This window comes from Podarcis filfolensis (genome assembly GCF_964270895.1).
Source record: "Podarcis filfolensis genome assembly, chromosome: 3".
In the NCBI taxonomy this organism is placed as follows: domain Eukaryota; kingdom Metazoa; phylum Chordata; class Lepidosauria; order Squamata; family Lacertidae; genus Podarcis; species Podarcis filfolensis.
In genome coordinates, this window is record NC_139606.1 from 99,449,419 (window position 1) to 99,737,776 (window position 288,358).

General features: G+C 42.4%; 6 protein-coding genes and 3 long non-coding RNA genes across 20 annotated transcripts in view; 5 read left to right on the top strand and 4 right to left on the bottom strand.

Annotated features, from left to right (window-relative positions):
- Positions 1 to 13,862: 13,862 nt before the first annotated feature.
- MTA3 (metastasis associated 1 family member 3) lies at positions 13,863 to 136,320 on the top strand. 5 transcript variants are annotated; one of them, XM_083605146.1, is made up of 20 exons: positions 13,864 to 14,112; positions 23,975 to 24,042; positions 26,699 to 26,792; positions 44,763 to 44,889; positions 55,270 to 55,333; positions 55,903 to 56,020; positions 61,872 to 61,974; positions 67,724 to 67,823; positions 71,171 to 71,359; positions 76,057 to 76,131; positions 78,040 to 78,098; positions 80,307 to 80,431; positions 80,958 to 81,109; positions 82,272 to 82,494; positions 94,022 to 94,108; positions 94,970 to 95,119; positions 101,136 to 101,167; positions 111,935 to 112,089; positions 120,074 to 120,101; positions 133,717 to 133,856. In XM_083605146.1, the coding sequence occupies exons 1-20, from the start codon at positions 14,085 to 14,087 to the stop codon at positions 133,726 to 133,728; spliced, it is 1,989 nt and encodes a 662-aa protein (XP_083461272.1). In that variant the 5' UTR covers positions 13,864 to 14,084; the 3' UTR covers positions 133,729 to 133,856. The 5 variants fall into 5 exon arrangements, with proteins under 5 accessions (XP_083461271.1, XP_083461272.1, XP_083461273.1 ...); XM_083605145.1 differs by lacking the exon at positions 120,074 to 120,101 and having other exon boundaries at positions 13,863 to 14,112; positions 133,717 to 134,213; XM_083605147.1 differs by lacking the exon at positions 111,935 to 112,089 and having other exon boundaries at positions 13,866 to 14,112; positions 133,717 to 136,320.
- A 22,140-nt stretch (positions 136,321 to 158,460) lies between these two features.
- On the top strand, positions 158,461 to 161,207 carry LOC310759212 (secreted protein of Ly-6 domain 1-like; the record flags this gene model as incomplete). The annotated part of the gene is made up of 3 exons (XM_083606149.1): positions 158,461 to 158,524; positions 159,870 to 159,995; positions 161,077 to 161,207. The coding sequence occupies 3 exons, from the start codon at positions 158,461 to 158,463 to the stop codon at positions 161,205 to 161,207; spliced, it is 321 nt and encodes a 106-aa protein (XP_083462275.1).
- Positions 161,208 to 164,218: 3,011 nt separating this feature from the next.
- LOC310758233 (uncharacterized protein) lies at positions 164,219 to 174,545 on the bottom strand. Of its 4 annotated transcripts, none has more exons than XM_083604157.1 (3): positions 174,341 to 174,526; positions 170,932 to 171,048; positions 164,219 to 164,402 (listed from the first exon to the last, which is right to left on the bottom strand). In XM_083604157.1, exons 1-3 carry the CDS (start codon positions 174,402 to 174,404, stop codon positions 164,236 to 164,238), a joined length of 348 nt encoding a protein of 115 aa, XP_083460283.1. In that variant the 5' UTR covers positions 174,405 to 174,526; the 3' UTR covers positions 164,219 to 164,235. The 4 variants fall into 4 exon arrangements, with proteins under 4 accessions (XP_083460283.1, XP_083460282.1, XP_083460280.1 ...); XM_083604156.1 differs by lacking the exons at positions 170,932 to 171,048; positions 174,341 to 174,526 and adding exons at positions 165,428 to 165,544; positions 167,211 to 167,339; XM_083604154.1 differs by lacking the exons at positions 170,932 to 171,048; positions 174,341 to 174,526 and adding exons at positions 165,428 to 165,547; positions 167,211 to 167,338.
- A 2,697-nt stretch (positions 174,546 to 177,242) lies between these two features.
- On the bottom strand, positions 177,243 to 210,868 carry LOC310760109 (uncharacterized protein). Of its 5 annotated transcripts, none has more exons than XM_083608057.1 (3): positions 210,716 to 210,838; positions 180,179 to 180,295; positions 177,243 to 177,426 (listed from the first exon to the last, which is right to left on the bottom strand). In XM_083608057.1, exons 1-3 carry the CDS (start codon positions 210,777 to 210,779, stop codon positions 177,260 to 177,262), a joined length of 348 nt encoding a protein of 115 aa, XP_083464183.1. In that variant the 5' UTR covers positions 210,780 to 210,838; the 3' UTR covers positions 177,243 to 177,259. The 5 variants fall into 5 exon arrangements, with proteins under 5 accessions (XP_083464183.1, XP_083464182.1, XP_083464181.1 ...); XM_083608056.1 differs by having other exon boundaries at positions 180,179 to 180,298; positions 210,716 to 210,834; XM_083608055.1 differs by lacking the exon at positions 210,716 to 210,838 and adding an exon at positions 181,253 to 181,401 and having other exon boundaries at positions 180,179 to 180,298.
- Positions 210,869 to 223,142: 12,274 nt separating this feature from the next.
- LOC310758989 (uncharacterized protein) lies at positions 223,143 to 228,258 on the bottom strand. Its single transcript, XM_083605757.1, has 3 exons — positions 227,995 to 228,258; positions 226,389 to 226,505; positions 223,143 to 224,494 (listed from the first exon to the last, which is right to left on the bottom strand). Exons 1-3 carry the CDS (start codon positions 228,116 to 228,118, stop codon positions 224,331 to 224,333), a joined length of 405 nt encoding a protein of 134 aa, XP_083461883.1. The 5' UTR covers positions 228,119 to 228,258; the 3' UTR covers positions 223,143 to 224,330.
- Positions 228,259 to 230,256: 1,998 nt separating this feature from the next.
- On the top strand, positions 230,257 to 233,078 carry LOC310758852. Its single transcript, XR_014546008.1, has 3 exons — positions 230,257 to 230,441; positions 231,428 to 231,544; positions 232,749 to 233,078. It is a non-coding gene; the product is annotated as an uncharacterized lncRNA (long non-coding RNA).
- Positions 233,079 to 237,726: 4,648 nt separating this feature from the next.
- Positions 237,727 to 238,530, bottom strand: LOC310759301. Its single transcript, XR_014546309.1, has 2 exons — positions 238,393 to 238,530; positions 237,727 to 238,232 (listed from the first exon to the last, which is right to left on the bottom strand). It is a non-coding gene; the product is annotated as an uncharacterized lncRNA (long non-coding RNA).
- A 37,644-nt stretch (positions 238,531 to 276,174) lies between these two features.
- LOC310758234 (uncharacterized protein) lies at positions 276,175 to 279,235 on the top strand. Its single transcript, XM_083604158.1, has 3 exons — positions 276,175 to 276,359; positions 277,853 to 277,963; positions 279,053 to 279,235. The coding sequence occupies exons 1-3, from the start codon at positions 276,299 to 276,301 to the stop codon at positions 279,193 to 279,195; spliced, it is 315 nt and encodes a 104-aa protein (XP_083460284.1). The 5' UTR covers positions 276,175 to 276,298; the 3' UTR covers positions 279,196 to 279,235.
- A 5,086-nt stretch (positions 279,236 to 284,321) lies between these two features.
- Positions 284,322 to 288,358, top strand: part of LOC310758798 — a 12,716-nt gene continuing 8,679 nt past the window's right edge. The window contains exon 1 of the long non-coding RNA XR_014545917.1: positions 284,322 to 284,519. This is a non-coding gene — a long non-coding RNA (uncharacterized lncRNA). The remainder of the gene's footprint in view (positions 284,520 to 288,358) is intronic.

Genomic DNA, 288,358 nt, shown 5'->3' on the forward strand with positions numbered 1-288,358 from the left:
CTGTTCCACTGTCCAACAGCTCTTAATGCCAAAAAGTTCTTCTTAATATTTAGTCAGAATCTCCTTTCTTGTCATTTGAATCCACTGGTTTGGGTTCTAGCCTCTGGCACAGCAGAAAACAAGCTTGCTCAATCATCCATGTGACAGCAGTTCAGATATTTGAAGATGGTATTATCTCTCCTTTCAGTCTTCTCCAGGCTAAGCATATTTTTCACCACTCTTGGTTTTCCCCAATCAGCTGAGCAGCACAAGGGGATGAAAGTTTTAACCCTGTTGGAGAATATGCAAGGCATGCTGAGGATTATGCAAAATGTCTGGACAGTGTACAAAATTCAGCATGCATATCTATATATCTATCATCTATATCTATCTATCTATCATCTATCTATATCATCTATCTATCTATCATCTATCTATCTATCTATCTATCATCATGTATCTATCTATCATCTATCTATCATCTATCATCTATCTATCTATCATCTATCTATCTATATCTATCATCTATCATCTATCTATCTATCATCTGTCTGTCTGTCTGTCTGTCTGTCTATCTCCCAAAGCTGATTGGAGAATCTGTATATTGCCTGGGAAATATGCACAATTCCCACTTCAAGGAAGGATTCTCTATGAAGCCCTGTGAATAGGCACAATGGCTGGTTATTATGTACATTAACCACTCAATTTGCATACCCCTGAACATGAGAATGCATTGCTCCTCATTTATATCCTTGCCTCCACATCCATCCCAAGTATGATATTCATGAATGTGAATGTACTCTTTCCAGGTAAGTTTTGATATGGATGCAAAGTGGTCCAATTAATTGGTAATCAGTAAACTACCTTTACTGTGCTGATGAACTATGCAAGAGTTTCAGAAATAGGATCTCTTTGATAATTAATTCTGTAGCAAATGTTTCTTCCTGATCTTCTTTCTTAGTATTTTTTTTAATACACCAAATTTAAAGGTTAATGAGAAATCTGTTCATTAATCTGATTTCTTTTACAAAAGAGTAACTGGAATGATAGCTAAATATTTTGTTAATTTTCCCTTTCACAGTTTGGTTTGAAATGCCATGTGGGGGAGAACATTATCACATGATAATAAATATATTCTTTGCAATGGTGAATACCAAACAGATGTCATTGTGGAGCGCCACTCAACAAAGGGAAATTTAAGTAATCTTACATCATCTTAAAGTATTTCTCCTTCAAGGCCTGAGCCTTCCCTAAGATTGAACTGCAGTTAGAATTAATTTGAGCCACTTTTTATTTTATTGATTTAAAAAGGGATGGGAAACCTATGGCCCTCCAGACACTGGTGCTGCTGAATTATTATTTGTTTGTTTGTTTGTTTGTTTGTTTGTTTGTACCCCGCCCATCTGACTGGGTTGCCCCAGCCACCATTGGTCATACTGGCTAGAGCTAGAAATCATCCAATTGGTAAATTGATTAGTGTCTGCTTGTTTAAAAGAAGATTGCCTTGGAAAACGTCGTCTTACAAAGGTTCCCTTCACAGACCTACAGTTCCCAGAGTTCCTCAGGAAAAGGGACTCAGAGTTCAATCACTCTGGGAACTGCAGCTGAGGGCAGGGAGTAGGGGTTTCCTAAAAACTCTCAATGCCCCTAACAAACTACAGCTCCCAGAATTCTTTGGAGGAAGCCATGACAGTTTAAAATGTTATGATACTGCTTTAAATGTGTGTTTTGAAAGTGCCCTCGTATCTTAGCCTAACCCACATGACAGGCTTGTTGTGATGATAAAATGTGGGAGTGTGGGAGAAGCTATGTGCACTGCCTTGAACTCAGTAGAAAGTTGAGATATAAATGTAAAAAATAGTTAGATCATGTGCTTCCCTTTAGTGCAGGTATGGAGAACATTTGGCCCTCCAGATGTTGCTGACGTACAACTCCCATCATCCTTGGCCATTGGCTATGCTTGTTGGGGCTGGTGATAATTGTAGTTCTGCAACATCTGGAGGGTCAAAGGCTCCTCATGGTCGCTTTAGGACAGGCTTCCTCAACTTTGGCCCTCCAGGTGTTTTTGGCCTACAACTCCCATGATCCCTAGCTAGCAGGACCAGGGGTTAGGGATGATGGGAATTGTAATCTCAAAACATCTGGAGGGCTGAGTTTTAGGAAGCCTGCTTTAGGACGTAGCCACAAAGAGAGAGAGAGGCTTGAATGCAGTGCCATTTTGAGGGGTGACTCACAACTTACCACCTTCTCCCCCTACACAGGCTTGGTTTTCCAGGCACCGTGCCCATAAATGTGAAATTGCAGCACCACAACAGATTGTGGCCCTGAAGAAAAAAGTTTTCTTCGGGGGGGGGGGGGCGGAGAATTGTGCTGCAAGATTGCGTGAGATCATGGCAACCAAAATGGCTGCGGCTCTTTCACGATAAAAAACAGGATGTCCCGGTTTTTCTGGGACACTTGCGGGGTATGGGTTAAGCTCTTCCCTCACTGACCACAAGCTTTCTGGAAAGAGCTTAGCTCAGAGTGTGCAAGCTGCCGCCACAGCAAAAATAACCAAGAAGAACCAAAGTGGTTGCAAATTTCTCTTCAAAAGCCTGCGTACTCCTGTGGTCATAAGTCATAGTGTGGTTTAGTGTGGAATGCGGACCCCCCTATCTATCTAGGGGGAACATTTAACAAAACAGCAGGCAGGTGAGATTAATATGTGCGCCGCTCACATATTTTCAGCATTCATTGATGCTGGTTTGTAGATAGAAAAGGCAAACATTTGCTGTAGACATAATACCATTGATTATGACAGGGTGATACCTGTTTATGACAGTGATAAATGAGGCTTCAAAAGCCACCCAACCTTGTCTGGCTAAAAGGTCTCCTATAATGAAGGGATAATTTGCTGTTGTCATGACACCAAACGGGCTTTGAAAATTACCAGTGGCATAATTAAGCAAACTTTTACTTGTAGGTCGATTTTTTTAATTAAATAAAAATAAAAATCTCCCTACAGATAAAAGTGCTTTAAAGTTATTCTTTCTTCTTTGAGGACAGGGGAGATAAACTCTGCAGCTGAGATAATAATCAGCATTTATTGTCGGGAGGCCGGGAGATGTACTGTTTGACAGATGTGGCAAGTCTCCTGGTATATGAGCCAGCAGCTGCACGCTTGATCAACAAAATACACATTAATTTTGCACTTGTGGAACTGGAAAAAGTAAACTAAACAGGTTAGTAATTTTTCTTGCATCAGCACAGTGTACTTACATGTGTTTCAAAAGCACTTTTTTTTTGCAGATGTTGGACAGGAAGAAAGGAAAGTTTAACTAATTCTCCCAGAATTAAAAAATACAATAAGCAAAGCTTCTCCACTTATCATTCTCTGTACAGTCAGATACACTAGAGGACAGGGTTCATATACATGCTAGTATCAGCATACTGCATCCTGTACAAAATGCAGAGTACTTTGCTGTGACAATGCCTACAGACACACACACACAGCAGGAGCATCGAGCTGCCAGTTAATTTTCCCACAAGGATGGTGTGTGTAAAGTTAAAAAGGTAAAGGACCCCTGGATGGTTAAGTCCAGTCAAAGGTGACTGTGGGGTGCGGCGCTCATCTTGCTCCAGGCCAAGGGAGCTGGCATTTGTCCACAGACAGCTTTCCAGGTCATGTGGCCAGCATGACTAAACCGCTTCTGGCGCAACAGGGTACCATGACGAGTGCCAGAGTGCATGGAAACGCTGTTTACATTCCTGCCGCAGCAGCACCTATTTATCTACTTGCACTGGTGTGCTTTCAAACTGCTAGGTTCTATAGCAGTTTGCATTTTAAAAAACAATCTAAGCAAATAAGTGAATTATTTTAAATCTCTTATAGATAAGATTATTCAATTTATAGGATATATATCATTGTATTAAGCCCAAGAACCACATATATATGTTTCTCTCTCTCTTTAGGCTTACATACCTATTTTATCCATTCTTAAGGAAATCAGCCCTGAGTGCTCACTGGAAGGACAGATCGTGAAGCTGAGGCTCCAATACTTTGGCCACCTCATGAGAAGAGAAGACTCCCTGGAAAAGACCCTGATGTTGGGAAAGATGGAGGGCACAAGGAGAAGGGGACAACAGAGGACAAGATGGTTGGACAGTGTTATCGAAGCTACCAGCATGAGTTTGACCAAACTGCGGGAGGCAGTGGAAGACAGGAGTGCCTGGTGTGCTCTGGTCCATGGGGTCACGAAGAGTCGGACACGACTAAACGACTAAACAACAACAACAACACCTATTTTAAAGCATCAGCTAGAACACTTATATTATATATAATGAAAATAAATACAAAATAGAACCAAAATCCACATTTAAAGCAGCAAAATTAACAGAATAACTCTCACTCTTATTCTCTTGAGCATTCTCTTAAATATTAGAAAGACATTTCAAATGCAAATCGACACATCTAAAGCATCATTAGCTTAACTGAGATGGCTGCACCCATGTTCTCTCCCCCACAGAAACATCTCCCATACACATCCTTAGCAATCTTTCATGTACACATTTTTTTCTGCCCGTAACACAGATCATCGCCAACCATTTGTCTCTAATTAATTAATACCCGTGGGACTAGTAAGTAGACCCAGCAGTTGGGCATTTGCAAACCATGCCCCCCTCCCCACTCTCCAGAGTTATTCTCGGGATCCATGCCCAAAATTCAGCCCATGGGAATTGTGTAGGAAAGGCGGTTACTCAGATAGCAAGCACAAACCTGCAGTATCTAGAACAGGCTTGACCAGAAAAAAATATTACAAGCCTAATTCACAATTTAGGCTAGGCAGGAGCTTTGTCAAAGGAGTCTGGCGATGACAGGCCAAAGAACAAGTTGTGAAAGGGTGTGGCAGGAATTGGGAGCTGTGCTTGGAAGGGCTGGATCCGGCGTTTTCTTTGTAGCTTCCGCCTTCTCACTCAACATGTGGGCTCCCAATTTTCCCAGGTTCAGAAGGAATAACACTGGCTGGCTGCTTTTTTGCCAGCCTAGAATACTATGCTGCCTGAGGTAAAACACAAGAAGGTGCCTCACTCAGACTGTTGTTCCATCTAGCTCAATGTTGTCTATACAAACTGGAAGCAGATCTCTACGGTTTCAGAACAGGGGTTTGTCCCAGCCACACCTGGAAGTTGAATGTGGGAGTATTGCATGCAGGATATGTCCCCAAATGGCACTACTATTCAATGCAAACAGCAGCACTCAGGGCTGGTCAGTGTATTTATTGTGGCACCTGGGGCCGAAAACCTCATGCCTTTCCCCATCCCTGGGAGTGAAAAATTAATAATAAGCAACTTAACTATTTCCAGCCTTTTCCTGACAGCAGCCTGAGAGGACCACTCATTCTGCCCAATGGTAGGGTTGGCCTGATCTCTCCATATGGTCTACTAGTTTCAGGAATTTAGTAGTGTCTAGCACCCACAAACTCATAACACTGCTTTCTCTTGCCTGTCCTGAAACTTCCAGCACCCAGCTTCTTTGCATGACCTAGAGCAGTAGGAGAGAGGGAGAAAAACCACTCCCTATCCACCTTCTCCACACCTTGCCTAAGATTATATACAGATTATATACACATACAGATAGAGTGCATTGGGGACTTAATAATACCTTAGTAATATTATTTGACCAGTGTCAAAGCAATGATTTTTTTTTTTTTTGAAGCGATGATTCTTCAACATCAACTTCGCTGGCCTGGTCATGTTGTTTGGATGCCTGATTATCATCTTCCAACGCAACTACACTGCTCCCAACTTAAGAATGGAAAGCGTAATGCTGATGGACAACAAGAGGTTTAAAGACGTTCTCAAGGCAAATCTTTTTTAAAAAAATGCAATATAAGCATGGATAATTGGGAAACACTGGGCTGTGAGCGCTCCAGTGGAGAACAGCCTTTACCAAAAGCGTCATGGACTTTGAAAAAGCACAAACTCAGGACAAAAGGGAGAAATGAGCTAAGGAAGGCACGTTTGGCAAATCTTCACCATGATAAAATCCCGCCCAGAAACCTATGTCCCTAGAGTGAAAGGATCTAGAATTGGCCTCCACAGTCAGTTACAGCCACACCATTGATGCCATATTCATGGAAGACAATCTTATTTGGCTATGAGTGATCGCAAGAGAAGAAGAAAGTAATATTTCCTTTGTTTGTAAAATCACAATCTGAGCTTAAGAGGATGCGAGGCGGCAGATCCGCCAGATGCTCAGAGGAACCAAAGCACTGCTTTCAGTCTGTCTTTCTCTTCCCATTACAGCCTGCTTAAACTGCCATTTGTTACAAGCTCATGTCCCCTGACCTCATCTCTGCAGGTGAATGGCCCATTCAGGAAGCATCAGTACCCATTAAGGAACATTAAGGCTCTTTTGTGTCCTAGCCCTGACTCCCATCTGGAATCACTTAAGGTAAAACCATAGTAATACAGAGCCATTCACTGTAATTAGATAGCAAACTTGCAACAATACCAAGAGGAGGAGAGGAGGGGAGAAGGTGGCTTGTTCTGCAAGTATATTATCATGGATTCGAAAACAATGCTCCTCTGGAACATGTCCAAAGTGAACATACTAAAAATGGGGATTCAGGAGATTTCCCCAGTGCCGTCACATTATGGTACCCAAAGTAGACACCTCAGAGCTCTTGGTATTTTTGCTGTCATGTTCTTTAACGCTGCAATGTACAGAGGTTGATATACCACTACTTTTGGTATAAATGGCTCCTGGAGTGGAGATGTGAGAATGTGTAATTTTACAAGTACTGTATGCTGGTTTCTTTCTTTCTTTTTCATGGATGTTGCTATTATTATAATATTAGCTACAGTTATTTAAAGCCTAGACATAATTCAACATATATTTGTAGACTGTGCAATTATAGTTTACTTGTTTCCATTTCAGTACATTTTTAATATATTAACGTTTGCATGTGTGTAAATTTTTGACTGAAGTATGTTACTGAACCTTGTTACTGAACTCTTTCAACAGAAGGATTCTATTGATTTAATGTATGTGAAAATTGTATTATGTGTGTTATAAGGGGGAAAAACTGCTCCCTTTCCCTTATGGGGTACCCAAGAGCCTGTATAGAATCCTCTTTTTAGGTTCTCTATAGGTAGGAGAAAATAACAGAGGCCAACTAGAGAATATTGAGAAGCAAGGCAGCTAGTAAGCCTGATCTTTATTAAAGCTGTTGCAACAGGGTGCTCCCCCACATGCAGGAGAGAGGAGGAGGACCCACAGCCATGCGTGCATGCCCTTATATAGACATTTTAAATTGCCCCCCCGGAGTCCAAGACCACCCCCAGAAACATCATACATACATCACAGAAGGGGTGTAGCCCAAGACCCCCCCCCCAGATATATCATACCTATATCACAGAAAAGGCGGTCTACAACAGAAATCTAAGTGCGTTGTTTATCTCCTGTCTGCATTATCTGGGTTTCGGCCACTCTTTTGTTATTATAACTACTTAATTCCTGAATCTAGGTCACAGGTCACAGGTCACAGGCTCACACCCTGTTCATATCTTGAATGTGCCCTTAAGACAGGATTTGTGAGGAAACAGACAATGGGGAGGTTTCCAACTTTGACCTTGCAGAGAAATATTTGAGGTCATTTGTTCAGGACTTTTTCTATGGGGTTTCAGGCATGTGGTTTATATATACAGTTATGAACATTTTAGAATATATATATGTATATGACCTTAAAATTCTTATAACATGTGCATTAATCCTGGTTTTGACCGATAAAGCTTTATGCAACTTGGGACCCAAATACCTCAAGGACTGTTTCTCTCCATGCAAACTTACCTGGATGTTGTATTCGTCATCAGAGGCCTATCTCTGTGTGCCTTCTCTGAAGGATGTGCAAAGTGTAGCAACATGAGGACATGCCTTCTCAGTGGGTAGCTCTCTGCTCTTCCTGCTGTTTGCTTCCAGTTCCCAGGCTAAAGCATTTCTATTTACCAAGGCCTTTGGCTGTTAATTGGGATGGAATTTGGTTGTGGTTTTTTGGCATATTTAGTACTCATCTTTTAGTGGTGATTATTAGAATTTGTCATTTTTAATATATTTTTGGATGAATGTGGAGTCTAAATGTATTTCATGCTGTAAGTTGTTTTGGGACACTCTTCTCTGTGTGAAAAGCAATGTGGTGATGATGATGATGATGGAATTATTGTCATCAGGGAAGGGCTTTCGTGCGTTGCATTTGTTGTATTACTAGCTGTTTTGGGCTTCCTTTTGGAAGGAAAAGCAAAGTATAAATCTCAAATGAGATGCACAGTTGGGGTATATGTGTGTGTTTGTGTGTGTGTGTAATATTTTTATTAAATATTTCTTACTTTACAAAAATACATGAATTGTCTCTTTTTTCAAGTTGCATTTTCTACAGATCAGTTTCATTTGTTGTGAAAATGAACAATTTTTACATAGGAAGCTGCTGGTATTCCATTTAGCTTGGTATTCTCTCTGCTAGCGATGCTGAACTTACCACCCTCTAGACATGCTTCCACCCCAGTTCCCATCTGCCCAGCCAGCATAGCCAATGATCAGGGATGAGGGGATCCGGAGTCTGTCACAACATCTGTCACTGATCATTGACCAGCTCCCTGTCCCTTCTCTATGCTCACTGGCCAATTGGAACTTCAGAATTCCAGACATAGGTCTTGTCCAGCTCTTCTGGGAGGTGCCCAGGGTAGAACCTAGATCTTCTACATGCAAGGCATGTACACCACTACTGAGATATAGCTCTTCCCCCATTTTATCAAATACCGTAGTGACTGCAGGTAAACAAAAACAGCAGAACCTACAGACGCATTGTGGTTTTTAAAAACGTGTTATCTACAACAGCACTTAGAAAGAAGAACAGTGCTGGAGTGGTAGAGATGGCTGTCAGCAGAAACCACACTTGAGGTTGGGTCCCTATCTGCTTTTTTGGTGTCCGAATTTCTAAGCATATAAATTTGAGCAATGGACAGGCTCTAGCCATTGAAGTGCCCTTTTATTTCCTAGTCACACTGCAGGGAGACAGAAGGGGTGGGCTCAACATGCTCCTGCCATTGTTTAAACTTAACCCTATTAACAGTGAAATATGTTTGGAGGACAACATCTAATCCAAGTTCCAGCATACCTAATTAAAATTAATCTTCCACCACTTACTGCACTGATTTTTATTACCATCATTTGGAACTTCCAAATTAAATAAGGTGAGCAATGTCTGTGCCATTCATTCTCCAAATTAGTATTTATGGTTTAACTGTGAAACATTATTTTGCAAATGACCGTTTTACAGTATCTGCTGTTATTGCAATGGACAGCGATCATATTTATCTTGTGTCTGTTCCCCAGAAGGTCTCTATTTGCAAGCTTATATTTGGGATAATAAAGCTACAATTATTCCTTTCGAAGCCGCCCGGCTCTTTCTTTAATGCTAGATTTGTTCTCCTCCTGCTTCCAGTCAATAATTGCTCTCCTGCTTCCATTTAGCCTTGCGATTAGGGGAAAACCACACACGGCAAGAACAAAACAAATGCATAAACAAGCAAACGCCTTGTGTACTTGTAGTTTGCTTCTAGTTTAATTAGCATAGGTGGTAGAACACATTTTTCATCCAGTGTTCTATAAAAATCAACACAGATTATACTCTTCTTTCAATGTCAAGGCTGAGAGCGCAATCTGCCAGGAAGTTTTCGTACACAAGGCGCACGGAAATGAACAGGAGTTGTGCAAAAACTACTACTGTAATATTGTGCGATACCTGTGCATTTCTGTGGGAAGAAGAGTTTGGATTTGATATCCCGCTTTATCACTACTCGAAGGAGTCTCAAAGCGGCTAACATTCTCCTTTCCCTTCCTCCCCCACAACAAACACTCTGTGAGGTGAGTGGGGCTGAGAGACTTCAGAGACGTGTGACTAGCCAAGGTCACCCAGCAGCTGCATGTGGAGGAGCGGAGACGCGAACCCAGTTCCCCAGATTACGAGTCTAGTACTCTTAACCACACTAGCTGGGAGCTGTGCAGGAGGCTTTTTCAATGGATGGAGGTCTTTGCATCGCTTGCCCACAGGGTACATCCTTTTAAAGGCACAAGCTAGATCAGTGGCAATCAGTGGGGAAACTCAGAATTCTTAGGAAATGTAACGGAGGCTCTTTAACCAGTAAAGGTGGATGGCCTTCTCTGTATGCCCTCCACTTCATGGGGAATTATGGAGGGTAGCCGCAACACAAGAACGGGCCTTTTCAGTGGTGGCTCCACATTTGTTTTCTGCTCACCCCAGGGATGCTCGCCTGGTGCCATCATTACTTATCTTTAAGCACCATACAAAAACATATCTTCAGTTTTTAATTATCTGTGGGTTTTAGCCCTGCCTTTGAAAAAGATTAATTTTTGATTGTCCTCTGTTTTGATTTATGCTAGTTTTAATGTGTGTGTTATTTATTGTCGCAAATTGCTTTGAGCTACTTTCTTTTTTTGCGGGGTGGGGGAAAGTCAATGAAGAAGTTAAATGAATAATACATAAATAGTAAGATTTTCTTGAAAGACAGATTGCCTACTATTACTAATGATTTTCTGAAGTGCACAATCAGAGGGACATGTTAGGTGCTCCAGATACTGCGTGTTAAGTTCATGGAGGATAATAAAGACACCTGAAGACAGCCCTGTTTAGGGAAGTTTTTAATGTCTGAAGTTTTATTTTGTTCTTAGTCTTCTGTTGGGAGCTGCCCAGAATGGCTGGGGAAACCCAGCCAGATGGGTTGGGTATCATCATCATCATCCAAAGTCCAAGAGACCCAATCTGTGTCCTCCAGCATGAGCTCATGTGAGTTTCTTGAACAGATCTCAGAAGCCTCTAGAACACAACAGGGTCTCCAAGGAGAGGGCACACTGGTTTTCCCCAGTGTTTTCCTTGATGCTGGAGAATTTGAAAACAGTTGCGCTAAAGAGCTATTTCCTCTATAACCAGCAGTATTTACTCTGCTGTTGGATGGTGGTTAATGGGTTTGGTTTTAAAAAAAGTTTTATTTCTTGCGCTATGTAGAATGAGTTGCATTTGGCATTGTTTTGTTCTTCCTAGCTAGTTCTTTCTCTCAAGACTCCAGACTTGGAGAACCAGGCCTTCCTATTCTTAGTTATGGTAGTTCTTTATTGTCTCCATTTTACAGATAAGGAACTGAGGTTGAGAGAAAGTGATAAGCTCAAGGACACGGAAGACAATAGGAAAAGGAGACCACAGAATATAAAAGATCTTCTGATTGCCCTTTATCAGCAAGCTTTCCTTTCAGCCGATAAAGGTTTCAGGCTGTGAAATCTTTTTAAAAAGGACAGAAATTGGACTTTTTGTTAAAGCAGGAAAGGAGAAATATGTGGTATTTGCGATTTCACACATTCATTCATTTTAGTGCTGGGACCAGCATGCTCATTTCCCATTAAGACAGGAAATGAAAAAGGCAGTGCTGAATGGCTTATAAGAAATATTAACCTAATAGTAATCTGCTCATTTAAAGCAAGGGAGGTAGACATAAGACGAGATGAAATGTACACTGTAGAAAAGTAACATTGCAATAGTTGTCATAACTTTTAAGCACTATGCAAGTTCCTAATTCTGCAGTACCTTTAGCTACAGAAGACGAGCTGAAAAATCAGTCAAATATATTCAGAGGAGACGTTTTCTGAAAATGAAATTAATGGGTTGTCATCATCTATGAGCCAGAAAAGCAGAAGGCATCCCGTGAGGAAATGCTCCAACTCATAGTAGCATCATTAAAATGATAGATTTTTCAGACTCATACACAGAAGTTTTTCACATAATTGTGTCTTAGGAGCAATCTGCAATCATTTCATCTGCAAATAATTGAGATTTCATATTTATTGATGCTGGAACTTGAAGCTAGTTTCATCTTTAAAACAAATTTCAGACACAAGAACCCATTTTCCTCCAATTCAGTTTTGAAAAGTATTTGCGGTTTATAAACCCAACACTACATCAGTTCTGGCTGCAACTGTCAAATACAATTATATTGTCCTACAGCTTGACTCTTGGTGGGAACTAATTTTATATTGTGAATGAAATATCATATAAACAGTAGCTTCAGGATGGATTTTGACAACTGGGAATGAATCATTACCTGAGGCATACTTAACACTACAGACTTACAGCTCATGCACATTTACTTGGAAGTAAGGCCCAATGAGATCAGTGAGACTTGCTCCTAGGGAAATATGCACTGCGGCTACAAACTGGTTTAATAAGCATTTCTTTTCTCCAGGGAGCTGCAGTTCTTTGACTTATGGATGGCTAAGAGAATTCTCAGCACTCTTCACAAACCCTGATTCCTATAATTCTTTGGGAGAATACCACACTTAAACTGCCATAGAACCATGTTATTTTGACGTGCTCTTAAAAGCAAACCACATGGAGTTTTTCATATTGCATATGACTGTGAGATTAAACATAAATCTATCAGCTTTCCACACCTACTTGGAAATCTGGGGAAGCACAGCAGTTGCAGTGTTTTGTTTAGTCATGCGAACAGAGACTATTGCTTTCCCAAGAGTAGCATTCTGAATATGGAAAGCTTTTAACGTATTTTTTTGCAGACCCAGTCTCTGAGCAGTGTGAGATTCCAGCAGTTCCAGGTGCGCTTCCCCAGGGTCTGTGTTTACTTTTGGAAACGAGGCACAGCGGAGACTGTGATGTCTTTATGACATATGGTTTATTTACACTTATATACAACCTGAGCCTAGGAAGGAGACTTTTTGTCTTAATGGCCCAACAACCAAGCTATCACCGCAGCACAGGAGACTTAGCCTAGCTTAATTAGCTTTTGACATTTGCTAACTCCCGGGGATTAGAAGTGTCTAGTACCCAACTTAATACACAGAGGTCCAGCATCCAGTTTTAACACTCCCCGTCTTTCTAACACACCCAAATAGAATATGTAAAATTAGCAAGTATGATGGCCAAAATAAGAAATATAGACGGAAAGATAGTAACAACTGAGCAGGAACAATTTGAAGGGTATTCAAAACAAAGTGGCATTAAGATAAATCTACAAGCAGGGATAAAGCTGTGATCAGCAGCAGACAAAAGAAAGGATCGTGAATACAAGGAGAAAAAAAACAGAAAATCAATGGAGATGTAGCAAACTAAAGAATTTGTAATAGGATGTTAACGAAAGATAGGTTTGGAAGTCTGTATTAGATTTGATAGGATGGAAAAATGTATGCCTAATGTTTACTGAACAATGCATTTTTTTAAATAAAAAAAGTACTAACACCCACTGGCTTATAGAGGTCTAGCACTCACAAACTCATCATAGTAGGGTGTGTTCTATGGCAAACAACCAAGACCAACGTGGTCTTGGTAAACACAATTATGGTGCAAACGCGCGCATTTATTTGTATTTTTGCAATTGCATGTATTGAGCGAGGTATGATGGCCAACATGAAAATCTGAAGCAGCTCCCACCCCACGCTCTCCTAAACACTGCACCCCAATGCCAGCGCCCTGCGCCCCATTTTGCAGAATGCACCTGCGTCTCCCACCCCCCGCGCAGGCAAAACATCCACCTGTCCCTGCTAGGCGCGCGCGCGCAAAAGGACCACGTACCCAAAAGGGGCACCTACTCCTGAGCCACCCCCAACTGGATCCCTTCCTCCCCCAGCCCCGGAGACAGCCGCAGACCCACCCGAGGGAACTTTTTAACCCTTCCTCTCCCCGACCTTGGGCGCACACGCACGTCGGCGTGGGCTGTGCGCTCTCGGCGTCGCCGGCGCCGCCCGCTCGCAGCCAACTGCGCTCTCCGCCCTGCCCAGCGAGGCGGGCCCGGATGCTCGGCCTTAACCCTTCAGCTTCCCGCGGCTTCCTCCCTCCGCTCCCTTCCCCCACCGCCGAGCGAGAGGGCCGAGGAAGCGGCTGAGCCGCCTGGCACCCTGTTGTGGTGCCCAGCGTAGGTGGCGTCAAGGGCAGCGGCAGCAGCGCCGGCGGCGGCAGCAGCAGCGGAGAGGGCTGGGCGCTCCTCCCCTTCCCCAGCCCGGCGTCGGCGGCAGCAGAGGAGGAGGAGGGCGCAGAGAGAGCGCAGACATGGCGGCCAACATGTACCGAGTGGGAGGTATGTGGGGCTGGCGCGGGGGGTCCTCAGCGCAGCGCGCCCCCTCGGCTCCCGCGTTTGTCCTTGGGCACCGAGGAGGAGCAGGAGGGGAGGGTCTAGCGCCGGGCCGCCGGGGTCCCGTGGGGCGAAGGAGTGCGGCCTCGCGGGGAGAAGGTGTGCGGGGCCGGATCTCGGCCGGGCCGGAGCGAAGGGGCGTGTTGAGCGGAGCCGAGCCTGGCGCAGCACCCGCCCCCCGCGGGGAACCCAGCCTCCTCCTCCGGATGCCTTCCCACGAGGGAGGCCACGGCCCACCTGGCCAGGGAGGTGGAATTGGGGGGAGAAGCCCCCCGCGCCGCGGCCTCTCTTCCGCGGGAAAGCGGGGGGGGGGACCGCGCTCCCCGGGAATGGCAGTCTCTGCGCTTCCCTAAGGGGAGCCGGCCCAACTCTCCCTCTCTTCCCCATTAATGGAGGGGGGGGGAAGCTTCCGAGGCCTCCCCGACCCCCTCTGGCTAGAAGAAAGCTCCCCCTTCGCCCCTGGTGTGTGGGAACTCTTTCAGGGGAGAGGAAGACGCACGGCGCACCCCCTATTCTGATATCACATGTTCTGGGGTTCACCCCCCCAGCCAATTCAGCGTGGTCCTCAGCGTCCCCCCCATGTTTGCTCTCATGTGAAAATTGGCACAAGGTCTCAGGCCTCTCTTTTGTCCCATGGGATCCAGTGGGGTTGCTCCAAAGCAAGTGGAGTGGGTAGGAAAAAAAGAATAACTGGTTTGTAAAAGGATGGAGACTGGATAGGGAGAGAATTCTCCTTTTCGTTATAACTGAAACTGGGGAGACGGTGGCCCCGTCCCCGGTTAAATTAGATGGCAGTAGCAAGTGCTTTTCCCGCACAGAGTGTAGTTAACCTCTGGGATTCGCTCCAGGGCTGGTGTCAGGGGTTGGCACCACACCAGTTTGGGAGTGGGCAGGTGAATGGGCAGTATTGGCAGTGGTGAGAGCATGAGGTGAGCCCTCAGAGAGGCACTCCCTAGGGTATCCCCAAACCTGAAGCTGGCCTGACACTGGTGATGGTTTAGAAAGGGTTCAGTATAAATGTTCATTGATCATAATATCTCAATGGAAAATCCTGTGTACAGAAGTTGCATATCAGTAACAGTGTATTTGTGGGTTTCCTAGGAGCATCTAGGTGGCCTTTTTCTGGAAGTGGGATGCTGGACTTGATGCACTTTTGATACGATTTTGAACCCCAAAGGGTAATACTAGAGGAATCTCTGCTTCTTAAGTGCCAATTCATTCAAAATGGCAGCACTTATTTTCTCTGTGATTAGGCAACTTAGGTGTGGAGAAACTCTAATCTGAAATGGCCATTTAAATGGGAGGGCCACTTTCCTCTACATAGCTGTGCACACACAGCTGTGTGTGAGAGAATAATGTCTGCTTGGGTGAACCAACTTTTAAGGCCTGGTTCTCAGAATTTGCTCATTGAGGAGCATTTTGTTGTTGTGAGGTTGAAATGGGCAGGAGGAGAAAAACCATGTACATCACTTTCTGACCCTTGGAAGAAAAAGGTGGTATATAAATGTGATAAATAATACTTTTGAAGTGCAGATTTGGGCACAAGTGATGGGAATAGAACACCAGAGTGCCCCCCCCCCCCAGAAAGCTAACATGTAAGGGAGACAGCATGCCAGACTGTTACCATTTTGTAAGTACAGTACAGTGGTAGCTCGGGTTAAGTACTTAATTCGTTCCGAAGGTCCGTTCTTAACCTGAAACTGTTCTTAACCTGAAGCACCACTTTAGCTAATGGGGCCTCCTGCTGCCGCCGCGCCGCCGGAGCACGATTTCTGTTCTCATCCTGAAGCAAAGTTCTTAACCTGAAGCACTATTTCTGGGTTAGCAGAGTCTGTAACCTGAAGCGTATGTAACCTGAGGTACCACTGTACTGGCAAATCTAGATACCAATAAGTAAGTACTGGCAAATTCAGGCTGTGCAATTAAAGTGGATTTGGTGCTTATGGCCAAGAAAATACAAATAATAATAATAATTGCAAGTATTTTTATGGAAAGAATAGTGTTGGGGAAAATGCACCGGAAATAGTGGCGTTGTATCATAGGGTTGTCCAGAATTTCCCAGACATAATCTGGAATACTACAGTCGGAAGCAGTGTCTCGGCGGAAATCACTAAAAGTGTCTGGGAAAATTCAAACGTATGTTGTCGGCAGTGTCGTTTTTGGTGATTTCCCTTAAAAAAAGTTCAACAACTTTGCCAAAAAAGAGCTCGACAGTTATGTATAACCTCCACATGGATTTTGTGCAAACAAATCTGGATGAATGCTCGATAAACAGGTTGTCTGGAAGACCCCCTAGAACCTTTCTTATTAACACTATTTATTTAAAACAGAAGTGAGGAACTTGTGGCCGTAAGTGATGCCAACTCCCATCAGCATCGGCCAGCATGGCCAGTGGTCAGATGATGTGAGTTGTAGTCAAGAAATACCTGGCAGGCCACAGGTTTCCTCTTCGTGATTTAAGGTATCAGCATAAAGATTATTCCAATAATAAAGGTTAATAACATGGATAAGACGACTGTTTGTTTGGAAGAAGGTGCATAGCAGTTGAGTGGAAACTTTGGCCCTTTACATCAGGGTTTCCCAGACTTGAGTTGCTGGGAATTCTTCATAAAAAAAGAACTGTGCTGAGGGAGAACAGAAATGGAGAAGGACAGGGCAGCCTGTGCTTGAAGGTTGGAGCGCTGAAGTTCAGCAGAGAAGACAGGAACAAAGAGACAAGACTTTTCTTTCTGCTGAGGAGGAAAAATAAGGGAGTGGAGGACTATGAGGAAGTTTAGGGTCAGGCTGAATGGAACTACATCCTCATAGCACTGCAACAAACACTGAAACACCTGACCCTCTGCTTATTCTTCCAGAAGGGAAAGTCCATGGATACTTTTGACCCCATTGTTGGCCTTTCTAGCATTCAGTCATTGGAGTCCCACCTGCAGCCTGAAGTGCTACATCCTGGACTCTGATTTAGTACATCACCAGTGCTTTGTGAAGACTAGGCATGTCCCCCAGAATAACAACAACAACAACAATAATAAGTAAATAATTCAGAGAAGCCTGGCACACATGATTCCAAGGATGAGCCGAAACATACATAGCTTGAGTGGTGTGCCTTTGCACTCCTCTTTTTGTGTTAGATGTGCAGTCTTCCTAGGAAAACTACACTGAGGAACAACGAGTTTTTCCTGTTTCCTGTGGAAGCTGGCAGTGCCGGTTGGCAGGCTCTTGTGACACCATAGAGTCACCCTGCCCACTCCACCCACTCTGTTTTATGGGTTTTTTTTTTAAAGAAGGCAAAAAGACTCCAGATAAGCGCACCAGGTTCCTGAACCCTACCGAAAATCAAAGAGACAAACAAAAAATACCTGGAGCGCAATAGGGGGATGGGAGGGCAAAACTAGGAATTAGGTATAGGCATTTTAGCCTTGAGATTCCACCAGCTAAGAAATTAACTGTTGGCTTGAGTTGCACAGATATTTTGTATTTTTGTACAAATGCCCCTTATTCATGAATTGCAGAAAAAACTACCCTGTCTTTATGGCATCATTGCTCTTTAAAGATTCAGTTTGGCCCAGTGACATCTTACCATAAGAGGTAGGTTAGGCTGAGAAAGACAGCGAATGGTCCAAGGTCACTCAGTAAGCTTCATGGCTTAAGTCAGGATTTGAACCCTGGTCTCCCAGGTCCTAGTCAAATACTCTAACCACTACACCACATCAGCTCTCCTTAGCCACAGGTGCCTTAGATAACGTTAGGAATGCCCTGCCTCTTAATTCTCAGTCTGAGGGGTCGAGTGAGGTAAGGGAAGATGCTACCTGTACACATGTATTATTTTAGTTGCTTTTGACTTGGCAAAGCATATCCTGTCTTTCCTGGCCCTTTCACGTCAGGAGAAATTGGATGGGTCGTTGCAGTAGTTCTGTGAGGCTCTTTCCAATAGAGGGAATATAGTAATCTGGATTTCCTTTCTTCTGTGTTGTAAGAAAACTTGCAATACTATTGCAGCTGCATTTTTCATGTTTTCTAGTGCCAGGAGACCTGCAATCATGCTACAATCTTCTTTACGGTGTGGGAAAGTGAAATCTTAGGAGAAAGGCGGAGGCATGGCCACTTACCAGCTCACCTGTGGGGTAATTTTATCTTGCTCTGGGCAATTGCTTAATTTCACCTTTGCATTCCTCGCCAGCAGGAGCAAAGAACTGGAGTTGTTACCCTGACCTAATTGTGAGCATCTCAGCCGTTCTCTTAACGATTAATTAATGAACTTCCTCAGCAAGCAAACTTGTTTTCTTACTTTCATTCTTGCAAGAGTGTGTTGTCTTCTCTGTCCCATAAACCTGAAATGGCAAATGAGCCTTAACTTTCAAAGGGGAGCATTTATTCAGCGAAATGAGTCAGATACTGCAATTTTCTACACAAGGGCTAGGTGATCTGTGGCCCTCCAGATGTTGGATGTTGACTCTTCATCATCCCTAAGCATTGGCCATGCTGTTTGGAGCTGATGGGAGTTTGAGCCTGGCAACATCTGGAGAATTGCCCTATTCCCTACCTGTGCTCTACACGCTTCGCCTGAAAACAAGTGGGACTTAACACACATACAATAAACACATTGTCAATCTAGGAAGTAGACGGATCTTTAGGGGATGCGCAATTATACTTCCCTGTAAATGCTAGTATGTGTGAAGAAACTGGTCAAGTTTGAAAATGTCTGCAAGTAGGATGGTGTGCAATTGTTTCAGTATTTCAAGGCAGGTATGGAAGGGTTTGTAGGTAGTGCAGAGTAGGGATTAGAGGTTGAACTAGAACCTTGGGAACCAGGTTTCAAGTCTTCACTCAGTCTCTAGATAGCCTTGGTCCAGCCACTGGCTCTTAGCTTAACCTACCTGGCAGGGTTGTTGTGATGCAGGGGCAAACCATATATGCCCCCCTGAGCTCCTTGGCGGAAAGGTGGGATATAAATGTAATAATAAGAATGATAAGGCTGCCTTTCAATTTAGAGATGGACCTGTTGAACTTATATTTCTATCTTATACAGATAGAGAGATACGGAGATATATATCTTTTAAATAAAAAACTTTGAAAGCTGCAGATCTCCTTTTCACCCCTTGCTTTTTCCTGTAAGACCTATTGCAGTCGTTAAGAGTCGTCAACAGGGTCATCACAGCTATCTGCCAATCACCCATTCCCACCACCCTTCTGAGTAATACCCTCCCCACCTTCTCACTATATAGAAGGATCTGGCAACTTCTGTTTCAGTGTATCTGAAGAAGTGTGCATGCACACGAAAGCTCATACCAAGAACTAACTTAGTTGGTCTTTAAGGTGCTACTGGAAGGAAAAATTTTTTTTTGTTTTAAATAAAAAACTTTGAAAGCTGCAGATCGTCAGTACCGTCTTTAAAGAAGCAGTCTCCCTTTTCTCTTATGCAGGAGGGAATGCCTCTCTTAAGTTAATACACCTGCTACAGCAAATGCATGCATCATCTTGAAACAAAGAAAGTTGTCTTGTTTCAGAACCATTGTTGTTACGTGCGTGCATATGAAACCAGTGCATTCATTTAACAAAAACTTGTACTTTGAATCAGCTAAGATTTCTTAAGTTTAGTCCTATATTTTCAATCTCATCAGTCCTATTTTCTTCATCTCATCGTTGAGCTGCCATAGCATAGTACAGGGTTAGCCAATGTGGTTCCCTCTCTTGTTGGACTCCAGTTCCTATCATTCCTGGCCAATGGCCATGCTGGCTGAGACTGATGAGAGCTGTTGTCTGAATGACACCTGCAGAGCAAAATGTTGGTTACCCCGGCAATGGTCTTTGAAAACATCTGCGCTTAGCCACGAATTCACTAGATGGCCTTGAGCATGAACTCTCTTTAATCTCAGCCCTTCTACTCTTGTCTTTTCAAACTGTAATATGGGACTGATAATGTTCACGCTGGCTTTGTTTAAATAATACTCCTCCGTTACTCATCCTCTCTTGTGCCTTGTACCAGTCCTCTCTCTTGTAGGAAGAAAGTGTAAAATGTTTCATGTGTTTCAAGCTACGGTTGTGAATTTTTTTTTTAGTGAAAGTATTATTGTTTTTTCTCTTTTTTGTGAACCGCTTTGAGGTTTTTTATCTACAATCAAATGGCATATAAATCTTAAGAAAGAAATAAAATTTAAAGGAGATGTAGACTGCTGCTCAGCCTTGTAGGTCTATGACTGACTACCCTGTGAGCCTTGGATAAAGGGTGGTATATAAAAATAATAAATAAATATCTAGGAGGACAGTGACGGGGAACCTTTTTCTACAAAGGATAGTTGACTCATAAGGGAAGTTGTTTTGGTGCTGCAGCCACTGGCGGGTGAAGCTGGAACAAAGGGAGGGTGGAGGTCGCAATTTTTAGGGTTGCGTAGTGCACTTTCTGTCTTACTCTGCCACAGTAATAGAGGTTTTCTGGGAATTTTTCTCGTGCAAATTAGGCATATTTTTATAGTGTAATTTCCATCAGAAAATTATCATTCTGCCTTGGAAATGTTTCTATGCAAGTTCGGCTGATCTGCACCAGGATAAACTTCCAGTTTGTGTTAGAAAACTCCCTAGAGAGTGATCTAATTTGTCTTGAAACCAAACATTTTACAGGGAAAAATGAAGCATTTTGGCAGGCTGGGGCGTGGGGTGCAATCGCTCGACACCACTGCTCTGCTACCATATCTTTGCATTAAATGAGGGCTGTGTGTGGCCTATGAGCTGCAGCTTCTTGTTTTCGGTATGAGAAGTCCAGAGAGCAAGGGACACTCCTCAGAAGTTAGGACCGAAGCTCACAGGTAGAATGAATCTATTTATTTTGCTCACTGACCAGAGTGCTCACAGGTAGAGCACTCACTATGCATATAGAAAGTCTCCAGATCAAGCAGCTTGGTGGCATGAAAAAGTTCTGTCTGAAACTTTGGAGAGCTGCCGCCTGTCAGTTCTGGGATGGATGGACAAAATTGTCTGAGGCTGTTTTCTTAAGGTGTTGCATGTTCCACCAAATCACAGAGACAAAGTGAAAAAGGCAAAGTGACTAACTAGACTTGGAAGCAGATCTTCCTTTTCCTCAAGGGCTACTGCATTAGGTGATTGGGTGTATCAACAAGCTCTCTTCTCTAATTTATTTAAGTCCTGCGTTCCTATAAGTGCAGTGCTGTGTACGCTTAACTCAGGAATAAGTTTTACTGGATATAATTGGATATGCTTCTGAATGAACATTCATAGAATCAGTAGTTTAGTGGGGCCAAGCCACACTCCCAACATCAGTGCTGCTATAGCTTACCCAGATGGCATTTGGCAAGGCTACACAAATGCACCCGTGGAGCCAGCACTCTTCCTGGTCTACCGGCACAGCTCCCTATCCAGGCCAATGCCATCCAGATAAGCTGCAGTGGCACTGCTCCATCACACAGCTCGGGGTGTGGGCTGTGAGCTGTCCCCACTGCCTACATCAGGCATAGGCAAACTCCGGTCCTCCAGATGTTTGGGACTACAATTCCCATCATCCCTAGCTAACAGGACTAGTGGTCAGGGATGATGGGAATTGTAGTCCCAGATATCTGGAGGGCTGGAGTTTGCCTATGCCTGGCCTACATTCCTGCTGAAGTCTAGTTAAAGTCTTGCACAACCTGATTATTATTATTCAGATTACGAATTGTCCAATCAGCGTGATGTTCCTCCTAGGGGGTCATGACCATTTCTTAAATTTTCAGACCTAAAAGGTGCAATGGTGCAATGGTTTGGAAAAATGCAGGAAGTCGCTTGCAATGGCCATGGCTAAGCCTACTTCCTTCAGACATCTTGCATGAGTCATGATGGATAAGGAAATTGTTTCGGTTCTCAACTCTCCCTTGCTGTCCTGCACACTCCTTTATTGACACTGATAGCAAATGACCAGGTTAAACATTGCATTTGCTTTCCACTCTTTGGGGTTCAATCTCTTGAGTATTACTTTTTATTCCCTGTGTTGGTCCTACGGAAACATTGTTCATTTTCCCACTGTCTAACTACTTAAAGATTATTTAGAGACACATGGGGTGTGACCAGAAATTGAGAAATTGTTCTTCTTGTGTGAACTGTCATTTCCTAATTCTAGCAGAACGCAAGATGTTTGATTTTGGCTTCTTTCTCTCTTTTCAGTCTGGTAATCTAGAATTATACATGACGTGCAGCGTGTAGAATCTAGAAGTAAAACTTTGCATAGGATCGAAGCTTTAAATGTCGTAAGCATTGGCTCATGACTCTTTGGACATCTTGGTGCATCTAGTCATGCATGGATGCTTCTTGCATGAATTTTAGTATTTGGATTGGTTTTAATCAGCGCTGTTGGTGGTTTTCTGCAATGTTCATAGTTCACCAGAGCACCAGATGTTGTGCATAGGAACGTCGGAAGCTGTCTTATGCTGAGTCAGAGCATTTGGTCCATCAAGTTCAGTACTGTTTACACTGGCTGACAGTGGCTCTTCTGGATTTCTGGCAGGGAGCCTTTCCAGCTTTAGCTGGAGATACTGGGGATTGAACCTGAGACCTTCTGCATGCAAAGCAGATGCTCTACCACTGAGCTATGGTCCTTCCCTCTAAACCTGGCCATGCCTCATGCTGGGAAATTACGGGACAGGTACCGCAGTGAGATAAAGGCTATGGTTGGGATCAACACAGTCCCTTGTTCTGGAGCTCTACAGAATTCTCTCAGTTGGTAGAACACGAGGCTCTTAATCTCAGGGCTGTGGGTTTGAGCCCCACTTTGGGCAAAAGATTTCTGCATTGCAGGGCGTTGGACTAGATGACCCTTGTGGTCCCTTCTAGCTGTGCAATGCCGTGATTTTAGACACAAGTGGAGTGTCATTTGACTTGGGATGGGTGAATGAGGGCTGTGCAAGAAGCTGAAGAATATTGGTATATGGATGCATTGTGTTAATATTTCCGACAACAGTGCTACTAAAAGAAGCTGTGTTATGGAAGGATAGTATTGCGGAAATGTTAACTCTTTAAATGATGGTTTGTAATAAGCATTACACAGATTAATTGAGGATAAGGCTATCAGTGGTTCCTTATCCTCATGGTTGTTTTCTATCTCCACTGTCAAGAGGCAACATACCTTTGAATGACAGCTCCTGAGTGTCACAGGTGGGGAGAGGGTTGTTGCAGTCAGGCCTTGATTACTTTCTAGTTCGCGACACCCCCCCCCAAACAACAACAGCAACCAACTTACGGAATTAGAGAGAGAGAGAGAACACGAGAATGAACCATGAGACTGTTGTTTTTGCTTCCACAGACTAGCATGGCTGCTGTCCCTCTAGTAATAAGTTCATGCTGCCGTAACTTTAATTTTTTGGCTTGCTAACTTTCCGGGGTGGGCTGGTTAGGAAAAGGGTCCCATCTGGTGGAAAGTTTTATACATCATCTTAACTTTGTAGCTGTGATTCACAAATGGTTTTGCTAGCACCAGATTAATTCATTTCAATTGCACAAAAGAAATTCTTCTAGTACTGGTGTTGTATGTGAATCTCCCACTGTGTAAAATATAAGCCATTGTATAAATCTTTGCGGGGCTGAATCGTTAGTGAGGTTCCACTTGGTTCATCCTAGGAGAGGCAGAAGAGAATTTATTCATGAGCTATAAGCATCTAAAACATAATAAGCTCACATAATTTGTTAGCCTTGATTTAAGGCTCTGTGAACATAGAAATAACGGCAATGTATGCTTGGATTTTAAGCATGAAGCTCTCGGGTTTATTTTTCAGATTTATTCTCATACTGTTTTCTGCAGAACTTTAAATATATTTTCACCTTTTCATTACAGATTATGTTTATTTTGAAAACTCTTCAAGCAATCCATATCTGATCAGGCGAATAGAAGAACTTAACAAGGTACATGAATATGCAATCTTTTGTGCCACTTGACAAAGAGTTGAAGCCCTCCACAATGGAGCGCAGAGGTGTAATTCTTTTATAAAATATGGAAGTTATTCCCCCCCCCCCCCAAGCTCTTGAGTGAAGTTTGTCAAGAAATGCTTTTCTTTCAGGGCTGCATTTTAGAAAATGAAACATACTTCAATCTGTGCCACAGCTGAAAAAAAAATAAGCCCATGCCACCTAATAGGTCATTTGGCTTTGTTTAGATGAACTGTGATTTAGTACTTGCATTCTCCCCTCCTGGCTGCTGGAATCCTGTGGGGGGGGGGAGGATGCAACCTGCTGGAGACAGTCTGGAGGTGTGTAGAGAGTATAGCATGCAATGGAAATCCATAGCTAGGTGATTATAGGGGGAGCCTGCAAAGGACAGGTGTCAAGAGAATGAATGTCAGAGTGGAGCAGGACAAGGATTAGCTAAGCACACTCTGCAAGGTCACAGATATAGCAGGTGACTGCCATGTACCTAGTAACTGCCTGAGCTGAGCCTTGCATATTGATTGGCTCATGCCCAGGAGTCTGAACCAAGCCACTTTTGCTTTGGTGAGGAGTGACTCTTTGATGGGGTTGCAGCCTGACTTGGAGCCCAGCAAACGTTAGGAACCAAGGAAGCTTCCTAACAACAACAATAGTAGTAGTAATTTATATGCCACCATCTGACTGGGCTGCCCAGACCACTCTGGGTGGCTTCCACAAATCAAACGCATTAAGCACAGTAAAAACATCAAACATTTAAAAAATTCCCTATTCAGGGCTACCTTCAGATGTCTTCTAAAAGTCGGATGGTTGTTTTATTTTCTTGACAACTGACTCATACCAAGTCAGGCCATTGACATGCACTGGAATGTGCATCTTACTGCAGATGCTGTTTATCCATGCTGCATTGCTTTTGATGGGATGCACATTCTGAAGTTTAGTATTGTCTCCTCTTACTGGTAGCGACCAGGGTGGATTTGATTTAAAGAAAATCGATTTAAATCACGATTTAAATCACTAGTCAGTAAGACTTGATTTAAATCATTTTTTTTTTTTACAGAAAGACTCATTGTTGCTGATATAATCTTAATAATTTCAACCAGAGGAAAGTTTCATTTTTGGAATAATAAATTTTCAGAGTAGTTTTTACAGTTATATCAAAAATTACTGATTTGGTTATACTATTAGAAATACAGAGACAGATAATTATGACATTATTGTGAAGTTTAATAAGTTAACTGTTTATATTTGGAAAACTTTCGTGCTGTACTTTATTGGAAGGAAAAAATAATCATTTTCTTAATAACAATTTAAACAATTTATTTTACTAAAGCAATAACATTATAGTATATGTATCCATGTTTGTTAACTGATATGGTTAAACGTTGTTTCTTTAAAAAAAACACTTAGACTGAGTTTTAACACACATGAAAAACTTAAAACAAATCCTTATTTCCTGATGAATATCTTTTGGACTATAAAGGTAAAGGTAAAGGGACCCCTGACCATTAGGTCCAGTCGTGACCGACTCTGGGGTTGCGGCGCTCATCTCGCTTTATTGGCCGAGGGAGCCGGCGTACAGCTTCCAGGTCATGTGGCCAGCATGACTAAGCCGCTTCTGGCGAACCAGAGCAGCGCACGGAAATGCCATTTACCTTCCCGCCGGAGCGGTACCTATTTATCTACTTGCACTTTGACGTGCTTTCGAACTGCTAGGTGGGCAGGAGCTGGGACCGAGCAACGGGAGCTCACCCCGTCACAGGGATTCGAACCGCCGACCTTCTGATCGGCAAGTCCTAGGCTCTGTGGTTTAACCCACAGCGCCACCTGCGTCCCCTCTTTTGGACTATAATGTAACTTAAATAGAAACCTGTCTTTAAAAAGATTTTTCCTCCAAAAGCACATTATTTTTAAAAACTGATTTAAATAAAAAAAAATCTGAATTTAAATTTTTTTTTTTAAGTCATTGATTTTTATCCACCCTGGTAGCGACTCTCCAGGGTTTCAGGCAGGGGTCTCTTCTAACCCAAGGGTGGAAAAGGTGCTGCACTGTTGACTCCCCAACTGGAGCAGCCAGCAGCATCTCCTTCCTATCCCGGCTGTTCCCACTCCCCAGTCGGAGAATGCAGCAATTTGGGAGGCAGGGAAACGTTCAGCTCTTCAGATGTTGTGGGATTACAACTCCCCTTATTCCTAGCCAGAATGGCCAGTGGTCAGGGATGATGGGAGTTGTAGTCTTAACAGCATCTAGAGCAGCGGTTCTCAACCTGTGGGACCCCAGATGTTGTTGGACTACAAGTCCCATCATCCCTGAGCTCTGGCCTTGCTAACTAGGGGTGATGGGAGTTGTAGTTCAACAACATCTGGGGACCCACAGGTTGAGAAAGGCTGATCTAGAGGGTGCCAGGATCCCTATCCCAGGATTAAGGGATGGGAATGGTTGGCCTGATAATCTGCCACATGCTCAACCACAAAAAAAGATGGAGATAAACTTTGGCTGGGGATGGGATGGGACGGACGGACTAATGAGGTGGAGGTTTACTAAACAATTAGTGCTTTCCCTTAGCCAGGTTTTGCTGGCCATGTGTTCCACAATTGTGATACATTGATTTGTTAATGGGTTGTGTTGTTTTTGCAGACTGCCAATGGCAACGTTGAAGCAAAAGTGGTGTGCTTTTACAGACGCCGTGACATCTCGAATAGCCTCATCATGCTTGCAGACAAGCATGCAAGTAAGTAGATTGTTTCCTTCAGAAACAAACTGCATGGATTCTGCAGTTGTTTTCTGTGTGCGTGTACTGGAATGTACATCTTCATGCAGATGCAGTTTATCCACAACCCGTTGCATTTTAAGTGCCCTGCATTCCCGCACAGCTTCACTCACACCCCTAGGGTGGAATTCAGCTTTCACCCTTTGCTTTGTTGCTTCTGGAAAGAAGGCTGCTGATAGCAATTTCTGCCAATACTCCTTTACTCTGCAGCCCTCAGCAAAATCTGCTCTGAAGTGTTGGGGGACCCTGTAGAATGGATTTCTTAGGATGAAATGCTGGTTGTTGAGAGCTGTGCAGGGTCAGAGAAAAATCCCCCTTTTGTTAGTGAACTGCTATGCTGAATCGATAGCCCTTTCATTTGAAAAGTATTATTTCCTCCTTTTTATCGGTGACATAGTTGACGGCTGAATATCTGTGTGGCTTTGCTCAGCAATATTGTATGTTTCTTTTGTATTTATCTACGCAGTGACATAATTCACAATTTGGTAAGCAGCCCTTGCCGTGTCTACGCCTGGAAGGTCAATACCTTTAGCCATAGTTTCTTGTTGCCTGTGCGAACTCTGTTTTTGTATATGCCATTGAAGCGATTGTTTCTGCTCAGTTCTAATTGGTAACGATAGGAGCAAGATATTTAGCTGAGGCAGAACTGAAAGTTTAGAACTTGACACTCTGCCAAAAAAATAAATAAATAATAATTATATCTTGATATTCTGCCAAAGAGGAATAGCTTTAATGTAGTTTGCGGTTTCTTTATCTTTCGCAACAAGGCTTCATTATTTCATGCATAAATAATGTGCTAAGTTTTTGGAAATTATCATGGCATATTGATTTCCGCCCTTTCCTTACTCTTCCTTTCTTATTCTTCCTTTTTCATTGCTTTGTAACACCCATCCAAGCATATCAAGCTATTTCCCAGTTTTTATATTATTTAGTTAGTTTATATAATGTTTATATTTAATATAAATATAATATAATATTTAGTTTATATTTAGTTATTTATATTATTTATAAAATTTCTATACCACTCTTCATCCAAGGCTAACAGGGCGGTTTACAATATTAAAAAGATAGAAATACATACCATAGTAACATACACAAATAATACCCCGCCCCCCGTTTAAAAGGCCATAGATTATTTAATGAGATCATGGGTGAAAAGACAGTTAACAGTGTATTCATTGTAGAGTAGAGACCGACAGACTTCCACCTTGTAGGATCCATTTAGTTTTTTATTACAATCTTTAGATCTTCCAACTTGACCTGGTGCAAAAAGGCATATGCTTAGAATTCTGAGCCAAGGAACCAAGCAAAATGATTGAATGGAGTTCACTGGTCTTGCACATAAATATCCTTTCTTGGTTCACCCCAGATTGCTTCATTTTGGCAGTATAATTTACAGCAAGAGCTTAGTTATTTTGTTGCTATTACTAAACAACTGAGAGTCAGAAATAATATCAGATCTACTCAGAGATCTCCCAGCAGATATTTTACCCATCCCTTGTGTAGAGCTAACACAGATTGTTCTTTCTGTGGTTATAGATTATTTCGATGCTGCCTTTCTGCCAAAAAGGCTTCAAACGTGGCTCACAAAGGTTTTTGTTTAAAGTGCAATTTACAACAATTTAATACAACAAAATCCAAGCTTTAAACAACAACTAAAAGCCCAATGGATCCATGTACCGACCCAAAACCAAAGGAATCAAGGGGTGGGATTGTTAGAATTCCTGCTCCATGGTTGCAGTCATGGGATTGTTGTCTATCACATGACGGTGTATGTTTTGACTCCACAAAGTGGGAAGTAACAGAGACAGGATGTTTGTGTTACTGTGTTCTGTGAAGTGGGATTATTGTCCTTTATTCATTTTCTCTTTGCTGTCTGATGCTAGAGAGAGAAGGAACCATGTTGCAGTGCTCCGTGTGTGTTTATATGTAAATAAAGTAGATTAGCCAAAATGCTGAGTTGCTGAGGTCTGTTACGCAAGCTGAGAAGACTCTGCGGATCCCTAATCCCTAAGTGTGCCTCCAGATGTTTTGGGACTACAATTCCCATAATCCCTGACCACTGGCCCTGTTGGCTAGGGATCATGGGAGCTGTAGTCCCAAAACATCTGGAGGACCGAGTTTGCCTATGCCTGGCCTAGGCAGTGTGACTATAGGCACACAGGATAGCAGGGATGCCAAAGCACCACATGTCAAAAGACACCTGGATAAGACAGACTATATACAGGTGTTAGATTGTTGCTATTGTTAAACAACTGGAAATCAGAAATTACTGCTGATCTACTTCAAATCACCCAGAGAGCTACCACTAGAGCCTTCTGCTCACCTTAGTGTAAAACAGACAAGTCTCTTAAAAATAGGGGTATTCACATCGTGCATTCAACAAGTGTACAGTAGCACCTTGGCTTACGTTACGCTTGGGCGATGTAAACTTCAGGTTGTGAAAGTGGCAAACCTGGAAGTGTTTTGCCGCATGCACATGCGCAGAAGCGGTCTACCGCATCTCCGGTTGCGCAAACCTCAGGATCTGGCCAGACCTCCGGAACGGATCCTGTTCGCAGCCGGAGGTACCACTGTGTAATCTTTGTACACAACAGCTGAGCTGTACAAATCAGCAAGCGTACACTCTTCCACACAAACACTTGTACATGCGTAGATATAGGGATATTGTGTTCAGTGTAACGTGTGAATAAGCCTATTGTTAAAGAAGAGTGGATGTCAGCCTGCTCAGTGCTTTGGATTTGACTGGTATCTCTGAGAAGTTTGGGAGACAACTGGAGAAGTAAACAAATAATGGAATGGAATGTCATAAGTTCCTTGTGACTCAGCCCCTGAGCTGCTTAAAAGTGTTGGACATTTCGTTAAGCTCTGAGTAACAAGGAATTAACAGCACAGAGTGCCTGAACACAAGACAAGACCAAAAGTTCATTGAGTTCAGCAACCTCTTTTTGACTTTGGCCATGGCTTTGCAGATGCCTCTAGGAAGCTGAAGAGCAGAGCATAAATGCAATAGCTGTTTGTCATAGTTATGTCCTATCATCTGTTATTCAGAGATAGAGTGGAGCGAAGCCTGCCTAGCAGTTTAATGTGAGCTTCTCTGAACTTCTTGAAAAAAATAAGCAGAAGATTGAACAAACAAACCTTCTGTAGTGTTTTTTTAACGGTGGTCATCGAATAATTCTGCTTTATTTGGTTTTATTTTGAGGAAGACATGCTGTGCCTCTCCCACCCTGGGGGTGAGGACATAAAGGAACACTAATAATGAGTTGCTTTCCTTGACATAATAGCCATTTCTCCCTTTTGTGAATGACAGTGTATAATTAGTAGTTGACTCCTGTTCATGAGCGTCTCATTAACCAGATTAGTGTCAACTCTTTAAGTACAGAGCAAAAGTTTTATATTGTCATAAGCACACAATAAGCTTATTTTAGTGAATGGCTTGTTAATATATTAATGAGATTTGGGAAAGCAAAGCTCTCATAAAGGGGATTTTATTCTGTAGACCTCCACCCTGTGTAACTACATCTGTTTACCAGCTTTGTGTCATTTTGTACCTAGAGTTTTGCATGCTCCAGTAGAAGTGCTTTGTATTTATGTATCATGTCTGCGTTCAGAGTTATAAGGCATGGGAGAACTCTTAGTATCTTCCTACAAAATGCATACAGGAAGCTAGGGATATTACAGGTAAGTCAGTGCCTTTCAGCTGAATTCATCTCATGGGGTTGGAGATCCTGTGTTCCTCCAGAGGTCCTGTCAGTCCCCACTAGAATCCCTGATGGTCAGGGGTGATGAGAATTGTAATCTATCAGTGTCTCATGCGTGTTGCCCTCAGCTTGTTGGAGGAGGGGAATGACACTAATAAAGTAGATAAAGAGATTGAAAGCTTTTCTAAATCAACTTGGGATTCCTTTAATATTTTGTTGGCATTCTGTGTGTCTTAGGAGACAGTGGAGAAATGCACCTTTGGGGGTGAAGTCAAACAGTTAAGAGAGGTACGGCGCCTGTTGTAGCTGTAGAGACTGATACAGGAGAGACCTGTTTTGTTGCAGCTGAGGCAGATAAAGGCGTCCAGTTGTGCTGCTGCAGATGGACCATTGTGTGTCTTCTCTATTCTTCCCAGCAGCCATTCTTCATACGAAGAATGGATCTTCCTATGGATACATGACCTGACCCTGTCTCCAGGCACTCAGGTGGTCCGCAAGGGATTCCCACATGGCGAGGTTAATGTTACCAGCCTTCGTGTCTTATTTGCATGTCTCATTCTTTGTAGCAAAGAGTTGGTCTGCCGATGGGCCTGGTGCCTGAAGCCCACTCCCCATAGAGTACATCCTTGGGGATTTCCATTTCCATGACATTGAGTCAACTTTGTGGAGGAGGAAAGACGACAATCTTAAAAATAAACACATACTTTCAACAGTAAGGCTTTTAGTGGAGTGACCATTAAAAATAGTAATAACAATAATTCAAATAAAGAAGCAATGTAAGGGGAGGGGGACAGTGAAAAGCAAGCTTATACAAGCAGCCGAAGCAGGAAACACACCAAGGGCATAAAACAGGGACAGGGAACAGAATGCAGCTGGTACAGGATCCTGAGCTCCCCTATCCTAAGCAGGCCTGTCTGGCAGATGAGTGGGACCAGTGGTATAACCAGGTCTCAAGATGTAAACCACCCCTTGTGCCCAACCAGTCATATCTTGCTCACAAGAGAGGCACATAGTTGAGTGTGTCACTTCAAGCACTTTGTATCATCAGGCCACGTCAGCTGAAATTGGTCCCACTAATAGTGTTGGACACCTCATTAGAAACTATCCCATCAATATGGTGCTGAAGGAGAGTTACTTCACCCTCAAAGAGTTATGCAAACATGTCACAATGGGCCTCTGAGGGGTGTAGCAAAGTGTTCTCCAGGCGCAACAGCCTTCTTATGTGAAAATCAATAGACCATAAAGTTTCATCCCACCAAATACCTTCAGTCCCTGGTGGAACTGAATAGAGGGAATGGGGTTCAGGGAAACACGTGTGGCATGGCTGCATCTAGGATACAGTTTCCTGCAGCATAGAGTGTTGCATAGGACCAGGTACAATATGTAGTTGGCGGGCTATAGGCTTCTCTCCCTCTGATAGATACCACTGGTTCCCAGCAATGATAACTGTAGCTGGGAGGAGGATAACTATTGATCTGGAGAAGGTCTAGGAATGATGGGCACCTGCTTGGTGGCCTCCTTGGCTTTGGTGGATTAGATACATGAGTTAATCGTTGCGTTGTTTTATGGTGAATAGGAGGGGACAGAAGTTGGTATGTGGGGAGTCGCTGTAGAGCTAATTAACAGTGGATGAGAGCTGAAAGCTGGGAGGCGGGAGCAGGTTCAAGCATGCCACAGTAATGAAGTTCTGGTTTATAGGCTGCAGATAATGCCCAGTCTGTGGCTGACCTTACCTAGGCAATTTAGATATAATGCTCACAGGAAGCTAATGAGGTCATGAAGAAGTAAGGGAAGGTGGCAGCATTTTAAGAACACACAGGCGTTTTGTGCTTGCTGAATGGTTGAAGTTTTCAACCTAATGGAATTCAGCTGCTTTTGAAGCTGAAAATTAGAAATTTGCCTCTGTTTAACTGGGAGGAATGGCTTAGATTGGCCAGCTGAACAAGATGAGGATAGCCAATGGATTTCAAACTCTTGGTGAGTTAGAGAATTCCCCTGCATGTGAAGACAAACTCTGATGGATTACACAGACAAGACCAATAGTGGGTCCAACAGTCAAGAAAGTGGTTTCTGCATGTGCTATAGAGGGGCAGGTGGGGTTCGTCAACCTGGGAAGATAGCCTATTAAGGAGAAGGAGAACATTGATCCTAGACCTTTACTGCTTTGTGGGATATCTTTGGGAGAAGAAAAGGCTAAGGTGAAAATCCTACACAAGTCCAGAGTGGAGTCCCAAAGACGGGTTTGTTGGCACTTATACGCCACCTCTTGGCAACTCCTGCAGCTAAGCTGGTGCCAGACGTATTACTCTGCTTTCCTTTGGATGACATCAGTGAGGCCGGGATGGAGTCTTGTCTTCTGTGCAGCTGAGGACCTCCATACACGCTGCCCAGGCTTCTGTCCTGGGGAGGTCACTTCAGTGCTGCAAACACAGTGGCTTGACTCCACCCCCAGAGGTGCACTCCATTCTCTCTTGAGACAGACGGGTGCCAACAAGAGCACTGAAACGTTTTCAAAGATTTTTACAATAAAAGCTTCCCCACCCCATGGTCATTCCCAAGTGTGTCACAGTTGTTGATACATGTAGTTTTAAAGGTGGTATCCAACTAACATGGCCCATGAGTGCAAGGATTTACACTTGTGCCCTGGAATGTCCACCCTCTCCTCTGCCCATACATATCTCTTTAAAAAAGGGGGAGAGACAAAATATGATTGTGCAAAGGAAAAATGCTAAGAGGGGATAATTTGCCTTCTATCCAGTCTGCATAAGCTTCTAAGAAATTCTACCGAATAATTTTGAAATGTACTTATTTCATTAGCACTTATGTACTTCCACCTAAGGACGCGGGTGGTGCTGTGGGTAAAACCTCAGCGCCTAGGACTTGCCGATCGTCAGGTCGGCGGTTCGAATCCCCGCGGCAGGGTGCGCTCCCGTTGCTCGGTCCCAGCGCCTGCCAACCTAGCAGTTCGAAAGCACCCCCGGGTGCAAGTAGATAAATAGGGACCGCTTACTAGCGGGAAGGTAAACGGCGTTTCCGTGTGCTGTGCTGGCTCGCCAGATGCAGCTTGTCACGCTGGCCACGTCACCCGGAAGTGTCTGCGGACGGCGCTGGCCCCCGGCCTCTTGAGTGAGATGGGCGCACAACCCTAGAGTCTGTCAAGACTGGCCTTCGGGCAGGGGTACCTTTACCTTTACCTTTTACTTCCACCTAAGTCTCAAGGCAAAGACAAGCATATGCTTCCAAGTATGAAGACTGTGGTGGAAATGGTTGTAATACATATTCACAGAAAACTGGGATGTTTTAAGGGAAGGGAACATTCTTTGAATGCAAAGGGTTGTCGTTTTAATACCTGGCATCTCCAGGTAGGCCTGGCGAGAAAAGGAAAAAAAACAACCCTGTCTGAAACCTCAGGATATTATGTTTGATTTGTTGATTTAAGCTACTTAGCAGACTTAAGCAATTTTAAGCTTGACTTAACTCCCAAGGTGTTCAGTAATTCAGGTTGATCCAGCTTAGTATTTTTCTTTGGTTTCTCATAAAAGCAAATGCAGCCTGCTATCAATCCACCCCAGAGAATGTCTCAACAGAGTAGGCTATGTATTTCCCCCCCTGCATTTACACACTTGTTTGTCATTTAGGAAAAAAAGTAGTAAGTTTATGATAACATTCTAGCCACATTCAAAGGCTTGTTAACCGTTTTCAGCATAAAAGAGCATACGCACAGCAGTTCCTTTTTCCTTTATCTTTACTGGCTGACTCTTCACCTGGAACTTTCATCCCTTTATAGATTTTGTATTGGCTGTTGTGTTGGTATTGGAGAGCGAGGGCTGAGTCAGATGTTCTTGCCATGCAGAAGTATCTGGTCCAGATGGGTTGGCGATCCAGACTGCTCTCCCAGACAATGCCCAGGCAGAGCCTGTGCAACAAAAAGTTTTGTGGCACTTTGAGGGACTGCCCTGAATTTCATGGTTGTGTGTGTGTGTGTAGTAAATAGATTAGAAGGGAATTAAATGCGGAAAGTTCAGAGGTGGTGATAAAATTGTATAGTTGACAGTGGTAATTCACAGAACAGCTGTTTGATAATACAGGCATCCCATCGGTATGGCAATTCATACATGTATAGTTAAACCCCCACCCGCCCAAAAACCTTTGTCCCAATTGTCTATGATTAATAGCATTAAACCTCTTAATGAATTGTAATATATTCGTGTGGCATTGCTTTCTTTTTGGAGTTAAACAGAGGAGTTTCGAAAGGAAAGCCACTTTCAGGGCAATTATAAAATATCCTGGGTGCTGAAATCTAAAGTTCATTTGAAGCACATGGCACTCTACAAAGCATCATGGGAACTGTAGTTTGCAAAGGGTGCTGGGAATAGGAACCCTGTGAGGGGTAAGCTATAGTCCCCAGGATTCTTTGAGGGGGGAGCTGTGTATTTTAAAGGTCCTTAAAATATATGTGTGGATTGGAAGAATTTTATCATACAAGTGGTACCTAAAACAAAATGTTTGCAATGTATCCTTATCTCCTAGCAGCAGGGTTCCTGCCAGTCAGAAATGCTGTCATCTAGGATACTATAATCTATAGGTGTTCAACCAGGTGTTTTGCTCCCCACTCCCACCCTCCACTCCCATTTTCCTTTTCCAATTGATATTTAATATTCCACCGCTACTGAGCATTTCTCACTTTTAATTGGGCTGTTTTTGGGGAAGGGGGTGGGGTTGTTACTGCTTTAGGGTTTTTTTTTTGATACTTCTGCCAATCTCAAGAGTTTCCCCAACCATAGTGGTTCCTCTCCTTCAGTGACCTTATTTCGGTCCCATTTCTGTTGGCACTCGTCACCTGAGTTTTGCATTAGAGGGAGCTGCTTTCTTGTTTTTTTATTATTATTAGTTTTACTTTGTATTTCATTGTTTATACCACCCTGATCATATTTATGTTGATGGCAGAAGCATTTTAAAACTGCAGGAGCTGTGCCATTCCTTGGCACCTCAGTATTCCTCCCTTCTCACTCCCATTCTATGGCTGCTGCTGTTGTGCAACCTACCTTCTCAGTTGCTCTCCTGCCGCACCCTGACTTCATGCAAATCCGGTATTGTGACGAGGCACGGCACATCCTCCAGTTTTCAGTCTACACCTAATTAGTTGCAGCATTATTGCAACCTTTCTCCTCTTCAGCAGTTACTCTTGCTATATTTTTTATGGTGCTTGGCAGGTTCTCTGTATGTCTTTGTAGAAATTGCCACTTTCCCACTAACAGCCACACAGAAAAATTCGAAGCCTCTCCCAGTTGCAATTTGTAAGTAACCTTGTATATGCTCCACTGCCAGGAGTTGATGTATATATTGAGGGATACAGTGGACGCTCCGTGCGGGATGCACGTTCGCAACCCGCAGCGTGCGCATGCGCAAAGCGCGATCTAGCACTTCTGCGCATGCGCGACCGCCGAAAGCCGGAAGTAACCCGTTCCAGTACTTCTGGGTTTCGGCGGTCCGTAACACAAAAACACGCAACCTGAAGTAGGACTGTACTACAAAATAAATAACTTTGTCATAGTTCAGTATTGAACTCTGATAACTGATTTGCTAAACGGTGAGATGGCTGTCTCATAATTCTTGTGTGATTTATTATTTCTTTATCTTCTAACTTGCAGAATACGATTGCGTATTTCTGTTTGTTTTTTTTAAAAAAGTATACGTTCAACTTAACTTTCAGCTTGCTGCTTTTGAGTTCCTGTTCTGTAAGGTTCCCCTTTTCTTCTGTTTACCAGTTGGAAATGTATCAAATGTAAAAGAGAAAGCAAGGTGGCTTGATTTTAAATAACTTTGATCTATATATCTGATTAAAACAAACAAGCGCAAGCCGTTGATTAAAATCAGAAAGCGAAGCAGAAATCCTTGATTAAAATTGTTGTCTGTTTGCCAGGGCATTAAGATTGTGACTTTGGGTTTCATGGTGAGTTACAATTAAAGCAGGAAGCCTCTTAATTAACCAGAGTTTCGCATTATGATCAAACTGGGAAGCCATGGTTACCAGAGATGGAACCAGACAAGGTATTAAGGCGTAATTTGAAGTTGTCTTAATATATTGGCTTGTTCTAGTCAGGTAATGGTGTGAAAGGGCGGTGCTATCCTACATCTCTTCTGATGGTGATGTTTCTGTTGTTTACTGGGGCAGGGGCAGAGTGAATCTGGCAGTGTTGACAGTGTGCCCACATAGGCCTGACCTGGTCATCGCCTTGTTGCAGTGAGTAGGTGAGACCCAGTAAAAGCTACTTGACAGTGGAACAGACTGTCCACTGTAGGGAGATGGTGGACTCTCCTTCCTTTGAGGTTTTAAAGCAGAGGTTGGATGGCTACCTGTCATGGACCCTTTAATTGAGATTCCTGCATTGCAAGGGGGTTGAACTTAGATGTTCCTCAGGATTCTTTCCAACCCTATGATCCCATGATTCTACGCTGTTGCTCCTGAAGGTGCACTCATACAAAGAGAAGCAAAGGGACTCATTGTGAACAAAAAGCTTTTGCATGTTTTGGCTTAGAATTTAATAAGATATAGTCACCTGTTTTGGGTTTTAATGTATAAACGGGCTTCTAAAAAGTTGTTGACATGTTCATGGATGACAAGTTTATCAATGGAATAAGCTGGGATAGTTTGGAACTATGTACATCAAGGGGATGTGTGTGAATGGCCTCTGGTGCCTTACAATTCTGAGACTCGCCTTAAAATGCCAGGTAGAATTGCCCCCTTCAAAATATAACTGATTTCCTTTATAATATAATACATTTATTTATACCCCGCCCTCCCCAGCCAAGACCGGGCTCAGGGTGGCTAACAGCAAATATGAAACAAATTGATTGAAATACAACTTAAAAACAAGATTAAAATACAACGATAAAATGCAGCCTCATTTCAGCAGAAACTCAAAAACTTTTTTGGGGTGAAAACGTCAAGTCTTCACTAAGGCTAACTATCCAGACTGGTCCTAGGTGGGCCAGAAAAAAGCCAGGGAAGTCCCCAAGTAGGAGTTCCGTCACAGAAGGAAAAAGGAAAAAAGAGGGGGAGGGGATCAAGTTAATTCCAGGCCAAAAGCCAGGCGGAACAACTCTGTCTTACGGGCCCTGCGGAAAGAAATCAGATCCTGCAGGGCCCTGGTCTCATGAGAGAGAGCGTTCCACCAGGCCAGAGCCAGTGTTGAAAAGGCCCTGGCTCTGGTTGAGGCTAATCTGACCTCCTTAGGGCCCGGGACCACTAGGGTGTTGCTATTTATGGACCTTAAGGTCCTCCGTGGGGCACGCCGGGAGAGGCGGTCCTGTAGGTACAAGGGTCCTAGGCCATGATGCACAACTGTGGTCAGAACTAATTCTAGCCTTCCACACGGACAGATTTCTGTGGCACGCATTCACTCAGCAGCATGAATTTAAATTCCTGGTGAATATCCATCACCAGGATATTGCTGCTTTCATTTTTTTTTCATAGCTCCAGCTTTCTGTTCCTTGATGACAGCACACCGATTTTGGATTCCTAAAACGATTAAATATTTATCACATGCTGCTGCATTTTCCTGGTATGAATGTGAGGCAGATTCTTTGGCGGAGACTTTTCTTAAAGTCCTCCTCGCTGCCGGGAGGTGCCCTGCCACCCAGACACTGTGGGTGGATTTAATGTTTGTTCCTTGTTTGAGCAAAAGGGGCGCAGCAAGTCTTTCATTCTTCATTAGAGTTTAATAGGCGGTCTAATTAAACGAGCGGGGAGACTAATGAAAAGAAAATCTATGCGTCTTGTTAAATGTGAAATATAAAATAACCAAGGAATTTGTGATCTCGGGAAAAAGTGTGCTTTGGTTCACTTGAAAAGCCAGTAAATGAGCTAGGGAAACAGTTTTGAGCAATTATATAAATTTGTAAGGTAGTATTTCTGAATTGGAAGCATGGTTAGTTAGAAGCACTAGAAAGTAAAGGATAGTGTGCATTTAAAAGTCACTGCAAGGAATGAAAAACTTGAGGCAAAAGTGTGTGTGTGTGTGTGTGTGTGTGTGTGTAGACATCTGAAGGCAGCCCTATTTAGGGAAGTTTTTAATGTTTGAAATTTTATTCTGTTTTTAGTGTTCTGTTGGGAGCCACCCAGAGTGGCTGGGGAAACCCAGCCAGATGGGTGGGGTATAAATAATAAAATTATATGTGTGTGTGTGTGTGTGTGTGTGTGTGTATAAAGTTGGATGAAAAAGTGACCTTCCACACACATGGAGGTGTATTCCACTTACTGAGGGCCATGTTGCACCTTGTGCTACAATATTGCATGGGGAAAGTGGATCTAAATCCAAAGTTACTCTCCCATTTGTGCAGGAATTTATCAGTGCTCTTGTAGAGCCATGTGTCTGCTGTTTATTTTAGTAAGCGGTTTGTCAGTTCTTTTTGCGCTTGCCTGTTTCTTAAGATACCGTGACCAGATTTTGCATGTTGGTTCCAGAGATCAAGGATCAGGTTTTGTTCTTATGTTTGGATACAGCTGAATGCCATTTCGAATCAAGATGGCGGCATGAACCTGCATTGCTTTTTTGGTTTGTTAGAATTCCCAGGCAACATTGGGTATATGAGACGGCTGGCTTTTCTATAATACGATTGCACTGAGTGTTCTGATAGTAGAATCAGATTTGTAGAAAATTGTAGAAAATGCACAAAAGAAGTTAAAGGATTATTTCATGGACAATTGCGATAAAGGAACAAAGGTCAAAGTGGTATGGGACGCAAGTAAGGCAGTAATAAGAGGATACTTCATTCAGCAGAATGCAATTAAAAATAAGAATAGAGAGAAAGGGAAAGAGGAAATTTTAAAGCAGATAATGGACAACGAACATAAATTAACTAAGAAACCTGACTGTCGGAAAACAAAAGAAAAGATCAAAATTTTACAAACTCAGTTTGCCACAATAATAAACAGAGAGGTGGAATGGAATATTAAAAGATTAAGACAAAGGAATTTTGAATTCTCAAACAAATCAGGCAAATGGCTTGCGTGGCAGATTAAAAAAAGAAAAGAACAAGGGACAATAAATAGAATATCTGTAGAGGGAGAAGGTATAACGGATCCAAAAGGAATTAGGAAGGAGTTTCTGGACTACTATAGAAGCCTTTATAAAAATAAGGATAGGAACAACTTGAGGAGAATAGAGAGATTTTTGGAGGACAAAAAGGTACAGAAAATTCCAACTGATAAAAAACAATACCTAAATACCCCAATTGGAACAGAGGAGATAGAGGAAGCAATTAAAGACTTAAAGAGAGGAAAGGCTCCAGGACCCGATGGCTTTACTGCAGGCTATTATAAAGAGATGAAATCTATTTTGGTGAATCCATTGAAGGAGGTCATGAATAACATTTTAAAAGAAAAAGAAATTCCGGAAACATGGAAAGAGGCATATGTTACGTTCATCCCAAAACAAGATGCAGATCTAACCCAAGTTAAAAATTATAGACCGATCTCACTGCTGAACATAGACTACAAAATCTTTGCAGGAATTCTGGCGAGAAGGATGAAGACTCTACTACAAGAATTTATCCACAAAGACCAAGCGGGTTTTCTCCCAGGCAGGCAGATAAGGGATAACACAAGAAACATAATTAATATGTTAGAATATCTGTCTGCCAGGTACGACAAACAAGCTATAATGATATTTGTGGATGCAGAAAAAGCATTCGATAACGTGGTTTGGGACTTTATGCTTAAAAATTTGGAATATATGGAAGTGGGTAAAGATTTTTTAAATGGGATAAAAGCAATTTATACAGAACAGAAAGCTAAATTGATTATAAATAATGTAGTAACGGAAGAAATAAAGATACAGAAAGGAACAAGACAGGGTTGCCCACTTTCCCCGTTACTATTTATATCGGTGTTAGAAGTCCTTCTGAACTCAATTAGACAAAACAAAAGAATAAAAGGAGTGAAGATCGGACAAAATGAATATAAGATCAAAGCGTTCGCAGATGACCTGGTCATAATGACGGAAGAACCAACAATGGCAATTGAAGAAGTCCTAAAGGAAATCGACCAGTTCGGAGAGGTGGCAGGTTTTAAATTGAATAAGAGGAAAACGAAAATGATTGCTAAGAATGTGGACCAAAAAGCAATAGAAATAATCCAACAACAATCACAGATAGAGGTGGTCAAAAAAGTTAAGTATCTGGGAATTTGGGTGACTCCCAAAAATATAGATTTATATAAAAATAACTATGAACTGGTGTGGAAGGAAATAAAAAAGGACTTGGAAATCTGGGGTAGATTGAAATTGTCATTCTGGGGAAGGATCAATACAATTAAGATGAATGTATTACCAAGGTTGTTGTTCCTATTTCAGACCATCCCGATAATTAAGGGGAGTGGAGTCTTTAAAGAGTGGCAAAGAGTGCTCTCAAGATACATCTGGCAGGGCAAAAAACCTAGAATTCAATTCAAATTGTTGACAGATTTAAGGGAAAGAGGAGGTTATGCACTTCCGGACCTGAAATTATATTATGAGGCATCATGCCTCTGCTGGCTGAAAGACTGGGTCAAATTAGTGAATAATGAATTGCTTGACTTAGAGGGCTTCGACAATAGGTTCGGCTGGCATGCCTACCTATGGTGCGAGAAAAGAAAAGTACATAAGGGATTCGAAAACCATATCTTTCGAGGTCCACTAATTGAAATATGGGAAAGGTACAAAAACCTGCTAGAAGCTAAAGTTCCACACTGGCTAGCACCTCTCGAAGTGTTAAGTGTGAAGAAAATTAATATGAGAAGTAGCTGGCCAACATACAGCCAATTAGTAATCAAGGAAGGCGGGAAATGGAAACTAAAACCGTATGGACAGGCTAAAGAACTTGTATATGATTGGCTACAGTATTTCCAAATAAATGAATTGTTTAAAAAGGACAGTAAAGAAAGAGGATATGGGGATAAAGATTCGAAATTTCAGATTGAAATTATAAATAATGATGTGAGAACACTATCTAAAATGTATAAGATCCTGTTAGAGTGGAATTTAGATGATGAGGAAGTCAAGGCAGTAATGATCCACTGGGCTAGAGATGTGGGACACAGTATACAATTTGAAGATTGGGAAAAACTGTGGAAAGAGGGTATAAACTTCTCGGCATCTATGACAATAAGGGAAAATGTCATGAAGATGTTTTATAGGTGGTATATGACACCTTTAAAACTTTCGAAAATGTATAAGGTCTGTAATAAATGCTGGAAGTGTAAAGCTCAGGAGGGCTCCTTTTACCACATGTGGTGGGAGTGCAGGAAAGTGAAAGGATTCTGGGAGAAAATATATATTGAACTTAAAAAGATTTTAAAATATACGTTTACAAAAAAACCAGAAATCTTCCTGCTAGGGATATTAGGGAATGAGATAAAAAAGAAGGATTGCAAATTTGTGTACTATGCGGTTACAGCAGCAAGGGTAATACTAGCCCAGAAATGGAAACAGCAGGATATACCAACGGTGGACGAGTGGAGATTGAAGTTACTAGACTACGCGGAGTTGGATAGATTGACAGGAAAGATTAGATATTTAAGAGACCAAAAGTTCATTAAGGATTGGGGAAAATATGTAGACTATTTGGATCATGTAAGTGAGGGACAAACAACGTTAGTGGGATTTAAAGAAGCACTGTGAAGTAATAAGAGTTATTGTCTAAAGGAAATAGAAGAAAGAGAGATATATAATGTCAATATAAGCTAGGAAATGCGCAATCTTAATTATAATTACGAATGATTTTCGGATAAGCTGAAGGAAGTCCCAAAAGAGAAAGCAATGTAAAATCTTTGATGTGAAGTATTTAATGTGGGTTTGTTGTTGTTTTTTTCTTTTTCTTGTTTGTATTTTATTATTTATATACACTCTTTGTTATTTCTTTACTTGAAGTAAATCAATAAAAATTTATATGTCAAAAAAAAAAGATTTGTTGAAGGGCAGGCTGTAAATATACAAACCAACTAAACATGTGAACTCTTCCAATAGCACTTGCAGAACAACACAAGTGATAATTTAAGTTTTGCTCATGGTACTTTGATCAATCCCATCATATATAGTTCTAGTGGTATGAGTGAAAGTTCTGAATCTTGCCTGTCAGTTACAAACTTTCTTTCTCTACTTCATGTATATGAAGCAATTATCCATTTAGGCCAGGGGTCGGCAAGGTATATATTGCCTGGGCCAGATCGGTCCTGTGTGATTTCCGGTGCGTGCGCAGACGCGATTCCCGGCACTGTAGAAGTGAGTCCCCACGCCACGCTGTGCGGTTTAGTGCAGCACGCAAGCGGGCAACTCAGTTCGGGGGCGGCTTGTGGGCCAGTCAAACGACCTGTGGGCCTTTTAGGTTGGTGACCCCTGATTAAGGCACATTGCTGGTCCATCGTTCTAAGGATAGCCAACACAGTGCCTCTAGATGTTGTTAGACATTATCTCCCATCAGCTTCAGCCAGCATGGCCAGTAGTCCGGGGTGGTGAGAATTGGAGTCCACAATAAGTTCCCTACCTCTGCCCCAACATATTACCGTATTTTTCGCTCTATAGGGCGCACCTAGTTTTTTGGAGGGGAAATAAAGAAAAAAAAAATTATTTCCCCCCCCCCAGCCCCAAAGAGCAAAGAAGCCAAGACAGCCAGTGGGATCCATCCTGCTGGCTGTCTTGGCTTCTTCTTTAGCCTTCTTTAGCCTTCGTTCCCGGAGCTTGCTGCTATCCGCAAGCCTTCTGAGCCCGGTGGGAGTTCCCGCCGGGCTCCCAAGGCTGGCGGATAGCTGCCCAAAGCCCGGGGTGCGCAGCGCTGCGCTCCTCGGGCTTGGGCTGCAGGCTGCCATCCGCAAGCCTTCTGAGCCCGGCGGGAACTCTCGCCGGGCTCCTAAGGCTTGTGGATACCTGCCTGAAGCCCGGGGAGCGAGAGGGGTCGGTGCGCACCGACCCCTCTTGCTCTCCAGGCTTCAGCGAAACCTGCACTCGCTCCATAGGACGCACACACATTTCCCCTTCATTTTCGGAGGGGAAAAAGTGCGTCCTATAGAGCGAAAAATACGGTAGTTTTCTATGTATAGCAATTTTTTTTGCATTAAGAAAAAAATCATTCACCTTTAGCCTGAAGGGGCACAGCCCTGAAGCAGGTTAATCAACTTGGATGACAACTAGATGAAAGGTTGTAGTGTTACTTCCCTCTTCTTCATTCTCCTCTTTTCAGGATTTCTCTGTTTATTCATTGGTCACATTCAAATGATTATACTTTGGCAAAGTGTATAGTTTGAAGATTCATTTAATATCCTGGTTTGTTCCTGGGCTATGATTAATTAGATGTTCCTTGGTTTAACTGAGGCTCACGCAAAGTGTGTAGAGCAAAGGGGCTCTCTGCTCAAGCAAATGGTTTATGAGTATCTCAGCTTAATCAGCTGTGAAATGATTGTACAAACTGGCTCATAAACTTCTTTTCATGATGAGGAAGTAGGAGAAGCAGATCATGAGACTGAAGTCATACTCTGGATCTTGGCAAAAGTATCTTTTTTGGAATCAAGGGTGGTATTCAATGTAGGTACTACTCAAATTATATCTATTGAAGTTAATGGACCCGACTAATTAGACTTATTAATTTTAATTGATCTACTCTGAGTTGGACTTATTTGAGTACCACCCCATTCAATATTTGAACAGAGGCCCTAAGGGACCACAGGTAGGCTGTAGCTAGGAAAAACTGAAGAGTTTTAAATTTCATGCATAGTATGGTGGCAAATTTAAAACTGAGTGTATATGGTTACAGATTCAGAAAATGTACAGAAAAGGATAGGCTATTTTTATAATAATCAAGGTCATGGCCAAAGACAATTGCCGGTTATGTTTTAATGCAAGTTACCTTGAGTAACTTGGCAGAAAGATGATATATATCTACCAAGGTATTGAAAACTACTTGCAGTAAATCTGTGTACATCAATATACTAGAAACCTGATTTTAATAAAAGACTGATCTTTCAGAGTGAGGTATAGATGAGGTCCTCCTTTTGCCGTGTTCAAGAAGCAAGGCATGCCTTTAAATTGATTATCTTTCCCCCTAGCTCTGAAAGTTATTTTCTATGCAGAACACATTTGGTTGCTTCCAGGTTGTTCTGCAGAAATAAAAGGAGCAAGGTGTACGGGTTGAAAAATCTGCCTGAAAGTGTGGAGCTGAAAGTAACACCAGTCTTCTCTTTTCCTCCTTTGTGTAGAAGAAGTTGAAGAAGAATGTGAAATTCCCAAAGAAGTAGATTTGACTGATAAACAGAAACATCAACTGAAACACAGAGAGCTTTTTCTGTCTCGCCAATATGAGTCTCTTCCTGCAACACACATCAGGTAAGAAGCTGCTGGGAAAAGCAATTAGAGTCATGAACACTCTACCTCCTAGCCATAGCTCCTGCTGCTAACTCAGTGGGCAGAAATGAAAGGCTCTTGTCTCCATCACTGCATCTGCCCAGCAGGTTTTCAGCAGCTGTTTCCCTCGTTTCCATGTGCACCTCTGGTTCGCCAGAAGCGGCTTAGTCATGCTGGCCACATGACCCGGAAGCTGTGCGCCGGCTCCCTCGGCCAGTGGAGCGAGATGAGCGCTGCAACCCCAGAGTCGGTCACGACTGGACCTAATGGTCAGGGGTCCCTTTACCTTTACTAAGGTGCTACTGGATAATTTTTTATATATATTTCGAGTGCATCAGACCAACACAGCTACCTACCTGAATCTAGGCTAATTGTGTGTGTGTGTGTGTGTGTGTGTGTGTGTGTGTGTGTGTGTAAAAGTTCTTTTGTGGTTTGGAATGAAGTCTTTATGAATTCTTCTTAGTACTGGTGTGGGCTCATGAAACTTTACTATGAAAACAAATAAACAAATAGGTGGTCATTTATTAAGGATACACACACATATATTTAATAGGAATACAAAACATTAGTTTTCATTGCCACTTGATTGGGGCTTGGAATATAGCAGCCTCTCTCTTTTTTCTTCCCTGAGACTGAGAATAAAAATTAGTTCCCATTCCAAAATCCAATGCAATAAGTAAAGGGTGGGTGGGTGGAGTATTTTACCACTTTAAAAGCGTGCTCGGTCCTGGCTACTCTTCCCCAGGAGGATAACTGTACTTTCTCACTGTCTGTTTCAGCATCCCAAGTGGGAGAGCCAGCTGCATCTGCCACCAGTAATTCTAGCTGATCCAACTGTTAATCCTATTGTGGCAGAAGCGCATGAGAGCTAAACTGACAGTGTGAATTCAATTAAATAGGAAAGGGGCACTGTAACTTTTAAACAGAAAAAGATGGAAAATCCTGAAAGATGGAAATACTGAAAGGTGCCAAGTGGAAATCTTATTTATTTATCTGTTGGATTTGAAGTGTACTTAGTTTTAGTTAGTTATTGCAGGGGCTTATCTGTTAAGTGATACTGTGATTGCTTACTTTCCATAAGTTTTAATTGTATTGTACCCCACTCTGGGATTGGTTATGATAGGAGCGGGATAGGAATATTCTAAATAATAATTAAAAATAACCAATTGTAGAGTTGGAAGGGACCATGAGGGTCATCTAGTGCAATGCCCCCTGCAATGCAGGAATTTTCTGCACAGTATGGAAGAGGAAGTTCTGATGGGTGTGTGTAAACATCTGCCAATATTTTTTTGCATTCCAGCCTGGCAGAATATGTCGTAGCAAATGGCTGTGGAGAGGTTGCTTGCACTTACGTGGGCTTTCAAGCAATCAGAGTACACTGCAATTTAAAGACCAGGCTAAGTGCTACTTTGTTCAGAGGAACTAGTGAGGAGGGAGAATAGAACCCTTTTCCACCTGCATTTGGCCATCTGAGATCTCTCTCTCTCTCTCTCTCTCTCTCTCTCTCTCACAAGCACACCCCTATCTGGGAAATAGCTATACGGTAATAAACAGATTTTAATTGGGAAAATAACATGGGGACAAATGGCATGTTTGCATTATTTTATATATAACTAAAACATATTTCTATGCGTTTTGTAAAGTTTCATTTCCAATAATGTAGAAGTAAAAGCACACAAGATTCTTCTGGAGAAAGGAATAAATTGCAATCCACCCAGGACATGGGATGTATTTTTCAGACAATGTGAGTTATAGTGATTTGCCATGCTGCAGTTAAACACTACAGGGAGAAAATGCTGTACCAATTGGAAAGACATACAAGTGAGAGTAAGCTTGCCAGTCATGAAATAAGGTCCTCCTATGGATCAGAAGTAGGGTCGCGGGTGGCGCTGTGGGTTAAACCACAGAGCCTAGGACTTGCCGATCAGAAGGTCGGCGGTTCAAATCCCCGCAATGGGGTGAGCTCCCGTTGCTCAGTCCCAGCTCCTGCCAACCTAGCAGTTCGAAAGCATGTCAAAGTGCAAGTAGATAAATAGGCCACATGACCCGGAAGCTGTACGGCTAATAAAGCGAGATGAGTGCCGCAACCCCAGAGTCGGTCACGACTGGACCTAATGGTCAGGGGTCCCTTTACTTTTATGGATCAGAAATTGATTGAGGAGCAGAAAGAAGAGAGTAAGAATAAGTGGACAGGTATGCAGAAAGCGGATTACCTCAAGGATCAGTGCTGGGACTGTGCTTTATAAGTTGCTCATTAAGGATCTATAGTTAGGGGTAGCAAGATGTGCTGATCATACCAAATTGTTCAAGGCAGCTAAAACAAAAAACGGATTGCAAGGAGCTCTAAAAGGATCTCTCAGTAAGTAAGTAAAATAGCAGATTCAATATAAGCAAGTACCAAGTGATGCACATTGGGGCTTATAAATAACTAAATCCTAATATTACGTATATGCTCCTGGGGAGCCTGACCAGTCGGTGGCGATGACTAACCGGGAGTAATGCTGTGCTTGTGCTGAATAGATGAAGATGCTCAGCCAGTGTGTGGCAGCTGTGAAAAAGGCGAATTCTCTGTGTTAGGGATCATTAGAAAGGAATTGAAAATAAAACTGCCCGTTGCCATAAGATCACTATGGTAGTGAAGCCATACTTGAAATACTGTGCACGATTCTGCTTGCTTCACCTCAAAAAGAATATTGTAGAGCTGGAAATTTTTAGAAAAGGGCAACCGAAATCACCCAGGGAACGAAGCAACTCCCCAGTGACAAATGTCACAACATTTGGGGCATTTTTTAGTTTACAAAGAAGTAAAGTAAAGAGGTGGGACAAAGTAGAAGCCTATAAATTTATGCATGGTGTGGAGAAAGGGGGGTGGGGGGGAATACTAGAACTCAAGACCATCAAGAGAAGCTGAGTGTTGGACGTTTCAGAACACAAAAAAAATGAAGTACTTCTTCACGCAGCACAGAGTTAAACTGTGGAACTCACTGTCACAAGATGTAGTGATGGTCACTAGAGGATTTGGCATCCATGGAAGATGAGGTCTTCAGTGCCTGTGTTCTGCTGCCGCTACCAGAGGGAGAATGTCTCCAAATATCAGTTCCTGGGAGCCAGAAGTGGAGAAAATGTTGTTACACCTCAGGTCTTGCTTGCAAACTTCCCGTAAGCGCCTAGTTGGCCACTGTGAGAACAGGATATCGAACTGGGTGGGGCACTGGCCTGATCCAGCAGGACTCTTCTTACATTTGCATGCATCTTCTAATGTTAAAAAGGTAAAGGTAAAGGGACCCCTGACCATTAGGTCCAGTCGTGACCAACTCTGGGGTTGTGGCACTCATCTCGCTTTATTGGCCGAGGGAGCTGGCGTTTGTCCGCAGACAGCTTCCGGGTCATGTGGCCAGCATGACTAAACCAGAGCAGCACACGGAAACGCCGTTTACCTTCCCGCCGGAGCAGTACCTATTTATCTACTTGCACTTTGACGTGCTTTCGAACTGTTAGGTTGGCAGAAGCTGGGATCGGACAACAAGAGCTCACCCCGTCGCAGGGATTCGAACCGCCGACCTTCTGATCGGCAAGTCCTAGGCTCTGTGGTTTAACTGACAGCGCCACCCGCGTCCCTCTTCTAATGTTAGGTTAAAATAAAAAAGTTTATAGAAATCAGTTCAATTACCTTCGGTAGCTGAAGTTGTGGGCAACCTCTGGCCATCATCTGCAGCTATTTATCGTTGCAGTATATATTCTGGGGTTTGGGAACAGGAGCACACATTGGGTGGGCATTGGGCGTGACCCTCTTTATCTCTCCTCGCTTTCTCGAAACCAGAACCTTCGCAACCGCCGGGAGTACAGAAGTTGGCTTTCCTTGGTCTAGTATTTGATTGGTCTCTTTAATCTGTCCTCTTTTTTAAATCCAGGGCATTAAACAAGGAAGTTGAAATCCCTTTCGTTTTAAGGCAGTATTATTGATTTAAAGCATCAAAGTTCTCTTGCTTTCTCAGCCTAAAATGCCCAGTGCAAAGTACAGACCTGAAGTGCTTCTAAGCCCCATTAATTTTTCCGTAGGAAAGTCAGACGCGTTCTAGGTACTGCTCCTTTGATTCAAATGGACCCAAAGCTTGCACCATTCTGCATGCTCAGCCTTCTGTTTGACTAATGTTTCTATTGCCATTACTTTAAGACCAATATCCCTTGGTATAATGGATGTTTGCGTTTCTGTTCCATTAATCCTCAAACATCCTGGTTTAAAATAAGATTTGAATCTCTCAGGTGGTCGTGTTAACGAAAAAGAGGAATAAGGAGGTTAAACGCTGCAGGAACTGCCTTGAGCAAAAAGCCTTTATGTAATCTTGAGGATGGAACTGGTTTTTAAAAAGCAAACAGGTTTTCAAATTAACAAGCTTATTGAGCTAAATTTAAACAACGTTAAATGCATTTATTACGAAACGTCAATAATCCTAGTCGGACCATTTAATTGTTTTCATTTACAAAAATCAATCCTGATGACCAATGATATTTTTAATTGCAACTGTGTGAGACAGAATATCAGATGGAGATCTAGCAATTAGCTTAATGATCAGTACAGTATCCTTCTAAGTCAATTCGGTGGGGGAGGTTAGAATGCAGCCTTGATGGTTAAGATTTTACCAGCCAAGCCCACATACAGAATAACAAATGCTGTACTCTCCACCCCCTTGGCTCAATTTCATTGATTTTTAAGACCACAGGGGACTCTTGTGATTATTTTTGTCTTAACTGCTGCTTGCTTTTAGGCAAAGAACACATGTACCTAGGCCAATAATTTTAATTAACTAAAACACAGATTTCAGATGGAAGTGGTTTCTTTAAAACAACCATACCCCCCGCAGTAATTCATTTCTGGAGGCTTCATAGGTAAGGACAATATTACCTGTGCTGTGGAGAATTTTCTGACTTTGCAACTGGTATGTCATGCTTTTAAAGCTCCTTTTAATTGTTAAAAAAATACCACACCAGACCAATGCCCTTATTAGAACTAACTGCAGTATTTTTCTGTCTATAAGATGCCCCCATGTATAAGACGACCCCTATTTTTGGGAACTCGATTTAAGAAAATGGGGGGGGGATGTCCTCCATGTATAAGACGCCCCCAAATTTTGGACATTATTTTTTAGGAAAAAAACCTAGTCTTATACATGGAAAAATATGGTAAATGTCACAAGGTAACGAGCCAGTTTTTGAGAATTCTCCAGAATTCTTTTCCTTTTCCTTTGCGGGATGCAAAACAGATTTCAGTCGCAAAGTGAAAACCATGGTTGCCCCTACATTTTGTGGGGGGTGGGGGTTCAGGAATACAAAATCCAGCAGGTACTAAGATCTGTCTGTGTCCCAAGCCTAAAGGAGCAGAGGAAAAGAAAATGTGATCATATGGAGGTTAATCTTAGACAGGCAATGGGCAAATGCCTTGTTCACACGTAACGCTAAGCCATATGCATGAGCAGCATGTGGGTACAGTGGCTGCTTCACTCCTCCCCTGGTCCTGCTGCCGGTGTGAACCTGCACTTGTGATTTGTCCTCCCAAACAGTATCTGAAATTACTATAAGGAGGTTTTAACCTTTTTTATATTCGGGGGCAAATCGCCAAAAAAAAATCACACTTCCGATATGGGCTGCCAAACGCCTGGATGCCATTTTCGACCCAATGAATCCCGGCTATGTCTGGAAAATACCGGACGTATGGCAGCCCTATTGTAATTCCTAAATAATTTAATTTAATATTAGCATTTAAAGCCCCAAATAGCCAAGCTGGTTTTTCTGTCCCCCTCCCCCTCCCCAAGACCCAACCAAGTTGGGCAGCAGTGGCATTGTTTGTTTGTTTGTTTGTTTGTTTGTTTGTTTGTTTGTTTGTTTTAAGTACAAAGTACAGCACTCTGATGGGTACACAAACCATCTCATTCCCCAGGCAGCAGATTAATTGTTTTATGAGCAGAGCAATGGCAGCAACTAATTTGTGCCTCATTTGTGAAATGCTCACACCAGGGAGGTTCAGTTGGCATCAGGCGAAAATATTCCTATTTAACCAGGCCTTTGGCTGATTGACATCCGATGATCTTTAAAATACGTTGTGGAAGGGGCGGGGGGAAGGATTCTTGGCTTGTTTCTGTTCTTATTTTTATCATGTATTTTGCGGGTCTTATATTGGAATTTTATGTTGTGAACTGCCCTGATATCTATAGGTATAGGGCGCTATACAAATTTAATAAATAAATAATAAATAATAATTGCATGGGTCAGATCAGTTGAGGAGGAGAAGCTGTGTTAGGATTTCTTGCAAGAAAAGGGAAAAGTTGACAGCTATGACTATGTGTGTGTGTTTGTGTGCGCGCATGTGTGTGTGCATATGAGAGAGTATGTGGTGAGACTTATCCAGTTTTGGTCGCACCCACTATTGGCACGTGGCACCTGGGAGATAGCGAAGGGCGAATGAAGCCCTCAGGTCAAAAAAGGTAGCTACCCAAGCTTGTACAACAGGGTTTTGTTTGTTTGCTTGTTTAAAGTTGCTGCTAATATTAATACTTCCAGGGCCTTTTCGATGGTGACCCCCCATAGTTGTGTGATTCCCTTTTCTACAGTATGAACTTGCATTTGCTTTATAAATGTGTTGTGAGCTGCCTTGAAAAAAACGGTGTGATATAAATAAATGAAAGTTATGAATCTGAAAATAATAATTGAGTGGCAAATATTTTGCTGTACATCTCCAGTGAACATTATTTCTGATGTCTTCTAACTAATTATCAAGACACCTGATGAATGGGAGAAATTTGTCAATATTCCAGTGTTTTTAATAGATTTATTTAATGTTCACAATAGGTGATCTCTTCCCAACCACCTTTAATCATTTGAATATAGTCTTATTGAAATTTTCCAAGAGTAAGAGTACAGCCCTGGATTTATATTTTAAATAGATTTTCAATGCATCACTTGACATTCAAATTAGATCTGAAACACAGTGTTTTGTGTTTCAAAATCCACTTACAAATGGGCATTCACTTTTAGATTGCTAGTGAAGTTTCATAACAGTAACGATAACTGAATCAAAAGAAGACACTGAAAATTTTTTTGGAGCAGCTAAGCCCTGCAGATGTTATTCCCTTGAATAATAATAAAGACATTCTAAAAATCCAGTATGCCAGACGACAACATCTGGTCAGCAACAAGCCCGAAAAACTAGTAGGGAGTCACTTACTTGGAATGATAATGATGTAAGCAGAGAGACAGGAAATCTAAAAATCTCAGCGCTGTAGTTTTGTAAGTCCATTTGAGAGCTCTTCTTTTGACTTCTCCTCTTTCAAATGCTGTAAGCCATACTCCCAAGAAGCTGTTTTCCACATTTAGCCTGTTGGATCAGGCCAATGGCCCATCTGGTCTAGCATCCTGTTCTCACAGTGACCTACCAGATTTCTGTGGGAAACCAGCGAGCAGAACATGAGCACAAGATCTCTCTTTCCTCCTGTAGTTTCCAGCCGTTGGCATTTGGAAGCCTTGCTGCCTCCAACTGTGGAGGTAGAGAGCATAGCCATCATGGTTGGTAGCTTTCTCCTTGAAACTGTGCAACCTCTTTTAATGCCATCCAAGTTGGAGGCCATAACTGCCTCCTGGGGGGAGCAAGTTCCATAGTTGTGACTATTCTTTGTGTGAAGAAGTGCTTTCTTTCATCTGTCCCACATCTTCTAACACTCAGCTTCATTGGCTGTCCACAAGTTTTGGGTCATGAGAGAGGGATAAAAACTTTTCTCTATCCACGTCATGCATAAATTTGCAAACTTCTGTCATGTTGCCTCTTACTTGCTTTTTCTGCAAACTAACAAGTCCCCAACACTGCAGTGTTCCTTCGCAGAGGAACGTTCCTTCATCCCATCAATCATTTTTGGCTTCACTTTTCTGAACCCTTTCCAACTCAACAATATCCTTTGTGAGGTGAGGCAACCAGAATTGTACACAGTACTCCAAATTATAGATTTGTATACAGTGGTACCTTGGGTTAAGTACTTAATTCGTTCCGGAGGTCCGTTCTTAACCTGAACCTGTTCTTAACCTGAAGCACCACTTTAGCTAATGGGGCATCCCGCTACTGCCGCGCCGCCGGAGCATGATTTCTGTTCTCATCCTGAAGCAAAGTTCTTAACCCGAGGTACTATTTCTGAGTTAACGGAGTCTGTAACCTGAAGTATATGTAACCTGAAGCGTATGTAACCCAAGGTACCACTGTAATGGCATTATGATATTGAGGAGTTTTGTTTTCAATTCCTTTCCTAATGATCCCTAGCATAGAATTGGCCCTTTTCATGACCACAACACACTAGGCTAACACCTTCATCAAGCTATCTGCTATGACCCCAAGGTCTTGCTCCTGGTTTTCCACCTCCTGTTCAGACCCCATGAGCATATATGTGAAATTAATATGTTTTTGCTCCTTACATGCAACACTTTACAGTTGCTTGCATTGAATCACATTTGCCATTTTACTGCCCATTCATTCAATTTGCAGAGGTCCTTTTGGAGTTTTGCAATCTCTTGTTTTAACCACACTGGTGTCATGTGGCCACCCTGTTACCCACCTAATAGTCAGTTCTTTTTACTGCTTCTTGCAGTGGTGGCCAGGGAAAAAATGACTCAGCACTTTGACAATGTGAATTCTCCACTTGTTTCAGCTTTGAACACGCACACACATGCATCAGCCGTGATCCACTAGACCTGGGGGTGTTTTGTGCTCGCTTCCCCCCGCAGACATCTTTATTGTAATTTTAAAAGTACATAATTACATGTGCACTAAACATGAGGAGAGGTAAATAAAAGAGAGAGAGATAAAAAGAAACAGCACCCATGTAGAAGGGCAAGTAAAGGGGGAAGGGGAATAAAACCCCAAACTGTATACTTTACAAAGTTGTTCTTGTACTTCACCAGATCTTAACCTATTACAGTACAGTGGTACCTTGGTTCTCTAATTTAATCTCTTCCGGGAGTCCGTTTGACTCCCAAAATGGTTAAAAAACCAAGGCGCAGCTTCCAATTGACTGCAGGAGCTTCCTGCACTCAAATCGGAAGCCGCATCAGACGTTCGGCTTCTGAAAAACATTCGCAAACTGGAACACTCATTTCCGGGTTTGCAGTGTTCAGGAGCCAAGCCATTCGACTACCAAGGTACCACTGTATTTGTAAGAATGGATTCCAGATATGTGCACATTTAGTGGATGGAAATTTCTGTGGAGGCTTCTTTCCCTTTCCCAGAAGCTCTGTAACTATCTGGGCCAGTTTCTGGCCAATCTGCAGTCTTTATTCAATTAAAATGGTTTGCCTCTCGGTGATGTTCAGCTCAAGGGGCTGGGCTCCCAGGCTTCAGTTCAGCAATGGATAGAGGCTACATTGCCTTTGCTCCATGGCCTGGAGAAACACACATTATCTGGGGTGTTCAGTCGCCTACTGCCCTTGGAGATGACCAGCGTTTTGTTTCTGCTCTGTTGGATGGAAAACTGTTATCCTCATCCTTTCCAGCAAAGCTTTCTGATCTCCTCCTCCTGGGGGTCGAAAGGGATGTATCTCAGTAGTACAGCGTCTGCTTTCCATGCAGAGGAACGTCCCAGGTGCAATGCCCAGTATGACTGGGAGAGACTCTCTGCTTTAAACCATGGAGAGCTATTGCTACTTAGCATGGACAATACTGAGCAAGGTGGAATGATGATCTCACTCAGTAGAAGGCAGCTTCCTATTCAGAATGCTGTTGTATAGCTTGCAGGCTTCCCTCAGGCATCTGATCAGCCACTGTGAAGACAGGATGCTGAACTAGACGGAGTATTGGCCTGATCCAGTAGGCTCTTCTTATGTTCCCCCACCTTTGTAATCTTTCAGCCAGTGAGGCTACATATGGCATAGAGAGTGACGCAGTCAGGATCCCAAGCTGGGCTTTACATGAGCCTGTTATTTGAACAATATTAAGATAACCTTAGTTTTGAATAAACTTCACTACAGCCAGTTTTGAAAACATTCATTTAAGTGGGGTGCACCTCAAATGAAGATGACACCGTTTTAAAGGTCTCGGTCCTTTTCCTTAAATGTTTCCTCTCCGTTGAGTTTTATGCAGAATTCATTAATGTGTTTAGTTCTTTTGTATTTGCGATGATACTGAAATTTCTTACTTTCTTCGCACGTATACCCTTTCCTGAAGCCTGTTTACTCATAGTGCATTCATGGCCATTTCCTGCTTAAAAATAATAGATTTAACTGAAATTTCTAAATTCTGAACTTGGTTGACTTATCTGTTGTCATTTGCTGCTTGAAAAAAATGGCGTTATAAATCATTAATATGTTGTTGATTTTTGTGTTTTTATATAGGGGGAAATGCAGTGTTGCACTTCTGAATGAGACAGAGTCTGTATTGTCGTATCTCATTAAAGAGGTAATGCTACATTTTTCATAACTTTCAGCAACCTTTTTATATGTGCTTTCCTTTAGTATTGTGATTTTTCCTGCGGATTGTTAGGAAAACCAAATAAACCTTTTGCTAAGTAGCATAATGTGAATAGCTAAAGTTGAAAACGATTTGTGTCTGTGTTTATTGTTTGGAATGTTTAGTTTCTTGAATTATTGATGCTTTATTGTAACAATGCTGAAACAGTTCATTTTGACTTTCAGCCAGAATTTTGCAAATGAAAACGGGCTGTCTCTTTCTGACTGCCTAATTCTTTTCCCAGTGATATATGATTAAATTTTAATATGATTAACTCAGGATTTGGGAGGGAAGGGCAATTTGATCCACCCACAAACAGATAATATATTTTTTTACACAACAACGGCATCACAAATATTAAACGCATGAAAATGGTGCAGTGAGGTGGTATCTACCAAAGAAGAATGACAGCTGAAATAGATAGAATATGTAGAATTGACGTGTAAAATTAGATCAGAATGAGTCTGATCTGTCATGAACTAATAGTACTTTGGAAAATATGTGTCTTTTTTTTTTAGGATACTTTCTTCTATTCACTGGTATACGATCCATCGCTGAAAACACTTTTAGCGGACAAAGGAGAAATCAGAGTAGGTCCCAGATATCAAGCAGATGTTCCAGATATGCTTGCAGAAGGTAAAACACATTATAGTTTTGACTTGGTGTACCAGTTTCTTTTTAAGTCTGATGTGCTTTGATGCAGCTTTGAATGTGCAGGCCATTTTTATTATTATTTATAAAAGTAGATGTATACCGTTTACTTGCAAAACTTCAGGGCGGTGTACAGCAAGTTAAGAAGCATTAAAACAGAACCAATAATTAAAATGGCTGGCTACTCAAGAAGAATGCACGGGCCTGCTAACATTAAAAAGTCTTCAAGACACCTGAATTAATGGAAGACTTCCTGGTTTGTTTACTTGGTCACACAAGGGGAGGAGTGCCGAGGCTGCATGCACAACCAAAAGACCCATTCATATGTTGGTTATTAAGCTGAGATTCAGTTGTCCAAACTTGGTCCGTGCACATGAATGTTGAGGCCAATCCAGGAGAAGTAGAATTGCCTCTATCCCTTGCTGTCACAAAAATGGTGGCACTGGCTTGGACGAAGGGTTGTGGACGTTGGGTGCCTCATTAGGAAAGATGGAGACAGCCATTCCCTATTTGTCAGAATATGATGATGATGATGACATTTCAGTCTATGTGGACATTATGAATTATAAAAAGTGGCCATAACAAACATACGTCAAATAAGCTGTTTCTGTTGCGATTTAATCTTCAAAATACAGCCAGGAGCAGGCAGATCCTAGGTGTGAATCTTGTCTGAAAGTGGCAGTCTTGGGGAAGTGGGTATGTGGGTGTAGGAGCCTGGTTCATTCACACCCTTGCTTTTGCACCCCTTCATCCCAAACTACAACTACCATTGGAAAAATGTGAGTGCACTTTCCATGGATTGTAGTGACAACTACAGTGTAATTCACCAACTGAGAAGTTTCCCTACCTTGACTTGGTAGCTGCTTTTAGGTCTCCATTCAGAATTGCCTTCACCCAGGAGAAATGAAATCAGTGTGAATTGACACAACTTCTGTGGAATGCATGTCAGTGTTTCAAGAAGTAATGTGACAGCTTTATGAACAAACAAGACTTCCACGTCTTTTTTAAAGGTTTTTGCAAACTGTGTAGCTGACCTGCTCTTTATAAATAACCTTAAGCATCAAAGGGAAAAAATGTTTTATTTATAGCACCTAGTCTATTTGATGGGGTTCTTGCTATAAAACAGTTCCTGGTCATGAGACATGGTGAAAACAACCGCTTGCTTATCTCTCAGATGTAATTGACTTTTAAATAAATTCAATAAGACCTTTATTACATAGTAACATCCTCTGTGATTTATGGCACAATACTCTTTCGTTTCTTCTTTTAACATATATTTGAAGAACGAATACACTGTTTTTCTTACGGTAGTGGTGGCCAAGGGCACATGTTGTTGGCAATATGCTCAAGTAGACCTGTTGAAGTCAATGGCCATGAGCAATATATTCTACCCATTTTTTTTTAGTGGGTCCTCTCTGAGTAAGAGTCATGTTGGGTACAGCCCATTGCTCCATACAAGCCTGTAAATCAGTGGCAAGTAAGAATACTTTTGAGTGACCAGGAAGAGAAGTTATGCCAACATTTATACTGTTGTTTGCTTTTAAGCCAGGCAATCTGCAATCCTAACTCTGCTTACCCGGGAGCAGGGCTGGGCGATATCTGGTTTTCAACATCACGATATATAACCAGCTAAATATCACGACATATATCTGCGGTGGCAGAGGGCCTTGCTGTGCCTCCCCAAAGCAGCAGAGGATCCCACCATACCTCCCTGCAATGGTGGAGGGCCTTAAAATGTAAGGAAGTGGTAGATGTAATAAAGTACAGTGGTACCTCGGGTTACATACGCTTCAGGTTACAGACTCCGCTAACCCAGAAATATTCCCTCGGGTTAAAAACTTTGCTTCAGGATGAGAACAGAAATCGTGCAGTGGCGGCGCGGCGGCAGCGGGAGGCCCCATTAGCTAAAGTGGTGCTTCAGGTTAAGAACAGTTTCAGGTTAAGAACAGACCTCTGGAACGAATTAAGTTCTTAACCCGAGGTACCACTGTATTAAATAAACTTCCATATATTATATTAATATATTTTCAACTAATTTAAGAGTAGTTTAAGTGATTTACTAGTCAAGTTGCATCTGCTTTCCCACTCAGAGGTCTGTGGAATCTGTGCGTGCATAAGCCCCACTGAGTTCAACTAAACTTACTTCTGCTTTCCTAGGAGTAAGCCACATTGAATTCAGTAGGGCTTGCTTGTGAGTAGACACATATTTGCTTTCTTCACTGCTTACTAAAAAACACCCTCCCCATCATTCTCATAGTACCCGACCTCCCATTTCAGCATAAGCCAGCCAGCTAAATCTTCTCCCCTCCACCCCCACCCCCACAGAAGGGGCCCTCATCCCACCAATCTCTCCTTTTTTATCAAAGGGAGGGAGGGAGTGGAAGCAAACAAAAAGACAGTCTCCTTTAAATTAAAAACAAACAAACACCCTTTTTAATATGGAGGAAAGTTCTGTTGAAATTAACAGGACTTAGTTCTGAGTAGACAGGAATAGGATTGCATTGTGAGAGTTTGTGTCTGCAGGGAGGCTATTAAAAATGTGCATGAGCTGGTACATTTGCAAGATTGTGAATTGAGGAAGACTGCTGTTCCTCACGATAAGTGGAAACCTCTGGTCTCATGAAGAGGTTTTTGCTGTCCTGACTAATTGGGACCAGAGACTAGGGCTGTGTGATACCTGGGTTTCAACATTTTGATAGATCACCAGCTAAACATCATGTTATGCCGATATATCACGGCAGGGCTTTTTTCAAGGGGAACTCACAGGAACTCAGTTCTGACATCTTAGAATGGTGCCATTGAGCACATGCCCGCGCGCGCGCACACACACACACACACACACACACACACACACACCATGATTTGTGATATATTGCCAGGTCAAAAATTATGAAACTGATATCACAACATGGACTTCAAGCTGGTTTTAGATGATATATTGATATATCGGCCAGCCCTACCAGAGACTGTTGCATCTCTGTGATCCATACCTTCCTGCTCTAGTCTTCACTAAGTTCCTCCATGCTTTTTTCATCCATTGCCACACTCCACCCTCTTAAGACTTCCTATGCATGCTTACTTAGAAGTAAGTCTAACCGAGTTCGGTGTAGCTTACTCCCAAGCACACGTGCACAGGAACACATAGGATTCCTGACAAATAACAGATGCAACGCTCACTTCTGCTCTGTTTCTCCACTTGTGGCTGCGTCACTCTGCTCCCTCCCGCCTTTGCTTCTTCTCTTTTCTTGACTATATATAGAAAACACATTAGTCGATGCATCATAGTCGTGGATCATTGGGAGATGCAAGTTTATACTTGTAGACACATTTCAAATGTGCAGGGCGATGTTGCTGTCATCCCGGAAACCAAGACTTTCACATTTAAAAAGTCAATAAATCCTTCAGCATGGAAATTTAGCGTGTCAGGGTGAAGGATTTCAGCCTAGATTTCTTCTTGCTTCATGAAGAAGGAATGTCCCAAGTATATATGACAGCCCTTCCACCTGCGGTTTAAAATACACGCAGGTCCTGCTATCTGAACATAATACGTTCCCTGGAAATAGTTCTTTAGTTCCCTCCCGCCATGGAATGGTTGCTGCCAACCAGAAAAATGCAAAGAACTGTTCATATATCTGAATCAGTCGTTCATGTAGTGAGGTTTGGGTGTAATTATTTATGTTTGGATAACTGAGATTTTGGATAATGAGCATTCCCATAGTGAGACCTGCATGTGGTATATTTCAATGAGGAATACACTTTGGGCTCTCTCTCTCTTTTGGCACACTTCAATCTCCTGTTCAGATTATATATAACTGAATATAAATGGGAGGGAGGGGAAAGCCCTGTTTGTATGTGCTGCATCCAAAATCCACAAAAATGTTAAAACATATGCATTTCTTAACACTTCCAAAATACGGGGCGGTATTCAGTGCTAGTGCTACTCAGAGTAGACCCACTGAAGTTAATGGGCATGGCTATCTTAGGTTTACTAATTTTAATTGTTCTGCTCTGAATAGGACTTCATTGAAGGCAACCCAGAATTTTCTTTCCCCAGAAGCTGTTGGTATGGCGACCACATAATGGTCCCAAAGGCCATTCTTGATTTATTTTATTTATTGCAATGTGCAATGTGTGCCTGTGTTTTATATTGTTATGAGTATGTGCCCAAATCGGTGCAGCTGAACTATGATAATAGCAGACTGACAATTAGTTGCGAGGTGGGTGGTGTGAAATGAATAGGGATGTTGGATACAAGATCAAACATCACTGTTCTTTAGTCCAGCATGTAAGGCCTACTCAGAGAAGAAGGGCCTCGTGTAGAAAGGCCTGGTTGGTCTCACATGGAGATGGTGAACTCAGCTCTGGTGAAGCAGTGGGAGAGTGTCGGTATTAAGATTGGTCCAACCCTGTTGTAGCATGTGATCTGGGAGGCAGCTATTATAGACTGATGTGTAATTGGCCGGGATCTGGCGTCTGGAACTCCTGGAATCTTGCACTATTCAGAAATTGAGGTGGCTTGCAACAGTATATCAACACAAGATGGAAATCTGAACACATGCAGACATGCTTAGGAAAGATGGTGTGATTTACCTTGAAAGTTATTATGAAATACTGTTATGTCGGAAAAGGCTCATTTTAAGGCAAAGTTAGAAACTCTGTGAATTATTCATCAGTTCAGCTTGGATAAGTGAAGGTTAGAGTATGAGACCTTGCATATCATGTCCCATTTCTAGCTGCAGAATTGGGAGACACGGACAATTAATGCTGCTTCGTGGTTTTTTACTGCAAAAGAAATTAGTGGAAATAAAGAGGGGAGACGAGCAGTCTAGCCACAATCTAGCTACAGAGATGAAGATGTGGAATCATGAACTGCACAAATAAAGGGGCTAATTGCTTTTTGTTCGAAGGGCAGATGACAATGCATATAGGGAAAGGTATTTAAGAGTCTGTTGAAAGCAATTTGTGTGTTGAGTCAGTGATTATGAAGCAGGCGTCTGCAAGCAATTAAGTTGGAGTCTATCTGCGAAGTGTATTTTTAAGGACTGTTCTGACTGGTGCTGAAACACAAATAAATTGATTGTAGCTGCATGGTCACAGACTTGACGGTGGCATCGTAGATGCTGCTCAAATGTCACAACCATTGTGGTTTTGCTGCCAGGACCGGCTTCAGGTTTGCAAGCCTTCCTTCCTTCCTGTACGCCACTTTCTTCCATCATTTGCTGGCTTACAATACGGTATCTTGAGTGGGTAAACTGAGCTTACTGCAAAACATAACTGGCTTCCAAATTAGAATTGGAAAACCATTTCAAACTACTATACATCTTTAAATTTTTTTGACCCAGAGGCAAACTATATCCCTTTTTTGGCATTCTGTCTGGATATGTGAAGGCAAAGGTTTGTAGAGAGACTGGGAGTGTGTCTTGGCCATGCCCCAATGTCTCCAGGTATACCCACACCACCCCCAGTCCTTCACATGATTAGCCATGCTCATTTTTAATGATTACTTTGCATTGTTTTTATGGTTTTGTATGTTTTATTGTATATATTGTTGTACACCACCTTGATATTTTATATGCATTTATAAAACATATTATGTAATTCTTTTAACACGAGAAACTGTTTGATATTCAGCAGCTGATTTCCATACGTACATCGACTATTTTAAAAATGTCTTACCACATTGCAAAATTCAGTGCGGCATTTGAACTGTGCTGAACTGACCATTATGTATAACTGTTGGATACATGTTCAATTTAAGCATGATACAATACAAGTGGAAAGAAACATTTTGACCATTACAGATATTTTTTATATGCACTACTTTTTTTTTTGCCAGGAGAAACAGATGACCGGGAACAGGCAAAGCTTGAAGTAAAAGTATGGGATCCAGACAGCCATCTCACTGATCATCAGATCGACCAGTTTTTAGTAGTAGCCCGGTAAGATTAACACCTTCATTCTCTCCCCCTCTTAATAATAAAGGGCATGATCCGAACCAGGGGTGGGGAAGCCATGCCCCCCCCAATGCATAATCTTTCCTCCGTGGAACAAATGTTATAAGGAGTCTATTCTGTTTTCCCTGGAGAAGAGAAGAATGAAGGTAGACTCGCTGGCACCTTTTAAATATATGAAGAATTGTCATGCAGAAGATGAAACAGCAGTAACCGGCAGAAGGCATGAGGAGGGTACCTGAGGCTTTGAACCCAAAGCTGCCTAGGTCCCCCTAAGGTGCTTGTTTCCCCACCTTCTGACCTTGGGAGGGGAGTTTCTGCATCTCCCAGCCTATCCAGCAGAGCTACAGATGTTGCAGCAAGTATACCACTCAGTGCCTCCCCAGACCCTGTTGTTGTTGTTAAAATTTATTACCTGCCCTTCATGCTGAGGTCCCATGGCAGGATTACAACAATGAAAGCACAAAATTAATGATGTAACACAACATCGCACAATATTAAAACAGATGAAAGAACTTACAATTACAGAAGTTGCTTTTCCTGAAAGAGAAGCAAATTCTCTGTTTTCTCTCTTTATTTCATTTCTCTGCTTACCTACAATCTTAAGTTTTACACAATCAGTATGGGGTTAAGAGGTAGTCGTGTGTGTGTGTGTGTGTATTCAGTGGCGGAGCTTCATGCTCTGGCACGGGGGGTGGTGGAGAGCAGGCAGGGGCGGGGGCTGGCGTGCGTCCTGGGGGTGGGGCGTGCCACCCGCAGAGGTGGGGCACACATCCTTGGGGTGGGGCATGCCGCCTACGGGGGTGTGGTGCCCAGCACTGTTGGGGGGGCAGCCGCGATGGCACTCCACTGGGATCACACTGCCGGGGGTGGTGCACTCCCCCCGCACTCCTCTTCTTCCGCCAGTGTGTATATTTTTCCAAGAAGAAAAATCTTATCATTTTCTGTGACTTGACACTTATGTGAGCTTTTAAGCCCTGGTTGTCTCAGTAGCTCTTTTTATTCTATCTGCCCTCATTGGAAAATCTCAAGTTGAATGTTTCGTCTAGTGCAAATAAAGCCCCTCTCCCTTATTCATTTCTGTTTTTGTAAAAAATACATTTATTTCCACCGTGCTACATGGAAGGGTCTTCAGCGTGAGAAGTTCTGGTTCTTCCTTTTTCTTTCTTTTTTTCTTTTGGCCTCAGCATTGCCACAAAATATTCTTTAGCAAGTTATTTGAAAGAGATTCTCCCCTGCCAACAGTTTTCTCTTGCTGTTTCCTGAGATTGAATTGGAAGTAGATATACTGTTGTATTTGTAGTGTAGGAGAACTTAATTTCCAATAAATAATTGTCTTTTTTGTAACTTTGTGGTTGCACTCCCACTGTGCTGAAAAATGTGGAAGAAACCAACATGGCTCCATCCATTTTAGTAATTTTCCTTTCTGCAGTGAATCAGAAGAAAAGTAAACAATGCACTCAGTATATTAAGTATTATTTGTGTTTGTTTTGCTTGCCTAAGGCCACCTTGTGATTTAATGACAGAGGTGAGATTCCAGTTGAACACTTCCTGATTTGTAGCTCAGTCAGCACAATTTTGATTTCTTTTTCCAAAAAGAAAATTAGCCAGTCTTTAAAAATGCAGCTATTGATCTGTCCCAGCCACTGAATTCTTGCTCACCAAAGACTGTGTTTCTTCTGGGCTTTGTCAAAGCCCCTGGGATCCTGCACAGAGAATGACTTTCTGAGGACTGCCATTGTGAATTATTTCCATATGCTGTACTATTACCATAATAGAGGTCTCACACTTAGGAGGCCTGTGTGTGTCCTGCTTTAGACAGGTAAAAAAAGTAAAGGTAAAGGACCCCTGACAGTGAAGTCCAGTCGTGAACGAATCTGGGGTTGCTGTGTTCATCTCGCTTTACTGGCCGAGGGAGCCGACGTTTGTCTGCAGACAGTTTTTCCGAGTCATGTGGCCAGCATGACTAAGCTGCTTCTGGTGAAACCAGAGCAGGACACGGAAATGCCATTTACCTTCCTGCCGGAGCGGTACCTATTTATCTACTTGCACTTTGACATGCTTTCGAACTGCTAGGTTGGCAGGAGCTGGGACCGAACAATGGGAGCTCACCCCCTTGCGGGGCCTCAAACCGTGACCTTTCGATCGGCAAGTCCAAGCGGCACATTGGTTTAGACCACAGTGCCACCCGCATCCCCATCCTAACCATTACATCTCTGCAATTGATGCAAAAAAACAAAACCCCCTTGATAGATACCACCATGCATCTTCCACTCTTGTGCATGATTTGATCAGGGAATAATGCCATTCCACAAGAAGAGGGCCTTGAAGTGGCTTTGTCTTTAGGCTGATGAGCTAGATAGGATAGGACACCTCAGCATGGTCAAGCCAAGACTATATAGGCAGTCTCGTCTCCTGTCTAGGAGCATCGCAAAACTCCCATCGCCTGTGCCACGTGTGACCTCCATGTTGGAGGCTAGAGAAAGCCCGAGGACCGCATTCCTCCTGGACAACCTCAAGCAGGCCACATGCAAGTAATTGATGGAACTAGAGATAAAAAATGGCTGAAGCAATGAATGTGAATATGACATTTATACAATGGGCTAGTTTCTACACACACCCTCACATCTCGCTCCATCCTTCTGGTCATGCAAGAAGCATTATCAGATGCAAGAGGGGAGACTCTTCAGGGTCAGACAAAGAGACCTCGAGGTCCACATGTCATCGTCCCCAAGCTTGATGTCCCCAACCCCTGCTTTATCAACCGCAGCTTTGTATGGCAGCACAATATTGGCTGCTCAGTATTTTCTAACAGTAGGAAGCCATCGCCTTTTCCAGTGCTTGACTTGTTATTAAAGCAGTGCCCCATTCCACTAAGGATCCTGCTTAGGGGTGGAGCAGTCTGTCTCTTCAATACCGCTGACAAAAACATTCTATGGGCCAATTAAGATTTTTTAAAACTAAAAACACCAAGCCGCAGACCCTCCGTGTCAACAGCTCACAGATAATTACAGCTGGAAATTGACCCAAGGGACTTGCAGCCATCAGACAGTGAGAATGTGACATATTGGATATATTATCCACTCTAGCCGGCTGCATTATTTCAGAGAAGAAATGTTCTTTGGATCAGGAACTCATCCTTTGGAGCAAGCAGTGCTTATTATTACTGATGTTGGTGTTCTCTCTACCTTAAAGAAAACAGAACCAAAAAACCTCAGTGTGAGGAAATGCGATAATGAAACACAAACAAGTTAAAATCTGGCCTCTGCTTTTCTTCTTCTTTTTTTAAAGGTGCAAGTGTGGTAGATGTGGGACAAAGAACAACAAATATCTCAGGCTGCATTTGCGCTGACAATTTGTTGCCTGTGCTCCGACAGTCTCTCTTTTTTATTATTTGGGCTTCCCAAATTACAGCCTCTATTTTTGTTCTTGACTTTTCTTTCCAGAAGCTGTACACCCCTGAGTAAGGAGAGTCTACACAAAGCTTTGTTCAGATGAGCAAGTTCTAGTATTGCAACACAACAAGAAACTGCTGTAGAAAAGCACTAGATAACACATGGCTTAAGTCCCGCCAGATGATTTTGTGCTGGTGAAAGCAGCAGAGCTGGCTCTGAACAAGCTTATCTGCCTGCAGTATATTTCTTGTGTAGCTCAAAGGGGAGCAGATGTGGGGCATCAGTGGAAAGTGCAGATACAAAGTTCTCTGGGGCAAGACTGGAGAAACAGAAAACGTTTGTGTGTATTGGCATGTTTGTATTAGCAAAAAATGATAAGTCTCCAAGCCCTTGCTAGTTTGGCCACTGTGATCAAGGCATTCCAGATGCCTTGGCTGCACAAAAACTAAAGATGCCCCCTACAACCTCAGAAACACTGCTTAGCTAAGTTGTTTTGAATACCTTGGTCACATGGCAGATATACCACCCCTAGTCTTCTCCCAACCTTGGACTTGGGGAGGGAATTGGGATCACTGTGCAACAGTCAGATCAATCCCGTTCTAATGGTGCAGCTTCAGAGTTAAGAATTAGGCTGGGACTTGTCATGGTCGCCAGAGGAGGTTGTCACACTCGCCACAGGGGAGTGAAAATATGGAAGACTGTACTTTGGGGATTGGATACCCTTCGGGATCATTTCTGATCCTTGGAGGGAAAGCACTGTGCACATTTGCAAGCACATTTCTTTCTTAGGAGTCCTTGAGCATATTTCTTGCTCTGCACTTATGTATTATGTTGGAATAGTTACAGTTTGTAGCAACATTATAAGGGCTGGCATCATGCAATCTTTTAACACCCCCTCATCTTTAATTTTGTTGTTTCTCAGTTTCTGATGACCCACCACTATTGAGAAAAATAAACTGAAATGTAAATGTCAAACTAAAAAAACCTCGCTTAACAGCTTGAATAACACAGCGGTCCTCTCTCAGTCAGGCTAAGGTGGAGGTGGTCATCCAATTTAAAGCAAAAAAAAAAAATCCTTTTAAAATAATGATGGTTGAGGAAAATAAATAGCTGATTGCCTCATTTACTTGTGTAAATTGTTAAAAAACATGGAATATTAATGGCCTTGGTGATGTTGTTTTTTTGCAGTTCACTTTAAAGTACAAACCAGCAGCTGTAAAGTCCTGTAGTAGTCCAACTGTTGACAGATTTTTATTGTTATTTTTATGAAAGGAAATGTAATTTGAAATTTAAAGTTTTCTTCAATTATGCCTTCAAGTTAAAAGGAAAATTGACATATTGGAACAGGAGTCACAGTGGGTTGATTCATAAGTGTACTTAATATGCCCTATTCTTTTGGTTGCTCTTGTGTTGGTAGCCCCTATCCAATTGGTAGAATGTTTAAATAACCCAAGTATGGAGGTGGGTCTGGGCCATTTAAATGATCTCTGGTTCTTAGAGGAGCTGCTCATAGATAAGTGGTTGGGAGAGCATTCTAAGGGTACTAAAAACACTGTTTTTTCTGGGTGTTTGGGTGGTGTGTGAGATACTGAGCCTCGACACAGGGTGTTTTTTTGTGTGCTTTTAAAAAATGTGTTTCAGTCACACTAATAGCCCCTGGAAATCAACTTAATCTGTCTTTGTAGGTTAGCATTACTCTGGGTGTGTTTGTGTCAAGACATGGTTGAGGTCAGAAGTATCTCTCCAAAAGGCATGCCCTCAGCCCCTGGCATAGAAATGCAGCTTACTAACCATTTAGCAAGCTTACAGTAAAGGGAAAAAAAAGCCTTCCACAAAGGGGTTGACAGCTCCACCCCTCCTATAAAAGTTTGCTTACTCACCTGTGTACAATTCCTGGTCACCTATGGCTACCGTGTGCATATAGTTTAAGACAAAGTTGCAGTCATTAGCCTAGAGGTACTTACAGCTTTCTCTCTGCATGTAATAGAGCTCTCTGCTTGTCTCACAGTGTCTTCCTGAATTTATTCGCTCCACTCATGCCCCCATTTGCACAGAAGTTTTATTGGCACACCATATATGAAAGCTATAGATATAGATATAGTCTGTGGTGGACATTTGCCCCTATTAATACAGATTCACCTTTGGTATTCACGCTAAACATCTGAGTTTGCTTTGAAGTCTTTCCATTCACAGGTGAATCCTAACATGCCTGCCAATAAACTATGGAGCACATGTGAAAGAGCGGGCATGCATATGATGCCTTTAATGTATATCTGGTTTTCATTGTTTTCATGGGTATTTTTTAATTTTTAATTTTTGCAATTCTTTTGTATGTTTTTCAGTGCGGTCGGTACGTTTGCCCGAGCTCTGGACTGCAGTAGTTCTGTAAGACAACCTAGTTTACACATGAGCGCTGCTGCTGCTTCCCGTGACATCACTCTGGTGAGATGCTTCCTTGAAATCCTGTTTTTGCGCATTAATGCATACTGGGCGGGATTTAAGAGGCCGACTCCCTCTTGGTCCTCTGTGCTGCTGATCAGGGTGTGAAGGATTTTGAATACCTGCATGTGAATGTGAATGAGTACTTCCTTCAGCTGCCTCTTGTTCAAGCCAAACTGCTGGGAACCTTCTTATAGAATCACAGAACTGTAGTATTGGAAGGGACTTTGAGGGTCTTCTAGTCCAACCCCCTGCAATGCAGGAATCTCAGCTAAAGCATCCATGACAGATGGCCACCCAAACTCCCATGAATGAGGTTTTCTTTCTCAGAGGTAGGGGCTGGAGGAGGAAGAAATACATCACATGGAAGGTGTTTTAGGTAGCATTCAGGGGTAGGGTGGGGATTGCAAATTGTCTCCGTTTAGGTTAGCAGATACTTCCACAGGACCTAAAGTTGTTCTGTAAATGGAACAGCAACATTGGATTTCACCCACAGAACTTAGAGCTAAGGCTATGATCCTATTCCATAAGTGATATTCAATTAAGTTTTACTTGGAGTCGACTCACTTAAAATAATGAACATAACTAAGTTAGGCCCATTAATTTCAGTGGGTGTACTCTGAGTAGATGAATACCACCGTGCAGTAAGCCCAGTTGAACACAAGAGAACTTTTAAGTGGGCATGTTTAAGACTGTGCTGCAAAAGACCCAGGTGTTTCAGGGTACAGTAGGTTCATGTCATCCATCCCTTGACACCTGACAGGCCTGTACAAACATTATTTTAGGGCTGGATTTTGGCATCTCTCAGTGTTTGGAAATGGTTGCTCTTTGTTCCTGAAACTAATAATAAAATGCATTTTTTGAAAGTGGAAGAATGATACCATTTAAGCATAATATGAGAGCATCTTTTAGATAACCATTTGCTGTCATAAGAGAATAAGCACAAAAACGTATGAAAATATGGTATTCATCTTTCAGTGTCTCTGAATATGGCAATTGATAGGTTAGTCCAAAAAGAGTGATAAAGCTTGACTGAAAATAACTTGATACTGTTACATATGGAAATATGAAACACAAATCTTTACAATCCAGGCCAGTGGTTCCCAATTGGTGGTCCATTGACCCACTGGGGTCTGTCTAATGCACCCGGGGGGTCTGTGGCACATACCCCTCAACTGTCTGGGACATCCCGTTTTTGGTCGTCATACGCTCATGTGGGTCATGTGACATGTGGGTCATGTGACATTGTCCTGGGACATGTTGGGTACGGTGGCGCCATTCACATAATGAAAACTACCACAGAGATAGCAACAGTTTCAAAAGTAGGGGGACCATGGCTCGGCTTTTGAAAAACGGGGGGGGGGGGTCTGCAGAACTTGGCTAATTGGGAACTGCTCAGCAAGTTCACAATAGTCATCTTCAGGAGTTACTTAAAAGACTTGAGTTATCACGGGGGAAGGAGGCGGAGCGGGCGAACACGCAGGCTGGGGCCCCATCACCCATCTCATTGCCCTTCAACGCACGGGCAGCCTCTTGTACCTGGTGGAGGAGCCCTGTATGCTTTAAAGCCCTGGAAAATTAGTGGAAAATGAATGGGGAGCTTCCATGATGAGGATAATGAGGACAGTGGTGAGGCACAGCTCATCCCCAGTGCTCCTCTCGTATGATAACTTACCCTTCTTCAGTAACACCTAAAATGGCTAAACCTGTTCCTCTTTTGCTGTTGCAAATTCAAGAAGAAGCCAGGAGCTTCTCGGGAGGAGGGCCGGGCTGGCACTGAGGCAGCTCTTAACTGCGTTCGCACTAGTAGCTACGTGGAACTGCATTGAGAGGCAATAGTGTAATGGTGAGAGGATCAGACCAGAGACAGAGGATATCCAGGCTCAAGTCCCTACTTCATTGTGAACCTCACTGGGCAATCTTGATCTAGTCTTTCTTTCTCTCTCTCTCTCTCTCTCTCTCTCTCTCTCTCTCTCTCTCTCTCCTCAGAGGGTTATTGTAAAGCTATAATGGAAGGAGGGACCATGGAGGAACAGCGGGAAGTTATATAAATATGCATGGCCTTTGGGTATCTGGCAGTGTATTTCCCCTCCTTCACACTGTTCCGAGGCTGTTCTGTCCTCAAAAGTACACACTGGGTACACTGACTGACTGATACATTTAGTTTTTGGACAGTTGTGCGAAAGTTTTATCCTTGCTAATGATTAACTTCGTTAACCAGAAGAGCCAAGCCAGATTTAATTACCATTCTGTGCTCTTGTTCATTATCTCGACCGCTTCTTGCCTGCTTTCTTGGCATTATTAAAACTTCTGTTCTCTTTTTCATTCTCAAGCTAAGGAGGATGTTTCCCCCCTTCAAATAGCACTTTTACTCTTAATTGGTGATCATATTTGGAGCCGACGTGCTCTCTGAGGCTTTTGATATATTTCATTACCATCCTGAAAGTACTTGGTTGTTAAGACACAGTATTCTAACTCTCTTTTTTTTAAGCAGCTAGCCCTTGCTTTCTGTTCTATTCTTTTACTGAATTGAAAGTCCTTTGTTGCTGTGTCTCTTAAAGGCTGTATGTTCAGCGGTAGAGCACATGCATTTTATTCAAAACGTCTCAGCTTTGATCCCCAGCATCTCCAGAGGGAATCTTAGAGCCAGTGCTAGTCAGTGTCAGCAGTACAGACCTATATGGACCAATATTCTGGTATAAGGCAGCTTCATACGATTCTGTGTTCCTCCCTCGTTCCTAATGCCCTTTTCAAGTTATTTCTAAAATGCGTTGCGTGCTTTGGGCATCCTCCCTTAAGATGGGACTAAGTCGTAGGTTTAAGGGACTCTCCTGGAGGTTTTATACAGCATTGTACAGACAATAAAAATTCAGGATTGAGCAACACACAAAAGGGTAAATAGGATCACGCTGACTTGTCCTAAACCCACACAGATTAGGTGTTCTTTGCAGACTCTGCAGGCATATGTGCCCACAAAAGGCTGTAAACAGAAGACCCAATTGATGCATGGGTGTTTGGGATGTGCAAACGTGATTTCGTTCCCCTCCACCGTGTCTCATTGTATTGCTCTACCGTGGATGTTTTGCTCTTCCTTGGATGGTCTTCTGAACAGGTCTTACGAGACTCAGGTTTGCTCACTTAACCTGCGCTGTTTCTTGACTGTTTTCATAGTCAAGAAAGGGAAGCATGAGGGTAACAGAAAGCAGGAACTGCAGTTGAATTAAAATCTGTATCATGGGAAGGGTGCAACAGAAGAGAAAGGGTTCTCAGCTCTTGTTTACTGCAATTAGGATGTAGAGAAGTGTGGATCCCATTTAATTTAGTGTGTTGCTTTTGTGTTTTTTGTCCAGTTTCATGCCATGGATACATTGCATAAGCATAACTATGACCTGAGCAGTGCTATTAGTGTCCTGGTTCCACTTGGAGGGCCTGTCCTTTGCAGAGATGAAATGGAAGAATGGTCTGCTTCAGAGGCTAGTTTGTTTGAAGAAGCCCTAGAGAAATATGGCAAAGACTTCAACGACATACGACAAGACTTTGTAAGTAGAAGTATACCCCCTTTCTATCCATTATTGGGTTGTTTTCCACAGATAGCTGGATTTTAGTGTTAGGAACTCAGATGTATAAGCTAGGCACCAAATGGCTCCTTAAACCAAGGTGGTAGTTGCCAAAACAGAATGTCTAGTTGCCATTCTTGGGCAAGATGGCTCTAGAGCCTTATTTTTCAAATGTGATTGATTATCCAGTTAAACACCCAGCTAGTTCAGATGACAACCTTGAGCCAAGTTAAGAAGTTTGAGAACTTAAAGAAGAAAAGTCACTTGATCCAGGGACAGTCCACATATATATTGGACTATTCCTACCTCTTTTTCTTAATGGTGACATGGACCATTCATAATGTAACACAACTGTGAGCAGGGCAGTGGGGTGGGTTAAGTGAAGACAAGCAACAACTATGACGTTGTTCACTGCTCCTGCTCAGGCTGCACAGAAAAAGCATTTTGGTTCCTGCAATTCTTTCTGATTGTGCAGATAAAATATAGCCGATAGAATTCTACAGGATGAGGTATTAGCGTGTGAAAACAGTCCAGATCCAATGACCCCCAGGCATGCAGCTCCAGATGGTGGAGATGTCAGGCACCATTCTGGCACCCAGGCATCTTCACTTGGTTGCAAGTAGTCCATACGTGTGCACGTAAATATCAGAGGAAGGCCCATACTTCAGTAGTAGAGCATGCAAATGGTCCCAGCTCAAAGCCTGTTAAGTCTGCATTAAAAAGGTGGCAGTGCTGGTGAGGTCCTCTGCCTGGAGACCTTGGAGAGCTGCTAGCAGACAGAATAAACAAAACTGGATAAGTGGAATGGCTCTTTATAAGGCATCTTTATATGTGGAGCGGAAATAATGTGCCTGATGTAGACAGTTCACTGAGGGAAATACACCTGAGTGCTCTCCCCCCGCCCACCTTCGTGGCATCATTTAACAATAATGGCTGTTCTTAAAAAATTAATTGGCACCTGTTTGCCTGATCATAGCTGCTAGGATTGCCATTAAATCAGAGGTTTTGTAGCATAGCTTGCAAGCTGCATTTAAACTGCAGTATCCCAATTTAAGATGCTGTAGTTTAGCCAGTGAGGCCAACACTAGGAGCACAAGGAGGGGGAGAAGGAGAAGCCCCTGAGGGTGTGCAGGGCTCGTTCTCAGCCTGATAGAAGGGGTCAAATTATTCTCTTAATACTATCACAAATTGGAGGTAAACAAAATTTTAGCAGTTTGCAAAAGAAAAGAAGCTTAGATTTGAAAATGTTTGCAGTTTTTTCTGTTTGAAAAGATACATAAATGGCATGAGAGCTTGGAAGTCCAATGAACTGTGTTTACATATTAATGAAGTTCATTCTGTGTTCCCAATTTCAAACACTGATGGATGTTGTTAACACAGTTGGAATAGAATAAAGGTGGAAAGAATCCAAAGTATAGGGTAAATTATGTTGGTGTAACTTGCCCTATTCGAAACTCTGTTCCAGAGCCAAGCTGCTTCCTGCTGAGCTAGCCAAGCCTTCAAAACTAGAGTTTTTCTTACATTGCCCTTTTGTAACTTCTGCTGGATTGTTAGGTCCGAACATAGTTTGGAATAGGGGTATGTCTCCTCCTTCACTATCCCACCCCTTCTTTAGGCCTTGCCTCAGCTTAGCCATCACCAGCTGAGCCAGGTTGGTGTATTTATGCCCTTGGAATTCCCACTGAACTGGGCTGAGGGTCCTCAGTTGGCTTAGCCAGAGATCCTCTTACTCCAGACTTTGCTCATCCCTGCAGATCTTGAGTTTGGGTTGTTCCCAAAGTCAGCTTCAAGAACATAGTTTGCAACCTTGGAAAGGTCAGAGATCTCCACAAAGTTCCCTAAACTTGGAATAAAGAAGTCTGCCACTTAAAAAAATAAAATTGTACCCTGTTTCATCTTACATATCATTTTTATAGTTTAAGTGATTTAATCCCTGCCTGATTAAAATAAAGGTTTGGAATATACACATCATATCTTCAAGGCACCAAGATAAAAAAAGCATGCTGTTTTATCCGAGGTTGACCCTACTGAGCAGTTGAAAGAACTCTGGAAGTACAAAGACCTGCTGCTAATGTGGCAGAAGTAAATACTAGCTATCTGCTAAGATGCAGTTTTACGGTTAGGGACCAAAAACTAGAATAATTAATGTAATGATATATCAGTTCATGAAAGCTATGTGCTGTTTTTGAGGATATGCTGTCTTGCTCGGTATGTCATCTGCAATTGCCATCGCTGCCCCTCTGGCTTCTCTGATCTTGCGAATTAATTCTATTGTGACATTAAGTAATCATTTGATAACAGAATGCCTGCTTCTTAGGGAAGAGGGTTGATCCACAGTGGGATACAGCTGACTCATTTTGGCACACTCTTCCTACTAACTGTGTGTTGATGTGTGAAAAGCTCAGTGCAGAAGGGTTCCATCACTTTTGTAACACTTAGGGCTTGGAATGGAACAAACGGGATGGAGGTAAGGCTTGTAATACCTCTCACCTGGAGGCGTGCTAACTTGAAAACAACTTGTGCCAAGATTTCTTCATAATATAGGAAGCTGACATGTAAAAAGCTAACAGTATTTTTTACCAGCTAACCCTCACTTTTTTAAAAAACAAAACACTTAATGAAAGCACTGTGTCACTTTGTCTCAAAGGTCCACAGTGCAGTGGTAGAGTCCATAGTATGCATGCAAAAGGTCTGAGGCGTAGCTGTCAACTCCCCCCCCCCTTTTAAGGGAAATTCCCTTATTCTGAATAGGATTCTTCACAAGAAAAGGGAAAAGTTGACAGCTGTGGTCTGAGGTTCAATCCGTAGCAGAACAAGATAAGACAGCCCAAAAACCCCATGCCAAACTTCTGAGCATCGGAATTTCCCCAGCGGACTCCTTAAAGATGAACTTACGCTCAGCCAAAAGCCTTATTGAGCAAAGATTAGCGGACATTGAAAATCAACACAACCTCGCCAGGGGTGGGGGTGTCTGCTCCCCCAGGTATCACGGAATAACCCCACCACTTGGCCTTCCATCATACATGTCATCTCTTTCATCAGTACCACACCGACGTGCATTTATTCGTGCAAGGTTCAATGTCTTTCCATCGAACCTGCTGAACCACAGATTTTCCAAGGGTTTGTGTGTGTGACGGGGAAACTGTTGAATCTCTTTCACATATAATGTTCAACTGTCCCCTACATAGCGTAGCCAGGGCTAAATTCCTGGGTCCTGCTTTACTGCGCTTGGTTGGCAGGCCTGTTGAGTCACACGCCGCACTGCTTTTGCAGGATACAGATCCTTCTGTAACTCTGCAGGTGGCGAGATTTCTGAATGCGGTTATCTCACACTCAAAAACCACCAAAAACCAACAACAACATCAAAACTAATCGAACTGTTATGATGAGAGTGCATGTCGGAGTTCGTCTTCAGTTTTCCTTTTCTGTGATCTGTCCCTTGGAGCTCTCCTGGCCCCAAGCTGTCACTTGGCTCTGCTCAATGACCCACCCTTGCATCGTGGTGTTCACCTTCTGTTGTCGGATATATCTGTTTTTATGTCCCTGTGTTTTTATGTTTGTACATATTTTATGGGCTAATAGCCATAAATAAATAAATAGTAAATTGTAAAGCCCAAAAACCCGGAGAGTCAGCCTTGAAAATACTGAGTTCAAAGGAACAATGGTTTGACTTGATGTAGGGCTAGAATGGACTCTGAGGGTCTTTTTCCTAGTCCTCTTCCCCTAGCCATGGAGATTTAAAAAAACAACAACCCCAGACAGTACAATTTATAAACAATGGCAAGACAAACGAAGTTAAAAGTATCAAACTGATGCCAGCATTTGAAAAGGTCCTTAATAGAAGAATTCATGTCTTCTTAAGATTTTAATTATTTCTTAAATAGATTTTAACGGAATTTTTAAGGCCTTTCTCAACCTGTGGGTCCCCAGATGTTGTTGAACTACAACTCCCATCAACCCTAGCTAGCAAGGCCAGAGCTCAGGGATGATGGGAGTTGTAGTCCAGCAACATCTGGGGACCCACAGGTTGAGAACCGCTGCTCTAAGGCATGGGTAGGCAAACTAAGGCCCACATTTTACATGAGTAGAATGTGTCCTTTTATTTAAAATGCATCTCTGGGTTATTTGTGGGGCATAGGAATTCGTTCATCCCCCCCCCCAAAAAAATAGTCCAGCCCCCCACAAGTTCTGAGGGACAGTGGACCAGCCCCCTGCTGAAAAAGTTTGCTGACCCCTGCTCTAAGGACTAGTACAAAAGCCCAGTGACTTTCCCAGATCCTAAGCCACCAGAATTTGTCTAACCAAACTCTTGAGTGTGTTTCCTTACCCATTTCCCAGAGAGAAGCAGGTAATTTTATTACGAGTGGCAAACCTCTGGGCCTCCAAATGTTGTTAGACTTCAGCTCCTAGCAGCCCCAACCAGCAAGACCGGTGGTCAGGGATTATGGAAGTTGTATTCCAAAAAACAAAAACAAAAAAAACATGGCGAGCCCACCCCTCTTATTACCTTTGCTAATGTAGACTATGCTTCCTTGACCTCTAAATTGCCGTGAGATTTTTTAAAAGTCTTTTTTCCTGGTCTAAATTACATTGTGCTGAGTTTGCTGCAACATTGCAGCAAAGTGAAGTTTACCAGACATTGTAATTAAGTGTTTTTGTTTTTGTTTTGTTTTTTTCAGCTTCCTTGGAAGTCTCTGACTAGCATCATTGAATATTATTATATGTGGAAAACTACAGACAGATACATCCAGCAGGTAATTTTTCTATACTTTGCCGTGGGTTCACCAAGTAAATGAACACGCAGTTCTGTAGCACCTGGGTTGCTTTTGGACCTCCCTCTCTGAGGGTGGTCTGCTCTGGGAGAAGGAGATCTGACCTCACAGGACCCCTTCTCACTGCAGCTCTTGCCTTTCTCTGGTTGGCAAGGGGTGTGTGTGGCAGGAGTGGCTCCCATTCACCTTGAGGACCTCATGTCATATTCCTTCAATTGTTTCCAATGGAAGCAATACAAGAAACAAGTCGGGTCGGGGGATAATGACCCAGAAACACCCCCCACCCCTGCCTGTCCCATTTTGGTCTCAAAAGGGCTTTGGATTTTGAAGCATGATTACGTTTGGTTCTCTCTGCCCCAACCCAGTTGGATTGCCCAGTAAAGAGATATTGTATAGATTCCAGAAAATGGGATTTAGAAAGTTAAATCTCGGCAGTAATCTAATTTAGGGAGGCTTTAAACGTGTCAAAATGCCTACATGGAGGACACATCTGAGGATTGGCACGTAGCCATAGATCAGATTATCATGTGTGATGATCTCACACACAACTCGACAGTGACACACACACACACACACACACAGAGAGAGAGAGAGAGAGAGAGAGAGAGAGCGAGCGAGCGCAAGCTAATTCCTGGAATTTCTCTGTGTAGGAAGTTAACAGCATTTGAAGTGACCTTTCATTTCTTTGAAGGATATAATTAAACATGATGAAGAAATCCAGGAATTACGTATATTTAGATACTTTGGCTTGGGTCCAGAGCAGCCATTTCCTGAACAGGAGAGCTATTTGTGCTCAAAATTGAACAGAAGCAGATACTCACAGAAAGGGAAGGGGAGAGGCAGTTGATTTGTCTGATTTTTAAAAAAAGCTAATTAATACAGTATGATTCCACAATGCCTGTTGTAAATAAAGACTCAACAACATCATTACCCCTCCAGTAAGAATTCTTTTTTCTAACTCAATACTTGGTCTTAACTTTATTCCTTATTTTCCTCAAGTGGCTCCCATTATTTGGGAATACGTCCATCGCTCACTGTTTCAACTCGGGGCGGTGTGTGTTCCAGCAGAGCCCAGGACAGAGTTGTTGTAACAAATCAGTGTTAGCCTATTGATGACAGTCATTTTGGTGTTAGTTTATCCAAGTAGTAAGTAATTTAGGAGAAGATTGGTCCGTATTGTTGTCATATACATAGTCATTGGCATTGTGGAAAAGCATGTGAGCGCTAGAAACAGGCGCTTGTGCACAGCTTAGCTTTGTAGCATATGTGTGCGTGTGATCACACCTTCCAAAAAGCTGCCCATTTGATTTAGCTATTACAAAGTGTCATGAATTACTCTCCTTTATTTTAGGATATATATATATTTAACAAATCAGTTTTTGAGGATGACATTGTAACACTTAAAAACAAGTATTTAAAAATCAACCAGAATTGCAACAACTTCCAAGTTAAGGTCACCCTGAAGTTGAACAACCTTCAGCGGAATCCTGTGTTTAAATAAATGTGAGATCAACATTGAGTCTTTACTTATCCCTGTGTTGAACAGGCAGGTTTAACTTGATGCCACATGAATATCCCTGGCAAGGGCATTCCATAAGGCAGCCTTCACTAACATGGTACCTTCCAAATGTTTTCGACCACAATACCCATCAGCTCCAGTGATGGGTTTTGTAGTACAAAACTCCTGGAGGGCACCAGGTTAGCGAAGCCTGCCACAAGTTGTAAAGCCCTTACCTGTCACCACCCATCCAACCACCAGAAGTAGGGGAACCTGGATCTGGGGCCTCTGGGCTGGATCATAAAGACCGAGAAAGTCCATCTGGTCACCTGACAGGAACTGAAATGTTGTAGTTCTGTGAGATATTAAATTTGTTCCATCTTTTCTATTAGAAACGCCTAAAAGCTGCTGAAGCAGAAAGCAAATTGAAACAAGTTTACATACCAACCTAGTAAGTATCACAAATATTAATGCTTCCTTTGAAATAATAATAATAATAATAATAATAATAATAATAATAATAATAATGCAAAATGTGTACAGAACAAATCCTTGTTTTTTATTGGACAAGCGAAGAAGCAGCTTCCATAAAACCTAGATTGCTTTGAAGATTTTGCATAGCCTAGTAAGGTCCAGTTATGCCCATGCAGGCATTTAAAAAAAACAATTTTTAAATTATTTCCTTACGTAGCAGTGCTAATGCAAAATCACAGACCTGTTCAGCAGCAATCCTATCCATGCTTACCTGGGATTAAGCCCGACTGAACACTGAATACGAAATATGTGTAGGACTGCATGTTAATGGTACTCATGCCTGAGAAATAAAGTGTATGTTTACAATCTGAGACTATTTCCTCAATATGAACAGGTGACTCACATTAGGCAATATTGTTAAGTGTACCTGCAACAATTACAAGAGGCGCTTTTGTATTGGACAAAATTTTACATCCTTGTGTTTGGTAGGCTATAAAAGTGATTTCTGCAAATGTTCCTTGTGATGCTGTGATAAAAGTGATTTCTGCAAATGTTCCTTTTGATGCTGATGTCATAGTTTTGGGGGAGCGTCTGGGCCCAGGGTTAGTAAATCTTCCAACGCCTCAAAATTAATAGAAGACCAGATGCATTTAACAAGTGAGGCACAGAGTCTCTGCCGCCCCCTCCCCAATTTCTGTACAAATACTCACCCAGCTGGATCTTTGCAGACCTTCTGGACGGATCTTCCATGCCATAGATATATTTGTTTGTTTTCAGCAGTTCCATCTCACCTTCCTAAAAAAATAATGAAGGCGGCTAATGAACTGATAAAAAATAATAATCTGAAACAGTACTCAAAATCTAATCAAAGTCTAAGTAGAACTGTGATTATGTCTCAGAGACTTTCACATCCTCAAAAGCTTCAAGTGTTGGAAGCAGAAGCAGCCATCCTGTTTTTGCATTTTTACCTTAAATGCTACAATGATTGTTAGAATGCTGTGCATATATTGCTTGCAGTGACGCAGTCTGGGGTATGATTAGGTAGGGGACGAAATCCTGTCAACTCCAAGATATTGGTAGACTCTAAATCTGGGCTAGCTGCAAGAGTATGCACCATAAGAAAGCAGAATTCTCTAAAACAGGGGCAGGGAACCTCTGGCCCGCCATTCAGACGCATTTCTGAGAATGATTTGGTAGCTGCTATGTGTTGATGCTGCATAAGATATTGTTGTCAGTCTTTTAGCATTTGTATTCATATCTCTGTTAAGATTTTGCATTAAAGGGAAAAGTGCATAAGTAAGATTCCAGGAGTTTATTTGACCCGAGAGGAATAAATATGAGAAGCGAGCAGCATTAAGAATCCCAGATGTAATCTTTTACTAATTGAACACTAAGTGTAACAATAATTCCTAATAATATTCTATAGCAAAAACGTTCTGGTTAGCTTAACACATTTACACACCCACCCACACACCCACCGTATTTTCCCATGTATAAGACTATATTTTTTTCCTAAATTTTTGAAGTTTAAAATAAGGGGTCGTCTTATACACGGATAGTGCATATCACATTTTCTTAATTTTGAGTCCCAAAAAATAGGGGGCGTCTTATACACGGGGGCATCTTATACCCCCAAAAATACGGTATATATCTTAACACAGTATATTATTATATTATATTATATTATATTATATTATATTATTTATTATATTGGAATTGTTTCTTAGAGAATCATGACTAAAACTGAGATCTGTTTGACCCCCAGTATTTGATTAGTAATGTGCTTTTTGCACAAAGTTTTAACGCCAAGCACAGGAATTCTCATTTAGTGACCCTGGACTGAAGAACGGATTGCTAGGTGCTGCAGGCTGCCTTTGGTTCTCATTACTGCTAGCTGCTGCTTTGAGGAAGACATCTAGCTTCCTAGTGGCATGTGCAGCATTTATATGCAAGTACGCACAGGACCTGGATGTAATAAACTGAGTTCAGTAATGGCACATGTGGCAGATTCCAAGCCTTTGAGAGCATCGTGAGCTCTCAAAATATTTTTTGCTTTCATTTCCGCATAAAGTATTTGAGAAGTTAGTAGCGTTCTTGCTAATGATGTGGGTAACCACAGAGGATTCTGTCATTTAACTCATGTTGTTAATGTGCTTATGTGTGTTTGTTTGTGATCACTTTAAAGCAACAAACCAAATCCCAGTCAGATATCCAGCAGTAATGGGAAACCAAGTGCCGTGAACGGAGCAGTTGGAGCACCTCACCAGGCCCAGAATGCACTAATAGGCCGTGCTTGTGAAAGCTGCTATGGTAAGTAGAATGGTCACTCTGTGGGTGTGGGTGTGGCTGATGTTAAGCAATTGAATAGCTCCGTTTGTACTCACATGAGAGCATCATGCATGTAGGGCTCTGGAGTAGTGCTTACATAAATTCTATGCTGACCTCAGTGCTTTTCTTTTAGCAAGCCTGCATGATTGCATACCACCAACCTAAACAGCTGAATATTGAGGTTTACCAAGTGTTTACAACACCCTCCATTTTTGCACAGGCTGGCAAGCAATCGAAATGGGTGGTTTATGGTGTCCCTGGTGGGCCACCTTAGCTAAGTTTATCTTAGTGAGTAAGCACTTGTGTCGCTCTGGGAATTTGGTGAATGCCCTGAATTTTCAAACTGTTAAAATGAATAAAATATATAAAGCTTCTTGTTCAAATGTGTGGCATTTGTTGTTGCGGTATACATCTATAATAAATAGATGTGTGTGTGTGTGTGTGTTTACGTGTGCAGATAAGAATTTTATGCTGAATGGATCAACATAATTTTATTTTCTTCTTTTAGTCACACAGTCTCATCAGTGGTATTCTTGGGGTCCACCCAACATGCAGTGCAGGTTATGTGCACCGTGTTGGATTTATTGGAAGAAATATGGTGGCCTGAAAATGCCAACACTAACAAATGAAGACAGATTTTCTCCTACTCAAACCACAGAGGTAGGATTTCATTATTCTGTAGTGATGATGATGATGATAATAATAAGTGCAACCCAGTCCTTTTAACCTTTACTTGGAGTAAGTCCCATCATGTTCAGTGGGGCCTGCTCCCTGTTGCATGTGCCTCTGTAGTGCTTATTTTTAAAATTTCAATTTATGATTAGGAATAATTTCATAATTATAATTCACAATTAATTGTTACATTGTCCACTGTGTTTTATCATGGAAATTTAACTCCTTTCCATATTTCCTGTTTATTTGTAAAGTTGTGTTGGACAACCTTGGGTTACCCTGGTCAGAGAAACGATTGTATGAGTTACACACCTTTATACAGTGCATTTTGAAAAGTTGTTTGTGCTTTAAAGACTGGAAAGAAGTTCTTTGTAGATTGTGTGTTCGGGTGTGTACGCCAAAAAATAATAATATTGTTTTCCCACTATGAGAACTTAATCCGTTCTCAAATGGGCAAGTTTTCCATTGCTCATCTCAGATTAAATTGAAAAGAAGCATGTATCATTTTTTTGACCTGATCCTGTGCTAAGGAAAATGACCCTTGTCTCAGCACTCCTCACTGCTCAAACACTGCCCTACCAACTCCAACCCCCCACTTTCCCTTTCCTCCCTTGCCAAGTGGTGATGATTTGGGAGAAACGGTGAGAGGGAAGAGGAGGGAGGTTTGTCCAGGAGGCTGATGGGAAATGTAGAATTCCCAAGATTTACTGTGTTGCAATTCAGTGGGTGAGGAGCACTTGTGGGGATGGAGGGAGAGTAGACTGGAATTCTTCTATATCTTGGATTTTGCAAAGTTAGGGGAAGGGCATAACTCAGTGTAAGAGCATCTGTTTTCCATGCAGCAAGTTCTGGCTTCAGTCCTTGGCATCTCCAATGGGGGCAAGCATGCCCCATGTCTGAAATCCTGGAGAGCCATTGCCAGTCAGTGTGCTGCCCCCTAGATGGACCAATGGCCTGACTCAGAATAAGCCATGTTTCTGTGTTCCAAAGTTGGTTATTGGGTAAGGGGAGAGGGCAAGAGTGAATTTGGGCACTGGGTCTTGATTTTTATATTATAGCCACATATAAGAAAACAGTACATTAATGAAAGGGAAGATCTCAGAAGTAAGACTTTTAGTTTGCGTTTTGATTCTTTCCCCCCCTCTTACAGGAAGCATGTGTTAGAACACACATGTCTCGACAAGCAACGCAGGGAATACCAGTCCGGAACACAGGCAGTCCAAAATCTGCTGTGAAGACACGCCAGTCGTTCTTCCTCCATACGACATACTTGACTAAACTTGCCCGCCAGGTCTGCAGAAACACTCTACAGTTGAAGCGAGCTGCAAGAAGACCGTTTGTCCTTATTAACTGTGCTGCCATTAGGGCAGAATGTAAGATGTTTCTAAATTCTTAGTTCAATGTGCCATTATTCCAACCACTTTCTGTCGTCTTTTTTTCGTTTGTTTGTTTCTTTTGCAATAAACACATTTCTGTCTATAGCCCCTTTGTGTTATTTTATTTAAAGAAAACTTTATTTTCATTTGTCTTGCTTTTCACCAAAGAACAAAGAAAATACTGTAAGTTTATAGAAAGTTTAGTACTTACTGAATAATAAAGGAGGTGTCAAATGCAGACATTGACCCAATTATAGCTTTGTGTGCTATCATACATGCTTCCTTTAACCTCTCCACATTTAATGTATCTGGTGGAAAACAGGCGCCCAGTCTCATAAAACATGAACCATATTTTTGCCATAACGTGAACCAATATGGTGCATAGATAGTGAAATAATGAAGGGGTCACAGGTTTGAAAGCAAAGGCTTGTTTAAAGATGCAGCATCCCAGTTCATGGCAGCATTTCACTGGGGCAGCATAGTGGTCATGCACAAAACCAACTTCAATAGAGAGACTTCAGTGTAAATGAGGTTTCTATTGGGGCAAACTTAAGGAGGACTCAATTATAAGCTGTCCTAAATGCATATTAGCCACGACAAAGCCAGTGATATCAGTGCAACCATAGGCAATTGACCTATGCAAGGATGGAGCTGAAAGAGACATGGGACTGCAGCCAACAATGGCATCCCAATGTTGGCTCCATCCTTGTTTCCCTTGTAATGTGTAGGACCACTGTTTTGACATCTGCTTTGTCTCCCTATTCCCGAAGTCCAAATCATTGGCTGGGTTAAAATGATGTCAAGATATGATAAAGTTGAGAGCACACACTACTGTGTAAGAGAGACCAAGGGGTGCTGTTTTCAGCAGCAAATGCCTAGTCTGTAATTTTGCCCTAACCAGATATGATTCACCACCAGGCAGAGCTGTAGGTCTACGGTCCTCAATTTATCTCATCAGATAAAAATGATTCAGAACTTATTTTTCACAACCAAAGAGGAAGGTTTCTGCTTCTTGCAGAGTTGAGAAGGAGACTTGATTCAAGCGAAGTAAATTAACAATGTTGTTTTGCTTATTGAACATTTCCTTGGAAAGGAAACATTTTTATTGCTGTTTTCTGCATTGTTTTACCACTTCTCCCTTGTTTTCATCTGAATTGAGCTTTTGTTTTCACAATGCATTCCTTCCACACTTTCACCTGTTTGCATATTCATCTTATGTCAAAATGAGAAGTGCTTCTGTAGGGAGAAAAAATACATCACATCAATGTTGGATTGTACTATTGCTCTGAAATGAAAGAGGTATATTTTAGAATAGGAGAGTGTCTTCCAGCACACAAATACAGCTCCCAGCTAAGCTTCCCTGTTGATTGCCTTTGGTGGAAGGGGATGCTGTGATCAGCTGGGTTAAGCACTGCAGCCCAGTGGCTCCTTGAGCATACAAAACACAAGACTCATTCATTTTAAGATAGCTCCACATTGTGAATGTGAGTATGGAGCTCCCTCCTCCTTTGCTATGAATAGGGTTCACTTTTTGCATACAGCAGTCCCCCCCCTTTTTTTCCCTTTTGCATGTTCAAATATCCCCTGGACCTGAGTGCTCGACACAGCAGAAGTTGTTTCAGTATATGTTAGTGGACAGAGATCCACAGTAAAAAGATTCAGACCACAAACGCTGCTAACAATACAGCCTGCGTTCATCTCAGGGGAGCTGGCACAGGGGTGGGGCACCTCTGGCCTGCAAGCCTCATTAGACCCCCCCCCAGGAGCCCATATTTGGCCCATGAAGTCATTTCCCCCAAAATCATGCCCACCAGCGACACACCTGGTGCCATATGCAACCTCGGGTATGTTACAGGAAAGATGTGGCTTAATAGTGTGCTCCCAATTCTTCTTTGGCAAGTGGGGCTCACGGACAGCCCCACCAGCATCAGCTGCACTAGGAAGTTCCCCATTGGGGTTGCTCTCAGTGTCAATTACTGATTGGCGTTTGGTGCATACCCCTTTGGAGATGTTGGGTAAGCGCCAGTCAGCCGGCTGATGCTATCAGTACATCCCTTTGGTCAGCCGCTTGGCACTTCATGCGAGCCCTTTTGCAATCTGTTTGCTTGCATGATTTGCATTCTGAGTACATGCAAAGGGGGATTTTTCCTCTGCCAGTCCATAGCTGCAAGTGCATTAACCCTGCATAAACTATATTGAAATCAAATGATTGCTTGATGGACTCTAAGCGTAATCCGGAGCTTGTCAGTGCTTGGATCTGGAGACTGTTAATGTAATAGAAAGTCGTATCACCTTTGAGAATAGCCTATTTATATATTTAAATATAAGAAGAGCCCTGCTGGATTTGATCCAAGAGCAATATCTAGTCCAGCATCCTGTTTCACATAGTGGCCTCTGGTATGTTTCCAGGTGGGACAGAAGGACCCCCAGGCCTCTCCTTCTGTTGTTCCCCAGCTTCTGGTGATGCACAGACATATTGCCACTGAAGCTGGTGGTAGAATATAGCAATCATGACTTGGCAGGAACATTATAACAGTATTGCTAGGTATCACCTAATAAATGCCACCTAATATTATTAGATAAATTGCTACCAACAGTAGTGTGTCTAAAAACAAAATGTGTACTGTGTACATCTGTGACTCACAGTTTTTGCTAGCTAATTCCACAAGGGGAAAATATGTATTTTAGCAGAGTTGTAATAGTATCCATTTCTCCGCAGGCTTGACGTAGTAGCACCTAACAAGCTCATTCCTAATTTTTCATACAATGGATGCACAAATGAATGTGCATTGAAACAACACTTTGAAATCACTGTCAAGCATTGAGAGGCTTGATGACGCATGCTAGGCTGTTGTGTTTTATTATACAATATTAATTCATCCTGTTACAACTTGATTTTGTTTTAGACCTCAAATCTCCTGTTGGAGATAAAAGATGAACATCATTTCCCTTTCATTTTTATTATGCTTCCTTGTACACAGAATAGATAACACATCATATTGTTTCATGAATGTTCCATTCAGATTCGTATGATTAAAAAACACAGATTACATTAAGAGAAGCAAACTTAACTCCAAGATACTGGATTCTGAGAAAGTGAAGTGTGTGCTTGTTTTGCATACATGAGTTCAATTTGCATGCTTTGTTATTGTACCAACTTATTGTGCAGCTCCCATCATTGCATTGAGGTTTGTATGCAGAGAGGTTCAGTGGACTCTGCCCAGCAGTGGTGGTGGTAATAATGTTCATTTATCTATTATTTGCAGGATTTTGAATTTTTAGGAACAAAGTAGTGTGCTGTTAGGGCAAGCATAAAACCTATATTATACGCAAACCTAGTTTGCTGCCATGTGACTCAACTTTTAGCATGAGATCAGTGAAATAAGTGGTCTAACTTCAGGCTAATTCTCCATGTAGCCTAGTAATGTCTCTGTTATCAGTGTTGCCTGCAGATGTCTTTCACATCACCTGCCTTTTTCAGAAATTCCCAATATTTGAGCCTGAGAAGCTTTGTAGTTGAGGTACATGTGATACCACTGAGCTGAGATTCCTGGATGGCAGGGGTTGTGCTAGATAACCCTTGTGGTCCCAAATACAATTCTTTGATTCTATTATCTTCTGTAGATCTTGGAGTAATCATGGTGCAAAGATGCTCTCTTAAGAAATGGACGATGAGCATGATCTCTCAGGCCTGGGGGCAGAAAGAAATTTTTCAAGCCCACAAGTGATGCCATCACCGTTATTTACACACCAGTGTCCCTTCAATTCACTAGGGAGCTTCCCAGAGACTAATAGACGTGTCATGCTGAGGAATGAACTTGAGAGTGATGCTAAAGAACAGTAATCTTCTTAGCAGAATAAGATGGAAAGCACAGGGAGATAAATAAAAGGAATGTGAACAAATTAAAGGGCTGGGACTAGTGAGGGAAGAAGCTCCCAGTGGAAATAATTACACATACTCACAAGAGCTGGATGTAAAGCTGTTATATGGTGTAACATGTTGCTGCAGCTTTTTTAAAAGGGTGTAGAAGAAGGATTGTTATTTTGAGGCCTGAGCAATGGAGGTGAATGGAAAAGGGGCAGTGATGCTGCATCCAAAAACTGCTGCTTACGCTGGCCAGGGTGGAAGGGGTGTGTGTGTGTTTGTGTGTGTTAGCCATGATTTTTGCCACTTCAGCTCCAGGCCAGTGCAATAGAGAGACCCATTGCTGATAGCTGGACTGCCTTAGTGCATTCCTGACTAGCCCAGCTGCATCGTCTCCTTGCTTATGTCGGCTTTGAGACCCCTCATCCAGTGCAGCCCAGCAGAGTCCAGTGGAGGGAGACCTCTTCCGCATCCTGTCCCCCTGTAGCAAAGCAGGTCAAGGGTTATGACTGATCTGCCCATTCCCTGTATACTGGTTAAGTACCATATATAGGTTGTAGCCAATGATGATGTTGTTTAGTCGTTTAGTCGTGTCCGACTCTTCGTGACCCCATGGACCAGAGCACGCCAGGCACTCCTGTCTTCCACTGCCTCCAGCAGTTTGGTCATGTTTGTAGCTTCGAGAACACTGTCCAACCATCTCGTCCTCTGTCGTCCCCTTCTCCTTGTGCCCTCCATCTTTCCCAACATCAGGGTCTTTTCCAGGGAGTCTTCTCTTCTCATGAGGTGGCCAAAATATTGGAGCCTCAGCTTCACGATCTGTCCTTCCAGTGAGCACTCAGGGCTAATTTCCTCAAGAATGGATGCATTTGATCTTCTTGCAGTCCATGGGACTCTCAAGAGTCTCCCCCCAGCACCATAATTCAAAAGCATCAATTCTTCGGCGATCAGCCTTCTTTATGGTCCAGCTCTCACTTCCATACATCACTACTGGGAAAACCATGGCTTTAACTATACGGACCTTTGTTGGTAAGGTGATGTCTCTGCTTTTTAAGATGCCATCTAAGTTTGCCATCGCCTTTCTCCCAAGGAGCAGGCGTCTTTTAATTTCATGACTGCTGTCACCATCTGCAGTGATCATGGAGCCCAAGAAAGTAAAATCAATGATAGCCAATGATAGCTTTACACTAATAGAAAATGCTTCCATTCTTGTAAGGCAAAGTACCTAAATTTTGCCCATCTTTGTGCTCTACTGCAACCTATCCCATATTGTTCAAAAGGCTCCCTCAAGTCTCAGGAGAGCTTTTTGCAAAACCAGGTGATGCTAGGCATTTGCAATGAGTAGGAGATTGGTGAAAATTAGGTACCCCTGTGTTGTATGAGCAGAAGTAGACAATGCATGCCTTGGATAGGAGGTTGGAAGCTTTGGTAACTGCTTTTATAAAAATACATGAAAGTAAGAAATGTGAAGTGAAGACATAGTGCAAAAAAAATTCACCAGCCAATTATTCAGCTGTGGTGCAAGCCCAGCTTCCTCTTTGCTTCTTAAATGAAGTGGCAATTCTGTATGCCAGAAATACCTTCAGCACATGTCCACTAAGCATTGCATGAAACATTTGCTCATTGCATTAGATTTAAATGTATTTTTTTAAAAGTGCAAGGCTGCCTCCACGGATAGTGTGTGGAGTCTTTTGGTGACATCACAGAAGGTCCAGCCAATCAGCACTCTGCCTAGCCGCTTGTTCTTCCAAATTGCACAGCAATTCCCACCCACTCCCTTCCATCCTCAGCTAGGGGAAGAAAAGGTATGTTGGGACCGAGCATGGTGGACAGAGTTTCCAGCGGGGTCCCTTTTCTCTAAAAATCATTGCATGTGTCTTCATCCTACATTGAAACTGAAGACAAGTGTTATTAGGACCAGGGCTTAGTTAGATTTAAGGATAGTTTCATAATTCTGAATATGGCTCTAGGGAGTTCTTTCTGCCATGTTTGTTTTCTGTTGCAGGGCCCTAACTGTAATCGCTGGTGTCATGTTATGAGTTCTTTATATAGAAATGAACAATGGCATTTCAAAAGAAAATAATGGAGGGAAAACGCATGTGGCTAGATTAGAATTGCCAGAGCAAGCTCGCCATTGTTCTGCTGGAGAAAGTTCATTTTAGTATTCAACGATTAGGGGTTAGAACTTTTAAAATTAGTTATACATTTCCAGGGAAACTACAGTCATGCTGGGCTATTTCATTTCTGACTCAACAATAACTCTCAATGATTTGCCACACCCACATCTTGCATGCTCCAAGTAGTTACAAGAGCAATTCCCTCTCCATAAAAAATAATCCTAATGGAACATAACCCCACTTAGTGAGAGACTGGAAATGGAACAGAATGGAAAAAAGTGCAGGAGTTAGGTAAAAGGAAGAACATGTGAAAGACGTCGTAAGCTTTATAATAAAACGTACTGAGGGTTGGCACCTGCTCATAGTTTTTATGGGTTGAATGCATTTCAGGAGCTCCAGCCATTATAATCTGAGAATTTAAGAGCAGAGTTTGTGTTTTTTGGTGAAGGTTTTGTGAATTTGAACTAACTTCAATCAGTCCTGAATTTGGGCTGAAGTGTCAGTCTGGGATTACTTCTAAAAGAATGGGAAGAGAAAGAGCAGAGACTGCAAGCATACAGCTAGCCAGATATCCCCGCTCATTTGGGATTAATTTGTCTCACATTCTGTGTGTGCGCACACACACACCCTGGATTACACATTCCTCATATTTGTTTTATGATGTATATTTTATTGCAAAACATGTATAAAATTCTAAGTGCTATACCATAGCTTTAATACAAAAATACAACCTAAAACCAACCACCAGCAGTATATTAACAAGGAGTAGCTATCAGAGAAAAGCAAAGCAAAAAATAATAATTAGGGAATTCAAGCGTAGAAAACAGGGTCTTGTCTTAAGGATCAGAGGGAGCTGGGCAAAAAAGCTTTCTGTTTTTACAGTATGTCTGAAGCAACTGATGACTGCTGCTTCATGTACAGCAGAGGGGGAAATAGTCCATTGTATAACAGTGTTTCTCTAACTTGGGTCTCCAGCTGTTGTTAGACTACAAATACCATCATGATGGAAATGATAGTCCAACCACAACTGGAGGCCCAAGTTACAGAAACACTGATTCAGGGGCACTGTGGTTCCATCCATAGAATTTCCCCAGGTGATCAAAATGGGTCAGGTGATATTTTATGTGACATTGCAGTCCTTGGCAAAAATTAAAAACTCTCAATATTCATGCCAGTTTTATTTGTGTGTCAGTACGTTTTAGTATAAAAACTCACCCATAATAACCATATGAATGCATGCAAGCATTCTTTTTGTAATAGGCTTCCTGAAACCTTTATTTCTCATATTGACTTGCACCATGCCCTATAAAATTACACCTTTGGAAGTTGTGCAGGTTCAGATAAGCCATTATTTCTTCCAGCATATTTTTGGCCTCTGCTATTGTTTTCCATGCTGGATTAATGAAATAGGGAATTTATATCTTGCACTTCGGCTTTTACATTTCTGCTGAGGCAAAGCCAGATGAATTTTCGGCCTTTGTGATGCTATGGCATTAAGTTGTATTTTAAAAGGGTTAGTGGATTTGTGTGGGAAGTGTGTGGAGATAGGATTACATAAAATAAAATACGTGAGCAAAGTTTAAAATGCCTAGTTGGTTTTGAATTCTTCTGTTCACTGAAAGCATAATAAAAGGGGCTGTTCCTGAAAATTAAACTAATAAATCTTGCAATATACACATTCCTTATACAGCAACATCCTCCATTGTTTCATTGCATAGTTATTTGAATTAGAAATGTTCTCAGGTCCAATTTTGGCTCTTTTGAAAGAACTCAGTATTTTGGAATTTTATTCAAGCTCTTCTGCTGTAGTCTGACTTGTTGAGGTGTTGATTCTCTAATGCTATAAAGTATTATCTTCTGTTTAACATACACTTCTAACACGGGGGGGGGGGAGAGAATGAAGGTTCTACAGTACTTTCATACTTATAATTTGGACTGAGCAAAGGGGAAAGGATTGGATTTTGAAACTCCTCTAGGATGGCTTCTGGGATCTTAAAGGGCCAAATGATATTTGCTCAAGTTTTGAAAGACAGAGGGTTATCCCGTTCCACTGAAGCCATATAGTTGATCTTGAAAGTTCAGACCTGATGAATTTTCACATCTGATCTAATCTGAATACACTCTATTATACACGCAGTACCTAAAATGCTCTGTCAGCACAAAGATTTATCTTTGCATAATGGAACATTATACCCCTCTCCTTCCCCCTGTTCCACCCTAAATCTGTCTGAGGTTCCCCTCAAGCCTCAGAAAAAATTAGGGGATGGAGTTGGGGAAAGGGAAGGAAATCCCATTGTACAAGGGGAGATATTTGCAGGAATGGGCTCCTGTGCAGAGATTATGCATGAGAGGCATAAAAAACAGGCATGCCTTCCTTACTAATCCCTATCCAATGTCGTTCAAACAAACGCAGCCTTTATTTCGGCCTTTCAACCTGAGGTAACTTGGTTTGTGTGGAATTTAGGGCAATGCAAGGCTGGTGCCTTTTTCTAAACGGACAGCAGAATAACTAGGTCAGGAAAGGCTGCAATCCTATGCACACTCACTTGAGAGTTGAATTTTATAGGATTTTCTGCTGAGTCAACATGCACAGTAAGCCAGTGTGGTCCAATGGTTAGAAAGTGTCAGATAAGGAGCCAGGAGACCCCCGTTTCTAATTTTCACTCAGACATGAAGTGGCTTGAGCCAGTCACCATTTCCCAGTCTAGCCTACCTCACAAGTTTGTTGTGAGACTAAAACGGTGGGGGTCCGAACCATCCATGCCGTATTTAGCTAACCTGGAGGAAAGGTGGGATATAAGTGTATCAAATAAATAAAAGTGAGTTGTAAAAATAGCATCATTATGAATTCTTCCTGTTTTGGTTCCTTGACGGATCCTCATTAATGAGAGTATGATGAGATTCAAACACCATTGTTTTTCAATTCAGGTGACAGTTAATTATGGAGCACTGGAGATAATTGCCTGCCTTTTTGCTTTGTTTTCTTTTATTCCACCTGAACCTTTTCTCGGGAGGCTGTGAATCAGCTGATGAGCACTTTTATGAGGTACAGTTCTGGTTGATCACCTCAAAACAAATAACGTAGAGCTGGGAAACTTTCAGAAAAGCACAACTGAAATAATCAAGGGATGGAGCAACTCCCCTGTGGCAAAAGCTTGCAGACATTTGGTACTTTTTAGTGTAGAAGTCATGTATTAAGAGTGTAGAACATTACATGTGGTGTGGATGAAGTGAACAGGGAGAGGTTTTCCCCCCTCACAGCACTAGAAAACGTGGACTTCCATTGAAGCTGAATGCTGGATGATTCAGGACAGTCAAAAGACAGTACTTCACACAGCCTGGCAACCAATACAGTTGCCACAGCTTTCACTTTCAGTAGCAGCAGTGCACGCATACATAGACACACACTTTGGAGGCGGGGGAGGTGTGCTACTGCAATGAGCCCTACCTCTGAGAAGTTGTTAATTTCCCCTCATCGGGGGGAAAAATTCAGTGAAATGGTCCACCATTTTCTCTGTCCGCAAATAGAGGACAACAATTATTCATGTGCCTGAGTTTTGGTGATTTAACCCAGGGGTGAGGAATCCTTGAATGACAACTCCCATCATCCATTGCCATTGGCCATGTTTGCTGGGGCTGATGGGTGTTGTAGTTCAGCAACATCTGGCAGGCCAAAGGTTCCCTACCCCTGCTATAGCCAACACACCATGACGGCTCTTATGAGAGAACTGTAGGCAAGTAAAATGGGAACTTACTGCAGAGGAAAATCAGGCCACATTTGTGCAACTATCTGAGTAATGGCTTGTGAACAGGCCTGCCCCATTCTACCAAGACCCTTGAATGGTGCAGCTTTTCCACATAGGCTGGGCTTGGATTCCAATGCTGCAGAGCCAGAGCCAGAGAGGAAGGCACCCCTTTGCTGTTGGACTTCAATGGATGTATCTGCTCCTTCACTCCATTGTCCCAGTCTTGCACCCAACAGACTTCCAGTTTATTGGTACATATGCTGTGCTTTATGCTTGCTATAACATTATACATTTTATTTTTATTTCCAAATCATCTTTACAGTTTGTCTTTGTTATGCAGACATTGTCCTACAAGTTGTTTTTAAGTTTTGTTTTCAAGTGGTACAATGTGACAGGTTTAATTTTAAAAATAGCCTGATTCTCACATGGATCACGGAAGGGCGTAAGTTTGTAGAGTGAGGAGTGGCGCTGTTTCTTTTTCTTTCACTAACCAGTTGGTAAGAACACTAGACTCTTAATTTCAGGGTCATGGGTTTGAGCCCCACATTGGTCGAATGATTCCTGCATTGCAGAGTGTTGGACTAAAGGACCCTTGTGGTCCTTTCCAACTCTACAATTCTGTGAATCTGTGAAAGCCCCAAATGTGAACTCCTGCTCATGAGTAGGTCTGGGTGCCCTGGTCACTTGATTAAATGGATGTCCTGACCACACTGAACCCCTGATTGCTGACATGTCTGCTGAGATACCCATGAACCTCTGCTACTGAACTGCAGGATTCTAAATTATGGTCCAGAGCGGTGTTCCCCAACCTTGGATGTCCATATGTTCTTGGACTATACCCCCCATCTTCCCCAAAGGGTTTAGCCAGTAGTTGCGGATGATGGAAGTTGTAGTCCACCAACACCTGGGGATCTAAGGTCAAAAAATACTGGTCAAGAGCAGAATGGGCAGTTTTGTCTGCTGAGGGACACATTGTCTCAGAGCCAACAATGGGTAGAGCCACAGACAAGAGTGTTCTGAATTAACTAATCCTGGAATAAAGATCACCTTACTTCAATTTTCACCATAGCTACCTCAGTACTATGTATGTCTTCTCAAAAACAAGCTCTACTGAGTTTGATGGGATTATTCTCAGAGAATTTTAAAAGACATAACAAACCAATACAGCTACAGTTCTGGAGAGCAAGTGAAATTAATTCCTTTCTGGTTTAGTGTGCTACAAACACATAGCAGAAGCCTTCCAATTTCCTGTTCATTCTCCGTGTTCTCTCAGTGTCTCTCTCAACAATGGTGTCCTTCTGGATCACCCGTCTGGGCCCGGCTTCAGAGGTACATCTATTCAGAAGTTCCAGACCACCTTGCATAGGTGTCTTCAGAAGGTGGTGCTGGGGGCACACAATTATGAACCCTAACCAGAGTTCCCTGGAAAAGAGGATTGATTGTTAAACCACTCTGAGAATTGTAGCTTTGTGAGGAGGAGAATAAGGGTCTCCTAACTACTCTCAGCACCCTCAACAAACAATAGCTCCCAGCTTTCTTTGAGGGAATCTGTGACATGGTATCATAGTGCTTTAGATGTATAGTGCAGATGTCTGGCTGCCTATCGTGCAGATGCACATAGGAGAGTGAAATCCTTGCAATGGCCCCAGTGCTGGCTTCTTCCAGGAAAACCTGCCAGCTGTTATTGATCTTCTCATCAACGGGACCTTTGACAAGCTTTGGAAAGCTGTGGCTGTCATTGGTTCTTCATCCTACCCTACTCTGTCTTAAAATAACATTCTGTTTTCGATCCCTAGATGCTGACAGACATTGTGAATTTGTTGGAAATCCTTTGAAGATTAAAAGCACTCGGAAATCATTATCATGTATCATTGGATACTTGGGTGAGTTCTTGTTTAGTAAAATGAGTCGTAAGTCATAAAATGAGTGTTTAAATGTCCTATCCAGGGCCAGCCCACCCATAAGGCAGACTGAAGCAGCCGCCTTGGGTGGTAGAATGCCAAGGGTTGGTGCCTCCATGGGCACCTCTCCTGCCACAGCCAGAGAAGTGGCGGTGGCTTCCAGCGAGATCTCTTGAGATCTTGAGGAGCTTGCCTCAGATCTTGTACCTGCAACTGCTTCTCCTCACTTACCCCAGAGCCAGGGGTGTCCTGCTCACCACCACCAGAGAAGCAAGGAGAAGTGGATGTGGCTTCTGGGTTCTGGTGAGTTCTTGCAGATTCCTGGCACGATCTTGCTGGAACCTGTAATGTGCAGCTGCACAACCCTGGTAAGGCAACACCTTTCCATTTCACCTCAGGCAGGCAGCAAAATGGGACAGGCTGCCCCATGTCCTATCAAAAGTCCTGTCAGAGGTCTTTCAAACATAATAGGCATGTATCAGTGTGCAGTTGAGTTTAATTGAATAGCTGTATATTAGGTTTCTGGTGGCATGTTGATAGCAAGGACATAAGGGAGAATTTTTTTAACGGAACAGTAACCCCAGGTTGTCAGTTGTGTGCCATTTCAACTAGATTTTACACAGCTTAAATCACTTTTCTCTCCCGTCCCTTCACAGCAACAGTTAAGGTCAAGTAACTGAAGGAGCATTTTCCTATTCTTTTTTATGTGGGGTAGTGTGATAACATCTCTAAGGTTTTAGATCCCGAAGTAGGAAAATTGGAAGCAAACCGTTGACATGATGATGATTTGAAATAATTTCAGCAATATATTTTTTGTTGTCCCCCCCCCCCGCCAAATCACAGAGATTCATCCAGCCATGAAGCCTAATATAATCAAGTCAACACCAAGCCTTCAGAGTTCAATGGCAAAGAGGTTGCTCGCTCCCCCTGGCCACTCATCGTTAAGTATTTTGGGGAAGAGAAACTACAGCCACCATCACAACGGCCTGGATGGTATGTGTAAATAAACTGACATCTGAAATAACTATTCTTTTTTGCAATGTGTGTATAATCTAAAGGCAGCATCTTTGCTTCTTTCAATCTGGGCATTGGTATCTTCTACAACAGGCTTCCTCAACCTCGGCCCTCCAGAAGTTTTGAGACTACAATTCCCACCATCCCTGACCACTGGTCCTGCTAGCTAGGGATCATGGGAGTTGTAGGCCAAAAACATCTGGAGGGCCAAGGTTGAGGAAGCCTGTTCTACAATAATAGTCAGCTTAGTCCCTCTGTGACGATAGGATTGGAGTTAACATAGGACCATTGGAAAACAAAGCCCAGTTGCTAGGTTGCAAGTGAGGCCAGTGGTTCTAGGGGAGAAGAAAGCAGGCAGCCATGGGCCCTGATGTGCAGGTAGGCCTTGGCAGTCGCTATGGCAACAGAGCCTTGGGACCAAGATACAAGGCAGCCTGGCAGTGAGGTGTTTAGGGAGGGGCAGCTGGTCTGGTAGGGAAGACATTTGTGAAGGAATTCCCTGCAGCTGCCATCCGCCACATTCAATCTTCCTGCTCTTTGTCAGGTGGAGGAAGGAGATGCTATCGTGCTGGAAGCCATGGATAAAATGTGGCCAACATTTTTTAATTAATTACTAGAATGTGCCCGGGAGATATGGGTTGTGTCGCTGTCCTTTTTCTCCTGTCCATCATCCTATTTCAGGGAAGACCAGTGGCTGTACTTGCTGGAAAGATCCATTTAGAAGCAACTGTCAGAGGAAAAGCATTTGGCTGCTGAGTGGCTGAGCTACTAATCAGGCAGCCTTCAGTTCAAATATTGGTGACATTGTCTTGGCTCCAGATCCCTATATGCAATATGCCAAGGGAGGGAGGGTAGGAATAATTACTGACTTTACAGGGATGGCAACAAGGTAATGTGTGTGATGTATTTTGAGCATTCTATGTAGGTGGTCAATAATCCTAAATATTAACCATGTTAGCATTGGAAATGGCAAGCCAGTTTGTGTGTATGCAAAATGCACCGTGCTTGAATTTATTTATTTTTTGGCTTGAATTAATGCAAAGTATCCCAAGGGGAAGAGCCATTAGGCAATTTTTGCTTCTGTGTTACACTGCTGTGAGATAAGTGGGCTTTTTAAAAATTTTGTTAGCTTTGCTTAATTTTGGGTTGTGAAGCCTAGACCTAAGCAATGGATTACCACTTTCCAAGCAATGTATTTGATTTGGTAATCTGTGAACTTGCTATTGAATCTAGTAATAGCTTAAAACTGTTTTGGGAAGATCAGCACATGATTTTCATTCATAGCTCTGTTTTGATTTCAGTTGTTAACTTGTGCTGAACATGTGCACAATATGTTTGTTTTGTCAGCCGAGGGGTAATGTGCTGAAACTGGCTAGAGTGTAAAATCTCTCTCAAGGGATTATTCAGATTTTCAGCCCTAAACTGATACAACCCCACTTCCCATTAATCTGTGGTGTTTGCATGACTGATTACATAAAAAAGGGCATCATATTCCACCGCTTCTTCAAAAACCTGGATTAGGTTCCTGGTTGAAAAGATTACTGAAGCATTGCCATTTTGAGCACTCAAAGCACTGTATAAATGGCAACGCTTACAATGACAATATTTGTAATGGAACCACCTATACAAGGCCCAAAGTGGGTATTAGGAGACATTTGTTTGGTTCACATTAACCAAATTTTCACTTCCTGAACCAATACCAAAGCTGAAACACCCAACATTTGAATTTTGCACTGCTCTGAATTTTGCATATGTGTACATATTAAAATGCACATATTAGTGATTTATGTGTTTTAATGCATATAAGAGGCTCAAGGAAACATCACGATTCAAGTGTCCATCAAATTAAGAGTTTGAAGAGGGTTCTTTTTTAAACAGATTTCTATACAGAATTGAGCAGTTCCAATCCAGCTGAGCTTTGCCTGCATTGGATGGCCTCTCGCCCACTGAGGTCCAAGCTGCTTATACATTGGGTGTTGTTGTTGTTGTTAAACAGCCTGATTAAACATGTGCAGATAATATACAATTATTTGCATATTGTGCATAAAAGAAGAGTACTCCATGTGGGTATATTTCTGCAGGCTCATTTTGTATATATTAATATGTAAGTATTTTTATAAAGTCATGTGCATTGTTGAATATATGTGATTATTTTAGGAAACCTGGAGTATATATGTATATCATATTTATGTAGTATTATACATATAGTAACAATTATAATAATGTACATTTCATGTGAGAATTGTTTTTAGTTTTAGTGGGACCATTTTAAAAAAACAAAACTCTTCTCATCAATTTCACTTGGCAAGACAGGAATTTAAAAAAATATATCTTTTTTTAAAAAAGAAAATACCATATCTAATTCAGTTATGCATCTGGATCAGTTGTGTGCATGGTAGCCTGTTTACTGGACAGGCTGTGTGCATGGTAGCCTCTTTACTGGACTGAAGCACCCATCTTTTGTGGAGAAAATAGGCACTGAGACTGGAAAATATTTAGGTGTTGGCATTTTCCTCCAACATCACTCTTAGTTTGCTTTAGTGAATGGTAAAGGTAATCAGCAATCCAGGTTCTCAGCAAACATGTCAGGATGCATAGTTTTTTCAATAACTCTTGCTGGACGGTGAAAGTTCTCAAGTTAGCAGAGTGAACACCTCCATCTCCGTGTGCTAAGAAAAACTCAATGAATCATTATTATTTTTTGTCCCAAGTTACAAAATCATGGGTAGCAAAAATGTCATTGCTGCCTTCACTTTCTGGCCAACACTTTGCTTTTAAACAGGAAAGACTCACACAATGACATGAGAATGGAAGCTTCATTTCTCTCCACATCTGGAAGTAATTGAATTATATATCTTTGCGGCGACAGATTTCATAGAATGCCAAAGTAGGCTAGCTCAGTGCAACTGACAAAGTGCTTGTTTGCAGTATTACCTGAATATAGCTTGTTTTATTTTATGTTATTTAGATTTATTGCCAAATCAGGGCAGGTAAATAAAAGTAAAAGCCCTCCAGCAAAATAAAATGCAATCAAATCAACATGATTACCCTGCCATTTCTCAAATGAGCCCTAAACGCTTCTGAAAAGTGCTCAGTCTTAGACTTTGATGTGTGTGTGCATATGGAAGGGCATTCCATAATTCCAAATCAGTAGCACTGATGGGGTTTTCAGTGGGCAGGTGTAGGGGATTCTCTGGGGTAACTGTGCCCCTGAAGGACCAGGTGCGCAGCCTGGGAGTCATTTTGGTCTCCATGGAGGTGCAGGTTAATGCTGTGTCCAGGGCAGCTGCCTACCAGCTCCATTTGGTACGCTGGCTGAGACCTTGCCTGCCTGTGTACAGTCTCATCAGCGTGGTACATGCCCTGGTTATCTCCTTCTTGGATTACTGCAATGCATTCTATGTGGGGCTACATTTGAAGGTGACTTGGAAACTACAACTAATCCAGAATGCAGCAGCTAGACTGGTGACTGGGAACGGCCGCCGAGACCACATAGCACCGGTGTTGAAAGACCTACACTGGCTCCCAGTATGCTTCTGAGCACAATTCAAAGTGTTGGTGCTGACCTTTAAAGCCATAAATGGCCCTGGCCCAGTATACCTGAAGGAGCATCTCCACCCCCAATGTTCAACCCTAAGATCTAGATCTGAGAACTTTCTGACAGTCCTCTCAATTTAGAAGTGCTGGGGCATATTTTTGGAGACAGGAAGGAAATGAATTTAAACAATCTTTAAAAGCAGTATTTGATTTGTTCTCTCTTTACCCCATCTCTTCTTTTTTTCTTCATTGACATACGGAGAAGCACCTGACATTTCTGTCTGAAATCTGTATTCAGTTCCTAGCTCATCTCCTTGGAAAACAAAATTCCAATATGCAACCCTGAGTCACCTTAATGTTTTAGCAATGACATAAATGCTTATTCCAAAAGTTGCTGGAAGAAGCCTCACTTGTTATTACATTTTATAACTTTGGGGGCTCTCAAATTATATTTCTGTGTAACATCAATTTTACATGGAAGCATATGCGATCTTAATTTAGTAAGCTTGCTGGTTCCTGATATACTTACTATAACACACACCCCAGTGCTACATTAGAGTTTCTCCTTGTGAAAAATAAAAGTAAGATATAAATATGAAAAAAGAATAAATAATACAATGCAGACTGTAGAAAACAGTAATGTGGAGCAAAGCCCCTATTTCTCAGGTGTGGGGCCCTACAAATAAATACCTAAACTTAATTCTCTGTGTCTAGCCAGGGTGAAAGCCATTGTGGTGTAATGGTTAGAGTGTCAAACTAGGACCTAGCAGACTCTGGCTTCAAATTTCCCCTAAGCTGTGAAACCCACTCGACTGACCCAGCATCAGTAGACTAAAGTCCAACTACAAATGTTCCAGTAAGTTACAGTTTTCGGTATGACATGCACTCCATTCTGCTGTAGACCACTTTCTCTGAATGCTAGTGATTTATAGGTTCCTGCAAACGTAATTCTCTGACTGCACCACAATTATTTTTTCTTGTTTGCATCTAGGAACTTTGTCTTAATTGTCTAGCAACTTCAGCAACTTCAAAGCCCTTAAAAAGCATAATAAAAACAAATCATGTGTTTGATTTGTTGGGGAGCAGGGACTGATTGCTGGCAACTGATCTTGTTGTTGTTGTTTAGTCGTATCCGACTCTTCGTGACCCCATGGACCAGAGCGTGCCAGGCACTTCTGTCTTCCACTGCCTCCCGCAGTTTGGTCAAACTCATGCTGGTAGCTTCGAGAACACTGTCCAACCATCTCGTCCTCTGTCGTCCCTTTCTCCTTGTGCCCTCCATCTTTCCCAACATCAGGGTCTTTTCCAGGGAGTTTTCTCTTCTCATGAGGTGGCCAAAGTATTGAACCTCAGCTTCACGATCTGTCCTTCCAGTGAGCACTCAGGGTTGATTTCCTTAAGAATGGATAGGTTTGATCTTCTTGCAGTCCATCGGACTCTCAAGAGTCTCCTCCAGCACCATAATTCAAAAGCACCAATTCTTCGGCGATCAGCCTTCTTTATGGTCCAGCTCTCACTTCCATACATCACTACTGGGAAAACCATAGCTTTTACTATACGGACCTTTGTTGGCAAGTTGATGTCTCTACTTTTTAAGATGCTGTCTAGGTTTGTCATTGCTTTTCTCCCAAGAAGCAGGCGTCTTTTAATTTCGTGGCTGCTGTCACCATCTGCAGTGATCGGCAACTGATCTAGATCTGTTCAAAACTAATTGTGGTAGGACAACCTGGTTTTCCCTAGTGATGAGGAAGTGATTTAGTAGGCCAAGGGGGACCTTTCTGTTGAGCTTGGGAATAGTCAGAGGCCAAGAGACTGTTCTCATGGGTATGTGATGCAATTTTTACTCCTGAATGTATTAGTTTTGAATCTGTGTGGTGCTTGGATGGGGCACTTATCAGGGAACCATATATAACAGAGCTGGGGAAATGTTTTCAAGTCTGAGGGTCACAAGCCAGTTGTGGAACGGGCCAGAGGCAAACGTGTGAGATTTTTGTCAAAGGACAAGAGAGTGGGGCAAAGGATGCAAATCTTACCCTCTAACAAATGGCTGTCCAGCCTCTACTTAACTAATCTCCAGTGAAGGACAGTCCACTGCCTCTCAAAGCAATTTGTTCCACTGTCAAATAGCTGTTAGGAAGTTTCTTTAAACATATAGCAGAAAACGCCTTCTTTGCATTTTCCACCCATTAGTTCTTGTCCTGCCGTCCAAAGCAACAGCAAATAAATCTGCTCAATTTTCTATGTGCCAGGCATTCCTATATTTGAAGATGCCATCTGCTGTGGTGGGCCCTGTAATTGCAAGGTTGCCTCTGTAGTTGGAGCTCTCTGTTTGGCATTCTGTATCTTTCAGTATTACGGTTGCTCTTGAGGAAGCTGCAATGAAAATAATTTGTTGTAAAGGGATGTGTGTAAGCTAATATAGGTCTAATCTGTGGTATTGTGTGTGGTTTTGTTTTAGGACTCTCCAGTCATACACATGGGACTAAAATGGTAAGTTCTAACATTTTTCTATCTGATTTTACTGGATTTGGACTTAAAGAATGTGCAAATCCTATGCATGGTTACTCAGAAACTAATGTGTCCGTTAGGATTTGCTCTCAAGTAAATGTGCATAGGAAGGATTGCAGCTTTAGTACCAGAAGTGGCTCATAGGACAGGGAGGGGCAGCAATGCTTGCTCCCTGGCAGCTGGGTTGCTGATGTTTACTGGGAGAGATGGGGAAAATGGAGTGGTGAGGAGGTTGTTGTGGTGCCAACACACCAGCAGGAGCACCAGATAGGTTCTACACTGATGCCTTTGCACCGGACCAACCTCTCTATTGCCTTTTCCCTCTCCCTCCTGGTAAACAACAGCAACATGCCTGCCGGGATGCTCCTTCCCACCCGATGAGACACCTGGTGGCATCTTCTTCTGAAATCTATTGTGCGTGGGGAGCCAATGTGAAACAGTGGCAAACAAGTGTTGGATTTGAAGGCACAGAGGGCCAAGTCCCCATCCCCAATTTTCCACAAAGTTTATCTATACCATGTGGTCCTGGTCAAATGAATCTAAGCAATATTGTTATTGCTTCTGTGCAATAATATTTCATGTATTGTGAGATGGCTATTCTCATGATGTGTGTTCATCTTCAAGAGAGATACTGTTACTTTGATTTAAAAATTATGTTACAAATCAGGAAAACCCCAATAAATTCCTAAAGCAAATACTTAACAGTTGTCTGATTTTCTCCCTGTTTTCGTTTAAAGAAACAAAAAGATGATTAGCAGCTGAAGCTCTGTTAGCAAACATTGGAATGGCAGCCATAGTTCCAGTTCTTTTCTGCTGTAAAAAACATATAAAGAAATAGTAAGACCCCCACAATGACTTGAAAATTGGGAGGATTAGTGGGCTGAATTATTAAGATCATAAATATACCTTAGAGAAAACTCATACATGAAATCTACATTTCATCTCATCAGCCAATGAACTCATAGGAATATTTTAGGTTGGAATGAAAGGTTCAAATACCAAAGCATTCTGTCCTGGGCCATATGCCAGGGATGGGTGGGAATGATCCCAACAAGTGCCCCCATCTCCCTTCTCTTCCATTTCTTTCTCCCTCTTTTACTCACCCCCACCCATCCCTCAACGAGAGGAGAGAGACATCACAATTGCAAGACGTCTGAAATTATTGCTTGAAGGTTTTCCCCTTCCTTCTACCCCCTACCCATGGTTTGGTCAATTTACCTGGTAGATTATATCTCCCTGCCTGGGTGATAAGATTCTTGGGTGAGAACCTTCCTTCAGTCCCATCAAGATCAGAGGCACAGATGGTGGTGACACAAGATGTAGGGCCCTCTGAATATTTAAACAGGCCTTTGAAAACGAAGGAGCAGACAATGTTGGCAGCTAACAGGGCAATCAAGAGTTCAGTACTGGTTCTAAATGTCCTTTATTGTATTTTAACAATTGTTTTTAGTTTGTTTTTTAATTATTTTGTATTTTAAAGTGGTGTTTCTAAAAGGTTGTAAGCTGTCTGGAATCCCAGCTTGGGGAAAAGGCAGGCCATAAATACATTAAATATACATTAATAACAACAATAACAAATAATATACCATCCATTTCGACTTTGTCCCACCACATTTTTCTTGGTCTGCTAGCCATATCCTTCTTTTCTTATGGGCTTCCCCCTCCCACCATGAATTTAACCTAATGGCTACATGAAATTAGTCGCAAAGGCCACCGGTTATCCACTCTTGTGTGACAGTAGCACCATGCCTTTCTCACCAACTTGTACCCACCTGCTCATACAGAATTTGAGTCATTTAGTGACTCATAGCTCCAATCAAATCTCTTGTTGTGAGTCTGGTCTTCACTGTACCCTGAGTACAAATCTGAATGTTTGATGCAAAATGACAGAATAACTTGGTGACATAAACAGTCCAGAGCAGAATACCAGATGCTAACATTGTGATTCAATCAAGATCGCTGCTCATATCCATGTTTCCTGATTAATCAGGAGATCTGCTCACATTAGTGTCATCATAGTATCATTGCAATATCTTCCCTCAGTTTTCTAAAGAGAATTCACTGGATTTCCAAAATCTGTCATTCACAACTGGTGCTTGTATTAAATTCAAATTTGTTATTATTAATTGTTTTATGCCAGAGGTTACTTTTGTTCTCAATAGACTTTGACATAGTGTATTTTGGCTGTATGTTTTGTCTTTCAGACACTGCTTCCTTGAATGGTTTCCAGCTCTGTTCTTAAGTTACAAATTCAAAATCTTATGTTACATAGATTATTTTTACTTCCAAAAGCTGTTTAATAGAACGTTGCAATGCAACTTCTTTAAAAATCAGCTAAATAAAACATTTCTATTACCTAAAAAGGAGCCCTGATTACAGATTTTAGAACAATTATTTTGCAGATGGCAAGAAACTTTGAAGAACTAGTTTGGGAAATTCGTCGTATGTCTGGAATCAGGAGTATATTAAAAGATGACCTAATAAAATGTTCCAGATAGATTGAAGAGGAGACAGGCAGAACAGAAACTCATTTATTCCTATATTTAAAAATTGGACACATTATAAATAATTTGAGCACAAAGTATGTATGGCCCACTAAGGGATCGTACTAATTCAGTTATTAAGTATGACTTATTGTACTAATTTTGGCAAAGTAATCTCAAATAATTATTTTAAAGGAACTTTAAAACAGATTAATAAAATTATGGTAAATCAAATTAACTGGGGAAAGGATCTTAATACAAGCATCCCACAGGAAATGTGAAGGTGGTTGTGGCAGAATATTCCACAGTCCACTTTGTGTATGAACCACAAGGAAAACTTTTATAAATTTGTATTTGATGGTATCTGACATCATATAAGCTAAATCAAATATACATACTGGCTGTTACATATTTTTTGAACCTGCCATATGATTATAATATACTGGGCCTCTGAATTAGAGATAAGAAATGTGACAAGTTGTGTGTGGTCAGTGGACTCACTGGTTAGTTACTCTTTTGGGAAATGTGTAAGTCATAATACTCCAGAATGATACAGAAATGATAATACAATTTATTGAAGGCAGCATGACTGACCATGAAATGAAAAAATGTCAATTCACTGCTTATCAATCAATGGCTTTCAAGAATATGGGAAGATTGCAAATATAAACATAGAAATAAGACAGCAAAATAATCAGTTTTTAGAGAAATGGAGTTTGTTTATCCACTACTACTATTTCTTAATTTATATGAAATATTCAGTTGCATATAATTCACAATAGGTATTTTTATGACCAAGTGTGTTGGCTCCTGGGGGCCGAGGCACTATGGCCCACACTATGTTTTTTTTTCTCTCTAGAGGGCAGGGCCCCCTCAATATTCAGAGGGCCCTACATCAGAATATCGTGTTGGGCCCCCTTAATTGTCCAGAGAAGCTGGCACCTCTGTTTATGATGAATTTGAAATGATAGTAGTTTCCTTCAGTGTCTACTAAACCATTTTTTGTTACTATAATGCATAAGGTGTTGGTGGTATATCTGTTACTGAGTAGTTTAATGTAAGCATGCTTGAGTAATGGCAAGGTATAAATGTAATGAATCCATAAGATGACTTTGTGTATCAAATGTGGGCAGGAGCAATTATGTAAAGGCAAGATGAAGTGCTGCCATTTTCTTTCATAATTTCCCTTGCCTTTCCTGGAGTGTACTGGATGTTCAGAATTTGAGACAAGATGGAGTTTCTGTTGGTGTTCTGCTGTTAAGAGTCTGAGATAGGATAGAGTTTCTGTTGGTGTACACCCACCCGATGGAGGCAGTCTCAGATGTGGCACTGGAACCCTAAACTTTTTATTCTTAAACTATGGGCTGGGACTCATTACTGGGATGGCCATGCTAATTCATGCTCGTGTAGTCTCTGGACAAGATTACTGCAACATGCTGCCCTTTGAAAAGGGACAAGAAACTTCAACTGATGCAAAATGCTGTTTCAGCGGCTGGTTGATTAGAGCACAGTATTCTAGCATTGTTCAATCTATACTAGATTGGCTATACTATTGCCAGTTCATTACAGCATAATGGAAAGAGTTGGTTCTTGCCTTGAAAGCTCTAAATAACTTAGGATCTGAGTACCTTAAGGAATACCTTTTCCCCTCACACATTTCCACGTGTACTCTATTCAGCATGTGAGGTCCTCCTCTGTGTCCTCCTACCAACAGAAGTTCTGTGAGTCTACTAAGAGCAGGGCCTTCTCTTTTTTTTTCAATATACTTTTTATTAGTTTACAGCAAAAATCATATATTTCTAGCCAAATTTTCACAAATTATACTTTTGAGACTTCCTTCGATTTTTCTGGTAATCATCCATATATACTCCTAACTATAACGCATTTCCTTTTTTGCATTGTCTTTTAACTTTCACCTTTACCAATATATATTTTCCCAAACAATACATCTTAACCTTTACAGTGCTTCTTGAAACCCCACTAGCGTTGTTTGTGAATCACATAGATTTTTCAGATAATCTACAAAATTCCCCCAGTGTTCGATGAACTTTCGAGTTTTATAGTATCTTATTTTTCCAGTCAGTTTATCTAGCTCCGCATAGTCTATTAGTTTCGTTCTCCACTCTTGAATTGTCGGCGTTTCTTCCTGTTTCCACTTCTGGGCTAGTAAGATTCTTGCTGCCGTAACTGCATACTGGAATAGCTTACAGTCTTTCCTTCTTATCTCTTTTCCTGTGATACCTAAAAGAAAAGCTTCTGGTTTCTTGACAAAAGTATATTTTAACATTTTTTTTAGTTCGTTATATATCCCTTCCCAGAAGTTCTTAACTTTCTTGCATTCCCACCACATGTGATAAAATGTTCCCTCCCTTTCTTTGCATTTCCAACACTTATTGTCCATTTTATACATTTTAGCTAACTTGACAGGTGTGATATACCACCTATAGAACATTTTCATCACATTTTCCTTCAATCCCATGCATGCAGTGAATTTTAAATTTTCTTTCCATAATTTCTCCCAATCATCAAATTGGATATTATATCCGAAATCTCTAGCCCAGTGTATCATTACTGATTTAACTTCTTCGTCCTTCGTGCACCATTCCAGCAATATCTTGTACATTTTTGACAAAATCTTATTATCACTGTTAATTATATCCATATGAAACCTAGAGTCTTTTTCTATAAACCCCTTTTCCTTTGCATCTTTCTTAAACATTTCATTTACCTGGAAGTAGTGTAACCAATCATATACATAGTCCTTAACTTGTTCATATGGTTTTAGTTTCCATTTTCCTCCTTCCTTCATTACCAAATCTCCGTATGTAGCCCAATTGCCTCTCATGTTCACTTTCTTTATACTCATAGCCTCCAACGGAGATAACCAATGTGGAACCCTTGGTTCTAAGAGGCTTTTGTACCTGTCCCATACTTCTATTAACGAATTTCTGAAGACGTGGTTTCCAAAGCCTTTGTGAACCTTTTTCTTATCCCTCCATAAATAAGCGTGCCACCCGAACCTGTTGTCGAAACCTTCAAGATCTAATAATTCCTTATTTTCAAGCTTAATCCAATCTTTTAGCCAGCAAATACATGCTGCCTCATAATATAGTTTCAAATCTGGCAGGGCGAAGCCTCCTCTCTCTTTCGCATCCGTAAGTAATTTATATTTTATTCTTGGCTTCTTGCCCTGCCAGATAAACCTTGATATCACTTTTTGCCAATCATTGAAGGTTCCACTCCCCTTAATTATGGGGATTGTCTGAAACAAGAATAACAACCTTGGGAGCACGTTCATCTTAATTGTAGAGATCCTGCCCCAAAAGGACAACTTCATTCTATTCCACACCTCCAGGTCTTTTTTTATACCTTTCCATATTTGAACATAGTTATTCTGGTACAGGTCAATATTTTTAGTTGTTAACCATATTCCCAAGTATTTTATTTTCTTCACTACTTCTATCTCCGTTTGTTGTTGCAATATTTCTATCTTATCCTGCTCCATATTTTTAGCCATTATTTTAGTTTTTTTCTTATTCAATCTAAACCCGGCCACCATCCCAAATTGTTCAATCTCCTCCAGTACCTCTCCAACGCTTTCTAATGGTTCCTCCATCGTTATAACCAGATCGTCGGCAAAAGCTTTCACTTTATATTCATTCTGACCTACTGTTACCCCTTTTATTCGACTATTTTGTCTTATTGCATTTAAAAAGACCTCCAGAACCGTTATAAATAACAGTGGCGAGAGCGGACATCCCTGTCTTGTTCCTTTAGATATTTTTATATCTTCGGAAACCACATTATTAACTATCAATTTAGCTCGCTGCTCTGTATATATTGCCTCGATACCATTAAAGAACTCTTCTCCTACCTCCATATATTCAAGATTTTTCAACATGAATTCCCATATTATATTATCGAAGGCCTTTTCAGCGTCCACAAACATTAATATCGCTTGCTTCTCGTTTCTGGCATGCAGATATTCCAAAGTGTTAATTATATTTCTTACGTTGTCTTTCAGTTGTCTGCCTGGCAGGAACCCTGCTTGGTCTTTGTGGATAATACTCATTAATATCTTTTTGATTCTCTTTGCTAAAATACCCGCAAATATTTTATAATCTGTGTTCAGCAAAGAAATAGGCCTATAATTTTTTACTTGTGTTAAGTCTGAATCTTGTTTGGGAATTAATGTTATAAATGCTTCTTTCCATGTTTCTGGAATCTCTCTTGTTTTTAAAATATTATTCATTACTTCTTTCAATGGGGTCATCAAAACTTCGCTCATTTCCTTATAGTATCCTGATGTAAATCCATCTGGTCCCCTCACACATTTCCACGTGTACTCTATTCAGCATGTGAGGTCCTCCTCTGTGTCCTCCTACCAACAGAAGTTCTGTGAGTCTACTAAGAGCAGGGCCTTCTCAATAATGGCACCAATTTTATTGAATGCCCTCCCAAAGGAAGCCCACTTGGGTCCAACAAAATAAAAATCCAAATCTTTGAGAAGGACTTGAACATTGGTTAATTTCACTGGTCTCCTGTGCGGATATAGATGTACCATTTTGCTGAGTTTGTTGGGGAGTTTTAAAGTTATTGTTGAATTTGTTTATATTCTTATATTTGTTTCCAGTCTGCTGCAGTGTTTCTTTTTTGCTATGGGGTTATTTAATGTTGATGGCTTGTAATGTTTTTATAGTAAAATGATATCTAATTATAAAAAATAAATAATGCATAGGTTTCTATCCTAAAGTATACCTTATTTTTATACAAGGAAATATAACGTGAGTCACAGCCCTGAAGATCCTCAAGAGCTTGATTTTAGGTTAGTCAAGTGAAGATATGAGCATTAGAAGAAATAAATAAATACTTTGCTCGTGTCACTTGTACTGCCATGAGGGATAGAAACTCAGGTTGCATTCTTGAATGTTTTCTGACATCCTCTTAGTAGTGCTTAGAATATTTCAGTTCTTGCATTGATGTGTTTGGCCAGTTCTTGAGGGGACATATGAATATACCCAGTGCTGGATCAAGATTTCAGGAGTCCTAGCAAAAAAACACCCCATGTGTTGTACCCCTAAAATTTTGAGAGAATGTGGAGAGGCCTGCCATTATTGAGCTCACCCAGTCCCTCTCAGAGTCTTAGGATGAGATTAGAGGTCCTTGCTTATCTGGGTTCTTTGCAAGGCTCAGAGAGCTTGGGGCAGTGGGTGAGCAGCGGAATATTTATGCTTCATGGCGTCCGATACAATGTGAGAAACAACCACACGCTCTATGTGTTCCACAAAGAAGTCTAGAACAGGAGGAGGTCTCTTACTTACAGAGGGATGAGATCTTTTGCTTTGTGTAGGGCATTCAGGAAGGTCAGAAGCTATGTGATTTTACCTTTGACTGCTTCATAAACTTCCAGGCCACCATTTGCAAAGACAGTCAAATGAAACTAATAGTGGAGTTGGCCTGGTTTCTGTGCCCTGGTATTTTCCTGACCCTGATTGTTTTCCATAGTGTCTCTCATATTGTCTATCAGCAGGCAATAGGACATTTAGGAACAGAGGAAGTGCCTTATACCAAGTCTGCGTGGGAGGAATTAAAATATATGAATCCCTGTAGACCCGTGTGTGGAGGTGAACAACAAAAAGAAATGGCTAGGTGCCTGGATTCAAATTGTGGGGCTTGCACCCAGAGAACCCTAGTAGCAGAGTATTAATCTCACAAAAATAAGTAGCACTGTAAAGTGTTAAGAATATAGGTTGTTCAACCTTTCTTATCCCATTCAGCTGCACACAACAGCTGACCTTTTCCTACCCCTCTTGCAATGAGCAGACCACACTGTTAAGTAAGTTTAAAATGAATTACTTACAGATTCAAAGTCTCAGTCATGCATTGTTCCATGCAGCAGCAAGGATAACACAGGCAAAATACTCTTAGGTAGAAAGTACAGGATAGAGTTCCAAACATGTGCTGTAAGCCTGGGAGCAAGCTAACTCATGTCTGTCTCATTACATGATGCAGAGAGAGAGAGAGAAAGAGAGAGAGAGAGAGAGAAGAAGAAGAAAAAGTAGAAGAAGAATTAGAAAGGCTTCCAGAGAAGAAGGGGCATGACCTAGTTGAGTCTATCTAGGAATACAACTCCTTTAGCTCTTCATGGCCTAACTAGCCCTTTGCTTCTTAGTTGTATTTGACCACAACCTCCTGCAGTCCTTCTAGCTCACTATTGCCTATGCTGACTATCAGGTCTGTCCAGGGTTTCAGGCAGGTGGCATTCCCAACGCTACCTGGAGATGCCAAGGACTGAACCAGGAATCTTCTGCATGCAAAACAGATGCTCTGAGCTGAATAGCACTTCTGCACAGCTGAAGCAAGCATGCCTTAAATGCAATGCCAGTTGGAAAGTAAACAGGTGGCAAAACTCACTTTGGATTTGCCCCTACTGATTTCAACCCTGTTTATATTTGGTTTTGGTTTCGGCTAAATGTTTGTGACACACATGCTGGACTTGCTTAGGATTGGCCAGGTTAAATTTTTAGTGACACATGAATATGTCTCTTTTCAGCCAGCTGTTTTCTGCAAATAAATTAGCAAACTTGCTACAGGGAAACATTGCAATGGCTCATCTTTTCAGGCTGAGGTTGCAGTGATATAGAGCTGCTCCTAATGGGCTCAGGAACTGAGAGGGCAGGGGCGGTTCCTAGGCTTTCAGGGCAAAAGCAGTGTGGTGAATCCGTGGTTTGGCATCAATAACGCAGAAGTGCTGTTAAAGTAGTAAATGGGAGCACTATATCTGACATCATCTTCAAAGAGTTTGTGCCTGAAAGTTTATTGAGCATGTTCTTCTGTAGCAGTGGATGTGCTTTCCAATGGCTTTAGAGGGAGCATTAAGTATTTGAGTAATGCCCAGGTTAAAAAGCAAATAGCTCTATTCCTTCTGACTTCCTATGGCATGCATTCTTCACTGCTTTGTCCACAGGACTGCATACTGAGATATATCAAGCCACCCTGGACTGAGTTTGAATTTAAAACCCAGATTAGGCTAAACTTCAGCAAATGCATTCAGCACCCCAGTCTGCCTTTTTGGTGGGTAGCCTAATATTTATTGAAATAGTACTACAGGCAAAACAGGAACCTTATATCCCATCGGTACTTATTAAAGGCTAATCTATGCTAGGACTAGGAGGATAATTTAATGGCTAATATAAGGAGGAGGAGCAACAGCCACAGGAGTTGCTCTTAGTAGAAGGAGCAACAGCAAATGAGCACATTTCTCACTGTAATGGGTTCTACTGGGACTTTATCATTCCCATTCAGTGTCTACAGCTGAGTGTAGCAGAGAATCAGCAGTGCCTACGGCAACAATATCCAATGTCAGAAACCTGCAGCATGCTATTGGGCACCAGATTGCTAGAGGGGCCACTGGGGATATTGTAGCCCAAGGAATTGCAGGTCTGAGGCACCAAAAATGAGAAAAAGTATCTTGGTCTCGTTGGTGTTCAACCAAGGTAGCTCTATAAGGTTCTTGTGACAGATGCCTGCCATGTGGCAGACACAGCTAATTACTGGCTCCCAACTTGGAACATTACTTTTAGTTTGAGATAAGGGCATGACTATGGAGAGCCCCCAAGTACTCTCATATGGATTAATCTCAGAGGACCTGGTCTTTCAAAAGTGGGCTGTGATTAGGGATGTTCATTCTGTGTGAATTTATGTCAATGAACTTAATCCTGGCCACCTCCTCGGCTAATTTCATGGATTGGACTACAGTTATCCTTTGGACTACACACTTCTGATTTTACGATTCAGGTTGTGGGTCAAAGATGCCTACAAATTGCATATTTCAGGGAGAAATCCATACAAAAATAAACACTTCGGGGGAAAAGTATATTTTAGAGCTGAAATGTGTGCAATTTAAAAAACTGATGCATTAAAAATGGGGCAGAACGGATTTATGATTAAACATATGTGAAACTGACACCGGAGAGACTAACCCAGGCATAGGGAAACCTCAGCCCTCCAGATGTTTTGAGACTACAGTTCCCATCATCCCTGACCATTGGTCCTGTTAGCTAGGGATGATGGGAGTTGTAGGCCAAAAACATCTGGAGGGCCAAGTTTGCCTCTGCCTGGACTAACCTGTCTATCCTTTGTTGTGTTGTGATGTGGGGAGCTTATAAACAAGGACAAAATAACACTCTCCATTGGATTGTAGTCCATGTTTCTAAAACATTTCCTGATTTTTTTTATTTTTTTATTTTTTTGGCAATGATTTCAGCAAGCGGCACATGATTTCTATACAACTAATGGTAAAACTTTACAAGTCGGCACAAGTGACCTTATGCCAAGTGTTACGCCGTTGCTCAAGAGGCAGAGACAAAACTGGCTCAATGCTCCTGATGATGGTTTCTTTATTGCTACAGAAGAGACCAGGTAAGAGAAAGTGGGGAGATAAGAGCCTGCAAGAATCAAGAGTGTAGAAAGCTCGCTCGCCCTCTCATTGCTAGGTAACACTCTGAGAATGCCGAAATGTATTCTTATGCATATGATGGATCGAGCTAGTCAATTCCCACAGGTGTCAAACACACTGAAACAGTCTCCATCAAGTGCTACGGTAATATTTATAGGCATATTTAAATCTGTAGAAAGGCTGTAATCGGTGATCCAACATCAGTATCTCAAGCAGGCAAAAGATCCTTCATGCATTTATTCTGTGCTAGAAAGAGAGGCTATTGTAAATATCCGTTCCTCACTTTCCATCATATGACCGAAGAATAAACATTTCCCCACAATTTAGCACTTAGGAAATGGTTTTTTGTACTCCGGCTGAGAGGTAGATATAAAAGCTGTGGGTTTTTCAGAGGGTGAACATGGTTTGTTCATAGATTATTGTGTGGGGTTTTTATTCTTCCCGATATCTTTTCTTCATCATCTGACCATTATTTATCTCTGTATAAAGAACCAAAGGCAGCCTGTTCCTGCAGTGCTACCCTTGCTTAGTCCTTTTATTAAAACATCTTTCCATTCTTATTTACAAGCACAAAGATTTCTGAGTGCCAATGCTTCCAGTGCACTGATTGCCATGGAAATCCCTCAATTATAGCTTATTCAGTGATGGCTTGATGATGCAACGCAATCCCTTTAAAACGCAGGGGAAACTGGCAAATTTATTTTAGATTGAGATGCATCTCTCTCTGTGTGTGTGATTATACATAGGTACATGGATGAATATTTACAGAACAGCTTCATTTATCCAAATAGCTTGAAAGCAGTTGGAAAATAAGGAATGACTTCTTGAATATTTCCATATGCCGCTGCTTGGAAGAATAGAGAGCTTCAAACATACTGATTGCTCCAGGAGAAACTTGTTATGCTGGTGTTTCCAGCAGCAAGCTACTAAACATGGATGTAGAACAAATGACTCTATAAATAACTGCGTGGAAATGTTGGGGACACCTATGGCAATCAACCGATGCATATATTTTATTAACCTGTTGCACGTTTGCTATGAGAAACACCAGTGTGCCCTGAAGTTACTGTAATGCAGAGCTTTCCAAACTGTGTGTCGCGACGCGTTAGTGTGTCGGCTGCCGTGTGCAGGTGTGTTGTGCAAACGCTCCCCACGCTCCTCCCGGGGCTGGAAAGGGGTTAGTTTAACCTCTGGTTTGCTAGTAAAATTGAATTACTGTGTTCCGAAATGATGCATGTCTAAAAAGTGTGTTGCCAGTATGAAAAGTTACCAAGGGTTTAATTTACTTAGCTTTGCATGGACATGGACTGGAAAATATTCACAGTACATTGGGATGCTTCAGAATTTGAATAATGGCAGCTCAGCTTGAATCTCTCTTCCACATGAACTTGATCACAGGTTACTATCAATGATGTAATGTGTTTTATGAAGCAGAGTGTTTTACGAAGTTTTCCTAAATCCTGGAGGTGCTCAAATTAGCAACATGCAAAAGGATGGCTTAGGGAACCGACACTGGTTTATATAGGTTACTTTTTCTGATCAAGTTGAGTTTAGCAGCCCTTGAAAATCACTGTCTTTTGAAGACAGTGCCCTGCATAAATAGTTCTGTACCTAACCTTGGCATGGAAAATATCTCCACCATAAAATTTCATATTCAGTTGCCTGATGTGTTTGGGCTCACATACCCAGCTACATATTTAAGGGCATTTTTGGAACAGTTCCCCCAGCCCCACTGGTGAAATGTTAATTGTTGCACTGTTGGAAATTATTAAGCTGGAAAAGGAGCCTTATCTAATGCTGGGACTATATTGTTAGTAATTCGCAATTATTTATTTGTTTTCAGTGTCTGCATCTTGCCTATTTATGGACACTTTATGCTGCTGACAGTCAACAATAAATGGGATGCAGCTTTGTGTCCTACAAGGGACTAACAGTAGGAGTTTTGGCCTTTTTCTTCTTCTTTGAAGACTTGACCCTGGTGTCAGGTACAGGCAGTTGTGAGAGGTGATCCAAGAGGCAGCTCAGAGCTGGGGAGTCAGAGTTGAGGGACCAAGCCCTGAGGCCGAGCTGAGGGATGCACAGAAACACAACCGAGGCAGGAAGATGGTTGTAGCTCAGACAAGATCACTGTAGACAAATGCCTTTGACTTGTCTAGAAGGGCTCAGCCTGGGTAAGTGGAGCCAGTCCAGAGCCTAAGACTACTCCACAGTTGGAAGATGTCAGGAAGAGCTATGACTCAGTGGTAGAACATAGAGTCATTCCCCGGAATCTTTAGGTAGCACTCGGGAAGAGCTCTGTCTGACTAAAAGTCATAGTAGATAATACCAAAGTCAGTGTACCAATGGATTGATTTTACATCAGGCAGCTTCCTCTCTTTGTGTGTTCCAAGATGCAATTCTCCCTGGGTTCTGTGTACAGCTGCAAACAGAACTAGAAGCACCCACATACCCTGCAACACGTTGCAATGAAAAACCAGGATGCCACCTTCCACGTCCGCACTCTGACATGAGTCACATGACCCGCTTGAGATAAGGACTCTAAAAAGTGCTTTTTTCAGGCATGGCACCCAAAAACACATGTTTTGGGATGCTGCACAAGGTCTTCCTGTCCCCCAAAAGTGCTCTTTGGGGGCAAGATTGTGGCATGAGATTGTGGTGGCCAAAAAGATAACCACAATCATGGGGGACAGGGATGGTAACTGGGACAATTGGGTATGTAGCCAGTTCTAGCCTCTGCAGCTTCTGACACTATTGGCCCATTTGGGCAGCCTGCTCCATGTTGTTACTATTTATTAAGTTATATACAACTTAATGCCAAAATAGAATTCCATTGTGTGGTATTGTAAAAAAAACAAAGAAAAAAAAGTGTGATATTGTGAGGTTGTTGTTGTGTTTTTTTTAAAAAAAGAAGGATTAACTTCAAACTGTTTATTAGTGAACAAAACAAAAACATGATAATCTGTCTATTGTGGACTTCCAGAAGTGTGGTCTGATCAGAGATGCTCACTTGGGGAGGGTGGGTACTTTCTATCAGAATATAGGATTCCAATATTGTTACCATTGTCCATCATGAGTTCTCTAATCTCTAAAGTCCTTTATGAATACACCCAAGAAAAATGAAAATGTTTTGTGTGTGGAAACATTACATAAAAATAGCAATGTTACAACATTCTCTTGATAACGCTAAACTCCTATGGACAATTTTTCTAGGCACTTTACTTTTGTACTGCAGAAACCATTATTTATCAGCATATTGGTACATTTTTCAGGCTGGCTTGCTCCAGCCTCCCTGTTCTAATATTGCACCCAGGTATCTAGGGTGGAATTATTTTAGAAATTTTGGCTTTTTTCGCAGTTAAATAGAAGCAAGGAAGGACCGTGGAAAAAAGGTAGATCATTTACTCTACTGGTGGTTTCCCACAACCCTGCCCTTAGTGAAAAGAAAATCAGGATGTTCTGAATCGATATTAAGTCCTCTGCAGACTAAATTATTTCCTCAGTCTCTTCAATCTTCATTCCTATCGGCTCATGTGTGTGTGTGTGTGTGTGTGTGTGATTGCTGCATTTGTACAAGACAAAAGATCAGAGTGAATGCACACACACATAGATTTTAAAGCACGCTCTCATCACCTGATGAACTGCAACACTGAGTGATGATTGAGCAATTGCAGCTCTTGCAGCCCATATTTAGGAAACACTGGCTCTTCACAGACTATCTACATCTGTGTGCAATCACTATGTGCAAGAGAAGAGGTACTGCAGCAGCAAAACTCATCTAGAGTTTCCATGCACTGGTCTGGTGAAAAGCTACAATCGACAAATGTGGTTGCTAGTGGAGCCATTCCTTCCTCCATGCATTGACTGAACACACACATTGTCTTCGCAGTGAAGATGCAATATATCTTTTTCTGGATTCAGTTTACACATTTAGCTGCTAGATCTGTAGTATTGTGTAATATTGTGGTGAGAAATTATGTGTGAATAATCTCTTGGAATCCTGGACTCTACGAGGGAATGGAACGGGTGGAGGTGTAATAACTTGTGAATATTTTCCAATAGTTAGCCTATGATTCATCTCCCCAATAAACTGCTCATGCAGAGAAACTTTGCAGTTGCTTGTTAATCTCTCTATATTTTCAAGAACTTCAAGGTGCTATGAGCCTATATAATACGTCTTAATTTAGCTGTGTTTTGCTAACCCAGGCTCATTTTAGGCTTTCTTGTCCTCAAACGAAATAGCTGTAATATAGGTTCTTTTGTAAATGTCTTTTTTTAGCTTAATGCAGGGAATGACTATGTTTTTAAAATTGTCTTCATTGTGCTAAATTGCCACTCTTGGTTTTTATATAACCAAAGAATATAGAAAAAATCATATCGCATTAGCCAGAACTTCAGGAGCAATGTGACTCTGAGTGACAGCTTGGATTTGTTTAAACTTCATAATGCAAGGACCATTACCATGAAAATGAATGATGAAGCCGGTTGCATGATTGAACCATATTATGCCTTTTAAAAAATGCCATAAATTTGTAATTTGTATGTATAAAATAAATATCATACATACAGAATAAACGTAGTAAATTTGGACTAGCAGAACTGGTAGGGATTGAAGAGTTATAGCTTAGTAACTTCGTAATATGTAGTAGGGCATCTACTTTCATGCAGAAGATCCCAGGTTCAATCCTTGGCATGTTCAGGTAGGGTTGAGAATGTTTCCTTCTATCAGTCGGTCTGTGTAGATAATATTGAGGAAGATGGACCAAAGGCAGCTTCCTCTCTTCCTCTGTTAAGGTCATCTGCTGCCAACACCGTATGTATGATGTACTCTTTGCATGAAGGATGTTTGGCCAAAACACTGAAATTATGGAATTCAACACTGGAATTCAACATTGTGCTATGGCAAACATCCAATCAGGGAAAGCATTGCAGCTTGCCAGATAGAACAACCCCTCCTGAACCACCTCCATCACTGCTCTGAGGGTTCTCCTGAACCCTCCATGAGCCCATTTTGGGGACACTGTTGGGGCATGGGAGGAAGCCCTGTCATGCAGGCTGCAGCTCTTGTGCATGGCTTGTGTTGATTGGATTTGTTGGGTGACTCTTGCCTTACATTTAGAACGAATTCAAGTCAATATCATGCATGAGGAAGCCTGCCATAAATTGGTGTCCTTCAGCTGCTTTTGGGTCTAGTATCTGGAGCTTTGTGTAAGATCTAGACTGGAAAATTGCTCCAGATCCTGGTGATTTGAAACATGTAAAATATGGACTGGACTTCCCGACATGACAACATTATTTTAAGGCAGTTATGAGCCATTATCATAGTCTTTCACAGAGTTACCCACTTAAAGCAGACTTTAGTGTCCCATGAGGTTAAATCGAAGAGTATTACATTTAGGCTGCAATGGTCCTATACCATAATTCGTTTGGCTACTGTTCAAAACATATTTGTTTAGGCAAGTTAATCCAGACATGTTGACATGCGTTTTAATCTGGTTTTTAGCTTATTGATGATTTAAAACATTTTTTTTAATGTTTTAAATAGTTTTTCAGATGTATTTTTCTGATAATATTGTTCTTTTATATTTTTGGAAGCTCTGTTGAGCTTTTATTACAGTCGAGCAGAATATAAATCTTGTGAAATAAATAAATATACCCACTTACCTGTTAAGGCCATTAAACTCAATGTGACTTAACTTCTAAGTAGATGTGTATAGGAAATGACAGAAGTGAACCCTCAAATATCCTTGTAGGTGATCCTAAAAGCTCCGATTGGTCTTGCCTCTTGGACCTAGGACATGCACCTTACGTGTTTGCTTTCAGAAACAATGACGTCCCTTTGGCAGGGATGGCCCAAGACATTTTGGCACCTGAGGTGAACCGCAAAATGCTCTGCTCCTTCTAGGGAAGAAGGAGTGAGTGAAGATCTACTTCAAGAACAAGGGCCAAAAAAAAAAAAAAAAATCTGCATTGGAGGAGGAGACCAGCAGTATCCTCTTTTTCACCAGGAGACCACTGTAGAGGCAGCACTGGGGATAGGGGGCCTGCCAAGGAAGTAGCAGATCTGACCTCCAAGGAGCTGTGACAACAAAGGCCATGGACTCTGCATTCCTTGAAGGCTGGATCTGCTGCCTCTGTGGATTCTGCTGCCTGAGGCAGTTGCCTCATCTTGCCTCATGGATTGGCCAGCCCTGACCATTGGTGTGCTCCCAGAAATGTGCTTGCCCTGTGAAGCATGCAGCCAGTCTAAGTATTGCACTACTTCTGATTACTAGCAATGGAATCCCATATGTGTCTACTTGTACATCCTATTAACTTCAAGGGAATTTACTCTTCCTGAAATGGGTACAGGATTACAGCCTAAATCCCACATTTTTTCAGTTATGATTGAGACAGGCATATTATGTTGGACATGGGCTATTATTAATGCCAAGGTCTCATTGGTAGTTACCACCTGAGTCAATTTGTTGACTCAGGTGATAACTACCCATCATTCCAGAAAATATCTTATTATATCTTAACTTAAAAAGCAGCCAAAGGATTTAAGTAGCTATTTTTAAAATAAATAAATTAAATAGATAGTGTTGCTGGGAATTGCTTTGGACAGGTGAGAGGAATCTGGGTGGATGGCGAGAGAAGACACACACACACACACACACACACACACACACGCGAGGCAGAATAGTTACCCACCTTTCAGAGCTTTAGGGAAAAGGCAATAAGAGCATAGCTACAGAGCAGTGAAATGCAGTGACTGTCATTTAAAGGCCATCTTTACATATATTTTGGTGAAAATTTAAGTGCTCTGGAACAGGGAGAATGGACTTATGTGTACAGAATGCAAACAAGGACAAACAAATAAAAGTTAGTCATTTGCCTCTTGTCCAGATGAACAGTTTGACCCCAGCTCTGCTGAAGATTCCTCTCAGGGTCTACAAAACCATAGCTGGTGTTCATAAGTTGTTAAGACCATGCAGAATATTTCATTGATCATTGTTAAAAAGCATTGAACAGCTCATGTGCTGGAAAAAGTGGGATTCAGATAGATAGATAGATAGATAGATAGATAGATAGATAGATAGATATTCCGTTGCTCGGTCCCTGCTCCTGCCAACCTAGCAGTTCAAAAGCACGTCAAAGTGCAAGTAGATAAATAGGAACTGCTCTGGCGGGAAGGTAAACGGCGTTTCCGTGCGCTGCTCTGGTTCGCCAGAAGCGGCTTAGTCATGCTGGCCACATGACCCAGAAGCTGTCTGTGGACAAACGCCAGCTCCCTCGGCCCATAGAGCGAGATGAGCGCCGCAACCCCAGAGTTGGTCACGACTGGACCTAATGGTCAGGGGTCCCTTTACCTTTACCATATATATATATATATATATATATATATATATATATGTATATATATATATATATATATGTTTCCCCTGCTTTAGTAACCTTCAGTACAAGACTGTTCATGTTTGCTCTGAAGTAAGTCCCACTGTGTTAGGTTTGGCTCCCTAGCAAATGAGTTTAGGATTGAAACATTTACCATTCTTCTGTGTTAAATATACTACTACTAGATTCATCATTCTTAACATTTTCCCGTTTGAGCAACATGTGAAAATGATTGGCTGCGCAGTGTATAAATCAGCCAGTTGTTTCTGTAGATCAGGGATGGGGAACCTGTATTCCTACAGATGCTGTTGGACTCCAACTCCCATCAGGTTCATTCAGCATGACCAGTGGCCAACAAATATGGAAACTGTGGCCCTTTAGTTGTTGTTGAAATGTACCTCCCATTATTCCTGACCATTGGCCATGCTGGCTGGGGCTGATGAGATGGGAGTCCAATAGCACCTTGAAGGTTACAGGTTCCCCATTCCTGCTGAAGACTTTCCTTCAGTGGGCCAATAAGCATATTTGTGTCTAGAACGACTCTTGAATGACTCAATGCTTGTTTCATTTCAGTGCGGAAGCAGTTAGAAACCTTCTCACGGTAAGTGCCTACTCCACTGGGAGCATATTCACTAAAACAGCAACATGACCTTCCATTTTATAAGTCTGCACAGCTTTACCTTTTGATGCTAGTAATTCACTTAAGAGGGCTCACAGTAGTCTCACCACACTGCAGAAACCATTTGTAATTCTCAAGGTACTTTTTATCCCCAAACAATTGGCTTCCCGGGTCTGTAATATTGCTTTGTGCTAATAATTTTCCTGCTTTTATTTGAGATATCTGGAACCCTCTAGAAAGTGGGGGCGAGGAAATAGGTCTTAAGTACCACTTCATCCTCTTCTGCTTCTCTTTAATTGACCCAGTGGAAAAAGGGAGGATATTGCAAGTGTTTTAGCAATTATCCCAAGAAATAAGAGATTCAGTGGGTTTGTGTTTATGAAGTTTAAACAGCAGCTTTGACACCTTTTCCTATTGCTCCAGATCAGGATCTTAATGATTCAATCCTGTACCCACTTGCATGGGAGCAGGCCCCTTTGAACTCAGTGGGGCTTACTTCCGAGTAGACATATATAGACGATTGCATTGTTCCAAACTGTATCATCCAGACCGGGCTGGGTTCCTTTCTTTGGGTTGCAAAGCCTCCTGTGTCTTAGTCAATGAAATGTTCACAGGGCTGGTTCCCCAGCTCCCCAGCTAAGTAATTCAGTAGCATACCCCCCAACATTCCTCAGGTAAAAATAGGGACATTGTATTCTACATCATTATCACGGCTGCCCCCTTTCTTTTGCACATTTTTTTATTAACGTTTTTGATGATACAGACAACCCTCTGAAGCCCATCTAGCTCCAGCACCCACCCCAACCCCCATAACCTCCTTGTCCCCCACAACCCTCAGCCAGCTATATCTTTCCCCATCACCCCCAGGGCCTGTTCTTGCCCATCCAGCTGCCCCCTTCTCTTCAAGCCTGACCTCCTTCCTGTTTTTTATCTGGCATGACTGGCTGGATCAGCGATATCAAAAGCAACACGATGGCCAGAAACAATAACAATGTGAACAACTTTATGGAATAATTCAAAACATCTAAACTAACAAACTAAAGTCTCTGAAAGTCTCTGAAAGTCCTTAAATGAATCACGGTGGCAGACTTTACCAGGCGAAAAGCAAGCTGTGAAGCTTTGTATAATCAGCAAATGTCCAATTCTGATGTCCAGCTCTGAACTCTGCTGAACAGTCTTTCCGGATAACAACTACTGTTTCATTGAATTCTTCATCAGCCAATTAGTTCAACATTTGTAAGCAGAAAAGAGACTTTAGTTTGTTTGTTTTGATGTTTCAAATTATTCCATAAAGTTGTTCACATTGTTATTGTTTCTGGCCATCGTGTTGCTTTGGTATTGCTGACTCATATTTTGCAACACAGGGGTTGGTTTGTTTACTCATTATGACCGGCTGAATGGCTAGCTGGGCTCCCCTCCAGGCCGGACAGTTGCAGCCTCCCTTGGTGGGAACAGCAACGTTGGTGGGGTCCCTGTCGCCTTCCTCTCCCTTCCCCCTCCTGCTGTTTCTGCTACTGCTGCTGCTACACCAGCCAGCTGGCCTGTCTGCTTGGCTCCCTCCCTCTTCCCCCAACCCCACCTTCTCTGACTCCCAGGAGCAGCAGCAATGGAGGTGGTGTGGAGGAGGAGAAGGCAGTCTCAGTCACCAACTTTCTCTTCCTTCCGCTTCTCCCAAAGTGGAGTCATTTCTGGTTAGCGTACCTTAACAAAGATGGGAATTCGAGGCTCTACATGACAAACTGAGAAGCCATGATGCCTTAAGGGTTTTCATGACACGCTGATGTTGGTGAGAATTTCTTGGGATTGATTATGAGGGCATGTTTGGGATTTGGGGCTATATCAGAGTCTAGGCAGCCAACAGCAGAGAAGGGATTCCAACTAGGAAAGAGAACTGTGGGGCAAAGAGGAGGAAACAAATACTACAGAAACTACATTTTTAGTCTAACAGGGTCAGAGAGCCTCCAGAACTTATGGTGAGCCAGCAACACAGGGAAATGAGCACTGGTGCAGTTTGATATTAGAAGGTCCCAGGTTCAATCCAGGAGGGCTTTTGTGGTATTGTCTCATAATCTATACCAATATCTATATAGTTGCTTAGTCACAGAGGTTCAGCTACTTAGCCTGGTGTGGAAAACCACAGATGACTTAACTTAGTGCTTGAAACACTGCAAAATATTTTGAAAAAAAAGTTTCCAAGCTGTTTCTGCAATTTTGTGCAACTTGAAGGGATTAGAATTACTTTGTTTTGCAGCCAGGCAAACTTCACTGTACAAGAAATCAGGAAGGGGAAACCCTTCAGACGTATACACTAAGCTATAATAAAGAACCAAGAGGCTAGATAATAAACAGTGTCACAGTGGACCAAGAGAAAGTCCAGTAGCTTTGAACACTGCCGTGTTTAAATTCAAGATTAAAATATGGCACATATGTAATGATTTTAATTTAAAAGTACCTGCTCCCTTATTGGATTCTTCTGTTAGAAATTGAAGCTGCAAATCTTAATTCTAGGCTGCCTCTTTGACTTCAGTATCTGAACTTGCTTTTCTTCTTCCCTTCCTCCATGGTTTTTATAATTCTAGGTGCTTTCTCTGTGCAGAAGGCAATGGCGATAATGAAAACTGGGACTAAAATAGCTAATAGACCCATGCATCCATTTTTCTAAATGCCTAAGCAATGGGATACACAGGATGAACTGCCTCCTTAAAGTCGGCTTCTCTGTTGACTCTGCCAACTTTTAATCAAGGTCCGCTAAAAAGCTTACCCACAGCTTCACATGTAAAGAAAATAAAGTCAAGTTGGGAGAGAGAGGCATAATCTGACCACTGTGTTTCTCTAGTGACCTGGCACAATTCCCATCTGGATGCTAGATAAAGAATAAAATAAGAAACAGGACCTGAGTGCAGCAGCAAGTGATGGCGTTCCCCAGCAATTGCCATTCAGAGGATACTAGAAGTAATAAATAGTCATTGTGAAAAGTAGTCATTGATAGCCTTCTTCACCTTGTCTAATCCTCTTTTAATAAAACTATCTAAATCGGTGGGCATCCCCATATCTTTTGGTGAGAAATAACATAGTTTAACTATGTGCTGTGTTGTGTACCTTTATACTCCCATTAAACGGCTATAGTCCAACGCTAAATCACAAGCTTTGCATGCAAAAAGTTCCAGGTTCAGTCCCTGGTATCATCTCCAGAGCTGTTGCCAATCAGTGTTGATGGTGCTGAACTAGATAGACCAATAGTCTGTTTTAGCATGTGTGTGTAATATATATATATATATATATATATATATATATATATATATATATATATATATATATATATAAAGGGCAGAGAATAAAATAGCTGAACAATAAAATTTTTAACTTTTGAAAAATAAAAGCAAATTAAATAATTTTTTCATGAAATCAACTTTGCATTGTTTTCAAATACTTCATGAAGGACCTCCAGCAGCGATAACCACAAGCTCTGATGCTGTATTTTGCAGTTTCCGGATAGTCCCAAGCAAAAGCTCAGTCGGTAAATTAATCACGATGCATTACAGTAATCTAATCAGGAGGTTGCTTTATAAAATTCTTATGTTTGATATCCACGGAGCTCAAAGCTGATTGCGTGGTTCTTCCTTCCATGTTATCACAGCAAGAACCTGTGAGGTAGGTTATTCTGAGAATCGGTGGCTGGCCTGCGGGAGATTTGACAATCTAACCATTACACCTCATTGATTACCAGAATTATCATATGCAGGTGCTCTGTGCCACAGATGCCACAAGTAATAACAGTGCTCCAGTATTTTAAAATGAAGCTGGTTTGAAGTTCCCAGAAATACTTGATAGTTTACAGAGAGTAGTTTCCTTGCATAAATATTGATGCTGGGTCTGCAGAATATTATTGGGAGGGAAAATGAGCTTCCCCGATGCTGGCAAAGCAGCATCTCATTTATGCAACAGCCTCTTGCCATGATGCTCTGGCTTTCCTGCAGCACCTTGGGGCATTTAGAATATCATAAATTGTAAGCCACTCAGACTGTCATCCGCGAGAGCCTTTGCAGTGAGACCAATCATGCCTCATAGGACATTTCCTTGCAGTTTCCACTTCCCCACTGCCTGACCCCCGTCATGTGAAATCTCTGATTATGGCACTCCATAAGGCTCTGAACAAAGAGACACTGGGGAAAGAGTTTCTTGAGTAGATGTTGATGGGATTTGCTCCAGATTGTGGGCTTCTTACTAGACTTGATGGTACTACAGCCATCATCAGAGCATGTCACGCTGGTGTTAAATAGACGGTTCTGAGACCAATCTCAATAAAACTTAAATTTTATAGAATTGTACATGTTCTAGCTGTGGGTTAAACCACAGAGCCTAGTACTTGCCGTTCAGAAGGTCAGCGGTTCGAATCCCCGTGACAGGGTGAGCTCCCGTTGCTCGGTCCCAGCTCCTGCCAACCTAGCAGTTCGAAAGCACGTCAAAGTGCAAGTAGATAAATAGGTACCGCTCTGGCGGGAAGGTAAACGGCGTTTCTGTGCGCTGCTCTGGTTCGCCAGAAGTGGCTTAGTCATGCTGGCCACATGACCCCGGCTCCCTCGGCCAATAAAGTGAGATGAGCGCCGCAACCCCAGAGTTGGTCACGACTGGACCTAATGGTCAGGGGTCCCTTTACCTTTACATGTTCTAGAGTTGGAAAGGGCTCTAGCTTAGTGATAGGATGCATGGTTTCATGCAAAATGCTCCTGGCATCTCCAAGAAGAGTTGGACTAGACCCTTGTTTGGAACCCTGAAGAGCTGCTATCAGTCAATACTATCAGGCAATACTGAGCTTTATAGACCAATAGCCTGATTTAGTGTAAGAGCAGCTTCTTAAAAAAAAACCCCATCTTTTTCAAGCACTACCATAAGGATTTTCTACAATCATAATGCAGAACTGTCAGTTCAGTTTCTCCCAGTTTCTACATTTCCCAGCCTTAAATTCAGTTTGCCACATTTCTGCAACCATTCGCAGAAGTTTTAGCAAATCCTTATTAAAATTCATCCATGTTGCAGGGCAGACTTCTCACAATGAACACATTTTAGTGTGCAGTTTTGATTAATATGCAGATTTGTGGAAATATCCTTGTCTAATATAATGCATTTTGTATGTTATTTTTTACTGATGTTTGCATTTTTGTGCATGTTGCTTGGCTGGAGAACTGCACCACAAAATTCAGAGCAATGCACCTTGCAAAGGATAATTTTGTTTGGTCCACATATTGTTTTGAGAAGTGCATATTTAGGTAATTTCTCATTAAAATGCAAGTGAAATTATCCTTGGTCCCTCTGATACTGAGAAGTGCAAATGTCATGAATATTTTTTCCCCCAAAGTAATTTCAAATACAAGTATTTAATTATTTGCACTTAAGCCCTGTCTCAACCAGATCGCAAACATTTTAAAACAAATGTTCCCAAACTGAGCAAGCTCTGGCCATTTTGTTTGAAATTATTAAAACTCATTAAGCCAAACAAACACATTGTTGACCTGCTTCTGATTTGCATGTGATGACTTGTGAACATCAAGATGAGTTCCTCAGCTGTCTCTTGGGCAACCTTTCTTTAGCGGCCAAGGTATTCAGCTCACAAGGGAATGTGGTTCTGATTAGGGAGTCTATTTAGGAAAGTTTGTGGTGAAAATGCAGAATGGCAATTCAGTACAGGAAAATGATAATTAACATAATCAACATAGTCTCTTACAAGTTATTCCCAATTCATTATTATGTTTATTTCATAATAGGAAAGCTAATCCTTCTATAAATATTCAGAAGCCAGTCTTCTGCTTACTAACAGCAGCAAGATTGATGTTTGCTAAACATTGCAAAAGGCAGCAGAGAGCTAAGAAAGGGAATTGGTTGAGCAGGCTGTGGGAGGTGATTAATTTGGTGAAAGTTTCCAAAAACTTAGTATTACATGCAAAAATGTATGGGAGAGTTGGAGACTGTTTGTTTCACTAATGCAGTTATAGCTCTTGGGTTGTTCCCAATGAAGTCATACACAGAGTTGAGCCCATTAAAATTAGGCATTTATTTCAGTGGGTCAACTCTTGAGTATAGCTTCAATTACATACAGCTGTCAATTCCAAATGTCAAATATCTGAAGCTGATTTAAAAGTGGGTGGGTGGGTGCTTAGAAATGATTTCTTTTATATACAGTAATTGTACCCATGCTTTTTCTGTATGTATCGTTCCTTCATGCAGTATGTATGTGTGTGTGTGTGTGTGTGTGTCTAATAATTTACAGTGCATTCCTAGCCATGCCTACTCAGAAATGTCTTATTGAATTCAATGGGACTTACTCCCAGGTTAGTGGGGTTAAGATTGCAGCCTTCATGATCATTTGATGATAGATGCATATTTGCAATGTTCTGAATACAGAAATTTTAATTTGGGGTTTCTTTCATATGCAATCAAACTGTTCAAAAATGAAGCTGGGCTTAATGACAGAAGTGCAACACCAAAATTATTTTATAACCAAATATCTCCCCATAGATTTGCTTACACATGTGGGAAGGTGCATATTCTACTCCATCAAGTTTTCTGTTCCAGCAGTGACTGACTGCAAGCACAAATACTTCTCCACCTTACCATTCAAAACATGCTTGCTCAGATTGTGTTTATAGCACACTTGTCCTCTGCATGTGTGTTCAGAAGTAATTCCCACTTGTTCAGTGGAGCTTATAGTCAACTTTCCCCTTTTCTTGCGAGGAATCCTATTCGGAATAAGGGAATTTTCTTTTAAAAAAAGGAACAGTTGACAGCTATGGTTTATTCCTAGGTAGGTGCACATAGGACTGGAGTCTTAGAGCCCTTAGTGAGTTGATATTCCTATCTATCTATATCTATCTATCTATCTATCTATCTATCTATCATCTATATCTTACATGCGCATCATACTGTGAATTTAACTCAGGCTATCTTTGTCATGTCAAATATGAGTCTGAAATGGTGCTGAATAACACTTGGTTAACTTCTGTGTATCTATAGAAAAAAAATATCATTTTTCTTTATCTTAAAGATCTTCTTTGTGAAGATCTTCCCATAAGTAGTGTAATATGAAGATTCCTAAGCAGGTCTCTTTCATTAAAAGTTTTTTTTTTTTTTTACTGCTATAACTAACCTCTCACAGAAGAGATACAAGTCTTGCCCCACTCATTGTCACTGCTCATAGTAGTAATTTGGATGAACTATTCACAATTGCTTTTACACCCCACCATTATTCTGCCCCTTCCACACTATCAAAACACTGTCCTTTTTCACATTAGAAAAACCCAGTTATATGCACAAATGTGTAGTAACCACTCTGAAAGACTCTCCCCTCCTCCGGTCTGTTACATCTGCTATATCTCACTTTCTTCTCACATGATATAGCTCAACACAGCATGCATAGGGGTGGGAAGCAAAATGTTAAGGCTTGCAATTGAGATGTACTAGAGTAAAAATAGATTTACATTTCTGGAGATAACACTGTGCTGCATTTACATCGAAACAGAGAGCTGTAAAGGTTGCACCAGCCATTTTTGGCTCAGTTTTGGCATTTTTAGGCTGCAGTCCTATGCACACTGGGAATAAACTCCGTTGGATACAGTGGGTCTTACTTTTGAGTAAACATGTTAACTGTCGGTGACTAGCGATGCAATTTGGGTTGGAAGGATCAACTTATTTCTGGTCTGTGTCAATGTCACTTGAGTTCTTTCATAAGTCCATTCCATCCCATTCCTGCCTTATTTTTATTTTAAAAATCCTCATGAAAATTTATAAATGTATTTCAATGCCCATTTGTGTTTTATCTTAGTGTTTGCATTTCTAAATTTAATGTAAGCACATTTTAGTCTTTTTTGAACTGTGTTTCAAAATTCAGGGAAATGCAAAATCCTCAGCACATTCGGCTGGGAGAAGCAGCTCAGGTCATTTTGCGTTGAAATTTACAGAAATTGAATTCTTCAAGCACTCCTAAATACAGCACAGTATCTTGTTAGTCACCTAGACACTGAAACCCTTTCACCTGTGTGGTAGGCCCATTGTGGGAAACAAATTTATCTGTCCTAGTTTAGGCATGTGGGAACTTGCACTACACAAGGGGAATGAAGAAGTCCTGTCTGTGGGGCAGGTATATAGGTGTGTGTTTCTGCAGTCACAACTGCAGAAAGTTGTGAGATGTGGCTCACTGAGCCAAAGAGATGTGGCGCAAATAGCTTGTCTGTTTTTGCACATTAGCTTTCTGCATCTTAAAGCAGGGACATCTTTTTGACCACATCTTCATGCACAGGCAAATGCCCCTCTGCATCAAAATGCGACGTGGGTGCGATGAATCGCATCCACGGAGCATTTCATTAGAATGTCAAAGACAGTTCCTCTGCTCTTCCCTCCTCAGGCACATTTTCAAAAGAACCAAGGGGGTAAACCACAGTTAGAATAGGTGGTCTCTCATAACAATGCGAGAGGGTATCTGTTTTTAGGCATATTGAATTCATTTGGCAAACATAAAGAATTCTTGCTTCAGAAAAAGACACACTGTGACAAAACCACAGGAAATTGAATTTTAAAGATGGCTGGCTGCCTCCCTCCTCATCCTTTGTGTTTATATATATATATAGAGAGAGGGGGGGATAATGGGTAACATCTTTATCCTCTCCCTTGCCATTAAAGGCTACAACCAGGTTCTCTTAAGCTTTTTTAAAAAACAAACAATGAACAAATAATGTGTTGAGTGTAAGGGAAGACTATGCAGCTCCCATTTTCCATGTTTACAGCTGTTTCCTGTGAACACCTTTGTTGTATTCTGTTCATTATATGTTTGTATTTAAGTAGTTTGTCCTGAGCAGGACCCAGTAGTCGAGGGAGGTGTTGAGAGTCTCAGAGCAAAATAGGCAGAGGGAAAATCAGGCAGAGAATGTATGTGCCTGGATGTGATTAATGAAGATCTCTTTAAGAATCACTAAGATCTATTTCTAATGGATGCAGGGATAATTACCAGAACCTTATAGTGAGAAAAGGCCTGAAGGAGCATGATAATGCCCAGGGCTTTTCTTCAGCTGCTACTCAATGGAACTCAGTTCCAGCACCTCTCAAGTGGGCACTGTTGCCATTATACAGTAAGAGAACAAGGGAGATGTTCATGATTAGCTTCAGCACCATTTTAAAAAATAAAAACAGTACTGATAAGGCCAGTGCAGTAGAACATGATCTACTCAGTGCTGACTGTCCCTAAAAGTGGAATGACCCTTGTTGTTTCCATACTCTGCTGATAGCATGGTGTGGCATGGAAAATGATACTGGTGGCACTGGATGTTCAGGGCTGTTGTATGCATTGTGTGTCTGTGCATGTGTGTGTGCAGAAACCTCTTGAGTTGTGTACCTCAGGAATGCAACCTACTGTACAAAGGTAAGGGTCACATCCATAGATCCACCTATTTTTGCATCTGGTCTCGCCCACTGCTGGTATGCGGCCTCCAGAAGGTTGCCCATGAGAAAATGCAAGAAGTTTACAGCCATTTTGGTTTCCCAATGCAAGGAAATGAGATTTCCAAAGATGGGTTGTTGTTGTTTTTTCCAGGATCATAATCCAGATCTGGGTGTCAGGTCAGGTCTGCATCATCCCTAGCTAGGACTGATCTAAAACCTGAATTGTGCCCTGAATCTGATCAGGGGACCATGCACAGCCCTATCAGCAATGCTTGCCCCCATCTACAGCAAATGACCCATTACCAGCAGATCTCAATGTCCTTTCTGCTTTATTCACTTTTCTCCATTTTTGCATGTGCTTATAAATATGTTTAAATATTTTTTAAATAAATATACAAAAAAATAATAAGAAGCAGAACATACTATGTGTGATGGTCCTGTATAAATGTACCACAAGACATTGCTTTATCTCTTTTGTCATATCTAGGCATACTCTTCATTTATGGAAAGGAACCCAGTCTAAGATTTTATCCATTAGCACAAGGGCTTCCTTCTGTGTAACCAGACCTCCTCTTCCTCTCCTCTTTCCTCATGCCCTCCAAATCTGTTCTAGGTTTCCCCCCAATATTCTGGGACAGATTTTGGGGTGTGTGGAGGATGCACGCAGAGAGGGAGTAGAAGTCCATGCAACCCTTAACTCACAGTGCATTGATCTGCGCTCCACCTTAATGATGAGTGCCTTTTTTCCTGGGCTTGTAAAGAATCTTACAAACTGGATCACATTTGGGGTGCAAAACATTAAAGATTGCAATTCAGAGGTGGTATTGTAATGTGGAAACAGGTAACACTGTGTTGCATTTATACATATTAAATAATTATTTACAGAAGAACAGCAGAGAATATCAGCTCAGGCTATGCAATCCTTTAAGAAATAAAATAATGCAAAAGGGCCCCATTTGTATTTAATTTGGACTGAACAGTATAAATTAAAAATTCAATGAAAATTATTCAATCCAAATTAAATAATTATGAAGTGAAAAAATCGTGTTTCTTTCTTTCTTTGACAAGTTGTTGTCTTTTATTCTTTTTTAATATATTTGATCCTCCCTTCCTTCAAATAATATGAATTTAATGTGTAGTGTTATTAATTCTAGAAAAGCATAATATTTCAAGTGAGATGCTTAAGGAGATGGAAAGGACCTGGAGATTAAGATAATGTTTCATAAAGATTAAGATAATGTTTCATAAATAAAAGAGGATTTTTCATCTGTTCATGTAGCCTATTTTTTCACATAATTCCCCACTTATGTGCTATTAAAATTTGCGTGAGAAAAACTGTTCTGCTTGAAGGCAGAAGGGAATGGAATTTTAAACATTTGGTTTTCTCTCTCTCTCTGGTATATAAAGGGTATTTCTCCTTAAATTTTGAACATCTCAAACTACTAGTCCTGAAAATGATAACAAATTTGCAGCCTTGTAACATATACTATATTGACTGATTTATAATCAGAATTTTGTTTGTAGAACTTTTCTTTTATACTCCTTTCACTAAAGTGAAAATGTTTTCATTTCAAACTACATTTTATTCTGCCAAGTGAGGATTCCCAGGTAAGATCCTCCCTCTATTGTGTGGGCAGGTAATCCCTCCCCTACCTGGCCTGGTCTCCTTGGCAACGCTTCCCCCAGGTGGGACTGGACAACTGACTGAGGTAGGCGGAGACCTCCAGGTATCCCACCTGAGGGATGGCAAAGCCAAGCCTATGCTGTTGGAGCCGCTCCAGATCTAGGGGCTGGACGCGGCCACGCAAAGGGCGCCCCCCGTTTTAAGCGGGGAGCGGTCATTTCAAACTACATTTTATTCTGCCACTAGAAAACTTGTTGCTTTCTGTAGACAGTGTAGACAGGCTTACGTACTACTTACTGTTAGAATTTTGTACCAATTTCAAATTGCCACCATATTCCCATTTACGCAGAGGAAAGCCTAATTGAACTTTGTGGTACTTCTGCAGACATATATAAGTGTGTACAGGATTGTGGGCTAACAGTGCAATATATATAAGATTGCACTGTTAGCCCACAATCCTGTACACACTTAGTTTGGGAGTAAGTCTCACATCCCTAGCTGCTTCATCCAGACACAGAAATCCAGCTAATATGTAAAAGACTAAAATGCTCATTTTTTAAAAAGCACCCTTAGAAGCAAAGGTGTTTATATGCAACTTAATACAGCTATGTGTGGATAGCGTGCACATTTGAATCTGCACTCAGATGTGCATTCCACTGAAAGCAATGCACAGAGACTATAGATGGCATCTGCATTCAGATGAGCATTTAAATGTGCATCAGATTCAACACCTAGGGTTCCTCATCCAGCAACTGCAAAGCATGCAAAACCTTGCCCAAGTGGATTTCCTTAGCTGGACTGGAGTGATAACTTCTATGGCAAACCTGGTTCGGGTTTTCGTTCCTGGTAGCTGCTGACAACTATGTCAGTTTGTTTCTGGTACCCTGCTAGGAATGTCAAGAGCAGTGCTTGAGATAGGGCAGGGGCAGAGGGGGCCTGACCCCTTATCTTCTGTGGTGGCCCCCTTAAGAATGTTGTGAGGAGCATGACTTGGCTAAAACTACAGTGGTACCTCGGGTTACAGACGCTTCAGGTTATGTGATTTCAGGTTGTGCACTGTGCGGGTTACTTCCGGGTTTCAGCACTCGTGCATGTGCAGAAGCACTAAATCATGCTTTGCACATGCGCAGATGCACTGAATTGCAACCCGTGCATGCACAGACGCGGCGCTGCGGGTTGCGAACACTGCAGGTTGCGAACGTGCCTCCTGCACGGATCACATTCGAAACCCACGGTTCCACTTTATAGGGCAGGCTTCCTCAACCTTGGCCCTCCAGATGTTCTGAGACTACAATTCCCATCATCCCTGACCACTGGTCCTCATGAGAGTTGTAGGCCAAAAACATCTGGAGGGCGGAGGTTGAGGAAGCCTGCTATAGGGAGTCAGCAGTTGAGGCTAACAGATTTCACTAAGGACTGCCACATTTTGAGCACAGCTCAAAACAAATCTGTGGTGGTGCTCCTGTTCTGGGTTTTGTGTTCCATATCTCCTTCAAGCGGTACAAATCACTTTGCAATATTGATCACACCCGTGTGCCTAGGACAGAGGCAGAGAAGCTGCGGCCCTTCAGATGTTGTTGAACTTCGCCTCTCCCCAGCCCCAGCCAGCGTGGCCAGTAATTAGAAATGATAGTGGTTATAACCCAACAACACCGTGATGATCTCAGTTTCCTTGCACCAGCCTAGTGGAACATGCAAGTGGAAATGGTCCACTCCACTTAGACTTTAGTCAGTTACCAGTGTTTCTCATCCTTGGTTCCCCAGCTGTTATTGGCCTACAACTCCCACCATCCCCAACCCCTGCTCCTGCTAGCTAGGGATGATGAGAGCTGTAGTCCAACAATAGCTGGGGACCCAAGGTTGAGAAACACTGAATTAGATCATCCATATTAGTCACATGGATGCATCCCACTCTGCTCTGACAATGGATAGAATTGTGAAATTCTGTGGGAAGCTTAAATCACTTGGGAAGTTTTCACAGCAACTTTCCACCTGAGTTGCCCTTCCTGTGCAGTTTAGTCATTTCAAATACAGCTGAAGCAACCATGAAGTGGCAACCACACTGTTCCAATAACATTCTCAGGTATAGCTGAGTTGGTAGAGCATGAGACTCTTAATCTCAAGGTTGTGGGTTTGAGTCCCATGTGGGGCGAAAGATTCCTTCATTGCAGGGGGTTGGACTAGATAATCCTCATGGTCCCTTCCAACTCTGTGATTTTATGATCAGGCTAAATATATAGGATTGCGTTGTCAGTCAATTTGTAACCAGGTGAATTTCTTTTGTTTCCCAAACCCAGGGTGGTATTCAACTAAGTTTTACACAGAACAGATCTATTGGAATGAATGGACCAAATGTAGTCATGTATTTTATTTCCCAGGGATCTACTCTGAGTAAATCTTAGTTGACTTCCATCCTTTTCTCCATTAATGATCCTCAGTTCTCTGATTGGCTTAATAACTAGTTTGTATTTATAATAAAAATAATATATAAATCCCTGTTGAGAAATTGCTTACCTCTGCATCTCTCTGCTTTTTCTCCCCATACAGAAAACGCCGTAAGCAGTTTACTCGATCACAGCTGAAAAGAGCTTGTAGGACCCCATGCACTTTAATTCTGAGGAAGGTGAAGTCCCTTCTGACTCACAAAGAGACTCAAGAGAATTTGAGCAATCATTCACAGCTGAAGATGCAACAGTGAAAAATTTGTTTTGTTGCTATTTTGAAAGCATCACCCTATAAAGAAGAATGTTCAGAAATTGGACAGGAGAAGGTTCTTTCTGTGTCTTTATACAGTGAGGACAGTTAAAGGCTGCATCTTGTTTTATTAAAGAGTAAAACACAGTTTTGAACTTTTCCATGCCTTGAAGTAAGGCAACCGGGATATAAGGAGAATATGTCAAAAAAGTCAGAAGATGGATAATATACAGAACCAGACAACCCGTTAACCCACCATCAACTTTCCGTTGCTGCTTCCCCTGGCACATCATATAAACTTCCATCAATAACATGAACTCTCTGAATGCAACTGTATGCATTCATACTATAGCATACTTCTGGTTCTGCCCTTTGAGGCTCCAGATATATTGCACTATCCCACCCCAAGCATGGAGATATATCTGTTGAAGCACAAATGCCAAGTTACATTGTCTTAACTTGATTTTGGGGTGCCCTGATTGAGGCATGTTGTTTTTCAGAAGTACTGAGAATCTTAGGTAAAGAAAGAACACATGTACACAGAAGAGTCTGAATGCAGACTGACGTTGGCTGAATTAGGTAACCAGCAATCCTCAGTAACCATCTCTGAAAGTGATTTTCTATCAAATCTTGGAAAGAAGCAGTACTTCTTACGTGGTGGTTTTTATGAGTAGCAACCGCTGGGCTGACAGTTCTTTCTTTAATGTAACATTAAATCTGTCTCTCTCATTATTTATTGATATTGTTACAGAACCTTGAGTAGCTCAGACAGGCAGGCCCTTTCTTGATGGATGACGGTGTCCAAGTTTTGATAAACAGAAGAAATAATTATTGTCAAACAGGGACAAAGGCATGCAACAATCACTCAACACTCAGGCCGTGGCACGTCAAACATTTATATCACACACGCACACACCCATCCTGCAAAGAATCGTGGGAACTGTAGTTTAGCTACCACTAAGCTACCATTTCCAGCTCCGCAAAAAAACTAGTGTTCCCGGGATTTGGAGTGTGTGTGTGTGTTGTATCTGATTTAAATGTATTTTGTGTGTGCTGACTTATTACGGTTGACGATCCCAGAAACTCCATAGGAATAGCCAAGCACCATCACCCCCTCTGATGTCAAACACAGGACATGACCGCTGAGAAAGAGGAGGGAGGTGCCAGCATGCTTGGATGAATCTGAGATTTGCAGAAGTAGAGAAAAAACCCACCTTTTAAAAAACTACTAAGGGGCAAAACAGCAACAAGCAATCAAATTGAGCATGCTGTTTGACAGCTAGAAAAAAGAGGATAACTTGGGGTTGGTGGAACAGGGAGTGAAATGTCCTGATTTGAGCCCTTGGTGGTGGGCATGAAATCCTGAACCATTGTACTGCAGGATATACAATGCTTCATTGTGAGTCCTACAGATAGTCTATAAACCCATTCTGCCAGAGGAGGAACCAATCCTCTGAGATGCAGCTGAGACTCTCATTACTCATTCCAGATCCCCTATACTAACTGTGCACCCTGATCTGACTTGGATCTGTGCCCCAAACTCATTTGGGGACCTTACCCAATTTCCTCCCAGACCACCAGCCCTTTTGAAAGACCTGGATTGCTCCAGGTTAGACCTGATCTGACCTGGGCTGATTCAGGGCTGCATGAACCCCATCTGGCCAAATTCCAAGGCAAACTGAATCAACCTGATTTAGTTCTGGATCTGATGTACAGTCCTAGTATTAACCACACACTTTAAATATATCCCAATGTCTATACTTTTTGTATTCCATGATATGAGTTCCTACTATGGTTGAACTTGATCACAGTTCCTCCCAAAAAGATGTTTAAAAAGGCTGTCTAGAGCACAACAGCTCCAACAATTGCCATTATGTTCTAATCTATAAAATGATAACTATAATTGGTATTGGGTTGTTTTTATTTTAAAAAACGTCAATTGTGGCAGATAATTATTACATAAGGAAATGTGTTGCAAATTCTCAGTTACCCGAACTGCTTTGTTGGGTCCTCCACTGCCTGTTTTTATGCCTACAAATGTGAATGTATATTTTTCAATAAAATAGAAAGGCCATGGAGTGTATTGTACCCATTTGGGAAATGCAGAAAGAGGGGGGGTTGGGGGGGCAAATATCTTCTTCAAAAAACCTTGGTTGTACTTCTGAGTGCACCTGATGATGGGATTCCAAAACCATTAGAGCAAAGACTCTGGATTTACACATTTTGCTTTGTAGCCTGATTGTTTGGGATTGGGTAACAATTTATATACAGGTATCGACTTCTGATTTAGCCCCATGTACAGAAAGCACTGCAAAATGAAATGTACAAGACTGTTGTGTAGTAGTGGGAAGTGAGAGATGAGAGTTTGGAAAGTCTGGTAATGTGTGTATCTGCATACAACTGTTGGGCACTCGTGTAAATATATCTCTGTACAATAAAGCTTCATTGTTACACAAATGTTTGATTCCCTCTGCACTCTGCAAGAAGAACCCCGAATCAACTGAATGCTTGAAAAGAAGATGCCATGTGAACCCCCTTTCTCCATATGAGCCAACCTGGACGCATCATGATCTGATCATGTTCTGAGGCCATTCTTCATGTCCCTCCTCCACGAGATGTCTGGAGGGTAGCCACACAAGAATGGTGTGGCTTTCTGCAGTGACTCTCTCCTTGTGCAATGCTCTCCCCAGGGGGGCTCGCCTGGCACCTTCATTACATATTCTTAGGCACAAGGCAAAAGCACCCCTCTTCTGCCAGGCTTTTGGTTAATTAAATAATCTATGGCCTTTAAAATGGTTGGGGGAGTTTGTTTGTTACTATGTTACGTATTTTTCTGTTTTTATAGTGTAAACTGCCCCGTGAAGGGTGGTATAGATCATGGTAGGCAAACAAAGCCCTGGGGGCTGGATCTGGCTCAATCACCTTCTAAATCTGGCCCATGGACGGTCTGGGAATCAACATGTTTTTACATGAGTAGAATGTGTCCTTTTATTTAAAATGCATCTCTGGGTTATTTGTGGGCATAGGAATTCATTCCCCCCCCCAAATATAGTCCAGCTCCCCGCAAGGTCTGAGGGACAGTGGACTGGCCCTCTGCTGAAAAAGTTTGCTGACCCCTGGTATAGATATTTTATAAATTTAATAAATAAATGTGGAATATTTTCAAGGCCACAAAAAGGCCAGCCAGACATATGTGAAGTAAGGGAAACCTACTGAATGCATTAGCATTTAGATGGAAATATAGTATACACGAAGCCCTAAGGTTAATGCCTTTCCTCAAATCCTTGAGGATCTAAATGGGGACTTTACGCAGAAACTCTTAATGAGAATAATCAAATGTTGGCCTTGTCAACAATTGTTCAGTCAAAAGGCATCACATTCTTTTTCTAGCCATAGACAAGGGAGTTCAGAAGAGTTGATCACATGAACTGGATTGCTGGCTTCTAAACTTGTCTTTCCAAAGGTTCTATGTACTCATTCTGACTCTTACCTCTGCCAAGTTTATTTGGACAGAACTCATTTTGAAACACACCCTTCCTTCAAAATCTGCACTTCTCTGAATTTTGCAGTGTGGTTCACTAGCCAAGCAGTGCATATACCCTGTGCATGTACTGGGGTAAAGTGTGCATCATAATGCTTATATTAGTGAAAATTGTGGACAAAAATGCATTATACAAGGGAAATTTGCTTTGCAAAAACATGTTTATTAGGCAAAATTGCATACGAAAACATGTATATTAGAGGAAATTTGCACTAGAATATGCCTGAATTTTCATAAAGATTTGCTTTTGGTTTTAAATCACAAACTGATGTGGAAATGGGCAGAACCGAACATAATTCTGGAAAAGTGAGAAACTGAGCAAAACCAAAATTGAAGGAGAATAATTCAGAATAATTCAGGAAACCTTTTGAGAATTTTAAAGAAACTAGAAGACATATTCAAGTACAGAATATGTCTGTGGGGAATACAATATGTCACAATTGAATTTAGGTCTTCCTCCCCACATTCAGCAAACTGTTTGGGGGCCTCCCACTTCACCTTTAGGGATCTGAATACCATCTTCCTCTAACAGCCTGGCTCTGCTTTGCTAATTGATATTATTATTTTATTAATTTATGTATCACATTTTACATTCAAGGCACTTTACAAACACACAGTGAGAACAGCTACAGTTTTAAGTACAAAACACACACATAAAGCTGACTTAGAAACAGTACCAAATGAACATCTAAGTCAGAGATCTTGGTTATACTTCTTAGTTATGGCTGTCCTCATGAAGGAACAGTGCCATGAGTCACGCCTGCAGGGTGAAAATGTGATCGGTGAGGATGGCTAAATGCACAAGAACATTTCTGGCCAGTATGGAGGGTCTTGAGAAGAAGGTAATTGCCACCAGTTGGTTGGCCATGGGGCCTTCTGGCGGTTCCTTCACTGTGAGAAGCCAAGTTACAGAGAACCAGGCAGAGGGCCTTCTCGGTAGTGGCGTCCGCCCTGTGGAACGCCCTCCCACCAGATGTCAAAGAGAACAACAACTACCAGACTTTTAGAAGACATCTGAAAGCAGCCCTGTTTAGGGAAGCTTTTAATGTTTGATGCATTGCTCTATTTTAATATTTTGTTGGAAGCCGCCCAGAGTGGCTGGAGAAGCCCAGCCAGATGGGTGTGGTATAAATAATAAATTATTGTTATTGTTATTATTGTTATTATATATTTGACTACACACAACAGCATTTTATCTATGAACATGAGTCCCATCCACACAATGCATTTAAAACATTCTTAAACCACTTTAACAGTTATGGCTTCCCTCAAAGAATTGTTGGAACTTGGGTTTGTTAAGGGTGCTGGAAATGGCAGTTCTCTGAGGGGCTCTTCTATCAACTCTTAGCACCCGTAACAAACTACAGTTCCCACGATACTTTACGGAAAACCATGACCCTTAAATATATTGTGTGAATGTGACCTTACCCTTGGCATCTATGACTGCTTGGAGTACCATGCTCTATAGACATTTTCAATTTGGTTTATGTAATTCAGGGTCCACAATACAGAACTGAGAATAATCCAGAGGCCCCTTTTCCCAGCCAGAGAAACTCATACATAGAAAATTTTATGTGCATGTTGCCTTTCCATAGTTTGAACCATGCTCAAGGTGGCTTATAACATGGGGGAAAAACATAATTTCAACGTAACTAAAGTCGTCCTAGACAATAAAGAAAATATCAAAAATACACAGCTACACTGAACAATTTCCACATAAATAATAATAAGATCTAAAATAATGATACAAAAATTAATATCCATAACAGCAACAACGCCTGTCCCCAAAGCAAATCCCGCTAAACGACACCCCAGCCCAACTCCAGTTTCTGAAATCTAGGATCGCTTCCTATCAACCATCTCTTTGAAGATTTCTCAGGGCACTAATTGTCCAACTCAAATATACTCATTATTTTACACTAGGCATGGAACAGTTTTTTGTTTTGTTAATCTCCAGCTATGCTTTCTTGAGCTGGCAACTCTTTCTATACACTTGAGTACCATCTAGTGTGCATTGCAGGAATTATATGGTTTGTATAAAAAGGATTCCTTATTACAGCACTTCTATACTGGAAGAAAAATGTCCACCTTGAAAAAAACAGCCACAACACCCCACATTTCTGCTTAATATTCTAGCCTTCACTAAATAGTTTAATCTGAATTGCTTGCGAGTGGGGAAATGTAAAAATTATGGAAGGGAAATGCAAGAGTGAATAATTTCCCCCCTAGTGTGTACCAAGAACTCCTCTGACTTCACAATGTTGAGGTAATTTTAATCTGTTTCAGTATTTTAACTTTTACATAACTTTTGTTTTTAAAATAGGTTTGTAATTTTTTTCTTTTACTATTTTATCTTTTGTAAATCACTGTGAGGGGTTTTTTAAACAATCAAGCAGTGTTCAAAGTTTATGAAATAAACAAATTAATGCTTTCTAATTGCTTGGGAAGGGCAAGGCTGGAGATAGGGGAAACCAGATGTACAAGCGAAATGAAGGATAGAGGATCAAATATTTCTGCTGCAAACAATTTCCTTATTAGTAAAAAGGATGCAAACTTCTAGCCCTCCAGATGTCGTTGGACTCATCAGCCCCAGCACGGCTGGCCAAGTGTTATAATCCAGCATCATCTGGCTGGCCGCAGGTTCCCCAACCTCGCCCTATAAGGTGATTTCTCCCCCCCCCCCCACCCAAGACAATATAAGTTTGTTAGCATTGAATCATTCATAATGCATGCCATTGTTCTTTTTGAAAAAGACTTCTGGAGAACAGATGTTCCTGCTGGATTGAGTTATCCCAAGAAAAGTGAATTATACCTGCATAACAGAGGAATGACATCCCCGAGGCATGCTTATAAAAAACCTCCCAGTTGCCCACTTTGTACTCCTTTCCAGGACAGAAAGTTGTGAAAGTTATTTTGTTCTTAAATGCTGTATGTCAACACAAATGTTAGGCATTGCTAGTTCAGCGCTACAGGATCCCCTGTCAGGCTGAGACCATTGTTCTGGGTGGAAATGGACCTTTCAAGGGTAAAAAATGCAGTTGAATCTGAAACAGTGCTCTGTGAGCATGGTGAAATTTCCTGTCCTGTGACTGCCATTAATGTTTGAAAAATATTATCATTTACAGTGGTACATTGGTTCTCGAACTTAATCCGTTCTGGGAGTCCAACTCCCAAAACCATCCGAAAACCAAGGCACGGCTTCCGATTGGCTGCAGGAATTTCCTGCACTCAAGCGGAAGCCCCATCGGATGTTCGGCTTCCGAAAAACGTTTGCAAACTGGAGCACTTAACTTCCGGGTTTGCGACGTTCGGGAGCCGAATTGTTTGACAACTTTGAGAACCAAGGTACCACTGTACTAATTGTTTATATTTATTAAATGCCCTTCCTCAGTCTCACCTTTATAAACCCAAGTTTGGGTATCTGCACTTCTTTCATTTTCCATCACCACCAATTCATTTTCGAAACCTCAGAGCAGCTGGTATATTTGGCTGGTGTTTAAGGCCAGAGCAAAAGTGCATGGAGCAACCAAGGTGATTTTACCATTGTATGTTAGTTTCTCCAAGCGTCTCTACCCTCCCTCCAGGCAAGCAGAAGTCATTATCAGAATCCCAGGACACATTTCAGTGAGGCAAAAGCACTTGAGGAGGGGTGTGGTCTGAGGAGGAAGAAGAGGAGGAGTTTGCATTTGATATCACTACCCTAAGGAGTCTCAAAGCAGCTAACAATCTCCTTTCCCTTCCTCCCCCACAACAAACACTCTGTGAGGTGAGTGAGGCTGAGAGACTTTAGAGAAGTGTGACTAGCCCAAGGTCACCCAGCAGCTGCATGTGGAGGAGCGGGGAAGCGAACCCGGTTCACCAGATTATGAGTCCACTACTCTTAACCACTAAACCACGCTGTCTCCCAGTGCGTAGCTGAGAACGGTGTAGCTGAGAAGGGGGTGTTGCATGGGGAAAGTCCTGGGGCCCAGATAAAGAGACTTGATGGGAAGCATTTGTCCCCCATTAATGATGAAATTTGCATCCATGCAAGTGCCCTTTGGACCAGACTTTTAAGATGAAAATAGACTTGGAAACTTTGTTGATAAGCCAGTAAATGGCAGCATTTTAAGAACCATCCCCTCCATGCATTCTAGCACTGCTTTTCGTGAAACAGATCTTGAACGGATCACACAAAACTGAAGCTAATATGCATGCTGCTTGCCTCCATGGAAGAATCTGTTTCCTGCAGTTGCATCTGTGACGTACCAACAGGTTTAGCAATAATTAACACTTCCTTCCTTGATGCTCCTCACGAACACCTACTAATAAGTTATTTGTGCTGGGAAAGCAATGAATCACTTGTCTAAAGGCGTCAGGTGCATATCTCTCTGGAGCTTCAGTTCTGTTACCTGCAATGCACAGTTTGCAGATCTTTATGGATTTTTCTGCTTAGAATTGGAAAGTTGGGGTGCCTTGCCTCACCTGCCTTGTTAAACAAAGGTGGTTATTATGGGCCGGGGTTGCTGTAGCTTGAGAAGTACTCTCAGGGCTGGCCCAAGACATTTTGGCACCTGAGGCAAACCACAAAATGATGCCTCCCACCAGGGAAGAAGGGGCAAGTGAAGATCTACACCAGGAACAAGGGTGTAAGTGAAGATTTATGTCGGGAACAGGGGTGAGGGAATCAAAGACCATCATGGAGGGGGAAAATAACAAACAAAAAAACAAGCAAGCAAACACACACACACACACACACACACAAACAAACAAACAAACGAACAAACACACAAACAAATGATAAAGGCCTACCAGGCTTGCACCAGGAGCAACACCTCAATGCCTTCCACATGCATTGCATCAGAAAGATTTTGGATATCACATGGCAGGACAGAGTCTCAAACAAAAGATGTGTGCTCCTAAGCCCACATTCCTGGCATGTTCACACTCCTGTCTCAGTGACATCTACACTGGCTTGGTCCCCAATGAAGTGCTCTTCCAGCACCAGGCCTGTTGGCAACTTTGTGTTGCAGTGATGTCTTCAAACATAACATAAAGTTTGGCAACATCAACTCTGCCATGTGGGAATCCCTTGCAGATGACCGCAATGCATGGAGACAAACAGTCGGGTCATGCATCCATAACAGTGACTAGTGGAGGAATAATCTCAGGGAGGAGCACAGAGAGAAGAAACTCCATGGTGCATTTGCAGCAGCACAACCAGGTGCCTTCTTTTGCCTCAGCTGCAGCAAAACATGTCTCTCTTGTATCGGTCTCTACAGCCACAGCAGGCACTGTAACTCTTTCCAAAGGGGCACCCTTCCATTGTCTCCTGAGACTGATGGATGCCAATAACAACCTAATCAACTTGAAAAGACAGGTGGTCACTTCCATAGGTTTTATACTTAAATGAGCTTGAGGAAGTCAAGTCACCCTTCAGCTTCAAAAGAAGTCATTTCTTTAGGTTCTCTTTTGGATACTGATCAGCACACAAGTGTGCAGGCTCAGAAGGTGATTGGCAAGGTGAAAGCTCGGTGGAGCAAGCAAGCATGCAGAACTGAATGCACTTGCATTGTATTTGCAGTCATTCATAGAAGGCAAATCCCTCCCAGTTGTAATTTATGACAAGCTACAATTGAAATTGCTTTCAGAAGCTGTTAGGTTGCTCCACTATACAAAAATGCAAAAGCTAAATGTGTGTCCCTTTGAGAGATATTTGTATTCTTCAGCATGGCTAAAGGGAAGGGTCTTGGAACTCTGGCTAGTATTCATAGAGACCTCTGTGTTCTACCTCAAATACAGTCAATGTCTTAGAGAATTAACTCTAAGAAATTTTCATAAGTGTAATGGGGGGGGAACCTCTGCAATAGTGACTGTCCATCAAAAGCCAGCCCTTTTCATGAGACTCTGTGAGCTGGCTATAATATCTCATGGCTGACCCATAGCTTGACCATTGGGAACATGCTGCTCCAGCACATATTCTTCTCCTGCACAAGTTGATCCCCTGTGTCACTTCCTTGTTTCTAATAACCAGCATTAACAATAGTGAACTGAGAAAACCATGGTTACTGCTGAAATTCTTCTTGTGGGCTTCCATGGGTGTCTGGTTGGCCAATGTGAGAACAGATTGCAGGACTAGATGGGCTTTTAGTCTGATCCTGTGGTCTTCCAGAAGATGTTGGAGTCCACAAGCCTTAGCTGAAATGGAAAATCACCAGGGATGGTGCAGACATCTGGAAGACCACAGGTTCTCCAAGTCTGCAATAGTCTCTCCTTATATTCCAGAGAAATGTCAATATCTGGGTTCAAAATCCCACTCAGCCATTAAGCTACTGAGTTAGTTGATATCTCACAACCCTTCCTACCTCAGAAAGATATGAAAAGGATCAAATGGGAGATGAAAACAATCCACACTTTTTTGTATATCTATCTATACCTTTTATCTATCTATCTATCTATCTATCTATCTATCTATCTATCTATCTATCATCTATCTATCTATCATCTATCTAATCATCTATCTATCTATTATCTCAACAGTTGAAGCTGTTATGGCATTGTTATAAGAACCACCATCGAGATACACCTGAAGATTAATATGCTACTACATTCAGAAGAGCAGGCATTGGTACCAAATCTGACAATTCTACATGTCAAGTAGGAAAGATTTGTGCTCATAACGTTTGGCACGTACTTCCCTAAAACATTTGGAAGTATGCCTGAATCCTTGCTTGCTTGCTGCTCCGAAATGTTTTAAATGCACAACAGCCAAATCTTAAACATGTGCATCCTTCAGACTTGGTGGGAAAACTTTATTGACCTTCCCTGGGATTCTATGAATCCATAAGCTTTCGGCGGATGTTTGTACCAGAGTGTTTACAACCAAGAGTGCTTTAAAACTTGCTTGCTTCCTGGGCTTCCTGTTAAAACTACAGTTAAAAAAAAAGATTAGGCACTCTGTTATGTTTTAAAACATCGAGATATTTCCCGTAGATACAAAATAGCACAAAGTTGCTAGTCTTTCTTGTAAATATAAAAAGCAAACGCAATGTAGTCAGTGTATGATATAAGGCTTCTGTCCCCTGTCTCAATATTCTGACCAGGAAGTGGTTTTTAAAAGCTTTCCCTTAATAAAATAAAATGTGTGAGAGTAGATTTATTTTGCTATATATTTCTGAGTCTCACAGCACAAACATGGTTATTCAAAAGAATCACTGTATCCAAAGGAGACATGTTGAAACTTGTGGATTCAATATTTTGTCTCACATTTCAAGTCTCTTTCGATGCAATAAATAAATAAAAGGAATTTGACCCTTGGAGCTTTGAAAACAGTGTTGGCTTGACATGGTGCTGACAAGATCACTCTGTCCAGCTCTGGGGAACCCATGCTCCCCCAGATGTTGCTGGACTCCAGCTCCCATCATCCTTGACCACTGGCCATGCTAGTTGGGAAAAACATCTGGAGGTTACAGGTTCTCCACCTCCTTTCAAGATATATCACACCCAGAAAACTTTCTGTTTTATAATTTGCATAGTGTCAATACAGCTTTGTTGTTGTTGTTTAGTCATTTAGCCATGTCTGACTCTTCATGATCCCATGGACCAGAGCACGCCAGGCACTTCTGTCTTCCACTGCCTCCCGCAGTTTGGTCAAACTCATGCTGGTAGCTTCGAGAACACTGTCCAACCATCTCGTCCTCTGTCATCCCATTCTTCTTGTGCCCTCCTTCTTTCCCAACATCAGGGTCTTTTCCAGGGAGTCTTCTCTTCTCATGAGGTGGCCAAAGTATTGGAGCCTCAGCTTCAGGATCTGTCCTTCCAGTGAGCACTCAGGGCTGATTTCCTTCAGAATGGATAGGTTTGATCTTCTTGCAGTCCATGGGACTCTCAAGAGTCTCCTCCAGCACCATAATTCAATACAGCTTGGACATATATAAATAACAGTAGTTCTCCTCCCCTAATATACATCTCAGGGTATTTTTTTGATAGTTCCACCCAGTGGCGTAGCGTGGGTTGTCAGCACCCGGGGCAAGGCAAGTAATTTACGCCCCCTAACCCGTGGATTTGCGCCCCCTAACCCGTGGATTTGTGCCCCCTAACCCATTGATTTTCCCTAACCCCAGATGTTGCGCCCGGTGCGGTCCGCCCCCCCTGCACCCCCCACGCTACGCCACTGGTTCCACCCACCTGACACATCATCTTAAGATGCCTAACGGGAAAATGGCTGACATCTTTTGCAAAAATAAGGCACGAGCATCCATATACATGCAGCCTAGCCAAAAGCATATTTTCTCAGATTATTAAGCCCCATTTTCCTCAGTGGGACTTGCTTCCTAGCAAGACTGGATTGCAGTCTTCAAGCGCTGATGTAGCACAGTGGCTCAGAGGGTGAGCCACAAACCAGGGCAGTTCTCAGAATTTTATCTTAGACACGATGAACCCAATCGGTAGCTGTAGACACCAAGCTAGCTCAGATGTTATATGCCTCAAAACCAGGAAAGAATGCTTTTTTAGCCTGAGGGCCATGTGTCCTTTCTGGAGGCCACATACCATAGCCCTTTTTCTCCATTCTCTCTTCGAGCAAGTGAGAGGCATTATCAACAGTTCAAGGAAACGTTTCAGCCAGCCAAGATACCCAGAGAAGGATGCAGGGCAGGGGCAGTGAGGAATGTGGCCTCATGGAGCATGGTTTTGGAAGAGCTCCAAGATCCAGACAGAGAAGTCATGCAGCAAAGTGAAAGGCTTTTGGGAATCAATTTACAATGAACTTAAAAAATTTTTTAAATATACGTTTCCCAAAAAGCCTGAAGCTTTTCTGTTAGGAATGATGGGTAAAGAATTTAAAAAAGAAGATAAGACTCTATTCCTTTATGCCACCACAGCCGCAAGAACTATGCTAGCACAAAACTGGAAAACGAAAATTATACCTAATATAAGTGAGTGGCAGGTTAAAATGGTAAACTATGCTGAGCTTGCCAGAATAACAGCAAGGATAAGGGACCAAGATGAACAGAAATTTCATGATGACTGGAATAAATACTGGATGTATTTTGGAATCAATTTGTAGATAGCACTAGCGGGGGTAGAACAACTCTAACAGTAAGAGATTATTATTTAAGAGCGAAAATAAAATACGTGACTACAGAAGTTATTTGACACTTATCAAAGGGGTGGAGGGAAGTCAAAGGCTCGGCAGAGCCTAAAATAAGGTGTTTGCGTTTGTATAATTTGGTGGACATAATATGTAAAAAATATTCAAATGAACTTTGTATACAGTTATTTGTGAAAATTCCAATAAAAACTTATTTGCAAAAAAAAAAAGATCCAGACAGAGAAGGGCAGCATTCAGCATCCCCATCAACTGTCGCACTTTAAGCGGGACATCCTGGATTTACACATCCTGGCTTCTTCTTAGTTCCTGGGATGCCCTGTTTTGGCTCCTGCAAGAGCACGGCCCTGAAAGACATGCTTTTTTGGGGGGGGGTTGTGTTCTTGCATAAGTCACCTGGCTCCTGTGGGACTTTGATCCTGGAAGATGCATGTCCCTGTTTCACTTGGCAGCATGTTGGATGGTATGAATTCAGTCCCTAGGCCTGAGGTTTTCTGCCCCACTGCAAAAATATGTTTAAACTTTAGAAAAGTCCTGCAGACTTGCATGCTCACCCATCTGCTTCTCTGTATGTTTCCCTTAAGAAAATGCATGTGTCAATTGAAGAGAATGGCAGTGAGAATTGTGTGGCCTGTGAGGTGTCTGCTACTCAGCTCCCAGAGATAGAGAGAGTTTATGGGGCTCACTGCAGGGAAATGGAGGGGGAAGAGTATGCCACAATATAAGGGATGCAGTTAATATATCATCTTCAGATCTGGCCATTCACTGCAACAGAGGCCCTTCTCCAGGTGTCCCTACCTTCTGAAGGCAGGTAGGTTGCAATCTATGAGAAGATCTTCTCTGTTGTATATTCCCTTCCTAACAGGAAGGTGTTTTCTTCCAAGTAAAACCATTGGTCCATCTAGCTCATTACTGCTGACAATGACTGGCAAACACTCTCCAGGGTTTCAGGCGCAAGTCTTTCCCAGCCGTACCTGGAAATTCCAGAATTTGAACATGTGATCTTTTCCATGCAAAGTGTGCTCTCTGGAGGTGCAGCTGTTATCCCTGACTGAATCCTAGACAGGCTCTTTTGATGCCTGGGCATTTTAGCACAAATGTAATACTTTAAAAAAGAATAATAATAAATCCACTTCTTCTTAAATATTATTATTAAAAATTATTCCTGGTATCTAGCATCAGTGCTGCTATTATTAATTTCATGGTCTCGTCCCAATTTTTATAATGCTGTTTCTATCCTCGATCCTTTTATTGTCATTCTCTTGCTGTCTTCTACTGTTGCTATTAGTTGCCCTGAAAGCTGTGCTGAGAGAGGAGGGTATCATTCACTAAACTAACAAACCTTTTCACTTCCAATAAGGCAACCCAGATCTCTCTCTCTTTTTCTGGGAACAATACCTTCCCAGGATGAAATATGATGGTATGCATGTCTAAAAAAGTGCACCCCCTAAACCACACACAACATGTGTCTAGGTCTTATCTGAAATGTGATTAACAAACCCAGCAGATATTATTTCCAGATTAAGGAGTGAAAGTTATGGTGTGGTTGGCTTTTTTATGGTTTTTTATTGCAGTGTCAGGATGATCAATGAGTTGTTTTTACACTCTTGTCAGCTGGGCTCTTTTTCAATATGTTCCAGTCTTGAATCAACATGTTCCAGTCCTTGAGAACTACGACTGATGAGGAGGAAGGTTGTTAGCACTGCAGTAACATCTAATACCATTTCCTGACTGATGGAAATTTAATTATATTACATTCAAGCATAGCTGTCAACTTTCCCCTTTTCTTGCGAGGAATCCTATTCGGAATAAGGGAATTTCCCTTAAAAAATGGGAAACGTTGGCAGCTATGCATTCAAGTCCCTGGGTTTTCATGGTCGTGGAACACTTTGTGTATGGCAGCTGCCTTTTGTTCAATTCTTGTGAAGAAACACATAGTGAAGACAGCCATTCAACTTGATCCTTTACCTCTGTACCTGTTGCCTGTAGCCTACGGCAAAATATAACGAGGTATTAGATGCAGAGTGGGCATAGTTAGATTGGGATCTGCTGGAGGTTCTCTGAGTGATAGGAAATAAGATGGCTAGGATCGTCAGCTCCCAATTGTTTAACAATGTCAACAACAAAATGACTGCACCCCTTGAATGAATTCCTTGTGGGATGTAAAATTGGAGTCAAGTACAACATTCCTACAGTGACATGTCAGGGGATGTTTTGTACCACTAAGGAGAAGACTTCCTGTTTCCTCCTGAGCTGGGACAGACTTCCACTACATGTGACTTGAAGAGGATGTAGTCTGTTGTACTAGCATGGAGAAGCACACAGCCTCCATGTTCTGATCAGCGTGTGTTCTCTATTTTGTATGTTGCTGTGTGTTTGGAGAACACTTAGTCACAGTCACTTGGGACTAACTTTTTAATGGAATAGTTCTAGTTGTTATGTAACCTAAGCCTGCCTTCAGGGATATGTCTGAATGAATCTGTGAGCAATCTACTTTTATACTAACGTCAATCAGATTCTTGTGTTTATTCTTTTTAAGAGGGATTGGAAGGGATTTTACCAGGAAGGAATCTTTAATAGTAAGACTCAGATGAGTCAGCAACAAGCTGATTGCTGCGTAATTTAAAAAGAGTGATGTTTGGAACTCTGCTAGAATATGGAACTTGCTAGCGCAAGTTAGGAAAGATATCATTAAATAATATATCCTCTCCTGCCTCCCTAATCATCCCACATTCCTGGGTGCAGAATTTTTAAAGTATGTACCTTTTGCAATAGGCACTTTGCAAAAAAAGCAGATCCCACCATTCTGAGGTCTACCCATTCCTGTATTGGGAAGTTTAGAATATCTAAAAAAGAGTTAATGGTATAAATTATGTCAGGGAATGGTCTGAAGATGAGGACTGGGGAATGCATTCTATGGCAGACTAACTTCTCTCCGATGGAGAGCTGGAGGGAGAAGAGTCCACAGCATGTTCAGAAACAGAGAGAGAGAGACAGAAGCTGAACAGCTTAGGGTGGAGTTACCCAGTTATGAGATAATGACAGCAGAACCAGAAGGGAGGGGGCAGCTAGTTGAGATGTCACTTGAGAGCGTTGAGGACCCCCCCACCATGGAATCAGAGGTCTGAATGTATCAGAGAACAGAGGAGTCAGAGGGAGCGAGGAACTTCCCGTTCGCACCGAAAATGCTGCGGATGCCAGAAGGAGAATTAGACTAGCCAATTGCCCTCCTTGAGGAGAGCTGTGTATTTGCACTTGCAACATGATGCTGTAATAAAAGGACTAAAAATCTATCAACTGCTTGTTAATTCTTATCTGTGAAGTCACCGAAGGGAGGGGAGGACTCTCCACACCTGACACTATGTAATCTTTATGGAAGGAATTATGACAATTGTTGTGATTCCCACAAACAACAATCAACCTTCCCTGAAAAGTCACCTGTGGTTTTGCTCAGGGCTTCCATAGCACCCTGGAGCCTTTAAAAACCAGCACTTCTAGACTTTTGCAGTGTCACTTAAGCTGTGGTTGGTGTCTAACGTTTGGACAGAGTGCAGTTAAAATCCTGAGGGAATGTTTCAAAGCAATGAGGGAAATGTTACCTATGGCCCATGTGTGTCTGTGTCTAAAAATGGGGGTTTCCCCCTGTCCAACAGGTGATGTAATGGCAAAAGTGTCATGTACAATGATGAAATTAGAGACCGTGACAGTTATATCTTCTGTAAATTTCAAGCTTAATACTAGACATTGTCATTGTACCATGGTAAGAATCCACACAGACTTTCCATTTACATTCTCATCTTTTCCAGTTCATTAGACTTTGAAACTCTTGAGCAAAAAACCTGTCACTACAAAGCCAGGATGGGAAAGTATCTGGGTTTAAGGCCAAAGTGCCATCTGTAGACACAGCTGCTTATGCATAATCAGGAGCGGGTGTCAAAAACTACAAGTCCCGGGTGGTAGATTAGGGAAACCATATGGGAGAAAATGAAACAACTTGATGGGCAAGCATTGCAAATTCTCTAATATAAATGTCAGGGAGACAGTTGGGCACAAAATTCAAAGCCTGCAGCCTGCCAGGAGGAAAGCCGCTGAAATCTCTTCTGGAAATGTGTGTTTGGAAACAAGCTGTTTGGGGAGAACAGAAAGTTTACACAGTGTAATCAAAGCCCTTTCAAAAGGGCAGAGGGAAATGAAGAGAAGAAGGATCCCTCAATAATTCTCTGTTCTGAAAGGAGAAGAACTTTTTGATCATATGATCCCTCCCATAATACATTGGATAGTCCTAGGAGCTCAGTGTATGCCAGTTTTTGCCATTACTGGTACTTGAGGAACTTTGTAACATCACTAATGGCCTATGCATTTACCCTTAATATTCTTTTACACCTCAGTTGTTGGGTGAATCAGCGGTGGAAAGCTGAGTCAAGCGATTAAACTTACCATAGAAAACAGCCATTTAGCAGAGTTTGTCTTTACTTGGACAACACCGACATATGCCACTATATACACACACACCATTTACAGGTGTTAGAAGTAGTCTTTTCTCTCTGAGTCCAAAGAGGGTTATTCGCCTCAAAGTCCTTGCTGTGTTAAATTCCGTAATCAAGTCCTTGGTTCAGTTGCTTGCAAAGTCCTGCAACTGATAGAGTTCTCTGAGTTCTGAAGTCTGACAATTTCCTACTTTCTTCCTTAGGCAATCTCTTCAAAAAGTCTTCACGCAAACCCACAGTTGAAACAGATAGTCTACAACACCTTCTGCAATCTACCACCACGACCTCACACAGTATGCTGTAACGGGACCCCTTTTATACACAAAGTTACTTGCCAAATCTGCCCAGTAAAACAGATAAGAGAGTCACAAGATGCCTGCAGGTGCATTGTGGGGAATGAGACCTGTCTGTGGACTCACGGAGTAACCACGTTTTCCTTCTCCTTCTTTCATCATGCTAGAATACTATCCAATGAAGCTGAATCTTGGAAGATATGGACAAAAGAGTGTACTTCGGGCAGCACATGGGAATATTATCCTTCAATATATAGTGATGGCCACCCACCTTAATGGCTTTAAAATAGTCATGATGACTAAATTCTGTCTACACTGTTGGGTGTAACATGCCTTTGGCATAGCTGTCAACTTACAGATTTGAAAATAAGGGACCAGCAGCCTCAAAAATAAGGAATCAGCAGCCAAAATAAGGGATTTTGCTTAGCTTATACATAAATCCGGCACTGATGGAGCCATGCTGCTTTTGCTGCGACTGACTTTGTTTTGCAGGGGGTTGGACTAGATGATCCTAAGGGTCTACAACTCCAACCAAAGAAGAGTGGCAGACAAAACTGATGAACGACATCGAGATGGCAAAGCTTACAGGCAGAATTAGAAACCAGGAAGAGGGCCTTTTTAATAAAGAATGGGGAAATTTTATAATTTATTTGAAAAGGTATTGTAAAGTTACATACATTGGTAGGATTGACAGAAAACTTGTAGTAAAAATTTGAACTATGGATGGACAAATGATTTATAAAAATAGAATTATGAAAGGGATGCAGAGGGGGAAATCACTACATCAAGATGCTGCACTGGTTGTTGGGGCTGCTGTCATCCTGGTGCGAGGAGTTCCATCAGTCCTTCCCCGCCCGAGAGAGAGGGAGGGAGGGAGAGAGAGAGACTCTCGCCCACGCCGCCCGTGAGCCCAGCATGAGGCGCTTGCGGCGCCGCGGCAGCTGCTGAAGCACCGCCCTTCTGCGTCCCTCCCCGTCCCCTCCTCTTCCTCCTCCCTCAGGCCGCCTCCTCAGCTGCCGCAGCTGCCGCCGCCTCCAGCTTCCCCTGGCAGTGCGGCGGAAGTCTTGCAAGAGAGGGGCTGCCTGTCCGCCCGCCACCACCCATCTCCTCACAACACACCCCTGAGGGGGAAAAGGGAGAGACGGAGACGCGGCAGCTCGTGCACTCTCTCTCTCTCACGGCGGAGGACCCCGAGCCACTGCTTCCCTCCTAAGCCGGGTGAGCATGAAACCCGGGAAATTTAAGGGACATCATCAATAAGGGACAGCGGCGTGACACGGCGCTGGGATAAGGGAGTTTCCCGCCAAATAAGGGACAGTTGACAGCTATGGCCTTTGGATATCCGTTGCTGAGCATCACAAGTGGGGAGAGCACTGTTGTACTCAGGTCCTGTTCATGCACTTCCCATAGTTGACCGTTGTGAGAACCTTTGTCCTGACCCACCAGGACTCCCATGTTCTTATGTTCCCATCTGAAGGGTACCTGGTACAATACAAAGTACATGTGCACGCATTGAAACTTAGCAAATGCCCTTGTTAATTGGGCAAAAAATCTGTAACTTCAAAAAAGAGAAAGTACTTGAACAGAAAGAATCAAACTCTTACACATCATTTAGAGTTGGATAGCCTCTGAATCTAATTTTGTCAATGCTACCGTTACCACAAGGCATGACATTTTTCTAAAGGGAAGAATAAAGAATGAGGTCATGCTCTAATTAATTGGAGTTACGAATAAACAGTTCAATATGTGTGTGTGTTTCAGTGTGAGGCTAATCTTCTTCTCAAAACTCTCCCATCTGAATTCCCCTTGTAATGTTAGAAGAATGAGTCCATCCTAACCCAGGGAATTGTTATTTAATGAGAGGTCAGGCATATGTACTAAAATGCCCATACAGTGGTACCTATGGTTACATACTTAATTCATTCTGGAGGTCTGTTCTTAACCTGAAACTGTTCTTAACCTGAAGCACCATTTTAGCTAATGGGGCCTCCTGCTTCCACCGCACGATTTCTGTTCTCATCCTGAATCAAAGTTCTTAACCCGAGGTACTATTTCTGGGTTAGCGGAGTCTGTAACCTGAAGCGTATGTAACCTGAAGCGTATGTAACTCGAGGTGCCACTGTACTATGGTAAAGTGTGCATCAAATGCATGCATTATTGAAAACAATGCATTATATCAGGGGCAATCACACACAATGTTTCCTCTTAGGAAAAACCTGCACTAAAATACTGGTAAATTTTCATGAGGCCTTCAAAGAAAACAATCAACAACTTATGTGGAGACCAGGAGAACTGAAGTTAAGATGGGAAAAATGAGGAGCTGAGAAAATGGATTGCTTCCCAGCCCTAAGGGCAAACAAACAAACAAACAAACAAACAAACAAACAAACAAACAAACAAGGCAACACAGACAAATTGCAAAGCTGTGATTGATTTGCTTATACATACTTACCAGAGCTGGCCCATACTTGAGGCAAGGTGAGGTAACTGCCTTGGGTGGCAGGATCTATAAGCGCAGCAGGTCCAGTCTCCAAGGAATGCATCCCCTACTGCCATGGCAGTATGTGCAAACAACTTGTAAAAATTGTTCTGTCCATCATACCTGCCAGACACTTTCCTTCTAATGTAAGCAATCAAGGATAGTTCAATTGAATCTTAAACCCAACAAAAAATTAACTGCTAACTTTGTAATGGGATGCTCAGCCAAACCAAACACAGACCTTGCACTCATTGCACGAAATGCCCAAGGTTGCAATCAGTGCAGATGGGGTTATTGGTGCAGGGGATAAATCTAATAATAATAATAATAATAATAATAATACAGCATTAAACATTAAAAACTTCCCTAAACTGGGCTGCCTTCAGATGTCTTTTAAAAGGAAGATAGTTGCTTATTGCCCTGACATCTGATGGGAGGGTGTTCCATAGTACAGGCACTACTACCGAGAAGGCCCTCTGTCTGGTTCCCTGTAACCTCACTTCTCGGAGTGCGGGAACCATCAGAAGGCTCTCGGTGCTGGACCTCAGTGTCTGGGCTGAATGATAGGGGTGGAGAGGCTGCTTCAGGTATACAGGACAGAGGCTGTTTGGGCTTTAAAGGTCAGCACCAGCACCAAGCCATGCATATAGCTTACTCAAAGGGCATATTTCACAATGAAAGCAAGCAGAGGGGATCTCAGAAGAAGCTGTGTTAAGAATGGCACATTTCCATTTTCCACCAATGATCTGAAATTAGGAGGACGCTAAATGCACATTGTACATAGTGTGAAGATAACTAAAAGGTACAGTGTATGCACAGTTCAGCCTGTTCCAAGTAACTGAAATAATGTTCCTACTCCTGCTCATAATAATGCACTTTCATATATAATTAATTTTGATGAACTCCAGGAAGTGCACTATATGAATGCATAAGTTTCCAAGACTCACTCTCCCTCATTCACATTGTAATCTCATGTTTATGTAGCCAGTTTATGACTTCTCCTCCTTACAAGGGCAGAGTGTCCTTGAAGGGGCTTGTGCATGCATGTCATCAAGGGAGGAAAAGGAACTGGTCTACCCTATCAGTGGGGATAGGGTAGACCAGTTCCTTTTCCTCCCTTGATGCCATGCACCAGTGTTTCTTCCTCTGTCAGGGCTTTGCTTTGATGGAATACAAGAATCCACCACACGAGGCTGCTGGAGAAAAGAAGACTATGATGGTGAAGAAGGCCTGCATGGTCGCCATCTCATTGTTCAATGCTGTAGTGACAGAGACTTGTGCAATGAATATATATAGAAAGGACTTAAGGCCACCTGACTTAAAGCATGCATGTGCCCTTACTCTTTGGGCTGGCTCTCGCTTTTTCTTCTTAATTAGGATCAGTTCTAGATAAGATTTAGTTAATTTTTAATTAATTAAATAATTAATTAATTCAGTTTAATTTCTAAAAGCATTCATGAGTTAATCAATACTATGTATGGTTAATGATTATAATTGTAGGGTTGTATTCAACATGCTGCTTATTTGGTCTGTGAGTGGGCCAATTATGATTTCTCGGCTCACCCAAGATGCTCTCTTGGCTTCTTGTTGAGATGCATCATCATGGAGAAGAAAAGAAAGCACCTGCTCCAGTTTGCTGAAGGCCAATGCTCTTGTTCCCTTTTGTGCATGAGTGGGCCAGTTATGATTTCTTGGTCCACTCCCTTTCCTCTTTGATCCCTGTAATAGGAACTGATGGTTTTGTTCAGATGTGTCACAATATTGTTGTTTTTTTAATGAAAAATGGGCATTATTTACAAATGTTACTAGGATCAGTTCTGGATTAGATATCAACTGTTATAATTTATTCAGATAAATTTACAATAGCACTCAAAAATTAATGGATACTATGATAGGGTTAATGACTGTGATTGTATTTCATTGGCCTAGCCCCTTTCTCTTTGATCCTCTTAAGGGGACGTGGTATTCTCTTGGGTTCTTTTTGAAACGTATCATCATGGAGATAAAAGGAAACTCTTGCTGCAGAGCGCTGAAGACCAGTGTGACTTGGGTTTTGCTTTGTCCCATTAACCTCCAGATTCCAAGATGACCTCAAAGGAACGGCTTCTGCTTCTTGCAATTATGAAATAATGTGTTCACTAACTCATATGGCAATTTCACAAGAAGCATGAAGAATGAACAAGAGCCATGTGATTCTATAACTGTTTTCTTAAATAAGCAATTATAACCACCCCGCAAACCCTCTTAAAACTTTTGAGAAGCTAAATCCTTGCTCATGCTTGCAACTCTCTCTGTGCTGGTTCAGAGCTCAGCAGTTCTTCACAGGATACCCATGGAACTATGGCTTAGAAAAATGGGACATCAATTTGAGCTAATCTGTAAGATGGGTATAATAGTAGAGCCACTTCCGACATAAGGAGGAGTGGTGTTGCGGGCTTCATGCCCCCAGCACACGCGCAGAGGCTGGTTTTCAGCCCCGCGCGATTAGGGGAATTCTCGGGGCCGCGTCATCCCATGAGCCAGCCAATCGACTGGCTCGGGGTGTGTGGCTTGCCTCATTTAAGGCAAGCGCGGCCCCTGGGATCTCCCTCTTTGGTCCACACAGTTTCTCTCTGTTTTCTATTTCCCAATCTTAAATTTACTTCTGCACATTTCCAAATCAGTTTGTGACTTTTATCTTTTTTTTACAGAAAGAAGTCCTCATAAAAAATCATCAGCATTTTTGTGTGATTTTTCACCTACTGTAATCTGTCTTGAGTCTTCATTATATGCATACTTTACCCAAGCAAGTTTTGAAGAAATAATTGCGTTTCTGTTCATGTATTATTTCCAAGGCACTGGTTCTGAGGGCAAGCCCTGGGCAGGAAAAGGGGGGAAGTGGAGTAGAGGGCAAAGAGTCTTGATTTTTTTTTTTTATGCCTTGTGCGTCCACATCTAATCTTACCCTTTTCTAATATAGAACTTTCTTTATGTATGCCACAACAGCAGCAAGAATACTCATCGCAAAGTATTGGAAGACGCAAGATCTACCCACTCTGGAAAGAATGGCAGACGAAGTTGATTGACTTTATGGGATTGGCGGAAATGACTGGCAGAATCCGTGACCAGGGAGAAGAGTCGGCAGAAGAAGAATGGAAGAAATTCAAGGACTATCTACAAAAATATTGCAATATTAATGAATGTTGAATGATGCAGGATTGAAATTAATTGGTTTCTAGCTGTAATGGTAACAAGATTATGAAAAAATGGTCCCTTTTCTCTTTGTATATAACCAAGAGTTTAAGTTACAATAATATAAGAAGATGGATAGAAAATAAGGGGTTTAATTGCAATGCTGGGAGATAAGGATTTGCTGGATAAACAATTCGAACTGGAATACAAGAATGAGGAGGTCAGTGAAAGATGTTATTGGAAAATAAGCTTTGAATTTATGTGTTTTTATTATTTTTTCTTTTTAATCTTTTTTTTCTTGTTGTTTGTATAAAATGGAAAATGCTAATAAATATCTTATAAAAAAAATAAAATAATCTTACCCTTTTCTAAAATTTATTTACTGGTGTGTGTTTCTCTTTTTCTAAATCCACCAAAGACTTTTGAACTGCCCTGAGACCTCCAGGTATAGGATGATATATAAATTCAATAAATAAAAATAAAATCAGGATTTCTCAGGAGGGTGTGTGTGTTGTGCCCCGTTGGTGTAGAGATGGTGGCACTTGCCTTTTTTGGATTGGAAGTGCTCTGTGGTGGGTGGGAACAAGAAAATAGAGAGTCAAGGAGGGTCAGTTGGGGGGAGCAAGAAATGTGCCTATTTTCATCTGAGGAATGTTGGAGGGTGTGGGGAATGTAGCTTATCCAAAGGGTAATATTTCACAATGAAAGGAAGCAGGGGTCTCTCAGAAGAATCTGTGTTAAGATTGGCACATTTCTCCTTTCCATCAATTACCGTATTTTTCGCTCTATAAGACGCACCAGACCACAAGACGCACCTAGTTTTTGGGGGAGGAAAACAAGAAAAAAAATATTCTGAATCTCAGAAGGCAGAACAGCAAGAGGGATCACTGCGGGATCACTGCGCAGTGAAAGCAGCAATCCCTCTTGCTGTTCTGGCTTCTGGGATAGCAGCGCAGCCTGCATTCACTCCATAAGACGCACATACATTTCCCCTTACTTTTTAGGAGGGAAAAAGTGGGTCTTATAGAGCAAAAAATACGGTATCTGTGATTAGGAGGACATTTACATGCACATTGTACGTAGGGTGAATGCTCAGTTGATGCACAGCTCAGCCTGTCCCAAGAAACTGAAATATCATTGATCATAATGATCCAACTCCTGTCCATAAACATTTACTTGCACTATTATGTATAGTTGATTTCAATGAATTCCATGAAGTGTAACTTATGAGTGCACCCAGAAGCATCAAAGAACATTTAGAGAACAAAAGAACAAACAATAAAGCTTTCAAAGCTCTTTCTCTCTCCTGCTTTCATATCTCATATTTCATATCTCATATTCATGTGGCCAGGTTATGGTCCACTGCCCTTTCATTTCCCCATCTTATAAAGACAGGGTATCTTCTAGTGGGTTGTGCATGCATGTTATCAGAGAGGTTAAAGGGAACTGCCTACTCCACAGGGCAGGGAGCGGAGATCAGTTTTTTTACCTCTATGAGCTAGGGCTTTGCTTTGACCCAGAACCCTTCTGATTCCAAGATGAGTGTAAAGGATCAGATCCTGCTCCTTGCAATCTGTGCTCTCCTGCTCCTCACACCTGGAGGTAAGTTCCATTGGCAAGGCACAGGATAAAGACTTTTCAGCAAGCGTGTAATACATAAATAGCGACTCCTCTTTTTGAAATAGAACCAAAATTTTCATAGCCTGGAGAGAAATTGGATTCCCCTCATAGGATTTATTTAATCTCATCAACAATAAAGAAAGAGATATACAGTCGTACCTTGGCTGACGAATGCCTTGCGACTCAAATGTTTTGGCTCCTGAACACCACAAGCCCGGAAGTGAGTGTTCTGGTTTGTGAATGTTCTTTGGAACCTGGACATCCGACGCGGTTTCTGTGGCTTCTTGCTGCAGCCAATCAGAAGCCGTGGCTTGGTTTCCAAACATTTTTGAAGTCGTACGGACTTCTGGAATTAATTCCGTTTGACTTCCGAGGTACCACTGTATATGAATTATGTGCAGGTACAATATATATATCTATATATAGAGAGAGAGAAGGTAGAGAACAAGGAGGAAATCATAACATGTAAGGTCATAACAATAAGTATACAATAATCAAATCAAATAAATATATTGTACAGAGTTTGAATCAATAAGCTCTTCAAACCAACAAAGAATTCCAAAGTTTTACTGCAACCTGCCTTTAAATTTGTTACAAAAATGTTGAAAATACAAATCAACTCATTGCTCTTAAACAACTAGCAATGTAGTCCAGTTTTAAGTTCTTACTTCTTAATATCATCCAATAACTATTCTTTCTCTGGTCCCATAGAAAGAGTCAGATAGGAAAATTGCTTCTTCAATATGCTAGCAACTTCAGAGAGAGATCCAAACTCTAAGCGATGAGTTACTGATTAACATAAACACTGAAAGTCTTTGCAAGTAAGCTCCAAGAAAAGAAAAATTAGTACCTGCCACCTTGCAGGACATATTTGAGAGAAGAAAAGGCTAAGGGGTAAACCCTGCAAAAATCCAGACTGGAGACCCTAAGATGGTTGGCTCTGATATCCTTCCGGCAACTCCTGCAGCCAAGCTGGTGCCAAATATATATTGTTTTGCTTTCCTTTGGACCACATCAGCGAGGCCGAAAGGGGGTGTCTTGTCATCTGGGCAGCGCAGGACCTCTATACACAATACACACAAACATAGCATTTTATGCACATTAAACTTTTACATGCTTTGCCTGTTAATATAGCTGCCCATTTGTGCTCTTGTTCTAACTCTATGGATATCTATTGAGAAACTTTATTTGGAAGATCAGTTAAAGAATTTCATTTCTGCTCTTTGTAGGGAAAACTGCAAGAAATGTGGTTGTGTGGCATGTGTATTTCATTCTCAGCTGAAGCTTTGTTTTCGAATAGCTATTATTATAAACACGTGTCTTTTAGATACTCTGCTGTGTCGACAATGCCAGTCTATGCCACCAGATCTAACATGTCAAAAATACGATGGCTTTGAAACCTGCAAAGCTGACCCTGACACCAAAAACTGCAATGTAGCCAGAATCTACAAAGGTAGGTTATCCTAAGCCCACTGATATCACCTTCAACAGAGAGGCCTCATTCCAACAAGATGGGGTGCACCTGTCCGATGAGGGAACTAATGTGTAGTTGGCTGACCTGGTGGGAGGTTTAAGGTCTTGGCTTCCGACGTGAGCCATTTAGTAGTAAGCATTTGCTCAAGTGGCAGTTTAGGCATTGTAGTCTTGGATGGAGGGGAGGTTGTAACCTCTGCCTGTCAGGAGCTTGTCCTACACTCAAGTAGGACCCTGGTATGTTCTCTCCCTCCTGGTCGATCATTCAGGAACTTCAAAAGCTTTCTTCAGCCCGAACATCACAGTGACCGATGCCAACTGACACCGACACACTCGGGGATCTGCAAAGTTTGTGCAACTTGCGTGACAGACATCAGCAACTCAGCATTTTGGCTAATCTACTTTATTTACAAATAAACACACATGGAGCACTGCAACATGGCTCCCTCTCTCTCAAGCATCAGACAGCAAAGAGAAAGAACAAAGGACAATAGTCCCACTTCACAGAAGGACTCCCGGCTGGTTGCCCAGGAATGTACAAAGACAGGGGAATACTTCTTACCATCCTCTTTTTATTCAGTATTTACAGAGAGAGCCTATAGAATCCAGCCTCTTGGATAATGCCGTTGTCCTGAGTGAATCTCCACCCCTCGTCTCTTCCTCATTTGTCAGTTTCATTGTCTCTGTCCTCTTTGCTCTCCTACTTTCAAGGCTTGCTGGGTTCAGGGGGGATCTGGAATGCTTTCTAAAGACACAGTGTCCATCAGCTGTCGCCCCCTGATGCTTCCTCCTTCTCCTCTCCCATTATTTCCCAACTTTTCCCCTCATCTGCCTCTGAGCTGTGACCTCCCTCAAACCCTTGTTGTAATTCTGAACTGTCTTCTTCCTCCTCCCTGGAAGAGTCAAGCTGGGGAGGCAGTCTCCACCATTCCTCCTCTGCCCAGTCCCTGACAATTAGTAGCCCAGTGCAGGTGTATATGGCGACTAGACATATAATAGGAATAATGAATTATTATGGTAAAAATAGCACGGCTCACTCTTTTTCCATGCCCCCTCCTTAGGTGGAAACCTATATTCCATTGTACGTGGATGCTGGAGAAATGAAGACTGCAATGCTGAAGGAAGCTTTGAGGACACCAAAGTCATCCTAAAATGTTGCAGTGACAGCGACTTGTGCAATAAAGATATATAGAAAAGTCTTAAAGTCACCTGAAGTACTTCAACATAGACCAGCATATATATATTCTTACATCTTTGGCTGCCCTTCACCATTTCCTTTCTCAAGAAGATCAAGTCAAAGTTGTGGCTATCTCTGTAATTCCGTGAACTGATAAGAATGAAAGCTACTATGTTATTCTGGTGTCTTGGTTTTATTTTTATTTCCCCCCCATAAGGTTGCAGAAGAAAACCTGGAAAATAAGTGGCAAAATCAGTAATGGCTGACTCTGCCGATTTTGATTTCTCTCAGTTTCTGATTTTCCTAATCCATTCTTCACATCTTCAAATTAGTTGACACTTTTTTTTTGTTGAAAAAGGAAGTCCTCATGAAAATTCATCGACATCGTAATATGATTTTTCTCCTAATATAAACATATTTGTAAAACATACTATACCCAAGCATATTCCACAAGCAGGGCATCCCTGTCTTTGCATGAGAGCCTGCTAGCTATTTTGGGCACCTCGATTTCACACCAAGATCTCGCCTCTAAAAAACCCACTTTTCCCATTGCCACGATCTTGTGTGGTCGCATGACTCACATGGCAGCACAGCTGGGAAGATGTGTGTCCTAATTTTAGGACTCAGCATGTTGGAGAACATGCCTATGTTGATACATTTTTGTGCACTTTACTTGTATTGCAAAATTCAGAGATGAGTGAATTTTGAAGGAGGACTCTGAATCTGGTTGCGTATTATTTCCCACAGTGTAAATTTGGCATATTCACCTTTAAATGCAAACTGAATTAAGTTTCTCCCCCACCGCTAGGCACAAACCTCACAGGTGTTACAGATATACTTAAGAAGGCTTCTGTGTGCTTATTTTTAGTTAATTTCATACAACTTATATGCCACTTTATTATTAAAACCCCCCTCAAATCAATCTATAAAACTTCTTTGTAACATAAATCTAACTGTGCAAACAAGCAAACCAACAAACCACCATTCCCCAAACCTAAAATTGTGCTGAATGAATGAGAGAGGGAATGTGAAGATAGGCTCTACTTGCTTTTATGGGTTGAACTTACAGGCTAGGACCATATAATCTTTTATATGGGCAGGGCCAGACCAGGGGGTCTAGTCTACACAAGGCTATATTTCTCATTCCTCTCTCCTGGGAGGTAGAAGCATGACCAGAGCTGTAGGACACATTCCAAATGGGAAAATGGACTGAGAGAGGATGCAGAGCAAAGACAGGTGAGATGGTGGCATGGCCTGGTGAGAAGGACTGGCCAAGAAGAATCTGGGAGGCCATATAGAGAGGACCACATTCAGCACCCAGCCTCCTGCTACAACGTGGCTATAAGCAGCGAGAGATGAAGGCTTAGAATCCAGAAATTGGCTTGGCAATCTCTCAGTTCTGTGGAGATGTGCTTTTTAATTCAGTGTTTAACCAATCCTCGCTTCCTCGCTTCACTGACCGTTTGCACATCAGTCTAAATGTTTTCCCTGACATGTCTCCATCATTCTTCACCAGGATGTTCAGAATTCTTTGAAAAGGTTCATGCCCACCTCACATTTCTATTGCTCTTTGGGGGCTCAGAATGTGCAGGTGGCAGCCTTCAGGGAGGAGAAGTGTTTACCTGACTTTCCAGCAGTGATGCTGCAAATTACTCAGAGGATGAATCAGAGGTAGGAGGCCAGTGCTATGTAAATGCTCTGGTGGAGTCAAATATAGCGCACTCTGCCATGCTTACTCTCTCACTGACCCTCCAGGGAAACTGTGGGATAACCAGCCTCACATAACCAACATGCTTATGTCTAATTAATGCATGAAGGGCATCATCATCATCATAATAATTTATTTATACCCCGCCCACCTGGCTGAGTTTCCCCAGCCACTCTGGGCTACTCCCAACAGAATATTAAAAACACAATAAGACATCAATCCTTAAAAACTTCCCTAATCAGGGCTGCCTTCAGATGTCTTCTAAAAGTCAGATAGTCATTTATTTCCTTGAAATCTGATGGTAGGGCATTCCACAGGGCGGGTGCCACTACTGAGAAGGCCCTCTGCCTGGTTCCCTGTAACCTCACTTTTTGCAGTGAAAGAACCAGCAGAAGATCCTTGGAGCTGAACCTCAATGTCTGGGCAGAACGATGGGGATGGAGACACTCTTTCAGGTCAAGGCCGTGTAGTGCTTTAAAGGTCAGCACCAACACTTTGAATTGTGCTCGGAAACATACTGGGAGCCAATGTAGGTCTTTCAGGACCATACAGTAAGCTGTTCTGCCAGCTTTAGCTTACTTTGGGAGGGAATGTTAATCAAGCCTATTGTTCCCCTTCAGTCTACCTGAGAATCACAGCGTGTGAAGAGGTTTGAGCTGGTTGTACCAGTTGAACCACAAGACTCTCACCAGCCATTCTTGAGTTCATATACCAATAATTTAGAAGCTTTCACCACTTGGTAACAAAACCAAGTTTTACTGCCAGTGCAACTTTCTGCATCACATACATCTGACCTTGTGCTACCTGTTGCTTCTCTGGTTACCAGAGCATGCACAAAGTTCTCTGCATGCTGTAAGCTAGGGAGATCTTGCCTTCATGAAAACAGGTCTGGGCATGCTCAGAACAGACAGATGATTCTATCAGGGTTGTTGGGGCATCTCCTTGGAATGTCCTCTTGACAACAGGAGAGAGAGTGGGAAACTGCTCAAGTGGAGCTGGCAGTCCTTTTATAGAAACATGGGAGGGATATTATTATTATTATTATTATTATTATTATTATTATTATTATTTAGAATTACTTCTGGATTAGATATTAATTACTATAATTCATTTTAAACTAAAGTATCTCCCTTCAAAAATGCTTGAGCCTTGGCAAAGTTTACAAATTGAATGACCAGGTGACTACATTGTTCAAGAAACTGAAGGTTTCACTCCATCTTCAGATGCAGTCTCACAAAGAGTGTGTTTCACAAGTTCTACCTGTGGGATCTTTATGAAATATGATTGGGAGAAAGAAAAAGTGGTTGAAAGGAAAGGGTCCATGCATGTTTAGGTTTATTGCCCATCTCCAATAATATTACAATAGTCACGGTCGTCACAGCAGTCAATTTCGATGGCCACGTCGTTTTCTGGAAATTCGTCTTTGATACCACAAAATGTACTAGTTACAGGTGGCTTACAGTTGTGACAGCAGTCTTGGTGTATTACAGACAGCTTTCCTCCTAGAACGAGATCCAGAGAGAAAATAAGGAAAGAAAGGGTTTGACAAATTGCCCTTCTTGAATAGGTATCTCATAAACTAAAGTATCTTAAAGGCACAGCTCAAATGACTTTTTTCATATATTTCATACATTTTATTTCCTATACTTGTACTGATTCACATGATCACTTTGTGTCGTCAGTATATGCAAATGGCTGGTTCATTTAAGGCTATTTTGAACCTTCATTCTCAATAATAATGGAACTCACAGATGGCGAATGCTCGTTATTATTTGTAAAAGGAATCTTTATATGAGTTCATATTTTATTGTCCCTTTGGAGGCACACTGTATCTTTGCATTTCGGTCTTCCAGGCTGTGATGCTATATGGTTTAAAATTCTGATAATTTGTTTTGCTTGTTTGCACTTTTTGTTGTTGTCAAGAAATTAAAAATAAATAAATAAAGTGGATGGTGGGTTGTCCCCCCCTTAAAACCAGCCAACATAAAATGTCGAAAATTTGCATGTCCTCATGAGATACACCTTGAGTAAGCTACTCGCATTCTCCTTCCTCCAGAGATGAGATAAGGGGAAAAGGGTCCACTGCTCAGAGAAGACTTTAACCCTGGCCCAAGACAAACATGCTGTACTTTGGACCAAGGCATGCACCATGCAAGATCAGTCTAGCTTCTCTTTATGCTATCAGTTATGTGGGAGGATCCTGTGCAGTTCTGCTGCTTTGCAAAAAGATTCCCTGCATGCAAGGAAGACATTCATGAAAGTGCAAAAACCAACCATCCAGGCTCAAATCCTCCAAAGTGGGAGGATCTGAGACTGTGCTGTGCGGCTTCAATAGGCAGGAAGAAGGAGATGCCTAACAGTGGGCTTCTGGGACTGTATCCCCCCCTCACCATCTTTTGAGAGAACACTAGTATTTTTGCAGCAAGAATTCCCTCTTTGTTTTATTAAAACAAAAGAAGAGAAAGTTTGGGGAGATGAGTTCCAACAGTTTGGGTATATGCAGTTGGAGTTCCGGAATATAGCTTACCTCTAAACTCCTGCATAGTAATGCAGGCATGTGGTCCAGGCGGCAGTTTACAGACAGTTCGTTCACCAGCCTCACTGGTTAGAACATTGGTTTTGACTTTCGTACATAACAAAGCATCTGCTTGGGAAGACAAAATGTACATGATCAAATCTCTTGCCAACCCAAATCTCAGCTAAGAAAGGACCAAACAACCTTAGCTGACAAATTTTGTTACAATACTTCATGTATGCAGCAGAAGAGAAACCCTGAGACTAGAGGTCATCCAGGTGAAATGTCACCCATTTTCATTATCCCTGGGTTTTCCCTTCTGGCTGAGTCACTGTCATGCCATTGCCTATATAATTTAGCTTTTGTGAGGAAGTAGAAACTCATCTTGACTGAAGTCCATGGATCAAAGGAACAAGAGCATTGTTCTTCAAGTATGGATCCTTAAATGTTGTTGGAGTGCAGCTCCCATTATCCCTGGACCCTGACCATTGGCTAAGCTGACTAGGGAGGATGAGAGGATGTTATCCACCCAACAACATCTGCTGACCCAAGTTTGAAGAACACTAGACTACAGAAGGAAGGTCCTGTTCAGACATAACAGGGAATTTTAAGCTGTGAGGTTGAGTGGGCTGAGAGACAAGAAGATGAATGTTGTTAAGGAACACTAAGGAACAAAGAGGTTGAGTGACCAGAGGAAGTGATCAGAATGGAGAGAGGTCTTGGACATGGGCCATGAGCACTGAGCAGTGTCAAGCAACAGGTTGCATCTGAGGCAGAAATCATTGCACTAATGGGATGGCTTTGCTGGAACCAACTTTATGATTTACTGAACTCCTGTCTTTTGCCTGTTCTGTGCCAGCTTCAACTGGCACGACAAGAAGAGGAATGTAGTTAAGGAACACTAAGGAAGAAAGAGGTTGAGTGAGTAGAGGAAGTGATCAGAATAGAGAGAGGACTTGGACATGGGCCATGAGCACTGAGCAAGCAACAGGTTGCATCTGAGGCAGAAATCCTTGCACTAACAGATGACCTTGTTGGTGTCAGCTTCGCCTTTGAGCCAGTGCCAACAACTGGGCTCAACCTCTTCAGCCCCGACTGGGCCAGGTGAGCTGGGAAAGCACTTCCAGAGACCTTCCACTGCAGGGAGCAGGTCTAAGTGCTGTGGACTCACAACTTAGATATGTGAGCACCAAACTCAGTTCCAAAAGTCAGTGGAGCACAGCAGGTATGAACCACACGAACGACAGCTCTGAAGTATAACTTCTTTTATTCTCTACAGCTACTGCATAAACTAACTAAAAACTAATCGGAGACACTGGACTGCATGAGTGTTACAGCTCCTTGAGCAGTCACCTTATCTATATACACTCAAACTCCCACAGGCTGGAGCGGAAGAAGCGATGAGCAAAATTCGCCCCCTCCTTTCTGAAACATTGTCAGCAGATTCTTGCAATGGGAGGGGTGAAACATTCTCAGTTGGAACCTACCTTATGATTTAATGAACTCTTATCTTTTGCCTGTACTGTGCCGGCTTTCTGCATACATATATAGACACTGAATTCCAGCAGATAATTTTTTACATACAGCTGGATTGGATTGAATATTTGGCTAAATTTCCCTCATGTTTTTCTACAACAAACAAATATGACGCCTAAATTGGCCCAGCCATTTTTGCGTGTGGAACAACCAATCTTCTCCATTTTTTGAAATGAGATTCCTTTCTTTGCCAGGTCTTCCCTAAGGAATTGCTTTCTGTGTGAAAATCCTTCTCCGATCCCTTGTCAATGGACCTTACCTCCAGATGTGAGGAGGAGAAAGGCAGATATTGCAAGGAGCAGGATCTGATTCTTCGGGGCCATCTTGGAATCAAGAGGGTTCTGTGGTCACAGCACAGCTCAAGTCACACTGGCTTTCAGCAAACTGGAGAAGAGGCTTCCTTTTATCCCCATGAAGAGACATCTCCAAAGGAATCCAAGAGAACATCATGTCCCCTGAAGAGGATCAAAGAGAATGCAGTGTGGTCCTATCAGCCCACTTGTGGACAAAATAAGAAGCTGTAATAGATACAACCCCACAATTATAACTGCATTTACGTGTATATAATAAACTATGAATCCTATTTTTAAAATTAATTTGAATGAGTTACAACATTTCATATTTGCTCCAGATCCTGATCCAGAACTGTTCCTACTCAAGTTTATAAATAATGCCCACACATAAAAACATTCCCCACTCCAATGCTATCTTGCAACTGAATGTAATTGCATGCCAAGACCCCGAGGCTTCGCCCTTATGTTGAATAATGACAGATGGACACCATATATGGGCAAAATTTAGGCCACAACTTTATTGGTTAGCCAATGTGAGCAGTATTGGCTTAGGGATTGGAATTGAACCGACTATATCTGACTCCTGCCCACCTGCAGGAAGTCTCACAAGGGTTAACCATCAGTAGCGGGAGCCCTGCTGATGCACATCAACCCCTCCAGGGTCACCGAAACCAGGTTTACCAATGCCTAATCAGTAACCATTCCTCCTCTGCCCAGTCCCTGACAATTAGTAGCCCAGTGCAGGTGTATATGGTGACTAGACATATAACAGGAATAATTAATTATTATGGTAAAAATAGCACGGCTCACTCTTTTTCCATGCCCCCCCCTTAGGTGGAAACCTATATTCCATTGTACGTGGATGCTGGAGAAATGAAGACTGCAATGCTGAAGGAAGCTTTGATGACACCAAAGTCATCCTAAAATGTTGCAGTGACAGTGACTTGTGCAATAAAGATATATAGAAAAGTCTTAAAGTCACCTGAAGTACTTCAACATAGACCAGCATATATATATATTCTTACATCTTTAGCTGCCCTTCACCATTTCCTTTCTCAAGAAGATCAAGTCAAAGTTGTGGCTATCTCTGTAATTCCGTGAACTGATAAGAATGAAAGCTACTATGTTATTCTGGTGTCTTGGTTTTATTTTTATTTCCCCCCCATAAGGTTGCAGAAGAAAACCTGGAAAATAAGTGGCAAAATCAGTAATGGCTGACTCTGCCGATTTTGATTTCTCTCAGTTTCTGATTTTCCTAATCCATTCTTCGCATCTTCAAATTAGTTGACACTTTTTTTGTTGAAAAAGGAAGTCCTCATGAAAATTCATCGACATCGTAATATGATTTTTCTCCTAATATAAACATATTTGTAAAACATACTATACCCAAGCATATTCCAGAAGCAGGGCATCCCTGTCTTTGCATGAGAGCCTGCTAGCTATTTTGGGCACCTTGATTTCACACCAAGATCTCGCCTCCAAAAAGCCCACTTTTTCCATTGCCACGATCTTGTGTGGTCGCATGACTCACATGGCAGCACAGCTGGGAAGATGTGTGTCCTAATTTTAGGACTCAGCATGTTGGAGAACATGCCTATGTTGATACATTTTTGTGCACTTTACTTGTATTGCAAAATTCAGAGACGAGTGAATTTTGAAGGAGGACTCTGAATCTGGTTGCGTATTGTTTCCCAAAGTGTAAATTGTGGGATAACCAGCCTCACATAACCAACATGCTTATGTCTAATTAAGGCATGAAGGGCATCATCATCATCATTTATTTATTTATACCCCGCCCACCTGGCTGAGTTTCCCCAGACACTCTGGGCTGCTCCCAACAGAATATTAAAAATAAAATAAAACATCTATCCTTAAAAACTTCCCTAAACAGGGCTGCCTTCAGATGTCTTCTAAAAGTCAAATAGTCGTTTATTTCCTTGACATCTGATGGGAGGGCGTTCCACAGGGTGGGCACCACTACTGCCTGGTTCCCTGTAACCTCACTTTTTGCAGTGAAAGAACCAGCAGAAGGCCCTTGGAGCTGAACCTCAATGTCTGGGCAGAACGATGAGGATGGAGACCCTCTTTCAGGTCAAGGCCATGTAGTGCTTTAAAATTCAGCACCAACACTTTGAATTGTCCTCGGAAACATATTGGGAGCCAATGTAGGTGTTTCAGGACCATACAATAAGCTTTTTCTGCCAGCTTTAGAATTACTTCTGGAATAGATATTAATTACTATAATTCATTTTAAACTAAAGTATCTCCCTTCAAAAATGCTTGAGCCTTGGCAAAGTTTACAAATTGAATGACCAGGTGACTACATTGTTCAAGAAACTGAAGGTTTCACTCTATCTTCAGATGCAGTCTCATAAAGAGTGTGTTTCACAGGTTCTACCTGTGGGATCTTTATGAAATATGATTAGGAGAAAGAAAAAGTGGTCGAAAGGAAAGGGTCCATGCATGTTTAGGTTTATTGCCCATCTCCAATAATATTACAATAGTCACGGTCGTCACAGCAGTTAATTTTGAAGGCCACCTTCTGTTCTGGATATTCCTTTTTGGTATCACAAAATGTACTAGTTACAGGTGGCTTACAGTTGAAACAGCAGTCTTGCTGTATTGCAGCCAGCGTTCCTCCTAGAACGAGATCCAGAGAGAAAATAAGGAAAGAAAAGGTTTGACAAATTGCCCTTCTTGAATAGGTATCTCATAAACTAAAGTATCTTAAAGGCACAGCTCAAATGACTTTTTTCATATATTTCATACATTTTATTTCCTATACAGTACTTGTACTGATTCACATGATCACTTTGTGTCGTCAGTATATGCAAATGGCTGGCTCATTAAAGGCTATATTTAACTTTTATTCTCAATAATAATGGAACTCACAGATGGCGAATACTCTTTATTATTTGTAAAAGGAATCTTTATATGAGTTCGAGTTCATATTTTATTGTCCCTTTGGAGGCACACTGTATCTTTGTATTTTGGTCTTCCAGGCTGTGATGCTATATAGTTTAAAATTCTGATAATTTGTTTTGCTTGTTTACACTTTTTGTTGTTGTCAAGAAATCAATTAAAAATAAATAAATAAATAAAGTGGATGGTGGGTTGTCCCCCCCCTCTTAAAACCAGCCAACATAAGATGTCTAAAATTTGCATGTCCTCATGAGATACACCTTGAGTAAGCTACTCACATTCTCCTTCCTCCACAGATGAGATAAGGGGAAAAGGGTCCACTGCTCAGAGAGGACTTTAACCCTGGCCCAAGACAAACATGCTGTACTTTGGACCAAGGCGTGCACCATGCAAGATCAGTCTAGCTTGTCTTTATGCTACCAGTTATGTGGGAGGATCCTGTGCAGTTCTGCTGCTTTGCAAAAAGATTCCCTGCATGCAAGGAAGACATTCATGAAAGTGCAAAAACCAACCATCCAGGCTCAAATCCTCCAAAGTGGGAGGATCTGAGACTGTGCTGTGTGGCTTCAATAGGAGGGAAGAAGGAGAGGCCTAACAGTGGGCTTCTGGGACTGTATTCCCCCCTCACCATCTTTTGAGAGAACACTAGTATTTTTGCAGCAAGAATTCCCTCTTTGTTTTATTAAAACAAAAGAAGAGAAAGTTTGGGGAGATGAGTTCCAACAGTTTGGGTATCTGCAGTTGGAGCTCCGGAATATAGCTTACCTCTAAACTCCTGCACAGTATAGCAGGCATGTGGTCCAGACGGCACTTTACAGACAGTTCGTTTACCAGCCACACTGGTTACAACATTGGTTTTGCCTTTTGTACATAACAAAGCATCTGCTTGGGAAGACAAAATGTACATGATAAAGTCTCTTGCCAACCCAAATCTCAGCTAAGAAAGGACCAAACAACCTTAGCTGACAAATTTTATTACAATACTTCATGTATACAGCAGAAAAGAAACCCTGAGGCTAGAGGTCATCCAGGTGAAATGTCACCCATTTTCATCATCCCTGGGCTTTCCCTTCTGGCTGAGTCACTGTCATGCCACTGCCTATATAATTTAGCTTTTGTGAGGAAGTAGAAACTCATCTTGACTGAAGTCTGTGGATCAAAGGAACAAGAGCATTGTTCTTCAACTATGGATCCTTAAATGTTGTTGGAGTGCAGCTCCCATCATCTCTGGACCCTGACCCTTGGCTAAGCTGACTAGGGAGATTGAGAGGATGTTATCCACCCAACAACATCTGCTGATCCAAGTTTGAAGAACACTTGACTAGAGAAGGAAGGTCCTGTTCAGACATAACAGGGAAGTTTAAGCTGTGAGGTCGAGTGGGCTGACAGACAAGAACATGAATGTTGTTAAGGAACACTAAGGAACAAAAAGGTTGAGTGACCAGAGGAAGTGATCAGAATGGAGAGAGGTCTTGGACATGGTCCATGAGCACTGAGCAGTGTTAAGCAACAGGTTGCATCTGAGGCAGAAATCCTTGCACTAACAGCTGGCTTTGTTGGAACCTACCTTATAATTTACTTTTGCCTGTACTGCGCCACTGAATTTCAGCAGAGAATTTTTTACACACAGCTGGATTGGATTGAATATTTGGCTAAATTTCCCTCATGTTTTTCTACAACAAACAAATATGACACCTAAATTGGCCCTGCCATTTTTACGTGTGGAACAACCAGTCTTCTCCATTTTTTGAAATGAGATTCCTTTCTTTGCCAGGTCTTCGCTTAGGAATTGCTTTCTGTGTGAAAATCCTGTGTGAAAAGAGTTTCTAAATGGTATTAAGGCAATCTATACAGAACAGAGAGCAAAACTGATAGTTAATAGCGTAATTACAGAAGATATAAAAATATCTAAAGGAACAAGACAAGGTTGCCCGCTCTCGCCATTGTTATTTATAAGGGTTCTGGAGGTCTTTTTAAATGCGATTAGACAAAATAAACAAATAAAAGGGGTGACAGTAGGTCAGAATGAGTATAAAGTTAAAGCCTTTGCCGATGATTTGGTAATAACAATTGAAGAACCAATAGAAAGTGTAAAAGAGGTATTGGATGAGATTGAACAATTTGGGAGGGTTGCCGGATTTAGACTGAATAAGAAAAAGACTAAAATGATTGCAAAAATATGGAACAAAGTAAGATTGAAACAATGCAGCAACAGATGGAGATAGAGGTGGTGAAAAAGGCAAAATATCTGGGAATTTGGTTATCTCCCAAAAATATTGATTTGTATCAAAATAATTATATTCCGGTTTGGAAGGAAATAAGGAATGATCTGGAGGTGTGGGGTAGAATGAAACTATCTTTTTGGGGTAGAATTTCTACGATAAAGATGAGCGTACTGCCAAAGATGTTATTCTTATTTCAGACTATCCCCATTATAAAGGGGATAGGAATTTTTAAAGAATGGCAAAGAGTGATTTCAAGGTATATCTGGCAGGGGAAGAAGCCAAGAATAAAATATAAGTTATTGACAGATGTAAAAGAAAGAGGAGGCTTCGCCCTACCAGATATGAAATTATATTATGAAGCAGCATGCCTATGTTGGCTAAAGGAATGGATAAAATTAGAAAATAAGGAGTTACTAGATCTTGAAGGTTTTGATAACAGATTTGCTTGGCACGTGTATCTATGGTGTGATAAGAAGAAAGTCCATAAAGGTTTTGGAAACCACATTTTCAGGAGTTCGCTAATAGAAATATGGGAAAGATATAAAAATTTACTGGAACCAAAAGTTCCACATTGGCTATCTCCGTTGGAGGTTATGAGTGTAAAAAAAAATAATATGAGAGGTAAATGGATCACATATGGAGAATTGGTAATTAAAGAAGGAGGAAAATGGAAACTAAAACCATATGAACAAGTTAAAGATCATGTATATGATTGGTTGCATTATTTCCAGGTAAACGAAATGTTTAAAAAAGATCTAAAAGAAAGTGGTTATGTAGAAAAAGATTCTAAATTCCAAACAGATATAATAAACAATGAATGTAAAACTTTGTCAAAAATGTATAAGATATTGTTGGAATGGCATACGAAAGATGAAGAAGTTAAATCGGTAATGATACAATGGGCCAAAGATTTTGGATATAACATACAATTTGATGATTGGGAAAAACTGTGGAAAGAGAATGTAAAATTTACTGCATGTATGGCGTTGAAAGAAAATGTTATGAAAATGTTTTATAGATGGTACATTACACCAGTAAAACTAGCAAAGTTGTATAAGACGTGTAACAAATGTTGGAAATGTAAAGGAAAAGAAGGAACATTCTTCCATATGTGGTGGGAATGTAAGAAAGTGAAAAGTTTTTGGGAAATGATTTATAATGAAATGAAAAAGATGTTAAGATATACTTTTGTAAAAAAACCAGAGGCTTTTCTTTTAGGGATCACAGGAAAGGAAATAAGAAGAAAAGACTGTAAACTCTTTCAATATGCAGTTACAGCAGCTAGAATCTTGTTAGCCCAGAAATGGAAACAAGAGGAAATACCGACGATAGAAGAATGAAGAATGAAACTGACAGACTATGCGGAATTGGACAAACTGACTGGGAAAATTAGATACATCAGAGACCAAAAGTTCATCGAAGACTGGGGAAAGTTTGTAGATTATCTGAAAAATGTGCGTGATGTGAAAACAATGCTAGTGGGATTTCAGGAGGCACTGTAAAAACAAAGAAGTATTGTTAATATGAAATAAAAGGAGAAGGGAAGTTTAATGGCAGTACGTATGAAGGGAATGCGTATTAAGGATATAAATATGGATGATTGTCAGAGACACTGAAGGAAGTTCAAAAAGAGATGATTTGTTAAAATTTGGTTTAAAATGTATAATTGTATGGAAAACTAATAAAAATTTATTGGGAAAAAAAAATCCCAACAGGCAAAAATGGTCCTCCTTTAAACAGGCCTTTCACTGACTGACATGCAATGCCCTTTTAAAATGTGTCAGGGGGGAATTATGGGTTTGTTCTTGTTTTTTATTTTGATGACTTATCTTGTGTTTTTATATTGTGATTTTATGTGGTGGGTTTTTTTAAAAAAAATTAAAGATTTATTAGTTTACAAAAGAAAAGAAAAGAAAATCCTTCTCCGATCCCTTGTCAATGGACCTTACCTCCAGATGTGAGGAGGAGAAAGGCAGATATTGCAAGGAGCAGGATCTGATTCTTCGGGGCCATCTTGGAATCGAGAGGGTTCTGTGGTCACAGCACAGCTCAAGTCACACTGGCTTTCAGCAAACTGGAGAAGAGGCTTCCTTTTATCCCCATGAAGAGACATCTCCAAAAGAATCCAAGAGAACATCATGTCCCCTGAAGAGGATCAAAGAGACTGCAGTGTGGTCCTATCAGCCCACTTGTGGACAAAATAAGAAGCTGTAATAGATACAACCCCACAATTATAAGTGCATTTACGTGTATATAATTAACTATGAATCCTATTTTTAAAATTAATTTGAATGAGTTACAACATTTCATATTTGCTCCAGATCCTGATCCAGAACTGTTCCTACTAAAGTTTATAAATAATGCCCACACATAAAAACATTCCCCACTCCAATGCTATCTTGCGACTGAATGTAATTGCATGCCAAGACCCCGAGGCTTCGCCCTTATGTTGAATAATGACAGATGGACACCATATATGGGCAAAATTTAGGCCACAACTTTATTGGTTAGCCAATGTGAGCAGTATTGGCTTAGGGATTGGAATTGAACCAACTATATCTGACTCCTGTCTGCCTGCAGGAAGTCTCACATGGGTTAACCATCAGTAGCGGGAGCCCTGCTGATGCACATCAACCCCTCCAGGGTCACCGAAACCAGGTTTACCAATGCCTAATCAGTAACCATTCCTCCTCTGCCCAGCCCCTGAAAATTAGTAGCCCAGTGTAGGTGTATATGGCGACTAGACATATAATAGGAATGATTAATTATTATGGTAAAAATAGCACGGCTCACTCTTTTTCCATGCCCCCTTCCTTAGGTGGAAACCTATATTCCATTGTACGTGGATGCTGGAGAAATGAAGACTGCAATGCTGAAGGAAGCTTTGATGACACCAAAGTCATCCTAAAATGTTGCAGTGACAGTGACTTCTGCAATAAAGATATATAGAAAAGTCTTAAAGTCACCTGAAGTACTTCAACATAGACCAGCATATATATATTCTTACATCTTTGGCTGCCCTTCACCATTTCCTTTCTCAAGAAGATCAAGTCAAAGTTGTGGCTATCTCTGTAATTCCGTGAACTGATAAGAATGAAAGCTACTATGTTATTCTGGTGTCTTGGTTTTATTTTTATTCCCCCCCCCCCATAAGGTTGCAGAAGAAAACCTGGAAAATAAGCGGCAAAATCAGTAATGGCTGAATCTGCCGATTTTGATTTCTCTCAGTTTCTCATTTTCCTAATTTCAGATCTTCAAATTAGTTGACACATTTTTATGTTCAGAAAGGAAGTCCTCATGAAAATTCATTGACATCTTAATATGATTTTTCTCCTAATATAAACATATTTGTAAAACATACTATACCCAAGCATATTCCACAAGCAGGGCATCCCTTTCTTTGCATGAGAGCCTGCTAGCTATTTTGGGCACCTCGATTTCACAGCAAGATCTCGCCTCTAAAAAACCCACTTTTTCCATTGCCACGATCTTGTGTGGTCGCATGACTCACATGGCAGCACAGCTGGGAAGATGTGTGTCCTAATTTTAGGACTCAGCATGTTGGAGAGCATGCCTATGTTGATACATTTTTGTGCACTTTACTTGTATTGCAAAATTCAGAGATGAGTGAATTTTGAAGGAGGACTCTGAATCTGGTTGCATATTATTTCCCAAAGTGTAAATTGTGGGATAACCAGCCTCACATAACCAACATGCTTATGTCTAATTAAGGCATGAAGGGCATCATCATCATCATTTATTTATTTATACCCCGCCCACCTGGCTGAGTTTCCCCAGACACTCTGGGCTGCTCCCAACAGAATATTAAAAATAAAATAAAACTTCTATCCTTAAAAACTTCCCTAAACAGGGCTGCCTTCAGATGTCTTCTAAAAGTCAGATAGTTGTTTATTTCCTTGACATTGGAAGGGAGGGCGTTCCACAGGGCAGGCACTAAGAAGGCCCTCTGTCTGGTTCCCTGTAACCTCACTTTTTGCAGTGAAAGAACCTGCAGAAGGCCCTTAGAGCTGAACCTCAATGTCTGGGCAGAACATACTGGGAGCCAATACAGCAGGACCATACAGTAAGCTGTTCTGCCAGGTTTAGCTTACTTTGGGAGGGAATGTTAATCAAGCCTATTGTTCCCCTTCAGTCTACCTGAGAATCACAGCGTGTGAAGAGGTCTGAGCTGCTTGCTCCAGTTGAACCACAAGACTCTCACCAGCCTTTCTTGAGTTCATATACCAATAATTTAGGAGCTTTCACCACTTGGTAACAAAACCAAGTTTTACTGCCAGTGCAACTTTCTGCATCACATACATCTGACCTTGTGCTACCTGTTGCTTCTCTGGTTACCAGAGCATGCTCAAAGTTCTCTCCATGCTGAAAGCTAGGGAGATCTGGCCTTCATGAAAACAGGTCTGGGCATGCTCAGAACAGACAGATGATTCTATCAGGGTTGTTGGGGCATCTCCTTGGAATGTCCTCTTGACAACAGGAGAGAGAGTGGGAAACTGCTCAAGTGGGGCTGGCAGTCCTTTTATAGAAATATGGGAGGGATATTATTATTATTATTATTATTATTATTATTATTATTATTATTTACAATTACTTCTGGGTTAGATATTAATTACTATAATTCATTTTAAACTAAAGTATCTCCCTTCAAAAATGCTTGAGCCTTGGCAAAGTTTACAAATTGAATAACCAGGTGACTACATTGTTCAAGAAACTGAAGGTTTCACTTCATCTTCAGATGCAGTCTCATAAAGAGTGTGTTTCACAAGTTCTACCTGTGGGATCTTTATGAAATCTGATTGGGAGAAAGAAAAAGCGGTCGAAAGGAAAGGGTCCATGCATGTTTAGGTTTATTGCCCATCTCCAATTATATTACAGTAGTCATGGTCGTCACAGCAGTTAATTTTGAAGGTCACCTTCTGTTCTGGAAATTCGTCTTCGATATCACAAAATGTACTAGTTACAGGTGGCTTACAGTTGAAACAGCAGTCTTGGTGTATTGCAACCAGCGTTCCTCCTAGAACGAGATCCAGAGAGAAAATAAGGAAAGAAAAGGTTTGACAAATTGCCCTTCTTGAATAGGTATCTCATAAACTAAAGTATCTTAAAGGCACAGCTCAAATGACTTTTTTCATATATTTCATATATTTTATTTCCTATATTTGTACTGATTCACATGATCATTTTGTATCGTCAGTATATGCAAATGGCTGGCTCATTAAAGGCTATATTGAACTTTTATTCTCAATAATAATGGAACTCACAGATGGCGAATACTCTTTATTATTTGTAAAAGGAATCTTTATATGAGTTCGTATTTTATTGTCCCTTTGGAGGCACACTGTATCTTTGTATTTTGGTCTTTCAGGCTGTGATGCTATATGGTTTAAAATTCTGATAATTTGTTTTGCTTGTTTACACTTTTTGTTGTTGTCAAGAAATCAATTAAAAATAAATAAATAAATAAAGTGGATGGTGGGTTGTCCTCCCCCCTTAAAACCAGCCAACATAAAATGTCTAAAATTTGCATGTCCTCATGAGATACACCTTGAGTAAGCTACTCGCATTCTCCTTCCTCCAGAGATGAGATAAGGGGAAAAGGGTCCACTGCTCAGAGAAGACTTTATTTTTTTATATATATAAATTTTTATTAATTTTTCAACACATATTAAAAGACAATACAAAACAATACATAGACAAACAAACATATAAACACATATAATTTCTTAACCTCTTTTTCTTAAACCTTGTTTCAACGACTTCCCCATACCTCCCTTTTCTGCATCCCTATTTTAAAGTTTCCCAGCAACCCCTAATTTCAATTACTTATAATTCACTTTCTTTAGTCCTTTTTCTCTTATCCAATTGTTTGTCACTGCAATTCTGTTTTACGTTACCCATGACATTTTAGCACTCATAAATTTTACAACAGTTCTTAAGATAAACTTTCAATTTCTTCCAGTCTTCTGCCACCGTCTCTTTCCCTTGGTCACGGATTCTGGCAGTCATCTCGGCCAGTCCCATATAGTCAATCACCTTCGTCTGCCACTCTTCCAGCGTGGGTAGTTCTTGTGTCTTCCAATACTTTGCTAAGAGAACTCTTGCTGCTATTGTAGCATACATAAAAAACGTCCTATCTTTCCTTGACACCAATTGGCCTACCATGCCCAGGAGGAAGGCCTCTGGTTTCTTGTGAAAAGTACACTTAAGTACCTTCTTAATTTCATTATAGATCATTTCCCAGAAGACCTTGATCCTTGGGCACGTCCACCAAAGGTGGCAGAAAGTACCTTCAGTTTCCTTACATTTCCAACATTTATTATTGGGCGTATGATAGATTTTTGCAAGCTTGACTGGGGTCATGTACCACCTATAAATCATTTTCATAATGTTCTCTCTTAAGGCATTACATGCCGTAAACTTTATACCGGTAGTCCATAACTGTTCCCAGTCAGCAAACATAATGTCATGACCAATGTCTTGTGCCCATTTAATCATAGCTGATTTAACCGTCTCATCCTGTGTATTCCATTTCAACAGCAAGTTATACATTCTTGACAGATTCTTAGTATTGGGTTCCAACAATTCTGTTTCTAGTTTTGATCTCTCCACCTGGAAGCCAATTTTCCTGTCCTGTTTGAAAACTTCATTTATCTGGTAATAATGAAGCCAGTCTCTTACTTTGGACTTCAATTTCTCATAACTCTGCAATTTCACTTTTCCCTCCTCATGTTCTATAATTTCCCAATATTTTGGCCATTTGGATTCCATATTAAGTTTTTTCACTTCCTTAGCTTCCATTGGTGACAACCACCTAGGGGTTTTGTTTTCCAACAAATCTTTATACCGAATCCAAACATTATATAATGCTTTCCTAACAATATGGTTTTTGAAACCTTGGTGGGTTTTAACCTTGTCATACCATATATATGCATGCCAGCCAAATCTGTTATTGAACCCTTCCAAATCCAAAATGTCTGTGTTTTCAAGAAGCAGCCAGTTTTTCAGCCAGCAAAAAGCCGCTGATTCATAATACAGTTTTAAGTCCGGCAGGGCAAACCCCCCTCTTTCTTTTGCATCAGTTAATATCTTAAATTTTATTCTGGTCTTTTTGCCCTGCCAGACAAATCTAGATATGTCTTTTTGCCACCTCTTGAAACAATCCATTTTATCCACAATCTGCAATGTTTGAAACAAAAACAACATTCTCGGCAAAACATTCATCTTAATAACAGCAATTCGGCCTAACAAGGAAAGTCTCAAATTTGACCATATTTCTAAATCTTTCTTAACTTCTGTCCAACATTTCTCATAATTACCTTTAAATAAACCACTGCTCAGAGAAGACTTTAACCCTGGCCCAAGACAAACATGCTGTACTTTGGACCAAGGCGTGCACCATGCAAGATCTTGTCTTTAGCTTGTCTTTATGTGGGAGGATCCTGTGCAGTTCTGCTGCTTTGCAAAAAGATTCCCTGCATGCAAGGAAGACATTCATGAAAGTGCAAAAAGCAACCATCCAGGCTCAAATCCTGCAAAGTGGGAGGATCTGAGACTGTGCTGTGCGGCTTCAATAGGAGGGAAGAAGGAGAGGCCTAACAGTGGGCTTCTGGGACTGTATTCCCCCCTCACCATCTTTTGAGAGAACACTAGTATTTTTGCTGCAAGAATTCCCTCTTTGTTTTATTAAAACAAAAGAAGAGAAAGTTTGGGGAGATGAGTTCCAACAGTTTGGGTATCTGCAGTTGGAGCTCCGGAATATAGCTTACCTCTAAACTCCTGCACAGTATAGCAGGCATGTGGTCCAGACGGCACTTCACAGACAGTTGGTTCAATAGCCACACTGGTTACAACATTGGTTTTGCCTTTCGTACATAACAAAGCATCTGCTTGGGAAGACAAAATGTACATGATCAAATCTCTTGCCAACCCAAATCTCAGGTAAGAAAGGACCAGACAACCTTAGCTGACAAATTTTGTTACAATACTTCATTTATACAGCAGAAAAGAAACCCTGAGGCTAGAGGTCATCCAGGTGAAATGTCACCCATTTTCATTATCCCTGGGTTTTCCCTTCTGGCTGAGTCATTTTCATGCCATTGCATAAATAATTTAGCTTTTGTGAGGAAGTAGAAACTCATCTTGACTGAAGTCTGTGGAACAAAGGACCAAGAGCATTGTTCTTCAAGTATGGTTCCTTAAATGTTGTTGGAGTGCAGCTCCCATTATCCCTGGACCCTGACCATTGGCTAAGCTGACTAGGGAGGATGAGAGGATGTTATCCACCCAACAACATCTGCTGACCCAAGTTTGAAGAACACTAGACTACAGAAGGAAGGTCCTGTTCAGACATAACAGGGAAGTTTAAGTTGTGAGGTCGAGTGGGCTGACAGACAAGAAGAGGAATGTTGTTAAGGAACACTAAGGAACAAAGAGGTTGAGTGACCAGAGGAAGTGATCAGAATGGAGAGAGGTCTTGGACATGGGCCATGAGCAATGAGCAGTGTCAAGCAACAGGTTGCATCTGAGGCAGAAATCCTTGCACTAACAGCTGGCTTTGTTGGAACCTACCTTATAAATTACTTTTGCCTGTACTGTGCCACTGAATTTCAGCAGAGATTTTTTTACACACAGCTGGATTGGATTGAATATTTGGCTAAATTTCCCTCATGTTTTTCTACAACACACAAATACGACGCCTAAATTGGCCCAGCCATTTTTGCGTGTGGAACAACCAGTCTTCTCCATTTTTTAAAATGAGATTCCCTTCTTTGCCAGGTCTTTGCTTAGGAATTGCTTTCTGTGTGAAAATCCTTCTCCGATCCCTTGTCAATGGACCTTACCTCCAGATGTGAGGAGAAGAAAGGCAGAGATTGCAAGGAGCAGGATGTGATTCTTTGGGGCCATCTTGGAATCAAGAGGGTTCTGTGGTCACAGCACAGCTCAAGTCACACTGGCTTTCAGCAAACTGGAGAAGAGCCTTCCTTTTATCCCCATGAAGAGACATCTCCAAAAGAATCCAAGAGAACATCATGTCCCCTGAAGAGGATCAAAGAGACTGCAGTGTGGTCCTATCAGCCCACTTGTGGACAAAATAAGAAGCTGTAATAGATACAACCCCACAATTATAAGTGCATTTATGTGTATATAATTAACTATGAATCCTATTTTTAAAATTAATTTGAATGAGTTACAGCATTTCATATTTGCTCCAGATCCTGATCCAGAACTGTTCCTACTAAAGTTTATAAATAATGCCCACACATAAAAACATTCCCCACTCCAATGCTATCTTGCAACTGAATGTAATTGTGTGCCAAGACCCCAAGGCTTCCTCCTTATGTTGAATAATAACAGATGGACACCATATATGGGCAAAATTTAGGCCACAACTTTATTGGTTAGCCAATGTGAGCAGTATTGGCTTAGGGATTGGAATTGAACCAACTATATCTAACTCCTGCCTGCAGGAAGTCTCACGAGGGCTATCCACCAGCAGGGGGAGCCCTGCTGATGCACATCAACTAGGAGCTCCTCCAGGGTCACCAGAGGCTTCAGACAGGAACCACGACCCCTGGATTCCTTTAATGGAATACCCTTTAGAATGGGAGGGCAGGTGATGGCCATACCTCCCCTCCCCCAAACCAGGTTTACCAATGCCTAATGTCACTCAAGCTGGTAAGGCTCACCGCCTATACCCTCACACCCTCAACCAACCTCTAATGCCCTCAAGGACTATGGCCAACCAAACATCATTTCCCCAATTGGAAAGATGTACACCATCAACATGGAACAAGGCCTCTTTGCTGAACATAATGGTGGGGTATGCAATCTCCCGACCCTTCAGCTCTTCCACCTTCCGTGTCACCACTCAGTTCACGAGTTTCCTGCCCTATTTAGTGGCGACTGGACAAAAACTGCAATGCCACAGGAGCATTTGTCCTAATTAGTGTTATGTTTGGAAATGCTGTTGTCAACTCATCAAAGTCCCTTTTATTGCTCCAAGTCAAGTCCAAGCCTTTCCTGAAGACCAAGTTATACTCTCCCAGCTGCACAATCAAAGCAATTGGGAGGGACGAGCGAGCTATCCCGGCATTCATGACCAGCAGAAACTCTTCCCATCGCATTCCACGCCTCGATATCCAGGAAACTCGGATGTTATAAGGCAATTGCCAGACTGCACCCCAAGCCACTGTCAACAGCACACACTTGGGCCCAGTGGACAATGCTGTGACCCACCATCCACATATGAACACCAATAGCCCCTGAAAATAAAACAATGACAACGCAGGATTAGAAGTGATGAAGTCTGGTTACAAATTATGGCGAATATAGCCTTTGTAAGCATCCAATCTCTAACGACCCATGTCTTTGATTTTGTCAGTAGGCAGGCCTCAATGAGCAGCCATTGTGGAAGCTCCTATCCTGAAAGAATGAGCAGTATATTCCCTGACCGGGAGGCCACAGGATGCCATGGCCTTATACATCACCCGTGTGAACTGATGGTGGGCGAGGTGGGTACCATCTTGATGTATCAGGAATACACCCGAACCAGGGGGCCTAAGGTAAATGTATTTCCTGGTGTCTTTAACAGGACAGGGACCTTATGTTCTGATGCTGTGAACTGGATAAGGGCACCTTTCCCCATTTGGTTGGCTTTTGATTGATGGATGCAGACCACCAACTCTGAACTAGATAAATTTACGTCTTCCAAATGCAGCCCCCTAGAGGAGCATCCCGGATCACCCTCGTTAACAACTTCACTCACTCTTAGGGAGCCAAAGAGGGTAACAGAGAAAGCAGCAGAGAACAAGCGAGAATCATATTTTGACCAATAAATTACTCTTACTTTTTAAAGTATTTGACAAAATAGGTTGAACGTGATAGGCCTTCAACCCTCACCGCTTGGTGGCTGCAACCTGCGCCATCCCTCAATCACCCTGTGGACTACAAATTCAGCACAGGGGTCCGTAAAATAAATGGATTTACTGAAGAAGGAAATAGCGGCTGACTGAATATTTAAAGTCTTAGCTGCGTGCCCCAAGTTATGCAGGTGTACAAAGTATTGAAGCACTTGATCTGTGGTGGGAGGCTGACTTTGCCCAACGTGAGGCTTAATATTAATTAACAAAGCCCTGAACAACTTAGGTCCAAGGTACCTTATGGACTGCCTGAACCCTTGTATCCCAGCTTGATCACTGAGACTATCTACAGGATAGTCAGGAGGTCCTACACACGAGTAGGAGCCTGGCAGAGACACATGCTCAACTGGCATGTTGTTACGAAAAAGGAGCAATGCTGCTGAGTGCTCCAGATGGCTGGAAAGCCAAACAGGATGTTTATGTTATGGGACTGTACCGTGGGAACCAGGGACAGTCTATTATGTGCTCTGAGCACCGGATGTTAGCTCAGAGTGTCACATGACCCTGTACTGGAAGTACATGGGTGGAGTTATTTTCTCTCTGCAGCTGGGTATCAGAGAGTGCAGACATGTTGTTCTCTGCACTGAGGAAAGACAGAAATAAAGGCATGTAAATACATTTCTGTCTGTCTCTTTCCCCTCCCTGGGGATGGCAGGGAGTGAGGGAGGAGGAGTGGCTGTGTTCTTCTTTCACGTTTGAAGAAGGATCGGCCGATAAAGACCTCGCCTTGTCTTGCCGGGAGTCGCTGACGGGGGAGGCCAACAAGAAATCAAGCCGGGCACCTGGATAGAGTGCCAAATTCCTCTGACTGACAAGGCTTGATTCAACATATGGTAGCAGAGCTGCTGGTTATCTGATCCATGGGAATCAGCATGAGAGGTGAGAGGTTGATGGATCGTGTGCCATCCTCTGCACCAAGGAAAGAAGATAACGTCTGCAATTGCAGCCAGAAGCTGAACAGACGGCTGGCACCAAGAGGGGGTGTTTTCCAAGCAACGGAGCCCCAAGAAGGTATGCTGAATATCGGGCTAAAAGTGTGAATGCAGATTGATTTATTCTCTGGTTCACGAGAGCTGCGTTTGGAAAAAACAGCTCTGAGAGTGAAGGCTTGCATACCACAGATTTTTGTGGTCAGATAACGAAGAGGTATGCACAGTTGCTAAGCAACGACGGTCAGTCGGCAGTGGAAAACTACTGACACCTGGGGCTGGCTCAGTCAGAGCCGGGAAAGCGAAAGTTGTTTTGACTGTGAGACTGTGGAGATTGCCTGCCTGCCTGAGTGAGAGGCAGAAAAACAGCTCAAAAAGGAGCTTTTGGATTTTAACTAGCTCGAGGGTGAAGAGCTGAGACTTGGATTCAAAATGGATCCCAAGAAGGGGGGAGCCTTGCCTTACCCGCCTCCCCTGACTAATGACAATTATTCATCTTGGTCTGTAAAGATGAAGGCCCTGCTGCAGAATCAGAGGATTTTTGGGGTGATTGAGAACCCCATCCCTCAAGCACCAACCAGAGGTTGGGAATCGCAGAATGTGAAGGCCAGGACGGCTATAATTCTGTGTGTCTCGGATGATCAACTTGTGCATATTCAGGATTTGGAATATGCGCGTGAGATTTGGGAAACGCTGCGTAGAACACACCAGAGAGATGCTGGCTCTTCAGCGTTGTTGTATTTTGAGAAGCTGACCAATCTGAGGCTTGCGCCTGATGGAGATGTTCAAGCGCACCTGACGGAAATGAAATATCTGCGCCAACAGATGGTGGAACGCAATTTCCGTCTGCAGGAGGAAGTGTTTTGCTTCATGATGATTAACAGCTTAAATCGGACTTACAAAACCGTTGCCAGTCAGCTGGGTTCCCTCCCCGCGAACGATTTGACCGCGGAAAGGGTGTGTGCCGTTGTTTTGAATGAACACGACAGGCTTGCTGCACTGGAGGTGAAGGACAGGGGGAGGGAAGAACGGAGTTCTAATTCCCCCACTGATGTTGCTACTGGAGAGGATGCTGTAGCTTTGAACGTTGTCCGATGCTACAATTGCGGACAGACTGGGCATCTTCAGCGGAACTGCAAGAAGCCACGCCAGCCGAAAGGAGCGAAGGACCGCTCAGCAAAGCCTGAGGCAGCAGGCAAAGGTCATACCAAGCCTATGGTGGAACCTGCAAGGGCTTTGATGGCGAAAGGAACCACGCCAGATGTTGGGAACGCGTTTATTATCGACACTGCAGCGACGGTTCATATGTCCCCACACAGAGGACTCTTTTCGACGTTTAAGAAGCAAAGCTTCGCTGTGGAACACGCCAACGGTCAGAAGCTGGAGGCGACTGGGGTTGGATCTGTGTATCTTAAGAGTCTGAACTTGACAATACACAATGTTTACTTGGTTCCTGAACTGAAGTTCAATCTGCTGAGTGTTTCGCAGATTGCAAAGAAAGGACTGAAACTGTCCTATGATGATAAGAGCTGCGAGATCTTCAAAGATGGAGAGTTATATCTTTCTGCCAGACAGAAAGGTGGACTGTATTTGTTGGACTTTAAGCAAAGTGATTACATGGAATGTAATTCTGAGTCTAACATGATTTCTCTTGCAGGTGTGACCAAAACGAGCGCCAAGAAGGTGGCCAGGGTCGACAGAGCGTTTCAGCGGGTGTATGCTGATGTGATTGGTCCTCTAGAACCATCTAGAGGCAATGCAAGATTTTATCTTGTGTGTGTGGATCATTTCTCTAACTTTGTCTGGGTTTATGTGTTAAAGAAGCCACAGGAAGCCTTAGAAAGGTTTCAGGAGTTTTGTGACAAAGTTAAAGATATGCATGATGCTAACATTGATTGTCTTTTGACAGATGAGAAGCAGATTTTTCTTTTACAGGATTTCCAGAGGTTCCTGCAGAAGAAGGGGATCAGACACAAGATTGCTGTTTCAGCGGAAGCGTGGAACAGGGGTGTCTGTGTAAAAGTGAACAAAGAATTGCAAAAGGGGATGAATGCGCAATTGCTTAGTTCACATCTGCCACATGAGTTCTGGGCGGAGTCACTCATGTCGTTTTGTCATGCGTGGGTGAGAAAGGTTTCAAGAGAGTTGGGAAGTTCTCCTTTTGAGAAACTGTTCCAGAGAAAACCTTCTGTTGTCCATTTCAAGGTTTTTGGGTCTCATGTGAGGACAGAAGCTCCAGGTGGAGTAAAGAATGCCAGAGGCATTTTTGTGGGATATGAAAAGGGTCTCTACAGAGTAATTTTGTCTGAATCTGGTCAGGTGATTCTTACAAAATTTCTAGAGAGTGCTCCTGAAAAGGAGACAGTCATAGTGCACACATTTCCCACAGAGGACGATTCAGATGATGATGATGATTTCACAGATTACAGTGGTACTGAGAGTGACAGTGATAGCTCAGAGAGCTCTGTTATCACAGTCATTGAGAGGAAATCTCACACAATGGATAGACCTTCACAGGTGAAGGATGAACCACTGTTTACTGTTGGAACTGGTTCTCCTAAGAGTCCTGAGGCTGAACCAGTGAGCAGAGAGGATCAGCACCTCTTGCGCAGGTCTGAGAGAGTCACAAAGGGTGAACCACCCAAAAGGTACTCAGAAGAGTATGCTAATTTAGCTGTTGCATGTGTTGCTGTTGTACACAACCGAGGACAGGTTGGAGCTGTGTCTAAGTCAGAGACAAAGACACAACAGAGAGTTGCTAGCCAAGGGAATGCAGATGCACTCATTCCTTGGAAGCCAGACAACCAGAGAGGTACACTGGGGAAACCAGTGGCGGGGAGTTCCAAGGGTGGAACTGAAACAACAGGGGAGTGTTATGTGTATAACAACTGTTTGTTTTCTTCTCTGGATCACGCTATGCATGCCGCAACACGCATTGATTCTTTTGGGGGAGGTTGTTACGAAAAAGGAGCAATGCTGCTGAGTGCTCCAGATGGCTGGAAAGCCAAACAGGATGTTTATGTTATGGGACTGTACCGTGGGAACCAGGGACAGTCTATTATGTGCTCTGAGCACCGGATGTTAGCTCAGAGTGTCACATGACCCTGTACTGGAAGTACATGGGTGGAGTTATTTTCTCTCTGCAGCTGGGTATCAGAGAGTGCAGACATGTTGTTCTCTGCACTGAGGAAAGACAGAAATAAAGGCATGTAAATACATTTCTGTCTGTCTCTTTCCCCTCCCTGGGGATGGCAGGGAGTGAGGGAGGAGGAGTGGCTGTGTTCTTCTTTCACGTTTGAAGAAGGATCGGCCGATAAAGACCTTGCCTTGTCTTGCCGGGAGTCGCTGACGGGGGAGGCCAACAAGAAATCAAGCCGGGCACCTGGATAGAGTGCCAAATTCCTCTGACTGACAAGGCTTGATTCAACAGTTCTCTCCCTCATGGTTCAGGAGATTCAAAAGCTTTCTTCAGCACGAACATCACAGTGACTGATACCTAAGAGGCATCAGCACACTTCAGGATCAGCAGAGCATAGGCAGTCAGCATACAGACACAGCAGCACAGCATTTTGGCTAAACTATGTTTATTTACATATACACACTCAGAGCATCGTAACTCAGCTCCTTCCTCTTCAGCATCAGACAGCAAAGAGAAAGAACAAAGGACAAGCGTCCTACATCATGAAAACACAGTAATGCAAACATCCTGTCTCCGTCACTTCCCACAATGTGGAATGAAAACATACACCGTCATGTGATAAAAACAACCCCATGACTGCAATACAGGAAGAGAATCCTAACACATTGATCATTCCTTGAGTTTGCAAGCTTCATTTGGCAGCAAGAAGAAACCTAGCCCTTATTGCCATCGGCTCAGTCTTGTGGAATACTTTGCAAATTGTCACTTGCTGATCCAGTGTGTTTTTGCAGTTAAACTAGGACAAGTAGTTTGAGAGACAGAGAGATTTATACATCTTCAGATGACATGCTCTCTGAAGAACTCTACTTCCAGAGTTCCTTGTGCAAGTGCAGAGATAAGAGGAAGAGGAAGAGGAAGGAGAAAGTACCATAACAATTAGGGACTGTGGATGCTGTTGAAATACAATTACAGACGCAAGATCTACCCACTCTGGAAGAATGGCAAACAAAGTTGATTGACTTTATGGGATTGGCAGAAATGACTGGCAGAATCCGTGACCAGGGAGAAGAGTCGGCAGAAGAAGAATGGAAGAAGTTCAAGGACTATCTACAAAAATATTGCAATATTAATGAATGTTGAATGATGCAGGATTGAAATTAATTGGTTTCTAGCTGTAATGGTAATAAGATTATGAAAAAATGGTCCCTTTTTTCTTGGTAAACAATCAAGAGCATAAGATATAAAAATATAAGAGGATGGTTAGAAAATAAGGGGTTTAATTGTAATGCTGGGAGATAAGGATTTGCTGGATAAACAATTTGAACTGGAATACAAGAAGGGGAGGTATGAGGAGGTCAGTGAAAGATGTTATTGAAAAATAAGTTTTGAATGTTATGTTTTTTATTATTTTTTCTTTTTAATTTTTTCTTTTTATTGTTTGTAAAAAATGGAAAATGCTAATAAAATATCTTATAAAAAAAATGAAATACAATTACAGTGGTAAGGTAAAGGTAAGGTAAAGGGACCCCTGACCATTAGGTCCAGTCGTAGCCGACTCTGGGGTTGCGGTGCTCATCTCGCTTTATTGGCCGAGGGAGCCGGCGTACACCAGAGCAGCACACGGAAATGCCGTTTACCTTCCCGCCGGAGCGGTACCTATTTATCTACTTGCACTTTGACGTGCTTTCGTACTGCTAGGTTGGCAGGAGCAGGGACCGAGCAATGGGAGCTCACCCCGTCGCGGGGATTCGAACCACCGACCTTCTGATCGGCAAGTCCTAATTGCCGCGTCCCAATTACAGTGGTACCTCTGGTTACATACTTAATTCGTTCCGGAGGTCCGTTCTTAACCTGAAACTGTTCTTAACTTGAAGCACCACTTTAGCTAATGGGGCCTCCAGCTGCCACCGTGCCGCTGCTGCGCGATTTCTGTTCTCATCCTGAAGCAAAGTTCTTAACCTGAGGTAATATTTCTGGGTTAGCGGAGTCTATAACCTGAAGCATATGTAACCTGAAGCGTATGTAACCCGGGGTACCACTGTACTGCTAGCACTGCTCTCCTCTACCCATGTGCCTCTAATATCTTCCCCAAATCTGTTGTGGAGGGTTGGTGGGGGGATGCAGAACACATTGGGCAGCAGCACAGAAAAAGGAGAAAAGTGTTGTTGCACAGGTGCAAATCCTTGCACTAGTGGGATGACTGCATTGGATCCTATTCAATGATTTACTGAATTGTGACCTCTTCACACATTATGCCTGCTTTTGTGCACACATCTGCATTGGATTAAAATAAATATTTGGATATGATATTTAAAAGCCCCTTTTCATTTTTCTCGAACAACTACTCTTCGTTGTTATCGGTCACATGATTCTTTTGCCAGCCCGGTTAAGTTCTTGTAAAATGAATCTCTTAGTAATTGCTTGTCACTCCTGAGTGCAAAATCTTCTTCCACCCCTCTTCCCCCGGTGTGAGGAGGAGGAAGGTACAGATTGCAAAGATCAGGATCTGTTCCTTCAGGGCTAGTTCAGAATAAGGAAGTTTCTGTGGGTTAATGTGGGTCACTCTGGCCTTCAGCACACTGGAACAGATGCTTCCTCTTATCTCCACGATGACATGTCTCAAAAAGAACCAAACAGGATATCATGTTCCCTTAAGAGGATTAAACACAAAGTAGAGTGGGCCAAGAAACCATAAGCAGCCGACTCATGGACAAAATAAGCATCACCATTGGATTTGTTGTTGTTGTTGGCATGCATGATTCTTGAGAGACAATGGAGTGCGCCCCTGGGGGTGAAGTCAAACCTCTGTGTTAGCACCAAAGTGACCTCTTTTGGGGGCAAGCCTGGGCAGTATGTATGGAGGTCCTGGGGTTCCCAGATGATAAGACCCCCTCCTTTCAGTTTCACTGATGGGTCCAAAGAAAAGCAGTGCAAAACAATTGGCACCAGCATGGCTGCAGGAGTTGCTGGAAGGAGGCATACAAGACTCCATCTTAGGGACTGCACTCTGGATTAGTGTAAGGTTTACTCCCTAGCCTTTTCTTCTCCCCACAATATCTTACAAAGCAGCAGAGTTTAGGATAAGAGTTTTCCTTCTTTTTGATGGACTACTTTTCTAGGTTGATGAGCCCCATCTATCTCTCACTTCCCTCTACAGTAAGAGCAAAACCACCTTCTTGACTGTTGGATCATCTCTTGATCTCGTCTGTATAGTTAGAATTTTGCTTCTAAAACATAATTCCAACCTATACTTCCAAATAAAGCAATAGCTTGAATTTTTTTTGGTGCATGGAAGCATACAGATAAGTCCCGACTGACTTAATTTGACTGCAGTCCGTGCTTCCTTCACTTTTACAATCATAATTTCTCCAATTTTGTTGTTTAGTCGTTTAGTCATGCCCGACTCTTCATGACCCCATGGACCAGAGCATGCCAGGCACTCCTGTCTTCCACTGCCTCCCGCAGCTTGGTCAGACATTTCTCCAATACCCTTATGTAATGAAGATCTGCTTCCCATTGCAAAGAAGGTGTAGAAGGGCTGAAAAAGGGTGAGTCCTTATTATCTCCCCCCCTAGAACATCTCTCTCTCTCTCTCTCTCTCTCTCTCTCTCTGTGTGTGTGTGTGTGTGTGTGTGTATGTGTTACAAGGAAAATTTGGATCACAGTAGTCTAGATTATGCACTGAATTGATCCAGTTAAGGCTGATTGAGGCTTTGATCGGAGTGGGTTGAGGCAAAGCCTGGTCCGGCCCATCCGGAGTGAAGCAAGGTTGTCAGAGGGTGAAGGGCTGCATCTTGTCTCAGCCACCTCCTGGTCTTCTACAATGATGCATCTTCTGCAGGACAGTAAGGCTTACACCATTTGGGATGACAATGACAAGATGCCATCTCAGACTGGTCTCAGCACCACTCCTTTATGCTCATTGCTCCCAGCCTGTTCATCCTCGCTGCCACTCACATCAGCACATTTACTGCAGCTCTGACTCCTGTTGTAGGGTGTGGGAAGGAAGCCAGGCAAGGTGTTGGTGGCAGGAGTGCAGTCTGGCAGGGACCACAACCCCAGTATTTTCCTCCTTGGACACAAAGTCCACAGCCCACTGCAACTCCATCTTTCCCCCTGAACTGACCATATGTTTAAAACCCTGATTAACATTAGGGCTGCTCCCTGATTCATTTTGGGACATAAATCCAGGTCATGTTGGGTCAGCCATGGATTACCCCAGGTCAGATCAGGCCATGCACAGCCCTAGATAATGACTTTGTCTCCATTCCACCCAGTGCTTTCCCCCCAGGGGGTACTCAAGGGTACACAGTACCAGCACCTCTTTGTTGTTGTTAATAAGTGTGGCACTTACTGTAACAACATCATGGCGAGTACCAGCACCTATTTTTCTAGGAAAAGAGCACTGATCCCACCTATCCTGCAAAGAGTTGCAATGAATTACAATGACTGACATATGAAGGGGAACTTAATTGATTCCCTCTGTCCAGGGCCCCAAAGAACCAGTGATTCTGTATCCAATGAGTAGAGAGATTGCAACAAAGAAGACAACCTGTAGTTTTTATCCTACAAGTCCCAATTCACAAAAATAATTGCAAAATGATTAAGTAGAAATAAGCATTTATTATAGAGAGAGACTGTGTCCACTTTCTAAACAGAAAGAGCTCATTAAATTAGGAAACACTGTGCTACCAGTTGCTTCTCTTGCTACCAGAGCACGCTCAAAGTTCTCTCTATGCTGAAAGCTAGGGAGATCTGGCCTTCATGAAAACAGGTCTGGGCATGCTCAGAACAGACAGATGATTCTATCAGGGTTGTTGGGGCATCTCCTTGGAATGTCCTCTTGACAACAAGAGAGAGAGAGAGAGAGAGAGAGAGAGAGAGAGAGAGAGAGACTGCTCAAATGGGGTTGAAAAGTTAGCAGTCCTCTTAGAGAAACATGGAAGGGATAATTAATAATAATAATAATAATAATAATAATAATAATAATATTGCAATACTTTTGGATTAGGACTGGCAGCAGCATTTTCCTCCCTTCCTCTACCTTCAAGATATCTGGAGCTTAAATTATAGGAGCACAAACACACTTTCTCTGTTCTAGTGAAGGGTCTTGGCCAGTAACTGATTGTTGAGAATATTTTCAACATCTATCTAAACTTTAGCCTCAATTCCTCACCCCTTTTTGGTAATGGAGATGCAGCTTAGGCCCCGGTAAAGTGTAACACCCCACCTCACTGTGAAGTGCTTGGGCCCTGGCAAATTTTAGAGATAACATTGAATTATGGGTAAAAAGGAATTGTTTTTACAGTAACTGGGTGTAATTTAGACACTGCATAAGGATTACTCCTGAACGAGAAACTAATGACAAATACTATTGGCAAAGTTTAGTGACTGAATGACCAGGTGACCACATTGTTCAAGAGACTGAGGGTTTTACTCCATTTTCAGAGGCAGTCTCCTTTTATCTCGATAATGACACATCTCAAAAAGAACCAAACAGGATATCATGTTCCCTTAAGAGGATCAAACACAAAGCAGGGTGGGCCAAGAAACCACAACCAACCCACTAATGGACAAAATAAGCAGCACCATTGGATTTGTTGTTGTTGTTGTTGCTGGCATCCGTGTTTCTCAAGAGACAATGGAGTGCGCCCCTGGGGGTGAAGTCACACCTTTGTGTTAGCACCGAAGTGACCTGTTTTGGGGGGCAAGCCTGGGCAGTGTGTATGGAGGTCCTGGAGGACAAGACCCCCCTCTCAGCTTCACTTACGAGGTCCAAATGAAAGCAGAACAATACATTTGGCATAAGTATGGCTGCAGGAGTTGCTGGAAGGAGGCATACGCCATCCAATCGTCTTAGGGACTGCACTCTGGATTTGTTTATGCCTTAGCCTTTTCTTCTTCCCACAATATCTCACAAGGCAGCAGAGTTTACGATAAGAGTTTGCTGCATGGAAGCATACAGATTTGTCCCAAATGACTTAATTTGGCTGCAATCGGTGCTTCCTTCACCTTTACAATCATCATTTCTCCAATAAACTCATGTAATGAAAACCTGCTTCCCATTGCAACGAAGGTGTGGAAGGGCTGAAAAAGAAAGAGTGAGTCATTGTTATCTTCCCCCTAGAATCTCCCTCCCCCCCTCTTTCTCTGCCTGTGTGTGTGTGTGTGCGTTACAAGGAACATAAAATTTGGATCACAGTAGTCCAGATTATGAACTGAATTGCTCATGTACAGGACAATAATTATGATTGGACCAAGAGATTGTAATGCTAATGACTCTGAAACTAAGAGAGTATTGGATTCGGCACTGAATTTTCCTGGATTGGATTCAACTTCCATATGAAAGTGATGTTTTTTTAAGGTCATGTAGATGAATGCAATTAAGCAAGCATTGTCCTCATTCTAAACAGGAGCACACATTTTATCCTCCACAACTTCATTTCAGACATAAGGACTTTGTGAAGAGTGGAGGTGCTTGCTTCTCACTGCTGATCTGTGGGTCAAGGGTGGTATACAGATTATAATAACAGCAGCAGCAGCAGCAGCAGCATGAACCCAACCTGCATCTTGAAAAGAACAGAACCATTTGCACAGAGTCATTACACACAGTCAATTAAAATGCATGTATACCTTTAACCCTTATCCCCAATAAAGAACTTGTCACACCAGGAAGAAGGAAAAGGCTGGTTTATTACATGGAAAAGCAAAGAATGAATATGTTCTGCTTTAGACAGCCTGTTAAAAAACCTGCAGGCAGCAAAATGACCATGGTTACATTCACACACCTTATTTCTGTAGAGCAAAAGTGTCCCTAGGTACCTAAAAGCCCAGAGGGTGAGCGCAGGGACAGGACACTAGCTGGTCTCTCCATAAAAGATAGGAAATGTATTGGAGTCACAGAGAGTTCATGAAATGTATTTGGAAAAGAGAGCCTTCTTTCATTGCCTGTTGCTGCTGGCAGGGTTGAGGAGAATGAAGGGTGTCATTTCCCCAGCTGGAAACATGAACTAGGAGGGAGGCTTGGTGAAGTGCAAAGAGAAGAGAGGGGGCTGGCAAGATGCAAATGGGGAGAAGGGGGTTTGGTAGGGTGAGGGTTTGGTAGGTTGCAAAGGGAGGGCTTAATGCAATGGGTGATTTGTAGGTGGGATTGGTGATTAAGTTGAGGAGGGCAGGCAGCCCCTAGTAATAGAATACAATGTAATAAAAAGAAGCAATATGTATAAACATGAAAACTCTGCAACATCTAGCACAATTGCTACAACAGACAAATCATTAGGTTGCCCTTCAAGATCCTCAGCAATTTGCAGGTGGCCAGTGGATGTAACAGGAATCTATGGTTGTCTGCTATATACAATAGGAACTTTCCTCCATGAGGCTCCCTTGGAATGAAGTGAACGGAAGTTGATAACAGGTGTGCCTGTTTTAAAGAGCCAGGCCACATCCCAGACTGAAAAAGGAGACAACCGAAAGGAGCAGACCATATGCATTTGTGGGGGGGGGGGGGGTCTTCAGATGGCCTTCATACCTGTCTACATGTCCCTGTTGCAGAAATCAAAATTATCGCAGCAGACATTATTCACCATGTACTTCTCATTTTTGTTGCTAACAGATGTCACCTCAAAGCCAATGCCACACATTTCATCATTTTCAGCACAGTAGGTCAGTCTCCATACAGGTTTCTTAGCTATGAGGGTAGTGGGTAGAATCAATTGGAACAGAAAATGAGTACAAGCATTAATGTTTCTGTTCCCTGATTGCCATTTATACTTCATATAGTTACTTATGTTTCAAAACACATTCCATACAACCCATTTTATCATCAAAACAGTAGGGGACACTTGCTTCCATTGTATAGATGTGATAAAGCAAGGAAAATTCAGCATTGCACAACTGAGAGTGCATTGATAACTCAGCTGTAGGTCACAAAAATGTTTTGTATGAAGCTTCAATCCGTAGCATATCCAAGTAAGAAGGATAAAGTGGCAAATGGGATGTTTTGCCCCATCAAATAAACCAAAGGGCATGGAACTACTGTGCCAATTCATGTACCAATATCTGAAATCACTGAAATTTGCATGGGCAATATTTTACACCAATGTTTACCATGGCAGTGGTGGAAAGGTCTATGGCAGGGGTCCTCAAACCTTTTAAACAGGGGGCCGGTTCACTGTCCCTCAGACACTGTTGGGGGCTGCTGAGATAAACCCGGTGGGCCTGTAGTTTTAGGACCCCTGCCTTAGAAGGTCACAACCTTGTCATAAGGGATGATGGCCATTTCCTGTTTGTCTCTAGAAACACATGGTACACACAGGTACACTGCCTCTAAAAATTCTAAAGTTCCATTTAGCTACCAGAAGCCTATGAAGTGTTCACATCTGACTTAAGAGCCAGGCTTAAATCCACACATGAAGTTCACAGGGTGATCTCAAGCCAGTTTTTGAGCCTGAACTCTCTTACAGGGCTGTGGCAAGAATAAAACAGAATGGAGAGAAGAAAGAAGAAGAGCTATGTACCCTGAACTCCTTGAGAAAAGGATAGGATTAAAATGACAGACAACTAGAAAATCCCTCCAGGAATTTGTCTTCTTGTGATTTTTTTTTTTAACAAACCATCACCAACACCACCACTAAAAGAAGAGCACAACTGGGCTTGACTTAATGTCAGCTGCGGAAGAGTCATCCTCGCCCCTCCAGCTCCATCATTCTCATCATTCTCAGCCCTCTTATCGTGTTCCTCATAGGAACACCAGATGAGCCCTGCTGGATCAGGCCAATGGCCCATCTAATCCAGCATCCTGTCTTCCCAGTGGCCACCCAATGCCTGTGGGAAACCCCCGTGAGCAGGATTCGAGCACCTTCCGATTCCCATCAACAGGCATTCAGAAGTCCTGCTGCCTCTGACCCTCCCAGGACGCACGCAAATAAATCACCCCCCCCCAACCTCACACTTTCCATGTAGCCTTGGGCACAATCTCCCTCCCTCCCCAACCAGGTGCCTCTTGCAAGTATGACCCCCACCCCTGCCTCAGCTTCCTTTCCCCCAGGCCTACCAGAAACACGGCTCTATCCATGTTTTTACATGCCTTCTTCCCACCATGCTTCGCCATGTTCCTTCCTTTTCCTCAGTATGTCACGTAGAGACACTGTCAGGAGAAATGGTGGGATAGAAATCAATATACAATGTGAGGGTCCTGTTCCCACCCTCACCGCCTCTGCCAGGCTCACGCTTCCCCAAAATTCACCTCAGGTGGAGGGGAGGGAGGGCACCCTTTCCCCCTGCCCTGAAGTTGGCGACATCAGCGCCACACCCGCCCCCCGCTGCTGCGGCCAGTGAGGAAACACAAAAGCGCCGGTACATTACCTCTCTCCACCCTTTCTCTTTTTATTTTAAATTTCCATGGAGCCCCAGAGAACAAGGGCTCATGTGTACCTGTGTGAGAGCGAATTGCTTTGTTCCATCTGTCCGAGAGTTCCCGGATGCAGCACCCCCCTTTTTTCTTTGCTCCTTTCCCTCAGTTGTGTGTCCTGCCCAGTGCTCCTGCATGAATCCCCTCAATGCCCAGTTTGTACTCTTGTGCCAAAATTCCAAAAGGCCCCACCCACTTCCACGTCCTGACCACACCTCAGTGGTGGGTGTGCATGCATGTGTAAAAGGCAACGGGCCAAAGGGACTAAGCACATGCGTTCGTTCTTTTCAACAGAATTGCCACACCACGCCGGGTTTACCTTGCCACGCTTCCTGCGGCCAGTCAGAAGCCTCGCCGCCCACTCAGTCAGTTCCCGCCCACTGAGGTAAACCCAGTATGGTGTTTCAGTCAGTCAGTCAGCAGCGTTTCGCTCAGTCAGTCCCTGCACGCTGAGGTAAACCCGGTGCGGAGCTTTGGCCAGCGGGCTGGATTTATAAGCCTGGCGGACCAGATCCAACCCACGGACCATAGTTTGAGGACCCCTGGTCTATGGGAACAGTTAACAACGCATCCAGGGAAGGATGAGAGATTTCTGATACTTCTCAGTGGCTTCAGATGTCAAAAAAGCATATCTGACGGGAAAATCTAGCATTTAATCATAGTGAATTGTTTCCCACAGATTTTGGAAGGGGTTGTTAAGCAATCTTTGTTTATCATATAGATCTATGTCTTCCCGTATGCAATTCAACATAGAGATCTGCATTGTATATTGGAAAAAATCTAGGAGTGGAAAAAGGAACCAGCCCCACCAATTACCCTTGGGGTGAGATGGTTAATGCTGAGGATATTGCCTCCACCACCATCTTTCCTGGAGATTTATGCTCCTTTTGCACCACCCTCTTTTCCCCAGCCGGAAAATGGTACCGCCTATTGCAGCTGCCCAAACTACTGCAGCTGCCATTTCAAAATTGGGAGAGAAGGAAAAGCTTATAGACTTTTCAAAGGTGTCCTGCAAGCAAACCTTTGGATCCCAACACCTTGGAAGTCCTAATGGGGCTCTTGCCCCTCCAAACTGCATCCACTTTGGGCAAAAGAGGAAAAAGTTAAAACCATTGCTATATTTTCCCTTATCGTGAATGGGAAGCACGGAGCATTTTATACACAGTGGCTCAAGATCCAGATTATGGACTAAAGCCGTGCTATTTTTCTGGGAAAAGTGGTGCTGGAACTCACCATGAACGCCTTCCTTGTTCTCTTATAATGGCAATGGTATCTACCTGGAGGGGTCCAGCTGAAAAAAAGTTCTGGACTAAAGCACAGAGAACACAGAGCATCTCAGAAGCTGACTGATTACAAAAAAAGGACAGGGAATGCAGGTAAAAGGTAAATCGAGACTTCCGGTCAGCGCCAGCAACTGTAATGGCGGATTTCCTCTGATTTCCGGAGGAAATCTGCTTCGTGGAGCCAGGGTTCTACCGCTACGGCGAAGCGGGGACCCGAAAAAAATCACAGGCGGGGAAGCCTGTGAACTGAAGGCTCGGCGGGCTCCATTTGCGTCCCCCCCGCTGCAAAGGAGCCTTTTTAAAGGCTCCGGAACATACCGGGGGTGAGCGGCGCGGAGCTGAGAGCTGTCTACCCGTCTCCGCGAAGCGAAGCCGCATGCCATGGTTGGAGAGCGCTGACTTCTTCCTTTGAAATTTGGACTAAAAGTAACAACCCGTGAGTATTACGGAAATTGGACATTAAAAATCACCCTTTTTTGATTCGGCACGAGCGGGGAAGGCGTAAAGAGGAAGTCCGTCTCCCCCTTTTGTAAACATTTTAAAGCAAGGACTAGATAACTAAGGTTGAAAAGAACATCTTCTTCGTGGGAAGTCAAAAGTAACTAATTTCACGTTTTGGCAGTATAAGTGAATGTGCTGGAGGATAAGAATTAATTCTGAAAGTGGATTGATACCCCTCCCCCAGGACCCGGGAGCGATCCGCGAGGGAGCCTGTTGGAGAGATTTAAAAGACTTTGACAGCTGTCAAATTAGCTGTCAAAGCTGAGAGGGAAAAAAAAGAGAGAGAACTTTGTTTCTATTGCCTCGGCTGGTTATATTTGTTACATATAGGTAACAAATTGTCGAAAACCAAGGAAAATAAAGGACTTTTGGATTTACAACTGGAAGGAATACTAAGTAACCAGTACTCCCCTAGAGGGGGCTCTGGGACATTACAGAATGGCTGTAAGTGGAAAAATACAGACGGCACTCGAGAAGATATTTCGAAGCCTGGGAAAACTTCACGAACAAAGCATTGTTTTGGCTAAAAATGTCATAATATTGAATGAAAAAGCAAACAAACCTGTGGAAATTGGAAGGGACTTGACTCAAGTCTCTGTACCAGAACAAAAAGACTGTGCCCTTGAACTAAAAACTCTTGCAGCTGAACAAGAAAAGGAACTTGAGAAATTTGAAGAAGCTACATATGACAACTTAGAGGGAAAGGAAGGAGGAGCTATAATGCAGCAGAGGATTAAAGAAAGAAGCAAAAAACAAGATTTGGATTACAATCATGAATATGGAGACCTGGCAGGCCAGAGGCCTGTAAAGATGGACTTAAAGGGAAAGGTAAATTTGACCAAAGTGGAAGCAGGAGTTTTTGGGACATTTGGTCTTAAAAGAAGTAAAAAACAAGATTTGGATTACAATTTTAAATATGGTGGCCTGGCAGGAAGAAGTATGGACCTTATGGGGACAGAGCTTCTCCGAGATCTGGCGTTTAACATAAAGGACTATCAAAAAAACCGGCAGAGAGGAAAGGAGAGAGATTTAAGGGCCTCGGATGTGAGATCACCAGGCTGATACCAGATGGATTGATGGACATTGGTTGGGGATTGAAACCGGGAAAAGTGGGGAGTGGGGTTTTGGGTATGCAAAGGCGGTATAAATATATTCTTTTTTTCTTTCTTGTAAATAATCTGTTTTGCTATTTTAGATTAAAATGGGGAAATCGTGAAATGGAATTGGAGTCGACTTTAGAAAAAGGTATTAAGAATAAGATTTGATGTACCAAGATTGAGATTTACGTCAAAATTGGTTAAACAAAAGGATTTAAATATAACAAGGTAAAATTTGGGGACAGGAACTTGTTGAACTAAAAATTGAATTGGAATACAAGAAGAGGAGATGTGGGGAAGTCAAGGAAAAATGTTAATGAAAGATATATGTTTGTTTTTGTTTTTTTTCTTTTTGTGTGTGTGTGTGTGTTTTTTTTTGTTTTTTAAATTTTTTTTGAAAACTTCAATAAATATTTTATGGGAAAAAAAAGAGGATATACTGGGGGGGGGGGAGGTAAATCTTGGGATCCTTCCACACTTACCGAAAGGCAACATTGTATAGACAAGACACGTCCCATTTTCTGAGTTGGTTTCACAGGTTTTATTAACTTCATTTGGAGTACGTGAGTTGGATAGTTCACATTTCAGGGTGCTTGCTCCAAAATAATAATAATAATAAGAATAAGAATAAGAATAATAATAATACAAAAAGGAAAAATGAAAACAAATCCCCACTCTTGTAATTAAAATATTGAGCTTTGAGTGAGAATGAAAAAAATAACTTTTATTTGGTAGCTCTTTGCACTGCATATTCTCTACATGGCTGACAGCACAAAAACTCTAAATCAGAGAAGAAGAAGGAAAAGGTAAAGGTAAAGGACCTCTAACAGTTAAGTCCAGTTGCGAACGACTTTGGGGTTGAGGCGCTCATCTCACTTTAGTGGCCAAGGGAGCCAACGTTTGTCCACAGACAGTTCTTCCGGGTCATGTGGCCAGCAGGACTAAGCCACTTCTGGCGAAACCAGAGCAGCGCATGGAAACGCCGTTTACCTTCCCACCAGAGCAGTACCTATTTATCTACTTGCATTGGTGTGCTTTTGAACTGCTAGGTTGGCAGGAGCTGGGACTAAGCAACCGGAGCTCACCCCGTCGCAGGGATTCAGACTGCCAACCTTCTGATCAGAAAGCCCTAGGCTCAGTGATTTAGACCACAGTGCCACCCGCGTCTCATAATTAGAGAAACCTTAGCCTAAATACATACAAAAAAATCAAGACTTTGCAATGCCCTGGTTTTCTTGAGGCAAGGAACTTACCTCCAAGTCGAAAGTAGATGACAACATAGAAAGCCAGGAGTATGATGCGAACTTTGGGAAGCATCTTGGAACTGGGAGGGTCCTGCTCACCACAGTGGAGCTCCAGGATACAGAGGAAGGAGTGCTGATCTCCTTTCACTTCCAATAGGATGGACAAGCTTATTGTTTCATTTGCAAGGCGGCTGCTCAGGGACCTCAGAGATCATTCTGTCCCTGTTCCTTGCTTAAATAGAGAGCATAATGGACTATGAAATCACAAACTGGCCATTCACATGCAGGACTGGACATCCCTGAGGGGGGTTTGACAAAATCCCAGCCAGTCCCGATCATGGGCGTGCCGGAGCGCACCCCCCCCAGCCTGGCTGCTGTGGCAGATCACGCCCCCTGGCCTGGCCGCCATGGCAGAGTGTGCCTCCCGGCCTGGCCGCCAGGCCGGATCGCATCCCTGGCTGTGCCGCCATGCCAGATTGCGCCCCCCTGGCCAGGTGTGATCACCCCACCCCTTTTTCGGGAGTCACGGGGGGCAGCATGCCATTACCCTGCACTCCTGCCTGGAGGAGGCAGGCAGGCAGGCAGGGGAGAGAATGGGAAAGAGGCAGCCGAGCAAAAACAGAGGGGGGTGGGAGTGGGTGCCTCAGGCCCCATCCCGTCCCTCCCTATGGGCAGTTCACACTGCCCCAGGTGCCATAGAGGTTTTCTCCGCCACTGACTGGACTTATACAGTGTCATGTGAGTTGGACTCAAACAGGGACAGTATGAGATGTTAAGCAAGAAAAGTGGGGAGAGAGAATTTGCACGTGTGCTTTATTGGTTACGGTTGTCCCAGTGATTAAAAAAAACCCTACAGTATAGCCCATAGTCCAAATAATTATTACCCACACTTGTAGTAGAACCAACCAGCCCTTGAGTGGTGAGGGGGGCAGCATTAGGTCAGGGGTGACTTTTACTGCCCTGAATCCTCCCCATCACCCGAATTTCCTCCTTCCTGGTTTCACAGCCTGTGAATGATGTCAGTGGAGAACATATTGGAATCAGGAGGATTGTGTTGCCGCAGCAAAACTCCTGGATGCAGAAGGAGGAGCACTCATCTACACTCACTTTCAGCAAGATGGACAAGCTTCTTCCTTTTATTCCATTGGCAACATGACTGCACAGGCACCTTGAGGACAATTTTGTCCTTCTTCCTTGCATGGGTGAAGAGAATTGTGGGCTATGAAATCACAAACTGGTCATTCACATAGAGTACATAGGTGAAGATTGGGCTGATGGGTTGTAATGTGCATGTGACTAAAACAGGGCTTGTACAGGGTGCATTCCTGTTCTAGAAAGAAATGCTTATCTTATCTTGTGCCACAATGTTCTTGGAGATACTGTATTACACTCTCATCCAGTAAGACAGACAAGCTGCTTCTTTTTATCTCATTGAGGACATGGCTGCACCGGCAGCTCAAGGGTCATTTTGCCTCTACTCGTTGTCTGTGTATGTACAGTGGGTTGAGACACAGCCTGATTAGGCTTATCCGGAGTGAACCTCAGTTGTCAGAGGATGAGGGTCAGTGGGAGTGGAAAGGAGACCTTGCATCTTGTCTGAGCCACCTCCTGCTCTTCTACCACGAGGTATCTTCTGCAGAACAGGAAGGCTTGCACCATTGGGGATGACAATGACAGGATGTAATCTCAGCCTGTTCTCCTCAGCACCGCTCACTTATGCTCATTGCTTCCAGTCTGTTCAGCCCTTCTGCCACTCACGACAGCACATTTACTCCAGCTCTGACTCCTGTTGCAGAGTGTGGGAAGAAGTCAGGGAAGGTGGTGGCAGCAGGAGTGCAGGATGAAAGAGGATCAAAGAGAATACAGCGTGGTCCAATCAGCCCACTTGTGGATGAAATAAGCAGCTGTGATACATACAGCACCACAATTATGAATGTATATAATCATGAATAATTCATGAATCATATTTTAAATGAATTATAGCAGTCCAGAACTGATCCCACTAAAGTTTATAAATTATTCCCATGTATACCAGTAATTTGGGATAAAAACATCCCCCCTCCCATATAAAAACATCCCCCCTCCATTGCTATCTTGCAACTGAATGTTATCTGTAAACTTTGGCAGTACCCAAACATTCAGAGGAGGGGGAACTATGACTAAATTTTAGGTATTGCTTGAGAATATTTATGGAAACCTATTTACTGATATTTTATCTCTCTATCTATTGAGCAGATCACGTGAGAATTCAGCTATCAAGCTGAGGATTTGGGTACCTGGATGACAACATGTCATCTGCACAGAGCGCCCATTTGCTACCAAGTCAGGTCATGTATTAATTGACAAAGCCCTGGACAACTTAGGTTCAAGGTACCTTAGGGACTGCCTGAATGCTTGTGGACACATGGTCCACCAATAAGGTTGTCTTGTAGTTTGAGAAACAGAGAGATTTGTGCATCTGAAGAACTCTACTCCCAGAATTCCTTGTGCACGTGCAGGAGCAGCAGGAAGGGAAAGCTGGTGAGAGGAACAAAGCACCATAACAATAAGGGACAGTGGAGGCTGTGCTACTAGTGTTTCTGTTAGCGCTGCTCTCCTCTACCCATGTGTCCCCAGTGTCTTCCCCACATCTGCTCTGGAGGGTTAATGGGAGTGGAGATGCAAAACATATTGGGCAGTAGCACAGAAAGAGGAGAGAAAGTGTTGTTGCACAGGCATAAATCTTTGCAATAATGGGATGATTTTGCTGGATCTAAACCCTATGATTGACTGAATGGTGACTTCTTCACATATTATGCCAGCTTTTGTGCATTCATTGCTATGTACTGAATTTCACCAGAGAGTTTTTGCACACAGCTGCAACAGATGGAATTAAGTATTTAGATAGATTCCCCCCTCCCCCATGGTTTATTTTATTTTACAACATAAAAGAGAGAGAATGGAGTTTGTGGGTGAAGTCAAACCTCTGCGTTAGCAGCACTGAAGTGACCTCCTTGGGGGCAAGCCTGGGCAGTGTATATGGAGGTCCTGGGCTGCTCATATGAGAAGACCCCCATCTCAGCCTTACTGATGTGGTCCAAAGGAAAGCAGAGCAATATGTTTGGCACCAGTTTGGCTGCAGGAGTTGCCAGAAGGAGGCGTACAAGACGCTATCCAACCATCTTAGGGACTCCACTCTGGATTTGTGCAGGGTTTACTCCTTAGTCTTTTCTTCTCCCCACAATATCTTACAAGGCAGCAGATGTTTAGGATCAGAGTGATTAGCACATCTATGGGGTGATTTATGTGCATGAAGGAAATGAACTCCTTCTCATGTCCAGTTTCTTCAAGGAATCCTTTCATATGCATCTGCTTGGCCTTGTTTCTCTCTGCTCTTAGCCAAGTGTGCTTTTTGTCAGCTCCCCATGACAGCAGCTCAAATAGCACAGGCAATATGCATGGTACTGTAGAATGTGATGCCCTATGGACCATACGGACTATAGACCAATGGTGAGGGCATTGCTGGTGAACAGATAGACAAATATTGTTTGCTTTCATAACCAAACTGATAGGTTTTTGCCTATCAGCTAGGTCAGGCATAGGCAAACTCCGGCCCTCCAGCTGTTTTGGGACTACAACTCCCATCATCCCTAGCTAACAGGACCAGTGGTCAGGGATGATGGGACTCGTAGTCCTCAAACTTCTGGAGGGATGGAGTTTGCCTATGCTGGAGCTAGGTACACAAAGCTCCTTTCATTAATATTAGGAAGTTGCATTCAGTCCTCGACACCACTCCAAAAAGGACAATAAACAGAGTACACAAAGCACATTGTACTTATTTAAATGGTACAGTTGGAAAGCAGAATAATCCAGCCTGACCAGTGACCAGTTTCTGTCTGTCCCCATAAAATGTACCTCCACTATCATTTTCATCTGCTGTAAGAAGTGTACTGTTGCAAAAGTGTATGCTTACCAAGAGACCACATTAATTGGCAGCCCAAGAACTAGAAAGTTCATATCAGGTCAGTGGACGGCCAACCTGACTACCTGGTTGATTTATCAGGGTGCAAAAGCACTGTGCGAAAATTTTCTAAGAAAAAATTCAGCTGCCCCCCCCCCCCCGATTTTGGAGCTCTGGGTTACCAGATCTTGTTTCCAAGATGAAGCCACTTTAGAAGGTAGAGCAAAATGTGGCCCCCATTTCCTTACTACCCTGTTCAATAGAGGCTGCTACACAGTTGGACTGGGAGGGCAGAAGGCAAGGAGACAAACAGCTAATGGAGCCAGAGTCAGCGACAGGCAGACTTGCACCCTGATTGGCTGGAAGAGATTGTTGGGGCAGTTCCCTATCCACCCAAATAGATCAGCCTCGGCTTATGTCATTTATAGGCTGTGAAACCAGGAAGGTTTTGGGTGATGGGGAGAAATAATAATTCAGGGCAGTAAAAGTCACCCCTGACCTAATGCTGTCACTATCACCCCACTCAAGGGCTGGTTGGTTCTACTACAGGTGTCGGGAACGATTATTTGGACTATGGGCTATACTATAGTGTTTTGTTTTGTTTTTAAATCAGCCACTGAGACAACCATAACCAATAAAGCACACATGCTAATTCTCTCCCCCCCCCCACTTGTCTTGCTTAACACCTTCGTCTTTTTCACTGTTAGTTTTTTATTATGTCTAATTTATTTATTGAAAATCAAGTGATTTTATTTATGGCTTTTGACACCCAAGATGATCGACACCCGAGTGATCAGATTGAACTGTTTTTAATTCTGAATTTCTTTTTTTTTTTAATAAATGTTTATTAAAATTTTCCATCTTAGTGAAAAAAAAATAAAAAAAGAAAAAAAGAAAAAAAATTAAAAAACACATAAAGTTTACAATCCATATTTTCAATGACATATTTCCCTGACTTCCCCACACCTCCCCTTCTTATATTCCAATTCAAATTGTTAGTTCAACAAGTTCTTATCCCCAATTTTTAACCTTTTTATATTTAGTTATTTTAAAGAAAAAACCAATTTTAACTTATAAACATCCATATTTATACATCAGTACTCATTCTTAAAACCTTTTTCTAAAGTCGACCCAAATTCCCTTCCACGAATTCCCCAATTTTCTTACTAATAACAAAGCAAAATGAAAAAAAAACAAATTATAGTTATACACCCTTTGGATTCCCAAACCCCACCACCCTCTTTCCCGGTTTCGATCCCCAACAGATGTCCATCAGTCTTAATCTACTATCAGCCTGGAGACCTCACATCCGAGGCTCTTAATTCTCTCTCAATTCCTCTCTGCCGGTTTTTTTGATAGTCTTTAGTATTAAACACCAGATCTTGGAGAAGCTCTGTCCCCATAAAGTCCATGTTTCTTCCAGCCAGACCTCCATACTTAAAAGTGGAGCCCAAATCTTGTTTCTTACTCCTTTTAAGTCCAGTTGTCCTGAAAGCTCCAACTTCCACCTTGATCAAATTTGTAATCCATAGGTCTTCAGATCTCCACATAAGGAGATCTCTCCATTCTTCAATCTCCAATTCAAACCAGATTTTCATCATCCAGTACTTGTTTTCCTTTATAACCATCATGTCAGACCTCTGGCTCGATTTAACCATCATGTCAGGCCTCTGGCTCTCCTTTGTCATCTGCAAAATTACAGCTCCTCCTTCCTTTTCTTCAGAAACAACATATGTCTCCTTCTCCACATTCTCAAAACTCTCCAGTTTCTCTTTTTATCCAGCTGCATGTGCTTCCTGAGTCAAATCCTTATCAAATTCAATGATATTATTTACTGTTAAGTTCAGAGTTGCAACATTTGTAGCCAAAACATCCATTTGGCCTTGTAACATTCCCAAGAGAACAAAAGCTCTGTCCAGCCCAGCTTGAATTTTCCCTCCTCCAGCCATTCTTGTAATGTCCCAAATCCCCCTCTAGAGGGATTTTGGTAACTTAATATTCTTTCCAGTTCAAATCCAAAAGTCAAGTTAGTTTGTATCAGTTCTTCCTTGTTTTCAACAAAATATAACCAAATTGCAACAAATATTTCCAGCAGAGACAGCAGAAACAAAGTTCTCTTTTTCCTTCTTGACAGCTAATTTTGACAGCTGTCAAACTCTTCTATATCTCCTCAACAGGCTCTCTCACAGATCACTCCCGGGTCCGGGGGGGGTGGCACTTCAGCTTTCAAAATTAGCTCTTATCCTCCGATAAGGTTATTTGTGCTTATACTGCCAAATCGTGAAATTAATATCTTTTACCCAATAAAAAAGAAGAAATTCTCTCGACCTTAGTTAACTAGTCCTTGCTTTAAATTATTTACAAGACGGGGAGGCGGACTTCCTGTTTGCACCTTCCCCGATCGTGCCAAATTCAACAAGAAAAATTTCCTTTACAAGTCCAATTTCCGTACTACTCACGGGTTGTTACTTTTAGAGTCCAATTGTTCACAAGAAGAAGTCAGCGCTCTCCGACCATGGCATGCGGCTTCACTCCGCAGGAGGAGCAGTCGACTCTCAGCACTGTGCCGCTCACCCCGTCCCCCGCTCCGAAGCCTTTAAAAAGGCTCCTTCGCAGGTCGGGGGCACAAATGGTGCCTGCCGAGTCACCAGGTTCACAGGCTTCCGCGCCTGTGATTTCTGAGGGTCCCCGCGTTGCCGCAGCGGCCAGACCCAGCTCCTGCGCAGCCGATTCCCTACGGAGCTCGGAGGGAATCCGCCATTAGCCGTTCGCGCTAACCCGGAAGTCCTTTAATTCTGAATTTCAAGCTGTTGTAACCCACCCTGGGTCCTGCTGCTGAGGGGCAGAGATTAGGAAGGAGAGGGCGTCAGGAGGTAACCCATTTTGATAATTGCTTTCTTCCGTTTCATTTTTCATCTGTGAGTATTTGCTTTTCCTTAAGTAGCTAATGAAAACAGCTTTAAATTTCCTCACTTTACTGTTTACAGTGGCCGCTTGTAACTGTTTCATAGTGTTCATTTTTATACAATGATACAGAATTTCCCTTCAGTGGCCTTACAGCACATCATCCTTGAGTGTTTTAGTCTCACCAGAAGGTGTCCTTAACCTATTGTGATTATTGAATAAACTAATTGGTAAGAACTTTTCTTTGTTTTTCTCGGCTTCTTTGCTGCCACCATGAGAGGGATCTGATTCCCCGAAGCCTAATAAAGGGCGAGTTTCCAGATCCTTTATCACCTTGGTTGCCCTCCTCTGCACATGTCCTAGCTTGTCAACAACCTTCAATTGTGGTGCCCAGAATTGGTGGCAGTATTCCAGGGGTGGTCAGACCAAGGCAGATGTCTATATCTATATAGTATTTCCATGGCCTGGGACAGATTAGCTCATGTTATCAGTTGCTAATGATCAACAGTGGGAGACAGTGACTGCCTCCATGTTATGCTCCCAGAGGCATCTGCTTGGCCACAATGGGAAACAGAATACTGAACTAGATATTCATTTTCTTTCTGATCCAGCAGGGATCTTCTGACATTAATAAGACCAGCCTTCACTCTTCACAGCTTAGTCCAAAATAAAGATTTCAATGAAAAAGTGGCTTTCTCTTGGGCTATTTTTATTTTGGAATGTGAATTCCAGGAGCTCTCTTACTAGTTGGGCTCCCTTTTATGGCACAGAATAATATTTTGTGACAAAAGAACATCATATTGACTTTAAAGAACATAAGAACATAAAATGCATACTTTATGAAACATGCGTTGATCCATGTAAATGACTGTTGGAAACTCAATTCATCTGTATGCTATATCCTACAATTTTTCAACTTTAATTACATACATATATGAAAAGTGCTAACTGCTCCTGTGGGTCCTCTGTTGTGATGCCAAAATAAGAGGAGGTGGCTAACATGTTTAGCTATGTTGCGAATCTTCCATTGGCTAGTTTTACCTCATTTATAACCCGTCATTGCAGAAATCAATGCCTATTGAAGGTTTTGATTCTTCGCAACATTTGAACTCAACATGGATATGTTTGGTCACCTGCTGTTTGGTATCACATGCTTCTTTTGGCCCACAGCCAACCTTTGTCCAGATTAGTTTCCCCTCTAAAATGAGCCAGAAAAAGAAGAGGAAAAGATGCAGTGAGCCACTTTAGTCATATTAACTATCCAGAGTATAACACAGTCCAGTTTCTTTGTCCTCAACACAGATCAGGCATGAACACAGAGAACAGTGAATCTAAAGAATGAGGGTGAGGTTTCTTACCTTCATAGGCATTGGCTATATTGCAACTTTCCAGTTCAGGGTCAGCTATGCAAAACCGGTCAGAGCCTTCAACTCCAATACATCCTTCTTCAGTCACTGTGCAGTCCCGACATAGCAAAGGATCTGCTCCAAAAGACAATTTTTCACAATTAAGCACATTCCAAACTACTGCTCAAACTCACACTGAATTGTGCATTCTGCACAATAATTTTCACACAGCACAACTTTTTACTGTTTGGGCTATTTGGTGACGAATTTGAAGAACCATCAGCCTACAGATAGCACAGTTGGTTCGAATGTGGTGCTGATAAGGTCAAGGTCACAGGTTCGATACCAAAATGAGACAGCTACATAGTCCTCCATTGCAGAGGATTGGACTAGATGATCCTCAGAGTCCCTCCCAATTCTATGATTCGATAATTTATTATGACTGCTTCCTCTGCCCCACATTTATGATTGAGTTCTGTAGCTTCACAATGATATGTATGTTGTGTCATTCCCCCTATTTCCAATGTTTCAGAATAAATGTTTTTAAGCATCCAAAACAGCACCATTGACAACGAGGCATCAGGAACCACCCAAAGTACAGGAGGGGGTCACATAATCATGTGAAGAGAGGGATAAATACAAGAGAAGTATGGGGAGAGATTGGGACGCGGGTGGCGCTGTGGGTTAAACCACAGAGCCTAGGACTTGCCGATCAGAAGGTCGGCGGTTTGAATCCCCGCAACGGGGTGAGCTCCTGTTGCTCGGTCCCTGCTCCTGCAGTTCGAAAGCATGTCAAAGTGCAAGTAGATAAATAGGTACCGCTCCGGTGGGAAGGTAAACAGCGTTTCTGTGCGCTGCTCTGGTTCGCCAGAAGCGGCTGAGTCATGCTGGCCACATGACCCGGAAGCTGTACGCCAGCTCCCTCGGCCAGTAAAGCGAGATGAGCACCGCAACCCCAGATTCGGTCACGACTGGACCTAATGGTCAGGGGTCCCTTTACCTTTTATAGGGAGAGATTAATTGTGGTGGGGTTCCAGCCCCATGAGGAACACGCATGTCCAGTGGTTGCAGAATACTAACTAGGTGGGGAGTGGAGGCAGAGGGGCAAGGGAAGTATTTTGGAGGAGCATGTGGCTGGCTGTCAGAAGCACTGAGAAGGAGTGCTCTACATCGCAGCATTTCCTTAAAGACCCCACATGTTTATTCTGATTGATAATGTGCCCTAAGATCACCTTCGCTCTTCCTTATGTAGCCTGGTGTCTCCTCTGATCTCCTGAAATCCACCACTGCAATATGAAATCCAGGCATCCATAACCCTGAGCCGTGGAGGCTGGGGAGGCAGCCTGGCTTTTTAAAAACCCTCATAAATATAGTAAGAAGATATTTGCATTTTCTTTTTATGTTAGAACATATCAAAATTGCCCCTTCCTTTAAAAAGAAAGAAAGAAAGAAAGAAAGAAAAAGAACTGCTCTTATCTATTTTTTGACATGTAGATCCATTGCCAGCCAAGTCCAAATGCCACTAAAGGTTGCTTTCTGCATGTTACACTCGAGTGAAAACCCTTCTCCGATCCCTTGTCAATGGACCTTACCTCCAGATGTGAGGAGGAGAAAGGCAGAGATTGCAAGGAGCAGGATCTGATTCTTCGGGGCCATCTTGGAATCGAGAGGGTTCTGTGGTCACAGCACAGCTCAAGTCACACTGGCTTTCAGCAAACTGGAGAAGAGGCTTCCTTTTACCCCCATGAAGAGACATCTCCAAAAGAATCCAAGAGAACATCATGTCCCCTGAAGAGGATCAAAGAGAATGCAGTGTGGTCCTATCAGCCCACTTGTGGACAAAATAAGAAGCTGTAATAGATACACCCCACAATTATAAGTGCATTTACGTGTATATAGTTAACTATGAATCCTATTTTTAAATTAATTTCAATTAGTTATAGCAGGGGTGAGCAAACTTTTTCAGCAGGGGGCCAGCCCACTGTCCCTCAGACCTTGTGGGGGGCCGGACTGTATTTTGGAAAAAAATATGAACAAATTCCTATGCCCCGCAAATAACCCAAAGATGCATTTTAAATAAAAATGCACATTCTACTCATGTAAAAACACGCTGATTCCTGGACCATCCACGGGCCGGATTTAGAAAGCAATTGGGCCACTCTCATCTATTTTTTTGACATGTCGATCCATTGCCAGCCAAGCCAAGCCAAGGAATTGCACAAGGTTTGCTTTCTGCAGGTTACACTCGAGTGAAAATCCTTCCCTCTTCCCTTGTCAGTCAATCTGGCCTCCAGGTTTGAGGAGGAGCAGGACAGAGATTGCAAGAAGCAGGATCTGATTCTTTGGAGTCATATTGGAATCAGGAGGGTTCTGGGTCAAAGCAAATCCCGAATCAGCAAACTGCATCAAGCGCCTTCTTTAATCCCACTGATGGCACATCTCAACAAGAACCCAAGACAACATCATGTCCACTTAGGATGATCAAAGGAAAAGGGGGAGTGGTGTAACAAGCAATCATTATCAGCCCACTTACGGAAAAAAGAATATATAATTGTGGGGATACAACACCACCATTATAATCATAAACCATATACAGTGGTACCTCGGGTTAAGAACTTCATTCGTTCTGGAGGTCCATTCTTAACCTGAAACTGTTCTTAACCTGAGGTACCACTTTAGCTGATGGGGCCTCCTGCTGCTGCCGCTGCACGATTTCTGTTCTCATCCTGAAGCAAAGTTCTTAACCCGGGGTACTATTTCTGGGTTAGCGGAGTCTGTAACCTGAAGCATCTGTAACCTGAAGTGTCTGTAACCTAAAGTGTCTTTAACCAGAGGTACCACTGTATAATAATTAATTCACGAATGCTCATTTTAAATGAACTTGAATGAAATATATCAGTTGATATCTAATCCAGAACTGATTCTAATAGAGTTTACATATAATACCCCCATTTCATTAAAACACACACACACATTGTGACACATCTGAATGGGATCGGCTCATGTGGACAAAAGAAGCCGCGGCATGGGCCTTCACCAAAATGGAGTAGGTGCATCCTCCCCGCCCCCATATGATGGCATACCTCAACCAAAATCCAAGAGAACATCACGTCCCCTTAGGAGGAGAGAAGATAAATGAGGGAGGGCCAATAAATCAGGCCTTTCATGGTTTTTTAAATTAATGAATTAGAGTCATTAATATCTAATCCAGAGTTGATAAATAACATGGTGCCCTTTGAATTCTCATAATGGGAGAAGCTAATCAGGTTCTTAGCCAGAGGCCTGTCGCCCACCCCACTTGCTCACTGATCCTTTTATATTCGGGGATGCCAGGGATTGAACATGTGATGTTCTGTATGCAACACACATAGTGGGGTGATCAGTCATAAACATTATGCCAGTGTGTTGTGCACCCTTGAGACAATGGAAATAAATTCATTTTCAGTCATAGAATCCTAAACTCAAATCGGGCATGGATTTTGCTTCCCTTATTCTTTCTGTACAATGCTGAACTGAAGATGAAACAGATTGGGGGGAAAGAGGTTTTGACATTTAATCTGAAGTGAGGGGGCAACTCCCATCTCTTGCGGGGGTGCAATTAGTGCCAGCACCGTCCGTTAAGAGTTTGGGTGTAATCTTTGATACCTCCCTCTCTATGGAGGCACAGATTACAGCTATAACAAAGGCAGCATTTTTTCATCTCCGCCAAGCTAAGCAGTTGACTCCTTATCTCTCTTGCCCTGACCTAGCCACTGTGATCCACGCAACGGTCACCTCCAGACTGGATTATTGTAACTCGCTCTACGCCCTTGAGACTGACCCAGAAACTCCAAAGGGTGCAGAATGCCGCGGCGAGACTCCTTATGGGGTCTTCACTGCGAGATCACATTCATCCGGTACTATACCAGCTGCACTGGCTCCTGGTGGAGTACAGGATCAGGTTTAAGGTGTTGGTCTTAACCTTTAAAGCCCTACACGGCTTAGGACCCTCGTACCTATGGGACCGCCTCTCCTGGTATGTCTCACAGAGGAACTTACAGTCTGCAAATAAAAACATCCTGAAGGTCCCAGGCCACAGAGAGGTTAGGCTGGCCTCAAATAGAGCCAGGGCTTTCTCGGCTGCGGCTCCAATCTGGTGGAACGCTCTGTCACAAGAGACTAGGGCCCTGCGGGACCTGACAACTTTCCGCAGGGCCTGCAAGACAGAGTTGTTCCACCAGGCCTTTGGTCAGGGCACAGCCTGACTCCCCCCTCTGGCAATCCGCACAGAATTTTTGTTTAATGGTTGCCATCTATTTGATTTTAACTAATTCTTATAATGAAATATTTTTAGAATGTTGGATTATTTGATTGTTGTTAGCCGCCCTGAGCCTGGCTTTGGCTGGGGAGGGCGGGATATAAATAAAATTTACTATTATTATTATTATTATTATTATTATTATTATTATTATTATTATTAAACTATTGCTCCTTCTCTCTCTCTCTCTCTCTCTCTCTCTCTCCATTCATTTGCACTGACCATCCCAGATGGGAAGCAAATTAGGAAAACTGCAGGCAAAAGGAATCTGCCAAATGTGACATTACAGGGAAGTCTTAATGCAATTGTACATTGCCTTTTGAGCAGTGCTTTATCAGTGCGCTGTGTGCATGCCTGATCCAGAATTAATTTTATAAGCACTCTTAAATGTTCTTTAAGTACTCTGACTTCTTCCCTTATATGCCTTTATATTCCCTGCATCGATTCCGGCCCTTGAACCTCTCCCAAGTCCACATCCCCTCCAGATTGCACAACTCTCTGGCTCTGCTGCACACTGCCAAGGACATGTTTATGAACTGTGCCCTTGAACTATATTAATGCCTCTTTGTTTGTGTGTGTGTGTGTAAATCTCTCTCTTTTGCATAGCTATAAAGCAGACTATTGTACAAAGATACATCTGTTACCTAGCTGTCACCGGAACATGCCAGTCAGTAATCACACAATTCAAAGTTGGAGTTAACCTCTTATTAGCAAAAATATCATTTCCCCACCTGAGACATTTGGGGCTGGGTGGCAAAATTCTGTCCCACCCAAGGTCAATTTTGCTAGCGGCCACCCAACATTTTTGGGATTTAAATGCCAGTCCTTTCTCCATTACCACACATCCACAGCCAGGGGTGCATTTTAACCAATGCATTTTGACACCTGAAGTTAACCACAAAATGGCACCCCCTCCCAACCAGATAAGAAGGTCTGAGTGAAGATCTGCATCAGAAAACTGCAGCAGTAACATCCGTTCCTCCTGTGCTGGATCCCCTACTCTGCTGGTTTCAGTCCTAGCGGTGTTGCAATCTCCCAGTCCACTCTTGATCACTGTCCAGCCAGTTTGTGAGTTCATGGCACCTAAGAGTTCCGATCCATGCCAAGAAAACTACAAGACTCTCTGTCCTCGCCAAAAATACGCATAGGCTTGAGGGGCCTATGCAGTCATGTCATCAATGCAATAAAAGCAGAAAGTTTATCCATCTAGCTGGAAGTGAGTAGAGATCAAGGCACCTCCTTCTGAATTGCTACGTGGCAGACAGAATCCTCTTGATTTCAAGCTGTTCCCCATGGCTCAAATCCTGCCCTTTGCCTTCTGTGCTTTCTTCTATCTTCCTCCTGAAGGTAAGTTCCTTATTCCAGGGCTGGGAGAAGAAGTTTTGATCAAAGATGAGTTGTAGATGTCAACTTCCAAGCAGCTTTAATCTTTCGAGCTAGAGAGCCCTCTCAAGTCTGCAAACAATGATAGAAAGACCAAATTATATAAAAGCATTATATTCTCTCTCTCTGCACCTGAGGTTTTCTGTTCGCCTTCAGAGGTAGCCCTGCATAGAGTGTGCAAATGCTCATAATCCTTCTGCAAACAGGAAAAAACAACAACATTGTGAACACTTAACTTAGACAGATTCCTATGCAGTTCTTCTTTCTGTGCTAGTGGAAGTGGGTGCAGATCACTCTGGTGAAAAATCCTACTGTGGCAATGCATGCTTTTTCCCAGGTAGGACTTTCTGGAACTCAGTTCCGGCACCTCTCAGGTGGGCACCATTGCCATTATAAGAGAACAAAGGAGGTGTTTTGTGAGTTTCGGCACCTGGAAAAATAGCATGGGATATGATCATGCACTAAAGATCCATGAGGTCAATGTAAGATACACAATTTTCATGAATGTGGCTGTGTTTCAGGCCAGAAGGGTGTTGAAAGGTATGTTGGTGCTAAATTTGTTAGAAAGGAAAGAGTGGTGTTTCTCCACATATGTGAGAGGCTGCTCAAGAGAAGCCTCTGCAATACATTCTGAGATGTGAACTGTGTAAGTCTGATACACCATTACGCTGCAGAATGGATCCCTCTGCTGTTTTAACTGTGATAATTCCATTATGGGATCAGATAATCAAAGGTATTAAAGGATAGTTTTGCTTCAGTTCATTTATTGGTCCAGGATGTGTGGAATAGGTTCGTTCACCTTTAAGTTTGAATCCAAAGATGTTCTCCACCATCCCCCTTGCCTGGGGCCGGTTTTTGTCTTCTGAAATCTCCTCTCTCTCTCTCTCTCTCTCTCTCTCTGTGTGTGTATGTGTCATGAGGCATAAAACTGGCACCATGCACAGAGCAGCGTGCTTGATTTGGACATTGCATGCAAACATCACATAGGCAATGCTCCTTATTCCTCCATTCATATTTAGAAGACGTGCAGTTGCAGGAATTAGGAGTGTCAAATATAAAATTATCATGCAAAATTCTCCTCCTTCTCACTGGCGCATGTTCCTGCTACATCTGAACTTGCATAAAACCCCAAATTCACCCTTCACCCCTCACTCCTGAGTACAGCAGCTTAAATAATGGCGGGTACCTTAGCTTCATGAGCTGATTTCAACCAACTTTTCCACAGTCACCAGCTTTTACACAGATGCCTAAACAGGGATACAATTTCCTTGAAAGCAACAATGATGGCTCCAGTGGCACCCACAAACTGTGTACCAGCTCCTGCACTGAAAGGACATCACCGTCCAGGGCAAACTCAATGGGTGTACCTCCCAGAAATAACAAGGCTGTATTTTTTCTAGCTGATGCCTTGGAATGTGCATTCTACAATCTGATGCAAGGTGTGAAACCGCTACCCTGCAAAGGCACAAAATGTGCTGCCTCAAAAGAGTATGCAATGAGTGAGTTCCCCCAGTTTAAATTTCTTTGGGTTTGATTGGTAAATGGTGGGGAAATATACTACAGATGCATCTTCCTACTGCCACTGGAGATTGGGTTAGCCTCCTCACTGCTTGCATGGTAATGATGGAAGTGCCATTGACCATGCACATTTCAAGAATGTGGCATGCTGGAGGAATTCTCTGTTTGTTGTTGTTTAGTCGTTTAGCTGTGTCTGACTCTTCGTGACCCCATGGACCAGAGCATGCCAGGCACTCCTGTCTTCCACTGCCTACCACAGTTTGGTCAAACTCATGCTGGTAGCTTCGAGAACACTGTCCAACCATCTTGTCCTCTGTCGTCCCCTTCTCCTTGTGCCCTCCATCTTTCCCAGCATCAGGGTCTTTTCCAAGGAGTCTTCTCTTCTCATGTGGTAGCCAAAGTATTGGAGCCTCAGCTTCACGATCTGTCCTTCCAGTGAGCACTCAGGGCTGATTTCTTTAAGAATGGATAGGTTTGATCTTCTTGCAGTCCATGGGACTCTCAAGAGTCTCCTCCAGCACCATAATTCATAATTCTCTGTTTACAACCCCCTTTTCCTTACCAGAATTTTGTTTCTTGTTTCTCTGTAGCAGGATGGGAAGTCAAATATCCTGGAGGGACATCCATTTCCTAACACATTAGCTCACTCCTGACCTGTAATAGTCTTAGACTTCTCCTCCTGGGAGAAACTGCTCAGGATCTCAGACAGAGGTCTTTCACCTCACCTGCTACCTGATCCCCTGTGAATTCCTTTGAATTCCCTTTGATTCCTGCATTGCAGGTGGTTGGACTAGATGATTCCTTCCAACTCTACAATTCTATGATTTTATGAATTGCAGGTGCCAGGAACTGAACCTCAAACTTCTGTAGATAATGTGCTGTCCACATGCTGTACAACAGAGCTATAACTGTACTCTCAATCATTAGTGTCACCACATTGCATACCCTGGATCAAATGCAAATACGTTTCTTTTCCACCACAAAGAACCCTTAACAAAAACCATTCTTCAGACATCCCTTACAGATTCTCCAAGTGTCCCTATTTTCTAGGGATGTCCCTGATTTAGAGAAGCCAGCCAGTTTCTGATTTGATCCTGGAATATCCCGCTTTTCCTTAGGATGTCCCTATTTTCACTGGAGAAATGTTGGAGGGCATGGAGTTATCCGAACCTTGAGCCATCCGAAGGCAACCCTGTATATGGAAGGGTTTCTTTTAATGTTCAATGTTTTATTATGTTTTTATATATGTTGGAAGCTGCCCAGAGTGTTGGGCAACCCACTAAGATGTGTGGGGTAGAAATAGTAAAAATATCATTATGGAATGGGATGTCCCAGTTTTCACCCAGTTTTTCCCAGATCCACTCCATGGCCCCAACTTGGGGACCCCCTACAACAGGACTATACGTCTGCCTCAGATGCAGTCCTGAATTAGTTCTAGTTCTTGGGTTAAAGTTTATTTGGGGGCGGGGAGGGTTATACTGTTGGGATTGGGTCAGGGGAAGGAGAATTTGCAGGGGGTTCGATTCTGTTGGGTGCTCATTTCTAAGCTTCTCTGCAGGAAGTCAATTGAAAAGCAGCAGCCTGCACCCTACAGGATCACTGCCTTTGCTCACTGCCTTTGATCACTGCCTTTGCTTAACAGCTGTTGAGAGGAAGCATGAATTAGGCAGGGTTCACCTCAAGGGGTGGGGGTTTGAGGGAAAACTTGGGCAGGCATGGCTAATGCAAAGGGGAAACTGAGGAGCTATTTATGTCTGCTTCACTTCAACTCTCCCTTCATCTCCTTGCAGTGCCAACCCTCCCTCCCTCTACACTATGTCCCCTTTGAAAGTAGTCACCTTTTCCAGAATTTGAGTAGGACAGGGGCTGGGGCAGTTCACAATCCTAGGAGCCATCAATAGTCTTGCCTCCAAAAATTTAGCTCCTCCTCCCTTAAAAAGGTAAAGGACCCTTGACAGTTAAGTCGGGTTGCTAACGACTCTGGGGTTGCGGTGCTCATCTCGCTTTACTGGCCGAGGGAGCCGATGTTTGTCCACAGACATTTTTTCTGGGTCATGTGGCCAGCATGACTAAACCGCTTCTGGTGAAACCAGAGCAACGCACGGAAACGCCGTTTACCTTCCAACTGCAAGGTTGGCAGGAACTGGGACCAAGCAACGGGAGCTCACCCCGTCATGGGGATTCGAACCGCCAACCTTCCAATCAGCAAGCCCTAGGCTCAGAGGTTTAGACCACAGCGGCACCCACGTCCCTATCCTCTTCCTTTAAAGCTACCCAAAAATAACATGAAGCAATAGCCATTAACACTGTGCAAGACCCCACCCAATGCATTTGGTTTGGAGTCTGATTCAGTTTCCATTTAAGAGAAAAGGACTGAAAAACAGTTATATGAAGAAGGTTGGGTTCTAAATAAGCAGACCAAATGCCACCAAACTCTAGCATCCAAAGAACTTACAAAAGAGTGAGTTAGTGAGACCGAGCTGCTAGTTTTCACTTCCCCTCCTCACCAAGTGAGTTTGGATCACAAAACTAGTGCTGTCATTCTGCAAAGTGCAGTTCCACTCCCACCCCACCCACTCCGGCATTCTCCTTATGTGGTGGTGCTGTTTTGCAATACTTTGGAGATAAACTGTCTGGAGTGTTTGCGTTCCAGATTGATCCACATTGCTACAAATGGTCCAAATTGCTACAAATCTCCCTCTCTGTCCAGGGACATTGATCAGGGTGACCCTGGCTGATTCTGTGCAAAAAGTGGACCCCCCCAAAATCCAGGAATGGAATAGATCGGGGCTGGGGAACATTATCAAGATCTCCCTTGGGGCCAAATTTGACAGGTTAGTGTGGCCTGTCAATTATGTGATGACATTATGCAGTTGACGGACAGGTGTCCCCACCCACCTGTCAAAATCCCTTGCAGGGTTCCCAAACACTTCCTGATGCTGTGGGAGGAGAGAAAAACAAGTTCTTCCTGGTGATTTGCCCAGCAGCAGTAGGAGCCTGGGAACCCTGCTGGCTTTCCTTCTCTCCCTTTCAGTGGTGGTGGCAGCAGCAGAAAGGGTGGGATGAAGCTTATTTTTCTCCTTCAGGGTGGAAGCTTTGTCCCCCACCTCAACCAGCCAACAGCAATGGAAGGAAGGCAGTGGCTGCTGCTGTTGTGTGAAGCCTTTGGTGGCCAATGGGCTTAATTTTCCTCCTGTCCCTTTTTAGTCAGATCCTGCTACAGTCTCAAAGAGGGAAGAAGAGACTCCCAAAGGCTTTCCCCAATCTTTGCTCCCCCCCCCCCCGTTTTGAGACCACAGTGAGGTTGGCTTTAAAAGGGAACAGGGAGAGAAGTGTTCTCCCTTCCCTTCTAAGATTGATCACACTGCAATTGCCAAGATGGAGTGGAAAACTCCCAAATGCTCCCAAACTCTTTTAAGACCCTGATCTGCTGTTTTAATTTCCACTCATTAGCTTATTAAAACCTTCTGCCTAGGCTGTGTGATCCTGTTCCCTCCTGGGAACAGCGCTGCACAGGAAACACAGGATTTAACCCTGTCCTCCTGCTCGTCAGCTGACATCGGCCGTGACATCAGCTGATAGACAGGTGAACTCACCATGAATGCCTTCCTCGTTCTCTTATAATGGCAATGGTACCTACCTGAGAGGGGTCCAGCTGAAAAAAAGTTCTGGACCAAAGCGTAGAGAACACAATTCATTGTATCCATTTCAATCATAGAGGGGAACCTGTTTGCTAAAGAAAAAAGATGCATGTTGACTCCTGAGACGGGGTGTGATAAACACGAGACAATAGGAAATAAATTTCTTGGACGTACTTACATCGACTATTATATTGAACGCCTGTTCTGTGTTAACTTTTGCGGTGATAAATTATAAATTGGTCAGAAAACTGATTGAAGATCCACCGTATCCTGAGGAATGCAAATGGACTTTTCCTGTGGGATGTCTCCTTCCCAGCTTTATTTTCCTATGCACATTATTTAAATTTGACCTTTTGTCTGATTCTGTGGTCTGACAATCAAGGAAGGGGTTACCTGGTATGGAACATAAAGCAAGACTTAAGGTGAATCTATACTCCTTGTTTTGAGTTACAGTTGTTTTGACCCCCCCCAAAAAAGTAGAGATAAGAAACGCTTTATTTTACAATTATGCCCTGTGACATTTTAGAATGATATCTCTAATATCGTTCTAATAACGTTAAACAGGTCTGTGTAGATCCATCCTAATTCTTGCTGAATGCCGTGCTGCTTTCCCCTCTTTCCATCACTGTATCATTTCGACACCAACAGAAGTGGGCAGTTTCTTGCGAGTCCCGTTCTGGGTATTCAACATTAGTTTCTCCTAAATTAACATGCTCTATAGTTCCAACTGCTAGGAAACAGCACCAGTAATTTGGAACTAGCTTGGGCAGGATAAAATTTGGGTGGGTTTCGACCCTGGGGTGCCTTGACTGATGGTCAGGGGTGCCACTGACAACACTGGCTTCTGTCCCTCTTTCCCTCCCTCCCTCCTCTGATGCCCTCTTGCTTCTCTGCCTCCCAAAGGCTTGCACAACTGTTTGTTGCAGCAGCCCTGGCTACTAGCTCCCCAGGCAAATGGTGCCTCTGGGGCTGGCCAGGGAGTACTTCCCAGGCCCCTGTGGAGCAGAGACACCTCTCTTTGCAGAAGGGGGCAGACAGCTAAGAGACCAGGGGTGGCAGCTGCGACTGCCCAGAGGACTCCCAAGGAGAGGGGAGAGGAGAGGAGGCTGAGGGAACACTCCACAAGAGAGGGTGAGAGGCTGGAAGCTCTGCAGGCAAGGAGTGATATAACTGGGCTCCTGAGCCCCACAGAGGTGCAACAGAAAGAATGTAGTTGGTCAAGGGAGCCATGGACTCAAAAAGGTTTAAAACCTCTGCTTGAATGAAATAAAAAGCACTTCCTTTGCCAATCATTCAGTTTTATTCTGTTCATTTAATCCACCATTCCTATCACAAATTATTGCTACTTTGTTTTTTTAGGCACATTGAACCATTCAGATTTTCAGTAGATTGATTGGCTTCTGAAGGATCTGTCTTTATACTTCTCTTCCTACTCTTATTTCTACAATGTTGTCTCTACTGAGCATTTTCTGTCAATAAACCATTTAGTTTAAGTTAAAGTAATGACTTTGTCTTTGTCTATCTATTATTATTATTATTATTATTATTATTATTATTATTATTACTACTACTACTACTACTACTACTACTACTACAAAGAAAATGACTTTATTTATGGATTTATTTCATAAAGTTCCTACACCTCTCCATCATAAAAAGTCATCAAAGAGGTTTACAAAAAGGATAAAGCAAAAATAAAAAATTGACAGCAATAATTTGAGACTTTTGAAAAGTTAAAACAAAAGACTAAAAACAGATTAAAACCTCCATCCATTTTCCTAAACATTTGGATAGGCTCGTCTAAACAAAAATGTTTTTAGCAGGAGTCAAAAAAAGTACAGTGAAGGCATCTGCCTGATTGTAATACAGGGAGTTCCAAAGTATAAGGTGTTACCACACAAAAAGATTGAGTCGGATATTATTAAGTGGTGCCTGTAACATTTCCAGTTCTGCTGACTGAAGCAGTCTAGTCAATATTGTAGGTAAACTGATAATGCCAAGCTTATAGGACATCGCAAATAATGCCGTTTTCTGGGCTGCCACCCCTCAAACATCTGAGGGTGATGTAAGTACCAAGAAGGCACCATCTGATCTTAATCTTGGATGGTGTCAGGAGTTTCTGCACATGGTGTTGAGGGAAGTGGGGGGCAGGTGGGTTCATCGACTTGGGAAGGTAGTCCATGTAACAGAAAGAAAGATCTGATACCTCCGCTGCCTTGCAGAATATATTCTGGAAAAGAAAAGGCCTAGAGAGTAACCTCTATACAAATTTGGAGTCCCTAAGACTGTTGGATGGCACCTTGTATAGCTCCTTCTGGCAACTCCTGCAGTCAAGCTGGTGCCAAACATATAGCTCTGCTTTCCTTTGGACCACACCAGCGAGGCCAAGAGGAGGGTTTTGTCATTTGGGCAGCCCAGGACTTCCATACGCACTGCTTGCATCCCAGGGAGGTCACTTGACTGTTGCCAACACAGCAGTTTGACTTCACCCTCAGAGGCACATTCCATATGTTTTTTGAGGCAGATGGATGACCACAAACCATGTATTATCACCTCTGTAGTGGATTTACAATCCACTTGCAGCTCTTCAGCCAACAAAGCCTACTCATTATGCAGGTAATGATATACTCATCAAGATGCCAACAGACCACTGACAATCCATGGAGAGGAAAAGGGAAACATCCGATATGTAGGAGATTTCATAGCCCATTAGACTCACTCTTCATGCAACTAGCAGAGGAAAAATGACTCTTGAAGTGCCTGTGGAGTCATGCCCTCAATGGGATCAAAAGAAGCAGATTGTCTGTAAGTGTAATACCGTAAGTGTAATACGGAATCTCCAACTACACTGTGGGACAAGATAAGATAAGCATTACTTTCTAGAACAGGGACACATCCTGTACACTCCTTGTTTTAGTAGCTTGAAATGTTTGGTTTACTTCCCATGGAAGGAGGGTGGTGATGCCTGCTATGGTGACACATGCTATAAGAGGAAGAAATTTGGGCCGGATAAGTATCCTCAGTTTCCAAATATTTGGGTTTCGCTGTAAATGTTTGAGAACAGAAGTGCCTTTATACTGCCACCAGAAGTTGGATGTTAATAGTCACAGCACCCCCACAAACATGGTAAATATGGAAGGCAGTTGAAAACAATATTTAAACAGAATCAAAATCACTTGCTTTATCAATCATTCATTTGTTTATTTAATCCACATTCTAATAATGAATTATTGTTACTTTGTTTCACTATGCACATTGAATCGTTCAGATTTGCAGTACATTGATATGCTTTTGAAGGATCTGTGTTTCTCTTCCTGTTCTTCCTAATATATTGTTTCTGTACTGAGTGTTATCAGTCAACAAACCTTTTAGTTTAAGTTACAATGACAACTCTGTGGTTATTAACTCTATTTCTATTACTATTAATTCATTTTTGTCTTCCTTCACTCAGGTCCCAGGGTGGCTTACAACAATTTTAAAATACAAAATATAACATTAAATATAACATTAAAATAATCAAATATTCCTCACAGAGTTGTAATGAGAAAGGAAAAGAAGGGATTGCTCATGCTTTCTTGAATTCATTGGAAGGATGAAAAGAGGGACAAATTATCCAAAACGTGTAATAGTCAGGCTAGATTGGTTGAACCCTTGGAGCTGTACCAGTTTGAGTGGGAAGGACAGAAAAACATGGCTCTTTATAAGACAAAGATGTGCCAGTCTGGTTAAAGGAACCAATATTCTTTTGTTTGCTACTATACAAAAACAAATGCTCAGAATAGGGACTTGTTCATCAGTTGAGGAGCAGGGATTAAATCCTGATGGTTTTGCAGCAGAAGTCTTCTTTCCTGCTGGGAACGTGGTGCACAGCCAGTGCATGATTAAGCCCTGCCCTTCCTATCTCACCAATGATGTCAGCTGAAGGATGGATGGGCATGGTTTGGAAAGAATGGCCTCACAGGCTAAATTAGACCCTCTGGCAACCCAAGATTGATTGGCTTATGGGACTGAGGTCCTGGTGTATCATAGAATCCTAGAAATGTAGAGTTGGAAGGGACCCCATAGGGCATCTAGTCCAATGCCCTCCAATGAAGATATCATACATGACAGATGGCCATCCAACCTCCAAGGAGGGAGAGTTCATCACCCCCCAAGGGAGTCTGCATTTTGAAGGTGTTAACTTGGTAGCCATGGACGACACTTAAGATCTTACTTTTGAATATATATATTTTAATGGAAATGCTTTAGAATTCCGCACTCAGAGCCATAATCACACTCAGAGTCATGCCTTTAACCACTATGAGCATGGGACAAAGGAAAACTAAAGGGCACAGGCAATGCACACATGCGCTGATGTGTGGAGGATCTTCAAGCTGCTTCCAGTGCCGTGAGAAATTTGTCATTGCAGAAGTCACTGTCTTCGCAGCAGAAGAATTCGGTCCACTGGTCTGGGAACGGGGCGGGCTCTGAGGTGCCGCACTTTGCATCTTTCTTTGTCCTGCAGCTTAGTGTTTGTATTTGAAGATCACCATCTGTGATGGCAGAGAATAAAATGAATGGAAAGAGGGGGGAAATGAGTAAGCATTTCCATTTATATTTTCATAGGTATATATACTAGGTGCTGCTATCCCTGCTTGCATTGCTCACCAACCCTGCCTGGCTGGGTGCCCACTCCCTTCACGTGGCCTCTCTCTCATTCAGCCAGGCCACCCATTCATTTGGACCCCAGGCTTCCCTTCTTGACATCGTTTGCAGGTGCACTGCCTTGAACCTGAAACATTGGTTGCCCAGGGTGTGCCACCATTACCGCGGCATGTGCACATGTGCACATGCGCACACGTCAGCACACCCCGTGGTTTGCTGATGTCACTTGCACATGCCACAGGGAGTGTGTGCACCACCAAAAAGAAACTGGGGGGGGGGGCTGATCATTTAAAATTTGTGGGTGTGGTGCCCAGGCACCCGTTGTTGTTTTGTGATTTTGTCGTGTCCGACTCTTCGTGACCCCATGGACCAGAGCATGTCAGGCACTCCTGTCTTCCACTGCCTCCTGCAGTTTGGTCAAACTCATGTTCGTAGCTTTGAGAACACTGTCCAACCATCTTGTCCTCTGTCGTCCCCTTCTCCTTGTGCCATCCATCTTTCCCAACATCAGGGTCTTTCCCAGGGAGTCTCCTCTTCTCATGAGGTGGCCCAGAGTATTGGCGCCTCAGCCTCACGATCTGTCCTTCCAGTGAGCACTCAGGGCTGATTTCCTTCAGAATGGATAGGTTTGATCTTCTTGCAGTCCATGGGACTCTCAAGAGTCTCCTCCAGCACCATAATTCAAAAGTATCAATTCTTCGGTGATCAGCCTTCTTTACGGCCCAGCTCTCACTCCTGGACCCCACTTAGTTGGCTCCTATGTCCTCCTATGTCCTTTTGTGCACACATGCAAGTGGGAAAATGGGTGGCAGCAGGAATATGGAGAACATGTGAATGCCCACTTGGGACCACCCAACTGCTTGCTCTGCCAACCTGTAACCTGGCCTGCCTGGTTTCCACACTCCACCTGCTGTTCTTTAGCCGCAATTCTTACCAAAACATTATATAGCAAGATATACATTTTTGAGTGTCCAACACCATTCCATTCAAGACAGTATTTTAGTCCAGCACTGTTCTGTGAGTGCACCACCATGCGGAGGGAGAGGAACAACCTGGTGTACCGCTATGACACTGGCAGTTGCACAACTCACATACAGAAAGTCCACATTTCATTCCCTTGCATCCCCACATTAAAAGAGAAAATCAAGTAGTGGGTCTTATAAAAGACCTCTGCTGAAACCCTGAAGAGCCAGTTCCATAGTATGCAAAGGGCACAGTAATGAATCATTAATCATCAGTGTGCAAATGGCTGTCCTTCCTGGACTCAGATGTTTTGACAAACAGTCATACCTTGGAAGTCAAATGGAATCTGTTTCGGAAGTCTTTTTGACTTCCAAAGCATTTGAAAACCAAAGTGTGGCTTCTGATTGGCTGCAGGAAGCTCCTGCAGCCAATCGGAAGCTGCGGAAGCCTTGTCGGACATTCAGCTTTCAGTCACTTCCAGGTTTCGATCGTTCGGGAGCCAACAAATTCGAGAACTAGGCTGTTCAAAAACCAAGGTACATCTGTACTCTGCAACAAGATATGTACCAAACTGTGGGAAGCAGATGGAACTGTAAACATGGAATTTGATGTCAGTGAAATTTGCATTGGCATTATTGCTCCATAATTAAGCCCAAAGAAGAGGAAGATTAGATTACTTTTAGTGTATTTTTGGTTTCTATGGAAGCCGCCCAGAGTGGCTGGGGAAACCCAGCCAGATGGGCGGGGTACAAATAATAAATTATCATTATTATTATTATTATTATTATTATTATTATTATTATTATTATTATTACTTACTAAGGTACACCTTTAGGGCATGGCAGGTTTGCCTTTCAGGATCAGCTTCACAGGCACGAGGAGGCAAAAATTCTTCCGATGGACTGGAGGAGCTTTCCCGACATTGCAGCGTATCAACTTCGAAAGACAAATCATCCTGATTATAATACCAAGCTTGACCTCAAGTGACAATGAACGAATAATCTATTCTTTGAAGTTACTGAAGTTTGCCATATGAACATGCAGTGCAGAATCCTTAAATTAAGGATAATGCTGGCTGAATGGATGCAAAATATTAACTATTTGACGCCCTTTAAGATTAGATTATGTGCTTGTGAAGTCACTGAATGGGCCTTATGAGGAGCTTTTGAAGGCGCTTGGTAGGTTTAGCTTGGAAAAGATGAGACTGAGATGAGATATGTTAGCCATCTTCAAATGTCTTAAGAGCTGTCACATGGAAATAGGAACAAGCTTATTTTCTCCTGCTCTGGAGAGTAGGATTCGAACCAATGGCTTCAAGTTACAAGAAATGAGACTCTAACTAAACATCAGGAAGAACTTTCTGACTGTAAGAGCTGTTCAACAGTGGAATAGTCTCCCTCGGGAAGTTGTGGACTCTCTTTGCTTAGAGGTTTTTAAGCAGAAGTTGGATGGCCATCTGTCATGGATGCTTTAGCTGAGATGCCTGCATTGCAAGGGGTTGGACTAGATGATCCTTGGGTATCCTCCAACTCTATGATTCATTAGCAATGCAACTTCTACAACACAAGTTAAAGGTCTTTGGATCATGCATGTGGCACTCACTGGGACATGGTGGGTCAAGATTCCAGTGAGAGCTCATTTGCTGTTTGTTGTAACTTGGAAGTGCATGACCACCCTCAGGGGGTCACCACCAGCTTCTGGACCTCCCAGCCTCTTTGCCTCAAACCATTTCCTCAGCATTACTGCAGGCAGACTTTTCACCTGGACAGTATGCAAAGAAATCCATCAGTGCATGCACTATGGTTCACAAACTTGTTTTGTGCCACGCCCCCCCTTGGTTCTATAAACTTATCTGCAATATCCCCATCCCTTTAAAAAACATCATTCAGAAGAGCACAACCCACCAAGGAAGATCATAGCACAATACAATTCATGACACTAACTATTAATTGCACATTTCCCCACAATATCCAATAAAACTATTTAGTTTAATTAATTCAACAAAATGGATAAACTTGATGCCAGCTTTTCAAAGTCTGTGTCAGAGCTGTTCCCTTTCAGAACAGCACAACCCATCAAGGAAGATAATAGCACAATACAATTCAGACACTAAACATTAATTGCACATTTTTTCAAAATCCTGTTAAAACTATTTAGCTTAATTGAACAAAATGGATGAACTTGACCCAGTGATGCCAGCTTTTCAAAGTCTGAAAGTCATTTACACCTGCAGCACCCTCCTGCTGACACCTGCCTCATCGTGCCCCCTAAGTAAGATCACGTTTCAGAACCACGGCTGAGGTTTGCTCATGCTTTCCTATGTATTGAAATGAGTTACTATTGTCCCCTTTCTCTTTTTTAAATGCTTTTGTCTATGATACCTTGAGTGAACAGCCTTCTTTCAGCTCTGGGAGAAGGAACTTACCTTCATGTGGAAGGAAGAGAAAAGCACAGATAACAAGGAGCAGGAGCGGAACCCTGGGGGACATATTGGAATCAGGAGGGTTCTGTGCGCCACAGTAAAATTCTAGGTTCTTCAAAGGAGACATAATGATGTCCACTCCCTGCCAACAAGACAGGACAACCTGCTTCTTTTATCCCTTTACTGGCATGTGTACAGAAGCATTCTGTCCCCATTAATTGTGGACATAGGGAGTTCAGTGGGCACTGACTGGAAAGAAAATGAACACAGAATGTAACACCGAAGTGAGGGGAGGACGACACTGTTTTGTACATTCTAAGACAAGATGTGAACCTTAAAAGAACTATCCCTGGAAATTTACACTTATTTTAATTTTGTGATATGATTCTCCAACCAAATAAATATCTTTTCTTCCACCTTGGGCAGCATCATGCCACACTGGGTGAATGCCTCTTCAGAGGTGTCCAAATTAGTGTAGTTTGGAACAGTCTAGTCTGCCATCTTGATCCAAAATGGCATTCAACACTTTCCAAATGTAGACAAAAAACAGCTCCTACATTTCAGAAATCAATATGCCAGATATCTTCACAAAGTCTTCATGGAAGATAGCAGCACTTCCTACCATTATATATCTGACAAGTGTCTTCTCTATTGTCTTTTTAGCACCTACTCAAAACATTCCACTTTGAACTACCCTTCTTAGTGGATATCTTCATCCAAGTTGATATCGGTATTTCATCTGGAGTGAATTTATTCATGTTATCTCTCTCCCCCCTGCCTAAGAAACAGTATCTGACTTTTCTCCTTGATCTGGGCTGATCCAGGGAACTCTCAACCAGGGTCTGGTCCCCAAAATCAATTGGAAGCAGGGCTAACATTTAACAAGGGCTTTTTAAACCTTGTATGGTGGGGAGACACATTGCCATGGGGGCAATAACCCATGGTGAGAGACCTATTGACGCTGCTACCTCAGTTGGTAGAACAGGGAATTCTTAATCTCAGGATCATGGATGTGAACTCCACATTGGGCAGATGATCCATGTGGTTCCCTCCAACTCTCACATTTTAAGATTCTTTGACCCCTGGCGCTATCCCAACATTAGTTTCGTATCAGATTGTTTTACAGTTTTGGAAGGTTCAGCTCACCATCTTGATTTAAAATGAAGTCCAATGGTTTCCAATTATAGAACAAAACCCCTTCCTTAGTCCCAGGAATCACCATGCCAAATTGGGCAATGGAATCTTCTGTGAGGTCCCAAGCAGTGTAGCTTGGTATTTTTGGTCTACCCTCTTGACATTGCAAAATGAAGCAATTTGCAATGGTAAATCTCCATGAGATGCCTCATAGGAAGCAATTCATAAACAAAACAATAACGAAATAAATAAAGTTGCTGAATGGGAATGAAATTTCGGAGATTGCAATACTGGATAGTTAACTTTTATAAATATTAGTTAGAGACATTTTCACTTTGAAAACAATGATAAACACAACCCTTGTTGGCTGCCCATTTCATGACTGTGGACAGCCAGAGATGATGTATTGGGCAGACCCAAGAGCAGTATGATGTTTTTCTCTCATTTAACAGAGGTTGCAGCAACACCATACATTTAAAGAACTCCTACACCACTTAAACAGCCATGGCTTCCCCAAGAACTGTAGTTTCTTAAGGGTGTTGACCTCACAGTGCTACAATTCCCAGCACTCTTAAATAGCTACAGTTTCGAGGATTCTCAAACCCAAAGTAGTATAAGAGTGCTGTCAATGTATAGCATACATCTAAACATAGGGAAAACCCATTCTACAACCACAGGTGTTTCAAAGTTGGCCTCGCTAGCTGTTTTTGATTCCTTCTATGGAATTGCATAGGCCAGGGATGTCCAACCAGTAGATCGTGACCTACATGTAGATCCCCGGCTGATCCTGGTAGATCACGGGATCATTATCATGTTCAAAAAGTTACAAGGGAAAAGCTAAAAAAAAACTCTGTGCAATGACAATGGGTAGATCACTGCCAGTTTTTTTATACTGGGAGTAGATCACAGTCTTTTGGGAGTTGGACAAGCCTGGCATAGACTACTGAAGATATTTGCTTGAATGCTTCCTAGCTTCCTGGTTTTGCAACTGGTTACTACAATCTGAATCCCTGATCTGTACATATGTTGATGGCTTCATGCTCATTAGAATGTGATCATTACAATGTGCAATTGTTATTTTGCAAGCCATTGCCCATGGGACCCTCTGTATCTGATAAGGATGGAGTGCACTTAAGGGTATCTGGGCAAGCACATCATCAAATGGATAAAAGGAAGCTGCTTGTTCGCCCCAGTAGAAGTGAGTGGAGATCACCATTGCCTCCTCTGTAACCAAGAGCTCTGCTGTGGCAAGATGTCCCTCATGGTTCAAATGCTGCTCCTTGGTATCTGTGTTAGCCTCTTCCTTCCTCCTGGAGGTAAGTTCCTTTCCCCAGTGCTGGGAGAAGGTTTTTCAGATGGAAGCAATAAACCTTTGATAACCAGTTGTTGGCAATCACAAGTGAAGAAAGTGTCGGGATCTTCAAAGCCATGTCAGAGGAATTTGGCACTCTCCAGGTGCCCGGCTTTGATTCCCTGTTGACCTCCCCGTCAGCGGCTCCCGGCAAGACAAGGCGAGGTCTCTATCGGCTGATCCTCCTCACGAACGTGAGAAGAACACAACCATCCCTCCTCCCTCACTCCCTGCCATCCCCAGGGAGGGGAGAGAGACAGACAGAAATGTATTTACATGCCTTTATTTCTGTCTTTCCAGCAGTGCAGAAAAGAACATGTCTGCACTCCTCAGCAGCCACAGCAGAGAGAGAATAACTCCACCCATGTACTTCTGGTACAGGGTCATGTGACACTCTGAGCTAACATCCGGTGCTCAGTGCACAGAATAGACTGTCCCTTGTTCCCACGGTACAGTCCCATAACATCAATATCCTGTTTGGCTTTCCAGCCATCTGGAGCACTCAGCAGCATTGCTCCTTTTTCGTAACAGAAAGTGCTGTGGAGCTCAGGTCCTACTTGTGGGCATCTGGTCAGGCACTGTGAGAAGAGGATGCTGAACTCAATGGGCCACTCTCCTGATCCAGCAGAGCTCTTCTGAGGTTCTTCTACATAAATTACACTTGAGGTTCAAGGTTGGTATTTTGGAGTCTGAGAGGGACTCAGAGGCAATATGTCTCCAAATAGCAGGGGATTCACCAGTGGCTGAAGTGCTATTGAGCTCACGTCCTACTTGTGAACTTCCCAAAGGGATCTGTTGGGCCTCTGTGAGAACAGGGTGCTGGACCAGCTGGGCCATTGGCCTGAACTAACAGGCTCTTCTTGTGTTCTTATACATTGATTACCCATTTATTATCACCTGACTTTCAAGACTGGTATTCTGATAACCTTGAGGTTCTCCCTTTTGATGCAGATGCATTGACATGTCGACTTTGCATGGCCCCATCTGAAGGGAGTCCATGTCGCCCTCCAGCTACATGCTCAGCAAACCCTGAAACACAAGTGTGCCATGCCTACACAGTGACCAAAGGTAAGAGTTCTACATTTCCCCATTGCATATAATTATGAAGGGTGGTATAATATATCACAGAAATACCTTTATAAGGAAACCTATGCTGCTATACTAACATGGCAATCAGGGACACGATGCTGGCCATGAAAATTTCATCAATATTTCTTGCTGCAGAAATTCCATATTATTACAGTCCTTTCTCCTTTTGGAATTTTGTTTCCTGTGGTGGAAACCATAAGTGTGTCTAAGGTCCTGCATTCTGGAAGAGCCCCCATGGTATTTTGCAAAGATGGAGAAAAGGTGAAGCTCCAGATTTGTTGTACTACAGTTCCTATTGGCCTTTGCAATTGACCAAGCTGGCTGGGGCTGGTGGGAGCTGGAGTCTACAACAAGTTGACCATTCCTAAACTCAAGGATAGGCACAAAACTGAGCAATGATCCATTATTGGGCACTAGCTAAGAGCAACTCCTGAGTGTCCTTCAGATCACCCTCTACCTGATCTATTTTAACTGGAGACCTTCCATATGCAAACCATTTGCTCTGCATGCTTGTTCATCATACTGGTGTGCAGTGCAGCTTTCCCCACAAAAATAGTCCGGGAATGCAGCCCTGTCCCTCCTGCTTACATGTACGAGCTGGAGAGGCAGGGCTGTGAGGGGATGGGCAGAGCAGACGTGCAGGGAAGAAGCCTCCCTGCATGTCAGCTCTGCAAGCTGCAACTGTCCCTCCTGCATGCAGCCTTGCCTCTCTGACAGGCGCATGCGAGCCACAGGTACAGAGCGGCTTGCAGAGTGACGCCCAGCGTGGCTTCTTCCTGCGCATCAGCTGTTAGCCAGGAAGCTGAAAAGCCTCATCAAAGCCCCGCTGCACCTCCAGCTCATGAGAAAACCCTTTTCAGAGCCCACAGAGGATGTCCCCTTTGTGCTCCAAAGACAGTCTTCTCATGAGTCAGAGGTACTATGGGCCCAGAGGTGTTACTGCTGAAAAAAGCCCTGCCAGTGTGCCAACTGATTCACAACTGTGGCACAACCTGGATCCTGTAATTAGCATGGCTGATAGTTTTACCACACTCACAAGTGGGGAGAATGAAGACCCAGGAGAGGACTTCATTTGTTGTAAACTGTAGATGTGAGGTGTAGTAGCCTCTGTGTCCAGAGAGCATAAATATAAATGTTTTCTCCTTTTCTCTCTCTACTTGCATTCTGCCTGTCACCATAATAGATGGGAAAGTTCAGCAGAAAATTCTGGGCTGCAAGCCAAAGGAATCTGGAGTTTGCAACACCGGCACCAATACTGATGGATATGAGGCTCGACATATCTGCTGTGATGACAGAGACTTCTGCAATGAGGATCTGTAGACAGGAACTAAAAACAACCTGAAGAATGACTGCAAATTGAAGCATGTATAGGATCTTCTGCTTATGGTCACCTTTTTCTATATTCTCTTCTTCCGTTTATTTGATACAGAGTTTTCAAGGTTTTTTTTGAAAAAAATTAAAGGCAACTGCTACACACAAATACAGCTACAGCAGAGCAAGATGACGATGATTATCTGTCTATCTATCTATCATCTATCATCTATATCTATCTCTATTATCTAGAAATCTATCATCTATTTATCCTGTGTCCATGCCATAGTGGCTTTTAAGTGCTTTATAATCATAAGATCAATGATGAGATCCAAATGTAATTAATATAAACAATAAAACAATTTCAACAAAGCATCAAAACCATTCATATTATTTTCAGATTTTGGCGATGTGATTTCTGGAGTGAAACTGAGTCATCTATCAAGCATTGCCACAACTTTCACAACCTATACTTCATTTGCCACCTTGTCTGCCTGCTTCCCTGTGCTATAGATGCATATGAGGATATTGATAAAACACAAAAGGCCACGTTAATGTGATTGTATGTACGATGGGGTCAATACAAGTTTTCTCCAGTGTTTCACAAATGCACAAGGCCTGCAACTGTGGAGCAGAAAGGCACTGCAGAGGTAGATTTTGGCTGCACCTATACATATCTAGGTGTGCAATAATCTATTCTTTGAAGTCACTGCAGTTCTCCATATGACCATGCACTGCAGAATCCTTAAATTAGGGATAATGCTGGCTGAATGGATGCAAAATATCAACTATTTGGTGCCCTTTAAGATTAGATTATCACTGAATGGGAACCCAAGCCTTACGAGGAGCGTTTGAAGGAGCTTGTTATGTTTTGCCTGGAAAAGAGGAGACTGAGACGAGATATGATAGCCATCTTCCAATGTCTTAAGAGATGTCACATGGAAATGAGGAAACAAACTGTTTTCTCCTGCTCTGGAGGGTAGGATTCAAACCAATGTCTTCAAGTTTTAAGAAAGGAGACTCTGACTAAACATCAGGGGGAAAACGTCTGATGGTAAGAGCTGTTTGACAGTGGAATGGTGTCCCTCTCTCATTCTATAATGCAACTTTTACAACACAGGTTAAAGGACTTTGGATCATGTGTGTAGCACTCACTGGGACTGGGACATGGTGGGTCAAGGTTGCAGTGAGTGCTCAGTTACTGTTGCAGCCTGGAAGTGCATGACCACCCTCAGGCGTCACCACCAGCTCCTTGACCTCCCTGCCTCCTTGCCCTAAACCATCTCCTCCCCAGCAGCTGCAGTGCTGCCACCACCTGCAGCATGCTTCCCTTATGTGCTACCGCTGGTGCAAGCATTACCACTGCATGCATTTCTCTTTTTTAAATGCTTTTGTCTATGATACCTTGAGTGAACTGCCTTCTTTCAGCCCTGGGAGAAGGAACTTACCTTCATGTGGAAGGCAGAGAAAAGCACAGATAACAAGGAGCAGGACTGGAAGAATGGGGGACATATTGGAATCAGGAGGATTCTGTGCGCCACAGTAAAGCTCTAGGTTCTTCAAAGGAGGAACAATGATTTTCACTCCCTCCTGCCAAGACGGGACAACCTGCTTGCTTTATCCCCTTACTGGCATGTGTACAGAAGCTTTCTGTCCCCATTGACTGCATAAATAGAGAGTCCAGTGGGCATTGACTGGAAAGAAAATGAACCCAAAGTGTAACACTGAAGTGACAGGGGGCCTGTTTTGTATGAGCTATATCTGAGTCCATTCCACCCGTGACCATCTCTGCAACAATAACATTGTGGACACACTTCAGTTAAATGATCAGTGGTATAAAATTTGATTTAAAAGCTTGCTTGAGGGAAATAAGAAATCTATACAGCAGCAATAGTTGCCAGCATCATGCCCTCCAGGTGTTTGGATGCCTTGTGTTTTCTTATTTTCAGAATGGGGGCAGGGAGCAAGGTTGCTAATTGTTTGGTATGTTACTTGTATTTTCCTTACTATTAGATGTTAATGCTCGTTTGTGTGTGTGTGTGTGTGTGTGTGTGTGTGTGTGTGTGTGTGTGTCCTACACAGGCATTCAGTATTATATGGATTTTTTTCCTTTTGTGTACATGATGTGCATTTCTGTTTCTTCCAACTTTTATATTCATTCATTCTCTCTCTCTCTCTCTCTCTCTCTCTCTCTCTCTCTCTCTCTCTCTCTCATCTTCTTGAAAACATTCAAACAATCTCATTACCTATTTCTAAGCAACAAATTGGTAGGAGGGGGACATTCATAGGTTTAGGGGAAAGTTGAGGTTTTCAGTGATCATATGCAGCTATATATACCACAAACCATATTGATTTAACATCTAGACATTTCCACCACATATGCACTTCTTTGATTTTTGTGTTGCAGAAATAAATACAGTGGTATCTCGGGTTACATACGCTTCAGGTTACATACGCTTCAGGTTGCAGACTCCACTAACTCAGAAATAATGCTTCAGGTTAAGAACTTTGCTTCAGGATGAGAACAGAAATCGTGCTCCGGCGGCACGGCATCAGCAGCAGCAGGAGGCCCCATTAGCTAAAGTGGTGCTTCAGATTAGGAACAGCTTCAGGTTAAGAACAGACACTTCATGCAATTAATGGTATTGGATCCAACCCATAAGGTGTTGTTTTATTTCCTCATAATCTTTAATTACCAATTTATTGTCTTTCCCCCTAATCAGATCTTTATATGTGGCCCATTCTAATTCCATATATATATATTTTATTCAAAAAAAAACAAAAAACTGAAGAAGTGTGCATGCACACGAAAGCTCATACCAAGAACTAACTTAGTTGGTCTTTAAGGTGCTACTGGAAGGAAAAATTTTTTTTTGTTTTGACTATGGCAGACCAACACGGCTACCTATCTGTAACTACATATATTTTATTGTAATTGCTCCTACAGGTGATGCCCACCATGGTGTTTTCGGTTCTAGGAGATCCTTATATTTTGTCCATGGTTTATATAATGATTTCCTTATGACGTGATTCATAAATCCCCTGTATACTTTCCCTTTTTCATAAGCTAAATACGCATGCCAACCATAACGGTTATTAAACCCTTCTAGATCTAACAAATTACCATCTTTTAATACAATCCACTCTTTTAGCCAATTTAGACAGACAGCATAGTAATATAAATTTAGGTCAGGTAGAGCCAGTCCACCTCTATGCTTGTCAGCATGTTGTTGACAACTTCTGCGTAGTTTCTGGCCTTATTGTTGCCAAGAAAGTTCTTCACTACCAGAACAAATGCCTTCCACGCTTCCAGTTCCACTTCGTTCATTGAGTTTCCGAACTCTGGATCTCTGATGAGCTGACGGATCTGAGGACCATCAAAGATGCCAGCTTTTAACTTCTCCATGGTCAATCCTGGAAAAGCCTGGCACAAGTAAGTGAAGCAGTCACCATCCTTGTCCAGAGCCTTGGTCAACTGCTTGATTAAGCCGAGCTTGATGTGCAGCGGTGGGAAGAGTATTCTGTCTCTGTCCACCAGAGGGTCGTTGATGACGTTACATTTTTTGGAAGGCACCAATTCCTCCCACACAGGCCAGTCCTTCTTCGTGTAATGCTGAACACGGTCCCTACTATCCCACATGCACAGAAAACATGGGTACTTGGTGAAGCCAGACTGTTGTCCCAACAAAAAGTTCGCCATCTTCAGGTCAACACAAATAAACCACTTATGCTCATCATAACCAATTTTCTTCAGCACATACTTCACCGCTTCATAGTTCTCCTTCAGTGTAGTCGAGTGAGCCAGGGGTATAGAGGCAAACTGGTTGCCATTGTGTAGCAGAACACATTTCAGTGATCACTTGGTGCTGTCAATGAACAGTCTCCAATCTTTGGGTTCATACTGTGGCACTCCAAGCTTGAGCAGAAGCTGCGCAATATCTGCACAGTACACCAAGTCCTTCTCTTCCGAGAAAAAACGGAGGTTTTATGACTTCAAACTGATCCCTTTTCGACATAATCACCCAGAACTATCGGACCTGAATACTTCTTGTCATTAAAATAATCATTTCCAATCAAAACAATTATTCGACATGGCATTTTACCCCCACCAACTTCTTCTAAAATGCTCCACACAAGCGTACATGTGAACAAAAACGTAAAAAAAGACATGTGGCCATAACTCAAAAACTTGACCTGATTGAGCAAAACCAATGTGATTTTCGGATTCAGCACATCAGATTCATCCTAAATCAACTGAAAAAACGCAGACAACAAATTTGTTGTTGACCAGTGTAATAATTTAGGGCCTTACAGCACATCATCCTTGAGTGTTTTAGTCTCACCAGAAGGTGTCCTTAACCTATTGTGATTATTGAATAAACTAATTGGTAAGAACTTTTCTTTGTTTTTCTTGGCTTCTTTGCTGCCACCATGAGAGGGATCTGATTCCCCAAAGCCTAATAAAGGCCGAGTTTCCAGATCCTTTATCACATTGGTTGCCCTCCTCTACACATGTCTCAGCTTGTCAACAACCTTCAATTGTGGTGCCCAGAATTGGTGGCAGTATTCCAGGGGTGGTCAGACCAAGGCAGATGTCTATATCTATATAGTATTTCCATGGCCTGGGACAGATTAGCTCATGTTATCAGTTGCTAATGATCAACAGTGGGAGACAGCGACTGCCTCCATGTTATGCTCCCAGAGGCATCTGCTTGGCCACAGTGGGAAACAGAATACTGAACTAGATATTCATTTTCTTTCTGATCCAGCAGGGATCTTCTGACATTAATAAGACCAGCCTTCACTCTTCACAGCTTAGTCCAAAATAAAGATGTCAATGAAAAATTGGCTTTCTCTTGGGCTATTTTTATTTTGGAATGTGAATTCCAGGAGCTCTCTTACTAGTTGGGCTCCCTTTTATCGCACAGGATAATATTTTGTGACAAAAGAACATCATATTGACTTTAAAGAACATAAGAACATTAAATGCATACTTTATGAAACATGCGTTGATCCATGTAAATGACTGTTGGAAACTCAGTTCATCTGTATGCTATATCCTACAATTTTTCAACTTTAATTACATACATATATGAAAAGTGCTAACTGCTCCTGTGGGTCCTCTGTTGTGATGCCAAAATAAGAGGAGGTGGCTAACATGTTTAGCTATGTTGCAAATCTTCCATTGGCTAGTTTTACCTCATTTATAACCCGTCATTGCAGAAATCAAGGCCTATTGAAGGTTTTGATTCTTCGCAACATTTGAATTCAACATGGATATGTTTGGTCACCTGCTGTTTGGTATCACATGCTTCTTTTGGCCCACAGCCAACCTTTGTCCAGATTAGTTTCCCCTCTAAAATGAGCCAGAAAAAGAAGAGGAAAAGATGCAGTGAGCCACTTTAGTCATATTAACTATCCAGAGTATAACACAGTCCAGTTTCTTTGTCCTCAACACAGATCAGGCATGAACACAGAGAACAGTGAATCTAAAGAATGAGGGTGAGGTTTCTTACCTTCATAGGCATTGGCTATATTGCAACTTTCCAGTTCAGGGTCAGCTATGCAAATCCGGTCAGAGCCTTGAACTCCAATACATCCTTCTTCAGTCACTGTGCAGTCCCGACATAGCAAAGGATATGCTCCAAAAGACAATTTTTCACAATTAAGCACATTCCAAACTACTGCTCAACCTCACACTGAATTGTGCATTCTGTGCAATAATTTTCTCACAACACAACTTTTTACTGTTTGGGCTATTTGGTGATAAATTTGAAGAACCATCAGCCTACAGATAGCTCAGTTGGTTCGAATGTGGTGCTGATAATGTCAAGGTCACAGGTTCGATACCAAAATGAGACAGCTACATAGTCCTCCATTGCAGGGGATTGGACTAGATGATCCTCAGGGTCCCTCCCAATTCTATGATTCGATAATTTATTATGACTGCTTCCTCTGCCCCACATTTATGATTGAGTTCTGTAGCTTCACAATGATATGTATGTTGTGTTATTCCCCCTATTTCCAATGTTTCAGAATAAATGTTTTTAAGCATCCAAAACAGCACCATTGACAATGAGGCATGAGGAACCACCCAAAGTACAGGAGGGGGTCACATAATCATGTGAAGAGAGGGATAAATACAAGAGAAGTATGGGGAGAGATTGGGACGCGGGTGGCGCTGTGGGTTAAACCACAGAGCCTAGGACTTGCCGATCAGAAGGTCGGTGGTTTGAATCCCTGCAACAGGGTGAGCTCCTGTTGCTCGGTCCCTGCTCCTGCCAGCATAGCAGTTCGATAGCACATCAAAGTGCAAGTAGATAAATAGGTACCGCTCCGGCTGGAAGGTAAACGGCGTTTCCATGAGCTGCTTTAGTTCGCCAGAAGTGGCTTAGTCATGCTGGCCACTTGACCCGGAAGCTGTACTCCAGCTTCCTCGGCCAATAAAAGCGAGATGAGCGCCACAACCCCAAAGTCGATCTCGGCTGTACCTAATGGTCAGGGGTCCCTTTACCTTTTATGGGGAGAGATTAATTGTGGTGGGGTTCCAGCCCCATGAGGAACACGCATGTTCAGTGGTTGCAGAATACTAACTAGGTGGGGAGTGGAGGCAGAGGGGCAAGGGAAGTATTTTGGAGGAGCATGTGGCTGGCTGTCAGAAGCATTGAGCAGGAGTGCTCTACACTGCACCATTTCCTTAAAGACCCCACATGTTTATTCTGATTGATAATGTGCCCTAAGATCAGCTTCGCTCTTCCTTATGTAGCTTGGTGTCTCCTTGCCTGATCTCCTGAAATCCACCACTGCAATATGAAATCCAGGCATCCATAACCCTGAGCCGTGGAGGCTGGGGAGGCAGCCTGGCTTTTTTTTAAACCCTCATAAATATAGTAAGAAGATATTTGGATTTTCTTTTTATGTTAGAACATATCAAAATTGCCCCTTCCTTTAAAAAGAAAGAAAGAAAGTAAAAGAACTGCTCTTATCTATTTTTTGACATGTAGATCCATTGCCAGCCAAGTCCAACTGCCACTAAAGGTTGCTTTCTGCATGTTACACTCGAGTGAAAACCCTTCTCCGATCCCTTGTCAATGGACCTTACCTCCAGATGTGAGGAGGAGAAAGGCAGAGATTGCAAGGAGCAGGATCTTATTCTTCGGGGCCATCTTGGAATCGAGAGGGTTCTGTGGTCACAGCACAGCTCAAGTCACACTGGCTTTCAGCAAACTGGAGAAGAGGCTTCCTTTTATCCCCATGAAGAGACATCTCCAAAAGAATCCAAGAGAACATCATGTCCCCTGAAGAGGATCAAAGAGACTGCAGTGTGGTCCTATCAGCCCACTTGTGGACAAAATAAGAAGCTGTAATAGATACACCCCACAATTATAGGTGCATTTACGTGTATATAATTAACTATGAATCCTATTTTTAAATTAATTTCAATTAGTTATAGCAGGGGTGAGCAAACTTTTTCAGCAGGGGGCCAGCTCACTGTCCCTCAGACCTTGTGGGGGCCAGACTGTATTTTGGAAAAAAATATGAACAAATTCCTATGCCCCGCAAATAACCCAGAGATGCATTTTAAATAAAAATGCACATTCTGCTCATGTAAAAACACGCTGATTCCTGGACCGTCCACGGGCCGGATTTAGAAAGCAATTGGGCCACTCTCATCTATTTTTTTGACATGTCGATCCATTGCCAGCCAAGCCAAGCCAAGGAATTGCACAAGGTTTGCTTTCTGCAGGTTACACTCGAGTGAAAATCCTTCCCTCTTCCCTTGTCAGTCAATCTGGCCTCCAGGTTTGAGGAGGAGCAGGACACAGATTGTAAGAAGCAGGATCTGATTCTTTGGAGTCATATTGGAATCAGGAGGGTTCTGGGTCAAAGCAAATCCCGAATCAGCAAACTGGATCAAGCGCCTTCTTTAATCCCACTGATGGCACATCTCAACAAGAACCCAAGACAACATCATGTCCACTTAGGATGATCAAAGGAAAAGGGGGAGTGGTGTGACAAGCAATCATTATCAGCCCATCAGAAAAGAATATATAATTGTGGGGATACAACACCACCATTATAATCATAAACCATATACAGTGGTACCTCGGGTTAAGAACTTCATTTGTTCTGGAGGTCCATTCTTAACCTGAAACTGTTCTTAACCTGAGGTACCACTTTAGCTGATGGGGCCTCCTGCTGCTGCCGCTGCACGATTTCTGTTCTCATCCTGAAGCAAAGTTCTTAACCCGGGGTACTATTTCTGGGTTAGCGGAGTTTGTAACCTGAAGCGTCTGTAAGCTGAAGCGTCTGTAAGCTGAAGCGTCTTAAACCAGAGGTACCACTGTATAATAATTAATTCACGAATCCTCATTTTAAATGAACTTGAATGAAATATATCAGTTGATATCTAATCTATCTGTCGGCTCCCTCCAAACCATGGGAATTCCCAAGTTCAGACTCCTCTTGCCATTGGTCCACCCACGGAGAGTCTCGGTGCATGCCTTGCACACCATGTGTGGCGCCCAAGCTTTATCCTGGTCACCAAGTTTAATACCAAAATACAGTGGTGCCTCACAAGACGAAATTAATTCGTTCCGCAAGTTTTTTCTTCTTGCGAGTTTTTCGTCTTGCGAAGCACGGTTTCCCATAGGAATGCATTGAAAATCAATTAATGCGTTCCTATGGAGACCGCTTGCCAGGCTGGCGGTGCGGAGAAGGGCATTTCTCCCCACCGCAAGCCTTCAGGACAGGTACGGGAACAGAGGGGAAGGCGCGCAGCGCTTCTCCTCTGTTCCCGGGGCTTGCGGTGGGAGGAGGGTTTTTCCTCCCCACCGCCAACATTCAGAACAGCATTCTGAATGTTGGCGGTGGGAAGGAAAACCCCCCTCCCACCGCAAGTCTTCAGGACAGCCATCCGAAGGCTGGCGCAGGGAGAAGGTCTCTCCGCCCCACCGCCAGCCTTCGGAGGAGCCTTCCGAAGGTTGCCGGCGGGAGGAGGTCTCTCCGCCCCACCGCCAGCCTTCGGAGGAGGTCCGAGGACAGTGGGGAAGACGTGCTGCACTTCCCCGCTGTCCTGGAAATTTCCCTATGGGCTTTCGTCTTGCGAAGGAAGCCCATAGGGAAATTCGTTTTGCGAAGCGCCTCCAAAATGGAAAACCCTTTCGTCTAGCGGGTTTTTCGTCTTGCGAGGCGTTCGTCTTGCGGGGCACCACTGTAAGGATGGTAAGCACGCCTTATGAAACTTGTGACTGGCTTCCTATTAGGAGCAATGGTGTATTCTCCACATATGTAGCAGAACACGTCGGGCTTATTTCTGCACGATCTTCTGGCCGAAGTCATCTCATTCACCTGCAAAACAAAAATAGGTACAAATCAGTCATAAGTTGGCGCATGCGCGGGTGGAGTTTCCTATACACTTCGTGGGGCTGCTGGCCCATTAACTTAGTTTTGATCCCCCAACTTTATGCTTTGCCGCACCAATTTATGGAAGATTTCGAGGTTTTATGACTTCAAACTGATCGCTTTTCGACATAATCACCCAGAACTATCGGACCTGAGTACTTCTTGTCATTAAAATAATCATTTCCAATCAAAACAATTATTCAACATGGCATTTTACCCCCACCAACTTCTTCTAAAATGCTCCACACAAGCGTACATGTGAACAAAAACATAAAAAAACAACATGTGGCCATAGCTCAAAAACTTGGCCTGATTGAGCAAAACCAATGTGATTTTTGGATTCAGCGCATCAGATTCGTCCTAAATCAACTGAAAAAACGCAGACAACAAATTTGTTGTTGACCAGTGTTATCTTTGAATAGATTACTGTTATTATTGGTCAGCCAAATTCTGAAATACTTGGTCTTATTTACTATTGTTAATCCTGATATCTCCTGTAGTTCTTCCTTTTCTTGCTTGGTTATATTTTTTACTATCATGTTGATTTTATTCTTGTTTAACTTGAAGCCGGCTACTTTCCCAAATTCTAATATTCTTTCAATTATCTGTAGTATGCTTTCTTGGGGGTTTTCAACAGTCAGAATCAGGTCATCCACAAATGCTTTGATATTATATTCCTTTTTCCCTAATGAGATACACTTTATTTTAAAATCATTTCTTATGGCATTCATCAATAATTCCAATACCATAATAAACAGTAGTGGTGACAAGGGGCAACCTTATCTTGTCCCCCTCTCTATATTAAATCCTTCTGTTATTTCATTATAAAGGATAAGTTTGGCTTTTTGCTTCCTATATATTGCCTCTATAGCTTTAATATAATCTCCCCCCAGTTTCATTTCCTTTATGACCCTTTTCATGAAGTCCCATGACACCTGGTCGAATGCGTTTTCCGCATCTATTGATATTAAAGCAGCTTTTTTGCCTGATCTTTCTTCTAGGTATTCTAGTAAATCTATTACATTCCTCATGTTGCTGTGTTCGCATCTACCTGGCAGGAATCCAGCTTGATCTTTATGTATTTTTTTCAATCTGTTGGCTAGAATGTCAGCAAATATTTGTAATCACTGTTCAGCAGTGATATGGGCCTATAGTTTTTAATTAGTGTCAGGTCTTGCCCTTGTTTTGGTATCAACATGACAAAAGCTTCTTCCCATGATCCTGGTATTATTCCACATTTTAAAATTCTGTTCATTACCAATTTCATTGGTGTTATTAAGATTTCCTCTAATTTTTTGTAATATGCTGCTGTCAAATCAGCTGTTCCAGGTGCTTTTCCTACTCTTGCTTTAGTAATTGCTTGGTGCACCTCCATTGTTGCAACTGGCTGATTTAATTGTTCTCTTTTCTCTGCTCTTATTGTCTGGATTTTATTCTCTATTAGGTATTTTTCCATATCCTCCTGATTCCCTTACATTTCTTTATATAAGTTACTATAGTACTTTATAAATTTTGTTTTGATTTCCTTCGGGTCTTCTATTATTTTCCTGTCCTCCATTATTTTTTCTATTATTCTTTCCTTCTGTCTCTTCTTCAGCTTCCATGCTAGCAGTCTACCTGGCTTATTGGTAGAGTCAAAAGAATTTTGTCTTATCCTCTTGATTTTTTGTTCCACTTTGTAATTCAGGATCAGAGAGTTGTGTCTGCAGTGTCTTGATGTTGTTTTTTGGTGCTTCGTTTCTTGGGTTCTTGACCAAATCTTTCTCATTTCCCCTTATTTCCCTTAAAAGTTTCTCTAAGTCCCCCCCTTTCTTTCCTTAAAATTATATTTTGCTAGATGAAAAAGCCTCTTATTACGGCCTTACTAGCATCCCATACTATATTTATATCTGTCTCTTTATTTAAGTTATTATCGAAATATTCTTTTAACGTTGATTTGGCCTTTTCTAGAATTTTGTTATCGTTCAGAATTGCTTCATTTATTCTCCATCTTCTAATTTTCCTCTCTTCTCCCTTTATTTCTAATGTCGTTGGATTGTGGTTGGATATTGTTTTTACTTGTATTTCTGCCTTCTTAATTTTAGTTAATAATATTTTTGAAATCCATATTGTATCTATTCTTCCCGAGGAGTTTTTGGCTTCGGAGTGGTATGTGTATTGCTTCTCACTTAAATGTTTTAATCACCATGCATCATGTAGGTCTAAGTTTTCTATTAGATTCATGAAGCTTATTGGTAATTTCCCTTCCTTCCTTTCTTTCTCCCGTGTTGTTCTGTCCATTTCTGTTGATATAACTCCGCTTAGGACACCCATGATTATTAGTTTTTCATCACTATGATCTAGCAATTTATGTTCCATTTAATAATAAAATAAAATTCAGCTTTCTTATTATTTAGTGCATATATTCCTACCTTTAATATCTTTCCTTGTTGGGTTTTAATCCTGATTGCTATCATCCTCCTTTTTTCATCTTTAAATACAAATTCTGGATTTAATTTGGGAGTTGCGTAAATAATAACCCCTCTTTTTTAAACTACATCTGAGGATATAAATTCTTCACTTAATTTTCTATTAATTAACACCCTTCTGTGGTTTCTTGTAACATGTGTCTCTTGTAGACAGATTATATCCCATTTATTTCTTTGGCATAGGTGTTCAACTTTGTTTCTTTTAACTTTGCTGTTTAATCCATTGATGTTCCATGAAATAATTTTAAGATCCATAACTCATCAGATTCAGATTCCTTTATTTCAATTATAAATCGTATTATGTTATGTAGTATATGGTTTAAAAGTTCCTCCATATTTCTACACTGTCATTAACATCCTGTATCTTCCTTTGTTTCTCCCTTGTCACTCTCTTGTCCCTCTTTCGTATCTCTCCTGTCCCATCCATTCCCCCTCCTAATGCTTTATGATATCTCCTCCAAAATTTTTTTGCTTCTTCCTCTGAGTTCATCCTCTTCCTGCTCTGTTTATAAGTGAATGAAATTCTTCCGGGCATTCCCAGCAGAAGGGGATGTTGTTCTTTTTGAGTGCATCTGTTAAGCCTTTATATTTTCCTCTTTTCTTCCTCAACCTAGCTGGTATTTCATGCATGATTATAATTTCTTGTTCTTCAATTCTGAGCTTTTTCTTCTTATTTGCTTGCATTATTTTATCTTTTATAATTCGCAAGTTAAGAAAGACGAGGCAAACTCCAGGCCACCTATTGGGTCCGGCAGATCTTGACCTAATTCAGAATGCTCTGTTCATGCAGATAGAGATGTCCTCTTCCTGGATTTCCAACCAGGATGCTAAGACTTTTATTATTACTTCTTCGATATTCTCATCGTGATTTTCTTTTATTCCTCGAAATCTCAATATTCATTCTTTTTGGTTTAGTTCTTGGACTGCAACCGTGTCCAAAATACTTTCCTGACCCATCTTTAAATCCAAAATTTACTCTCTCATTCTTTCCTGAGATTTCTTAAGTTCCTTGTTGTTTAGTCGTGTCCGACTCTTCGTGAACCCATGCACCAGAGCACGCCAGGCACTCCTGTCTTCCACTGCCTCCCGCAGTTTGGTCAAACACATGTTGGTAGCTTTGAGAACACTGTCCAACCATCTGGTCCTCTGTCGTCCCCTTCTCCTTGTGCCCTCAATCTTTAGGAAAGTTCCTTACTTTATATTATTTGTTTTTTCAGTGCCTCTTCTTGTTTGTTATTTTTTAATTTAAGTTCTTGTACCTCTTTCTCTAGTTCTTTATTTTTCCCTGCTAAGTTATTCACTAGTGCTGTTAAATCGAAAATCATCTTTGTATTCTGGTCCATTCTCGCACCCATCGTGTCTATTTTCCCACAGAGATTCTCCATTTTATCATTCAATTCTTTCTTCATTCCTAAAGTGAGTTCTTTCAAGACTGCTCCCTGGTCTATCTCAGCCACTGAGGCTCTTCTTCCTTGTGTCCCTGATGATATAAGAGTCACCCCTGAGTGAACCTGTATTTTCTTAATTTTGTCTATTTCTTTGTTTTCCTTAAGGGAGCTCATTAAGTTGTTTAATAGGTTAACTCAGATTTGAGGCAAAAATTCTATTGAGGGGAAATTGAGTGAGTTATGTCCTCACTCTTCCATACCTTGTTTGCTACTGTTCACTTGTTCTCATACTCCCTCTTTGTATCTTGTGACTTATTGTCAGTAAAGTTATACAATTTCAATCATAAACACAGTTATACAGTTTCAATCACAGCTGCAATACATTAACCATAAAAACAAGGGCAAGAAAAATAGAGAGGAGTATGATGTAGGGGAAGGAAACAAGAAGAGACAAGAAGAAAGCAGGAGGGTGAAAGATCTGCAGATACGTATTTTAATCAAAACATGAACTCATTTATATATTCCTGCAATTACTTCCTTCTCCACCTGGTGTCGCTATCTTCTGTTGGCAGCTTGCTTTGTTTACTTTACTTGATTCACTCCTCCACCTCCTTCTTGGGCATCATTTCTCAAACAGTCATTCAAGCAGCATGAGACAGCAGTTTTCCCCTCACCATTTTCCTCTTTAGGGCCTTCCGTCACTCACCACCCCTCCCTTCCAAGCTCCACCATTTGTCCCTCTTTTCCTCTTTCAGTCCTCAAAATTATCTTAAAGTGCTGGGGTTCTTCCTCTCACTCTGCCATTTTTGGCAGCTCATCTGTAGCTTGGGGAAACCACTTAGAACATAGCTTGGCACATTTGAGGTTATATTTGCAGTGGGGGTGGGAGAATGGGGAAGAATGTGTGTGTGGGGGGGGGTAAATATTAGTAAAGTCATCCTCTCGTCTATTCCTTTCTGACCCAGAGTAACAAAGCAACAATGTATCAGTTTGTCTCCCCCCTCTCTCTTGACTTTACTTTTATGATACTTTATTACTTTATTACTAACGCCCGCTCAAGCATCGCTTCCTCCCCGCCCAATTCTCTCTTTTTTTAAAATAATATTTATTAAAGTTTCAAAGAAATTACAAAAATAGAAAAAAAGAAAAGATAAAAAAACAAAAAATACAAAATACAGAAAAATAAAAAAACAATTAAAAACAAATCAGTCTTTCCATGTCTTATCTTTCATTTGCTTGTTTCCCTGACCTCCTCACACCTCCCTTTTTTGTATTCTAGTTCAGTAGTTATTTCAGCAAGTCCTTACCCTTTTTGCTTTTATCTTAATATTTTATCTTAATATATTGTAACTTTACATTTTCACCTGTTAACAATTCATTTTTACTTAATCCTTTATATCTTTTCTGCTAAAACCACATAGTTTTATTCCAATATCTTTCTAACATTCCTTAATTTTACATTATTTCTGTAGATAAACTTTAAATTTCTTCCACTCTTCTTCCACCGACTCTTCTCCTTGGTCTCGGATTCTGCCAGTCATCTCAGCCAGTTCCATGTAGTCCATCACCTTCATCTGCCATTCTTCCTGGGTGGGTAGATCTTGTGTTTTCCAGTATTCTTGCTGCTGTTGTGGCATACATAAAGAAAGTTCTATCCTCTTTTAACACCAACTGGCCGACCATGCCCAAGAGAAAGGCCTCTGGTTTCTTCTGGAAGGTATATTTAAATACCTTTTTCATTTCATTATAAATCATCTCCCAAAAGGTCTTAATCTTTGGGCATGTCCACCAAAGGTGAAAAAAGGTACCTTCAATCTCTTTACATTTCCAACATTTATTATCGGGCAAGTGATAAATTTTTGCAAGCTTGACTGGAGTCATGTACCACCTGTAAATCATTTTCATTATATTCTCTCTTAAGGCATTACATGCCGTAAACTTCATACCTGTGGTCCATAACTGTTCCCAGTCAGCAAACATAATGTTGTGTCCAACATCCTGTGCCCATTTAATCATAACAGATTTAACCGTTTCATCCTGTGTATTCCATTTCAACAGCAAGTTATACATTCTTGACAGGTTCTTAGTGTTAGGTTCTAACAATTCTGTTTCCAATTTTGATTTTTCCACCTGGAAACCAATTTTTTTATCCAAATTATATATCTCCCTTATTTGATAATAATGAAGCCAGTCTTGTACTTTGTTTTTTAATTTGTCAAAGCTCTGCAGTTTTAATCTGTCTCCTTCTTGTTCCAAAATTTCCCAATACTTCGGCCAATTTGCCTCCATATTGAGTTTTTTCAGAGCCTTAGCTTCCATTGGTGACAACCACCTTGGGGTTTTGTTTTCAAGCAAATCCTTATATCTTATCCACACATTAAACAGTGCTTTCCTGACAATATGGTTTTTAAACGATTTATGCGCTTTGACCTTGTCATACCACAAGTATGCATGCCACCCAAAAACATTATTAAAACCTTCCAGATCCCAAATGTCCGTGTTCTCAAGAAGCAGCCATTCTCTCAGCCAGCAGAAAGCGGCTGATTCATAATAAAGCTTCAGGTCTGGCAGGGCAAATCCACCTCTTTCTTTAGCGTCAGTTAAGATCTTAAATTTTATTCGAGGTTTCTTGCCCTGCCAGACAAATCTAGAAATGTCTCTCTGCCACTTCTTGAAACAGTCCATCTTGTCCAAAATTTGCAATGTTTGAAACAAGTACAACATCCTTGGCAATACACTCATCTTTATCGCAGCAATTCGGCCTAACAATGATAACTTCAAATTTGACCATATTTCTAGATCCCTTTTCACTTCCATCCAACATTTTTCATAATTATCATAATTCACATTCTTGGCAGTCATGTTAACCCCCCTCCCCGCCCAATTCTCAAGATGTCTCCCATCTTTACTCTGTTGAACAGTCTCCTGTCTTGTAAACTTACAGTTCAGTTGCTTTAATTTTTTCAGGTTTTATTAAACAGTGTTCTCTTGAGTCAGGGTAAATGTGCTGGTCCCGGGGGGAGGTTACCATGGGGCGAGGTCCAGGACCTGAGTCAAGGGTCGGCAGACAGTCCTCCACGGGCAAATTAGGGTCCAAAGCAAGGAGCCGGGCAAGGACAGGAACTCTGGAAGAACAGGACTGGGTGCTGGCCGAAACAGCTCTTCAACGACGTTGCTCCCGCAACCTGGGACCGGGCTGACTGGCCTTTATCTTCTCTGAGGCCAGGGGCAGTCCCAGCCCCCAGGTGACCCGCCTCTTCTGGCCTTAAGGCGAGCACTCCTCCTGGGAGAAACCAGTTCCCTCCACCTCTCTGCCCTGAGCCTCTGCAGCTCAGGAGAGGCTGGAGGGTTACTGGACCCAGGGGGAGACTCGTCTTCCCCTGACAGGGCTGGGAGAGGCGCACCTGTAGGCAATGTGTCCTCAATCCCCTCCGGAGCCAGAGTAGATTCACCTGGTGCCTGCTCCTGAGGATCCGGCACAGGTGCAGGTGCCTCAGAGTCAAGGCCCTGCACCAGCTCAGCCGGCCCTGGAGGCGGGGACTCCTGTGCAGGCTGGAGTTCCTCCAATTCGGCTTCTGAATCGGATTCCCAGGCCATCACAGTAAACACCTTCATCCCACCTTCTCATTAGGCTCCACTATTACTGAAGTCATCCATTGATTGCTATACTCACTTCCTTTGATGTTTAATTATCTCCCTGCAGTTTATGGTCCATTAATTTAGTCGTAAATCCTGGAGAAATCCATCACTCCCCTGGTCAGGTTAACGAGGCTTCTCACAGGAGGAATTCACACCGTCTCTAACGCTGAGGTTCTCCCGCTTGCTCCGCTGCTGTAACAGCTGCCACAGCTTCTCCAAAGACAGGGGAAACCCCTTAGTGTGCTGCTAGGCATGTTTGAAGCTCAGAATGCTTTCCCTGAGCTTTTTAGGGTGTTGCGTTGTCTCCGCTTCCCTCTTTCAACTCTTCCGCATAAGCGAGCCATATTGACCTTAAAGCTGGACGAACTCTTGACCTGAACGCAGCTGTGACGGATCTGGAAATCAAGACATTCCCCTTTCAATAAGCAGGATGAGCCTACCCATGAGGCAAGGTGAGGTGACTGAGGAGACCGGATCTCCAGCGCAGGCAATCCCAATGTCAATCTTTAGGGGGAATGCCTCAGTTGTCAAAATGTCTTGGGCCAGCCCTGTGAACAAGCCTACTAAATGGATATGTTGATTTGGATTTAGTTTATGTATGTGTTGTTGCTGTTTATTAACACACACACACACACACACACACACCAGCAAACAGTACCAATTGTTGCTTGGGAAATTAAAAAAAAACAACAAAAAAATACTGACATTTTAAGAACTCCTACATCCAGTGTTTTATCCTGGGGGTATGCTGGGGTACTCATACGCCTAAACATGTTCTGAATCTAAGTTTGGCCTCATTGAGGGGCAGTATTTCAATATATGAAGACAGGAGTGCTTGGCATGCTCTGGTCCATGGAGTCACGAAGAGTCAGACACGACTAACCAACAACAACAACAACAACAACAAATTTCAATATAAGTAGGAAAATGAGAGTACCCCTAAACATTTTTTTAAAGGAAAAAAGCATTGCCTACATCACTTAAACAGCCATGGCTTCTGCAAGGAACCCCAAGAACTGTAGTTTCTTAAGGGTGTTGACCTCACAGTGCTACAATTCCTAGCACTCTTAACTAACTACAGTTTCCAGGATTCTCCAACACACAGTAGTATAAGAGTGCTGTCAATGTATAGCATAGAACATAGGGAAAACCCATTCTGCAACCACAGGTGTTTCAAAGTTGGCCTCGCTAGCTGTTTTTGATTCCTTCTATGGAATTGCATAGGCTACTGAAGGTATTTGCTTGAATGCTTCCTAGCTTCCTGTGTTTGCAAATGGTGACTACAATCTTAATCCCTGATCTGTACATATGTTGATGGCTTCATGCTCACTAGAATGTGATCATTACAATGTGCAATTATTATTTTGGAAGCCATTGCCCATGGGACCCTCTGTCTCTGACAAGGATGGAGTGTACTTAAGCGTATCTGGGCAAACACATCATCAGATGGATAAAAGGAAGCTCCTTATTCGCCCCAGTAGAAGTGAGTGGAGATCACCATTGCCTCTTCTGTAACCAAGAGCTCTGCTGTGGCAAGATGTCCCTCATGGTTCAAATAATGCTCCTTGGTATCTGTGTTAGCCTCTTCCTTCCTCCTGGAGGTAAGTTCCCTTCCCCAGTGCTAGGAGACTGTTTTCCAGATGGAAGCAATAAACCTTTGATTACCAGTTGTTGGCAATCACAAGTGAAGAAAGTGCTGTGGAGCTCAGGTCCTACTTGTGGACATCTGGTCAGGCACTGTGAGAAGAGGATGCTGAACTCGATGGGCCACTCTCTTGATCCAGCAGAGCTCTTCTGAGGTTCTTCTACATAGATTACACTTGAGGTTCAACGTTGATATCTTGGAGTCTGAGAGGGACTCCATAGCAGCTTCTACCTCCACAATCAGAGGCAATATGTCTCCTAATAGCAGGGGATTCACCAGTGGCTGAAGTGCTATTGAGCTCACATGCTACTTGTGAACTTCCCAAAGGGGTCTGTTGGGCCTCTGTGAGAACAGGGTGCTGGACCAGCTGGGCCATTGGCCTGAACTAACAGGCTCTTCTTGTGTTCTTATACATTGATTACCCATTTATTATCACCTGAGTTTCAAGACTGGTATTCTGATAACCTTGAGGTTCTCCCTTTTGATGCAGATGCATTGAAATGTCGACTTTGCATGGCCCCATTTGAAGCAAGTCCATGTCTACCTGAACATACATGTGAAGTAGACCCTGAATTTCAAATGTGCCATGTCTACAAGTTGACAAGAGGTAAGAGACCTACCATATTTTTCCATGTATTGGATGCCCCAATGTATATGACACCCCCTATTTTTGGGGAGTCCAAATTAAGAAAATGAGGGAAATTACCCTGACTTGTTGAGCTTTTTTGGGGGGGAGGATTGCCCAGGGGCTAATAGCCGCGCCCGTCTAACATGCCACTGTTCCCTCACCAGCAATCGCTGAGCTGTCTTGGGGGGGGGGGGCCAGAGTTGAGGTTTTTTTTGGTGGGTGAAGCTTTTTGTTTTAGCACTTTTTGCCTTTTCCGTGGGGCATTCTTCGTCTGCTTGCCTCCTCACACTCAGCCCACCCTATAGCTGGGAGGGAGGCTGAAGATGGTCCATTTGTGCAGCGAGGATTCTGCGCCCGGCTACTCGTGAGTGGCGCTGCAGTTGTAGGGCAGGCTGAGTGGGCCAACTTGAGCATCCAACTTGAGCGGGATGCTTCCTGAGGGAGAGTGGGAGCGAGTGGGGGGGGGAGGCAAGCAGACTAGGGAGGCCCCACGCTCACCACTGCGAGGAGCTGCAGAAAGTTCCATATTTATTTATATATTTTATTGCTATATTCCGTGTATAAGACGACCCACATTTTTAAACTTCAAAAATGTTTTTTTGGGGGGAGCTCATCTTATACACGGAAAAATACAGTACATTTCCCCATTGCATATAATTATGAAGGGTGGTATAATATTTCACAGAAATACCTTTATAAGGAAACGTACATTGCTATAACTAACATGGCAACCAGGGACCCGATGCCGGCCATGAAAATTTCATCAATATGACTTGCTGCAGAAATTCCATATTATTACAGTCCTTTCTCTTTTTGAAGTTTCGTTTCCTGTAGTGGAAACCGTAAATCCCCCTGCAACAGTATGTCCAAAGTCCGGAATCCCGGAAGAGCACCCATGGCCTAAAGCAGCAATGGAGAATAGGTGAAGCTCTATATTTGTTGGACTACAGTCCCCATTGGAGTTTGCAATTGACCAAGCTGGCTGGGGCTAGTGGGAGCTGCAGTCCACAAGAAGTTGGCCAGTGCCCAATAATGGATCATTGCTCAATTTTGTGTCTATCCTTGAGTTTAGAAGGATAGGCACAAAACTGAGCAATGATCCATTATTGAGCACTAGCTAGGAGCAACTCCTGAGTGTCCTTCAGATCACCCTCAACCTGATCTATTTTAACTGGAGACCTTCCATATGTCAGCTCTGCAAGCCGCAACTGTCCCTCCTGCATGCAGCCTTGCCTCTCTGGCTGGCGCATGCGAGCCACAGGTACAGAGCGGCTTGCAGAGTGACGCACAGGGTGGCTTCTTCCTGCACACCAGCTGTTAGCCAGGAGGCTGAAAAGCCTCATCAAAGCCCTGCTTTGCCTCCGGCTCACGAAAAAACCCTTTTCAGAGCCCATAGAGGATGTCCCCTTTGCTCTACGGGGAGAGTCTTCTCATGAGCCACAGGTGCAGAGGTGCCAGAGCCAGAGGTGTTGCAGCTGAAAAAAGCCTGGCCAGTCTGTCAGCTGGTTCACAACTGTGGCACAACCTGGATCCTGTGTTAGGCATGGCTGGTAGTTTCACCACACTCCTAAGTGGGGGGAATGAAGACCCAGGAGAGGACTTCATTTGTTGTAGCCTGTAGATCATAGCATTATGTTGTGAGCGAGATGTAGTAGCCTCTGTGTCCAGGTGGCAAAAATATAAATGCCTTCTTGTTTTCTCTCTCTACGTTTATTCTGCCTGCCACCATAATAGATGATGGGGCACTTCTGATGAAAGGTCTAGGCTGCCAGAATAGGACATCTGCATATTGTACCGAACCCACCGTTATTGAGGGAGTAAATTTAGAACATATCTGCTGTGATGATAGAGACTACTGCAATGAGGATCTGTAGATGGGAGCTGAAAGCAACCTGAAGAATGACTGCAAATTGAAGCATGTATCGGATCTGCTGCTTATGGTCATCATTTTCCATATCCTCTCCTTGTGTTTATTTCATGCAGAGTTTTAAAGGTGTGTTTTTTTAATAAAAAAATAAAGGCAACTGCTACACACAAATACAACTAGGAGCAAGATGATGATGATGATCAATTGATCGATTGATGGATCGATATACTGCATCATCTATCTATGCTGCTTGGATGCCATAGTGGCTTATAAGTGCTTTATAATCATCAGATCAATGATGAGATCCAAATGTAATTAAAATACACAATAAAACAATTTCACCAAAACATCCCAAACATTCATGTTATTTCCAGATTTTGGAGATGTGGTTTCTGGAGTGAAACTGAGTTGTCTATCAAACACTGCCACAACTTTCACAAAATGTAGTTCATTTTCTTCTCTATCTCCCCGCTTCCCTATACTATAGATACATATGAGGATATTGATATACACAAAAGACCACATGAATGTGATTGCATGTACGATGGGGTCAATACAGTGGCACCTCCGATTGCGGACGGGATCCATTCCAGAGCTCCGGTCGGATCCCGAGGTTTCCGCAACTGGAGGTGACTGTTCTGCACATGCGCACGGCATGATATAGTGATTGTGCGCATGCACGCGCAGCAAACCCGGAAATATACTTCTGGGTTTGCTGCTTTTGCAACCCGAAGTTTATGTTATCCGAGGGTAACATAAGTTGAGGTTCTACTGTACACATTTTCCCCAGTGCTTCACAAATGCACAAGGCCTGCGACTGTGGAGCAGAAAGGCACTTCAGATGTAGATTTTGGCTGCATCCGTACATATCTAGGTGTGCAATAATCTATTATTTGAAGTCATTACAATTCTCCACACGACCATGCACTGCAGAATCCTTAAATTAGGGATAATGCTGGATGAATGGATGAAAAATATCAACTGTTTGGTGCCCTTTAAGATTAGATTATCACTGAATGGGTATGGAACCCAAGCCTTACGAGGAACGTTTGAAGGAGCTTGTTATATTTAGCCTGGAAAAGAGCAGGCTGAGACGAGATGTGATAGCCATCTTCAAGTGCCTTAAGAGATGTCACATGGAAATGGGGAAACAAACTGTTTTCTCCTGCTCTGGAGGGTAGGATTCTTTTTTTTTAAAAAAAGTAATATTTATTACTTTTAAACCTTACAAAAAAGAAGAAAGAAAAAAAGAAGAAGCAAAAGAAAGAAAATACAATACAATACAATATATAAACAATACACAACGCAACATTAACACATTAGACTAAACAAAACAAAGCAAAAACAATTTAAAAAACATACATCATACCATTTCAATGCCCTATCTTTCATTCCCTCGTTTCATCGACCTCCTCTCACCTCCCTTTTTGTATTCCACTTCTGTTAATTGTTTCAGCAATTCCTTTCCATCTTTCTCTATTTTCTGTCATATAATTTTCTTAACTTATTTTAACCTTATTTTCCATTAATACTATAATACTTATTTGTACTTAACTCCTTATAACCTTTCTACTAAAGCCATATAATTTCATTCCAACATTTTTCTAACACTCATTAATTTTACAGTATTTCTATAAATAAACTTTAAACTTTTTCCAATCTTCTTCCACCGTCTCTTCTCCCTGGTCACGGATTCTGCCAGTCCTTTCCGTCAATTCCATATAGTCCATCAACCTGGTGATCTTCTGTCCGAGGCTCTTAACTCTTTTCCAAGTCCCTTCTGCAGATCTTCTTCATATTTATACATGCACTTTACTTTGTCTTCTGCTGATCTTGTTCTTAATTTCCTTCCTTTGATGCTGAAGAGTAGATCTCGGGGAAGCTCCGACTTAGCAATGTTTTTATTCCTTCTCGACAGGTCAGCCAAATCTCCGTAGTTAAAACTAAAATCCAAAAGATATTTCAGGACGTGTTTCAAAATCCCTCCAAATCTGAAGGTCCCCACAACTCCAATCTCCTCCTGACCCAAGTCCAGGTCCCAAAGGTCAGTACATCCCTGCATGGGGGGATCTATCCAACTTTCCTTCTTCAGTCCAAGCAGGGCTCCAATCCTCAAAATCTGACTTTCTCTAAATTCAGTCATAGAAGGCAACAACTTATATTCATCAAATTGCCTCTGTAAGGCTGGGGCGTTCTCCCTCTCCACTTGTATTACTTTAGGTTCAACAACAACAACTTTCTCCCTCGCCTTCTCCACAATTTGCCATGTCAAAGTAGATTCCTGTATCGATTCCTGAATAGTTTCTGTATAGATGTTCATTTTTTGTCCCAAGTTAGTCACTTTTTGTCCCAAGTTATCAATTTTGATGGTCATCACATCCGTCTTTTATGGAGCTGTTCCAATGAATCACTTATCTTGCATAATGCAATCACTAAGGCTTCTCCTGTCGACATTCTTACCGATCCAAGGTCAATCCCTGGTTCTCACGGTTTTTTATCTTGCAGCTGGAGATTCCCCCAGCTCAACTCTTGTAACAGTTTCAAAGGCTCCCACTAGAGGGAAACATTTTCTATTTGTATCAATCCTTTTAAGCACGGTTCAAGCGATAAAATTAGTTTCAATTTTCAGTTACTTTTACTCCTTTTTAAACGCAGAAGGAAACAATGGAAACAATATATTTCTCTTATTTAACTATCTGTCAACAAACGTTTTATTCACAGTCAATGAACTTTCCCAAAACGTCAGACTTCCTAGCAGCCCGTTTCCAGGTTCAGGGCGGTGGTAATTTAACTTTCTTCACTCTCTCTCCTGCAGGCTTACGCGGTCCAAAATTTCCCCCCTCTTCTCCTGCCTCCAAGGGGGGTTTAATGATTTTAGCCGATGGAGGTTTAACCCTTTACAGAGGACTTTCCAAGACTTTAGCTTGCAGCCTCTTTGCTTCAGTCTATTTACAAAAGGGGAAGGCGGACTTCCTGTTTGAAGCCTCCCCGTTTCAGTGCCAAATTAACACGTTTAAAAATCCAATTTTCCGGGTTGGCGCCTCCAGCAATGGCTGAATTCCTCTGATCGGGAGGAATTTGCTTCATGGAAATCAGGGTCTGGCCGCCACGGCGAAGGCGGGGTCCCACTAAAAATCACAGGCGGGAGAAGCCTGTGAACGTGGGATTCAGATGGCACCTTTTACGCCTCCCCTACTCGCGGGGAAACCCGGTTTCGGGGATCCGGAGTGACGTGGGGTGAGTGGCGCGGTGCTTCGAATTGACCTCTTCTTTCACGGAGTGAAGCCGCATTGCTGTTGCCGGAGAGCGCTGACTTTTTCCTGTGGACAATTTGATCTTAAAACAACTACCCGTGAGTAGAACGGAAAATTGGAGGGTAGGATTCAAACCAATGTCTTCAAGTTATAAGAAAGGAGACTCTGACTAAACACCAGGGGGGAAACGTCTGATGGTAAGAGCTATTCGACAGTGGAATGGTCTCCCTCTTTGATTCTAAAAGTAATGCAACTTTTACAACACAGGTTAAAGGACTTTGGATCATGCGTGTGGCACTCAATGGGACTGGGACATGGTGGGGCAAGGTTGCAGTGAGTACTCAGTTACTGTTGCAGCCTGGAAGTGCATGACCACCCTCAGGGGTCACCACCAGCTCCTTGACCTCCATGCCTCCTTGCCCCAAACCATCTCCTCCCCAGCAGCTGCAGCATGTTTCCCTTATGTGCTACTGCTGGTGCAAGCATTACCACTGCATGCATTACTACAGGCAGACTTTTCACCTGATGCACATAAATACATCAGCGCATGCACTATGGCACTGGTTCACAAACTTCTTTTGGACCACCCCCACCCTTGGTTCTGTAAACTCATCAGCAATGTCTCCTACCCTTTAAAAAGCATCAATCAGAACAGCACAACCCACCAAGTGTTGCGTTTGCAAAGTAAAGGAAGGATTGAACTCTGATTAATAAGAATATACACAGAGGCTTGAACCAGCAAGACTCTGGGAAGGGTGCATATAATCGTGTCTCTCTGTGCTTGTCCGTGTCTGCAGCCCCCTGGCCCAGGTAGTTTTTATTCACAAAAGAGCTTTTTACAGAGTGTTCATAAGAACCAATCAGATTTCTTCTGAGCATTTCCACAAACCCACGTGGGGAAAAGTAAAACTACTAAAACTAATTAAGCACAAATATTTCTGGGGTAAACAAAGAACAGAACTAGAAAGAAGAGCATCTGGCGACCCCGGAGGTAATAAACAATCAATACACATGATAAGGAGGATGGCCAGGAGGACAACGATCACTTTCATGTTAGATCTGTTTCCTGGCCCTAAGATTAACATCCTACAACAAAGAAACTTGCCCACTGTCTTTGATGACCCAGGATGCCTGCCTGTCTAAGCAACTGGGCTGTGTACGTGACAAGAGAAATGGGCAGTAGAAGAAATGGCCAGAGATGCAGAGGTGTAGATTGATCAAGAATCATATCAAAATAGTTTAAACCCAGTCAGCGCAATGCTTTCATTGCTGACACAGATGGCTTACTCTATATTTGTTATAATTCCTCATAGCAATCCCACCTGATCACTACATCTCTGGATATTTGCACTCCTACAACCAAGGAAGATAATAGCACAATACAGTTTATGACACTAACCATTAATTCCACATTTCCCCCCCAAAATCTGATAAAAACTATTTAGTTTAATTACCGGTAATTCAACAAAATGGATGAACTTAATGCCAGCTTTTCAAAGTCTAAATTCATTTGCAGCTCCAGTGCCCCCCTGTTGCCCCCTTGCCTCTTTGTGCCCCCTAAGTAAGACCACGCTTTCAGAACAATGGCTGAAGTTTCCTCATGCTTTCCTGTGTATTGAAATGATGGTGTGAATTGACCCTCACACTGTCTCTTGGAGTTACTATTGTCTCCTTTCTCTTTTTAAACTGCTTTTGTCTATGATATCTTCAGTGAACATCCTTCTTTCAGCCCTGGGAGAAGGAACTTACCTTCATGTGGAAGGAAGAGAAAAGCACAGATAACAAGGAGCAGGAGCGGAACCCTGGGGGACATATTGGAATCAGGAGGGTTCTGTGCGCCACAGTAAAACTCTAGGTTCTTCAAAGGAGGAACAATGATTTCCATTCCCTCCCGACAAGACAGGACAGGACAACCTGCTTCTTTTATCCCTTTACTGGCATGTGTACAGAAGCATTCTGTCCCCATTAACTGCATAGAGAGACCAGTGGGCAGTAACTTGAAAGAAAACCTGCTCTTTAACACTAAATCCAAACAAACAGCAATCTGCAGAAAGCCTGATTGCTGTTTGTTCTGATCCGATGCTAAACTGGAATTTTACCTGGGCAAAAGCGGCAGGGCAAATGGAAATGTGAAAGCTGCCTATGTGTAAGCTGCCCTCTGGCATTTGCCAATGGGTGATATTGTTTGGTATCCATTTGTTTCAGGAGACTATGGAGGTATGCACTTTGGTGGGTGAAGTCAAACATTTGGAAGATTATAGAGGAGACCTGTTTTGTTGCAGTTGGGGTAGATGAAGGTGTCTGGTTGTGGTGCTGCAAATGTACCATGGTGTTTCTTTTCTCTTGCCACTGCTACAGATCCATCACCTGACTGTCAGTCTCCAGGCACTGTGGTCATCTGCAAGGGATTCCCACAAGGCGGGGTTAATGTTGCCAGCCTTCATGTCACATCTGCAGATATCTTTGTGACATAGAGTTGGTCTGCCAACCGGCCTGGTCCCTGAGGCCAGCTCCCCGTAGGTCACGTCCTTGGGGATTATTTAAGAGAATTTATGCACTCTTTTCCTGTAAGAAAAACCCCTCAAAGCAGTATCTATGTAAATAAACATTAAGCGGCATAAATATAAATATATTTTTCTTTCCCCCCTCTCTATATTCATTCTACCCAGTACTACCATAGATGGGAAGGATCTACAGAGAAGTCTAGGCTGCAGGTCAAAGGGACCTGGCGTTTGTATTGTCACGTTGAATTCTGCAGCAGGCCTGATACAACATCTCTGCTTTGATGATGGAGACTTCTGCAATGATAAGCTCTAGGTAGTGGCTTGAAGCAACCTGAAGAATGGCTGCAAATTGACACATGTGCACGATCTTCTCCTTATGGTTACTTCTTTTCCATATCCTCTCCTTTTGTTTATTATTTGTTTATTAGGGACTGGGCAGAGGAGGAATGATGGAGACCACTTCCGCAGCCTGACCCTTCCAGAGAGGAGGAAGGCAGTTCAGAATCACAATGAGCACTCACACTTTACATTGTGGGTGCCCTTTGTGGGATCGTGCACGGTGCTACAATTCCCATGGAGCTTACTGGCAAACAGGGGCTGGCTTGCCTCTCAGTGTTAATTTTTGGAGGTTCACACCCAGCCTCAGTAATCAAGTTTCTTGCTGGGATGTGGGGCCAGCACCATTTATAAATAGGGGGTGGGGCCGACAATAGTCAGACAGTCGGCTCTGGAGATTCACCCTCCCTCTGTTTGCAGGTTAACTTTTTCTTCCTGTTTAGCCGGTGCTGCTACGGTCTTTGACTGGTTGCTGTTGAAGGACCGGGAAGAAATTTTCCTGCATTGGCAGGTTTTGTCTTCCCCGTAGCAATTCATCACAACTTTGGCAGTTATGGCCTTGGGTGGAATCCTTTAGTCTTTTCTTCCCTATTGTGTGTGCGTGAAGTGGTGACTCACCCCCCTGCGACGATGATTCCAGGGTCGCCCTCTTAAAGGGGTTATATATATGGGTGTCTCTGGCCATACATTGAAAGGTCATCAGTGAACTACCCTGCGTGCGGGGATATGGGCTTGGCTGCCTGCTACATTTACGTCTCGCAGAGCACCCCCATATCCCATTTACCCTGATGAGCCCCAGTTCCCCCCCGCCTGGGGGGCTAGGAGGGATACACACCCAAGGCCTAAGCCAAGGTCTTCCTACATTCAGAAGTTTAATAAAGTTGTGGCCTTTTTTTGATTCCATATAACGTTGTCAGAGTCTTTATTCCTTCTTTATGATCCCTTGGGGGCTGGGGCTGTCACCGCCTGGTCACGCAACAGGGGTTTAAGGGAGGTCACAGCTCAGAGGCAGAGGAGGGGACAAGTTGGGAAATAATGGGAGAGGAGGAGGAGGAGGAGGAGGAGGAAACACCAGAGGGGTGACAGCTGACAGACACAGTTTCTTTAGAAAGCATTTCAGACACCCCCCCCCAATTCCCAGAACACGACAAGCCTTGAAAGTAGGAGAGCAAAGAACTCAAATGCAGGGAGCACTTATCAGCACCTGTAGAGATGATAAATGAGGAAGTGCAGAGTTTTCAAGGTTCTTGTTTTTTTAATTTTAAATGAAAGGCAAGTTCACAACCACTACACACCTATCCAGCTAGGAGCAATAGGATGAAGATGATGTATGCCCTAATACTTGCCATACTGGCTTTCAGATGGTTCATAACAACAAAAAAATAAAATCCAACTGTCATTAAATACACAATAGAACAATTCCACCATTTCCAGAGTTTGGAGATATGATTTCTGCCGTGAAACCAAGGAGTCTATCAAGAGTTGCTACAACTTTCAAAAGCTACAGTATAGTTCATTTGCCTCTCTCTCCCTCCACTTCCCTGTGCTGTAGATGCATTGAGGATAATGATATAACACAAAAGTCCACTTTGGTGTGATTGCATGGTTGATGGTGCCAATATACATTTTTTTTCCAGTGCTTCACAAGTACACAAGGACTGCAACTGTGGAGCAGGAAAGCACTGCAGAGGTAGATTCTGGCTGCATTTGTACACATGACGGTGTGGATGTATAAACATGCAGTGATTTCTCAACAAGTCCATGTAAAAAGAAAGCTGCTCTACCACGGCTTCAAATACAGGCTCCTATTTTCACATTAAGGGGTATTGCTTCTGCAATCTGCTTTATCTGCTGCTCAACAAGAAAATGAATGCAGTAGTAAAATAAAATTTCTGAATGAAACAGAGTATGGGTCACATCCACACCATACATTTAAAGCATTAACAGCCATAGCTTTTCTCGAAACATCCTGGGAGCTATAGTTTGTCATGAGTGCTAACCTCATAGAGCTTTGATTTCCCATTCCCTTAATAAACTATGGTCCTCAGGATTCTCTCTTCTATAATAGTGTTTTTAAATGTATCATTTGGCTGTGCCTGTCATAAATGTACAGACCAAACTGTGCATGGATATTAGTCAGTGATGAGTTTCTCATGGTACCCATGGAAATACAGATAGGAGTTGATAGGCAGAGTGGATCACATCCCTTATTAGTTGCATTTTTTCCTATAATGTCTTTCAGAGGATAGGGATGGACAAAAAACTCAGTTTTTTTTAATAAGATATTTATTAGGGTTTTACACAAGACAAAGATTTACAGAATAAAAAGAAAGCAAAGAAAAGGAAGAAAATAAAGAAAATACAAAAATACATAGAAAAAAAGAAAATACAAAATACAAAGAACAAATAGATAGGAAAAAAATAAAAAACAAATCCATTTTTTTGATATCTTTAAGCTCATTTGCTTGTTTCCTTGACCTCCTCACACCTCCCCTTTTTGTATTCCCATTTACATAATCAATTCAGCAAATCCTTACCCTCTTTCATTTATCTTAACTCTATATCTTAACATATTATAGCTATATGTTTTCATCCATTATCAATCCATTTTTGCATATTCTTATTAACCTTGTTGCTAATGCCACTTATTTTCAATCCAGCATCATTTTAACATTCATTAATTTTACAATATTTCTGCAAATAGTCTTTAAATTTCTTCCAATCTTCTTCCACCAACTCTTCTCCCTGGTCTCGGATTCTGCCAGTCATTTCCGCCAATTCCATATAGTCCATCACCTTCATCTGCCACTCTTCCAGGGTGGGTAAATCTTGTGTCTTCCAATACTTTGCAATAAGTATTCTTGCTGCTGCTGTTGCATACATAAAGAAAGTTCTATCCTTCTTTGGCACCAATTGGCCGACTATGCCCAGGAGAAAGGCCTCTGGTTTCTTCAGGAAGGTATATTTAAATACCTTTTTCATTTCATTATAGATCATCTCCCAGAAAGCCTTAATCTTTGGGCACGTCCACCAAAGGTGAAAGAATGTACCTTCATTTTCTTTACATTTCCAACATTTATTATCGGGCAAATGATATATTTTTGCAAGCTTGACTGGTGTCATGTACCACCTGTATATCATTTTCATAATATTCTCTCTTAAGGCATTACATGCCGTAAATTTCATACCTGTGGTCCACAACTGTTCCCAGTCAGCAAACATAATGTTATGTCCAACATCTTGTGCCCATTTAATCATAGCAGATTTAACCGTTTCATCCTGAGTATTCCATTTTAACAGCAAGCTATACATTCTTGAAAGTATCTTCGTTTTGGGATCTAGCAGTTCTGTTTCCAATTTTGATTTTTCCACCTGGAAGCCAATTTTTTTGTCCAAATTATAAGCCTCTCTTATTTGATAATAGTGAAGCCAGTCTCGCACTTTGTCTTTTAATTTCTCAAAACTCTGCAGTTTCAATTTGTCTCCTCAAAAAACAAACAAAAAAAACTCAGTTTGGTTGGGATTTTAATGTGTACTTTACTAATCTGCACATTCTAAGACAAGCTGTAAACCTTAACAGAACTATCCTTGGAATGTTACACTTATCTGAATTTTGTGATGTGATGAAGACAAAAAACAGCTCCTCTATTTCAGGAATTAATATGCTGGATTTGCTGACAATATCTTCAGAGGTTTCTAAATGCATAGATATCTTCACAAAGTCTTCACGGAAGATAATGGTACTTCCTCCCATTATATATCAGACAGATGCCTTTTCTATTTATTTTTAGCACCTACTCAAAACATTCCACTTTGAACAAGCCTTCTTAGTGGATATCTTTATCGAAGCTGACATCTGTATTTCATCTAGAGTGAATTTATGCATATTCTCTCTTTCACCCCTGCTGAAGAAACAGTATCTGACTTTTCTCCTTGATCTGGGCTGATCCAGGGAACTCCCAACCAGGATCTGTTTCCCAAAGTCAATTGCGAGCAGGGCTAACAATTAACAAGGGCTTTTTAAACCCTGTATGGTGGGGAGCCATATTGCCACGGGGGCAATAACCCATGGTGAGAGACCTATTGACTCTGCTAGCTCAGTTGGTAGAACATGGAATTCTTAATCTTAATCTCAGGGTCATGGATGCAAGCTCCACATTGGGCAAAAGATTCCTGCACTGCAGGCAGTTGCACCAGATGATCCATGTGGTTCCTTCCAACTCTACTCAGTTTCATATTTCTCTGACCCTTGGCGCTAGCCCAACATTAGTTTCGTATCAGATTGCATTACAATCAGAGCAGTTTTGAAAGGTTCAGCTCACCATCTTCATTTAAAATGGCGTCCAATGGTATTCAATTATAGAACAAAACCCCTACCTTATCTCCAGGAATCCCCATGTCAAATTGGGAAATTGAATGTTCTCTGATGTCCCAACCAGTGTAGTCTGGTATTGTTTGGTCTACCCTCTTGACATTGCAAAATGAAGCAATTAGCAATGGTAAATCGCCATGAGATGCCTCATGGGAAGCAATTCATAAATGAAACAATAACAAATAACATAGATTTAAAGAACTCCTACCCCAAGGAACCCCAAGAACTGTAGTTTCTTAAGGGTGCTGACCTCACAGTGCTACAATTCCCAGCACTCTTAACTACAGTTTCCAGTATACAAAGTAGTATAAGAGAGCTGTCAATGTTTGGCATAGATCTGACCATAGGAAAAACCCATTCTGCAACCACAGGTGTTTCAAAGTTGGCCTTGCTAGCTGTTTTTGATTCTTTCTATGGAATTGCATAGGCTACTGAAGGTATTTGCTTGAATACTTCCTACCCTCCTGGGTTTGCAAATGGTGACTACAATCTTAATCCCTGATCTGTACATATGTTGAGGGCTTCATGCTCACTGGAATGTGATCATTACAATGTGCAATTATTATTTTGCAAGCCATTGCCCATGGGACTCTCTGTCTCTGATAGGGATGGAGTGCACTTAAGAGTATGTGGGCAAACACATCATTAAATGGATAAAAGGAAGCTTCTTGTTCGCCCCAGTAGAAGTGAGTAACCAAGAGCTGTAACCAAGAGCTCTGCTGTGGTGACTGCAAGATGTCCCTCATGGTTCAAATGCTGCTCCTTGGTATCTGTGTTAGCCTCTTCCTTCCTCCTGGAGATAAGTTCCTTTCCACAGTACTGGGACATAGTTTTCCAAATGGAAGCAATACACCTCTGGGCACCAGTTGTTGGCAATCTCAAGTGAGAAAATGATGTTGTGCTCAGTTCCTATTTGTAGACTTCCCATAGGGTTGGCCACAGTGAAACCAGGAAGCTGGACTGAATGGGCCACTGGCCTGATCCAGCAGGACTCTTTTTAGGTTCTTCTGCATAGATAACACATTCCTTATCACTTGGTATCTTGAAAACTATAAGGATTTTTCTTTCAAAGTAGGTGCCCTGCTATGCTGATTTTGCGTGACTGAGACCCGAGGGACAAAATGTACAGTTCCCAAAACATGCTATGCCGAGCCTGGAAATAGTACATGCCATAGCATACTAGTAATCTCAAGTAAGAAATTTACATTTCTTCTTTGGATATAATTATGATGGGAGGGAAAATGCATCATAGAAATGTATTTCTAAGCAGAGGCGGAGCTAGCTGCTCCAGCACCTGGAATGGAGCTCATGCTTGTGCACCCATGGGGTGGGTGAACCACCCACAGGGGCACTGCAGTGAGCTTTCCAGGGGTGCCACAGCGATGTCACCTGCCCCAGGGGTGACACCCGGGGCAGCTTGCACCTGCCATGCACCCCTTCCTCAGCCAGTGTTTCTAGGGACTATATAGTATCATTAGAGACCATTAACATGGCAAACATGAGTACAGTGTTGGCCATGAAAAGTTCATTGTTGCAGAAATTCAACGTTTTTACAGTTTACATGCTGCAGAAATTCAACATTTTTACAGTTCTCTTTCTTTCCTGGAATTTTTTTTTGTCCCTTACCTGTCACTCCAGGGACCTCCCTGTGGTATTCATAGATCTCCTCACCCCATTTCATCCTCTCAGCAGCCCTGTGAGGTAGATTGGGTTGAGAGACAGTGACTGGCCCATGGTCACCCTGGGAGCTTCATGCCTTGAATGGCAGTTTGGACCTTAGCCCCCTGGGTCATAGTCTGACGCACCAAACATTATGCCGCACTGGCTCTCCATTTTATTTCCTCCTTGTAAAGCCAGTGCCTCCCTGCAGCAGAATGCCCTTTGCTGTGCTGTTTTGCTTCAAGGAGTTTTACTTGCTGTTACTTGTATGTTGTTAATAGTAATAATGATTATTAATGATAATAAGTTAGACAGTTTTTAATGAGTCGTAGGGAAATATTTTTTTTACCTGGCATCTTTAGCCAATGGGTGACACATGCATTTCTAAGCAAATAAGCATAGGCATAAATGTCTTCTCTGTTTGTTCCTTTCTCTCCATTCATTCTACCTGATACCTCTATCTTAGATGGTGTGATCATACAGAGAATACGAGGCTGCATGACGCTGTCATCATCGATATGTGGCATGACCGACCATTTGTCTACAAGTAAAAAATTTGAAAACAAGTGCTGTGATGACAAAGACTTCTGCAATGATCATCTGTAGCCAGGGGCTGAAAGAAACCTGAAGAATGGTTGCCCACCGACACATTAAGTGAGAAAACATCAGACATTAAAAACTTCCCTTCAGATGCCTTCAGGTGTCTTCTTAAAGTCAGATAGTTGTTTCTTTCCTTGACATCTGATGGGAGGGCATTCCACAGGGCAGGTGCCACTACCGAGAAGGCCCTCTGCCTGGTTCACTCTCAAAGTGAGGGAACCGCCAGAAGACCCTCGGTGCTGGACCTCAGTGTCCAGGCTGAACGATGGGGGTGGAGATGCTCCTACACTTAAGATGACTTACATATCAAAATGGCTTCTAAGGGCTTTGTAAGCATAAAATAAATGCCAAAATCCACCCATAATTAAAACACACAATCAAACAATACCATCAAAACATTAAAAACATCTGTATTTAAAATCCACAATCAAATCAATCATTTAAAAATCTACAATTAAAAATGCAATCCAAAATGCAATAGAAACAGATGGGAAAAGGAATTCAAATGTAGGGGCATGATTTTAAATGATTTAAATCAATCATTTAAAAATCTATAATTAAAAATGCAATCCAAAATGCAATATAAACAGATGGCAAAAGGAATTCAAGTGTAGGGGCATGCTTGCCTAAACAGATGAGTTTTCAAGAGCTGGTGAAATGCCAATAGGGATGGGGGTTCTCATATTTCAAACAACAAAGGCATACAGAGAGTAGGACCTCGTCAAGCACAACTCGCCAAGCACAACTCAGAGGGTGGTCCAAGGTACCAGGAAATGATCTTCTGTGGGTATGAACCTATGACAAAGGGGTGGAGATTTGCATACCCAGAAGGTGATCAGACCAAGCTTCTGATCAGTAAACATGCTGAGTTCTATGAGCAGCAGGAAAGTAGGGCAAAGCCCAAAATGAGTCATGACGTTGTCTCAGATTGTCTGTCCGAATCTGAGGAGGAGGGAGAGCCAGGTGATGACGACCTGATCGACAATCAGGATCAGCACCAGGGTAAGGCGTCTCCACAGGTTGTGAAAGGAGTGTGCAAGAGTGAGCCCTCATCTCCTGTTAGAGCGATGGAGAAAGCTCACAGACGAGTCAAGTCAGAGGGGGAGTCGTCTGCTGAGAAAGACGCACTTGCTGGCCCCAGTGGGTCAGAAGAAGAACCCCAGTTTGTGCCCAGGCGGTCTTCACGGGCAACAAAGGGAATTCCACCTGAGAGGTTTCGAGTCACAAATGCGTGGGTTGGTCTCGCACAGTGCGAACCAGAGATTTGTGAGAAGACTCAACAGGCAGGTGGGAAGGTGTGGGACACACAGAGGTCTGTAAAGGTGTGTTCACAAGTCCTCTCAGAATGTGATACGAGAGGGGGTATGGAGAGAGTCAGAACTTACAGGGTTAAGAAGTTCTGAGTGACGTCTCACATTCTTGGAGGCGTGTTTAGAACACTGAGAGGAGTGTCTGTCTACGCTGACACACAGTGTGAGTTGGGTCTGCTCAAGGAGCGCACCGAAAATGAGCGCGTTGTCGCCGGGATTTATGATCTGTTGATTTGTACGAGATTAAAGCTCTTTGTAAGATAAGAAAGACACCGAGAGTCTGACTGATTTATTGCACGCACGGCTATCATCGGCTCTGCTTCTGTCGCTGTGCTAAACTCTGCTAACTGCAGCTGGGGGCCCGGAGAGAGTGGAGACGCAGGGAAGCGTGTGGACTCCGTGGGCAAGCGAAGCTGCCAGTCAATTCCACCAAAGAAACTTTTTCAGGGTTGTGAAAAGAATTATGGCCTCCCTAAGACATTGATCCACTGAGGCGGCTTTCCTAAGGCAGCTGCTGGAAGCTCTATGGCCCATCTGCCCCACACTTGGCTTCTGGACAGAGACCTCCACTGAACAGAGACCTCCACCTTCTAACGCGGTACCCTGAATTCCGCTGCTGGTTGAGGACAGGGTGATGCACCACTTCACCTCAATATTTGAAGACTAGAATTCCACTCAATGCTTTAACTGCCAAAAAGTGTGATGTTTTGCTATGGTGAAGGCAAAACCTCTAGATGGGCCAATTTGTCTGCAGACAAATTCCTTCCCAGCTCCAAATATGGCAACCGTTGGCAACCACAACAAGGCCAGGAAATCCAAGGAATAAAGACATGGTTAAATAAAAGAAAACCTAGGGAATAAAAGATGGTTAAACCTACAACCTAGAAAGCAAAACACATTTTAGAATTGACAGTGTTCAACAGCGGAATGGGCTTCCTTGGGAGATTGTGGACTCTCCTTCCTTGGAGGTTTTTAAGCAGGTGCTGGTTTGCCATCTGTCATGGATGCTTTAGCTAAGATTCCTGCATTGCAGGTGGTTGGACTAGATGAGCCTTTTTGTCTCTTCCAACACTACAATTCTATGATTCCATGACCTAGAACGTAATAAACACTTAATGATAAGGGATGAAGGGAGGGTTTGCTCTTTTCCCGATGAATCTGAGGGAGTCAAGCGTAGCCAGTTTTTATGCATTTCTGGTTGACCAAGCAGACAAGCAACCAACCCCAATCAGCCAGCAAGGCACTGCCTAATGGGGAGGCCTCTGATTGGACTGTTTAAATGTAGCTTTTTGGCGGGCAAACCTGCTCTGCAGCCGAGCCAGTTGGGGAAATCCCCCAAACCGTCAGCTGGACACACATGCCCTGGCCAGCATGGATGGCAGCCAAACATGAGGGGCTGTAACCACCCAGGAACGGGGTAAGCAGACATGTGTTGAGGTCCTACAAAGTCTCCCATCTGATACTTGCCTGATCTGGTTTAGTACCACTTGATGTGGCTTCCGGTTTATATCTCTGTATGTTAAGAATAAGTAAAAGTCTGTAAAAGAAGCTCTTCCTTAGCAAACTGATTGGACTGACGGGAGACCAACACAATATGCTGTACAGTGGTACCTCAGGTTAAGTACTTAATTCGTTCCGGAGGTCCGTACTTAACCTGAAACTGTTCTTAACCTGAAGCACCACTTTAGCTAATGAGGCCTCCTCCTGCTGCTGCGCCACCAGAGCACGATTTCTGTTCTCATCCTGAAGCAAAGTTCTTAACCTGAAGCACTATTTCTGGGTTAGTGGAGTCTGTAACCTGAAGCGCATGTAACCTGAAGCGCATGTAACCTGAGGTACCACTGTAGTTGAATAATCCACTCTGTGCTCCAATGACCACCTGTGTTTCCAAAAGAACCAGGAAAATCTAAGCACTGACTGACATCAAAATGATGTCTATACCACACATTTTAAATCCTGTTGCACCACTTAATCAGTCACAATCTAATGGAAGTGCTTACCTCTATGTTAATTGCTTCTAGAGGGAGAAGGAAGCATTTGTACTCCATTAATCTAGAAAATCAAATGAGTAAAGTGATGAAATTTGGGGTGGCATCCCAGCACACATCTCTTTCTTAGCATTTTTATGTTATGGGGATGGGAGAATAGAAGCAATCACAAAGCCAAAGTTTCATAACACAACAGGTAATGAAGAACATTAGAAACTGGGACAGAAGCACTAGCATTATAACAAGAAAAAACAAATGCAATAACCCCCATGTCTAAATGCACGGTCTGGAAATGACAGTCTATTTGTCAACCACAGTGAAAATTGTGCTTTGTCAGAAAAGAAAACTCATACCACTACCTATTGATTTGCAACTCAATCAATAAAGTTTGGGAAATGGCTAGCTAACATGATGAAATGAACTTACTTTGTTAAGAGTCAGAGACGGCATACGAAAAGATGGTGTTTATTAGAAAATGGAATTTATTTGTTTTACACTGGAATAATAAAGCACAAGATCACATTTGTTTTTGTTGTTATTGTTGTTTAGTCATTTAGCTGTGTCCAACTCTTCGTGACCCCAAGGACCCGAGCATGCCAGGTACTCCTGTCTTCCACTGCCTCCCGCAGTTTGGTCAAACTCATGCTGGTAGCTTCAAGAACACTGTCCAACTATCTCGTCCTCTGTCGTCCCCTTCTCCTTGTGCCCTCCATCTTTCCCAACATCAGGGTCTTTTCCAGGGAGTCTTCTCTTCTCATGAGGTGGTCAAAGTATTGGAGCCTCAGCTTCACAATCTGTCCTTCCAGTGAGCACTCAGGGCTGATTTCCCTAAGAATGGAGAGGTTTGATCTTCTTGCAGTCCATGGGACTCTCAAGAGTCTCCTCCAACACCATAATTCAAAAGCATCAATTCTTTGGCGATCAGCCTTCTTTATGGTCCAGCTCTCATTTCCATACATCACTACTGGGAAAACCAGTAGCTTTAACTATATGGACCTTTGTTGGCAAGGTGATGTCCCTTCATGGATCACTGCCTTGCCATGGCAAAGGGGTTTGAATAACTCAGAGAAGCTATGAGCTATGCTGTGCAAGGCCACCCAAGATGGACAGGACATAGTGGAGAGTTTTGACTAAACGTGATCCACCTGGAGCAGGAACCGGCAAGCCACTCCAGTATCCCTGCCAAGAAAACTCCATGGACAAAGACAACAGGCATAAAAAAGATCACATTATTTCACATTATTTGGAGAAATACATAAGGCAAAGTAGAAAAAAAAGACAGTCAAATTTTTTCTGATATCTGTAGTCTTTAAAAAGCTTAAAGACAGATATAATAGTACCCTTTATAAGCTTCTGGGAAATAGAATATATTTGTTAGTAAAAATGAACATGTTCCCTAAACTACTCTTCCTATTTCAATCAATTTCAATACTAGGTGGAACAGACCACCTCAAGGCGTGGCAAAGATTTATTTCTAAATTTATTTGGCAGGGGAAAAGACCTAGAATTAAACATCAAATCCTAATTGACATCAAGGATAGAGGAGGCTTTTCCCTGCCGGACCTAAGATGCAGTGGCCTGTCTCACCTGGTCAAAAGAATGATGCTCACTTAAAAACCCAGACCTGTTAGATCTAGAAGGGTATTAAAACAGGTACGGTTGTCATGCGTACCTGGGATATGGGAAAGTCAAAGTGCACAAAAACTTTTCAAACCAAATCATTAGAAAATCTCTATATACCTTCTGGGGAAAATATAAAGACCTCCTCAAACCCAAAGTGCCATCATGGATTTCACCACCCGAGGCAATTGTGGTAAAAAGGAAAAATAAAAATGGAAATTGGCCTGTATACCAAACAGTATTAAAAGAAGAAGGGAATCAATTAAAACTAAAGAGCTTTGAAGAAGTGAGAGAACAGGTATCTGACTGGTTTTAGTATTATAAACTACTTGAAACATTTAAAATTGACAAGAAAAAAGGATTCGTGACAGAGATCTCAAGATTTGAAACAGACTTAATAAATTAAAAAACCAAAACTCTTTCCAAAACATACCAATTCCTCTTTGACTGGGAAGAGGTTAAATCAGCTAAATGGGCCCAAGACCTTGGTCACAATATAGAGATGTGTCAATGGGAAAATCTATAGAAAGTAAATTGGAGATTTACGGCATGTTACCTTAAGGGAAAACTTTCAAAAAATGTACTTGACCCCTTATAAGCTTTCCAAAATGTACAAAAGCACCCCAAATACGTGCTGGAGATGCGGAGAACCAGGCGGCACTATGTTTCATATGTGGTGGGTATGTAAAAAGATCAAAGCCTTTTGCAATTATATCTATCTTGAGCTTTATAAAATGCTAAATGTAACCTTCCTTAAAAATCCAGAATCATTCCTACTCGGTATCACAGGCCCAGACATTCCTAGAAATGTAAGAAAAGTTTTTTTATATGCCACCATTGTCGCGAGGGTACTTATAGCCACGCAGCAGAAAATCGACAAAATCCCCACTAGATCTGAATTGGTTTTGTAGCTGGTAGAATTCGCTGAGCTAGCTAACCTTTCTGAAAAGATTGAAGATAAGCCTAAGCAGGAGTCCATTTCAAACTGGGAACCCTTCAAGAGAAATTTTAAAAATAGTTGCTGTCAACCAGCAAGCAACAACTATGAAGAACATTTATTGTTAGAATATTTGTACTTTTTGTGATTTTTGATTATATTGATTTACTGATAACAATGAATACAATTTTTTTTCTGTTGTACAGATGCAATTACAAACAATAAAGCAAATGGAAAAAAATATGTGTTCGTAATTTTTGGAAGATATTTTATGGGGTTTTTTATAGCTTTGTTAGTATGTTTATAAAAGCATACTGTCAAGATTAAAAAGAAGGATTTACTGCAAAAACAAACTTTTCTTTTCAAATAATAAGGCCTGGCAAAAAATCAAAGCAATTTCATATGTTACTGCTCCTAAATTGCCAACTCAAACCTTCTGATTCATTGTGGATACCCTGATTCCCAAAGTGGGGACTAGGTGATCCAACCATCAGATCTGTTGTTCCAGCCACTTCCTGCTTATCCCTGCCCCAAACCTTTGAAAATGTGCCTGGAAAGTACACTACACCCCTGACTCCCCCAACAAGCTTTGAAAGATCAATGAGTCCAGTAGTGTTTAAGGGAGCTCCCTGTCCCAGATCTACTAGCAGTTTAAGAAGGTGGGCTTTATGTTTTTAAAAAACCCTCCCCCACAAGTATCCTGGAGAACAACCTGCCTTCATGAAGGGAACATGCTGCTGAATCACAAAAGAGTACACTGGTAATTGACAGGACCATAATGAGGATGGGAGTGGGAGTATGAAATGGCAGAAGGACAAGAGCATCATGAGCAGACAGCCAATATGGGGCCACTTCTGTACCTCCTTCCCCAATCACTATGCAGCGAATGCTGACTTTGCCCAGGTTCAGCAGTGAGGATCATTCTTTACTCTTGACATTTAGAACTCTGGAAGAAACATATAGACTAGACTTGCATACAGGGGAAGGAAATTGCAGCCCTCAAAAACAGCCATGATGAGTAATGTTGCTGAGGCGACTGACAGGTGTGCAAAGAGCCACCCACCGCCATGACCCGCCAGCAAGGGCCCTGTTGTCCAAAGGGTCATTGGTGGGCAGGGGCTGTTTTTCTCCATGCTGGTTTTTCAGGGGCGATGCTTTTATCCCTTGAAAATTAATAGCAGCACTGCCTCAGTGACATGCATAAGGGGGAACTTTCTCCCACAGAAAGTATTGATGGTAACTAACCAGGATGGGTTGAAATGAGGATTGGACATTTGGATGGAAGATAAAACTATCCATGGCTACTAGCCATGATGGTTACGGTCTGCACCCATGGTTCAAGACAGTATTGTTTTTGTATACCCTTAAAATCATGAATTGTTGTGGAAATATATATAAATATCAGAGCGGTGAGCCTCATTCTGCTCAGTGGGACATATTTTTAAATAGGCATGCAATAGTTAGGAATGTAATTGTGGCTTTGTTTTTGGTTTTAATCAAGTCATTTCTACAGATTTATTATATTAAATTAGAAACATTAAAACCACCATTCATTTATTGTTGTGCAAGAAGTAATAATATTGATGATTATTGAGTATCCCACGAAGCTCTGGCCTTTTTACACCTGATCATCTCCCTGCCCCATCCACATAGATATCTCACTGCAATCTTTCTTGTCCTGCCTATGAGGGGTCAACGTGTGATTTCATGGCCCAGAAATCTCCACCTACATTTGCTTCTTCAAAGACAGAATCATCTTCTGGGTACTTCTGCATACAAGCTATAAATGGGAACAACTTGCCCATCCTGTTGGAATGAACAGAGACTAGTCTTCCTTCTTCCATAACTTTCAGCTGTGCTGTGGCACACAGAAGCCTCCAGATAGGAAGATGTCCATAGTGTTTCAGATCCTGTTCCTTGCATTCTGTGCTATCCTTTCTCCTGCATCTGAAGGTAAGTTCTTCTAAGGCTGTTAGAAATATTTTTACATCACCGATGTGGTATGAAGCGTTTCACATAATGCCCTCCTCAGGCATTCACAAGAGAGGAGGCACATAAGTGTCCTAGGACTATTGCTAGCTAGAGATGGATAGCACCTTCAGCATCCCCGGTTCTCCATAGCTAGTGTGGTGTAGTGGTTAGAGTGTCAGACTTGGACCTGGGAGATCAGGGTTCAAATCCCTACTTGGCCATGAAGCTCACTGGTTGACCTTGGGCCCTCAGTCTAACCTATCTCAAGGGTGGTTGCGGGGATTAATTGGGGAGTAGGGAAACCATGTATGCCCCTGTGAGCTTTTTGGAAGAGCTGTCCAGAGTGGCATATAAATGTTGTTGTTGTGGTGGTGGTGTACCCACTCACTGTACCTTAACTTATTGTTTCTCCTTGTTTCTTTCTCTGTTCAACTTTCAACTCGCCCCAGATGCCTCCTGGACTTAGATTCCTCGTTCCATTATCATGTGCTAGATGTTCTGAAGACAAGACAACATTATCTTGAAGAGGCTGTGCATACAAAAGGTTTTGGTACTTTTGGCAGTGTGGGCAGGTGCCAAAGTCCTGCTGGAAAATGAAGTCAGCATCCCCATAAAGTTAATCTGTGCAAGGAAGCATGAAGTGCTCCAAAATCTCCTGGTAGATGGCTGTGTTGACCCTGGACTTAATGAAGCACAGTGGACCATAACCAGTTGATGATGTGGCTCTCCAAATCTCTTTTCTGATGAGAGCAGCTTTTGCATCTTATTTGGAAACCAAGGATCCAGAGTCTGAAGGAAGAATGGGGAGGCATACAATGCCAGATGCTTGAAGTCCAGTGTGACGTTTCCACAGTCTGTGTTGATTTGGGGAGCCACGTCATGTGCATGCTTCTACTTCTCAGAGGTCCAATATTGCTCTATTTGCAATCCTTGTATTGCTGATTTCATTTAATATTCCAATTTTCTGAGATTGTTAATTTGGGGTTTTCATCAGCTGTACGCCATGATCATCACAATTATAACAAATAAAGGCTTGACATATCTCGCTTTGCATGTCATGAGTCTATCTCATATATTAGTTTCACCTTTTAAGTTGAATTACTGAAATAAATGAACTTTTCCACGATATTCTAATTTTCTGAGTTTCACCTGTATATATAAATATCAGAGCAATGAGTCTCATTCTGCTCAGTGGGACATATTTTTAAATAGGCATGCAACATGAAGCTCTGGCCTTTTTACACCTCATCTGGGAGGGCGGTGCTTGAGGTATTGTTGGGGAGGGAGTGGTTGCTCTTGTGGCTGCTGGGTTGTTTTTTGTTTTGTTTTGTTTTTGTATCTTCTGCTGCGATTTATTGAAATTGTTCAGTTTGGTTTTGCATTTACTATTGATGGCTACTTTTGAGATGTTGTAGTTATGTATTTTTTCATTATGTAAGCTGCCTTGAGTATGGTTTGAACTGTAGAAAGGCAGAATGCAAATAAAAATATGTATGTATGTATGTATGTATGTATGTATGTATGTATTATTACACGTCTTGTCCTGCAGGGGCAAATGTGCCAGTGGAGACTTGCAGAGCCCATTGTAGCCCTGAGCTAAAAGACTCTGTTCCTCCCACACATCATTATTGTCCTGTTATGAGTGGCCAGTTCATAATGTCACCGCCCACCAGTTTATCTTTATAAGTCCTTTCTGAGTACACTGTGATCTGTAGGGTGGTGTTAACAGGAACAGAGGAAGAAGCTTTTCTACTCTGGTGGAATCAAGTGCATTTGTTCCTCTATTACTTAGGGTTCTGCTGCAACATACACAGTGTCTTCTGCTTCCAAGATGTCCACCCCAGGACAACTTTTTCTGGTAATCTGTGCTTTCCTGTGCCTTATACCTGGAGGTATGTTTTCTTCTTCTTCCGAGAGTTGGGGAAAGCAATATCTACCAAGAGAGATAGGTTCAAGGCAGGTAGACTGGGCCAAGGGAGAAGGAAAATGTAACTTAGGTAGATTCACATCAAAATATGAACCAAACCAAACTTCTCCCTCCTCCATAGAATCTTAGCTAAGCCAATAAAATGACCCTGATTTTGTTATCTGCTGCCGCTTGACGGAAGGATTCTTTTTAGCTGACAACTGAAGGAGAGGGAGAGCTAAAGACAACAGTAGTCGCAGTTGAGCGGATGGAGTGGTCCTGCTTCACATCTGCACCATTCCTGCCGACTGCTACAGCCCGCTGAGATATACTTATTTATTTATTTATTTATGCATGCACGCATGCCACTCTTCCTAATATTTAAATTGGAATGCCAGGGTAGAGGTATCTCGGTAGAGATACTTTGCAAATACAGAATGAACTCAAGCTGTGGTCAAATCATGGGCTCCATCATCTCAGAGCTGGGGACAGATGGGTTAATGTATTTCCATCCTGTGCCAACTCCTTTTAATCCCATTTGGGGCAAATTATGTAAGGAAAAATCAACCCAGCTTTTCAAGCAGCAATATTGAATATTCTGAAGAGGTGGTCTGTGGAATGCCTCTTTCCCTCTTTAGTATTTTACAGCTGCTTAGAGCAGCTCTGAGGCCATGTGGCAAAACAAAATTGTGATCTCAGGAATTGACAGTGCTGTCCCTTCCTGGGGAATGGTAATGTAGAAAGGGATGCCTGCCCCTGTGTGCCTATGGGGGCAGCAATTGTAAGATACCAATACAAGAAAGAAAGAAAGGAAGGAAGGAAGGAAGGAAGGAAGGAAGGAAGGAAGGAAGGAAAGGGAAGGGGACAGAAGGAAAGGAAGCTGAGCCTGGGCCCATTACCCCTTTTCAATTGTCTGAAAGTAAGTTTACAGATTCAAAAATCTGAAATCAGGCATTCTGAAAACAAGATAGTTTTCCATTTCTTTTTTTGAAGTACACTGTCTGTGAACATTCCGTCAATGTTGTTTTTGTAACCTAGGGGCTGCCAAAGTGTCACCCATGAGTGGATATGCATCCACAGGCACATCCCTGGTACCTACGATATCCCCTCTCCGCCCCTTGAGGAGGCAAGACTTGAAAGAAGAGCCCTATTTGTCACCCATAGACCAGATAGTGATGTGTGCTTGGTTGCAATGTGTTGCCCATGTCAATTTTTCTTGTTTATAAATATGTCCATAGTCCCCAAAAAGTTAACAATCTCCAGCTGTTGTTGGACTACAAGTTGCATCATCCCTAAATAGCAGGATCTGTGGTCAGGGATGATGGGAAATGTAGTCAAAAAACAAACAGAGGCCCAAGTTTGGGAAACCCTGACCTAAGGGATTACTTTCTTGCCGAGAATATGAAGATTTCCAACCAAATGGCTACAAGGCTACCCTCGTTTATTCACATGAGACTTTGGTTTTGTCTTTTGGAGCAGATGCTCTCCAGTGTTCAGTGTGCGTAGCCATGGAAGAAGGAGGAAAATGCAAAATGAGTACCTGTGAAATTGATGGTGAAGGACAGTGTATTGCACTCATTGTCTATAAAGGTAAAAAAACCCACTTGCTATAAGGTTGTACCTTCTTTGGGCTCCATGTTCCCTTTCCCCTTAAGTGTCTTTGGGGGGGGGGGGGCTTAGCGATACAATAAAGGGAAATAGAATTCAATGTGGCACTAAGTGAGGAATGTGGGGGGTGGAAAAATTAGATTCTAGTGACGCATTTCAACAACAGAAGAGGTGGGGTCCCTAGATCCAAAGAGCAGGGCTAGCACACAGAAAGACCCAGCAGGGTTTAAAATCATGTCACACTTTGTGCAGTAGGACAGCGTGGGGATAGGCTGTTAAAGCTGCTTTAATATCCCATTTAATCCACTAAAGCAGTGGACCCATTTCTATCCCTCTTAGCATTTAAAACACCATACCTTGTTAAGGAAGTTTTCAAATGCTTTACTTACAGATGCAAAAGACTGATTTATTATTTGTTCCACGCAGCGGCAAGCAGAAATCAGGTAGAATGCTCTTTGGTGGAAAACATAGAAGTTTAGTTTCAAAAACGCAGTCTGAGCTTGTAGGGAGCAAGCTCAGACACATTGAATGGTGGAAGAGAGTGTGGAAAGGAAGAGAAGGCTTGACTTCTTCCCTCACTGGAGAAGACAGTGTGGGACCTCAATGATTCTAGAAAACACAGTTTTCTGGTATTAACCCCTTCATACACTAACTAGCACTCATGCACAATTATGTTTGACTGCAATGTCCCACAGTATGCATGTGGGTAGCAAGGTCTGATCACATAACAAGTATCCCCCACACACCTTTCCTTCCCATATGAACTGCTTAAACCTGTTCTGGGTTTCTGCTAGAGCAGATTAGGGAGCAGGGGAGGAGTGTGTGCCTATACCTAGAACAGCTTTGTTCCCCAAGAGTAATAAATTTTGTGTTTCTTCTTTCCTTCAGTCATCAGTATTACCAGACTATTTATTTCTAAGCTCTGCAGAACTCTCAGTAGGGGGCACAGCTCAAAGGAGAGCAGTTTAGATCTTTTAGGTGAAATTCAGTTAATCATTGTGGTGGCAATAGTGATGCAAACATTCACTCTTTTCTCTCCTCCTTTTTCCTGCTTTCTGTCCCTTTTCTCAGCTGAGGAAGTTTTTGAAAAAATACTTGGTTGTTCGAAGAAGGATGATGTCGCCTGTGATGCAACAAGTGATGACCCAGAAAATGGCATGCATTATAAACTCAACTGCTGTGATGAAAGTGATCTCTGCAATTCAAAGTTTTAAGACTCTGCTCACTTGCAGACAATAAAAGCTTATGCTCTTAGCTTGTCAACTTTTCTTTGAATGTTCTTTATGCAGTGAGGTCATAGTCTGAGGCAGTGGCACCAGGTGAGTTCAAAACAGCCAGTACTATTTCTGCAGCTGTGTCCAAAACCTACCCAATCAGCGTGAAAAGGGAGCTTTTGGGCCACTGTAGTTTCTAAAGCTAAGCATCTGGAAACACTGCAATCACAAGGGGCTTTGGATTCAAGAGAATGGTGTGCAAGTTCTGTTAAGCACAATGTGTCAATTATTTGGTTAATTAAAAAGAATTCAATGGATTCCTAAATCCAAAGGTGGGACTAAATACTCTCCAGTAAGAGAGAGCCCAGGGAAGAGTTTTTTGAAGTCACAAAACATGCAGCAGTAAAGCATGGGAATATAGGCAATTTGACCATTTTAAATATCCCATTCTAAGTCAGTTCCAGTGCTTTCCTTTAGCATTTGACAGAGCACATTGGTTAGTAAGTTAAAATGGTTCTTACTTACAAACTTCTAAAGTTTGATTCATGCATTTTCCCATAAAGCAGCAAGCAAAACTGGAAGAAACCTTGGGTTAAAAATATGGTAAAGTTTATATAAGCACATGGTCTAAGCCAGGAGCCCGTGGTTCAGACCTCCATTACATATGGCATTCACATGGTGGGCTGAATAAACAAAGCACTTCTCTAAGCCTTCATCATCAGAGGGAAGGGGGCATGACCAAAGTCTAGGAAAAGAGTTCTGTGGTCTTAACCCCTTCATGCATTAACTGGTACTAAACACACTGGTTGTATGAGGCTGCAATTACCCCACAAAATGGAACTTCATGGAAAACACATCTGAAGTAATTCCAAAGCATTACATTAGATTAGAAAATATTAGATCTAGCTGAAAGACAACATATGGAGATCAGCATTGATTCTGGCAATACAACCTACATCATCACCATCACCATAACCATCATCATCACCACCCCCTGCAAGGCAGGGAGCAGGTCTTCCAGGTCTTTCCTTAAAATCTTCTAACCATGGAGAGTCTACCAACCTAAGAAGGCTGTCTTGTAATGGAGACCCTTAAAAGAAAGCAATGAAAATGATCAAGCATTTCTACATTCCTTCTGCCCAGAGAGATCAAACAGGTTGTACCATTAATAGGCCTCCACTGAGCATCAGATCCAATTTAAAGCTACAATTTGTTGTGCCAAATGCCTTTTCTGTATCCATGAAATATAATACTCTGGTTTTCTACAATTCCCTAGTATATTATAGTTAATAACTCCTAATTTAAGGCAGCCGGCTATAAAACCATTCTTATGGATAGCAATATAACCAAGCACAAGCATATCACGCTTCCTGATCAATATGATATTCTAAAGGTTGAAAGGAGTCTGTATAATATGCCTGCTACATTTCACTCTGCTTTGCAATCAGGACTATATTGGTTTCTTTTCAAGAGTGATGGAGATTTCCATGGCAATTTGATAGTGAAATGAAGGGGTGAAAAGCAAGGAGCACAGAAGAATGAATTGAGCCATCTCTTCACCCTGAACAATAAACTTCCACGTACTTGGGAACAATACATCCAAGTACGGTGGAACCTTGGTTCTTGAACGGCTTAGTTGATGAACAATTGGCTCCTGAATGCCAAAAACCAGGAAGTAAGTGTTCTGGATTTCAAATGTTTTCAAAAGCCAAATGTCCAACTTGGTTGTTGGCTATTGTTTCCGGGGCACCTGCACCAATCAGAAGCCGTACCTTGGTTTTCTAATGTTTCGGGAGTCGAATAGACTTCTGGAATGGATTGAAAATCAAGGTTCCACTGTACATTTTATGGGGAAAGTGCTGCAAATGGGGGTATTTCCCCCATTTCCTGGATTGAAGTCACAAGGGAACATGAACAGAGGGCTTCTCCTTTAAAAAAAATAACACTGCATGGCTAAAAATCAAGGCTATTTAATATCTAACTTCAATTTAAGTGCCAGGTCACTACTGCAAATTCTGTGTAGATATCCTCACTCATAAACAGAATTCTAGGTGATGCATCCTGACTCCAAGTATCAAATCTGTTATTCCAATCACTTCTTGTTTATCCTTGCCCACAAACCTTTGGAAAGTACCTAGAACGTACAGAACACTGTTTATTCCCGCAACTTGGAAGATCAATGAGTTTAATAGTATTTCAGGAATCTGTTCCAATTCTACAGACAGAGACCTAAGAGATCTACAGCAAACCTTTTTAGAACTAAAATACCCAGCAGATGAAGTTAGACAACAGATCAACAGAGCCAGACAGATACCCAGAGAGAACTTACTGCAAGACAGACCCAAAAAAGAAAATAACAGAACACCTCTAGTCATCACATACAGCTCCCAAGTCAAAACAGTACAACGCATCATCAGAGATCTACAACCTCTCCTGGACAATGACAGTTCTCTTTCTCAAGCTCTGGGAGGAAGACCTTTCATTGCCTACAGACAGCCACCCAATCTTAAACAACTCCTAACCCACAATAATACTACAACCAGACGTAACACGGACACTGGCACCAGAGCCTGCAATAAACCCAGATGCCAACTTTGCTGCCACATACACCCGGACAACACCATTACTGGCCCCAACAACATCACACATACCATCTCGGGACTATTTAATTGCTCATCGTCTAACATTGTATATGCCATCAAATGCCAACAGTGTCCCTCAGCTCTCTATATTGGACAAACAGGCCAAACCTTACGCCAAAGAATAAACGGACATAAATCGGACATCAAGAATCACAACACAGAGAAACCAGTAGGAGAACACTTCAATCTCCCAGGACATTCTATACAAGATCTCAAAGTAGCTGTATTACTACAAAGGAATTTCAGAAATAGACTGGAAAGAGAAGCTGCTGAATTGCAACTCATTACCAAACTTAAAACCATGGAGAGACCTGGTCTGAACAAAGACATTGGATTCTTATCTCATTATACATGACAAAGCCATTTTTCACCTTCTCACCCCTTGCTTTTTCCTGTAAGACCTATTGCAGTCGTTAAGAGCCGTCAACAGGCTCATCTCAGCTATCTGCCAACCACCCATTCCCACCACCCTTCTGAGTAATACCCCTCCCCACCTTCTCACTATATAGAAGGATCTGGCAACTTCTGTTTCAGTGTATCTGACGAAGTGTGCATGCACACGAAAGCTCATACCAAGAACTAACTTAGTTGGTCTTTAAGGTGCTACTGGAAAGAAAAAAAAATTTTTTTGTTTTGAGTATTTCAGGAAGCAACCCTTAAATTTTTGACATGACCATTATTTTGCATTCCCAGAAACTGTAATGGCACAGCCATCGGTCTATGAGCCTTGTCTGAGTTTTTCATTTCTTCATCTGCCTTTCATGTATGTGTGTTCTTGGCCAGCGAAGGCATTTGCTCTGGTACACTTCCCACAGTGTACTGTGCTATCTGGAACATCTGGTATAGATCAGCCAGATTCAACTATACTGTGTCCTTTAAGTACAATGTGTACTAGTGTGCTCTACTTAAGGGTTTCTTGTGTGCCCTGAATGCATTTCTAACGTGCAGGAGCTTTGCGTACCTATATGTCAGGAATACTTTCGCTGGCAATCACACATTGAGAGCTGCTTCTGAATACTACCGGTAGTTGCTGAAAATAACCAGAGGGAAGAAGACCCTTGTGCTTGGGTCCTTCAAGCCAGTTTCCCACAGGAATTTGGCTGACTCTTGTGGGAACAGGATGCTGGACCAGATTGGTCATTGGCCTGATCCTGCAGGCTCTTCTCATGTTCTTAATTTTGCAATCTAAACCAAATTCTGAAATTCTAAACATGGTACAGTTGTACCTTGGTTGACGAATACCTTAGCAGTCTAACCTTTTGGCTCCCGAACGGCTCAAACCCAGAAGTGAGTGTTCTGGTTTGCAAACATTCTTTTGGAAGCTGAATGTCTGGTGGGGTTTCCGTGGCTTCTAATTGGCTGCAGAAAGCTCCTGGAGCCAATTGGAAGCCACACCTTGGAAATCGAACCTTTTTGAAGTAGAAAGGACTTCCAGAAAGGATTCCATTTGGCTTCCAAAGTATGACTGTATTACTAAATATTTTGGACATTACCTTTACAATTTTGAAATATAATCTTCATGTTCATTCAGTGAAACCTGGCAGAAACTCAATAAGATAACTTTGTGCATTTGCAACAATAAAACTGTGATCCTGTATGGGTCTACTCAGAAATCAGCACTGCTGAGTTCAATAGAGCTGATTCCCTGGTCTCTTCAATACATAACAAAACAGAGGACATTGTAAGTCCGTCCTTCTTCATTAGGTGGGGGAAATGCATTTAATCTTTCAGGAACCCTGAGACTCAGTCACTGCTCCCGTTGTTCGGTAAAGCTCCTGCCCATTTAGTAGTTCAAAAGCATGTTAAGTGCAAGTAGATAAATAGGTACCACTCCAGCGGGAAGGTAAATGGCGTTTCCGTGCGCTGCTCTGGTTTGCCAGAAGCGGCTTAGTCATGCTGAACACATGACCCGGAAGCTGTCTACTGACAAACGCCGGCTCCCTCGGCCTATAGAGCAAGATGAGCGCTCAACCCCAGAGTTGTCCGCGACTGGACCTAACGATCAGGGGTACCTTTACCTTTTACTATCAAAATCTGCTACAAGATTGTTACCTCTGTCTTTTGTATACAGTGAGGCTGCAATCCTGTATGCACCTGAGGAGAAAGGCTCATTGAACTCAATGGGGCTTACTGTTGAATAGGCATGTCCAAGGTTACAATGTAAATATAGCCTTGTTTGTGGTGTTAAAATGGACATTTCTACAATTTAATTACAGTAAAATATAAATATTAAAACCACCATCCATAGATTAGTGTGCAAGAAGTGAAAATATTGATGATTACAGATCTTGTCCTGCAGTTTTTTGGTCCTAAAAGTGGCAGGTGTGCCAGTGGAGACTTGCAGAGGCCACTGAAGCCCTGACATCAAAGAATCTGTTCCACCCACACTTCAAGTTATCACTTAAATTGGGATTTTTGTTCTGTGATGAGTGGCCAGTTCATGATGTTATGGCCCACTCATTTATCTTTATAGTCCCTTTCCGAGGACACCATGATCTCTAGGCTGTTGTTAAAAGGATCAAAGGAAGAAGCCTCTCCACCCTGGAGGAATCCAGTAAAGGTCCACATCTATTCCTCTGTGATTTGGGGCTCTGCTGGAGAACACACCTTTTGATACCAAGATGTCCATCCCAAGTCAAGTACTTCTGGCAATCTCTGTTTTCCTGTTCCTTACACCTGGAGGTATGTTCTTTTTGCAAGAGCTAGGAAAAGCACTGTCAGCCAAGGGAGGCAGCTTAAGTGCAGGTTGACAGGCCTAAGAGAGAAGGCAAATGCAACTTAGGTAGTTTAATACTGAACCAAACCAAACTTAACCCTGCCCCTCCATAAAATCTGAACTTAGCCAATGAAATGGCCCTTCTTCTGTTCTCTCCCTCTGTTGCACCTGAATGGAAAGACTGTTCCTAGGTGATAACTGAGGGAGAGGGTGAGCCAAGGGCAGCTGTTGTTGCAGTAGAGCTGATCAGAGAATCTTAGAGTTGGAAGGGACCCAAGGCTCATCTAGTCCAACCCCCTGCAATCAATGATGAAGTGGCCCTGCTTCACATCTCTTCCTTTACTGCAGCCTGCTACAGTCTGCTCAAATTTATTTATTTAAGCCACTCTCCCTAATATTTAAATTTGTGTGTCAGGGCTTTTCTGAGTAAAGATACTTTGCAAGTAGAAAATAAGACTCAAGATTTGAGCAGGCTATCGGTGTCGTGCAGCGCTAAATTAATCAAAGCAGAGTCTTCTTCATAAACAGAATAAAACTTTTACTCGAGAAAATAAAGTTGTTCATAAACAGCATAGTTAAAGAGTATACACAGAGTGCTCATAGCAGCTATCTGACTCTTCACAGAGGCACAGTCTTAGTTACTGATTTACTAGAGTCCTGGAGACACTCTGTCTTCAACAACACAACACACACACCGAGCTGAGACACACACTGGCTGGCTACTTTTGTAGGGAGAATGAGTCTTCACTCAAGATGAGTCATGGGTCACAGTGACTTAGCAGTTTGCTGTTAACAGTTAGCAGTTAGCAGGCTTGAATGATTGTGTAGGCCTTACTGCTTCTGCTCTCAAAAACCTTTGTCTCAGGACAATAGGTTCCATCATCTAAGAGCTAGGGATGGGTGGATCAATATATTTCCCTCCTGGGGTGGCACCCATTTGGTGCCTATTGTGTGAGGAACAAGCCATCAGAAATCCACCCAGCTTTACAAGCAGAAATATGAAGTTCTGAAGAGGTGGTCTGGGGGCTGCCTCTTTCTCCCTTTAACATTTTACAACTGCTTAGAACAGTTCTGTGGTCATGTTCTGTCCCTTCCTGCGGAATTGTATGGCGAAAGGGATGCCTGCCCCTCTGTGCTTATGGAGGCAGCAATTTTAAAGCTATCAGATACATTGTACAGAAATAAGAGAAGAGAGCTGAGCAAGTCCCTGCTGTTGTTTTCCCAATTGGCAATTAGATCCTGCCGTCCAGTCAGCACTTCCTTGCGTAGTTCTGCTTAGGGGCTAACCTGGGCAGGAAAACAGAGCTGCAGCGGACCTGCTGTCCGTGTGAGACAGAGGGATAAATCAAGTCCAGAGACAGTTCGTTGCTATCTCTAAAAGTGTTTATTTACACAGCAATAAATCCATCAGAACTTTTGGCATCTCTCCGTGCTAAAAGCACACGCAGTCTCTCTGCTGCTTCTTTCAGTCTAAAGTGAAACCAACTCTCACAGACAAAGACGGACAAAGCCTGTGACGTACGGCCCTGCATCAAGCCACTCCCCAGATACAGGACATCAAGGAGTTTTAACCCTGTAAACTCCAAACTCCACACCCCCTCTTGCCCTGCATCTGGGGAAATAAGCAACAATGCTCACCCCAATCACACACTTCACAGAACTCCTCATGCTTCCGGAAGGATAATGGCTTCGTGAAGCCATCACCGAGGTTCTTGGTTGAGGGACAGTATTTTAGAGCAACTAGCCCCTCACAAACGCTCTGACACACATTCTGAAAACGTATGTCCAGATGTTTGGTCCTGGACTTGAATTGCGCCGTCTCGGCCAATTTGAGACACGGTTGATTGTCTTCGTGCACCACGATGGGCAGACAATGTTCCCCACAGAGTTCCTGGACCAAACACATATAGAACTCCAGCTCTCTGCAAACCTCAGATAGCACACTGAACTCAGCTTCAGTAGATGAAAGCGCTATGAGACTTTGCTTCCGGGACCTCCACCCAACTACTGAGTTCCCAAACTTCACCACTAGGCCTGACACTGATTTGCGGTCCTCAAGGTTAGCCCAATCTGAATCCACCCAGGCAGTCAGCTTGACACCACCCTCAGCTGACATCTTGAGGCAAAAATCTTTGATATCTTGCAGGTAACGTAGCACCCGTTTAATACCATTCCAGGCCTGCACACTAGGACTCGAAGCTTCTCTACTGAGCAGATTGACAGCAAACGCTATGTCTGGTCTGCTCCACTGTGACAGATACAGCAGACTACCCAGAGCTGACTGAAAGAGTTCAGTATTTTCGAGCACAGAGCGTTCTACTTGCTGACATTCTTTCACGTATCCAACTTCCATGGGTGTTTTGGCACCTGCACACTCAGACATCCCGAACTTCTCAAGCAACTGTTCAATCTTACCTTTCTGGCTGAGCAAAAAGCTTCCATCTCTTGCTCTCGTTATCCCTACGCCTAGATACGACTTGACATCTCCAAGCTGCTTGAGCTTGAACCGCTTTCCAAGCTCCTTAGCAAACTTTTCCACTTGTTTACCTGTCTGTGCCATGATCAAGATATAATCAACAAAAATCTGAGCGGCTTGCTGCATCTCACCTGAACCTTTAAGGTAAAGACAGCTGTCCGCAACACTTCTCCTGAAACCTAGCTCTTCTAAGGCTTCATTCAGACACGTTCCAATTTCTGGCAGATTGGCGTAATCCATAGATGGATTTGTGCAACCGCCACACGATGCCTGGCACACTGACCTCAAACCCTGGAGGAGGAAGCATGTACAACTCCTCCTGGAGGTCTGAGTTCAGGTAGGCAACATCCACATCAAAATGGTTCACCTTCCAACCTCTCTGTGCAGCAACTGCTAAAAGCGTCCTCAGAGTCTCGGCCCTCGAGGTCGGCGAATAGACCTCCGTGAAGTGGACTCCCTTCTTCTGTGTGAATCCTCGGGCTATTAACCTAGCTTTATACTGTGGTTCTCCAGCTTCTGTGGGTTTAAGACGGCAAACCCACCTGCAACTCACAGCCTGCTTGCCAGCCAGCAACTGTGTGAGTGAGAACACACCAAGAGACTCCATTGAGTTCATCTCTTTCTGCATCGCCTCACACCATTTGCTAGCTTCTTCCTGAGGCAACTTCTGAACATCCTCAAAGGATTCAGGTTCACTTCTAGCCACACCTACCCACACGCTAGTGGCCTCGTACCTTTCTGGTGGCTTTCCCTTGGTTGACCTTGCTGACCTCCTCAGCGTGAACTCTGGAACTGCGCCTGATTCACTTGGGCCAGCCACACCATCCCCCGTGTCAGAAACCTCCCCCTCTGACCTGCTGCACCTTTTTGGCCTCACAGCTGGGTCTGCTGGTGAGGATGGCTCACACTTTGGCTCAGACTTGACAGAGACCTGTGGAGGGGTCTTGAGATTCCCTTTTGGAGAGGTTCGGAGCCTCTGCCTTGGAGACCCCGGTTCTGGACTCTGTGGCTGTGGACTGTGCACCTCAGCAACAGGTTCAGCTTCGTCCTCCTCCTCTTCCTCATCTGAGTCAAACAGAACCTCCGGGTTCCCGTGAAGACGTTTCCACCCACTCTGCTCGCAAAACTCAACACTGCCGCTAATAAGCAGCTTAGACTGGTTGCCAGTAGGGTATGCAAAATGCCACGCCTTTGAGCCCGGCTCATAGCCTACAAAGATCATTTTCCTAGATCTTGGTTCACCCTTTCTGCGAGTGGCCTTTGGAATGAGGACCCAAGCCTCACAGCCAAACACACGCAAGAAATCCACTTTGGGTTTCTTCCCATGCA

Bases quoted from the DNA above. Each gene is read 5' to 3' on its own strand.
- MTA3 (XM_083605145.1), top strand. From the start codon at position 14,085: ATGGCGGCCAACATGTACCGAGTGGGAG. The intron at 55,334-55,902 runs GTAATGCTACAT...TTTTTTTTTTAG, and splicing joins TGTCGTATCTCATTAAAGAG to GATACTTTCTTCTATTCACT. The intron at 80,432-80,957 runs GTAAGTAGAATG...TTCTTCTTTTAG, and splicing joins TGCTTGTGAAAGCTGCTATG to TCACACAGTCTCATCAGTGG.
- LOC310758233 (XM_083604154.1), bottom strand. From the start codon at position 167,274: ATGGCCCCGAAGAATCAGATCCTGCTCCTTGCAATATCTGCCTTTCTC. The intron at 165,548-167,210 runs GTAAGGTCCATT...TGTCTTCCCAAG, and splicing joins TCTCCTCCTCACATCTGGAG to CAGATGCTTTGTTATGTACG. The intron at 164,403-165,427 runs GTAAGCTATATT...ATCTCGTTCTAG, and splicing joins TACTATGCAGGAGTTTAGAG to GAGGAAAGCTGTCTGTAATA.
- LOC310760109 (XM_083608056.1), bottom strand. From the start codon at position 210,779: ATGGCCCCGAAGAATCAGATCCTGCTCCTTGCAATCTCTGCCTTTCTC. The intron at 180,299-210,715 runs GTAAGGTCCATT...TGTCTTCCCAAG, and splicing joins TCTCCTCCTCACATCTGGAG to CAGATGCTTTGTTATGTACG. The intron at 177,427-180,178 runs GTAAGCTATATT...ATCTCGTTCTAG, and splicing joins TACTGTGCAGGAGTTTAGAG to GAGGAACGCTGGTTGCAATA.
- LOC310758989 (XM_083605757.1), bottom strand. From the start codon at position 228,118: ATGTCTCCTTTGAAGAACCTAGAATTTTACTGTGGCGCACAGAACCCT. The intron at 226,506-227,994 runs GTAAGTTCCTTC...TGTCTTTCGAAG, and splicing joins TCTCTTCCTTCCACATGAAG to TTGATACGCTGCAATGTCGG. The intron at 224,495-226,388 runs GTAAGTAATAAT...CTGCCATCACAG, and splicing joins TGCCCTAAAGGTGTACCTTA to ATGGTGATCTTCAAATACAA.
- LOC310758234 (XM_083604158.1), top strand. From the start codon at position 276,299: ATGTCCACCCCAGGACAACTTTTTCTGGTAATCTGTGCTTTCCTGTGC. The intron at 276,360-277,852 runs GTATGTTTTCTT...CTTTTGGAGCAG, and splicing joins CCTGTGCCTTATACCTGGAG to ATGCTCTCCAGTGTTCAGTG. The intron at 277,964-279,052 runs GTAAAAAAACCC...CCCTTTTCTCAG, and splicing joins TGCACTCATTGTCTATAAAG to CTGAGGAAGTTTTTGAAAAA.